A 282,035-nucleotide genomic window follows, 5' to 3' on the forward strand; every position below is an offset into this window, starting at 1 on the left:
AAGCGAAAAGTACCTCGTGAAAAGCCGTATGCAACAGTTAGAGTTCTTGTTCTTGAACACAGTACACGGCTGGAGTGAGGGCCTTTTTCAGCCCGGGAGTTTCATACCTAAAGCCGTCCTACTTAGCAATGGAGGAGGAATTTGAATGAATTAAACAGCAGCAAGCTCTTGTGATGCATTTTATTGGGAAGAAAGACAGGTATATGTTAATAGGGTAACAGAAAACACTTTAACATTTTAATTCAAAGGACACTTATATAAAGATTCTGAAAAAAGAGTAAAACACACTTACCTAGTAGTAGTAGTTGAAATGAAAATTGCATTTGCCTTCCCAACAGAGTGTCAGGCTTTACACTAAACTCTTATGACGTAGGTTTACTGCACACATTTTAAGCATTCTTCTTAAAACATCAAAATCCTCCTAAGGACTGCTCCGTGCAACGTTGTTGATGACAATGTCATTGACTATAAGACATGAACATTTCCTTTTTAGTGTATATCAGCATGAAGGACTCCAAAGGTTTCCGAGACAGCTTCTTAGCCGAGCTTTCACACATTTTAAAGCAGAGAAGCTCCGCTCACATGAAACCTGAGTACAGGAAAGGGTCAACAGGAATTGATATGCCAGCCCACTTACATGAGAGGCATTTGTTAGGAGATTATATTGTCAGAGGACATGCTTTTTTTCCTTTCTCATTTATTTTTTCTGTATTCTTCTCATTTTACTTGCCCCCCTCCAAGTTTTCTTCTCTTTTCCAACCATGTATTCTTATTTTTTTCCTGCTTTTCTATCCTTTTTCTCATTTCCCTTGTATTCGTTTGATTCTTCTAGCCATTTACTTTTTTCTCTTTATTATTGTTTCTTATTTTTTTTCTCTTTCTTTGCCTTTATTTAATTTAATTGTATTCGGTTGTTTCTTTTTTTCATTTTAGAATGCATAAAAAACTACCCAAAGACAGCTGGGAGGGGTTCCAGCACCCCCGTGACCCTTCTGGGGATAAGCGGTGCAGATAATGGATGGATAAAAGCAACAAAAACAATCTAAAGAGGCTTTTGGGAGCAGAAAGAGACGGCTCTTATTAGTGAGTCGAGCTTTCAAAAAAGCGGCTTCTCGAAAAAGAGATGGAATTTCCATCACTACGAGCTTATTTGAGTAAAAAGAGATACTGGTGAAGACAGTTAGTGACTTCATGCTCGTTCCTGTATTTTTTTTGTTAGTGTGGCCTGAGTATGATGATGTTAAGAAAAGTCCTGTTTTAAATACAGTCGAAATTTATACCTAAATCCCCCAAAAGATAAGTTAATTCAAACGCATCTAAAGAATGCGCATACCTTCTTCCAACATAAACGAGCTGAATAAAGCTATTAAATCATGACTTGAAGCCAGGAGAGTACAAAGTTCTGAATTCCATGCAGCAACTTTAATTGAAAAAATAAAACTAAAAATACAAAGAGTTAACTAAGTAAATGTTCAAATCTCCCTCAATAATCGAAATAAAAGTTTCAAATGAAGTGTAATGGCTCACACACGCAGTTGTGAAGGAAATTGAATGACAGCGATTTAAACCAATGACAATCGTTATGGCTGTAACGCCGAGGAATTGTGACCAATCACAGAAAGCATTTCGTACACTCCGTTCGCTTGTGTCATTGCTGGTCTACGAGCAAGTATTAGTTCATAACTTACAAGTGCTCCGTAAATCCCTCATTTTAATCAGTTTTTTCTTGTGTAAGTGTAAGAGTAAATGCTATCCGATTTTTAAACTTCTATTATTAAGTGGAACTGTTGTATAAATGTAAGATGTTTTGTTTAAATGTTATAGAACCTCAGAAAATGACAAATGTTTATCGTGAGTGAAACCTTTGATAATTTAATTGACTAAAATATGACTGTTATAATAAGTTTCTAAGGGGCAGGTATTCTGAAACGTTTGGCTTCAACCCACATCCATTTTTTTCGTGTAATGTATTTTTTGGGGATGTGATGTTTGTTGCAAAAAATAGGAAATGTACAATTCTTGTTGGTGGTGTGCAGTACGGCAGTGCATTGGTTAGCGCATTTGCGGCAGAGTTCTGAGGTCATGAGATCGAACTTTCCTGTGTGGAGTTTGCATGTCCTCCCCGTGCTTGTGTGTCTCTGTATGCCCTGCGACTGGCTGGCAACCAATTCAGGGTGTCCCCTGCCCACTGCCTTAAGATAGCTAGGATGGGTGGTGCAGATAATGGATGGATGTTTATGAGGTTACATTTGATTTGGGGGTTCGATGGTATTGTTTTAGCATTACAGCGACCCTTAGCGGTCAAAATGAAAAGTACGCGAAGGTGAGAGGGTCTAAATATAGGTCCTTGCGTTGTCATATGGTAAGAAAAATCGACAACTTTAATTATTTGAGATGAATCCAAATTTACTCCTGGGGATTGCACAAAAAATAAGTTTATTGTCGCACACACACGGACGTCGTGAAGGAAAATAACTGACAGGAATTTACACCAATAGCAAGCGTCATTGTTATGAGGCTAGTTACATGTGACCAATCAGAGAAGCGGTTTCCTACGCTCTGCGGTTAGCTCCGCTTCGGATTTCAAACGCGCGGATGGATACATCATTCGGCATCGTGCGCGACGGGCCTCGGGTAGCCATTTTGAGATGATATCGCTGTTGAGCAAAGAAGATGCTGAAATCAAGAAAAAGATGCTGAAAACAAGGAACATGGTTACAACACTGATTGTTTCTCCCTCCTTCACTTCTCTTCTCACACCATGGCAGCTGTCAACCGACGGGATATTAGCAAAAGCGGGTATCGAGCTCTGCTCACACAGTTAAAACGTCATTGGTATGAAAGAAGAGAATGTCTGTACACTGTCTCTTGTCGAGACATGAAACACCGTGAGTGTTTTTTTTGTTTTGTTTTTTTGTTTCCCGAACATCTTCCAGCATCTTGTCACAACACCACGTTCTCATTTGAATTAATTCTGGACATTCAAGTGAAGCAGTTTTGATTTCCAAATGGTTTCCAGTCCCTCAGACCCCGTTTTTGACAAAAACATGACAGACTCTGAGCTGGCAGGGGACGAAAGGTCGAGTAACAAATCTTCATGCAATTCTTGAAACGATCATCTGTGCTTTAGTGCTGTTTTTTCTTTCTTTCCACCTCCCCCCATCATACATTTGGTATTTAATACATTTCCTGGTGTCCCCTCCCCCCTTTGCAATCATTGCATGCCTTTTTTAAGAGCATTGTCCTCTCTAGCTTTCCAGATACATTTTTTGACTGCAGGAATGATTCATTAGCGATTGTGTGCACACATCATCATTATTTGTAGTTTTGGGATGAAGCCATTTCTGCGTTATTGCCATTGCAGGGGGCCGGGGGGGGTGTGGGGGGATGACGTAATGGCACGCCCATTTTGATAACAAGACTGCCTTTGGTGGCTTGTAGGTGGTACTGCAGGTGGCAATGATACACAGTAATGCCCATGGAAACAATTTGAGTACAGTGAACCATCGTTTATCGCGGGGAAAACGTTCCAAAAACAACCCGTGATCAGAAAAAATTTGTTAAGTAGAAATCTTTATTTTATTTGCAATTATTATTCAATGACATACCTTTGTCGGTGCAGAACATTTGGTCGACATTCATGTTGTGAAGCAAACTTATAGCTGAGCAATTTATATGATGTCGACCAATATCCGCCAGGCATCTTAGACACAACTTTTCAAACGCATGAACACCACAAAATTTAAACTCACACGTTTTCTGGCATGCAAAATAGTTTGTCGATGTTGTATATTGAGGGAAATGCCATTGAAAAAAGCATATTTCAAATATGGTAAACCTGGGACGCTGTATCCTCGGGGTCCACTGTACTCATTTCTCCATTTTAAACTAGTGGTCACTAACTTTATTTAAGCTAAGAGCTACTTTTCGTTACTAATTAGCATGAAGGGCTGTCATTCTGCCATAAAATAATAATAATAAGTTATGTTATCACTACACTAATACTATATAAATGGACTGCATTTTATATAGCACTTTTCAAATCACTGAAGACCTCCCAAAGCGCTTTACAATGTGCTTCACACCTACCCGTTCACAAACAAACTCACACAGGAGACAAGGGATTTAGTGTCTTGCCCAAAAACACATCGACATTTAACTTGGAGGAACCAGGATTCGAACCTGCAACCTCTGGGTTCCAAGAAGCGCGCTCTACCTGTGCTACTGCTGCCTCAATATTGTTATCATGTTATTACCAGTTTGTAATTATTAGAGGTAGGGTTAGTAAACCATGCTCAGTAAACCACTTGAACATCGGCCTTCTCTAAGGGAACTGGTTAATTAAAATATATGAAGTATAAGATAATTAAAATATACTTTCAGAAGAATTATGGATTTAAAGAGACTGATCATGTCAATTATTTCGAATCAAATTTCCTGTAAAATTACATTGACATTTGCGAGCTAATTAGGTGTACTTAGGGGGCCACTTGGTGCTCGCTGGCACTATGTTAAAGACCCCTGGTTTAAGTTGTCGGATAAAATCTCAAAACAGTTGAAGGCTCAAGTTAAAAACAAATTTTGTCAAATACACTATGATATTTAAAATCCATCTGATTTAATTATAGAAGAAAATTACGTCACGTTGCAGTAATAGATGTGATACTAAGTACCGATGCTGCAGGGACTATTGATAAATAGCATTACCTCCTCAGTCCTTCCCAAAACCTTAGACGTTGTATTTTTAATTATGAGTAATATTTTGTCATTCTGATTTTTAATTTCTAGTTGCTGATCATGAAAAGCCTAAAAAAAGGTGCTTAGCTTTGGTCTCAGTCATTATTAATGAAAAACATTTGTAACATAACTATTAACATAGTCTTAAAAATCAACAAAACACTGTACAATCCTACTATGTTTGGTTTGTGTATGGTACATAAAGATTGTACATAAAATTAACACACAATTGAATGCATAAATAAAAATCCAACCATGAGAATTTTTTTACACACCGATCAATACCGTTTTTACTCCAAAAAATACTCGCCCAACTAACATGGACAATAAAACCATAAAAGAGATATCAAATATAAAACAATTCCATGTTGGTTCTTATCACCAAAGCAATAATAAGGCCCATGAAACCATTACAACACTAATATAATTGTTACTCATCACTGGCATTGTGTCGTTTGCATGTTTCTATTCTTGCATGGGTTTTCTTCTGCCCATTTCCCCCAAAATACTAACTTCATGGAAGTATTGAAACAAGAAATTATTATTTAAATGATAACATAAATTATCTTTAAAATTTCTTGTTTAGAGAGGATGGTGAGTTGGAAGACGGGGAAATCGACGATGAGGGTATCGGGATCGAGGAGGAAAACAAAGAGGTCCAAGAGATCGGTGAAGACAAACTGAAGGAGAAGGAACGAGACAAGCCAAAGGAAAAAGACGACAAGTCTCACAGGCACTCGAGGAAACGCTACAAGAAGACCAGAGAGAAGAGAAAGTCCAAAAGGAGGAGACGGGTGAGACAAAAAGTTTTCTGCCGTAAAATTCGGACTTTAAGCTGCGACTTTTTCCCCGAACTTTGAACCCTGCGGCTTATGCAATGATGAGGCTAACTTATGCATTTTTGTAACGGCCGCCAGGGGGTGCCCAAGCAGTAAAGGTAAGAGTTAGACACGTGGAATATATGTGTCGAGGAAGAAGGAGGTTTAATGCAACTTTGTGCGTTGTGCAAGAATAAAAACTCATCATGGAAAAGGTGTCAATCGAAAGGGGAGAGCAACTACCAAATTTGGAATCATTTTTCGAGTCAGTTTATGTGTAAACAGAAAGAATGTGGTGAAACGAACGGATTACAAGAAGCAAAGTCCAATGAAGCAGAAATGTTTTTATCTGTCGGCATTATAGGGGACGTAATGATGAGTTACGCCGGCTATATAATTTTCAGGTATCTTGTTTCAGACTGAGATGTTTCTCTGATGAGTATATTTTGAAATGGTCATAACATTCTGAATCCCAAAAATTTAAGCTTTCCAATGATATGTATTTCAGTGACTTGTGACATCGAACAGACACGTATTTGTTTTTCAAAAGTCTGGCGAAAAGTTAAGGTGTTAAGGTACCTTATATTATTAAAACTCTTTTGGTGTACCATTTTCCGTTGTGAATATGTCATGTTTCAATGTGGGCACATGCGGCTTATAGTCAAGTGCAGCTTATGTTTGTAAGAAATTTTTTTTTGTCCTTTAAAAATGTACTGGGTGCGCGCTACAGTCCGAATTTTAGTGTTTGACATAATAATTAGGGATGCATGATAACCTTTTTTTCATACCGATAATGGATAAAATCCTGGTATTGAAGACCGATACTTTTAAATAATAACTGCATGTTATTTGGTCAATAACTATGTAATCTATCACAAATCCCTAATAATAATCTGATTTTGCTCACTTATGTTGTTTATTTCCCATTTGTATTCCTCTCTCCTCAGCATCACTCATCTTCAAGCAGCTCCAGTTCTGAGAGTTACGACTCAGATTACGACCGTCCTGAAAGATCCAGAAATAGGTCGAGTCACGGATCTGGACGCGACACCGACTTCCAGAATCCTCAAGTGAGTGTTTACATACTTCCTACTTCAGATACTTCATAATATCGCAGATAATTAACGATTGCCACTTTAATTTCCAGCATGGAAGAGACCAGAAATCGTCACGAGGCAACTCGCACAAGTCACCGCCTCACAAAAGCAGCAACTATGACAAATACAGCGATTACAGCGATGAAAACTACGACTACGAAGAAGAGGAAGAGCATTATGATGAGGAGTCCGACTACTTCCAGTCTAAAGATTCATCAAGGGGCCGCTATCCCAAGGAATACATGGGAAGGAGGGGGAATATGAGGGGAATGAAGCATCAATGTGAGCAAACACAAAATAATCTATTGTCATGTTAATTAGCAATCAAAATAACTTCTTTGTATCTCTGCAGTCGGACAGCGAGGAAGGGGAAGAGGGAGTGGACCAGGAAGAGGACGAGGGATGCTTAACAAGAACAAGAGGATGAGAGGAGGGAAACCCTGGATGGGGCGTGGGGGACGGGGACGAGGGGGCGACCAGGACATGGATGACACAGCTCCTGTAGGCTTCAAAATGTTCTCTTTGCAACACACTGTTACATATTATTAAAACCTTTACTTAATTTGACAGGAAAATTCAGGGTTTCAGAAAAAGCGACTAGTCATGAGCAAAGAATTCATCAGTCAACACACAGTGGAACACAACGGGAGATACATTTGCAAGTACTTTTTGGAGGGCCGATGCATCAAGGTACGCCATCTCCAATAAGATGATTCTGATATATTTCACTTGCTCACTGCAAAGAAATCCAGTATAATATGAAGGGGGAAATGCAGTAAAATACCCATTTTTCAAGTTTTATTGGCGGACATTCTTACTGTAAATATTATTTTCCTCATTTTATGAATTTTGAAAACTAATTTTAGCAACAGAAGATAGATAGGCCTACAATTTGACCATAAGGCGCACCCTTTCCATCCAAGTTTAACATTACTGCCCCAGTGCACCTGGTTGTAAGGCACATCCTCAAAATATTCTTTTGAGATAGTTTTTCCACTTATAAGGCCCACCGGATTAACAGGTGCATGAGATCATAACTGCAGTAAGATCAGTAGGGGAGAGGGTTGCATTAAAAAAAAAACTTCAGAAAACAAAAGCAGCTTATTTCTTAGAACTTACATATTAAGATATTCTAATATGTAGAATATGCGATAAGCGAATAAGAGATAAGCATGAAACATATAATACAAATCACATCAAAGTTATTAACCAGAATTAACAAATTGGTTTACCTCCTGACCCACGGTGACCACAAATGATGATAAAAATGTTAATGTTAACTGTACAGTACTTCAATTACACATCCCTTTACAACAGTCCTTTCAGTGTACCAAAGTGCTTATACCTATACTTTATACTGTCATTTTGGCAACATGATAATTTAAGTAAAAAAATCAACAACATGAAACTGGTACTGGTAATTCATCTTCAAACATTTTCTATGGAGGGTGTGCCCCCAATTTTTTTCATGAAAAGAAGTTTGCCTTGTGTCAAAAAAGGTTAAAAAAAACGGCTTTAGTGGTGATTTTATTCCACACTGTCATGTTAAATCGAGTAATAATGCCAGTGTTCCTTTTTTACTTTAGGGGGAGCAATGCAAATTTGAGCACGAGCTGGTCATCCCGGACAAGAAGAAGGAACTTTGTAAATTTTACCTCCAGGGCTATTGCAGCAAAGGAGATCATTGCATTTACATGCACAATATCCTTCTGTAAAAAACATGCACAACCTTTTAATGTGACTTGCTGTGTCTTTGATGTACCTTAATTCGTGGCTCAACGTGAATATCCCTGCAAGTTTTTTCACACCGGAGCCAAATGCTATCAAGGGGACAACTGCAAATTTTCCCATGATAATTTGAATGATGTGACTAAAGATTTGCTTGAAAAGGTAAGTATTAAAACTGCAATGAAAACACAGCTCAGCATAACTAAATCAACAGGTTTCATTCTCTTTGAAACCTCAGATCATTAATACAGAGGAGGAGACCGCTCGAGAGGATGAGTTGGAGTTGGAGGACTTGAGAAAACAGGGAATTGCCCCACTTCCAAAGCCACCTCCAGGTGTGGGCCTGCTGCCCACGCCGGGTCAGAGCAGCCCGACGGATGATCCATCCCAAGGGGGAAAAATCCCTTCCCTCTTTGAAATCAAGGTTCAACCCACAGTTGACTTGGCACAGAAGATTTTAACGTAAGTCAAATCAGAAGCAGTTGAAGGTGAATTTTTAATGGTCAAAATCACATTGATTTGAATCACATCGGCGGTAAGATCAGACCTAAAAAATCCAGTGAACCAAACTGTGGGTATTAAAGCTCAGCCGAGCCTAACCAATTAATTTGATTTGCAGGAAACACGAAATTTAATATTTTATTTGTGAGGACTCGGGACAGGAGAGGTGATTTATTATAACAAAGCCTTGTCTTTTGTGTTGAAATCTATGTTAAACATCAACACCTTTTATATAACTATGTCTGCAGAGGTTACATTACCAGACAATTATCCATTTTTGAACAATGGACGGACCATTTTAAGGCTGTCCATCATTTGAACGGGTTAAAAATTGGGCCATAAACCACAGCAGAAGTATGTCCTCAAGAATCTAGTGCGGCATTTTAAGAGAAAGGGAGGCTGAGAGACAAAGAAGAACAATGACAGGTTGATAATAGAGACGGGAAGGAAATCTTGGAATTGGCATTGCAAGAGTTAATTACAGTATGTATTTTGTTGAGGCGACTTCTTTTTTTGCAGACTACGGTCTCGTGGCCAAAATTACTCATGGCCTAGAAACACCTCGGCGCACTGTGATCTGTAGCCATAATAAAGCCAAATTTGTAGTTTAGCCAACATATTGAATTTTGAAATATTTTTTCTTTATTTTCAATAAATGTTTTTTTGTTTTGTTTTTTTTAGTTCGATATCGACGCATCCTTTTATTATACTATTTTATAAACCTATATTTCTGCGAGAGAAAAGCCCAGCCCAAATTACAGACATTTTAGGCTTGATCCAAGCCAAATTTCTGGTTGTCTTGGACTTAATATCTGAATCACATTTTGTTTCAATAGGGGAGATTCCAACTACGAGGATGCCAATGAAGACCAGTTTAGTGGGGAAACAGAAGAAACCCAAAGTGTAGCTCTCGTGCCTTCAGGCTCTGATGCCACAGCGAACCCTTCCTTAGGGTCACCGAGTCCTGCGGGTTACCCAACAGGACCACCCATGAGTGCACAGAGCCCCCCTGGACAGCAGATGCCAGTTGGATACCCAACCCAGCATCCAATTCCACCTGGGCCGCCACCGGCGTTTCATGGAAATATAAACCATCAGATGAACATGCAGAAGCCGCCTTTCCCGCCAGAATTGCAGAGCCTTTTCCCATTTGCACCATTGGGTCAGAACCCGCTTGAGATTCTAAGCAGCTTGCTTCAAAACCAGCCAGTGGGCCATCCAGGTTTGTTGTAAAAGCTTGTATAAATTTGGAGTTAAAGTAGAGCCCTGGAATACAGCGTCCCTGCTTTACGACGTTTTCACCTTTCAAAATGGAAAAAAATGTTTTTCCTGCCCCTCTTTATGGCATTTTCCCCACTATAACACATGAACAACAAATTCAAACAAACAAAAACAAATTTGCATGCCGAATTACTTACAAATTTCAAACTTTGCGGTGTTGATGCATATGACGCGTTATGTCTCAGAAGATTCCTGTCTGCTATTGGTTGAACTTCATCTAAAATGCAGATCAGCAGAGCTACTTTCTTTTACCTGTTTTACGGCTATCTCACTTTTTGATCCAAACCTCAGAATAGATTAATGTTATATCCCAGGGTTCATCAGCACTTATTTAACACAACGTTATTGACGCACAGGTAGAGAAGAAGCTAAGGAGCTGTTTATACAATCAGAATGCAGAATACAATGCACGTTGCAAATCAATGAAGTACTGAGACCGTACAAAGTGAATAGTGTTGTAGCCATGCTTCTCTGTACTGGATTTTTGATTATATTTTGTCTTAGTAGACACTGGGATGAACCAAGTCCAGAAACTACAACAGCAAATAGGTCCAGATGTCCAGTTCCAGTCCTTACCTGCAGCGGTGCAGAAAGCCATCCTTCTACATTTGACTCAGCAACAAGAGTCAAAGGTGCATGAGAGTGAGTCACAAAGAGCAGCAAGTCAAGATGAAAAGAATAACAACAGAGGTGAGTGGCCGATCACGTTTTTGCGACTTTTCATCCGAAGCACTTGGTCCATCTCTGTTTATCTGTCCCCAGATGAAACAACAAACTGGTATTCCAGCGACGAAGAGGGTGGAAGTAGTGTCGCATCCATCCTGAAATCTCTGAAAAGGCAGAGCGAGATGCAACAGTCCAAGGTTCTGATACCGAACCCTGCTGCACCCCTGGGCGACCCGCGACTTGTCAAGGAAAGAACTCACCCGACAGACCCTCGCGTGAAAGCAGATCCTCGACAGAGACCTCCTGATGTGAAAAAGGAGTCTGATGCGGTCTCAGATCCGCGTTTGTCTCGGGACCCCAGGAAACAGAGGCCGACAGAGTCTAACGTCTTCCGCCAGCAAAACCTGCCCATTGCCTCCAAAAAGCCAACTGGGGATGAGGACGATGAAGGGGAGAGGGAACTACGCGACAGAGCGGTCCTTATTCCGTTGGAGCCAAGTCCTAGTGTGCTGCTTCGGGACCCTCGTTGCCAGCTAAAGCAGTTCAGCCACATCCGAGTAGACATTTTGCTTCAACGTCCGGCCTTCGCTCAAACGGTAGTCTGGATGCCCGAAGACCTGATTCCATGTCCCATACCCAAACAGGAAAATACCATCAATCTACCTCTTCCACCTCTTATCGCCAACGCCCAGATGAACAAAACAAACGCACCAGACATTCCGCCTACTTCCAGCCCACCACTGACTGACCCCCGATTGGCAGCTGCCCGTTTGAAAGAGCGTCTCGTTCGTTTGCCGTCCTCGTCAGACAGACCTGTAGATCCACGTCAGCAAAAGAACCTAGACCCTAGGATAAGGCGTTCAGGAAGTCTGGACTCTAAGCCGCCAGTTCTCAAGGATGCTATTGCAACTGTACCAGGCTCTGCTCTTTCTGAGCAGTTGCCGCCTTATGCGCCACGGCTAGCTTCATCTGGGGGTGTCCTGGAAAGTCCCACAAAAATCTTAGGGGGCATAAGTCTCTACGACCCCCGGCATCAGACTGAAACAGTTCCGAAGGATCAGGTGGACCCTCCTAAAAAAGTCGGCATTCTGAAATACCCTGGCAAGAAGGACACCCCAGCACAGTCCACTTCCCCAAGTCAAAGCCACGTATCCTTGGAGGACAACAAAACCACGGATGTTTCTTCTGATCAAGATCTAACCCAGCATGATGGTCCTAACACACCCCTCCAGGACTCTGTTACCACCCCCCACGCGGTGCATAATCTGCCCATCCAGACTCTGGCCGGTTTGATCCGACCACAGTACTCTGAAGCCCGGCAGGTCAAACTGTCAGGACCAGGTTCTGCGGGGTCTCAAGACAATTCCGAAGGACAGAAAGAACCGGAAGAAGTTCCCGAGGAGAAATCTGAGGTGGTCAACGAGGGGGACCTCGAAGACGGGACTCTCAAAGAAGTTTTTAAGACATTTGACCCTACTGCTTCTCCTTTCTCCCAGTAAAATCATATAAACTGTATTTATGTGACATATACTTATCATTCGTTGTGCATAACATCAAAAGTGGACAGTATAGGAGCACACTTATCATTTATAGCTAGCCAGCCTAGCATAGATGGATTTGCAGCTAAAGCCCTCGATGGCACTGAACATGTTATCATTTTTTTGTCATAATCAGAAAGATAATGGTTTGCATTCTTGTTCCATCACTTACAAAAATGAACAAAGGTAAATGGTATAGCAGTGCACTAATCATTTACAGCTAGCTAGCCTAGCTTAGATTAATTTGACGTGCATACCCGTCAATGACTTTGAACGTGTTATCATTTTGTTCATCATAATCAAAATAATAAATATCTCCTTTTTAGAAACATCACATTAAAAACCCCAAAAGTAGTACAGTATAGGAGCGGTCTTATCATTTACAGCTAGCTAGCTAGCCTAGCTTGGACTGATTTGACGTCTATAGTCATCAATGGCACTGAATGTGTTATCATTTTGTTTTAATCATATTCAGAAAGAAAAAGATTTGCCTTCTTCAAAATATGCTTTTCCATTTCACTAGAACATTTTTGTAATTGCAGCGAGGTGGACATTTGACCACAGATAGTGTTTTAATTGAAATTGTGTAAAAAGTAAAAAGGTAAATATGTGTTTTGGTTATTATTTCCATTTTCAGAAAATATATTTTACCACCGGCTTGTAAGTAGCACTTAACATAATCTACCATCATGTATTTAAAAAAAAAACTTATCTGTACCTTATTACAGTCAAACCTCAAATTGGAATTACATTTGATACTATTTCTAGTTATCGGCCTTCTATTATAAGAGTTACGAGTTGCACTTGTACAATTGTTTTTTTAAAATGCGTTTTTGATATCAAACCTCACAAGAACTGAGTATTTTAGGTCATATTGAATCTTTTTTGTATTGTTTTAACTGCATTTTAAAGTTCATCGTGTTTTTGCGGGTTGTGAATTTATTTTTTGTACATTTCATCCGTTTTGAAATACAATGTCATGTACATATCTTATGAATTAAATGTTTACTGTCGTATCAATCGAATTGGATCGGATTTCACTGCAGCTTTGTGACGGTTTTGTGTAGCACTACGTTGTTATATGCAATCTGTTGTCTTTTTATGCCTCATGTGCAAAAAGGAAGTTAGAATAATGAGCGAATGACCATTCGCCTAACGAGAACCTTACTGAAGTCTGTAAACACAGCTCAGAAAATCATTGGCTGCCTTCTACCCGGTCTGGAGGATATTGTGTACATTTTTTACGAAAACTACTCAAAATGCAAATGGTGAAAGTAAAACATTGAGAATATAGTCAATAAAAAATATATATTTTCCCCAAGTAAAATGGCTTCCTTTTTTGGGTGGGTAGACAATTCTGAGTACGTACTACTTTTTATTTTATTTTATCCATTTCACATCCTTTTTGTATTATGGTTATGGATCTCAATTGTTAAAAGATACACAAAAATAAAAAATCTTAATTTCGAATATAAAATATTTTTTTTCTCTAATTTTCGGGAGAGCCTTGCACCGTAACCAGAAAATCATCAGCTGCTCACTGCCCAGTCTACAGGACTATGGTGTGGCTGACTTGAGAACAACACAAAATATATAGGATGGAAAATGACTCAAAACTCATACTCCGAAAACTGCAAAAAGAAGTGAAATACAAAGAATACATATAGTGAATTAAGGGGAAAATGCTCTGATTTTTGTGAAAAATAGTGATTATTTAAAGAATATATATATTTCTGGGAAACATAAAAAAAAATCAATTATTTCCTTAATTGCTTTTATATTCATACATTTTATTATTATTATTTTTTTAAAGTAGTGTAGCTTGTCGCTCTAAATTCTTAAAAGGTAAATTCGTAAAGTAAAATTCAAATAATTTATAATACAACAAGTCATAATTTATTTCCCTGTTTGATACGTGAATGAGCCTACTTACTGAGAACCTTTCAGAGTCATCAGCACAGCCTAGAAAATCTTTGGCTGCTCCCTACCCAATATGCAGTGGCTAAATTGTGAAAAACCGATGAATTAAAATATTTATAACAAATATAGTGAATTAAGGGAAAAATTCAGGTTTTTCTCCATTTTATCTGGACTTTTTGTAATGTGCTTGTACTTCTAAAATTATTTTCAAAAATTTCAGATAAATGACAACTATTTTAAATGACAAATTTGTCTTTGTCCTTTTAAAATTAGTGAATGAGCGTAAGTCTACTAAAAAGTCGGCAATGTTGTTTTTAAAATAGCCCAAAGAATATTTTGTTTAAAATAAAAATAAAAATACCATGGAGACAAAATTAAGACCTAGACCAGGGGCCACTTACATTGTGCTTGCGGGCACCAAGTAACCCCTAAGAACCACTAAGTAGCCCGTGGACTGGTTTGGAAAAAAGCTCCCTAGTGATAGGTCAATGTGATTTTCTGGTCAATTTGATTTATAACGCTTACTGTTTCAGTGGTTGACTGATCCTGACACTACAATTACAACCTGACATATTAATAACATCGCATAAGTTATTTTTGGGATAGGATATCAAACTGGCAGCCCTTCATACTAATCAGTAACAAAAACGAGATCTTGAAGAGTCAGGGATTAGGGTTAGAGCAGGGTTCAGAAAACTATGACTTGGGAGCCAGATAGAGCTCTTTTCATGAGTACATATGGCTCAGATATAAAACTATCCTCATGCATTACTCATCCGTTGCGTTCCAATTCTGTTAAGCGCAGAGTGGAGTCCAGTGTGTACATAACCAACGTAGCGCTACTGATATGAATGGTTCGGTCCAGTATATAAAGCGCAAACAAAGTTTACAGTCAAAGTGTACGTCGCAAATGAATCCTTTATACAGAAGCTCATTTATTGACACAATTTATGATAAAAACCCACAAAACAAACTGTAAACAGCCAGAAAAGCTAGCCAAGCAAACAGCAATTTCATTGGATGAGCGGTAGGGGCGGAGCTATGCACACAGCATACTTCTTTGCCCAGCGCTGTCTGCACCAGAGGTAAGAACATCAGTATCCTCGTTTGCAGTATTTTGTGACGTTTTCACAAAATAAACTCTGCTCGCACCATGTTTTGAAACCATTATTTATGAAAAAATGAAGGTCAAAATGAGCCCCAACGGTCTTAAGTAATTGCAGGATGGAGAAAAGTTTAAACTGGTATATTTGTTGATAGGAGACACAGGCTCTTGCATTATTCTTATTACATACATTTTATCAAATCATCTAACGTCACACAATGATATTAAATGTGATGATAACTTTAATTTTGTCTGGAAAGCGGGTTTGGCCGTTTTGCAGCAATATTTTGCTATTTCGGTCGAAAAGGTTCCTAACCCCTAGGTAGGAGAGTAGCGTTAAGGGTTTAGAGTTGGTGATTCTTCAGATCTAGACCTATCTCATGAACTTTAACACTAAACATAGAGCAACACCAACCGAAAAACCCATCTTTAAAGCAAATACTTTGGTACATCTCTCTTATGGGGACCTTTCCATTGAAGCATCAAGCTGGTTCCATCTTGAACCGGAGACGCGAGACTCGGTACAACAGAGTTCGATGTCGTTTTCCTCAAACCAAGTTCCTCCGATCTAGGGTTTAAGGTCTGGAGGGCTCGGTGGATCTCCAGGTTCTTCTTCCACTGGAAACACAAAGCGGTGGCTTCAGCCCCGTCTGAGTTTGGTTCCGGCTGCTTCAGACCCTGAAAGAGAGAAAAGATTTTCACCTTTGAAGGATCTTTAATATCATTCCATAACACGAATTCTCACAGTGATGCTAGCAGTCTCCGCTGCATGAACCCCCTTCAGGACGGTGAGTAGAAGGTTCTGCGTGTTCTTCACCAGGATCTCATCTGAAGACTTGCAACCGGGTGTTACAGAATTGACACTGCGATACAATAAATGAGATCATCACACTCAATTTTTTTAAAACTATTAAGAAGCTATGGGTTAACTCTTATTATTAACCCTTACTCTTACTCAAAGTGCCGTGTAAAACCATTCAGATTACCGTACTCAGGGCCCGCCCAAGGCATAAGCGAGCTGGGCGGCTGCGTAGGGCCCTGCAACCACTAGGGGGCCCCCAAAGAGTGATTCACTTTTTTGGTCCCCATTGTCACTGTGCTCATTCAAAAATACTTCTACAGAAATACAAAATAATACCACACAATAACTAAAAAACTAGATATCAAATATCGTGCTTAAAAACAGGGACCTCATATATTATTCGCATTCATTCTGAAAACAAAGAAATAGTATAGAATCACTACAAAAATACTCCTAAAGCAATACTACATAACAAAGTAGATTGATACGACTAACGAATCATTTATTCAAAAATATCACAGAAAGACAACTACAGTGATATTACAAAAAAATGAAAGAAATATGAAAAAAATAGTACCGTGGAAATACTAGAAAAAAATTACTAAAATACTACTAAAATACGGCTTCGGAAATACATAAATTATACTTCTACTGAAATTCTAAAGAAATAACAATACATAATACTATAATATAAATAAATACTAGAGAAATATTATTACATGAACACTACGACAAGAGGATTACGACAGAAATACTGCAAATTACACCGATAGCGATACTACAAACATTCTCCGATGGAAATATCCCAAAAACACTACAAAAATAAAACTACAGTAACACTGTGCTACAAAAATACTACAGAAATACTGCGTACACAAAACAAACATTCTAATATGGAAATACTACAAAATACAACAGATATAGTACAAAAATACTAAAAAAATAATAATTCTACAGTTATACTACAAAAATACTATGGAAATACTACAGATATACAACAAAATATCTACTTTTGAAATACAACAAAAGTACTACAGAAATACTAAAAAAAAACATTACTATGGAAATACAACCTACAAAATACTTCAGAAATACTCCGAAAATAGTGCAAACATAGAACTACAGTAACACTACAAAAAACTACAGAGCTTCAATAAAAATCGACTTCAGAAATACCAAAAAAACTTTAAAAAACTACAGCAATACTTCAAAACTAATTACCAAATGAAGCGCTTGAATCAGGGACCTAATATACTATTTTGCTCTAATTGTTTCAAAACCAATTTGATGAAACGAGTCTCTATAAAAAGAAGTATAACAAGTCATATGCGGCCCCTTACCCCAAATAGTTGGCCACCCCTGGAGTAGAACATGGAATGAGTTCTAGTATGGATACAAATGATCAAGTAATAGGGGGCCCCAAATATAATTTTGCTTAGGGCCCCATGAAAGCTTGGGCCTGTCCTAACTAATACCTGGACTATAAATACAAAAAAAAAACCTACCAAAAACTTTTAAGTCAAAAAAATGCTGTATCCAAAACTGAAAACGCATCGTTAAAATGAAATGCGGCTTAATACCTTGACCATCTATAAAAGAATCTTTTTTAAGTGGTGATGCAAGATTTCACGATAGTTGATGTTCTATAAAATACTTTTCACTCCTCAACAGTAGTTCTGATCTCATGCCTTGTAGTTTGTTGCGCCTTGTGTGTGAAAAACATTTAAAAAAAGACTATTTTTGAAGGCGAACCTTGTACTCCAGAATATACAAATAAAAAATCCCCCTTTTTTCCTACCCACAGAACAATCCGGCACGCAAATTACTCAGACATACTCAATTGTTAAAAAAAAGAAAACAAAACAATAAACAATGAGTTAAATTAATTGATTGCAGGAAAAAAAGAATGACTCTCCTTCCACCATGTGTTGGTTTAACATCCCGGTAAAACAACCGCTGGACCTGAATAGCTTCTGGGAGATTTTTACTAAACAGAATATTCTGGGCAAGGCGAGGTACAGAACAAAACTTAATGGTTTGCAAAATGTAACAGTCAAAATGGCTGACAGTCCTTTTATACTAGGAAGCGGGGCTATGAAAAAACGAAACTTTAGAGGAGGTGGAAGAATCCATACTTTACACCAGCCTTTAGTCTAGACCAGGTCTGACAAGTTCTACTAAAACCCAAGGCCTGACTAACCATGTGAGGAAAAGGAACTGATGTAGACTCTTTCACATTCACAGGGATGGCCAGACAGATAATGGGATCTCAGACCTATAAGATGTTTAGAAACTAGTAAAAGCACTTTAAAATCAATCGTGTAACACACAGGCAACCAATGCAGCTATTCTAAAACTGTTGTCATGTGATCCTACCCCTGCAGCCCCATTTAGCGCACGTGCTGGTTGCAATATGCTTTTTTGGGGAATCCGGAGAGCAGGGAATTACAGTAATCTAAATGAGAGGGGATTAAAGCATGCAAAAGCCCCTCCATGTTTGCCTTTAAAATAAAAGAGCGACTTAGGCTATATTATTTCAATTAGAAAAAAAACCCAATCACTTTTTGGGGGAGTCCATAGAGCAGGGAATTACAATAATCTGAAAAGAAGAGATAAAGCATGCCTCAGCACTTCACTTTTTGCTTGAAAGAGAAAATTCACGGACTCTGGCTTTATTGTGAAGGTCTGAAACTTAAGTTTCCTTGGTTTGACCTAGACCTCTGACCTGGACAGTATGTTGAGCTGGTTGGTTATGAGGAGGATCTTCTCCAAGATGATTGACAAGTCCCGATAACATTTCGGATCCAGGCAGTGATCTGAAATGACTTGGATGAACTTGGTCACCGACTGACTGTTCGATATCACGGATTTGGCTGCACTCACAAACTCTGCTTTGTTCTAAAGTTGTAGAAAAACAACAGAACTCAAAGACATCAAAGCTAAAATAGTCAAAGGTACACTTGATCTCAACCAGGATGGGTCCTCGGTTCCTCAGATACTGGGTCATGTGGTACAGAGTGTCCGCCATCTTCTTGGTCTCCTGGACTATCTTGTTGTCTTTGGGATCCCAGCTAGCGCTTTCTTGCTTCAGTAAAATCGAAGTGGAAGTTAGTGAAGACGATTTTTTAGGACCAAAGTAAACCTAAAGCAGACAAGAGAAGCTTACATAGAGTCATCAACACAGCCCATAAAGTCATTGGCTACTCTATTCCCAGTCCGGAGGAAATTGTTGCGCTACCACAGCAGAGCTGACAACATTATGGGAATGCTCAATGACAATAAAGATGATTCCATTGTATTTTATTCTATTCTAGGATATGCTAGGAAATGCTATGCTGTTAATAAAAAGGTCCTTAGCTGAATATTTCTTTCAAAAATCAAAAAAATGAAATTACAATAAAAGGTACTACGCCAAACTTTATATCAAACCCCAGGTTCGAAAGCACTAGACATTAGCTAAAATGATCTCACTAGCTAAAATGAAGGGCGGATATCCTTGAAAATGGAGGTCAGAGAACATCCACTATGCTATGTTAAAGAAGGGGCCCACAACATTTTTATTTGAGAAATATATATTTTTTTAAATAAATCAACAATACAATGTACTAATACTAAGACCAACTGTATATTAAACACCAGGTTTGGGGGTACTTGAAACTAGCTAAGATCAACTGACTAGCTAAAATGAATGGCTGCAGACTAGCTCTGAACACATGAAAATCTCACCTACATTTATTCCTTTTTAAAAATAGAACACACAAAGCTCGCCATGTCAACAGTGCTAACTCTCTAGACTAAAATTACACTAATTAGCTTTGCTAACACCACATTAAAACAGCAAACTCAGTATGTCTGCTGACAGCATAGCTGAAATGTTACACAGTAAGTAGGTATGCAAAAAGCATAGCTCAAATGCTAAAGTTGGTATGCGAGCAGCATATGTCAAAGGATTCAGCAGATAAGTATGCTAACAGCAGAGTTAAAATGGTAGGCTAGCAAAATAACTCAAATGCTACATTAGGTAGGTATGCTAACCACAATGCAACACAAACTTCAAAATTAAATGCTGCACTTACCTCATTTGCAGGACTTGTGGATCCAGCGTTCATGAAAGCTGGAACGTTTGATTCCATAGAATTAGCACATGCTAGCTGAGAAACTTTATCCGTTTCATTAAAAGTCATTGATATGTTCTGCAAATCAGTTGTGGAGCCCTGAAAACTTGCTGTGATGCTCTCCTTGACTTCCTGGTGGATCCCATCCTGTTTCCTGATCTCCTCTGCCACGTAGCTAGCTTTAGCTGCCCAGCACTGAATCTTGACCTCCAGGACAAAGGCGTCGTTGCCGGAGTAGCCCTGCGTCATCAGGCTAATGATATCCGACATAAGAAAAACCAGGTGAGCGTTAATCGAACGCAGGTTGGCTCGTTCACGGGAATCTCGAATGTAGTTCAAGCTCTGTTCCACTTTGTCTGTGGCGTCTCTAACGTTTTTGAGCAGTAAGCTAGCGGATTGTTCGAATTTGTGCTGTGCTTCATCTGATTTGTTCTCATTCGCGGCTAAACGAGCGATAGAGAATAAATCATGTAGTGGAGCGTAGTAGTTTTTATTCGCTTTGCTCAAAAGCCACGAGAGCTCATTCATCTTAATGATAAGATTCCTCCGAAGGAGCTCTGGTCTTGCGAGCTGGGCAAGATCGGGCGTAAGACCAAGGTCCTCCGTAGCCTGAAGGTAGCACTCGGTCATTGACTTCACCTCACTCTGGTAGGCCGTCAACTCTTTTGCTGTAAAAACACTTTTACAAACTAGACAAGTAATTCTTGCAGCTTCCTGGATTCTTAACGAATTCTCTGACAAGATGGAAATTTGCTTTTGGGGAGTGTGCTGACTCATCAATCTAGAAGTTCCCAAAATCCTATCTAGAGAAGTGAACAAAACCCGAATTGATAGTCCCCAGAGGATACACAACCCCTCAAGTCGATCTTGCTGATCTTCGAACGAGACATCAGACTGAATTAGTTCCCTTGCGTTGTTCTGTGCTTTGTTCAGTTTGTTGTGCAGATGAGTCAATGTCTCCTGGTTTTCCTTTAGAGGGGTCACGTGCGATGAGGTAAGCAGTCGCACGGTCTCAGCACACCAGATCATCGCTTCATCGAGCTGACGTTTGACATCTGTGGCATTCAAAGAACCACGCCTGAGCTCTTTGTAAACTACATGGAACCATGGTTCGCTCTCCGGTATCAGAACCTCGCAAATGTGACGAACCAGGTCGGAAAATTGCATACAGAGTCTGGAAACGTTATCTGACCCTGGCGACGAGCTCATTGCCATCTCTTGAGCTGTCTGGACTAACGTAGGAGTCAGGGACACAAGGTCAGCACGAAAGTTCTCTAAAGTCTTACAGTTGGCACTGTTAACAATGGTTAAACTTTCCCGTGTTGCTTGGGAGTAGTAGTTTGAGAGTTCAAGGAGACCGGTACACACTCGATTGAGGACTACAACGTCCTTTTCTTTAGTCGCAGTCAAAACGTGTTGTAGGAGGGGTAATAGTTCACATTCAAATGTCTTTTGGACCATTATGGGCTTGTCCAAAACATGCAGTGAGAACTCAATTTTCTCAGATGGCCAGTCTGACTCCTCGTACTCCTCAAGGTCTGTTTCAGTCTCAATCACATCCACAATCGAGGAATCCAAACTTCTCAGCCCTCGGTCCTCATTCAGATCACAGGACTCTTCTTCCGATAGATCTGGTTGACGTGCCCCCTCCCGCAGAGAACTGAGTAAGTGAGGGTGCTGGCGACCATCCAGACCCTCTCTGAGGACTTTGAAATGGAGAAGAGCATCAGAAGCCTGGTCAGAAAAACTGGAGTAATGCTCCACGTTAAGTCTACCGTTGGAAGTCATATCACCAATTGCTTGGGTCATTGTGGTTTGACAAAGCAGAGCTTGTTTCAGCAGGACCAGGAGGCCATTTCTGTAGATGGGTTCCTCACTTTGATCCAAGTGAGTCCTGATTGAGTGTATCACCATCTGCATGTGACATACAAGGTCACTAGCGTGTCTTGTAAAAAGCTTGTAGCTTTGCTGTCTGTAGGCCGCATCACATTCTCTGCAGTCATTCGCTATCTCTTGGATGGCAAGTGTGGTAAACTCCTTGATATCCATCACGTCGCTTACAGCATCTTGGAGCTGGTCCATGCCATCTTTCCACAGAGGAAACAGTTCCTGAAGCTTTCGAAGGGTTTGAAATGAGTTGTCAGCCAGCTCCAGGGACAAAAGAGCCATCTGGGCTCGGAGTCTGGTAAGACCCATTCGAAAGTTCTCCAGGTTCTCTAGACTTCTCGCATCATTGGATACAGCTGAGAAGAAGCTGGTGACTTGGATTGTTCTGTCTAAGTGGTGTATGACCTCTTCCACTTGCGACTGTAAATAGCCTAAATCGTTTTCCAGGGAGGAATCTGTACTCAGAGTTTCTTTCACCAACTGAGAAAGTTCCTCAAATGCTGACACCGCCACAGGAAAAGAGTCCAGTAGCTGATGAATAATAGCAGCCATTATTGCTCCATCAAGATCTCCTAGGAGCTCATTTAACGAAGCGTAGATGTTCTGAAGTTGCCCCTCATGATTATCACGGGACTTTAAGATCAATTTGATGTCAGACCACAAGTGAAGAAGATACCGACTGTGGTTTACTAGGATACGCTGAGCTTCCCCTCGAGAACTGTTGGCCACGGTCATACAGTGAAAGACAAGATCTCGAACCATGATGTCCAAGTCGTGACTTTGCAGTTCAGTCGACCAATCATTCAGAAGTTGAGACAAACTTCTCCTTCTATCAGTGTAAAAACCACAAGCTCCAAGACGTTTTCTTTCACATCCGGTTTTCAGGGTGCCAACAATATCATGCACAGTGGTCCTCACCTTATCCAGTACGTATATCTTGGCTGCTTGGGCCTCCTCACTCGTCGGGTGATTGATTGTGGTACAGGTGGCGGTGTGCATCATGGGTATGCACTTTTTCAGGGTACCCAGGGAGTCTTCAAGTTTTTGAGCCTGTTCGGGGTCCTTCAAGGACACGGCTCTTTTCACTGTCAGGTGGTTGAGGAGAAGCAAACTGTCAGAAAATCCCTGGAAGACTCGGACCAGGGTATGGATGTCCGAGCAGGAGGTAAACTCGGAGAGATGCGCCGACACTTGATTGGCAGCTGTGACAATTTCTCTCACTGTCGATTCATCATGCGCTAAGAGAGCCTGAACCACAATAGACCATGTTTTGGAATTTCTGAAATCAAGCAAACCCATGTGCAGTAAAACTTACTTTAACAACTCCCAGGAAAACTGTTTGTGTGGCAGTGATCAGTTCCTCCCTGTGCTCAGTCAAGCTGGGTTGGATGCTAAGTTTCTGGGCTGCCAGCAGAACATGTTTGCCCGATACTGTAACCGGCTCCTGCAGGGTAACCATTTCGTCCCGCAGAAGATCATCATCCATGTCACTGAGAAGTCTGGGAATCAACAAAAACACACTCATGGTTTCTTGGAGGGGAACCTTTAAGATGGTCACCAACTCAGGTCAAGAAACCATAGGCTGCTCTCTGTTCAGTCTTTAATTGCATGGTTATCCTGTTATCAAATCTTGTTGTGAACATTGTGCACTACCTTTTAAATCAATGACAATTTAGACAATTGGAAATCTTAATCAGTAGCCCAGAATCTGGTTTCTCTTAATACATACCTGGAGGCCACGGTGGCCATGTTGTCGGTAGCTTTGGCCAAGGTCCGAGCTTCTTCCTGCAACTGGCTAAAATGTTCAGATTCTTCTAGACTGTCACACAACAGCACCAGGTGACACAGGTAACAGGCTAATGGGGCGACCACCTGGTCCACCGCTTTTGTCTGGATCAGGTTGTGGTCTAGAAATGAAGACATGACCAGCAAAAAAAAAAAAAAAAAAAAAAAACTAGCTCCTGGTCCTAACACTTGGAATAGTCTCTGAGCCTTTCAGTCTTTGGTTGTGGCTCTGCTGGGGTAGCGCAAACCGGCACCATCTTCCAGACTGTGCAGAGAGGAGCCAAGAATGTATGGACTGTGTTGATGACTTGATGTAAATTTCTCTGCAGTAGAGCGGCTCGGCAATGCCTTCCAGACTGGGTAGAGAGCAGCTGATGATTTTTTGGGCTGCTTTGATGACTCTGTAACGTCCTGCTGAGGTAGCACAAGCCTGCAATCACTCCAGACTGGGCAGAGAACAGCTGAGGATTTCCTGGGTTGTATTGATGACTCTCTGTAAGGTTTTTATATGGTAGTGCGAGCCAGCAACGTCCTCCAGGCTCGGCAGAGAGCATCTGATGACTTTCTGGCCTGTTTTGATGACCCTCTGTAAGGTTTTTCTGTCTGCATCTGTGCTCCAGGCATACCTTACCTTGATGCCGTTTGTTCTCCACTGTGGCTCTGTAGAGTGACACCAGCTACTTCTGTTCTATGTTGAGGTTGTTAATAATTTAAGGGAGTCTAGAGTTTCTATACAACGTATTTCCTATGACCAAGCATTTGAAAAGGAAAATGAAAAACATTTGTTGAAGCTATTCATGCAGCTTACTGAAATGTGTTAAAATATCTGAACACTCCAAAAATTGTCATAAAATAGTTGCAAATTAACTTTTCATATTATTATTTTTTATTTTTTTTAAACAGAAATATTCTGTACAATATGCATTGCTTACGTAAGGAGACATTTGACAAGGTATGGAATGTAAATTAGAAGAAAATGGCGCTGTTTGGTTCCTTTGAATCTCTGTACATGTAGTTTGCATTCTTCCATGTGTTTTAAACACTAGTTTTTTTGGGTTACACTCCACAGTACAGCGACATCTAGATATCGCATTGAGATTGATGGCATCGTGAAGTTATTATTGTGTGTGTTGTTCCTGAAAAGTATAATGGATATTTTTCAGTTAATTTGAAAAAATAAAACATGTTTGGATTAGCCTTTTTATTTTCTATATGTTATCTATTTTCAAATCCAATCGTTCACGTAGTCGTTCGTACAACCAACCAGCAGAGGACGCCAAACACCCTCCATATTTTTTTCTGGTTTCAATTATTTGAAATATTTATATTTTTACTGTAATTTAAAGTTTTTTTTTTCGTAAAAGAAAACCCCCATAAATCTTAATAAGTTCAAGGTGAAAAAGTAGTCAAACCATCCTAACATAATCCATATTGCACATTTTATTTTTCACCTGTACATTTTATTATAGTATTGTTCCAGGTTTTAATTTCTTTAAATATTTTCATTTTATTATAATTTAAAACTTTCTTTTTAAAATAAAACCCCCACAAATTTTGAGTATGATTTTAAAGAGCAAAACATTAATTTAATTAGAAAGAAAGTCAAAAATATAAAAAAAGAAACTCCATATTGAAACAGATGATATTCCACTTGTACATTCTTATTAAATCTTACTTTTTCAGATTTTAACGAGTGGAAATCGTTTTATTCTACGATAATTTATAACTTTTTTTGTAAAAGATAAATCTAATAAATCTTGAGATATTTTTTTCTGTTTTTAAATGTAACAAAAAAAAAAACTAAAAATGAGTGACAAATATACTAAAAGAGATTTCAACGATTGGAAATCGTTTTATTCTACGATAATTTATAACTTTTTTTGTAAAAGATAAATCCAATAAATCTTGAGATACTTTTTTCTGTTTTTAAATGTAACAAAAAAAAACTAAAAATGAGTGACAAATATACTAAAATACAAATTCGCATTGAAACCTCTCTAGGTTTTATTATATATGTTTATATTATTTGACTACAAATTTGAACTTGTTTAGTTTGATTAAAAAACACAAAGTCTAAGTACTGTTATTTGATGTTACTGCGAAAAAATTTCAGTAAATTAAAAGAGTTTTTTATGTGGCGCTTCAAAAAATCTGTTACTATCTACAATACAGAAATACTTAAATTGATTTAGGTCAATACCAATACTGTACCACAAACATTGAATTATGTTCTCGTTTGGTTTGGTGCTCCTTAGACCTTTGTTTCTCCTAGTGATTGGATTTAGGCGGCGTCAGAAGGGAAAGTTAACAGCTAGGCTAACAACTTTTAAGCCACCATTGCTAGACGCTTCTAGTTAACAACCAGATCCATTACTTATAAAACAGACGACATGGAGCTACTACTCATGGAAAACCACCACATTTGTGATGCTTGTATTTTAATCATCACAAAGACCTTGCAAAAGTCGTGGTTAACTGACACTAGCATGTAGCAAGCCGGCCGCTCTCTAAATCGCTTTCTTACACTGAAACGAGTAGCCCTTCAATTTCGTTGTCCTTTTGTAAAATGACAGTAGATACCATTTATTCATCTGCAATTCTGTTTTTGTCTGTACATCTATAGATTATATTTTGTCGTATACTCTCATTCTCGAAGTACGTCATCTGAAGTTAAGTTTGCATGTCACTATGTTTATGTTCTGCCTGAAAAGACTAAAACTGGCACAGAAAATGCACTTTTCTGTTAAAATCGAAAATCGCATCATAATAGCAATTTATGTCTGAAGAATCACCGTTTTTTTTTTCCAAAATCGTGCAGCCCTCCTTATCTGCACAGCTTATCCTCAGTAGGGTCACGGGGGTGCAGGAGCCCATCCCAGCAATCTTCGAGCAGTGGGCAGGGGCAACCCTGAACTGGTTGCCAGCCAGTCTCAGGGCACACAGGGACAGACAATTCGCTCGCTCATTTACACCTAGGGACAATTTGAACCGGCCAATTAACCTGACATGCATGTTTTTGGAATGTGGGAGGAAACCGGAGTGCCCGGAGGAAACCCACGCAAACACGGGGAGAACATGCAAACTCCACACAGGAGGTTTGTTGTCATGACCTCAGAACTGTGCCGCACACGCGCTAACCACTGCACCGCCGTGCTGCCCCCCTCCTTACACAAATTAATTCCTGATGTTAAACGGCCACCAGAAGGCAGCCTATATCCAACTACCTGCGCAAGTACCGATACTGAATAAAACTGAAACTCTTACCAATTTCTGGTATTAGTATTTGCCCAAGGTTTCCAAATATTTTTTGCTCGTTTTTATACCAAAATGAATCCATATTATAATACTTTATGGTGAATTATAGTTAAATATTGCATGTCAGTGCCTTAATGTTACTTAATATTGAAATTACAACGACACGTTTTCTCGACTCTAAAATGATTTATCATTTGATAAATATACAACTTCACGATACAACACACTAGTACGAAAATGCTAAATTGTGACAGTAGTATGTAAAGTACAAGGGTGACAAACGTGTGGCACTCATCCATCCAAAGGGTTTCCATCACAGTTCAAAGTTCAAGGTTCAAAGTTCGAGGGTCGCTTGCAGGTTTGGATGTTACATTCTTCGGGTTGATAGTTTGAATATTTGGTTGGATCAATGAACCACTAGGGTTAATTTTAAGACACACCATTTCCTGTGGTGTGTCTTGGGGAAGTACAGCGTGGTGACGACCATCCCTCTCCAGGCCAACATTCAGCATTTTTCCACCTGGTCTTGAACCGGGAAGCTTTTGTTTGTTGGGCGAATGTGCTAATCACTGCACTCCAGAAACACGGTCGGTTAGTCGGAACAATTAACCACTAGGGTCGGAGGGGCACAATTTCCTGTGGTGTGTCTTGGGCAAGTACATCCAGATGGTGCCCATCCCACTACAGGCCAACATACCATATGTTTCCACCTGGTTTCGAACCAGGGACCTTTTGTGTGTTAGGCGAATGTGCTAACCACAATAAGACAACACAACGTGATATTAAAAATACACGTTTTGTGAGCCTCTTAACACATTGTAGAAGATAAAATCTGGATGAATATTTATCTTTGGCATTGCACGTTTTATGTCCCTAAATCCCATCCAAACAACAAAATAAGTGAGACTTTTTTTCTTTAAAAACATTTGAGTAAAACAAGAAATACACATTTAACTTTGAACTGTTTTTTTTTTTTTTTTTTCTAAGATTACCATTAAAGCAAGACTCGATAATTGAATTTTACGCTTATTGGGGTATTTCTTTTTTAATGGCAACGATTTTCTTATCGCAATTTAGTTTGTAATAAAAAATGGAAATACAAGGTTTGCACTGTTTTATAGGTTTAAAATCAAGGTTGGGTACAACAATAATAGCGTTATTTCGTATGAATTGAGGTATTTATTATCGGAAACAATTATTTTATGCCACTAGAATTTGCAAGTACTTTTATTGTGAAAGGATTGCTCTCAGGGTTCCGTGGGTACTTCTGTTAGTCGTATTCTTTTACAAGTGAGTTAGATGTCAGAAATCTCGGGAATACAAAGTTTGCAATGGAGATTTTTTTTTTAATTTTTAAATTAAGAATTGGTACGATAGTAGCTTTATCTTCTGTTGAATCATTTTTATTAGAAAACATTTTTTTCAAAGTAATCCCTCGTTTTTACGGGGCGGCTTTCCAGAGAAGGATCAGCCATTGTCATAACCCTCAAAGTAGAAACCTTTATTTAATACTAATCAATTGAAGCCATAGAACAAACCCGATTTACAGGCTCAAGCATGTGTTTAAATAATAAGTACTGCACTTTATAAAAGTTTTTTTTTGCATGTAAGCTCTGTACTGTCAAATTATCATTAAAAAATATATGTATAAATATTATATTAATTTTGCACCAAGGGGCACAATTAATTTCAAACAATACGTTTTTACTTTACTTTATCGCCATCATGTGGCTATTACGGAAAACTTCATTAAAACAGATGTCGGTAACTCAAAATGTAGAAAAAGTCAAATTGGAGCCGCGAAAAATAAAATAAAAGCACAAAAAAGCCTTATAAAGAAGGAAATACATACTGTATCTCTATATTCATTGAAAACATTAAGAATTATTGTGTTCTGTTGTCCTACAAAAATCATATATTTTTCCATTATTCCATAATGAGAAAATCAAGAATAACATTTATACGGGAAGATGATTTAATTTCCGATTTGACGACATTCGTCGCGTTTTTAACGATTTTTACACCCTTTCATATTTTCATTGCAATTTCAAGAACAGAGAAAAAAAGGTCAGGATTCAGGCAAGTAGAAAACCGAGACTGAAACTTCAATTTCTGACTCATGTCACTATTTTATTAGACTAGCGGTTTTAGCTTACTTTACTGCCTATTTTTAGGGTATGACTCACACTTGAGGGGGGTCCTAATAGTCCCCCCTCCCCACAAAGACACATCTGGCTCACGTTTCTTATTCCAGACTCCATTCGATACTACAACTCCAGTATATATATAAAATCGTATACTGTAACGTCAAACTCGATACCCGCAGCTGTCGTCAGCTGGCTTGTAAATCACAACATTTTATTTTGGCGGGTCAAACATTTCACTGAGAATTGATAACATAAGATAAAGAAAAAATGCAATAAAAGACTCAGCAGAGGCTTCAGTGTTTGAAACAGCGCATGTGTTTTTCGTGTCCCAGACGGAAGCCCAAGAGTGCTCAAAAAAGAATAAGGAAACAAACTAAAAACAAAAAAAAATCTTGGCATTGGTTTTTGGCGCTTGAATGATGGACTTTGCCATTTCTACTACTCATGCCTGTTTCAAAGAATCAGCCAATCACGTGGCTAGCCCCGCCTCCTGATGTTTAAGACAAAAAAAAATCTTACAAAGAAGCCGTTTTGCTATGAAAAATGTTTCATCTTTCCTGTAAATAAAACCATGGAAATTACAAGATTATTATTAAAAAAGCACGACGACATCAGCCAATCAACTGACTAGCCCCGCCTCCTGTGATTTGTGACCATTTTTTGGGAAATCGGTATTTCGAAATAAAAACAAAACCTTGGTGGAAACAACGTTTTGAAATAAAAACTGTATTTAAAAAAGTAAAACAATAGAAATTAGACGATACTGTCATAAAGGACGGTTTAATCAGCCAATCAACTGACTAGCCCCGCCTCCTGTGATTCGTGACTATTTTTCTGGAAATTGGTATTTCGAAATAAAAAAAACTTTGTGAAAAACAACGTTTTGAAATAAAATCTGTATTTTAAAAAGTAAAACAATAGAAATTAGACAATACTATTATAAAGGACGGTTTAATCAGCCAATCAACTGACTAGCCCCGCCTCCTGTGATTTGTGACAATTTTTCTGGAAATCGGTATTTCGAAATAAAAAAAAAAAAACTTTGTGGAAAAGAATGTTTTGAAATAAAATCTATATTTTGAAAAGTAAAACAATAGAAATTAGACGATACCATTACCATTATAACGAAGGATGGTTTAATCAGCCAATCACGTGACTAGCCCTGCCTTCGGTGACATGACTGACAGCCGGGGACATTTGGACAACATAGAAAGAACATTCAAAATAAAACCATGTAAAATTTCAAGTTGAAAAAATTGTATGATGAAATCAGCCAAACAGGTGACTAGCCCCGCCTCCTGTGACCTTTTTGACAGCAGCGACTATTTTTCTGAAAAACGGCATTTTGGGAAAAAAAAAATTGTGGAAAGGTAGTCTTTTTTCAGTTTTTTTTTCTATTAGCCCATTACTATGAAAAGTATGACATTCATAAACATAAAAATGATGAAATATTTTATCGAAATAACTTTTGACTAGTAGATTTTAAAGAATAGTAAAAATATATTGTATGACAATAATACCATACTTTTAAAATGCCGTTTATTTAGCAATATATTCTTTATTTGGAAAAAGGTGTTATTTGATTTTGGCACTCTCGGGCTTCCGTACCACGACACCATTCGCTATCAATATGAAGAGTCCGATGTTGTACTGTAGTGGGTGGGCAATAACTCTCTCGCTGAGGCGTTCAGGTGTAATCGGACATCAGTGCTTTGAGGAAAAAAAACATACATAAGCCCTACTTCTTTTTTTGCACAATATGGCTTAAAGTGTTCGCAAATAAAGTTGCTATCCAACACAACCCTGAGTTTTTGTTTTTGTGGTCCACCAGAATCCTTCTGGTGCATTCGTCGACCGCCGCCCTCCAAAATGTTTCGTGTCTCCAGAAAATATGGAGAATATTCTTCTTCTTCCACATATGGAAGGCTTGAAAGGGGACTGATGCCACCTAAGGGTGGCTGAGGGGACCCGAAAGCTAAAATGTGGGCGGAGCCTCAGTGGTTCTTTTCCATCCAATCCCAGCTATCGTCGCTGTCCTTCCTGTTTCGCTCGGCCTCGATGATCTCGCGGTATCGTCGCCGGAAGAAGCCCATCTGTGGAAAACACATATCGGTTTAATGTGAGCTGAGGTGTGCCACACGGGTCAATACTCGTCCCGGCATTTTTTAGTCATTAGATTTTGATAAAACACACTAAAAGGATAATTCATGAGCTGAGGAGTGCCACAGGGGTCAATAATCGTCCTGGTATAATTTAGTCATTATTGTTTTTTTTTTTCTCTTCCCCATCAAATATAAGGTTACAATGAATTCAAAATCCACCATTTTGAGAAACAGTTGAGAAAACAAGGTGAAAAAATACATTTAATAAAAGACACTAAAACGACAATTCATATACGTACTGCGGAGTCCCAGAGGGGTCAATATTTATCACGGTATCATTTAGTAAATACATTTAATGAAGACACTAAAATTAGAATTCATGAGCCAAGGAGTGCCACAGGGGTCAATACCTGTCCCGGTATTATTTAGTCGTTATTGATTGATTGACATTTTTTTTTCATTTCATCATCAAATACAAGGTTACAATTATTCATCTTTTTAATTTTATTTCCCTTTTAATAAAAAAGGCAATACATTTTTATTTACCATAACAATTAAAAAAATATTTAACAATAAAATATACTCAAATATTGCTGTCTCTATTAACTATAATTTAAATTTTCTTCCTACTACTAAATTATTTGGTAAATTATTTTCTATTAATTTGTTTTATGACATTAAAAAAATCTCCCCATAAAATATTCAAAACTACTAGTGTGTATTTTTATTTTTGACTGAGTAAAAAAAAATAAATTGGTAATTAGTTGTGCATTCACTATCTTTATTTTATGAAATTCAAATGATCAATAAAAATACCAAAACCTTCAATATTGTTATTTTATTATACTATAATAAGAATTATGTTATTTTCCCAATGAAAAAGGTAGTTCATTTAGTATTAAATGCAAAAAAATCTCCAAAATAGTAAAATAGACTAAACATATTCTAATTTTACTTTTAAACTAGTGTAAAACACATTTTAAGCATTCCTGACTTACATATATATTTATGAAGTAAATTAAAATTATACTAATTTTTTTTTTTCCTAATGATACGTTTCCTAAAATATCCCGTCAGTCATTATTGAATTCAATAAAAAAAAAATCAAAAATCACCAGGTTTTCTTAGGGAGAGGGGGGATTTTGTAAGGTTTATTGTTCTATATTCTTTATCAATTATCCATTATCCGTTATCGGTCAAATCATAATACGCTACAAAGCCAAGGGGCCGAGACACTTGCTCTCAGCCAAGAGGCCGAGTCAAGGTCGGCAAGGAGTTCTATCACCACCTAGTGTCTATCTGTGCACACTAAACGTTCTAACGAACTAAGCAACGTTTGAACCATCTAAACTTTAAGGTCTCTGACTTGGAATCCCCCATGAGTAGCCTGTTGACTGGTTCAGAAAACCGCTCACCAGTGATGGGTCATTGTGATTTTCTTAGAAATCGAAATTCAAGGGCCAAAACGTATAGAAGAAAATCACTAAGTGCCCTTGTTCGAGGCTGATGATTTAGTAGTTGACTGTACCTATTTTAACTGTACATGTAATAATTAAAACATGGTAATAACATGGTAATAACAGTGAAAACATAGTAAAAAAACGTAGTAAAAGCGTAATAGAAGCGTAATAATAGCATAGTAAAAGCATAGTAAAAGCATAGTAATAGCATAGTAATAGCATAGTAATAACATAGTAACAACATAGTAACAACATAGTAAAAACATAGTAAAAACATAGTTACACCATAGTTACACCATAGTAACATCATAGTAGGTGATTTTTTTTTCAGAAATGCACATTAAATTGGTAGCTTTTGAAGCTAATCAGAAACAAAAAAACAGCTCTAGGCTACAAAAAAAGTTGATGACCTGCCATCTAGTGACACCAAAAGTGTAATTGTGAGTATCCTTACCTTCCATAGAAGCACGGCCAGTAGCAAAAAGATGAGTATCCCCACCAGGAGACTGATGGCGATGATCCAGCCCACCACGTACCCTCGGGGCTCCTGACTGTGAAGCGCCTCAAAAATCAGCTGAAACAGGTCAAGGCACATTAGATCATTACGTTGGAATGTATTAGGAATCTTTTTATTTTTTGCAAAGTACACTCGTAACCAGGAACTTTGAAATCTTACAAAAAAATTCTTTATTGTCCCCCCAAAAATAGAAAAATTATGAATATTTTTAGTGTATTTTCATTTTATCATCACTTTGCTACTGGCAAAAAAATGTTTTGACACATTTTGTAAACATTTTACGATCATTTAAAAACAAAAATCCAGAAAAAAATTGTGTTATTTTTATTTTACTATATTTTACTTTTTTTCTTATATTAAAAAAAACAAATCTCAGGCACTTTTTTTAAATTTTAGTGTAACAAAAATTAAATAGTTAAACAATATTAACACTTTTTCAAGTTTTAATCTCAGTTATACATTGTTAATGATTTTCAATACTTATGTGTTATCTTTTTAATAATTTTACTACGCTGTTGCAGTAAAAAAAAAATCACACATTTTAAGCCTCATTTTTCTTTTTTTTGCACAATAAAAAAAAAAGATCAATCCTTGTTATAGATGAAATTCCCCCTTTTATTGAATCTGAATACCGTCTTTAATCATCAAATATATAGTTTTTGTATAATGACCTCGACTGTTATGAAAGGCTCTTCTAATAAAATCTATGATCATTATGTTCTATACCATTACCAATCCTCTGAGACATTTTGTGATTAAGGGCGTCACAAATAAATGTGACTTGATGCAAGTGCTGTTTTTTTGTTCTTTTTTCATGCATTTTTCCTTCCCAACTCCCTCGAAAGCAGCTGGCAGCAGCTCAAAAAGGCCGACGTGACGTGAGAAGGCGAGAGAACATAAAATGCAGCTAATCTCCCCGTTGAATGCTTACCCGCATTAGCACCTTCACCCAACTCGCTACGATCCAACAACTGCCCGCCTGGACCAAAATATTTGCTCTGCCGGGTATCTTGACCTTCACAGTGGTAATTTGAGCTTTAAATTTAGGTTGGTGCGTTTTAGAGGTAAGATCTTGGGTTTGGGCTGAACGTGGCCTGAGATTCGGGCTTAAAATGTCAATCATTAAGTCAGGCCAGTTGGGCTTCTCTCTCTCTCGCCGTTTTTTTTCCCTTCATGGAGGATCTACATAGTGTAACATGCACTTAATTTTACTCAAGTAGTTATTGAGATAAAGAAAATGCTCCCCAGTTTAATTCCATTTCACTAAACACTAAAGAGATTTTCCTCCTCTATGTTGGAGTAAAAGACACATGGCTTCCTCCTTCCACCTCCCTCACGTCAGACATCATTTCTGCTTCTTGCCAATAGCTAAGAAGCTTTACAAACCATCTTTTGCTTTTTTGCCAAATCTTTCACTATTTGCAGGTCGTAATCTGTAGAATTTGATTTTCTTTTCAGTGCCATTTTGTTTCACTTTTGTTGGCTGCATGTCTCAGAGATGCGCATTTCGGCGTCAAACTGTTCATTTAGGCGCTGCAGTGCCCCAAGTAAACTCCAGGCTGCGTAGTTTAGTCAGAATGCAAAGTTCGCCGCTAAAGTATGCACAGCGGTAGTAAAGCTTCGTGTTTACTTTGGGGGCAAATTAAAGCTTTTGGTTTATTTCAGGCTCGTTTATCAAATCAAGTGAATCCGTCAGGTTTTGTTGGGTTCGGGTTTATATACCCGCGACTCAGGTCGGGTCGGGCTGAATTTTTTAGGCCAGATCTTACCTCTAAGTGTGTTTGCATAAAATGAGTGATGAGGAACCTGACTTGCTGGAGGTAATACAACCTGGGACCACAAATCAGGCTTGGGAGTGTATGTGTGTGTAGAGAAGACCCCCAGGGATATGCTGCCCTTGCCTTACGACATTTTCACTTTACGATGTGAAACAATATGTTTTTTTCCCAGCTTTCTTTACGGCGGTGGAAAGTCAGTCGAGCTGAACTTTGTTTTGACCAATTGCTCTCAAGTCTCTCAGGGATGCTCTGTTTCCATTTTCTTCTTCTGAACGGAGAACTCAACACATGGTTACGGACGAAAATACGGAGAGCATTCAATGGAGGGAATGCGAACTTTTGGATTTCATTAATATTTGGGGGGACAACGCTGTTCCGCTTTTGGTGGCACAATAACCTTCAAATTGCTACATATGCTATGGAGTAAGCATCCATGAGCACTTCCGCAAACAAGAGACACTTAAGAGTCACAAAAAGTCACCTTTTGTTGGAGATGTGAACAATCAGATTAAAACATTAGATTTCACCTCAAAATGTTGGAAGTCTTGACTCGGCCAAGGCTCGAACCTGTGACCTCAGAGTCTTTGGGGTGGACAATTCGGAGACTTTTATGTGCCCCTTACAGGCGTGAAAATACCGTAATAAAACATCCTAACAAACACTATATGTATCCATAACCATTTATTCCCACTGTAATTTGATTTTATTGTCCCTGAGACACATCAGTTATTACATTGTATAACCTTGAAACGGGTCACCGGGGACCCTAACCCTAAGTTTTTTGTTGGAGGACTTTTTTGCTTTCGCGTGTTCTTCCTAGGTTATGAGAAAATTAGTTTGCAAATACAGGCTGGAGACAATGAGCAGTTTCTTCAACTGTGTTAATTGCAGAATATTCTGGGCACAAATGAGTCACAGATAATGGTGTTAGACTGTTCACAAGTGAGAAGATGTAAAGGGATTACAACAGGCATATCTTTAAATCCAGGCTAAAACTACTCTTCTTCAGGATTGCTTTAACTGGTCAGTAGTTCGTTTTTATTTTTTAAATTTTTTTTAATGTTTCTCTGTTATCACCGTCAAGCACTTTGGTACATCGACGGAATTGTTGTAATGGGCCTTTGACAAGTCAAACTTACAGCCCGCAGGCTGGACCCAGCCCACTGGATGATTTGTTCTGGCACGTTATACATTTTTGAGTATGTCAAAAAAGAAGCAAGTGGTTTGGTCATTTCTATCAAAAGTTATGATTTATTTTAAATAAATGCAAACCAAATGCTCTCCGGCAGCGTTGAGTTTCTCTCAGCTGTTAAAATAAACCGTTTAACACAACCAGCGCCAAACATGAAAATCCTTTTTTACCCCAAAATACGCTCCAATAATGTCAATTACTGTACGCTAGTTAGAATGGGTTCCTATCCCCATCCCAGAAATGATTAATATCATATTCCAGGGATTTACTGTACTCATATTTCAGAACTTCTTAGGACTTTTAATCTTTGTGGAAAGCAATAGTCACTTTCAGAAGCTTTGGGGCTCCACTCATTTTGAAGGGGTTATAATGTGGTTTTGGAGTTTGAGTTATAGTTGAGGGTTGGGGGGATGCCTTTAGCATGGGGGTCCTGTAGCCCACTGCTAGGTCACTAATGTAATAATGGCCTGGATGCTACATAGACTGTCCCGGGTGCTCTATTTAATCATCATGACATCATGAGTGATTTTTTTTCTCCAAGCTATCCAATCAGTCAGCAACCGACAGTGGAAAAGGGAGGAAAAAGTAGGGAGGGGGTCATGAAGGCATGTCCTGGTACACAGCTGAGGGCCCCAGTCAAAGTGACATGGCATACCAAAAAGGCCCCAGCTGTTCCATTTGGGGATCAACGCATAATGTCCGACAGCAGTCAAGGGGATTTAGGAATGCTAGTTTCCATTGGAGAAGGTGACGACAACACTAGTTTTTGATGTGGAAGAAGACGACAACACTAGTTTTGATGTAGAAGAAGACGACAACGCTAGTTTTGATATGGAAGAAGACGACAACGCTAGTTTTGATGTGGAAGCCGACAACGCTAGCTTTGATGTAGAAGAAAACTACAACGATAGTTTTTGATGTGGAAAAACACGACAACACTAGTTTTGATGTAGAAGAAGACGACAACACTAGCTTTGATGTGGAAGAAGACGACAACACTAGTTTTGATGTAGAAGAAGACGACAACGCTAGTTTTGATGTGGAAGAAGACGACAACGCTAGTTTTGATGTGGAAGCCGACAACGCTAGCTTTGATGTAGAAGAAAACTACAACGATAGTTTTTGATGTGGAAAAACACGACAACACTAGTTTTGATGTAGAAGAAGACGACAACACTAGCTTTGATGTGGAAGAAGACGACAACACTAGTTTTGATGAAGAAGAAGCAGACAATGCTAATTTTTGATGTAGAAGAAGAGGACAATGCTAGTTTTGATGTAGAAGACCAAAACGCTAGTTTTTCAATGTAGAAGAAGACAAAAATGCTAGTTTTTTCTTTATGCAGAAGAAGACAAAAACGCTAGTTTTTTATGTAGAAGACAACAACGCTAGTTTTCATGTAGAAGAAACAGACAAAGCTAATTCTGATCTAGAAGAAGACAAAGTTAGTTTTTGGTGTAAAAGCAGACAATGCTAATTTTTGGTAAACAAAATATAGCTAGATGTAGTTCCATCATAGAAGAAGACGATGCAAATTTTTGGTGTTGGAGTAATAGCTAGTTTGTGACATAGAAGTTGACTATTTGGTAAGTAAGTAAATGCTCATTTTTTTCCACCGAAGACAAGGCTTGTTTTCATTTAAGAAGAACCAATTTTTTGAGTAAAAAATATAGCTTAATTTGAATATAGAAGTTGCTTCTTTTAAACGAAAAGGTAAACATTACTTTTCATCTGAGAAAAATGAAAATCCTAGTTTTTAGTGTAGAAGACAACAATGGACAAGATACAGCTAGTTTTCGTCGAAGGAGTTTCCAGTTCTTGCAAAAGAAGTAAAGGAAGACCTCGAATCAAGTTAAATGGTTCCAGTTTCTGGCCGGTTCGGCCTTTTAAACCCGCAGGTCGGGTCGGGCTGGATTTTTTATGCCCAATCTTACCTCTACTAGACACGAAGGCTAAAATATATATTTTGCACTCACAGAAATGTCTTCGGGCAGACCTTTGGGCACCTCCACCGTCCTTTCGTTTACTTGCACGTGTCCTCGTGTCACAAACTGAATCACAGACGAAGAATCCTGCAAGAATATTTTTTTAAGAATAGCTAGCTTTAGGCTCGGGCGAAAGTAACAAAAACTTTCCAGCATCTTACAGTCTTTAAAATCTCCGTATTGAGAAGAAGTTTGATATCAATATTGAGCGCTTCCTCTTTCAGTTGAGGCCCCAAACTGCAGGAAATGGTCATGCAAGCTCTTCCCGGCCGATCGCAGTCCTGATGGAAAAAAAAAAAAAAGATTGCCAAAAGTGACCACAAGGGGGCAGTAGAGGCAACACGAGGCGACTTACCAAAACTTTGCGACCCGATTTGGTGAAAAAGGCGAAAATTGTGTGAAAAATGCTTTCTCGGTCCTGAGGGATGGTGCAAGGGGTCGGGTTTCGATGTGGGGTGCAGTTTCCACGGTTGTCGGCCACCTGCAACGGGACCAAAGTTTGAAACAGTTGGAGCGGCTGAAAAGAGCTGAAAGCTGGAGTTGGTCAGAGCTGCTTTCAATGGCTTGATAAAATAAAATATCGATAAAATGAAAACAATTTTTCTTAAAATAAGGAAGATCATTCTGCGTATTCGGGGATTTTTTTTAATCATAGATGAATTTTCAGAATATTTTCTTGATTATTAAATTATTATTTTATGTTTAGACTGTATTATTTTTTTGATTTTTTTTCTTATATTGGAGAAACAAGATAAAATATGTATAATATCAGAAATATTTTTAAATTTAGAAAGATAATTTTAAGTTTTACAATTAGGATTTTTCTATTATTAAATTATTATGCAGAATTTCTAGATTTTTTTGTATTTTTGTATTATTGTATCTAATTTTGTTTTTATTAGAGGAACAAAATAAAGTATACATGAACTAAGAACAATTGTACTTAAAATAGGCAAGATTTATTTGCTTATTTGCAGATTAATTCATAATTATTTCATAAAATAGGTTTTAAAATATTACATTGATATTTTCGATTTGATCATTTTTCAGGATTATTATTTTATCAGAGAAACACTAGAAACTGAGAGGAGGAAAAATATTCACTTTTTCTTATCTATTTAGAGAAAAATACAAAATTATATATTAAACAAGAGCAGTTATACTTAAAATAATCACGTTAATAATACAAATCCCACTCAAGCAAAATTAAGATTTTTTTATAGATTATTAAATTATCATTTTCGATTTTCTTTTGGGTCTTTTTGAAATTATTTTTATTTTGTAAAAACATAAAATATTTATAACATAAGAACAAAATAGGCAAGATACATTTGCTCATTCAATGATTTTTTTTAATTAAGGATTCTTTTGGTATTATTACATTAAAATGATAGATTATAAAATATTTTTTAGAATTTCATTTTTTTAATTTAATGAGAGAAACAAGATGAAAGATGTTTAAAATAAAATCTGTAAAAATAATTGTGCGTGGATTAACAGTAACATGTCTCATTTTAAATTCAAATGTTACCCCAAGAAAATGCATTTTTTTCTTTTCTGTATAATAGTTTTAAATAATTCAATTAGGTTCAGTTATTCACTCAAAATAGGGAATAATTCTACTTAAAAAAAGTAAAATGTTGATTTTTTTTCATTTCCTTAAGGCATGTTTGGAAAAAAACAAAACAAATCAATTCATTAAAAATAGAGAAAAAAAAAGCCTGAAATTACGAAACTTTTTACCAGTGGGCTAAAAATCGACTTTTTTGCAGTACACAGTACAAACAAGGCTTTTCCCCCCCTCTTTGCTGCCACCCAGCACGCCAGACCGCACACTTTTCTTGCAATGAATCATTGGCTCTAAACGTGCTGCCTTTTTTCTCCCCGGGAAAACCCTATTTACTTCTCAAATAAGCCGGATTGAAGGATTTGCCCAGAAAACTCAGAACATATGCGGCATGGAGAACGTGCACGTCAAAATCAAAACAAATGTATGTGCAGTATACCCCCAGCATGTCACACCAACAAAACAAGTTTTTTACTCGTTACAAGTTAAGATAATTCTAATCTATTCTGAGGTGGGGAAGTGAAATGATTGTATAGTGGGGGATAGAAACCTATAGTAATTAGCGAATGTGTTCCAAAACCCTTATACCCGAGATGAAAACATTGAACAACAAAAGAGTATAGCGGAAGTATTACTCGTGTGTAATATTTGTGCATATGATTAGATAACATTTTAAAATGTTGAGGAAAAATGACATTTTCATTTGTTACTTGAGGTGGTAAAGTGGTGTTCTGGGTGGATGAAAAGGGGAGTAGCCAGTGGATTAAAGTTAAAATTGATATTAAAAATTCCACTTTCCAGACTGGTCATACTTTTAGTAGATACCTTTGCTTAAATTGCCTCCTTATTTTTAATAATAGTCCTGATTGTTGATTGGTTTATAACCATATTTGTTAGCGAGGGTAACCATTTGTGTTCTTTATTAATATTTCTTGATAGTTTAGCATTGCTGCAAGCCTAGCTAAACAACACAGTGCAAAATATATTGAATTCTATCACTGACTCGCAAAGATAAACTGATTGAAGAGAAAGGCATTTTGGGAGGTAATTTGGCAAATAGCATATCTGATTTTTAGTGATGCCATGACACAAACCAATAGAAAACCAGAATTTTATAGTGGTGTCAAAAGTCATCCACGCCTTTTAGCAAATTTAAAAAATGTGCCTTATTCATATTTCTTGTATGTATTCCTTGATACAAGCTTTATTTCTATGCTTATCATGTTTTTGCTTCTTTTGGCATAACTGCAAGTATTGGGACAAATAACTAATAGATAAAGTACAGAAAATACAGTATCTTATCATAGACAATGTAATAACTGATGTGTCTCACTAAACACAGGAGATTCAGAACTCAACGAAGGGACAGAAAGGCAATGAGGGAAGTAGTTCAGCTAAGAGTATGTAAGCATTTTCATGATGCCATGACACAAACCAATAGAAGACCAGCATTTTATGATGACAATAAAAGTCCCTGTCTTCAACTAGATTCATCAACACCATTTAGCGAATGTAAAAAGTATGCCATCTTCATATTTCTTGATGATTGCACGCTTCATTTCAATGGTTATCACAATTTTGATTCTTTTAGCATCACTGCAAGCCTTGGGACAGAGAACCCATAGATAAAGTACAAATATACAGTATTTAATCACAGAAACTCTTCACAAAGCACATGAGATTCTGAACTGAATAAAGGCACAGAAAGGCATTGAAGGAAGTAGTTTAGCCAAGAGCATGTAAGCATTTTCATGGTGCTATGACACAAACAAACAACCGGATATTATTTCAAGTTATTTCAAGTTAAATTCAAGATAAAACATCTTTTTTCACACCATAGAGAGAAACCACCGAAAGGCTGGGTTGCCGTATCCCAGGGATGGAATACATAGAAAAGAAAATTCAAGTGAGTAGATTGAATTTTCCTTCCTGTCCCAGAATGAGGGTGGTACGACCCAGTAGCCGCTTCCACAGGTGTCCCTTTTCTCACTCGGTGCTGGCCGTCCGATCCCCCCACCCCAAAAGTGCTTCCAGATGGGCTTGTCCCAGGAGGGTGGGATCAAGTCAAGCCCGTCCGCCCCTTCATTGTAAATACAATTAACAGCTTCAGCAATGAAAGGGTTAAGAAAATATCCAAGCCGACGGGGAATATTGCCTTCCTTTATCCGTATGCTAAATGTTGGGAAACCAAATCGGGGGATAAAGATCCGGTGGCAACGTCAACATTTCAGAAAGACCCTGATAATGCTGTACAAAAAAAAGAAAATGTAAAAAAAACAACAACTTTATCCTGTTTCTCAAATAAAATGAGAAAAATCATCCTTGGATTAAAAATTATCTCATCCAGTTTATGGCTGATTATCTGCCCAATTTTCTTGACCAACTTTATAGAAAAAAGTGGTATATTATTTTACTTATTTTAATACACTGTTTTTCTACCTAAAACTCTAGTTCCGTGTTCGTTGTTTTTTTCTACTAAGATTAGTTAAAAAACATTATCACAGAGTTGATTATTTTAAAAATGTTTTTTTCCAAGATGAGTTAAAGCAATTATCATTGAGTGGATTGTTTTCCTTATTTTATGAAAATTTCTTACTTAGATTGTTTTGATTTTTGAGCTAGTACCTTCCAGACTTTCAGCGATCGAAAAGGCACACAATCTCCGGTGTCTTTCTCTCCCTTATTTATTCATCATTATTCATGAATTCTGTGTTAATAGACTGTGTGTTCTTTCTTGACCTGCCTGGTTCATTAAATCCATTTACTAGGGATTAGTAATTCATATCAGAACTCAAAGAACTCGACAACGCAATTTAATTTTTTTATCGTTGTAGGAAATTCTAGCATCCTTCAGATATTTTTTTTTCATGGTGGAGCACGAGCAACAACTAGAGGCAAATTCTTTTGCAATCAGTAAAGAATAATTGGTTTCAATACTAACGATTTTCAAAATTAAAGCTAGAAAAATCCCTACACTCAATGATATATTCATTCATTTCAGGTTTCTTTTCTAACTAATTGACAAAAACTAGCACATGGATTATTTTGTATAGTTCATGACAATATCCTATCTAGATTAGAAAAAGAATCTAACACAAGTTAAAAAAAAATAGTACAGTACAGCTGTTCGGTCAAAAAATCGGAGTTCGAACGCCGGTAATGCGTGAGTGCGTATGCTAGGTTGCGATGCTGAGCGGCGTACGGGTGTAGATCGCTCTTTTCATGACCAACTGTTATCGCGTGCGGACGAGCTTTGTTTTGCTTTCGCTTTTAACATAGGTGTACGAAGTGTTTTAGCCCCTAATTATGCCTCCGAAGAAAGTCAGTGCAAGCAGCAAAGTTGCTACAGGTGAAAAAAGAAAAGTAGTGCGTACAACTATTGCATTTAAGAAAGAAATAATAGCACCACCGTCCACCTGCGCCTTCTGCTGACCACCACAAAGGTAAGAAATCCTATTCATAATTATTTTCTTTATCCTTTTTATTAATTTTACATGTTCATGTTAGCGTAATCTTTCGTACGGAAGATTACGATAACGCGAACGTACGATTAGCCTGGGTTAGCTTTAAGTTTACGTTAAACATTCAGTAAACATTCAGGGTGTTGGAACGGAGCCCAACATTGAGGGTCTTGGGACGGAGCCCCCTTTCCAATGAACCGCTCACCACTTGTTGTGGAGACCCGGGTGCTAAATGACTTGTAAACGACCTGATTTTTTTACTTTTACACGTTCATGTTAGCGTAATCTTTCGTACGGAAGATGACGATAACTCGAACGTACGATTAGCCTGGGTTAGCTTTAAGTTTACGTTAAACATTCAACGTAAACATTCAGGGTGTTGGAACGGATTAAAACGATTTACATTATTTTTAATGAGAAAAATGATTTCGGTGATCGAACAAATCGGATTTCGAACAAGGTTCTGGAACGGATTATGGTCGAGAACCGAGGTTCCACTGTACATGGTATAGTATACTGTTTTGCTTCATTAAAGATCAGTTTTCTACCAAGATTAGATCATATAATGGATTAATTAACTCATTTTTGCACAGTTTTTTACCTTACAAAATCTAGCACATGGATTATTCTGCTTAATTTATGCCAATTTTCCTTTTTATCTTACAGAAACACAACAACTAATGGATCAAGGGAATCAACACAATTCTGCCATTTTCATCTCCATTTACCTGCGTCTCCACTATATGAAACATATCAGCTCCGTTCCCAGCCAACCGATTGGGGATCCTGATGTCCACCGAGGACCCCGGCAACCCACTGGGCCCGTTATTGATCACCTGAAAGACGAAAGATTTGTAAACACCCCGAGGAAAAAAAAACGATGTTTATGTGTTGCCATGGTTACCTGAAAGGTGACGTTGAGAGGCTGGAAGCTGCACCCCTCGCCCGGTAGCTGCACGAAACGCGAAGCCTCCACCGAATTGCCGTACACGAAGGAGCTCGGCGTCACCACGCTGCAGCCAAAATCGTGTTTACGTTTTATTCAGAGGGGGTGAAAAAACACGTGTGTGATTTAAAGAGGTATTAACGTTCTCCTTGGTAAAGGAGATAAGAGCCAGATGTGCCTTGCCGCCTCCCTTAGCGTTACACAAAGCAGACATACTGTGGTTTTACATCCTTTCCCCCCCTACTGATAAAACCATCCCAGATAAGACCCTTCTTGACAACTCTCACTCCTTTATTTCCTGGCCCTCTTTTTTTCGCACAATTGACTGTAAGTGACGTCAATGGCAGCGAATGTGTTCAAGTCTTTGTGTGTTTTTATTTAGTGACTAGATCAAGGGTGTGCAATCCAGCCCACTAAACAAAAATGGTAAAAATATGACAATATAATGTAATATATTATTTTTCTCAAATTCTAAATATTTCAAAACTAGGTACAGACGCTCCCCTATAAGAAAACCTGATGCGGTTGAGAAAACGGTTGGATCGCTTTTTTTGGCCACTTTTTACCACGGAGGAGGAAGGCACCTAACTCTTGAAGCTCATTTCCCAAAAGTAAGTTAAACTTAACTTTATTTATCTTTATAGAGCATATTATTTTATGAAATGTCTACAAAACAATACAGGTTACTTATACAAGGCTTAAACATACTTAAATACACCTTACAAATACAAAATATATCACTGAAGCAACTTACGAACAAATTCAACTTATGAACGATCAACCGGAAACTATCTTGTTCGTAAATAGGGCAGCGTCAGTATACCAAAAGCGGAAGATAATGTTGCTTAATTAGGGATTTTTATTTTGTTTTATTAGATTATGTTTTCGATTACTTTTTAGCGAATCTAGAAACAATATAAGAGCAATTCAGATAATATATTAAGGGAGTTTTTATTATGATTTAAAAAAATATATCTTATATATTTTAGAAATATTTGTTTTATTCTATCCCAAAAACAAGACGAATATTTATAAAAACTGTTATACCTAAAGCCCAAGTGCGTAATATTTGACCACTAGATGGCACTGTTGTCTAATGCAAAACGAAAACCAGTGCCATGACAAGCAACAAGATGGCAGACAAATTCCACTATGTAGACGAAATTCAGATTTCTCGACCTTTGATGATTTCGTTTGTATGAAAATAATAATAATAATAATAATAATAATTTCCTTGTATTGTCATTCTGTGTAACAATGTACACAGAACGAAATGTCGATTGCATCTGACCCGATGCAGCCGCAGCCAAGAGAGGGCGCCGCCGACCACTTTTTAAGTCTTAGGAATGACTCGGCCGGGGCGCGAACCCGAACCTCCCAGTCTCAAAGCGGGCGCCTTACCATCTAGGCTAAAATGAACATAGGTATGATAGTTCATGTATTTTTGCCTAGTATTTTTTTGCTGGATGAAAGTTTTTGTACCACTAGGAGGCACGAAGTATTACACACTGTCCCTTTAAAACACGATGTTGCTTATTTGGGGATTTTTTTTATAACAGATTTTATTTTTAATTAAATTGTTTTATTTGATTTCCTTTAGGATCTGTTTCTTATTCCATCAGAGAAACAAGATACAACATCTTGAACATATTTCTCATTTTATTTTGAAAAAATGACATCAAGCAGACGTCGTTTTACACCCCTTCCCCTTTAGTGATAGAACAACCAATACTCCTTCATTCCCCGGCTCTCTTTTTGTGCAATTGACTGTCAATGACGTCAACGGCAGTAAACGTGTTAGAGTGTTGGTGTGTTTTTATTTTGATTATTTTTGGGGGATGACTCTTACCCTGTAATTGTGGTGTCCGTCTCGTGAATAAGCGGGATGGAAAGATCCAGAATGTTGTCAGAGAGGTTGTGCTCAGGATTGGCGCTGAAAAAAACCCCGAAAAATTAGTTATTAGTTATTTCTTTGAAACTACTAACTTTTCATTGAAACACAATTATATTGTATTTATGTGAGCCGATCTCCTACTGTAGTTTGAACGCCGTGCACCAATGTGCTTTATTTATGAAGAATATATCACTAGATACTGTTTTGGGGGTGCGCCTTATAATCCAGTGTGCCTTATAGTCCAGATAGCAAATAAAAGCCAATTTTAATTGTTATTTTCATTAATACTAAAACACGGTTCAGTTCTCTTTGAAAATCATTCAGTCACTCTTTAATATGTACCTCTTTGCTTGCACCAAGAACCGCAAAGTGTCATTCTCCCCAGAGATGTGGGTTGTGTCAAAAAGGACTGCAAAATGATACTAAAAAACAACAACACAGAAATAGTATGACAATAATTCGTACTCTGTGAACTTCATCCTGATTTACCTTGGTCTGGGCTCTCATGAAAGGAAATCCCACGCTGCATCGGAGGAAGTCGGAGTCCAGGAGTTCGCAGGAAATGCCCTTGTCTTCCTGCAAAAAGAGATAGAATGAGTCTGGGGGGTGAGCCAGACGGGCTGGAGACAGAGGAGGCGAAATGGGAAAAGGAAGTCCTCTCAAAGGCTGATGGGGGTCGGGGGGCCGAGTAATCACTTTTGATAGCAGCCATGTGCACAAAAAAAACAAGGATACCGGTTTGATAAGCTAAAAGCCACAAAATAGCCCCGGCCCCTTGTTAACGTGCTCTTTATTTGCCCTCGCTCGTAACAATCTTTGACCAGGGATAATGGATCATGGCTGCACAGGTGCTGTACATGTTAAGTGAAAAGAACAAAAAAAAAATCCGCGAAGCATGACACAGAATTGCTTTCTCGGCCACTGCTCCCAGGAATAGTTGACTGGGGATACCGGATTGGGGCCAAAACCTTTAAATTCGTTTTAGGAAGGCTACGATGGCACACCTCAGCAGCCTGAAGCTAAAAAAAAGAACTTTACGGGCCCTTGGACTGGGGACGATGGATCATGGTTAAAAGAGTGCAGTTCATTCGTAAATAACGGCAAAAAAAGAGCCGCCAGGCCTGACAATTGTGCGCTCTGCCAATCCCCGCTCGCTAAAATATGCCATTGGACATAATGGATTGCTGCTGCACGAGTGCAGTTCACCTATTGGTGGCCAGAACGGCAAAAAAAAATTGATGATCATGGATCGCCTCAGTCAAGTTCATTTTAGGCTAAAATACAGCATCAGCAAAAAAAAGGCCACTAGGCCTGACAAAAGTGCGCTCTGATAGTCCCTGCTCACCACAATATGCAATCGGGCATAATGATTGCAGCTGCAGGAGTGCGGTTCACTTTTTGTTGGACAGAACAGCAAAAAATGCCGCCAGGTTCGTATAAAATGACCAAAAACTTCCTCTGCCCGCCCCCGTTGAAACAATATGTGAACAGGGATAATGGATCACGGACACATGAGTGCAGTTCACTTTTTAGTGGACCGAATGCCAACAATGAGCTACCAGGAAATGTGATCTACCAGCCCCTGGCTCTTAGCAAAGCAACCGGGGATAATGAATCACAACATTTTTTTTGTACGAATCAGGGGTTACTATGATGGTACATTATGTTATTATTATGATCAAAAAGTGATCGGTTAGTAGACTGATGTTATCCCCTAACCACGCGTGTCGTACGTGTCGTAGGGGCACCATTTCCTGTGGTTCGTCTTGGACAAGTACAGCCTGGTGGCGCCCATCCCTCTCTAGGCCAACATTTGTTTCCACCCGGTCACCTACCGGGGAACTGATCATATCGCAACAAGAATATGTGCTCATGTTTCGTTTAGGTTTATAGAGTTCTCCATTGTTCAATGCATGTATGTACATCATGTTATTACTATGTTCTCACTATATCATGATGAAGAAGTCTTCATAATATTACAGCTAGCATCTATTCTCCTTGTTTGTTTGAGTTTATACAAGTTGAACGCATGTAGAAAGCGGAGACGGCGCACTCACACAAACATATGCGCTAATCTGTCCGAGCGAGTGAATTGGCTGAGTTCCAAGCCTGGTGTTTGGAAGCTTGTCCAAATAAAATGGAGCTCGGACGGCTGCGCTGTGTAAACATTCGGGCCCTGACCCTGCAAGCGCCCATGGTTCTCTTCACCCCGCAAGCATCGTTGCGTCTTCTCTTCACCAAAAGGTTGACTGCAGAGGTTGACACTCCATTGTGGGAGCACAAAAACCGCAGACTTGTGTCTTGGAACATTGTGAAGGCCTTTATATTGACTGCTCGACAGTACACGGGAGGGTTAGGTCGTTTCTGCTGCCTTGGCCATGTCAGGTTTTGTTTTCGTTTTGGTTAGGACATTTTGTGAGTTGTTTGGTGACAAAATGTTTGTTTGTTACTTTGTTCCTGTTTTGTTTTAGCTCCTACTTCTGCTCCCCTGCACTTGGGTCCACCCGCACAACGTAACTGTGGATCTGACTCACCATTTTAGCCCGAGAGGGTGCGAACATGGGGGGAGTGGCTTGAGAGCACACGGCTGTGCCTAATCAGTTTCCAATCTGCACCCCATTATTCCAGCTTCATATATTGACCAGCTCAGTCAGCTGTTTTATTCTCTTGCCTGGTCCTTGCTTTTCATCTCCCTGGATCTCACCAACAACCAAATGCATTCTTTGACCTTGCAAGCTGAGATTTTTTCCGAGCTTTGTATTCATCTATACTGTTTTTTGCTCCCATTACACAGCACATTTGGTTAAATGCTTTTTTTTTAACTGCTGCCATGTATGCATTTGGGTCCGCCTCTCTAATAGCTAACAGGTTGCTAGAGAGCACTTGGATGATCCCACAGAAAATGTTTGAGAAGTTTGCTAGAGAGCAATAGAAAGATCCAGAAGACAATCTTTTAGATGCTTGCTAGAGAACACTTGGAAGATCCAGAAGAGGGTATTTTAAATGTATTTTAAAAAGCACTTGGATGAATCAGAAGAAAATCCTTTTCAAGGTTTTCTAAGGAGCATTTGGACAATCCTAATGAGGATATTTTGGGTGTTTTGTAGAGAGTACTTTGATTATCCCGAAGAAGATTTTTTTTTAGAGTTGTACTAGTGAGAACTTGGGTAATCTGGAATTAAATTATCCATTAAATGATGTTCTAGAAGTTTACTAGAGCGCATTTGCATGATCCAAAGATGATCTTTCAGAAGTTTGCTCGAGAACACTTGGAAGATACAGAAGAGGGTATTTTAGAAGTATTCTAAAAAGCACTTAGAAGAGGATATTGTAGATGTTTTCTAGAAAGCACTTGGTTGATCCAGAAGATCTTTTAGAGGTGTACTAGAGAGCATCTGGATAATCCAGAATAATTCAAAGATCCATAAAATTATGTTGCAGAAGTTGACTAGAGAGCATTTGTATGATCCAAATATGATCTTTTAGACATTTTCTAGAGAGCACTTAAATTATACCAAAATAATGTTTTAGAAGATTGCTAGAGCATTTAGAAGACCTAAAAGAAAATCTTTTGACCACTTGGGTGATCCAGAAGAGGACCTTTTAGAAGTTTTCTAGAAGGCAGGTGGATAATTAAAAAGTGGATCTTTTATAAGTTTGCCAGGAGGAACTTAGATGATCAAGAAGTGGATACTTTTAAAAGTTTTCTAAAAAAGCAGATGAAGGATCCAAAAGAGGCTTCTTATGAAATTTGAAAGAGAGCACTTTAGATGATTGAAAAGAGAATATTTCAAGTGCTTAGATGATCCAGAAGAGGACCTTTTAGAGGTCGTCAATAGAGCACTTGGATGATCCAGAAGAGGATCTATTAAAAGTTCAAACGATCGTTCTCACAGTTTGCTAAAAAGCATTTGAACGATCCTGAAGAAAATTGTTTAGAGGTTTACTATAGAGTCAACTGGATGATCAAAGAAAAGGGATTCCTCTGCTCCTTACTTCAGTTCTGCTGATCCAGCAAGGGGTGGCAGTGAATTCTCACATAATTATGTCTCCGAAGACTGTGTTGAACCAATCACAAGGCTGGAATTTCCTCCATTTCCTGTACAAATCCATTATAGCCCTTCCCGTCAGACTGCACCAGGGTCTGTTTACTGATGATCCAGCTGGCAGTAAGTCTTTCAGACTGGAGACATAAAACTTTCGGCACGAGGCGACACGACTGTTTGCTCCACACTTGACTTTGTGGCTTGCTTACATTGTCGGGCAAAAAAACACTCGCAAAATGTTAAGTGCCAGCAGGAGTGTTTCGTGTCATTACAAACAGGTAATGGAGGAAGTCTATTAGGACAAGACGCAGCTGTTTATTTTTGCAAACCTTAGTTTGTGTATACATTAACATTCTTCAACTATTGTCAATGAATCAGGATGTGTATCTTTGAAAGAAATTTTATTCTTTCCTAGAACATAAAAAAATAAAAGTTCAAGTGAATATTTACTAGCTTTCCCATTTCTGGTCACGCCTGGTGTTCCACAGGGCTCCAATCTCGTCCCACCTGAGTTTTAATCTTCTTCACCTATATTTCCATAATTATAATGTCAATAACCACTATGACACGTGACTCCATCGCTACTGATAATCCAACATTTTATTTTTAAAACCTTATATAATTGATTTTAATTATTAATTATCAGTCTTATTATATATAATTTTAAGAATCATTTTTGGGACAAAATTGGGTAAAAAAAAAAAAAACATTACCTAAAACTGCCAAATCCTCACTTGAAATAATTAAATACGTTTGTCTCATTTGAAATATATTTCTTTTTTAACTCTATATTTTTTGAATGAATATAGATAAAGTAAAATAAATAAAAGTAAGGAATAGTTCATTCAGAAACAGGCAAAGTAACTGAAATCTCAGTTTAAATTAAAAAAAATAACAAAACAAATTAATAAAATAAGTCTCATGTAAAACCAATAAGTATTTTTCAATGTATTTGAAATATATATTTCAGCAAAAAAATACAGTAATGAAATAGGCAAAATAGTGATTGATATCTCACAGTTTAAATAAACAAATAACTAAATAAATTAAAAAGATATCATTTAAAAATGATAGTTATTTTTCAATCTATTCCAAATATACATTTTAGCTAATAAATAAATAAATACTGAAATATAAATATAAATTGAAATCAAGCAGTAAAAACAATTAAATAATTAAAAAAATAATTAAATTAACAATTCTTCTTCAATGTATTCCAAATTTACTTTACGACTAAAAAACAAAAATAAAAAAATATCAAATGTAAAAATACTTCTTATTTTTTAATTAATCCTGAAAGTACATTTTTGCTCACGAAATAAATAATGAAATAAGGAAAATGTTCGTAGAAAAAGGTAAAATTATCTCACAATACAAATAAATACACAATTTGAATACAAAAGTAAATATTATTTTCCAACTAAAATATCTCATATAAATGTTTTTTTACACCTACAATAAAAAAAATAGTCAAGTCAAGTTTATTTGTATAGCCCTTAATTACAAGAAGTTTCAAAGGGGCTGCACAGACCACAGACGATTACGACACCATCCCCTGATCTAAAAGGCAAGGAAAAACTCAAAAACCTCAACATGAGGAAAATGAAGAAAACCTTGAGAAGGGGACTGAACATGAGGTCACACCCCTTCCAGGATGACCAGGCCCAAATGGATGTAGCATTAACAAACAACAAAATTAAAAATAAAATATAGAATTAAAGTATAAGATAAAAAAATAGAAATTGTCAACATAAAATATAAGTCATTTATAGGCTTAAAATATAAGCCTGTTTTAAGACTAGATTACTAGATTATCTAGTAGTCAAATAATACTAGAAAAAAGAACTACCACTGGAGCAATATCTATATTTGTATGTGTATTTTGGATTTAAAGGCATTTGCTTCCATTTGCCGCGTCCACCCTAAATAGTTAACAATAAAACAACATAAGAGCTGTCAAGGCAAATATTTCGAAAAATGACGGTGATAAAATAAGAAGAGCCCAGCTGCTGTAGCCCTGCAGGAGTCCTTGCAGCGTTGCACAAGCAACAGTCTTCCCCGTTTTTCTGACAGTTTTCATTGCAAGAACAACAAAAGGCCTCGCTCTTAAATCTGAACAAAGTTCCTGCTGGGTTTCCTTGAGGAAATTGCCTCAGGGGTGAAGTAAGACGTCACATAAATACAACACACATCATCACTTTGCTCTAGTACCCTAAAAACCTCTCCCGGAGAACTAAATTAGAATTTTATTGTCACGAGGACTTTCCATGAGGTGTCAACATTCATTGAAGAGACACTGTGTGATATTTAACCACTAGATGTCGCTGCATAGTGTAATGAACGTGTACAACGCATGGTCTGTAGGCCAAATGTGGCCGGCCATATCATTTGAAGTGACCCGCGAGAGCTTTAAAAGTCAGAGTCCAAAATAAATGGGTAAAAAGAGTGCTTTGACCAAAAATTTCCCACAATGCCTGTCGCCTATGATATCCGCGAAGTGGATATCGCTTAGCGATGAGTGGAACTGAGTAATAAATTATCCTAAAAATATCCAAATATTTGGTTATACAGCGATACCTCGACATATGAGATGAATTTGTTCCCGGGTTGTGCTCATATGTAGAATTGCTTGTATCTTGAGTACATTTTCTTGATACGAAATAACTGTAAAACAATTAATTTGTTCCTGGCCTCCCAAAAGCATCCAAGATAACCCTAAATAGCTAAAAAAAAAAACACATCTTCCTGATAACCAAAAAACACATACAAATTGTAATTGAACACAAAAATACAGTAATAAGATAAATAAAATGATATAACATGACTTTAAAGCACCGGTCTCTAGTGGTACAGTTCGGAAATTCTCGTAACTTGGATTTTCTCTCGTATGTTATGCAAAATATTTGCTCAAAAGACATCTGGTATCTTGGATTTCTCAGAGCTCGAGTAGTTCCCATGCAGAGAAATCGCTGTAATTAATCTATAGCATATTATATATGTGTAGTGACATTTTTTCAATGTAACTGTAATGTTTGTGACTTGAATAATACATTTAAAGTTACTTTACATGAAGGAGTAGTCACTTTTATTTAACATACCAATTACTGTGTTGCCCATTCTGCAACTGTTTTTCCTTAATAAACAAGTTACTGTGTGTAATTGTAACACAAGGCTAAGAATAGATGTTAGTTCATTAAGAAGTGTTCGACATCGATATTTTTTGTTTATTTGAGCTTTAAGTTGAAAAATATAGCCAAATAATAATACTACTTCCGTGTTTTCTGCGCCACTTTCGGTTCTGCGATCTGGTTGTCATCAGTAGTCTCACACATTGGCTGATAGGTTGCATGTTCAATCTATCTCCATCCATGTTGAAGATTAACGAGGCAATGCTTTGCAGTTCATTTTGATCTCAATGCATTGTAATGTACTTTTGCAGTTTTCACCGTCCGGAGAAGGAAATTATAGATTCAGTTTCACGTCCACTGTGGTCATGTTCTTGATTCAACCCAGTGTCATAACAATGACACTAGAGTTATATATATCTACATTTTTAAGTTTTCTCGGGCCCTTTAAGGACAATGGTGACGGTTGGTTTACGTTAATAGTAAAAATTAGTTTGATGGTGTTGTGAAACAAAAAACGAGTGCTAAAATCCACAAGGAAGACTACAAACTACGGAAACTCAAGGTGAACTAACTGCACCATGTCCTTCTCATTTCTTTGCACACCCTTTCACAACGTTTTTGGTTTGTGGGGATTCCCTTAGAGGCAAGATGGCGGACATCAATTCAAATTTCTTAACATATGATTTTTTTTTACTCAAGAAATGCACGTTTTCTATGATAGTTTGTGTATTTACTTATTATTCAAATCAATCTTTTTTTTTTTTTTAACCACTAAGAGACGCTCAATAATACACATTGAAGCAACGGTACACACGTTGAAGAACCAACCTTCTGCCAGAAGTTGATGTAGAAAATCTCTCGTGAGAAGTTGAGGTAGACATTTGTGTCGTAGGCGTCGTCTCCGGCATTGGAGATGGTCAGGTTCAACGAGATGTTCTTGACTCCTCCAAGGGCCAAATGGGGCCCGCTGTGTATGCTGATTTAAAGAGAGTCAGTAATATTATAAAAGATTAAAAGAAAAATAGTCAAAATTTTGTCTTAAGACCTATTAAAGAAAGTTACAGGACAGGATTTGCGGAAGGCTATTTACCCGGAAGAATTACAGTATTGGGCCAATGGGTATCGGACCAGTAACGACCAAATATGGGGTTATTTGGCCATTGCAAAAAAAAAAAAAAAAAAAAAAAGACCCAATGATATATCTTGTCATTATATTTCAGCAGCCAACACTACTTGTAAGATTCTAGGCATTTATTTTGTTCATTAGAAGTAAAACGAAAACTTGGTTGTGTCTCCTCGCTATCTTTTTATAATCTGCATAAGGCACTGGGGAAATTGGCTTGTTAGAACGATTCCAAGCTTTTATGTTCCCCATGAGAGGATATATATTTTTTTTTTAGAAGAACAGTAGCAGCACAACTTGGTCGTGTCTCCTCTCTACCTTTTCTTATTGCGGGTAAGGCACTGGAGAGCTTGGCTTCTTAGAACGATTTCAAGTTTTTATGTTCCTCACTAGAATATATTTTGATTCTCTATAGAACTATCAGCACAAATTGGTCATATCTCCTCTCTACCTCCTCATAATGCGGGTAAGGCACTGGAGAGCTTGGCTTCTTAGAACGATTCCAAGCTTTTATGTTCCCCATTAGAGGATATTTTTAATATTTTTTTCTAGAAGAACATTAGCAGCACAACTTGGTCGTGTCTCCTCTCTACCTCCTCACAATGGGGGTAAGGCACTGGAGAGCTTGGCTTCTTAGAACGATTCCAAGCTTTTATGTTCCTCATTAGAAAGTTTTTTGATGCTCTATAGAACTATTAGCACAAATTGGTCATATCTCCTCTGTACTTCCTCATAATGCAGGTGGGGCACTGGAGAGCTATGCTTGTTAAAAGCACAATGTTTTATGTTCCCCGTCAGAAGATAAGTTTGATTTTCTATAGAACTAGTAGCACAACTTGGTCATGTCTCTTCTCTACCTCCTCATAATGTAGGTAAACCACTTGAGAGCTAGGCATGTTAAAAAGTTTCCAAGCTTTGATGTTCCCAATAAAAAGATATTTAGATTTTCTATAGAAGTGGTAGCACAACTCGGTCAGGTCTCCTCTCTACCTTTTTATAATGCAGGTGAGGCAGTGGAGAGCTTGGCTTGTTAGAAAGATTCCAAGCTTTTACTGTATGTTCCCCTATTAGAAGATAATTCGATTTTCTGTAGAACTAGCAGCACAACTTGGTCGTGTATCCTCTGTACCTTTTTATAATGCGGGTGAGGTACCGGAGAGCTTGGCCATAAACAGTCACATAGCTCAGGATGTGTATGGGCTATTTTCCCAATTACACTTTATTTATATTGTGTTTAGAAATAATGCACAACTTGGTCTTGTCTTCTCTATACCGCTTTGTAATCTACGCGAGGCACCGGAGTGTTAAGCAATTTTTCAATCAACAGGGTGAGATTTTTAGTGTGTGGAGTAAATACAGTAAATAAATATATACATTTAGATAAAAAATACAAATCAGCTTGCATTGGGATTTCCTTAAATTGCAAACATCCTGTAAATACAAAAAAAGACCAAAATTGAGCCAAAATTTGCCATTTTTAGGACACCATTGCTCGACCTGAACACTTCCAGGACATTCGAATAAATTCTGGTCGTCAATGTTCCATAAAGCTAAACTTTGTGGAGGTGTCTCATTGTCCTGCATGCCAACAGGTGGTTTCCACTTATATAAAGGAGGGAAGTGGAAAGTAGTAAACCATCTGCCTGATCATTCCGGCAGTTCTGGGATATAAATCAATAGGAAAAAGAGCATCTAAAGAGACGTAAGCAGAACAGATATTATTATTAATGGTTCTTTATATTGCAATAGAGTTGAATTATGGTTTAAATACAGTGGATACAATCTTGTAGTTATAGTACACCCCAAGGCATTAATACATTCTAAGGAGGGTATTGCAATGTGAATTTGCCATATAGTGAGGGAGAAAAACCTATCACTCATTCAGTCACTCACTCAGTCACTCACTCGACCTGAGCTGGTCAGGTGGAGTAACTGGCGGATGCAACAAGGAGTGGGCAATGCCAGATTAAAAATAAAACTGATTTTAAACCTTTTGAGGATTGTCATGCCTTTAGAAGATTTCCTTGGTTTAATTGCCTCCTTATACATAATAGTCCTGATTGTTGATTGGTTACAGACACATTTCTTAGCGAGGGTAACGATGCGTGTGTCTTCTTTCTATTTCTTGAAAACTGAAATATGATCTTCCATTAAAGACCTGCAATGTCTTTATAAAACACATGAGATTCTTAACTCAATGAAGAGAAAGAAATCATGAGAGTAGTTCAGCTAATAGAATATTGGTATGTTAATGATGTATTTTCAATGATGCCAACCAAAAGCGACAGAAATCATCATACGCACAAACTTTTTCATGGTTATCATGTTTTTGCTCCTCCTTTTCGCATCATTAGAATATTTGGGTCCCCGTAGCTCATGAATATGGTACAAAAAATACAGATTCTCTCACTGATGCAAAGTCTTTGCTGAGCGCATGAGATTCTGAACTGAGAGAGAAAGGCGTAGTGGGAAGGAGTTCAGCTAATAGCATAGTAGCATTTTTTTTCACGATGCAAACCGATAACAGACTAGTATTTTATATGACTTATACCAATAACTCGTCACATAGGCACAAGCAAAATATTTTGTTGTCGAATTCATCTAGAGGGGAAAATACCGTAAAGAGTGGCAAAAACAAACACAAGAAAAAGTGAAAACATTGTAAGTGGAGGTCGCTGGATCTACTGTAATAGAGTTGACTTTATAATTAAAATAATAATCATCAACTCAAAAGAGAGGGAACTCCCTGCATGTGCATGGAAACGTGGACATCCTCCAAGTGTGCGTCATGGACCCACACCCAACACAATGTCCAAAACCAGACACTCAATAAGAACAACAAGCTAGCAATGTTTTTGGTTTTGTTTACCCCGATAGCAAGAGCTTCCCGTGGAGACGCAAGTCGGCGGCGCAGTCGTCCGACAGGCAGTTCTTCTCGAACCAAGTCTGAGGAGAAAACACAAAAGTTCTCAATTTGGCTTCTATTTCAGACTAGGGGGCAGCATTGTCAACAAATCGTGAGAGTTGTGCTTATTTATTGATGTTTGGCTAAGCAGTTTTTCCATGCTGGGGTGAGTCAAGGGGTGCTCACACTTTTATGTAAACTTCTTAGAAAAGGCAAAATAATCCATATGTCACAACAAATGAAATATTTTGCAGATGCTCCCTTACTTGCGACCATTTGACTTACCAAAAACGGTAGATACGAATATTTTTTTCGGGATGTCGAAAAATATCCGGACATTGCTGTAGGTTGGATTTTGTATCGTGTGCACCTTTTTCCGAATACAGCACATTACTATAGTGCTTCTTTCCGCTTCTACCGGCGTGTGGTGGGGCTGTGAGAGGTCACCCAACGTCCACCCAAAGAAGAAATCAGCTTCCTCTTCCTAGTTTGTGTACAAACATTCTATACTGTATCTCCAGCGTGCTAAGAACTTTAACATTTTTATAGTTTAATATCTCGTGCATCAATTCAATATGGTTGGTGTAAAGTGTAAAGAAGAAGAAGCTATTTCTTTTGAAACGAAAAGTGGAATAAGAAAGCTTGATGCAGTTGAGAAAATGGTTGGATTGCTTTTTTTTGGCCACCTTTTTACCACAGGAGGAGGAAGTCGACTAACTTTTGAAACATATCTTCCAAAAGTAAGTCAAACTTGTCTAATGTTTAGAAGAGACATATTTGCACATAATGAAAACACCCCGTTATCATATGAACTTTCTGAGGTATCAATACGAGTGTAAGGGTGCTCATAACTATATCTTACTAATAAACAAAGTAAGTATTGATCAATTGATTGATAAAGTCAAGCACTACTTCCAAAACTACTTTTAGGAGAGTAATTTTCCGAAGCTATATAATTTTATTTTAATCATAAACAAAAAATGAAGTCACAAATAAAAACAATTGGAATTTGCATGTGTTTTTGTAAGATTATAAATACGGCATGTGGATAATTTTTTTTATTGATTATCGGTGTCAGTCTCTTTAAACCAGATTTTATTGGACATGGGTATTGATGAAATTCATGAATTCATATTAATTATGAATTCAATGAAATATCGATTGACTTAAATAATATGCATTATCAAATTAGAAAAATGTTACTGAGCTTCCCCATTTATTGAAAAAAATTTATAAATGTAATAAATCGTAGCTTTCATCTACCAACTTTGAAGGTCTCCAGTTTATTACTGCGCTGAGAAATGTTGAAGTTCCTGTTTGCATGCTGGATTTTACAATAAGATGGCAGAATTTCCCTACAAATACAAAACATTGAATACGTTTTTTCACAAAATCGATTGACTGGTTGGTAGCTATCACCTGATAGATCACAAGCTACGTAATGAGCACCATTGGGAAAATCCAAATAAAATTAATAGTGAGCATATATATTTTAAAAATAAAATATCCCTTTAATCATCAAAATTTGGAGGACTCCAATTCGTCACTGCATTAGCAACATCAATGTTTGTGCTTGGGTGCTGTATTTGTGGTGTTACAAATACAAAGTACTGAAAATGTTTCCCGAAATCGACGGACCAATAGATCGTGAGCAACCGGTAGAGCGCGATGGACTGGTAGATCACGATCAACTGGTAGATCACAAGCTACCTAATGAGCACCCTAGGGAAAATCCCCCCGAAATAAAAGAAGCGCCTAATTTGAAAGAAAAAGAAGCTATAGTTTTAGTCTCCAGAAACAGGATTTTATCGGATATCGGTAGTAATCGAATTATATTACTTAAAATTAATATAAAAACGAATTGACTTAAAGAAAAAATATTTTTTGATAATACTAAAAGTTCAACAAAGGGCAGTTAGAGATCGGAAGAAAAACATAAAAAATAATTGTGCATTCACAATATATATTAGTTTACCAAAATATAAAAACTTAAAAAAATATACCTTTTATCAACAAAATTTAGATATCTCCAATTTGTCACATTAGCAACATTAACGTTCGTGCTAAGATGCAGTATTCGACCACTAGATGGTGTTACAAATACAAAGCACTGAAAGTGGTTCCAGAGTTTGACGGACCAATAGATCACGATCAACCGGTAGATCACGATTGACGTAATGATCGTCCCTGGGATAGTCCGTTTTTTAAATTTAAATGTGCAGATCAGGAGATTCTGTTTAACACGAAATTCATAAATCTCAGACACATGGACGTAACTGTAAATTCTTCCTTTTTCAAGAGTCTTCGAAGCACGTGCAGCCGGTTATAGGTGGTGACAGTGAAAATAAATCAACCTGTCTCTCGGGTTACCCTCCAGAAAACCCAAGACAGACAATAACAAACTGGTAACCGCCACAGAAGAAGAACATGCGACTTTTGGCTCGCGCCGTGCTTTGGAGTCCGGATTTTCGTACAACAATAAAAAAAAAAATTAACAATGTAAAGGTGTCAAACCTCGTTCCTGACCGCCATCTTGCTTCCTTTCCTCCATCGTAGCACGGGACTAAGGGCACGTAGGTCTTGTTCCCGGTGCCCTTCGATGACGTGCTTGCCCAAACTGTACGCCGCCTCGAACGTGATGGCCGTGAAAACGTCCTTCACGTCTTTCTGTTGCAAAGAAAAACCAGAAAAATATGTTAGCGACAATGCTAGTTTGTTTATAGGATGTAACAAATATTTAGGCTAGGATGCAACTCAATTTATCGGACAGTTACAGCCAGGAATTATGCCATGTTATTGATCAACGTTTAAAAAAAATAATATTAGTCACATTATACACTGCATGGACTACTTGAAAAATTTAGGTCAAAATTTGAATAATTCTTGAAGCAAAATCCAATTTTCCCCCAAATTTGTACTATTCTAAGAATTTAAAAATCAGAAGTAACATTTTTTTTTATATTACTATATACATAAATATTTTTTTCTAGTGACTTAAATTCACTTTAAAATAATATTTATTTTAAAAACAGATTTTCCTAGTTTTAAAAAGTGTAATTTTTTTCTTTTTGCTAAATTATATATACACATATATATATACACATATATATATATATATATATATATATATATATATATATATACATATACATATATATATATATATAAATTTTGAAAAAGTACATGAAATAATTCTCGACCATTAGAAAAGCTTGGTTATTTCCATTAAGATGATTCCTTCTCTGCTAGTAAAATGTAACAGATTACATTTTTTACATTAGTAAAATTAGTATTTTATTTACTCTCAAGATAATACTAAAAACAAGCCAAATAATAAAACGTATAATATTTTTAATTCTAAAACATATATATTTTTTTAAACAATGAGAACAATTATTTTCGATGATAGTATTTATCATTTTTTTTCCTACTTTTAAAATAATACATAAAAGAGGCCAAATATCTAATATATGATATCCCTTAAATTACAAACAAATGTCTTAACATTAAAAATAATACTTAAAAAGAGAAAATTATTAAGAATTATTAAATTATATTTCAATTAAAAAAATAATACTTTACTAATGCAAATGTATCGACCATCAGCCATATTAGACAACTTTGCTCATTTTAATTATTAATTTTGCTGGATAAATTAGAAAATATAGTACTATTTTTTTTTAATTAAAAAAAACACAGTACATGATAAGTTATCATTAAACGATATCAAAGTTATCATTTACAAATTACCCTATTTTCCGCACTATAAGGCGCACCTAAAAGCCTTAATTTTATTCAAAAGCTGACCATGCGCCTTATAATACAGTGCGCCTTATTTATGGCTCAATATTAAGTCGCAAAGTCTTGCAACTAATGCAGCAGCCGCTGACTCAATTTTCCCCCGAACGCAAAGTAGTCCGCGGTGTATGCTGGGATTTATTTACCGGCGTTTCATTGGCTAACCAATGTGTCAATCATCATTTGAATGGATTACTATTGGCTAAAGTTATTCGCAGATAAAGGGGGCGGATCCTTTTTATCATTTACAGGCTTGCAAAGGCTAAAGGCGCAAAACAAAGCCTGCAATTGGCCGAAAAAGATGTGTCAATCATCAGTTGAATCGATCACTATTGGATAAAGTTATTCGCAGATAAAGGGGGCGGATCCTTATTATCATTTACAGGCTGGCATAGGCTAAAGGGGCAAAACAAAGCCTGCAATTGGCCGAAAAAGATGATGGTGAATAGCAAGTTGGGTTGACGGCATAGAGGAAACATGTTTCACCATTCTGTATTTGTAAATATTTTACTCTCCTGGATTTACTACACTCACGGATATAAGAGGACCATGGTTGCACATTATTATTGAACACAACGACTTCGGTGCGCTACTTCGGCTATATATTTTCCCTGTATCTTGTTTCAAACTGAACTCGATGTTTCTGTGATAAGCGGTGCAGATAATGGATGGAATGGAGTGTCTATTTTTAAATTAAACTCAATTCCAAGTGTTTATTGTCATATACACAGTAAAGTTGCGAGCAAAAAAGGAAATAGAAACTAAGGAATGGTTGGCATTTCTTGAATCCCAAGACTTTAACCTTCCGAATGATATTTGGAACGATGCATTTGAGTGACATCGTACGGACACCGCATCCGCACGTGTCTACGACACGTATTTGCTTCTTTGCAAGCTTTGGGAATGTTAAGGGGGTAATAAGTTTGACTGAACTTTCTGACTGTTTTGTCGACGTTCCCATTGTAGCGCCTTATAATCCGGTGCGTCTTATGTATGTCAAATATAGGCCCTATAACCCGGTGCGCCTTGTAGTGCGGAAAATACGGTAAACTGTTCTCATAGGATCCAAAACAGAAAAATAAAACCCTGAAAATATAACATACTTCGATTAGATTTCAGAATAATACAAAAAAAAAATCATCTCTGTTTTGTGTTCTATAAAAAAACGGGGAGAGAGGCTTCATGGCTAATCTGATGCACGCTAGCCAAAATCCACAAAGACAGAAAGAAAGCAAACACCCTCGGTTTCCGGACTTGTGCGCCTTTTCATAAGTTATTCCACTGACGCCACCCGCCCATCCTCTTGACTCGGGTCGGGGGTCGGACACAAGTGTTAGCGGACACGCCCAGATCATCACCCGTGATGACGGTATAGCAGGAGTTGTTGTTTGCTAGGTTACTATGCAAAACAAAACAAAAAAGTTAAGAATAGATCCTTACGAGGTTGGATCTGTTAACCACCATTTCCTGACGTGTGTTTTATGCAAGTACAGCCTGTTGGCGCCCATTTCTCTCAGGCTAACATACGTTTCCACCTGCTCTCGAACCCGGGAGCTTTCGCATGTCAGGCCAATGTGCTAAACACTGCACCATGGCAACACTATAGAAGAGCGGTAAAAAAAATCCAATTGAATCATGTACCGGATACATTAAAATATATACGTTTCACAGGTAAATATAATACATCATTAGATAGTTAAAAAAACGTGTCATTCGTTATTTAAATATTTAATTTTATGTTGTTAAAAATATACACTTAAATTAGTGTGAGTGTAATTAAATCAATTCAATTAAAACAGATTAAATAAAGGTATAAATGAATATATCAATTAATAAACAGGAGCAATAAAACTGAGAAACAGAAATCTTAATTCATGTAATGCAATTAAATTGTGATTTGTAAATAGGGGTAACATTTGTTTGTTTTTGCAGGGGAACTAAACAAATTAATTAAAAGGAATGAAAATCAAATTGAATAATTATTAGAAATTATCATCTAGCGATCGACATTATACACTGCATTTAAATATGTGATTCCTGTCTAAACCAATCAGATTCATTTCCTGTGTTCATATAAACCAATGGTTCCCAAACCTTTGCAGGCTAGCACCCCCTTTGCTCCGGTATACTCCGGTATATGCCTAGCTGGTACGAATGACTTGTGTTTCTTCTAGGCCTCGCGACTATGCGAAAGCAAATTCTGCAACGGGCGTTTTCTTCTGTTCCACGTCCGCTTCGTCAAAACCAAAATAGGTCCAAACAAGAGATGAACCGCAATTCTGCAAACTTTGTTTCCTTCACGTTCGTTGACTATGGGACTATGTTTACGGAGTCCGGCATGACACTCAACGAGCTCACACGGTGGGTGTTGCATAGTGTGGGGCTTGCAAACTTTGAGTCGCGTTTATTGGCTTGTGCTATTATTAAAATTTGCCTCTGATTGGTCGGCGCTTTTAAATTTCGAACAGTAACAATTGTGGTTGGCCAAAACGCCATCACTCACTACAAAACCTTGAAAAAAACGCAGTGTTTTGCGGTTTCACAACCGCACTATGTTCAAACTTCTGACTTTGACTTTTTAGGCGGCATTCCTTTTTGCACTTTCAAATGAACAAAAATACATTTATTTTTATAAATATTATACATCATTTTTATTATCAATTCAAAAACTATCATAGATAATTTAGTTTATGTCTGATCTAGTGAAATGAATTCTTTAGGGATAGATTTACTCCATTGAATGAAATCTTTTATTTTGTGGAATTTAATTTAAAACTTTGAGACAAAAGCAATACATGTATTATTTAGTATTACTATCATGTCGTTTTTTTTTTTACTTATTTTGAAGCATTCAGTTTGACATGATTAAAAAATATCATATAATTTTCTATTTGAACTAATTTTAGGAATTACATTAGCATGTTTACAAAAAAGATGTTTCATTATCATCATTATTAACTTATTTTGCTGAATTCATTTCAGCACACGTGTATTATTTTTGAATGCAGGTATTTTTGTATGGAAAATCAATAGAATATTTATTTATCATGGGCATTTTCTGCTAAAAGTATGCTAAAAAATTATTACAGTACCGCTTCCCTCTTTTCTTGTTTTTTGGGGTGTGTGGGGACCCTATTTGCCGTCTTTTGCCACACTCAAATCATTTCACACAGACTTTGAGGAAAGTTCATAGTAACCCGACCCCCGTCATAGTCTCGGCCCCGGCACCCATTAAAGCAGCCGGAGTCAAATGGGCCCCGTCCGTTGGCCCCTAACTGAACTGAACCCCCGCTGGAGTTCATTACCCGGGTGTGTGGCCCCTAAAGTCCGAACGCTCATCTCGTGAAAGCCACATGCGAACGAAGGCTTTAGTAGCCTATGGGGTGTAATGGGCGAGGGGCTTTAGATGACTGAATCGGCCAATTAAATGACGGAACAGAGCCGGCATTTATTTATGTTAGAAACGCGAGCCGGGTGACTTACAGGAGGCTTGCATTCAACTGCTAAAGTCTGTTCAATAATCCTCTGCAAAATCTTATGTATTTCAGTTATCCCTTGATCTATGTCCCAATTGTCACCCTTCCCCCTACTCCTTACTCTTGCTCCAACATCACACAAAACGAATCCAGAGTGAAGATTGAGAGGTGGAGTGTTAGCTGCATGCTACGTTAACACTTGATTGATCCTTTTCGTTTAAAGGGACAGTGTGTAATAATTCACTACTAGAGCTTGTTGTAGCTTAAAATGGAGCTGAAGCGCGTGCATTTCAAGAAAACACACGAGGGTCGCCTGAAGGAAACCTCTTGGAAAAATTGGGAAGCCTATTAGTGTAGCCTACTGCTGCTAATCCTGGCCTGAATATAGCCCTAGCAGCTGAAAAGAGACAATCGCTGAGTTGGTCAGAGCTGATGTAAGTGGTAATTCTAGGAACTAGCGGGAGAAGCTACCATATAGGCCAGTAAAATATTGCAAGGGCAAAGCAGAACTTGCCAAGGATCAGGACCTTAAATCACAGAACTGCATGAGTGGCAAAAAAGTCAAATCTAACAACCAGGAGCGTCTGAAAAGAGCCTATAGCTGGAGTTGATCATAGCAGGTGTGAGTGGCTAATTCTAGCAGCTAGCAGGAGAAGCTACAATGAGGCAAATAAGAGATTTCAAGAGCAATGCAGAATTTGTCAGCGAAGGGACTGGGAATCACTAAATTCAGCAACATGAGTGACTAGAGAAGAAAACTTTGGAATGAAAAAGTCAAAGAAAACACCAGAAAGGCTGAAGAGAGCCAATAGCTGGAGTTCATCAGAGCTGGCGTAATTGGCTAAGGATAGCAACTAGCAGGAGAAGCGACTGAAAAGGCCAGTCAAAGAAGGTAAAGTGACATTTGTCAAGCACCGGGACCCTGAATCACAGAACTGAGGGTCATTTATGGCTAGAGAAGGAAAGTGTCAGTAAAAAAGGTCAAAGCGGCTGAAGAGCCACTAGCGGGAGTTGGTCAGAGCTGGTCAATGAGGCTGACTCTAGCAGCTGGCAGGACAAACTACTAAAAACGCCAGTAAATTATTCAATTTGTCAAGCGTCGGGACCCTGAATAACGGATCTCAGCTGCAAGGGTGGCTAGAGAAGGAAAATGTGGAAAAAATTGATAAGATGGAGAGGCTGAAAAGTAGTAGGAACTATTTTTAAGATGTTTAAAGTAAACTAAAAAGCTATTTCATATACCAGTTGTCAGATATATTTGTTTTCTAAATACTTCTCTTTTACTATAATAAGAGAAAGTAATATGGTTTATATTTAGTAAGTATTACGAAAAACATAGGAAGAGCAAATCTTTTCATCAAAAATGTTTCGAAACACAAAGAGTGACAAATAGACAAAATAAGATTTAAGGGCCTTTTTATTTCACTGCCCTTTAGGAAATGTCGGAAAAAGTTCTTGGCATTTCTGCTTTCCAGTCTTTAAAGTGTGAGGATGAAGCGGTCCTTGTATTGACTGAGGTCAAGCAGCGTGTCACCGGAAATGTCGGAGCGTCCGGCAACAAAATCCTCCCCGACACGCTTTACTTCCTGCGTTAAAATGTTTGCGAGCGTGTCGCGTATCATTGTGTCGGCGCTTAAGCTAACGGGCCGTGTTGGGCCATCTGGAACGAAGTCAGGATTCGAGTTTTAAAACAAACAAAAAACTGAATTGTTTGAAACATGCTAGAGCAGAGTCTCCTAGCTTTATCAAGTGTCGAGCGCATTTTTTCTACTTATGAGCGCAAAGAGCACCTAGTTTACCTATCTTGTACTACTTTCTATGTGGATACTATGTTATCACCAGGTACAAAAAAAGAAATAGAAAGAAATAAGAAAAAGAAAGAGTGAAAGAAAGAAAAAGTCAGAGAAATGGGAGAAAAAAAACATAGGGAAAGAAACAGGAAAATAAAGAGTGAAAGAGAGAGAGTGATAAAGCGAGAGAGAGAGAAGGAGAGTGTGAGAGCAAAAGAGAAGGAAAGAAAGAAAGAACTAAGGAAAGAAAGAAAGAAACAGGGAGAGAGAAAGAAAGGAAAGAGGGAGAGAAAGAGGAAGAAAGAGAGAGAGCAATAGAGAGAAAGAAAGAAAGACAGGGAGAAAGAGAGAGAGGTTAAGACCGAAAGAACAAGAAAGAGAGAGGTTAAAAAGGTGGTAAGAAATATGACATGAAAAAAATTGGGGTGAGTAATAAAGAAAGGGTAGAAAAAGAAATAAAGGTGGTAAAAAAAGAAATAAAGAGAAAGAGGTTAAGAAAGAGAGAAGGTAAAAAAGAAAGAAAAGGTGGGAAAGAAATAGATAAATAGGGAAATATGTAAAGGGAGAAAGAGAAAGAAACAAAAAAAAATAGAGAGAGAAGTAGGCAGTAGGGTTAATTGCCCCAGTAGAAAACTAAAAAAAAAAAAAAAAGAATTCTAGAAAATCCCAATGACCCAGCACTGTTGAGCTATTTTCACAACAGGTCTGCAGGCACCTCAGCTGTCCTCAGGGGGCACCACGGATCACAGCCACATTGGTGCTGTACATTTTAGGGGGGAAAGAACATAAAAACAAGCCACTGCGCATGACACAGATTCGCTCTCTCGGGACTCGCTATCAGCAATAGCTGGATGGGGATAATGGATCACGGCCAAAACAGTTAACTTTAGGCGGGCCACAACAGTATGCTTCACAGTGAGAGATACATTTGCAGAGACACAGAGATAGATACAGAGATAGAGAGACAGATAGATGGTTCACTTAACTTTGGTCATGGATTAACCGCGAAAATGAAGGGAAATACTGTAGCTACCAAATCCCCTTCCCCTCTTTTGGTTAGGATCGAACTCCACCACAGAGGTGACGTCAGGCTGCTGTGATCTTGAAACGCTTGGTGCCGAAGAGCTCCTTTCCCGGCCAAAGCCTCAAAAGCAAACGCTCGGATTCTGCTCTTGGGAAGTTTTATGAACTCGTGAGGGGAAACACAAACACCGATGCACGTTACTCCTTATTAGGACAATAGACGTTTGCAGGACTCGCCCGTCCATTGGTCGATTGGACGCCGGGGAACCTTATGATGGAAAAACCTTTCGGGTTAAACGATGAATGAATCGAGCTGGCCAACATGGTGAAATTGAGCCCGGGGTTTACTGTACAATGGCACCGGGTCTGGATTTTCCCGAAATGTCCCGCAAGAACCGCAGTCCAGATTGAAGACGTGAGAAGTTTGGAGCCGAATTAAGGGACGGGAAAGTGTTTCTTCATTTATGTAGACCGACTTTTACGCTGTGGAGAAAGTCCTCCACGAATATACTCCATAGATAGCATTTAATCCTTTATCCTGCTCGAGTCCAGATCCATATTGCTGTATTTTCCAAACTATAAGTCACGTTTTTATACCTGTCAAGCTCCAGGGCTCCATGCCCTTACAAACTGACATATTTTCCCTTACAAAATAATCTTACGCCATATTTTTTTTAAACGTGTTTAATTATGTAGTTTAACACGTGTACATGTGTTTCCTTATATTATATATATTGTTAATGAACAAATTTGTTGTGAGATACTGAGTTGCTCGACATGAATGAGGTTTATTATAAAAAAAAGGTAAAAAATTAAGTAGTTTGGACGTTCACTGCAGAAGGAAAAAAATACATGCAAATATAATTAAGTAGAATAATACATTTTCTTCTTCAAATTATGAATTCATTTTTTGCATTAAATTATTGTTGGTTATATACTGATTGATAACCACAAACCTGTCTTTTTTTCATTTTCTCCTTTTATACTTCCTTTTTTTCTTCACTTCTTTATACAACATAATAATTCGTAATATAATGCATCAAGGCAAGTGAGCTGTCTGAGAGCCGGCTCTCTTTAATGAGTTGAGCCGAAAAAGCCGGTTCTCTAAAAAGAGACGGACTTCCTTTCACTACACAACTACCACACGAAATCCGATGTTTTTTAAGACCACATGTATTTCAAATTTACTCAATCAACCTTGCCCGTCGTTTTCAGATCGGAATGACTTACGGCGTTTTAATTCAGGTTCGGCCATTGCGACTTGATGATTGTATCCAAAGAAAATTCAAAACTATGTTGTAATGTAGGCGTACTGGTCTGCTTTCGCTTTGTTCACGTGTGATGGGAATGATGCAGGATGGGAAATCCCCAGGCGGCAGACGCATGCGCACAGTAGCATCAAACCGCTTGCTTCGTTTGCAACGAAAAAAAAACGATACCGAGATAGAGGCTACCGCGGCGAACTCGTTTGACTTGATTGATCTGCCGTTTCGTGATAGTCGGTGTATACCGGATGGTACCCATTATTGACAAATTTGCGTTTTTCCATACAGATTCCCTTGCACGTCGTACACGTCTTAAAACGTACTTTGTACGGCAAAAACGTACAGGTTGACAGGTATTTGTTTTATTTCACAGTAGGACTTTATACTCTGGAGCGATTAATGTGTCAAGTTATTACAGTCCATTATCAATAAATTGTTATCGGATTGTTCTGGTAAACTTCTTGTTATCAATGCCATACTTATCCCAATAACTCATAGTACATTAACATACATTTTCCTTTCAGTCTGCTGTTGCCTTTATTCTATTTTTAATTTAAATTTGTAATCTGTTCTTGATCTTGGATTTTATCCGGGACATACCTTCCCCAAAATACGACTTATACCCCAGTGTGATTTATATGTTTTTTTTCCTTCTTTATGCATTTTGGATGGTGCGACTTGTACTCTAAAATTATTCATAGTCCAGACATACGATAATTTCTGGACTGGAGACTTATACAATCTGAAAAAAAGCCTGCTGATATTTCTTAGCACATGGGTAGAAAATGCAACTTGTTTTAAAGCCACAGTGTTTAAAACTTGACCTCTAGATGGCAGTGTGTTGCCAGGTACGAGTGAGGGCCAGTGCCACAGCGATCTGGGATCAGACAAACATGGTGGGGATTTAGGTAGGGATTTCACTGTGATTGGTAAATGGATTTATGCCTTTATATAGCACTTTTCAAGTCACAATGCACTTTACAATGTGCTTCACACTTACCCATACACATGACAAGACAGTCACCCATGCAAGTCGCCTGCCTACCTGCTTATCAGGGGTCTTAGGGGTTCCTTGTCTTGCCCAAGGACATTTAGTCAAGTCATGTTTATTTGTATAGCCTTTTATCACAAGGATTCTCAAAGGGCTGCACAGACCACAGATTATTGCAAACAACGGACTATTAGGACACCATCCCCTGATCTAAAACCCACATGAGGGCAAGGAAAAACTCAAAAAGCTCAACATGAGGAAAATAACAGGAGCCGGGAATCAAACCTATGGCCGGTTGCAAGACCAGCGTTCGACCTACTGGGCTACTAGATATTTCGACCTTTAATTGACATTAGTTCATGCATTTTAGCCCAGTATTCAAAATCAATGTATTCTTTTATTTACTTAGAGTTTTTTTGTACCACTAGAATGCACTACATATTACACACTGTCCCTTTAAATATATATTTTTTTAAATTTTTGAATATTCGATCTTAAAGGGAAAAAATATCCTTAAAATAAGCAACATCGGTCGATTATTTTAGTCGTTTTAACAAATATTTAGACAAAGATAAAAAAACAAAACCCAATCATCTCCTAAATGAGAGAATCTAAGTTCAGTTATGAAAATAAATATTCAATTTACTCGAAAGACAAGTACATTTTATTTTAATTTCAGCACGCGTGCCTACCGAGGATTAGTTGTGCAGATAATGGATGGACTGATTGTAATTTTATATTTTAAGAATAGAAAAATTACATTTATTACATTTTATTTAATTGAAATAAATATACTTAACTATTTATCAATAAATTAATCGATGCATTAATTACATAGAGTGATATATTTCTATATAATCATATTTTTTCTTTTTTAAGATACATTATTTAAATTTCTTAAATAATAATAATAATAATGAGCTACCCTTTGGAAAAAAAAATCACTATTTTGTATTTCACGAAATATTTTTTTCCAAGTTTAGCAAAAACAAACAAGGAAAACAATATAAAATCAGCTAAATTAGAATATTTGGCTTATTTTTTTATTTATTTGTAATTTAAAAAAATAATCCATCTTTAAATTTATTTATTTTCTTATTTGGTTACCTTATGAATTCTTAATTTTAAGGTATACATAAAAATAAAAAAATAATGTAATAACCAAAAAAATCTTAAAATAAGCAAAATTGTATGTAACAAATGGTGGATATTTTTTTAATTTAGAAATATATTGTCGATAATAAAAATACACTTAAAAAAATACACTTTCAGCCAATAGTCTAAGAAAATATTTGTTTTTTGCAGTGTCCAGTCAGTTTTTGGTTGCCATTCACATGCAATGACATCGCGGTGACCTGCGAGCAACACTTGTGCCCACCCGTCAGAGTCAAGGACAGAGCGACCCGTTGTGCGCACGTTTGATTCCAGCTGTTAACAAACTCGTTCCGCTCATTGTTTCACCGCCTGCATCATATTTTAAAGTTCTTTACATGCAAAACTTTATCGAGTTTATGATCGCCTTGGTTTCCTGCCTCCTTTGTTTGTAGTCTAATCATCACAGATAACAGTTTACAAACCAAAAGATTCCTGAGAACCAGAGGTAAGATCGGGCCCCAAAAAAATTCAGCCCTACCTGACCCGGGTCGCGGGTATGGTAAACCCAAACGAGCCCGAAATAAACCCGAAGCTTTAATTTGCCGCCAAAGTAAACATGAAGCTCTACTCCGGCCGTATGTATTTCAGCGCTGAAGTGAGCATTTCGGCTGAATTACGTAGCTTGGCGTTTACTTGGAGCACTGCAAGTGCAGCGCCTAAACGAACACTGAACACTGAAGTAGGCATCTCGGCGACGTGCAGCGAATGAAAGTGAAACTGAACAAAATGGCACCGAAAAAAAATCTATTTCTGCAGATTACAAACTGCAAATAGTAAAAGATTTGGCCAAAATGCAGAAAGCACAATCTTAAAGCTTGAAAGCTGTTGGCAAGAAGCAGAAATGACGTCTGACGTGAGGGAGGTGGAAGGAGGAAGCCGTGCGTCTTTTACCCCAACACTAAGGAGAAACTTTGTTTGGATTTAGTGATTTTGAGTTAAACTGATACTTTGGTAAGCATTTTCTTTATCGAAACAGTTACTTGAGTAAAAGTAAGTGCATGCTGTATAAATCCTCCAGCGAAAAAAAAAAAAAAAAAAAAAAAAAAAAAAATATATATATATATATATATATATATATATATATATACACATACATACATACATACATATATCGCGAGAGAAGCCCGACCAGCCCGACTTAAGCCCAAAATTCTGGCCAGGTTTGTGTTCGGGCCCAGGATCCTACCTCTACTGAGAACCACAACAAAAAACATCCTAGAAGCAAGAAAAACATACATTTGGACTTTGAAAGCTCCAGAGTGACAGAAAATACACACTCGTGGAAAAAAAAACTCCCAACGCCGGCTCATCAAACACTCAGAGGCTGAGATGTTTGTTCGGCTTCATCTGATAACTCCACAAGCTGACCCGATCCAAACATGTCGTTACGCAATAAACCCTTTGCAAAAAGTAGGTTTCTTAGCTTCTGAAAATGTATTATCAAATCATTTTATAAAAGCAATTTATTTGAGGTGAACAGTGACTGTAGACCCCCCCAAGATCCGATATTTTGAAAGAATGAATTAAACTTTATTTCGAACATGACAAAAAAAAAAAAAAAAAAAAAAAAAAAGAAATCTATCTATCTACATCATCAACAATGGTAACAATCATCCTCATCACTTTGAAAAGAGCCACAGTCTCTTGTCAAATCCGGCAGACACAGTTGTTTCAGATTTCGGTGAAAAATACTGCAGTTTCCACTTGTATTGGAAGCGGCGGCCCTCACAGTCAACTTTCCTTTTTTATTTCTAGTCGCCATGTCGGAAATGGGATGGGATAAAGTTCTCTGAGAAAGTCAAGGGCAAGGAGGCCAAAGCACTATTGCAATCATCTGGTTAAATGGTGACTTTTTTTTGTACAAATGTATTTTACACTGCAGTCAACATTACCGTTACTCATTATATGACAGAGGCCGCGGGGTAGTAAAAATGTGATCACGGGCTGTAACGGGCCCCCGAGCCGTACTTCGGACATGCCTGCCTTAAGATGCTACATTGATGGGAACCAGGAAGTAGTTCTACTTCCTGTTCCTGCTAGCAACCATATACGAATAAAAATAAACTCGGCGTAACAAACACAGGAACGGAAACAACAGTCTTTCTAATGCTTTAGGCTTTTTGAATAGCAAATGACCACAAAAATTGTCAATGCACTAATCACTGTGCAATTTTCTTGTCACTGGCTTTCCTTATTACTCCATGTTGGTCTCCTTTTGAAGAATGCTACCAGAAAAAAAGCCTTAAGAAATTCTGGTTTCAGTGGCCGCAACCATTCACCGATAAAAACAAAAACTCGGCGTGACAAACAGGACCCATTCTATAGTCTTTCTAATACCAAAACAGGAGTTAGGAAATTCTAGTTCCAGTGGTCGCTAGCAGCCATCCATCGATAAAAATCAAGACTCAGCGTGACAAACACAGGACATATCCTATAGTCTCTCTAAAACCAAAGGCTACCGTAGTTTAATTGAACACCGCTAGGTAATTCATTGCCCAATGTTGCCACTGGATTACCCGCTTACTTCATGTTGTTTTCTTGGGTATGCCACCAGAAAAAGGCTAAATGCTACATTTTCCGGAAAAAAGGAAGTCGTTCTAGTTCCAGTGCCCGCTAGCAACCATGCGCCAATAAAAACGAAGTGTGTGCGTGACGTACACATGACCCAAACAATACTCTTTCTCATTGGACTTTAACCAAGTGGGACCAATCAATGGATTGGCTGAAAAGCAGGGACTATCCCGGTTAAACCGTGACATCTGGTCACACTCTTCACAAGCATTGAGAAAGGGGCATTCAACCTTCGACCCCTCCCCAGAAAGGAAAAACCACAGCTGGCTTTCATAAAACAGAAGCCATGGGTGCCGACGGAGCCGGCTTACCATTCAAACTTCACAAAATCATCCGTGCTGTTATTTTGACTACCTTCTATCAACAGTTCCAGTTACTCTCCCCAGTATGAAAGGCGGCCAATGGACTATAAATACACAGATGTGTTCTCTCTCCGTTTTCCCATTCCCCCCTCCCGCATTTATTTTTCTATCAGGCATTTGCTTTGCTTCTATTTTAAGGATCAGAGGGCTTTTATTCTGGAAATGACCTTGGGAGCAGAACAGTAGCAGGACCAAAAGGGTGGGCCGCTTGGAAATTCCGTAAATACTTAAACTCACTTTTACCCGTCATCATCATCGAGTTTACCGACCTTAAGTTATCTCTCGAGCAAGATGGCCGCAGAGTGTACTGTGAAGTCACGTGCAGGAATCCAAACAAAAGCTCCTCCAAAAAAGAGCAGAGTCCAGCTGAGGCCTTTTAAGGAAGTATTTCCTTACAGCGTTTATGTCACGATCAAGCTTGGTTGGAAAAGAAAATCTCACAAAAAAGGTTCTAGAAAAATATTTATCGACAGAAAAGGAATCGGTATCGGGTGGGGTACAGAAAGAGAACAGGGACGTTTACTAGCATCTTCAGAATTCAAATACTTCAAAGCTTCTCTATCAAAGGCTTTGCTGCTAACCCTAACTGAACAAAACATGAAAAGGACGGCAGTATTTGATGGCATACAACTAGTCGTAATTCAACAAAAACAGGAAGGAAGAGGACACAGGGAACATAATTACACACAGATAGATAACAACAGTAGCTGAGAGACGAGCACTGAAAAAGCTGAGGTCAATCATGGACAATCCATCGCATCCACTACACAGCATTATCTCCAGACAGAAGAGCAGTTTCAGCGACAGACTGCTGTCACTGTCTTGTACTACGGACAGACTGAAGAGATCTTTTCTTCCTCATGCCATGAGGCTCTTTAACTCCACCCGGCAGAGCAAAGGCCCACATTAAACCACACCACCTACATTGGATATTACCGAATCTTACTGCAATATGTATTCTGTGTAGCACTATTTAGTTACTCTATATAACACGCTACAGTGGGCATTTGCACGTCACACTGGGTATTTGTATATTGTATTCTTTTGGCTTTATTATTGTACTGTTCTCAGCTCAGGGATGCTGCTGGAAATGTGAATTTCCCTTCGGGGATGAATAAAGTATCTATCTATCTATCTATCTATCTAGATTAACTAGATAATATTGCAACACCAATCACCTCTAACAAAACAACACATGAAAGATAGACAATTTGGTATATGTAGGATAATTAAATTTAACTTAACAAGACACAAAAAAATAGAACGCAAGGGAAATAGCCACACATGGATAGAACCACAAAATGTTCCTCTAACAGAATAAAACATGAAAGTGAGACAATGGAGGACATGTACGAACATAAACTCGTTTTAACTGTAAGAAACACAAAAGAATGAGGATTTAGGGAATGTACTCAATATATGGATAGAATTACAATATGTACTAAACAGCTCTAAAGGAAGAAAATAAGAAAGTCAGACAACACAGCATACATAAGAATACCAAGTAGCATTAACTGAACAGAAGATGAAAGGAAGAGGACAAAGGGAACATACATAAAAACGTAGTGGATAGTACAACTACGTAATGTCCCAACACCAACCAGCCCTAAATAAACAAAACATAAAAGGATACAGTATATGTTGGAACACCAACCAGCACCAACAGAACAAAACTTGAAAGTAAATGAGGCAGAATATACACTCACACATGGGTAGAATAACTAGACAGACAATGATACCATGAAATATTGGAATATCGACAGGCTCTAAATCAGGGCTCGGGAACCTTCTTTGGCCAAAAGAGCCATAATGGGAAGATATTTTGACACCAAATATTTCAAGACAACATTCAACAAAACTGCCAAACCTGCTCTACAGACAAAAGCGAATTCTTCAACACGTTTTATTTCGCTGTTTGACGATTTCATCAAATCTACGAAGTCATAATAATGCCGGAGCCCGTGTCCCATATCCATCTCAATACAACCAATTCAAATTCGACTCCCTCTCAAGGTTACTTAGGAATGTTGAGGCTCATTTTTGTCCAAAATAAGGGTTTCAAAACAAGGTGCAAGCAAAGTTCTTTAGTGAAATTGATAGAGAGCGAGAGAGAGCGAGAGAGGGGGAACGACAGAGAGAAAAAAGAGAAAGGGGGATGAGACAGAAGAAATGAGAGAGAGAGGGGGCTGACAAGAGAGAGAAAGGGGGCAAGAGAGAGAGGGTGGGAACAAGAGAGAGAGAGAGGTGAATGAGGGAATGTCAAAGAGAGAGAAAAAAAAGAGGATGGGACGAGAGATGGATGAAATGAGAGAGAGGAAACGAGAGGGACAAAGAGGGGAATGAGAGAGAGGGCGGAACAAGAGTGAGAGAGAAAGAGACAAATAGAAGAGGGGGAATGACAAAGAAAGAGTGAGAGAAAAAAAGAGGAGGGGACGAGAGAGAGAGAGAGAGAGAGAGAGAGAGAGTGGGAATGAGAGAAAGAGATAAGGGGGTATTGAGTGAGGGCAGGAACAAGACAGACAGAGGGGGGTGAGAGAGGGGGGAACAAGAGAGAGAAATGAAAGAGAGAAGGGGAAAGAGAGAGAGAGACAAAAAGAAAGAGCAAGAGATAGAATGTCATTACATCTGACCCGCACAGTATACATAAATATATAAGTACAAGTATAAAAAGTTGCAGTATTTTGAAAAAGGATACTGCACAATAGTGCAAAAGACTTGTAGAGCGAAACAATAGGAAGATCGTATAATGTACAAAATATATGGATGTGCAGTAGCAAGTCAGTTATCATAGCTGTAAACCAGGCAGCCATGTTCACTATACAGAAACAACTAATCGAATTTCAAAAATACATTCAAAATGCAATTATTTTAAATTAATTAAAAGAAAAAAGATGTGCGAAAGCAGCTGGACAGTCTAAATGCCGAGGGGGGGACAGAGATGTTGCAGAACCCGGTGGTCCGGTTATGATGGCAAGACCACCAAATTCCCATTTAACCCGATGACTGTTAGCAATCCCGAGAGAAAACCAACAGAATTCGACCAAAAGTGTGGACGCCCTTATAAGGACAAAACACAAAAGTTGAATTCACCACTCAGCTAAGCGTAGCAGCAAGAATATCAAAGCCATTTCAAAGAAGGGGCAAAGCCGCTAATTGCCCCGCCCAAAGAATCGCATGCAAGCAAACACTTTGGTGGAGAAACAATCCACAAAAATTGTTGTTTAGGGAAAAAAAGCCAGCTCTAAAGACTTCCTGCAACAAAGCCATTGGCTTTCATCCATAAACAGGAAGTCAAGGCTAGCTTGTGTCGAAAGACCACGTTAAAACAAAAAAACTGCAACTTTAGTGTTTGGAGCAAACCCCGGGCCCCGTGATGTGGAGTGAGGGGGCCCAAGATGCTTCCTGCAGCTCATTTTGGTCACTCGTCTTCTCTTATTGTTGCCGTTGGATACGATATTGACGTGCACGACCCCAAAAGCTCACAGGCTTTATGAGCGTGGCGTGAAGGACCGGGGTTTCCGTTACTCTTGATAGAATTAATAACGAGAGATAACAAAAGATAAAGAGAGGGAGGGATAAAGTAAGAGAAAGAAACAAAGAAAATAAGGGGGAAGGGCAGAAGGAAATGGGAACATCAGGAACAAGAGCAAGAGAGAAAGATAAAAAAATGGGAAACATAGCAAAACAGAGAAGGAAATGGGAAAGTAAGGGAGAAAACAAAGAAAAAAAAAGGAGAGAGGGGGAACGATGAAGTAAGAGAAAAAGACACAAATAAAATAAGGGTGAAAAGAAGAAAACAAAGAAATAAAGGAAAAAAGAGTGAGCAAGAAAGAAGCAGAAAAATGATAGAATAACAGAAAAACCGAGGGAACAAAATAGGAAAATCAGGAAATAACAAGAAAAAAGAGAAAGTAAGGAAAAGGAAAAAGAAAAGATCTAATGAAAGAAAAAGATGGAAAGAAAGGAAAAAAGTAAGGAAAACAGAAAGAAAAAAGGACAGAAAAGAAGAAAATGTCTATCGTTTTCTCTCTCTTATTCTTTCTGTTATTCTCTCTCTATTTCTCTTGTTTTCTCTCTTGTTGTCTCTTATTCTCTCGGTTTCTCACTTGTTCTCCCTCTAACTTCTTTTCCCTTTTGTTGTCCCTCCATTTGTTTTCCCTCATGTTGTCTCTTGCTCTCTGTCTTTCTTGTTCTCACTTGTTCTCCTCTCTCTTGTTTTCTCTCTTATTCTCTCTCTCTCTCTCTCTCTCTCTCTATTTTTCTCTTGTTCTCTCTTTGTTTTCTCACTTGTCCCGCCATTTGTTTTCCCTCATGTTGTCTCTTGCTCTCTGTCTTATTCTATGTGGTTCTCACTTGTTCTCTCTCTCTCTTGTTTTCTCTCTTATTCTCTCTTTTTCTCTCGTTCTCTCTTTGTTTTCTCACTTGTTGTCCCTCTCGCTGTCAATCTCTCTTATTCTTTGTGGTTCTCACTTGTTCTCCCTCTCTTTTTGCTCTCTCTCTCTCACTGTTCGATCTACCAATCCGGACCCCTGCAAGAGGTTTTTTTCTCTACCAGGTCCCAACTGCTTAGTTTAATTTTTGTAGTATTTTGCAGTATTTCTGCAGCAGTATTTTTGTTGTGTATCTGTAGTATTTTCCTAGTATTATTGTTTTTTGTAGTCATATTTCTGTATAATTGTATGACTACTTTTATAGAATTACTGTAGAAGTGTTCCCATCTAAGTATTTTTGGAGTATCCCTGTCGTATTTTTGTAGTATTTCTGTCATATTTTTGTAGTATTTCTGTTGTATTTTTCTCCCATTTACATAGTAGTTTTTTGTATTACTTATGTCAAAAAATGTGTGGTTGTATTTTTGTATCATAGTATTACTGTAGTGGTATTTTGTAGTCTTTCTGTAGTATTTTTTTGTATTACTGTAGTTTTATTTTTGTTATATGTTTCAGTATTTTGGCAGCAGTATAGGTGTAGTATTTTCTTAGCATTAATGTATTACTATTTGTTTAGTATTTCTTTCATATTATTGAGTAGTATTTTTGTATAATAGTATGACTGTAGTGTATTTTTGTAGAATTTCTGTAGTATATTTGTAGTATTCCCATTATAGGTTTTGCAGTATTTCTGTAATAACATTTCTGTAGTTGTATTTTGTATCATAGTATTACTGCAGAATTTTTGTACTACCTTTTGTATTTAGTAGTATTTCTGTAGTAGTATTTTCCTAGTAACACCTTCTTAGTTTTGGAGTATTCTTGTAGCATTTCTTTAGTAGTTTTTTTTTATATTTCTATTGTAGTATTTTGTATTATAATATCACTTTAGTAGTATTTTTGTAGTTTTTCTATAGTATTTTTTTTGGTGTAACAAATATTTTATTTTACAGAGTATTAGTAGTCTGTAGAGCCCTTTGAGACTTCTTGTGTTTACACAAATACTTGACTAAAAGTTAAAGAAAATTGCCAACATGATTCATGTGACTTTAATTTATCACCACATCGGCCAAAACATTCCCTATGAAAATCAAAGCGCAAGATAAACTAAATCCCAAGCTCACACGATCCCACGTTTTGCATTTTTCCTCGCTTTTGTTCAACCGAGCATGGAAGTCGTCCCCAAGGTCGAACCCAGCGCACTACAAAGGTCAAAGTGCAAAGTGCTAGAGGTTGAAGTTGGGCTTTTTCTCTTTGATTTATTTTCTCCTTTTTCTTTTAACGACCAGTCTCAAAAAGACGTTTCAGGACAGGAGCATTTTGACCTGACCTCTGAAGCGTTTTCTTTTCCGTTTGGGGGACGGATTTTAGAAATAGGAGCAAATTGAAGTTGACGTGGAGGGATCCTTTCATTAATCATAAAGGAACAGTACGTCAATGCCCCCTCCCCGATCAGTCGTTGAGGTCCCGGTGGTACACATACCGAAGATGCCGGCATGATGGGGAAGGAACCCAGACTCCTCGCCTGCTGGAGAAAACTCATTTATCAGGACTGTCGCGTGACTGAAATATAATCTACTACTGCTGAGGAATGAATGTACGCTAGCGTTTTTTTTTTTTTTAAAGTATACGAGATCAGGGGTGGGCAAACTACGGCCTCCGGGCCTCATGCAGGCTTTTTCATCCGGCCTGCCACACCAAATATATTATGCCAAAATAATAATTAAGTACTATTAATAAAAACAAGGTTTTTCTTGACTCCTTTTGTGTATCTACAACAAAAATACTGTGTGCCTAAAAACAGGGACCTCGTTTATTATTTTATTTTTACTTCAGAAATATTACAAATGTACTATTACAGTAATACTATAAAACAAAAAAAAACAACTGCAGAAAAATACCCGAGAAATACGACATACATATACGATTATTCCCAGTCTACTACTATATGATTATACACAAATACTAAAGAAATACAGCAAATATACTGCTTTGGAATTACTAGAACATTTTAAAGAAATACTACTAAAATACTACTTGGGAAATAGTTCAAAAATACTTCTACAGAAACACTACAAATATACCATTACTATAGAAAAAAATACTATGACAGAAGTATTACAACAGTAATAATACAAGAATACATTAACAGTAATACTACAACAATTCTACAATGGAAATACTACAAAATAAAAGTACAGCAATACAACAAAAATACTACAGAAATGCAAATAAAATCTACAATGGAAAAAATACAACCAAAAAATTCTACAGACATGCAACAAAATGTCTACTCTGAAAGTACTACATAAATACTACAACTTTACTACTGCAGAGATACAACAAAAATAAAACTACAGTTGTACTAGGTAAAAAACTACAGAACTACAACACAACACCGACTGCATATATTTTACAAAATACAAAAAATATACAACTATATAGTATTACTAATGAACAATACATCAAATGAAGTACTTTAAACCGGGGCCTAAAATATTATTTTGCATCCAAACCAATTTAATGAGAGTAATCTATTTGAAAATTAAATACGACAAGAAAAGTCTGTATGTATATTTATTTATCCATCCATCCATCCATCCATTGTCTTCCGCTTATCCGAGGTCGGGTCGCGGGGGCAGCAGCGTTAAAAGGGAAGCCCAGACGTCCCTATCCCCAGCCACTTCCTCCAGCTCATCCGACGGGACCCCGAGGCGTTCCCAAGCCAGCCGAGAGACATAGTCTCTCCAACGTGTCCTGGGCCGCCCCCGGGGCCTCCTGCCGGTGGGACATGCCCGGAACACCTCCCGAGGGAGGCGTCCAGGAGGCATCCTTATTAGATGCCCGAGCCACCTCAACTGGCTCCTCTCAACGCGGAGGAGCAGTGGCTCTACTCCGAGTCCCTCCCGGATGACTGAGCTTCTCACCCTATCTCTAAGGGAGAACCCAGCCACCCTGCGGAGGAAACTCATTTCGGCCGCTTGTATCCGGGATCGAGTTCTTTCGGTCATGACCCAAAGTTCATGAAAAATGGCATAGGCCCCAGGATCGGCCCCCAGGCTATATTTTTGGGCCCCTGACTCCAAATAGTTGCCCACCACTGTACTAGATAAATTGAGGCCTGTTCCATTTTCCTGGATATATCGCGTATTATAGCTAACGCAGAAGCTAGCAGCATTAGAGAATCACATCTGTTTGGAGGCAAGCTTTGCTTTAGCTGATAGCGACACATTAAAACATATTGTATTAAGCTAGTATTGCTAAAGCTAGCATAGGAGAGACAGTGTATTTGAATTCATACCTAATGTTAACCGATGCAAGTTGTCTATTTATCTATATCTATACACCAAAGCCATATCCCCTCTATGAGAGGTGGCTAGACTCAAAAACACATTCACCAAACATTCATTCCCCTTGGCTCTTCCCAACCTGACACCGAACATTAAGCTCTCAGCGCAAAGAGGGGTGAGTTGCTGTGCCATGCATCCCTTCATCAGCAGAAAGGCCTGACAGCATACACTGGTTTACCCCCTCTGCATCATAAGCATCAATATCAGTCATTCTTATCTATCTTTCGCCATACACACTCCCTAACACGCACTCTTGGATGCATTACATTAACTGACCTCACATCCAAAGCACGTTTTACTCTATCCTTCCAACCATATTTGGGTCTTCCTCTCATTATATTTCTAAACAAAACAAACTATTGATATATTTGTTTCTTTTGGTCAAACAGGAAAGGCAGATGGTTAGGAACGGGCTAATTTGTCAATTATTTTCCATTTTGTATAATAGGTGCTAAGAAATTAGCCGCTAACATTTTTAGCAAAACACGAAAGGAATATAGACAGAAATATTGTTCATTACAGTAAGCCAAGAAAGGAAAATGTTTGGAAATGTGCTAAAAGGGCCCAGTTTCCAAAATTTTAATTTGATCTAAAAATAAAATAAAAATTGTCAGAAGTGTAACAATAGATGTTTACTTTTTTCTCTTTATCAAATTTGCCAATTTTGTTTTTATTTTGGATTAAACACGAAAGCTACAATTACTGGCCTAAAATATGTTGTTAGCTAACTGTATGCTAAGTGTAGCCAATAAGAATGAGGATGTTGTTCCTAAATGATATTGTTAGCTAACTGTATGCTAAGCAGAGCTGATAAGAATAATGTATGCTAAGTGTAATTAATCTGCTAGTTAACTGAACTGTAAGCAGACAAAATCAAAAGGGGATGTTGCTCCAAAAATACATCATTAGCTAATTGTATGCTAAGTGGAATTAACCAACTAGCTAACTGCATGCTAAATTGGGCTAATCAGAAAGTGGAAGTTTTTCCCAAATAATATTTCTAGCTAACTGTAGGCTAAACAGAGCTGATAAAAGAAATAAATGGATTTTGGTCCGAAAAGATTTAGCTAGATAAGTGTTATTAATCTGCTAGCTAACTGAACACTAAGCAGAGCAAATCAAAAAGCTCCTAAAATACGTCGTTAGCTAATTGTACGCTAAGTGGAACGCATCTACTAGCTACTTGTATGCTAAGTTGGGCTAATCAGAATTTGGATGTTGTTCCTAAATTATATTGCTCGCTAACTGTATGCTAAACAGAGCTGATCAAAAAATAAATGGATTTCGGTCCTAAAACATATTGCTAGCTAAGTGTAATTAATCTGCTAGCTAACTGAAGACTAAACAGAGCAAATCAAAAAGTGGATGTTGCTCCTAAATGACGTTGTTAGCTAATTGTGCGCTAAGTGGAACTGATCTGCGAGCTTATTGTATGCTTACAACATATGTTTCTAAAATATATTGCTAGCTAACTGTATGCTAAGCGTAATTAATCTGCTAGCTAACTGAACGCTAAACAGAGCACATCAAAAAACCCTGTTAATGTTAACATCGCGTCAGAATATAGGCCAAAGGAAAGCGCACGTGTTGCGAGTGCTGAAAGCTAGCTAAATGAAACGGACAACTGTTCCGGGCTTTAGCAGCTAATTTTAGCGCCTCCTTAGAGACCAGGCTACAACCATTTTTTTCCTTTAGCGCGATGGACTAAAAACGCACACGACGACGGGCATTTTGCAGAAAAATGTCAACAAAACGTAAAGATGACGTGTTGTGAGCGCATGTGCGAGTTGAGCAAGAGCTCAAGCGCCTAAAAAGGAAGAAGTCGCCAGGGTTGGTTTAGTCGGATGCGCGATGCATCAAACCAGTGCATGCAACAAAAGACACTAAAGAATGATAACTGCGTGTTTAGTTTATATGCTATGCTATAGAGAGACCGTCTAATCTGAGGTAATGTTTACCATGTACCACTTTTAACATGCTCCCTGCGGGCGCCTGCTCGCAACAATCGTCGAACAGAGATAATGGATCGCGTGTGCGTTTCATTTAAGGCGGGCCAAAAAAGCAACTAGTGCTTTGTACAGGTACCAACTCGCAGGGGTATAGGATTGGGGAGAATGGAACTTGGCTTAATCAGGTGCAGTTGGGATTAAAGCTAAAATGCATTATGCTAAAAAAAAGAACTGAGATAACAGTGCACTCTTCTGGTTTCCACTAGCAGCAATAAGGGATAACAGATTGTAGCTGCACAAGTGCTGTTGCCTTAAGACTTAAAGAGCAGGAAAAAGAAAAAATAAGTCGCCACGCACGACACAAATTTGCCCTCATGGCGCTGGCCTCGGAAATAGTTGACTGGGAATAATAGATCGTGCCACAACAGCGCAGTTCTTTTTCGCTAGCCCACAATGATACGAGTGAGCATTTTAGTTTAGACTGGCTAGAAAAGTATGCCTTCTGCCGGTCCCCAGTTGAAGCAGTATGGGATTGAGGGTAATGGATGGCGGCTGATAAAGTGCAGTTCACTTTGGTGTGGAAATAAGATTTTTTTTTAAATAAAGAGCTGCCGGGCTTGACAAAATTGCACTCTGCCGCTCCCTGCTCCCAAGAATATGGAATCAAAGATGATGGGTTACAGGCTCACAAGTGCTGTTCACCTTTTGGTGGATGGGAACAGCAAAAAAGAACCCCGAGACCTGACAAAAATATAGAGCATAATAGAGCACATTTGTGTAAAAAAGCAGCTCTTTTTTGTCTTTTCCACTTGAAATGAACTGCACCAGTGCAACTGAGTTTAATTATCCCTAGTCAACTAGTTATGAGCTGACCATTAGAGCACACTTGTGTGAGCCCAGGTGGCTTTTATTGTTGTTGTGACTACATTTCCACCCTAAATGAACTGATCTTGTGCGGCTGCAGCCCATTGTCCCCGATCCCATATTAATGTACCGGTAAGTGGGGAAAGGCAGAAACACTGTCGTGGACACAATCCAATATCCCCAGACAGCTATTTCTTAGAGCAGGGCTGCTGAAGTCATTGTGGTTTGAATTAAAAAAGTGTCGTTTTGTCTGCGATCCATTATCCCTGGTCAATTATTGCGGAAAACAGGGGCCAGAAGAGCATGGGGCAAGGTGGGGGGATTCTCGCACATCGTGGCAAGTGCTCGAGAGATTATAGTTTAATATCTCACATCCCACATGTTATTTTTATATATTTTAAATCATAGATTGTTGTTTGGCTCCAAAATCCTCGTAAAACAAACCTGGCCCTCAAGATTGAATGCACTAACTTGCGCATCTTGAGCAAAAATCCCTGCTCAAAGGCACTCCAACAGATGCACTCTAGCCTGCCATTCTGAGTTTGTTTTTCATAAGTCTGATCCAGACCAGGATCCAGATGGACCAGCCTATATGGAAGGTGTGTGTGGTGCCTTCAGGAAGTGCAGTTAAATCACAGCGGAACACAATGGAAGGATTGTGATGACAAGGGAACTTTGTTTCGGAGACGAGGACGCTCGAGGCTAATAACACATTCATAAGCCTATGAACGTGTTATGTTTTCACCATTGAGCGCCTGACCGTTAGATTAGCCTCAGTGGATGTTAGCACCGGTTCCACTATCCCCGGCATCCTTTGATTGTCAATTTTCCCATTAAAACGCGTAAACAATTGAACTGGAAAAGATCAAAACAATCTTGTGAGAAAATTGTCCCATTATGATTTGCCTTTCAGTCTCAGGAAGAGAACAAAGCCACTATTGAAAGCTGCAGCGTGTGATTTATAGCGACCCCTAGTGGTTAAAAATACTTTGATCATTTAACTAAAGCATTATTGATTCAAATAACAGGCAAAAACACACGTACCATCTCCTAAACATGTTGGTTTCGTTTTCAAATCTTATCATATGAAACAACTTGAGAAGCTCTATGAAAACCCAGATCAAAGTTGTGCCAAGCTGGCTTGTCCTATCCATCTTTTTCCACTGTTTCCTTATCTAGCAACTCTTATAAGCCACTCAGCTGCATGCGATGGCTTGCTGCTAGCCATTTTTATTTTAATTGTTCGTTCATCTACGTCTTTTATTCGCCTATCACGGCTATTCATGCAAGCGAACTGAAACACAGAACTCCACGGTTCCTTCTCTAGCCAATCATGTTAGCCACTTGGCTGTAGGCTATAGCTTGCTGCTATTCTTATTGTTAGATGCTCCCTCTCCGTACTTCAGTCTCACTAACCTTCCACAGATGCTCATAGAAAGGATTCAGAAATCTGACTTTTTACCCCACTGTTTTCTTCTCTAGCCACTCAGCTACATGCTATGGTTCACTGGTAGTTTTTTGTTAGCTGCTTCTGCTTAATCCCCTAGTGTCACTTGTCTTCCACAACTGCTCATGCAAGCAAACATCACTGAGTGATATGATTCAGGCATCTTTGACTTTTTCCACACGGTTTCCTTTTCTAGCCACTCACGGTAACCACAAAAACATATATATCAATGCAGGCTATGGCTCACCACACAACTATTGATATTATTAGCTAATCCTGCTTCGCCCTTTAGTGTCGCCTTCAACAGCTGCTCATGCTAGCGAACATCGCTGAGTGCCGTGTATCGGGCATTTTTAACTTTTATTTTCAGCTGTTTCCTTCTCTAGCCACTTATGTTAGCCGCTTGGCATGCTGCAGGCCAGAATTGTTACCGTTAGCTACTTTCGTTACATCCTCCACTGTCATTCAACATCCGCAGCTGCTTATGCAGGTAAAAATTGCCGAGTACCGTGATTCAGGTATCTGGAGGTTGTCATCTTTTTCCAGTGTTTCTTTCTCTAGCCACTCAAGTGGCCAAGTTTTGTGGTTTAAGTGTCCTGGCAATCTTTTACTGCCTTTTTAGTGGCTTGTCCTGCTAGCTGCTTAAGTAAGTCACTTAAACCAGCGCCAACCAACTTCAGCTCCATTCTAAGCCTCAAAGATCTCGAGTGGTGAATTATTTCACACTATCCCTTTAAGGGGAGAAAGTAAACAAGCCAGCTAGAAGAGTGTCGGAACTTACTTTGACATAAGCCGTGTAGCGCTGGCACGCGTCCTTGTTGATCTCTAGGCTGAGCTTTTGGCTCTTCTGGCTGATCTGAGAGCCGCCCTGAATAAAGTAGACCCGAGATGGCAAGTTCTTCTGTCTTTTGTCGGCGTCAGCCGTCAGGTTATACAGAAGCTCTAAATCGGATAAAAAAAACGGACAAATTCAATATGATCATTGATGATTTGAAAGAATTCTCATTCATAAGCATAGGTTGATTCTTTGACTCTTACTGACTACTATGGACGTCAAATGATACAAGGGGAATGCGTTTAAACTGCAATACAATATTGTAAAATCTTGTTCTACAGTCAGATTATTTTGTGAAATTATTTTTTTTAATTTTATGACATTTTCAGTGAAAAAAAACCTCACAAACAAATAAAAGAAAAGTGACCAAAACATTTTACAAATGGTCATTGCTTAATTTGAATATGTATGTATTATTTTTTTTCTTAAGTAATTTCAATAAGGAAACATTTTTATTGAATGTATATTTGTCCTAAAGTATTTCTGAAAAATATTATGCATTAAAAAGGCTAAAAAATTATGTTTGAGTTGATATTTTTATAGGTAAAGAAAATTTCTTATTTTAAGAATTATTATAATGAAAAAAAAACATATTTTATGTTATTAATACTATAATATGTAGTAAATAATAATTAATAATATAGTAATTGTTACCAAAAGAAAAATCATACAAAAATGTATATCATGAATATTACAGTTTTTCATATTTTAAAGAAATCATTATGTTGAATTACTATTATTGTTGTTATTTATTTTTTAAACAATTAAAAAATATATATAAAAATTGTGTTTAAGCCTACCATATGCAAAAGATTCAAGTGTATCCAATATAAAATTACCAAAATTATTTGCCATAAAAAATAATTTTGCTATCTTAGGTATTTGTACTATTTTTTTTATTCTTAAAAGATAATTACCGTATTTTCACGACTATAAGGCGCACCTAAAAGCCTTTATTATTTTTTTTTTAACATGTGCTCTATAATACAGTGCTCCTTATATATGGATCAATATTAAGTCACAAGGTCTCGCAATTTTCCCCGTAAGCGAAGTATTCCGCGGTCTAAGCTGGGATATATATACCGGCGTTTCATTTCCTAACCAATGTGTCAATCATCATTTGAATAGGTCACTATTGGCTAAAGTAATTTGGAGGTAGAGGAGGCGGGTCCTTTTTAGCATTTACAGGCTCGCATAGGCTAAAGCGGGGCAAAACCAAGCCTCCAATTGGCCAAAAAGATGTCAATCAAACGTTTGGTTGCTCTACGGCCTGGAGAAAACTTTTTTTTACTAGTCTGCATTTGTAAACAGGAATAAAGGGGCTAAACAGAAAGCTAGCAACAACCAACGTCTATCGATGCAGATGCTTCTCGGCGGATTTTTTCTTTTTTTGTCGACATTATAGCGTTTTTTGAGTACAGAAATATTTGACACGTTGGATTTACTACACTCACAGATGTAAGAGGACCACGGTTGCATATTATTATTGAATGTGATGGCTGCAAAACGACTTTGGTGAGCTATGCCGGCTTTATATTTTCCCAGTATCTTGTTTCAGACTGATCTTGATGTTTCTGTGATGAGTCTATTTTTAATTTCAATTCAATCCAAAGTTCCCTTGCACAAGGAAATTCTTATTTTGCTTTCCACACAGTTACCAGTGAAAAAGAAAATAGAAACTAAAATCCAAAGAGTTTAACCTTCCTAATGATATGTGGAATGACGCATTTGAGTGATTGGTGACGTCGTACAGAGACAGTTTCTGTACGTGTCTAAGACACGTATTTGCTTCTCTGCGAGCCGTCGGAATGTTAAGGGGTTAATAAGTTTGACTCAACAATCTGACTGTTTTGTTGACATTCCCACTGTAGCACCTTATAGTCCGGTGCGCCTTTTGTATGGAAAATATATATCAAAAAATATTTTTGGGGTGCGGGCCTTATAATCCGGTGCACCTTATAGCCTTGAATATACAGTATTGAAAATTTGTAAAATTACCTGAGAATTTAACTCGCAATATTTGATTCAAAAATAAACAACTGCAACTTTTTCTAACTGGACTTTGATGATGTAAGCTACTGTTAGTGGTAAGCAAACAAACAGGAGCAATAAAAACAACCTCAAGCCCCTTTGTGGATGAGTGACCATATTATTTCAAGATCGCAATCTCTATACAGTGGAAATAAATCCCCTAGCAGCATATTAAAGGACTTATTTTGATCCTGACATGATGGAAGCCGATCTCAATTGGATTTCAAGGTGAAAAGATGATGAAAAATACTGTAAAAATCAAAGCAATCTTCCAGCTGCTCCGTTTTTTATTGCTGCCTCCACCCCGGCCTAGGTAATGGAAAGAAACAGCGCGACCGACGTATTCCGATTCGTTGTGAGGAATGAATCAGCGTGTGTTTTTCAAGTAATTGCTTGACAGGGCGTCTCATAGGGAGGGCTCGCAAAAACGCCCAGGTAAGACCTTCCGCCTTCAGTCCGAGCATGAGATCATGGCGGACGTCACCGAAACCCCCGGCGAGCTCATTTTTTTCCGTCGGTTTTGCCAGGAGGACAAACAGAAAGGGCTTTATATTGCAGAAAGGTCATTATGCAAGAGGGCTGCCGGTTCCCGGGGGGCTCGGGGCCGGGTCGGACCCCACCCTAACGCTAGAACAGGATGTCACTTCAGAAATCGACGCCACCGACACTTTTTTCTGCGAGCTGATTGTGCAACGTGATCTTTGTGTGTTTATAAAGCCGAAAAGACAGACTAGGAAAATATTTGAAGTAGCTTACACTTAGGTGAATTCAATATACAGAAGTATATTGAATTCACCTAAATATAAAACAAAAAGAATAACTTATGTAACCAATTTTTTATTTTTTATTTAGTTTTGCTTTTTTTTTTAAATCTGTTTTTTTTTCAATTTTTTTTCCATTTTAATTTCCCCCAACATCATTTCCCCAATGTCATTTTTTCTTTTTTAGAAATAAAATATTTTTTTCTTTCCTTATTTTATATGTATTTTTATTTTTGATATTTTTTCTAGAATTATATATTGTATAAATATATTTTTTTTCTTATATTATTTTCCATTTTTCACTCATTTTCTGGCTTAATATAAACTGTATATATCTTTATTTTTAATAGTTTTTGTAGAAAATCTGTTTTTAAAATATATTATTTTCTTTTCTTAGTTGCTTTTATCATATATTAGAAAAAAAACTGTTTTTTTATGTTTCTTTTTTATTCATATTTTTGATTTTTGTAAATTCTTCTAAATTCTGTTTTTTTCTTTTTGAAATCAATTTCTACCATTTCCCCATTAATTTTTGAAAATATTTTTTTCTTCAAAGATTGTTTTTTGAAACAACTTTTTTTTCATTTTTCTTTAAATATTTATATTTGTTTTTTTAAAAAATTTTGATTATCAAAATATAAATGTCCTTTTTGGTTTTGGAAAAAAAAAGTTTTGATGACATCATCAAAAAAAAACGTTTTTATTGCTTTTCAAACTCTCATCTCATCTCATTAGCTACACCGCTTATCCTCAGTAGGGTCGCGGGGGTGCTGGAGCCCATCCCAGCAATCATCGGGCAGTGGGCAGGGGACACCCTGAACTGGTTGCCGGCCAATCGCAGGGCACACGGGGACAGACAACTCACTCACTCAATCACACCTAGGGACAATTTGGACCGGCCAATTCACCTGACATGCATGTTTTTGGAATGTGGGAGGAAACCGGAGTGCCCGGAGGAAACCCACGCAAGCACGGGGAGAACATACAAACTCCGCACAGGAAGTCTGGAGCTGGATTTGAACCCATGACAGGTTCCCATGACACGAACTGTGCCGCACAAGCGCTAACCACTGCGCCGCCGTGCTGCTGCTTTTCAAACTATTTTTTTTTTTTTTTTTTTGTAAAAGGAAAATGAAGAAACCTTGAGGAGGGACCGCACATGAGGTAATCTCCCTTCCAGGATGACTAGGCTGCAACGGATGTTGCAATAACAAATAATATAATATAAACAAATATGTTTTTTTCTGTTTTTTATGGAAATATTTTCTCTAAAGAAAAAATATTTTTGGGGGGGATATATTTCTGGAATTTCTTTTCTTTTTTTTTTTTTAAATATTCTTTCAATTTTTAATTTCTGTTAATTTTCTGTTCCCCCCCCCAAAGTTTTTCAAAATTAGTTTCTGTTACCAGTTGAGTGTTGTCAACACTAATAGCTAATTCTACCATCTTCTAATGCAGAGTAATAATAGTCCCTAATGTTAACATTAACTCCTAATAGTAGCATCCCACTAAAGCTTGCAGCTGTGTCTTAATGGTAGGCGCTAATGCTAACATCCAAGATGCTAGTCGATACGCTAGCATCTGCGATGCTAACCACTAATGCTAAGAACTCAGTCAGCCCAAACATGCACTAAATCCAAACGCTCTAACATATTGCCCGTAGCTATGTTATGCGAGACAAAGTAAAAGAGCAGTTGTAGAAGATAACAGAAAGAAAACTCTCAATTTAATTCATCGAAACTGATAAACCGGATGTTTTGTGTTCCTCACCTATTTGGCCGGGAAGTTGTCTCCCGTGGAAGCGCATGCAGACGGTGACCTGGAAGCAGTTCAAGGTTTGAGCCTCGTGGCATTGAGGGACGGAAATGTTGATGGAGACTGGTAAGAAGATGGACACGTCCACCGTAATGACGGGACGGGACCTTTGAACGTGTGTTGAAAATCAAATGAGACATTGTGATTTACGGGGGTCCGGTCGGCGACGTTCCCTCACCTCAGGAGAACCACAGTGTCGGCCACAAAAGCTCCAATTGTGACATCTACGAGCAGAACAAATTGCAAGAGACGTCCGTGGATGCCGAAAAGACAAAAGAACCAATGAGAAATCAGTTCTTCTGGTTCTGAGTGAATCAATTCTGAAGAATGCCGTCAACAAAATAACTCCGTCACGAGTTTTCAGTAAATAGGAGAATGAGAAAGCTTGTGACTGAGGAAAAATTATTTAGAAACTCAAAGACTTTCTTTTATAGGGTTTCATGATTTTGGGGAATTTTGTGTTTAAAAAAAAATAAAATTCATATATATAATCTTTTAATGAGTTTTCTTTTCATTTTAAACATTTTATTTTTCTAATGTTGCTTTACTCGTTCACAAACTTGTTTTACAAAAAAAGTTTTTAAAAAATATATTTTTCTGTTTTTTTTTTAATACAGTGTTTATATATTCTTTTCAGTTATGTTTTTGCCCCTTTTTTCGGGTAAATATTTTCAATTGTTTTTCTTCTTGTTCTGTATTTCGAATTATTTTTATTTTTTCAATTTAAAAACCTTTTTTTCCCGTTTTGTTTTTGTATTTTTCAGTTTTGTTTTAATGAGTTCTTGTAAACGATTTTCCTTCCTATTTATATATATATATATATTTTTTTTATTATTATTATTTTTTTCAATTATTTTATTACCTTCAAAAATGAAAACGTCTGTTTTTTTCTTTTATTAGAATTAATTTTGCTTTAATTTTTTTTCTTCATTTTTCAAAAATACTTTTTCAGTTTACTGAATTTATTTTTTCCTGTTTCTAGGATTTCTAGGATTCCCTTTTCCCTTTTTATTTTTTAAAAATTGTTATTTTCTATATTAAAAAAATAATATTTTTGTCTTATTCATCATTTTTTTCTGTTATTAAAAATACATATTTTTTACATTTTATTTTCAGTTTTTAAATTATTATTTTTTTCAGTTTTAATAATGTTTTTCCTTTGTTTTTATAAACTATGTTTTTCCAAATCTCTTTTGCACTTACCGCAGAACGATAAATAAATATCAACCCTCACTCTTTGTTTTCTGAGGTTTTCATGCATTTCTTCCCCCCAAGAATTTCGCAATCCCGTCCGATATAAGCTTACCTGCGTATCCGTTGCCGTCCATGTCAACGTCTCCAGATATTGACTGTCCAAACATCTGGAGGCCAGGATTGATACTACGCCCAGTTATTTTCTGTAACATAAGATAAAAACTTTAAAAATGCAAGTTTTTTCCGCTTTATTTTCGTTTTTCCACAGTGATGGAATCAAAAGTCAGTTTAAAGAAGAGTCATTAAAGAAGACAGTTTGTCAATGATCTACAAACTCAAAAATAAACATCTATGGTGAATATCTATTTTCTATTTATAAAAATCCATTTGAAAATATTGAATAGCAATGACTTACCATCGAATATTTGCTAATGATTCCTGTAGCATCGCCGTGATAAATATAAATAGCGCCTCCGTAGTCGTCCTCTTTCGGAGCTCCTACGGCAACATCTGAGAAATAAATAAACAATAGGAGATTTAAAGTGACAATGTGTAATATGAATTAAAAAAATATTGAATTAAACCGTAAAATTAGGAAAAATGATTACTCTTTTGTAAAAATTGTAAACTCTAAATAAAAAAAATCCAACATTGAGAGTATATCAAGAATATATTTATTGTTGTACAGTTCCTTTAAAAGAATTGGTATATTGTGATAAAGTTCATTATTTTTCAAAGTGTAATGATAAAAATGAAACTTTCATATACTTTCATTGCAACCAACTGAAATATTTCAGGTATTTTATTGTTTTGATGTGAATAAAGCTCATGAAAACCCCAAATTTCCCATCTTCAAAAATGACCATAGCATGAAAGGGTGCTCTAAACCAGCTACACACCTAATCATCGGAGTCTACGGGTTAACTCTACATACCTGCAAATGATTTCTGTTCAAAACTCTCAGCCTGGTTCATCACAGGTAAGATTACTGACCTGACTGCTGTCCAGAAAGCCACCAATGACACCCTCAAGTAAGAGGGTAAGACACAAGAAGAAATCTCTGAGCGAATAGGCTGTTCCCAGAGTGCTGGATTAAGGCAGCTCAGTGGAAAGTCTGTGGGAATCCAGAGGAAAATTGTGGAGAACTGTCGATTCCAGACCTTGGGGGACCTGGGGAAGCAGCAGACTGAGTCTGGAGTAGAAGCATCCAGAGCCAGAGTGCACAGGCAGGAAAAGGGCTACAGGTTTTGAACCAAAAACAGCAGCACAAACGGCTGACCCTGGCGACAGAGAAGCAACACTGGACTGTTGCTCAGTGGAGCAAAGTACTTTTATTGGATGAAAGCAAATTATGCAAGGTGCCAGAGTCTGGAGGAAGACTGGGGGGAAGTAAATGCCAAAATGCCTGAAGTCCAGGGTCAAGTACCCACAGTCAGTGATGGTCTAGGGAACCATGTCAGCTGCTTGTGTGGGTTTAATCAAAGGCAGGGTCAATGCAGCTTGCTATCATATTTTGGAGCACTTCCATCAGCTGAACAGCTTTATGTAGATGAAGACTTTATCTGTCAACACCAACCGGTGCCAAAACCCCTGGTAAATGGTTTACCGACCATGGTGTTACTGTGCTCAATTGGCCTGACCTGAACTCCACAGAGAGTCAGTGGTAGAATGTGAAGGTAAGGTTGAGAGACACCAGACCCAGCACAGTGGATGAGCTTAAAGCCACTATAGAAGCATCCTGGGACTCCATAACACCTCAGCAGTGCCCAGGTTGATTGCCTTCATGCCACGTTGCATTGAAGCAGTCATTTGGGGCGGCAGTAGCTGAGGAGGTAGAGCGATCGTTTTAGGATTAAGGGGCCGGTCACACAGACATTTGCGGCTGAATCACGGCCAGAAATTTCTGCCTTTGAGGCGGACGCCATTGGACGCATTAAGATCGCCATTCAGACGAGATACAGCGGTGCTTAACACGCAGTCGGAATTTCGCGCGCATGTGGCAGCGCGAAATAATTTGGCGCTGCTTAAGTCTTCAGAGCGCGGGCACACAGCCTTTCACGAGTGTACTGAGGCTGAACCACGGCCAGAAATTTCTGACCGTGAAGCAGATGCTGTTGAGCGCTGTTGGACGATTTGAGACCGCCATATAGACGAGATAGAGCAGTGCTTTACTCGCGGTCGGAAATTTTCACGTGGTTGGCCGCGTTCAAAACTTTTGAGCTGCTCAAAAGTTTGAGCACGTGTTAAACCGCGTGCCGCACACGTGGTCAACACGAGGTAATGACGCAGAAATGACGCGGAACGACGTGCTCTGGCCGCGGCCAGGGCGTGCTTACACATGGGTAGGACGGGAAATTTCATCGGGTAATCGTGGGTGGAGCATGGTAATAGCATGTTCTGCGCCTGTATCGCGGTGTTATTACGTGAAATTAGCGTGTTACGCGTGTGACAGTCAAACGCCTTTCTCCGCGTATAAACAGCGCGAATGCCGAGCACACGTCATTTGTGCTCGTGACGTCAAGGGGGTGAACATGGATCCCCGTCAGCGTAGTTTCTCTTCATTTCGAATAAATCTTTCGGTGCATTCGCATCAAAACTTCAATTCTGGGACCTTAGCTTAGCCTTTTGGTTGAGAGTAAAAGTCCCGGCTCCTGAGCTTTGTAGAGTATTATGAACTGATCGATAATGGATATTGAATAAAGAAGATAAAACAATCTCCCCTAAACCTAAAAAGTCAAAAGCGATCGCAGCAGAATGCGCGTTCACGCGAGGGGGTGGGGGGGTGAGCCTGTTGCGTAGGAGTCGGATTTGGGCACAACACCGGCTCGGGAGCTTTTATACCCGTGGTCCACACGAGAAAATGACGCAGAAATGACGCAATGAGGAAGCGGAACAGTCGCCGGCGTCTTTTTTCCGGCCATACCACAGATGAACAGCGGGTTGGCCAAATTTGCGCATTTTCCATCCCGGGCAACCACGGGCAAAAAAAAAACGCAAAATTTTAGCCGTGATTCAGCCGCTAAGGGATCCCAGTTCGAATCCCGGCTTGTCCGTGTTACATGCCGAAGTGTCCTTGGGTAAGACACTGAAACCCCAATACCCCCAATAAGCAGGTTAGCGCCTTACATGGCTGCACAGATCACGGCCGCTATTGGGAAATGTGAAGCACAATGTAAAGCGCTTTGGGAAGTCATTGACTTGAAAAGCGCTGTATAAATGCAGATCATTTCATTGCAGATCATTTCTGCAAAAGGATTCCTGACCCAGTATTGAGTGCAGAACTGAATGTAATTATTTAAAGGTTAATTTATTAAAAAACAAAACAAAAAAAAAACAAACAAAAAAAAAACATTTTTTAATTAGTTGGATGAAATATGCTAATTATTGAGGTAGAGATTTTTGAAAATGATCAATAATAAAACAATAAAAGGCTTCAACTACTACAGTTGTGTGTAATGAATCTAAAATATATGAATGTCTAATGTTTATCAGTGCATTACAGAGAATAATGAACTTTAATCACAATGTGCCAATTTTTCTTTTCAGAAGAACCTGTATATATATATTATATATATAATTATAATATATCAGTATAAAAAGATCACAATGCTCCATGATTAAAAATTAAATTACAATATAAAAAACTGAAAAATTAAAGATATTTTGTTATGTCGTTATAAAATATTAAAGAAATATAAGAAAAATACTTATTAATTATCTGGGCATAAACTAATACAGGGTGTTCCAAGAGTCTTGAATTTAAAGTCCTCATATCTCCTTTAACTCTGAATGGTAGTAAATTTTAAGGTGTGCCATTTCAAAGCTGAGTACATTAAGTTTTTTGTAAGGCTATTGACTTCTTTATTTCTTTTTAGGTCCATTAACGGCATTCACTCAACCAGAATAGGGGTTTTGTGTGCTTAAATTTGCAAAAAAATGAACCATAGGTTGATAAAACTTGACATTACAATCTCTCCGAGTTGACCAGATGTGTTTTTATATCCTGAATTGGTTCTGAGATATTCAATGTCAAAATATGCCTGTTGGGACACCCTGTATTTTTATTATATATAAAAATGACAATCATATCAAAAAACTGTAAAACTATACATTATTACTATGATATGAAATGAAGAGTATTCAATGATCAAACATTGTCAAACATGTGAAGTGAATACTGTGTTTTAAGTCATCACATAGATATGTTATCTGACTGATACTGGTGGAATGTGAGGTTGGGGAGGGTCGTGTAAGCTTGCATTTGCGCATCCAAGGTTGCCGTAAAACCTCCACCACAGGGGGTCCGCCCCTCCCAGGAGCCCGAAACTCGAGCTGGTACACGTCTCACCTCGCAAGGGCAGGCTGAATTTTGCCAGCAACAGGGGAAGAAGGCAAATCCTAAAAAGAAGAACTGGATCAAAATCCTGGCCGGTCCGGACCAAGTCTCAGCTCAACAAGCAGCCAGAGAATCTTGCCAAGTCAGCAGCCAAGCTTGATCAAGCTAGCGACCAAACCGGTGGGAAAAAGCCAGGGACCTAAGAGAAGCCTCAAGCCACCAGCAGTCAACCTCTGCCTCAACACCCTGCATCCTGTGGTCAACTTTCCAACTGGGTCTCAAGCCTACCAGAATTCCTCATCGCTCTACAGCCGAGGACATAAAGACTGTGCTGTCATCTTCATCGAAGCAGAACTTCGCAGAACATCTCATTGTTGCTAGGTATTGCTGTCACGTAAAAGGGGGAATTCTATCAAAATACAATCATGTAATCATAAAGCCAACGTTGTCTACCCAAAAGGAGCCAGTTTAAGTTCTCAACAACTAGTTGTCTCGGTTTTATTTTCTTATTATTCTTTTGTGTTCTACTCAAGCTTCTTCAGAAGACGATTAGTAAACGAAATCCAAGAGGATTTGTGCCTTGATTAAGGTACATTGAACCATCAAAACAGTAAAAAGAATTCACCTAAAGTGTGTGTAGCCACCCTTCAGAATAACGAAACATGTTTTTTATCCATTTTTCTGACATAATGATCTAAAAACGTATGTGGTGCTCCACAGTTTGAAAAGAATAAACTCGGCTCTTTTATTCAATTGGTCAATACATTTTTTGTTATAATAATTTATTTACCACCCATATTGGCTACAGAAACAACATAACTAAATACTTAACTGTCAATAAATTATTGTTGTTTTTTTTTGCAATTGTTTTATAATTATTGAGTATTTTCTCCATTGTACTATCACAAAAGCTGTCTTAAAAGGGACACGCTCCATGCAGCAATCACTTGATGGCCACCTGAGCCGTGCCGGCCTTTTCTGCCCCTGGTAGCAGCCAAGTCAGCGAACCACAACGCGTTCACTTATTTTAACACTGACCTTGGTAGCCGTCGTCGTCGATGTCTCCAATCGAGGAAATGTATTCTCCGAAGTGGGCGTTGTAACTGTTATCCCCCATCAAAATTGCCTGCTCTTCCATCACACCCTAAAAGAAAAAAAAAAGAAAAAAAAATCACATGATATGGAAGCTAACCATGCAAAAGAAAATACAGTGGATCTTTGTTTATTACAGGGGTTATGTTCCAAAAGAACCAGTGTAGTAGAACCTTTATATAGTTTACAATTGTTATACAATAATGGATTTTAGAGAAACATGAAAATTTAAGAGAATTTACTCAAAGGTAATGTAATTTTGGCAAGCTGTTTTACGTTTTATGCAACACCTTCACTTTTTAGTAATTTAAAAAAATATTTTTGTCAATTTATAAGGACTTTGCAAGTAAGTACTATATTTATATACTGTGGGTCCCAAGGCTTGCAGTGATGCTAAAAAGTCATGATAACCATGGAAATACCATCACAATTATCAAGAAACACGAATAAATCAACAGTGTCATCTAAGATATCGGTCTGCTATTGGTTCGCATCATGGCATCATAAACATACGGATATGCTATTGGCTGCACTACCTCCCACAATGTCATTCCCTCTCTTTATTCAGTTCTGTATCCCGAGTACTCTATGAAGTCGGCAATCCAATACTGTATTTTAATTTATACTGAACATAATCTAAGGGTAGAAATAAAAAACATAATAACCATGGAAATTATGTTTGGGATGATCAAGAATTAAAAAGATGGCAATTTATTACAGTATTATTGTCCTGTATTTATTCCATACGGGTCCAAGAATTCAATTGATGCTAAAGAGAGAAACAAAACCATAATAACGATGGAAACAAAAAAGAGTAGGCACAGCGAGACTATAATCAATTGATGATTTGGACTATCATTACAAACATGGAGATTTAAGCAACAAATTCTTTCAAGTGGAAGTATCGAAATCCGTTTTCATTTCAATCTCCCGCCCCCCCCTGCATCAACCTGCCACTCCACTGTACCAGCTCAAGTCATGACACACCAAAGGTCAATAGAATTTCAGTTTTCTTTAATATTTCCAATGTTATGTAATCATATGCATATCACAAACAGTACTTAATATATACACTACTTTGTTATTTTAATGTTTTTATCCGTGATACTGGGAGTTTGGGATGCTTTAGCTAATTAGCACAGGTTTCTATCCCATAGTGTACTGCAATTTAATTCTGCAATACGAACTTTAAAACGTATTAATGTGATTTTGTGGGTCTAGTATACGCACAGGTAGAGAATATACAGAAAGGCTGTTTTGCCAATCAGACTGCAGAACACGATGCAAAAAAAGGTGAACTTACGTTTCCTTTGCTAATGTAGACAAAGACCCTGCCCTCATCGCGTACGTGGCTATGCATGGGGGCCCCCACCAGAAGGTCTGACAGGCCGTCCTTGTTCAGATCAACTGCACACAATGAGGAGCCAAAGTAAGAGCCCATCTGCAACCAAGCCGAGCCACAGAGCATTGGGTCAGAGCACACGCATTTACCCAGGATTTCATCAAAGACACACACAAAGACAAGTCCGAATGATTCTGACGTTTCCCCTCGTCAAGGTGTCTTGACGCGATAGGGATATTTGGAAGGGGAGTTAACCCAAATTCGATTGGTGTGTAATAGGAAAATGATGTTGCCGTGACTTCAAGATAACCCAGAACAGGCACAAAAAATTGGACAGATATTTTTTGGGGGAGTATTTTTCGATTCTATGAAAGAAAAATCATTTGGCAAATACATATTATATATTTTTATTTTTTTTGAAGGAAGGCTAGCAAGTAATTTACCTTATATGTGTCCTATTTATTTTCTTTTTTAATTAAAATAAAGTAAAATAGGATAATTCTTTTAGTTTTTTCAAATGTTTCTGTTTTAAAGAACAGACCCTTTCATTTTTAGTGAATGTTTTTTTTCCATTTAAAAATAACAATTTTTGCAATAAGTTTTTTTTAATTGGGAGGGGTGTCTATTCTTTGAAATTATTATTATTGATTCTTTTTTAAAGAAAAAAATGTTTAAAAAAATGTTTTTTAAATAAATCAGTTTAAAAAAATTAAAAATCTGATTTTAAACATGTTTTTGCATTGTTTTTTAGTTTATAGAAATAAAAATTTGTTTACAGATAATTTCGTTTTTATTCTACTAAAAAGAAAGACTATTAAATAATTTAGCTTATTGTATTGTTCCTATTTTACCACAACTTGTTTCCCCTAATTAAAATTAATCAATTGAACTTGTATGGTTTTATTTCTTCAATATTGATTTTAGTGTTTTGGGAAATAATTTTTACATCTTAATTTTACTTCTGTTTTTCTCCAAAAATACGTTTTTCTAAATATTTTCAGTTGTTTTGGGAATATATTTTTTGTCATTTTCCCTAAAATATTTTTGTATCTTTCAAATCTAAATGTTTTCTTTTAAAAAAAAAAGTATTTGTTTTATGTAGTTGTATTTTGTTTCACCATAATTAAAAAAACTATATATATATATATATATATATATATATATATATATATATATATATATAAATAAACATATATATACAGAGACACAGAGACAGAGAGAGAGAGAGAGAGAGAGAGAGAGAGAGAGAGAGAGAGAGAGAGAGAGAGAGAGAGAGAGAGAGAGAGAGAGAGAAATCTATATTATGCTTGAAAAAGAAAGGAAAGGCTAGCACTTTATTTAGCTTATTTTATTTGTCCTATTTTATGGTTTTGTTTTTCCAAAATGCTAAATATTTGTCACATGCAACTTAAATATATACCGGAAATGCCACTATTTTTTACTTTTTTAAATAAAAATAAAAAAAATAGATATAATGGATTTAAATGATTTAAAAATGTTAAATCTAAAGAACTAAAACATTTCAAATGTGCGCATTAAACCACATACGAATCCTTACCATTTTCCCAGAGGCTTGAAAACTCTTCACCAAGGACACGCCGTCAATTTTGAAGACATAAACCTGAAAGGGGGGGGTTAACCCCCCAAAAAAGGAAAACATGATTTAATTTCCTTGAAGCGGCCGGCAGATAACCACACTAAAAAATGAGGTCACTACCTTTCCGCTGCCGTTGTGCTGTGGGGCCCCTGCAGCGACGTCGATCACATTGGGGGAGGAGAAGTGTCCGGCGGTCACGGCGTAACCTGCATACAGATTTACGATATCACTTTCAATAAATATCATCATACTGTATCGTAATTCTTACCCAGATAGCTGTATCTGTGGGAGTCCACCTCGTCTTTGTTTGGACTGTAGAAAGTGTCGGACGTCAGGTTGTAAACCTTAATGGTGCCGGTCCAGTAGTAAGACCCTGGGGCCCCCATCACCACCAGCTCCTGAAAATGAAACCCCCCCCACCTCTCACGGTCATTTATGTGTTTATCTCAACCGACGATTACTAGAAAAACCGAAGCGTCGCTGGGGTGAAATTTAGGTTAACCGGAGGCCGCAGACTGTTCCCGCGAAAAACGGTAAAGGATTTCTGAGCGTGTGTGAAATTGACACTTTGCTTATTTAGGGATTTGCACTCAAACAATCCGGAGAGGATTAAAGTGACAGTGTGTAAACCAAGAATCACTGGAAGTTACTCTACATCAAGATAACAGTTCATTCTACTGAGAACACATTTTTTAGCTGACCAAACAAAAAGCTTTATTATGTGAACGCCACTGAGTCCCAGGTTAGCTTCATATTAAAGAGACAGCGTGGAAGGATATTTTCTTATGTGAGCAAAGATGGATTTCAAACGAGGACATGAAAGCTGATTTAAATCCAAACCAAAGACAAGGAAAAAAGGCAAGCGGTACAACCGGAGTGGCTGAAAAGAGCCAAAAGCTCAGTTGGTCAGAGCCGGCGTCAGAGGACAACTTCAGCTAGCATGAGACACTCACAAAAAGGCTAGTAAAAAATCTCAAAAGCAAAGCAGAATTTGTGGATACGACTGGTTAGAGAAGGAAACAGTGAAATAAAAGGGCCAGACTCCCATGTCACGGGAGTTAGCGCTGTTTGTTTTGCGTGAGAAACTGACTCTGAAGAATGAAGCAGGAGCAGCTAACAGTCTCAACAGCGGCTAGCAATAGCCTGTAGCCAGGTGGCTAACACGAGTGGCTAGAGGAGAAAACAGTGAGGAAAAATGTTAAAGATGCTGGAATCACGGGAATAGTCAAGGTTCACTTGCATGAGCAGTTGTGGAAGGCGTGTGACACTAAAGGATGAAGCGCAAGCAGCTAACAGTAATGAATGCAAATATCAATGAGCTATAGCCTACGGATAAGTGGCTAATGTGAGTGACTAGAGAGGAAAACTGTGGAAAAACAAGCTAAGGATGCCTGAATCATGAAACTCAGCGACCTTTGCTTGCATGACCAGCTGTGGAATGAGAGTGACAGCAAAGGACGAAAGCAGAAACTGCTAACAATAAAAATAACAACTAGTGTTCAACCACAGCCTGCAACTATGTTGTTAATGCAATTGGCTAAAGTAGGAAACAGTGGAAAAATTGTGGAAGATGCCTGAATCGCATGACTCTGAAGTTCGCTTGCATGACTGGCTTTGGAAAACGAGCCACACTGAAGGACGAAGCACAAGCAGCTAACAATAGGCGTTAGCGGTGAGCCATAGCCTACTGCCAAGTGGCTAACTTGAAAGGATAGAGAAGAAAACAGAGGAAAATAAGTTGAAGATTCTTGAATTATGGAACTTAGCTAGATTAGTTTGCATGACTGGCTGTGATAGGTGGAGGAAGCATGGGCAGCCTACAATCATAATAGCGGCCAGTGGTGAGTAATTGCTTTGCCTTCAAGTGGCTAATATGAGTGGCTAAAAAAGAAAACAGTGGAGAAAAGGGCGAGATGCCTAAGTAACAGGACTCAGTGACGTTTGTTTGCATGAGCATCTGGGGAAGTCAAATGACACCAAAGGACAAAGCAGAATCACAATAGCGGCGTTCATAGCCTACATCCTAGTGACAACATGCGTGGCTCGAAAAGAAAACAGTGGCAAAAAAGTACTCAATGCCTGAGTTGCAGAACTCAGTAATGTTCGCTTAGATGAGCATCTGTGAAAGGCGAGTGACACTGAAGTATGAAGCAAGAGGAGCTAAAAGTAACAATAAAAACTAGCAGTGAGCCATAACCTACAACTGAATGGCTAACATGAGTGGAAAGAGAAGGAAACAGTGGGAAAAAAAAACAATCAAAGATACCCGAATCCAACTTGACTTGCATTTTTGACCCAATGTGGGTTATTTCTTTTCCCCAATTTTCCCCAAAAAGGTTGATCAGTTTGATGATTTGGGGAAAAAAATGTCAGGGGGGCTACACCCCTCCAAAATAAAATGGGCGAAAATAACTGACCTATGACTCAGCAGTCACACAATGGACATTTTCTTTCAGACAAAAAAAGGCGCCAAACATCTGGCGACCGGTGAGCTCTCGGAGATTTAACAGTTGGACGTCTTTTGAAGAAATTCCAAAGATTCTTTTACTGTGAAGGCTCGCTGCTGTTGGGGGGTTGAGTGTCACTCAAACACAATTACTCGAAGCAACCATTAGTGTAGTCGTTGATAGTTTTTAGTATTTTTTTCTTTAATTGTAATTTTCTTAAATTATTTAATTTGCTTTTATTACATATAGTTCTTCCTTGGAAATTCTTTTTAGTATACTTTTATCATTTTTATTTTATTCTTATTTTTTAATTATATAATATTTTTTATAACAGTTTTTTGGAGAATTTTGCTCAATTGAGTATTTATTTTTATAATGTTTTTTTAGTAATACTTTGTCGTATTTTATTTTGAAAATTATTTAATATACATTTTTATTACATATAATTCATCTGTTGAAAAGTTTGCTCATTTGAGTATTAATTTTTCTAGTTAATTTAGAAACACAGTTATCTTATTTTATTTTGAAAATTATTTAATATTAATTTTTATTATATATAATTCTTCTGTTGAAATCTTTTCTAATTTGGGTATTTCTTTTTCCATTTTTTTTAGAAATACTTTGTTATCTTTTATTTCATTAGATTTTTTTAATTACTCAATATTATTTCTTATCACATATAGTTCCTTGAAAAATATTGCTCATTTGAGTATTTATTTTTCTAGTTATTTTAGAAATACTTACATGAACCAAAGTCCAGCTAGTGGCTAGCAGTGGTGAGGAAGAAGAGGGACACACAAATTTTCGAGAAAATGTCTTACTGCTAAACGCTTTCCAAAGATTCCATTTTCTTTATCGACTAAAATGAAAAATAAGCAGCCTTGGCTTGCACAAACTCATCCCCCGAGTGACACCCAGTTTCACACCGCTCGCCTCACCCTAGGCATGATGTCATCAAAACGTGGATCTTTTGAAAGCTTTTTTTTTTCAGGTTTCTTTTTTTTTGCTTTTCATCTAAAACTGAAAATTCGTGATGAGTCAAATCCAAACAAATACTATTCAGTGCAGAAATGTAAACATGATACAAAGTCCAGCTAGTGGCTAACAAAAAATGTGGACACAAAGGGGCATTTAAGATTATTTGTGTTGCTGGTAAAAGCTTGCAAGAGCTCCCGGTTCGACTACAATTTTCCTTATCGACCAAAACAAAAAATAAGGTGTACAAACTCATCCCCCAAATGAAACCCAGCTTCACACCGCTCGCCTCACCTAAGACATGACGTCATCAAAACGTGTATCTTTTGAAAGCTTTTTTTTTAAAATATGTTATTTTTTCCTTTCCATCGAAAACCAACAGTCAGTGCATCCCTAGTAAGAAGTTACAAAAAATAAGCAGAATGAAATAAGAGTGGCCAGAGAAGGAAACCATAGAAAAAGAAGCCAAACATTCAAATTCAGCACACAACATCCAAACAAGCCCTGCGACTGACCTGTGCAAAAACGGCGGCGATGCCGGCTTGGCAGGACCCGTGCTCTTCGCCGTACTTCTGTTTATAATCTGGAGACCAAAAAACAAACCGCAAATGATTTCACTGTGTTGCCCCGAACAACGTTTTCCTTTTGCCGGCGTTCCATATGGACATAGTCAAGGAACTGCTCCAGAATTCCGAAGAATTCCGGGGGAGAGACTGACAACGAGACCACTCGCTTTGAAGGAAGGGGGAGACCTTCTCGGGTTACGAAAAAAAAAAGGAAAATTCAGCTAGGAGCAACGTAAAATACGCGGTAGGTTGAATACGACAATCAGACGTTTGTGGTGGAGAAAATGGATGAGAAGAAAAAATCTAGAATTTTACACTTCTGGGTTCCGAATCTCAAAATGTGTCGGGTGGGTTGAAAAAAATACAATAAAATGTTGGCATCTTACATGAATCACATCATAAAAATGTAAATACAATTAGAAATTGTTTTGGGGTCCACATAGGAAAATCAATTATCATAAAATTGCACCATTCAGTAATGAGAATAGCTGAAAAGTCCTAAAAAACATTAAATAATCCCCATTATGTGTGTTTAGGCCTTCTAAAATTGGTGACTTTTACTCAAAATGTTATTATTTCAACAAATTTACAAACAATATGGCGTCATTTTTTGCTTGTAATTTCCCATTTTACAATATTTTTACGATATCACTTTCAATAAATAATTTTCTAATTTTAAAAGAAAATGTTGAATTTATAGCAAAACAGGAAGAAAATAATACAGTGAATATTAGTTGTTATTGTTTCGATTAATTTACATAAAAATACTGAAGAACAAAATATAATAATTATACTATCATTGTTCTTTTATTTTTTTAACAGAAAAAAAAGTAAAATGAAAAATATTAGTATTGTATTTTATTTTTCTTAACGAGGAAACAAAAGTAAAATAAGAAAAATATTTACTAGCATTTGGATTGATGTTCTAATTTTTTATTGGGAAAATATAGTAAAATAAGAATAATAATCAGCATTTTATTATAATATTTTCTGATGAACACAATAAACATCACTAAAATATAAAATATATATTTAATTAGAAAAAAACGATTAAAAACAAAATATCTCTTACGGCAGAATTCATCAATTCAACTTAAAGTTTTAAAAATAAGATTAACTAGAAAAATGAAAAAAAAAGAACATATTGTCTGTATTATTTGACAAGAAACAATAAAACAGCAGAAAATATGTTATTAACAGCTCGTTTATGGATTTCAAATCGTAAATAAAGACTACTTTACCCTCATAACAGGGGATAAGCGGCTGCGTCCTGCCTTGGAGATTGGGGGGGATAATGGAGCAGTATCCGTGAGGGAGGATGTGCTCAGAGTCGTAGTAGACGTTTTTCCAGCGGTGGGCACAGGCCTAAAAAAATATTAAGAAAATAAAAAAATACGAATACCAGGTTATCATATAAACAAAACAAAAAACACACGATAATTAGTCCCCGGTTGCCATGCTATAATATTCAATCAGCCGACACTCTTTGTTATAAAGATTCAAAGCATTTTTGTTTCTATTCAGAATATATTTTGAGTTTCTATAGGTAGTGGCAAAACTTGGTCGTATCTCCTCTCTAATACTTCTCAATGTGCGTTAGGCACCAAAGAGAGCGATTGTAGGACATATTCTAAGCATTTTTTATAGAATTAATAGCATAATTTGGTCACATCCCCCCTCTCGATTCTTATAATGCAGGTGAGGCACTGGGGAGCTGGGTTCGTTAGAAAGATTCTAAGCATTTACGTTCCTTTTTAGAGAACATTTTGATTTTCTATAAAAGTAGTAGCAAAACTTGGTTGTGTCTCCTCTCTACTTCTTCATGTCATGTGAGGCACTGGAGAGCTTGGCTGGTTTTGGAATAAATCATAATTTTTTTTTGGTAGTAGCACAACCCGGTCGTGTCTCCTCTTTGACTCTTCGTTATGTGCACAAGGCACCAGAGAGCTGAGATTGTTGGATATATTCTAAGCATTTAGAATATATTCCAATTTTTTATTGAATTAGTAGCACATTTTGGTCGTGTCTGCCCTGTAAATCTTCATAATGCATGTGAGGCACTAGGTAGCTTGGCTCGTTAGAAAGATTCTAAGCATTTATGTTCCTTTTTAGAGAATATTTTGATTTTCTATAAAAGTAGTAGCAAAACTAGGTTGTGTCTCCTCTCTACCTCTTCATATGTCATGTGAGGCATTGAGGATCTTGGCTGGTTAGAAAGATTCTAAACATTTATTTGCCTTTCTAGAATATGTAATTTTTTTAAGTAGGAGCACAATTTGGTCGTGTCTCCTCTCTAATTCTTCATACGTGATATGAGGCACTGGAGAGCTTGGCTGGTTTTAGAATAAATCATAATTTTTGTAGTAGCACTTGTGGGTCGTTTCTCCTCTCGGACTCTTCATAATGTGCACAAGGCACCAGAGAGCTGAGATTTTTGGACATATTCTAAGCATTTAGAATATATTCCAATTTTTTTTCCTTTTTAGAGAATATTAAGATTTTCTATAAAAGTAGTAGCAAAACTTGGTTGTGTTTCCTCTCTACTTCTTCATATGTCATATGAGGCACTGGAGAGCTTGGCTGGTTTTAGAATAAATCGTAATTTTTTGAAGTAGTAGCACAACCGGGTCGTGTCTCCTCTCTGACTCTTCATAATGTGCACAAGGCACCAGAGAACTGAGATTGTTGCATATATTTTCTAAGCTTTTACAATATATTCCAATTTTTTATACAATTAGTAGCACATTTTGGTCGTGTCGGCCCTGTAAATCTTCCTAATGCATGTGAGGCACTGGGGAGCTTGGGTCGTTAAAAATATTCTAAGCATCTATGTCCCTTTTTAGAATATATTTTGATTGTCGTGTCTCATTTCTAACTCTTCTTAATGTGCATGAGGCACCAGAGAGCTTCGATTGTTGGACATATTCTAGGCATTTATGCTACTTATCAGAATATACTCTGGTTGTGTCCCCTCTCTACTACTTCATATTCATGTGAGAATTGAGAGCCTGGCTTGTTAAAATGATTCTAAACATTTCTGTCCCCTTTTAGAATATATTTTGAGTTTCTAAGGATAGTAGCGCAACTTGGTCGTGTCTCCTCTCTAATTTGTCTTGATGTGCGCACGGCACCAAAAATCCTGGATTGTTTGACATATTCTAAGCATTTTTGCTTCTCATTAGAATGTATTCCATTTTTTTTTATAGAATTAGTAGCCCAAATTGATCACGTTTCCCCTCTACATCCTCATGATGGTGGCGAGGCACTGGAGAGTTTGGCTTGTTAGAAAGATTCTAAGTGTTTGTATTCGTCATTATAGTAGATTTGGATTTTCTGTAGAACGGTAAGCACTGCTCGGTTCTGTCTCCTCTACTTCTTCATAATGTGTGTGATGCATCAGACAGCTTATTTTTTTCTTCAGAAGTAGTAGCCCAATGTTGGTTGCGTCTCCTCATCAACTCTTCATAATGCATGTGAGGCACTAGAGAGCTTTGCTTGTCAGAAAAATTTGAAGAATTTCTGTTCCTTATTAGAATGAATCCAGATTTTCTATTGAAGTAGTAGTGAAACTTGGTCGTGTCTCTATCTACCTTACCATAATGCATGTGAGGCACTGGAGAGCTTAGCTTGTTAGAAAAGTTGTAAGCATTTATAATCCTTGTTACACACCATTTTTCCTGTAAATTGACAATTTGGTCGTGTCACCTCTGTACCTCTCTGCATCATTTGCTGTTAAGAGGTTTAAAACTTTAATATCAGATAAGTATTTTATTCGCTTATTGAATTATTCATATGTTAATTTTGTTATCCTTTGATATTTTGATTAAGTAGCTTTTTTTTTTAACTTATTTATTTTATCGTTTACATTTTCCACAACAATGCAATGAATAAATAAGCACTCTATTGATATATATTGTATTATTTCAACAGGTAAGAATAGATAAGTATTCATACTTCTTCCTATCCCATTTAAATGTATAAACCATGCTACATGCTGTTTGTAAAATAGATGTAGTTAATGTAGATGTACCTTTTTCGTTCCCGTTTTTATAACATTATAAACCAAAAGCGGCAATCTAATAACCGGAAACAGAAGCATTGTAAATGACGCTGCAAATTACCGTCAGTGAGAGAGTGAGAAAAAAAAAACATCTGTCCGACAGCTGTTTCCCACTGTATGTGTATCCTATACCTTTTCAGGGGATTACTTCATGTGCGGTCCCTTCTCAAGGTTTTTTCATTTTATTCATGTTGAGCTTTTTGAGATTTTCCTTTCCCTCATGTAGGTTTTACATCGGGGATGGTGTACTAATAGTCTGTAGTTTGCAATAATCTGTGTCCATGCATCACTTTGAGACTCCTCGTGATTAAGGCCGTCACAAATGAACATGACTTGACTATTCTCACAAAAATTCGAGTAACCTAAAGCCAGGAATAAGACCATGACACCAAATTAATGGCGAATATTTCATGTCAGCATGGATAAAATACCCAAAAGGCCAACGAGTTTAAAAGAGACCCGGAAATTTGGGTCATTTATCCCCCCGAGGAGGAAGTGTGTTGGAGTCCAAGAGTATTTACAGTAAATCGAAACGAGTCATCATGATTTAGAAACGTGCTTTTATCCTGTCCTGCTTGACTGGCGATTCCTTTGCCACCCAAGAGGAGCTTGGAGTTTCATCAAAGACCACCAGAAAGGGTTCGCACTCACAAAAACTCGCTTAAATACCATGTGATTAATAAACAAAATAAGTGAATACTATAGCTTGTCTAGATTAGGTGGTTTCAGACCCTGGGACCAGTCAAGGTGGCAACTACCACCGTCAGCTAGATTATGAATATTAGCACCTATTTACTACTGCGCTCAAGGAAAAGATGTATCTGGCACGCGTTGTGTAAATATGCATTTTGTAGCGCATGAACATGATACACCTAGGATTGAGGAGAATTATGATGCTGCAGTCAAAAAATCAGGACAAAAGAATTGTTCTGCCCCCAGGAAAGGTTACTTCAAAGTAGTTTGTTTTCCATATTTATTTTGAAGGATACTCTAAGACAGGAAATGACATCACATGGAGAATCATTTTGGTTTTGTCTATTTAAAAGTCCTCATTGACACATGATATTATCACCATCAACAACCATCTGCTTCATTGGTTGTGTCTTTGAACCTATCGTCTTTAAGATATCCTTTTGTAAATAGATATTTCGTTTGTACGTCATAATTTGATGATTGCTTTGTGGATTTTGTCAATCGTTTGTTGGTGTGATGTTAGGCTCACAGTATTTTCATTATACATTTTGGTTATACGCTGTTTTGGATTAAAGTGGAGCTTGGACGCTAATCTTGATTCAGTGGAGTATTCTATTAGTATCTAAGATGCTGCCTAATTTTGTACCACATACACACAAGGAGAGCTTGTAATATTGATTACATCAAAAATATTCTGTGATTTGAATCTATCTATATTATATATATATATATTATATATAATGTTTTTTTCCCTGATTAAACTGGAGATCCCGTTGTTCTGGGTTTTATTGTTTAAAAGTTTGTTGGGAGAGCATATGTGCATCTTGAAGCTCTGTCAATAACAGGAATTGTTACTCCAAGAATCCGTGGACAGGCAGTTTTTGATGTCCTGTGTGAAGCTGGTAAAAAGTGTTTGGATTCCTGGCATAGGTTCAATACTCCACACTAGGGGTGGACAAACCTGGTCCTCAAGGGCTGGATGTTTAGTTTCTCTGCTCTAATATTGGTGATTCAAATCACTAAGATTGTTATTAAGCTCCTGCACAGCTTGATAATGACCTGATCATTTCAATCAGCTGAGTTAGAGAAGAGAAACTACCAAACATTGCAATACTTGCAACCCTCGACGACCAGGTTGTCCACTTCTTTGCTATACTGTGGGCCACATTGGGACAAAGGACATGAGAAGTAATTTTGTTCTGTTGTTGTAAATGATAGCTACCACGGTAACAGACAACATTGCATTGACTCGGGACAGGAGTAGCTCAGGAGTTAGAGCGCTCGTCTTGGGATCAAGGGATCCCAGTTCAAATCCCGGCTTGTCCGTGTTACATGTCGAAGTGTCCTTGGGTAAGACACTGAACCCCCAATACCCCCAATAAGCAGGTTAGCGCCTTACATGGCTGCACAGATCACGGCCGCTATTAGGAAATGTGAAGCACAATGTAAAGCGCTTTGGGAAGTCATTGACTTGAAAAGCGCTATATAATGCAGATCATTTCATTTCATTTCACTTAAGGATTAAAGGGAACTCTGACAACTGGACCATGACTTTGATAAAACCGAAAGGGAACTGAAGCTCGATGTTTTACCCTGTGCCCTGCACACAATAAGAAATTGGCGACAGAGCCGATGTATATTTATTGAAAAAAGTAGCTTATCTTTATCAAAGGAGGGATTGTACTACTGTGGGAGTGGCCAAAGCCATGTTTAATTGTCAAAATGTCCCACTGATGAAGAAATTCGTAAAGATAGCCAAGTTAAAATTTTACTTAATTGAAATAAATTTGAATTTGTAAAATGTCCCCACCAAATCTCATTTTTCTTTTTTTACTGTAATTACGTATACACTACATAATAAAAGCACTAATGCTGCTGTATATAAATAAAAATAAACCAATACCGCCCTGGGCGTGTAACGAGCAACTACAAGAAGTCAACTGTTGTCCTAATGAGGAAAAATAGGCCAAAACGGAGCAAAACCACAAGCTCTTTTTAGACAATGATGTCGGTTGTAATCGGGCAAAGAACCTCTTTGAGGGACTGACCAGAATTTTGCCGTTGGCCCGGTTCTGGCGGGCCAGGCTGACTCCCATCCACTCGTCATCTCGGTCCGCTTGGCACGTCTTGCCGCAAGGTTCTCGGCGCTTGTTTCCTGACAGAACAATTACAATTTTTGGTCACATCTCCCCCCCCAAAAAAATGCCCGAGAAGAAGAGTTTTGCGAACAACACCCCGATGTTTCCAAATCAGGAAAACTGTGTTTGTGTCAAATCGCTAGGTAGCTGCACAAAAAGCTGTTTATGACAGTGTAGAGCTGCAGAAACTAAATTAAAAAAAGACTTTGTAATTCGGGACTATGCAAATGAATAGAACCTGAAAAGATTATGCTAAAAAGAATGTTATTCAAGTCAAGTCCCATTTATTTGTGACGCCCTTAATCACAAAATGTCTCAAAGGACTGCATAGCCCACAAATACACAAACCCCTGATCTGAAACCAGCATGCGGGCAAGGAAAAACTCAATAACCTTAGCATGAGGAAAATAAGCGACTTAGAGAAAGGGCCACATAAGAGGTATATTAATTCCCCCAACTCCAACTTTTAATCATCTTTTTTGGGGAGAAGAAAATGCTGCACTACAATATTTTAGTATTAAAATAAATAGAATTTATAGTGGGCAGCACGGCGGCGCAGTGGTTAGCGCTTGTGCGGCACAGTTCATGTCATGGGAACCTGTCGTGGGTTCAAATCCAGCTCCAGACTTCCTGTGCGGAGTTTGTATGTTCTCCCCGTGCTTGCGTGGGTTTCCTCCGGGCACTCCGGTTTTCTCCCACATTCCAAAAACATGCATTTCAGGTGAATTGGCCGGTCCAAATTGTCCCTAGGTGTGAATGAGCGAATGAGTTGTCTGTCCCTGTGTGCCCTGCGATTGGCTGGCAACCAGTTCAGGGTGTCCCCTGCCCACTGCCCGGAGATGGCTGGGATGGGCTCCAGCCCCCCCGTGACCCTAATGAGGATAAGCGGTACGGCTGATGAGATGAGATGAGAATTTATAGTTTACTCTATTTTTTCTATTCCTCCTCCCACCACATATAAATAAAACAATGTTAATGTTTAAAAAAATGCAAAAAGAATATTTCTGCATGAGATGAAATAAAATATTAATATATTTTTAAAAGGAATCGTTTTTTTTAACTCCTCCCCAATTATATATATACATATATATTAGGGCAGCACAGCGGCGCGGTGGTTAGCAGCACAGTTCTGAGATCATGGGTTCAAATCCAGCTACCAACCTTCCTGTGCGGAGTTTGCATGTTCTCCCCGTGCTTGCGTGGGTTTCTTCCGGGCACTCCGGTTTCCTCCCACATTCAAAAAACGTGCGTTTCATGTTAATTGGCCGGTTGAAATTGTCCCTAGGTGTGGATGAGCGAGCGAGTGAGTTGCCTGTCTCTGTGTGCCCTGCAACCAGTTCAGGGTGTCCCCTGCCCGAAAATGGCTGGGATGGGCTCCAGCACCTCGCAACCCTACTGAAGATAAGCGGTGCAGCTAATGGATGGATGGATATATATATATATATATATATATATATATATATATATATATATATATGTATATACTGTATATATATGTATATAATAAGCAGGTAGGCGCCTTGCATGGCTGACTCCCTATTGGTGTGCGAGTGTGTGTGTAAATGGGTAAGTGTGAAGCACATTGTAAAGCGCTTTGGGAGGTCTTCATTCTGTAGCCCATCCCAGCCATCTCCGGGCCATGGGCAGAGGAAACCCTGAACTGGTTGCCAGCCAATTGCAGGGCACACAGGGACAGACAACTCACTCATTCACACCTAGGGACAATTTGGACCGGCCAATTCACCTGAAATACATGTTTTTGGAATGTGGGAGGAAACCGGAGTGCCCGGAGGAAACCCACGCAAGCACGGGGAGAACATACAAACTCCACACAGTAAGGCAGGTAGCTGGATTTGAACCCACGCAGGAGGTTCCCACGACCTCAGAACTGTGCCGCACACGCGCTAACCACTGCGCCGCCGTGCTGCCCATATATATATATATATATATATATATATATCTATATCCATCCATTATCTGTACCGCTTATCCTCAGTAGGGTCGCGGGGGGTGTTGGAGCCCATCCCAGCTATCTTCGGGCAGTGGACACCCTGAACTGGTTGCCAGCTAGTCACAGGCCACACAGGGACAGACAATTCGCTCGGTCATTCACACCTAGGGACATTTTGGACCAGCCAATGAACCTGACATGCATGTTCTTTGGCATGTGCCCGGAGGAAACCCACGCAAGCAGAGGGAGAACATGCAAACTCCACACAGGAGGTTCGATCTCATGACCTCAGAACCGTGCCGCCCACGTGCTAACCACTGCGCCGATTTTGGCAACTCATTTTGTTGTTTTTTATTTATTTTTTGTTTTATTTTATTTGCATTTTTTATCTTACTTATTTCACTACATTTTGGAGTCGTTTTTTTTCCCTCAAAAAAACAAGATTTCTTCACACTGGGGCGGTGTGACAAAGAGGGTACTTCCTGCATGTGTTTTTTGTGTCACGCTGAGAAAGTCAACACCCTTTTTAAACACAAAACGAGAGAGAGCTCCGATTTTTTTTTTTATCAGCGCAGGGAATAAAAATCTGATTTATCGGGGGAAGCGTTAAGAAAATCGATTCACGGGAGACTCATCTCGTGCAAACTGCAGGTGAAGTAACTGTACTACAGAAAAGTGAGTGAAGGGTTGTATTGTTCTGATAAGACAAAACAGATGTTTCAGAAAAGTGCTTCTCACGTGTCGGCACTTCAGAGGAAACTTTTTGAAGCCGATTTCAGAAGGGATATTCACGTTAAAAACACTTTCATAAAAGTAAACTATAAGTACTATCAAATGAATGAATCTTAGTGAGAAAACTGCTTTGTTTTTTTAAAAAATACGATTGTTTACTTTCTAGAAAATATATTTACAACCTCTTCAAAAATAAGGAAATAATATTTCCCTATTATGTTATTTTAAAAGATTTTATCTTTTATGTATTATACATAAAATTAGCTTTTTTACTCCAATTTAAGAAAATAGAAGAAAAAACATTAAAATGATCTCTACATTGAATAAATATAACATAAGAAAAATTAAGAATATAAATATGATACAAAAAATGAAATGCTTTAAATGCACACATGTAATACCAGATTATTTACAAATATATAAAATATAGTCAAAAATAATAAATTTTTATAAAATATGTTCCCAACATCCATACAACAGAAATATTACATTTTTCCCCATCAAGAAATACTGTTTCTGTTTTAAAAGATTATTTTTATATCTGACTGAAAAAAAGAAAAAATAATATCTTTAAATTCGCAATATCACATAAAATATATTAAATATTTATAATATAATGAAATACATAAAATAAATAAAGTAAAATGAAGTTAAATTATTACTTGTAAATTTAAAAAATAATGAAAAGCAACAAAAATGTCAGCCCCATCAGATAGTTTTGAAAACAAAAACAAGTACAAATAATCATATCATTTTTAACATTTTTTTAGAACACCATCAACTCTGCAAAATGTAAACCAGATTCCCCCCAAAATTGTATTATGTAGATAATTATATATACTTTTTCAAATCCACATTTAATATAAAAGCTGAAAAAAATTGTCACATCACATAAAAAATATTGATGATCACAGTACAGTACACCCCGGGATACAGTATCCCCACCTTATGGCATTATTCATTTAGAGTGTGCCTGTTTATGGCATTTGCCCCACTATATTACATTAACAATAGCATATGTTGTGTGGTCAAAAATTTATTAAATCCAAACTTTGAGATCCTTGCGTATGTGAAGTTAGGTCTCCAAGATACCTGTCTGCTGTTGGACGACGTCATATAAGATGCTGGTCTGCTATTGGTTTGCATCACGGCATCATGGGAATGAATATTCCTAAAGACTTTGCAAGTTTCTGCAATACAATACTTAAGTTCTTATTCATTGATCCAAAGGCTCGCAGCGATGGTTAAAGGTAGAAGCAAAAATATGCTAACAATGGAAACAAAGCTTGGGATTCTCAAGACATACGAAGAAAGCCCACGCATTATTCCCCTCGCTTGGGAATATGTCCAAAACCAATCGATGATTGGGAAAATTGTTAAGGAAATCTTCCAAGAGCTTGCCAATCCTGGATGTTAAAAAAAAAATCAATTTTAAGTCGAATCTGCTGTCTCCTCCCCCTTTTGCATCCACCCGCGACTACACTCGACCCGCTCAAGTCAGGTCACACCAAAGGTGAATAAAATTGCATTAATTCTTCACATTCATATCTATTATTTATTTAATCATTTACACATATATCACACATGAGTCCTTACAATACAATATTTGGTTATTTTAATTTTTTTTACCTGGGCTACGGAATGCATTGACCAATCACCATTGGTTTCTATGCCCCGCTACAAATTCATTTCCCTTCTCAACCCCCACCTCAGAACGTATTCATGTCGCATCCCGGGGTAGTACTGTATAGAAACGTAGTGTGGATGCTGCAAAGTGGAACCAACCTCTTCCCAAATCCATTTCTATGCAACGGCGCTCCGGATTGCTGTGGACTCTGCACTTGAAGACGGCACCGGGCGCGTGCATGGAAGTACTGTAGGACGAGTTGGCCCTGGGTGCCCCCACTATGACCCTGAACGCACCATATGTTGAGGGGAAAAAACAAAAACAAACACACACGTGACTTCATTAAGTTGTTTCAAAAAAAAAGGAGAATTTGGACTCACCAGTGCGTGTTGTCATCATAATGCTCCAACACGGAGTATCCAAAAAAACTAGAATTAGGTCCACGGAACACCAAAGGATGATCCAGGTCGATATTATAAGAGAAAACCACAGAAAAACAAAAACACGCGTGAAAAAATGGTATTCCCGTTTTTTGCTTTCGCCGAGGAGCCATTCCCTTTTAAGTCTCGTGCGTAATTACGCAGGGGGGGAAAACGGGTCTTAATAGGGAAAACAAGGAAAAAGTTTCCAAACTAAAGCGAGTTTTTTCTCTTTTATCGTAGTAGACAAGTTGAAAACATGGCAAAAGGAGGGTAAAGTTTCCAAAATAGGGTTTAAGAGTCCACAGAAAAACGGTGCGTCAGCTTCTCTCCATTCTCGCCATCTGATAAAAGTTCTGGCAACTGAGAGGTAAGCGCCGTTATCCCCAAGTCAAACTCACGTGAAATATCAGAGGCGGGACAGGAAGTGGTGAATGGCTTGACAAAATAAAAGACTCAATTCCCGGTGAAACTGGCAGTTTTACGTCGCGAATAGTTTTGTTTTGTAAGATAACCGAGAAGAATATGTAGCGTTACATTTTCTTCAACTTTAATCTTTTTCTTGGGCGGGGAGTTGAGGGCGCAGTGCTGCCCTCTAGCGGTTACAAAGTGACCTATTTTGAACCTAAAAAGAAATAACTGCAATTTAAGATTAAAATGTTTTATGCAGAATTAATAAGCATTCAATATGACTGAATGGATTCAGTTTTTGGTATTTTTTCTAACACCCTAAAAACGTTTGCTTATTTGTATTAAGGAAATAAAATACAATTGCACAATATTTACCAGCTCGGTGACGTTGTGGTAGAATGGGGTCCTTAAAGTGGTGCCCGCGGGCACCAGGTATCCCACAGAAACACCTAAGTGGTCCACAGACGGATTCTGAAAAGTGATGTGATTGGTATTTGTGATTTTCTAGGAAATTTTATGACCAACTTTCAGTGGTCAATTGAGCCCATTTTAAACCTAGTTCAAGTCAAAACAACTGGTACTCTTGAAGTTATAACATAGTAACAAACTAAATTGTTAGTTTAGAAATGAATCTCAAACTAGTAGCCCTTCACACTAATCAGTGACAAAAAAGATAACTTTCAGCTTCAAAAAGGTTGCTTATCTCTGTGATAGGGTAGTATCTGTCCTGAGATTAGGAGGTAGATAGTTCAATCCCAGCCCAAGGATTTAAAATCTGTTTTAAAAGTCTGTAGTATGTATCAGTTTAACGCTTGACAGCCCAGCCAAAGGTCACCATTAAACATGTCTGTTCTTTCTCTAAAATGATTTAAAAATGATGCAAACACTGTAATATTTATTAATAAATATACGTTTACCTCTGTGCATTGCCTTGCTACCTGAGTGAGTTAGGAGTTGAAAATACACAGGAATGGCTTGTCTTTTGAAAATTCATACGGAAAAGCAAGAATACACATTCACACGTATACAAGAATGCAAAAACATAAAATGCGCAATGATCCCATGATGGTCTCAGATCAGGGAAACTAGGCTTAGGAAAAAAAACACACATGTAAAGGAAAAAGGACATTTACCTTTGGTGTGACGTGACATGAGCTGGTCGTGTAGTGTAGCGGGTGGATGCAAAGGGGGAGGAGACAGTGGATTCAAATAGCAACCGATTTTTAAAAAGTTTACTGCAAAGATTTTTATTTCCTTAGAAGATTTCCATGGCAGTCATCCTGATTGTTGATTGGTGACAGCCATATTCCTTGTACGGGCCTTCTTTGTATTTCTTGATCATTGCAACTTTTTTTCCCATGGTTATGTTTCTGTTTCTCTTTTTAGCATCACTCGGTGTTTGGGGTCCGTAATAAATAAAACACAGAATGTAAAATACAGCATTGTATTGCCAATATGCAAAACCTATGAGATTCTGGCGTAAAGAGAGGCATTGTGGGAGGTTGTTCAGCCAATAACACATTGACATTTTCATTATGCCTTTACATACAGATTGCAGACAGCGATCTATATGTTGTTGATTAATAGAAGAGAGGCATCTTAAAGACGTAACAACAAAAAAACAATGATTTGTTTAAAACACAACCACACATTCTGAATACTGGACTAAAATACATGATTTTATGTACAGTGACCCCTCGCCAAAATGTAGTTCACTTTTCAGTGGTGCAACATGCTTTGTGGTCTGCATTCTGATGGTCTCAACACTCAGTTCATATTCATGATAAAAATGTTTATGACAGTATAGTAATATTTTGTAAAATAAATAAAAATAAACTAATACAGTACTTTTATTTGTTGAACAAAAGTTTGAGCAATTATAGGGTTTCTTCTTTGGCTTCAATGTATAATGGGGTATTTTATTGTATATGAATAATAAAAAATAAAGGGTTCCATTTCACAGTTTTCGCCTATAACAGGTTCTTTTTGGAAGATAATCCCAGCGATAAACCAGGTTTCACTGCCTTATGAAAAAAACAATGAGAAACATGCATTCCTGTCTCACTAAAAGGAAATTAGCCCTGAATAATATCCAAGTGTTGGGCTCTCATTCTTTTCAGTGAATGCTTGCAGTAAAACTTTTACGGGTTTATTTATATCCTGCTGTAAATTTGCTCCCTGCTGTGAGTGCCTACAATGAAGGCAGCTGAGAAAGAGGCTCGGAAATTTCTTTCTGGGGTCCTTCAAGTCGGAAAAAAAAAGTTTGTTATGGATTTTCTCCAGAAGAGACGAGCGAGGCAAAGAAAGTTTTCAGTAAATAAGATTTAATTTGTTATACAGAAAACAAATAGCAAGTTATATTGAACTCTATGGTACAGTCAAATGACAAATGGGACGCAATAGAAGAAATAAGTAGTCAACTAAAATATGTCGATTACAGTTTCGCGGAGGAAGCCAACCGGACGACAGCACGGCACGAGAAAAACTTATAAAAATCGACCGATATGTGATAACAGTACCGTTTATTGCACACAACCTGTATAAACACAAAGAATAAAAAGCTTACCTCGAGTTCTTCTCAAATAAAACGCTGATTTATGGAAGATTTGAATTCCCTTGTAATTGTAGTGTTACTCACACATTCCCGACCATTCACATCACACTAAAATCTCAGTGTGCTGCATTCACACGCAAGCCCAAATACATTAAGTAGAAAGAAGGAAGCAAATCCGTGGCAGTAGTTCTCTTCAGAAGCAGCAGCAGTAGTAGGATTTTCATCTCAAAGCATTATACACTCAACCAATGCTGCAAGGAAACAAATATATATGTATTAGGTATGCATGGAATTTTCAGCACACAAAATAATTGAAAGTGCATTTTTGGTTTGAGTGGATTTGCCTTTATCGCCATTTATATCAACTTTGTGAACTATTGTATGCGACAAGATTAGACATAGCACTTCATGGTGAATATCTAATGAAGACTTAAATGTTTGAGCCAAAAGGAAAAAAATGGAACAAGAACAAAAAACATTTCAGAAAGAACAATGTGATTACGTGAATTCAAAAGTGAAGCGAGACGTTCGAAGCTGGCTTTCATTGAGGGCAGAGTTAGTGCACAACACTGCAGCTTATTTTTCAGTTTTCACATTAGAAGGGGGAAAATGGAGGTCAAAACAGGGGCTACAACAAGACATTTTGTCCTAAGTTTGTGTGTCCCTTTGCTTCGATATTTTTGTTAGCTGCTAGCTCGACTTTGGCTAATGTTTACATGCTAACACTACAGATTTAATTAGCTTCAGTTTAATAAGGGGAGTTCTGGCAAGCTTTTACCAAATAGACCTTACCTTGAGTTTGTGCAGCCCTTTGCTTTCAAGTTTTTGTTGGCCGTGTTTTGGCTAATGTTTACATGCTAACACACTAGAGCCAACTTTTTCCAGGTGATTTGTTTATTTTGTGATTTTATGTCTGTTGTAATATGCTTGAAAAGAAAAAAAAAAGAAAAATATACAAAAATACAATACTTTCTACAGTTTTAAACGGAAACTCCGCCAAGTTTTTACCAACAAGACATTTTCTCAATTCACGTATCCTTCTGCTTCCATATTTTTGTTAGCTGCTAGCTGATCTCCAGCTAATGTTTACTACTACTACTACTACAGATCAAATTAGAGTTCATAACGGGAACTCTGCCAAGTTTTATCACGAAGACATCTTCTCGCTCTCCTATTCTCTTGTCACTATTTACTGCCCTGTCCATTAAAAGCTAAAATAGCCCCAAAACCTCTCAGTGCAGCAGCTACAAGCTTCTTCTGTTCAATCATAACCAGCCAAAGTACTAAAGAAGAATACACTTGTATGATTTGCATTTGAGGTTTTTTAACAATTTTACTTAATCTGCTGCACACTTGTCAAAAAGGAACTTCTTAAGCCCTTAAATGCCTCTTTTGCTTCATGAAGTTTTAAAAAAAGAATTAAAACAAAAGAGCTAGTAATATGCTAGTCAAATACCTAGAATTTTAGATGTGTTTTAAGCAAGTCAAAGCAATACAAACCCACATTATTTTGTCATTTATTTTGGTGTTGTTTAGGTTTTTCGGCCTGGGAAAACACATCAGCTTTCGGTTTCCTCCCCAAATTTTCACTTGGATGCATCCCTAATATGTATTGCATTCTTTAACAAAGTTTAGATGTGTATCTGGCTTTTGTCATTCACATTAGATATCAGAGATGGAAACATTTAGACAGTGGGACAATTGAATGATCATCAATAGTGAAATGCAGGGAAAATGAAAAAATATATAAACTCTCTCCAGTCTATTTTTCTAACTAAGCTCATGTTCTGCTGACACTGTTTTCTTAACTCTCAACCGCCAAAAACAAAACAAGATAAAAAATTTAAAAAAGAGCCCTACCATTGTTTTGGACTCCTCATTGTCCAAAACCTTTTGCGCTTGGTCTGGAGGAAACTTCAGCAAGGATGTTATCACTTTGGCCATCGTCTGTGAGTGACATAAAAAAATTGTTTATATTTGAGCACAGATTTTATCTTTCAACCCTATTTTTTTTATCATGCATAGAAACACATTCAGACAATTTAAAAAGGGAAAAAGAGTGTCATTCTAGAGATGATAAACGAGAGAACAGAAATTCCTCAAGTGCCTAATCAACAGCAGCTCTATCTAGCAGGGTGCATGCATACATGCCGTAAACAGGCGTATAATCAGGAACAGGGCCGCTGTGCGGAGGAACCCCGACTGTTTTGCTAACAATAAACAAGGCCAGCATTTCTTGAAATGTGTGCGTCATGCAACACGTATGTGCTTGCGTTTGGCATGTGTGCAGGACGTCCTGCACATGACCAAAGTGGCCTAGCTTCTATTAAAGTGGACTCTGGTCGCTGCAGAAAAACCCTGCTAAGTCTGAGGACCATGTTAACAGTACAATTCAATTGGGAACATCAATTTGATCATCAAAACGATCACAGATCAAAAAACGTTCAGCTGGTTAATTAATAATAATAGCATAATGTTCTGTACAACCGCCACTGTAAATATCCACATTATCTTCCTTAATATAAATGTTTCTTATGCCCTGCGACCGTCTGGCAACCAGTTGAGGCTGTCCCCTGCCCACTGCCGAAAATAGCTGCAATCGGCTCCATTACCCCCGCGACCCTACTGGGGATAAGCGGTGCAGAAAATGAATGGCTATTGTTTAATGCTTTCATACTCTTGCATGTTTACATTTTTGGATTTGTTTTAATCGCACAGAAAGAAGCTCTCCAAAATGTATATACTTGTATAATGACAATAAACACCATTGATATATTAATATATATATAAGTGTGTATATATAAGAATACAATAAAATAAAATGTAAAAATTAAAAATAAAATTAAATATAAATATATATATATATATATATATATATATATATTTAATTTCATCGATATATCTTAGTATTTTTTTGAGGGATAAATAATTATCAATGACCACAGATAACACTGAGATCTCCAGAGAAAATAAATGAAAACACACAGATAAAAATAAAACTATATTAAAAAGGGACATACATTTAAATGATCACAGATCAGGGAGACTTAGTTTAAGTAAAGTAACATAAAAAGTAATAATTGAAAAAAAAACTATAAATATAAAATATCCCCCCAGGAAAACAACATCAATATAAACAATCAGAGATCGGGGACACTGAGAAGCTTAAATCAAATCTAATAAAAAAAAATATGCAAACAAAACACACAAAAAAGGGAAATAAAAAAAGATATATATTTAGGAAACAAAAAATAGTAACGATCACAGATATGGAACACTGAGCTCCGAAAAGAATATTAAATACAAAAAAAATAAAAAATAAAATTAAGATGGATACATAAACAAAATCTAAATTTTATATATATATATATATATATATATATATACACATACACACACACACATATACATGCAAAAAAATAATCACTGATCAGAAACACTGGGCTACTTTAAAGTAAAAGAAAATAGTATACAAAGAAAATATATATATTTTAGATTTTTTTAAAAGGTATACATTTGAACAATCTAATTGGCAACACTGAGCACCTTGAATTAAATAAATAAAAAATATTTAATATATGAATAACAGCAATTAAAAACGAGACATCAATTTAAATGATCATATATATCAGAAACACATTAAAACAATAAAACATTTTTTTAAGGGACCTCATGTAATTAGAGTTTTGCACATATTTTGCAGCCCACAATCTTCCCTCTCTAAAAGAATGTGATTCTTTGGGGTTGGCAAATTGAAATTGAAAAGTCTTTGAATGCTTCCCTCGGCTATAAAGTGTGGTTAATTTAAAGTATTTTGAAAACGTGAATAAAATATTCCCAACCACACCCTAGCAAGGGAAAATAAAGAAATGATTCAAGTTTTTGTATTAAAAAAAAAAAAACTCATTCGCAGTGTTTATGCATAGCAAAAAAAAAAAAAAACAATCATACTTTAGTTTCTCGTCCCATCATGTACTCAAAGAGCGCCTTCTTCAAGTATTCCATCTCGGTGGCTTCCGAGGGCGGTTCGGGTTTTTCTGTCGAGAAATAGTGAATACAGTATGTGAGTGAGACTAATGAGTTAATGACAAGCCCCAAGCTGGTGCAAATTTGGCCCATCAGAAACACTCCCCCTCCAACTTCCTCTTGGAGCGACCTAACTAATGGGGCCACTTTGCACAGTGGCGCTGTTGCAAATTAAACACAAAATAAAAAAGCAGGCTTAGCGAATCCAAGCGCAGCATGAACACTGCATTTTCTTTTTAGCCTTCAGGTAAATACATTAAACCTTAAAATCAATGAGGGAGCATTGTTAGGGAGGGCTGGGCAAAGATTTAACACTGGCAATAGGATGACTTTGTTTACCCAAGAGCACAGTTTATTCGCCAATGGTTTGTCCTGTGCCTGTCTAGAAGAGACTGCAAAGATAAAGCCCCAGGGTGTATCATATAGTGATCTGTATTGGTGTAAAAATACCTTGAATCAATTGTGTTTAAACGAACAATCAAAAAGTAAAACACGTGTACTGTAGTATCTGTACGGAAGGTGCACAGAAGGAGGCTTCAGAGGACAGTGGAAGCAGCACAGTGCATCATTGCCATCCCTCTTCCCTCCCTGATGTCCATCTCTTAGCAGAGCCCAAAACATCAAATGTTTTTTTGTTTTTTTATCGTTTTACACATTTTTACCTTTTTGTTTTGCTTGCACTGAAAACAGAAGCCCTCGGATTTTGTTACACACTTGTATAAAGACAATAAAAGCCATTCATTCATGTCTCATAAACATGACGCTTTTTTATTCTCTAGCTACTCATGTCACCCACTTGGCTGCAGGCTATGGCTCGCTACTTGTTAGCCGCTCCATGTAAATAAAGCTTGCTTTGTCCTTATGTGGCACTCTTTCAACATCTGATCATGCAAGCAACTGTCGCAAAGTCTTATTTCCTGTTTCCTTCTCCAGCCACTCATGTTACCTACAGGCTATGGCGAGCCACTGTATGTGTAAACTAAGCTGGCTTTGTCCTTCCACAGTTGGCCAGTGAAATTTGTTTAGTTCAGTGATTCTGGTTTCAGGTGCCTGAGAATTTCTAGAATAGTTGCTAAGGTTAGCTGCTTCCACCAGATCTGACCAAATAGAGCAATTCACTCTTTTCAGCTGCTTCGGGTGTATCCGGCTCGCTTAGTATATTTTTTGTCACTAGCAGGGATTAACAGCAGCTTTCCTGTCGTGTTGGTGGCTGAAAATAGTCCTTGCTTGCGCAAGAAAATACGGAAAATCTGAATTTCCATAGTCTGTTGACTACAAATGCACAAGCTTCAGTTCCATTCTAAGCTACAATGACTTATAGAGGTGAATAATTACACTGAGTTACTTCAAAAAAGAAAGCTTGAAAGACATGTCTACAGATAGACACACGGATTTCTAGCGGTGAAGTATTACACACCGTCTCTTTATAGTTTAAAAAGTGGTTAGATTTATTCAGTATTGTGCACAGTGGCTATCAGGCAACCACAAAATGTGACTGCACCAAGTAAAGAAAAGATGAAAAGCTGCATATGCAGACTCAGCAAAATGACCTTAATAACTTGAAAGACTCACTAGCGCAAGATAATTTATGAAGACTGTGAAGAAATAGAAACCGGTGCCAGTGGACGGGCCAAAATCACCGGGATGTGCCTAAGGGACTTTGTAATTTTACCCTTTTGGATTTTAAAACCACGTGATGTCATACGATGCTTGTTTACGCTCCTAAATAATCAAAAGATTAACAGCCAAAAATGACGACTGGTAAATTATGAGTCAGGGAAAGAGCAGTTATGCAGTCCTTTGACATCCCAGCCTGCAAAAGTCATTATTCCCAAAAGTCTTTTTGCATCTTCACCTTTCACCTTCTGACAGCAGCAGAGAGTAAATAACTTCATCCTATGGTTTATAACGCTGCATAAGCCCAGACAAGGCTTGTGATTTACAATCCCGGGGGTTTAAGCCACACATCTTGAATGTGGAACGATAATGTTTAGTGCTAGCCTTCACCAAAAGCCAAGCTCAACCCGAAGCGCTCATCTAAGGCCTCAATCATGCTTGACCACAGTGTGTTCTCTTTAGTATGGCTAAACCAGAACACGCGGCCACATGCCACTTCACTCCCACATAATACTGCTGCACATCCTGTTACCATAACCCCCCGCCCCACTCTGATTTGTGAGGCAAGAAGGTCTGTAGCAGATAAGAATTACGCTCCAGACGGGCTAGGTCAGGGTGGGCAAACGAGGGTTCATGGGCCACATACAGTGGTCTTTTTATCAAGACACATTTTATGTAAGTAGTACAAATAAAAATGTGCTGTTGTTTTGGAGCCACTCTAGTCCCCAGTGTCACTTTGTGGGCCCCTCTCCATTAAAATACACATTTAGGACGTTGTGTACATTAAAATAATGTAAATGTCATTTTTAATATAATTTTTCACTGTGCATTTTTCTGCATTTTCTTTCTTCGTGTACTTATTATATTGAGCAAGATGTTTATCAAATTTCATGCAATATAAAAACGATTCTTGCCCTATTGCATTTTCAATGCATAATATCCCTTTAGTAACGTGTTTTCCGGACCATTAGGCCCACCTGAATACAAGGTGCACCCTCAAAAAAAAATTCTATCCAGGCCATTTTTTTCTTCATCTATAACGCGTACTGGACCATAAGGGGTATGACACCAAAACTATAGTAATGGCAAGGGTTGTCTAACGAAAAAAAAAATATATATATGAGGGAACATATATACTATGATACCATGTTTCAGAACTAAATTACCATGATTTATTCATAAAAGGTTACCATATAAAAAGCATTTCATTGTTAATTATGCATTTCCAATTGTATTGACCGTATTTCTGGTCTATAAAGGCGCACTTTAAATATCTGGCAAATGTTTGTTTTTTTAGGAGTGCCTTATAGTCCGGAAAATATGGTACTTAAGTTGATGTACTACTTTGCTTTAATTATGAGTGTTTCAAAAGCAATTTGAATAAACGGTATTTTTAAAAGACAAAACCAGAAAATGAAGATGCACATGCATTCTCTGCATGTTTATTAATTCACAAAAGCATGTCGTCACTGCTAGTCCCAGTATACCTCTCAATTTCTGTCATTTATTTATTGCAGAAATGGACTGTTTACAGAGAAAAAAGCAAGAATTCAAAAAAGCCCAAAATAGAGATCTCCTTTTTTGAATAGTAGCAATGTATAAAAATGGATAGGACCTACATTAATACTCTTTTTCTCTCGTGTATTGCAGAGGTATCATATTCAAGACTATGTATTTACATATACTAACAAACAGATCAATCATTTTTTGATTTCTCCTGGCTCCTCTGCAAAATGTTTTTAAAGAACAAGCCTGCAACACAAACATTTTGCCCAACCCTCGTATTGAAAAGCTCTAAGATACTGTGCTGTATAAACAAATACAAAATATAGGAGTCACACTCCAGAACTAAGTGATTAAGAGGGTTACCTTTATATGTGCTCCCCAGATGAGTTACAACGGCGTTTCGGTGGAAACATTTCACCTTGTCCTCAAGCGAATGAATCTAAAAACAAGCATCAGAACGATCATTAAAGAAACCATTTGACCCAAACAATTTAATTATCTCCATTATCCTAATTGATACATGGGGCAAGCGCCTTCCTGGGGATGTTTTCTGAGAAATATGATGTATTGGGGAGAAACTGCAGGTGGCGTCATTCTGATTGTTTATAAGACTGATGAAGAATGTAAACAGATGTGCGGTAATTAAAATGATGGAGCAGTAGCGCTGTTTGGAGGCAGTTAAAACATGGAAACACCAGATATGTTGCACTTTGCATTCTTAGAGCGAACATTTACCCTCTCAACGAAGCCCTGCTCTTTCAGTCGAGCTTCGCTCAGCAAAGTGGTCTTCTCTGCAAGCTGCGCCTGCAGAGAGGAGGGCGGAATGATGGAATGAGGGAGGAATCCCGAAGGTTAGAACAGGAAGCAAGGACGTGTGTTTTTGTACAATCTTTATAATTCATTACATGAAAAAAAAAACACTGCAGGGATAAAATGACTTGGACTTGCAAGAACACTTTTATCCCGAATCGGGAGAAAGACACAGGGACAGAGATAAGGAAGATACTGTATATATAAAGAGAGACAGACAGAGTGAAAGAGGGAGAGAGAGTGAAAGAAAGAGATACAGAAAGAGAAAGAGCAAGAGAAAAAGCCAGAGAGTGAAAGTTTGGAAAAAGTGAAAGAGAGACTGAAAGAGAAATAGAGACAGGGATGTAGAGAGGGAGAAAAACGGAAATATATTGAGAGTCAGGGAAGGAAAGAGAAAGGGGAAAATGAGAGACAGATGGGGATAGAGACAAGGGGGAGAGAAAGAGAGGACGGGGAGGGAGAGAAAGACACAGTAGGAGAGAGAGAAGACGGCAAGAAATACAAGGAGGGAGACAGAAAGAAGAAGAGATGGGAGATAGAAAGCGTGAGCATGAAAGAGAATGACTTAAAGAGAAAGAGGGAACGGGACAGGAGGTAAGAGATAGAGGAAGACAAGGAGAGAGCTAGAAAGACAGAGAGACAAAACAAGAGTGAAGACACAAAGAGAGACAGAAATACAGAACAAGAGTGAAGACACAGAGCTAGAAAGACAGAAAAAGAGAGAAGACACAGAGATAGAAAGACAGACAGATAGACAAAGAGGGAGACATAGAGACAGGAAGAAAGAACAACAGATAAATAAAGGATTAATAAAGAAAAATACTTTGAAAAATAAAGGAAGATAAAGTAACAATTATTACGGGAAGAATAAAGCAAAAAATAAATAAATAAATAAAAAGACTGTTTAGTACCTAAACTATACAATATTTTGAGGATCATCAAAACAACAAATTGTGTATTGAAACGAGTCAAAAAGCTTTTGGAAATTTGTTGAATGAAACAAGCCAAAAATTTGGCAAAAATAAAATGAACACAGTGAAACACATACCTGTAAGTCCTCAGCACTCATCTGTGAGAAAATAAAAAACAATAGGTGAGAGCAGACCTAAATATGAACATGTATATAAAAAGAATCCCTTAATTTATTGAAATATATTTTTAATATCACAATCAGTTTAGTTTAGCTCGGATTGATCAGTGAATGGTTTCCCCAAGTTGCATCGCGCAAAACAATGGAAATAATAATAATTTTGACGTATATCGCAGTCAATGGCAGTGAAAGGCCATCTGAATTATAGTTTCCCTTTTTTCAAAATTCTGATTTTATGTTTTTTTTTCTGTTAAGGCAAAACCAAATATGCATAGCAATAACAGTCTAAACCCACAATAAAACAAACAAAAAACAACAACATTTTAAGCAATAAAATAATGATATTAATGATAATAATAGTTGGGCTGAGTTAAATATTTAAAAATACACCTCATACTTTTTCAAGCCAGCCGCCATTCATTATAACAGTTATATATATTATATAATAATCTAAGCAGTACTTTCCGCTCCCTCTTAAAGAGTTGTGACACTTTAATTTCCATGCCAGTTTTTCCATCCTGTGCACTCAACTTCAACTCTTGCAGATGAAACACAAAATCATTCCCCACTGGGCCACTTTGCAGCTGTAAAACCTCAATTGAGTGCCACAATTGCAGAGAGTCCCCACATAACAAAAAAAATCCCGCATTAGAATATTTGCAGATTTTATAAAGGACTCATCTGTTTTTATTTGAACAAGCATGGAGTTGTGATCTAATTCTATAACGCTCATCCTCATGGAAATCTGCGGTTTAGTCAAGTAGCTATTTCCTTTTTCCTACTGAAATCTCTTGTCAGATTATGCAGTTTAATCTATATCATTATTTGTTTTCAGGAAAAAATAAATAAATCACAGTCATCAATTATATCGAATCGCAATTCTTATAAAATTGCAATTTTCGAGAATTGTGGTATAAATCAAATAGGCACCTTAGGATAGTGATACAATTGAATCGTGACCAAAGCATATCGTCCCTCCCCTACATGTTACCCACTTGGCTTCAGGCTGAGGCTTGCCACTACCCACTATTGTTATTGTTAGCGTCTCCCTCTGCATCCTTAAATGTCACTCGTTTTTCCATGGCTGGTCATGAAAGCAAACATCAGAGTCCAATGTTTCAGGATTTTCTTTTTTCTTTTTTAACTTTCCTCTGTTCCTTTCTCTCGCCACTCATGTGAGCCATTTGGCTGTAGGTTATTGCACACAGAAAGCTGCTATAGTTAGCTGCTTGTTAACTGCTATTGTTCCAGCTCGTTTCCCAGAGCTGTCAAGTCCATTAGCCCCTCTCCCTTTACAGCAGGACACTACCTTATAGGCTGTAAGCCATAGTACAATGCACTTTTTGTACTCAACGGCGCTTTGATGTACATATACAAAGCAGAATATGTAAATAGTCTTTTCCTTTTTGAATATATATACATATATTTGATTTCGGGCGCCACAGTGGATGAGTGGTTAGTCTTGGGTCAAATCCAGCTACCAGCCTTCCTCAACAGAGTTTGCATGTTCTTCCCGTGTATGTGTGGGTTTCCTCTGGGCACTCTGGTTTCCTCCCACATTCCAAAAACCTGCATGTCAGGGTAAGTGGCCGGTCCAAATTGTCCCTAGGTGTGAATGAGCGAGTGAGTGGTCTGTCTCTGTGTACCCTGCCCACTGGCCAAAGATGGCTAGGATGGGCTCCAGCACCCACGCGACCCTCCTAAGGATAAGCTGTGCAGATAATGGATGAATTTGTATCCTTGCTTTTAAGTTATTTTATCAACATTGAACACCAAGGTTGCAAAGATGAATTTATTGGCATTTTTTGTTAATGACAATAAATGCAATCTTTAATGTTTTGCATAACCCTTTAGTATCAAAGCAAATGTCGCAGAGTCCCGTGTTTCAGACCTATTTCACTTTTTTCCCAGTTTCCTTGTCCAGACACTCACTTAAGCCATTTGGCTGGAGGCTATGACTATCGTTATAGTTAGTTGTTCCGTTTGATCAAGTTTTTTATCCTTAATTTTTAGACCTTCCAATGCTGCTTTGCAAGTGGATATCGCAGAGTTCTGCGATTCAGGCAACTATTGCTTGTCATCTTTCACATTTTTCCCAATGGTTCCTTTTCTAGCCACTCATGACAATGTGTTCCCTGATCCAGGGTCCAACACTTGACTTGTGATATCTTACTGACCTTTCCAGTAGCTACAAAAGTTAGCAACTTGCATCAGCTCTGACCAACACCAGCTATTTGCCCATGTAAGCTGCTCTGGATGTAGACAGCTCGCTTATTTTTTGTTCTTGCTCATGATGATTAACACCAGCTGCCATATCCTGTTGCTGTCTGTAAATCATCCTTACTAATACAAGAAAATATGGAAAAAGCATTCCCAATTTTTCCAAGTAGTATTTACGGATCTTCGATGGTGTGTCTTTTTTGGATGCTCCATTCTTATCTACAACGACCTCTAGTGGTGAAATCCTACACACTGCCACTTTAAAAAAAAGAACACCCTAAACTCATGTTTTAGGACTAATATTTGAGTGCTTGTGAAATGTTTCTCCGGAAGGCACACTAACCCACTCCACTCCTCCTCCGATGACAAATGGTTTTTGAGGCCCTTTACAGGGGGAAGGCCTCCCTAAGGATTAAGCCATACAATCCATCCATAAAGCTATTACCTCACTGGGGAAATATGTCAGAGAAAATCATTTTTATGTGTCTATGTGGTAAAGATGGATGATTCAGCATTTAGCTCTCCCTATGAACATCGCCAGGGTTAACCATTTCCCTGTAGTGCTTTTGTCTTACCTGGCTGCAGTCCAGTGTGCAATTTTTTTGCATGATAGTGTTTCGGAATAATGACCGGGCCTTGAGTCACCTCGCTTAATAATAATTAGAAGCAGGGACTGACTCTGGCCTTAGCATTGGAATCTCTTGTTTTTCCCAAAAGAACATTCCTTAGCATTTCAAATGAACCCTGCGCTTCCGGTAAGGCGAGACAGATTGGACTCAGGTATGAGATCAAGGTCACATACAGTCAATGTGATGGCTTTTTAGGATACAACGTGGAAATACCTCAGATGTGCCGTGGCTCCGAGCTTGTAACTCCTCCAGTTCCTTCTGGAGCTGCCAAACTCGATTCCCCATCTCCTCCTCGCGACTCTGAAGAAAACAGAGGCTGAGTCATTTCCGATGCATCAATAAAGGCATCATAACTCAAGTATGCTGGTCTCAGGACGGACTTATTTCGCAATACTTGCCCTTCAAAACAGTGTTTCTCAACCTTTTTTGAGCCAAAGCACCTATTTTCAGTAATAAATCTCAAGGCACATTGTCCATTGAAGATTATTTTAAATATTTCTTGCACCAGTTTCATATTTTGTTTAAAAACCTTAATCATAATTATCATTAGTGGCTCCTGAACTATTACAAATTATTAACTTTGAATAATTTTACTCTATCTTTAACCAGTTTTTCACGTTCTACTACATTGTAATCTTTTTTTTTCAACAACAAATATCTAAAATATATAAAAAATTATATGGCTGTGTAACATTTTTTCACTAAGATCTGACTTTTACAAATATTTTTTAAGAAACATAATTCAAAGGAGCAAACTTTATTTGGTTAATTTATTATTTTTCTAATCCTGTTTTTCAAGTTTCACGCTTTCCTCGTTTTTCTAGGAAAATAACAAAAATGATACTTTTATAGAGCGAATATAGTCTGCCAGTGGAACAAAAACGTTTTACTATGTTATAACTTATCTTTTTTAAAGTAAAACAAGAAAAGAATAATTACAATGACAAAACTCCATTTGATTAACTTTATAATTGTTAACCTATTTTTGGAACGTTTCTATAGTTTCATCTTGTTATTGTAGAAAAATAAAAAAAATATATTTTAAAAAAAGTTACTCTGTCAGGAAGGAAAAACCATTTTTACTTTATCAGATTTATATTTTGCAGTGTCATCCTTAACAGCTTCATCAAACAAAATAAGTTATAAAATATACACAGTATATAAAAAGCCAAATATTGTAACCATCTGCCACTTAGTGATATGGGTAAATATAACAATCGGCTGATCACTGGAAGAAAGCAAAGATCCTGAACGATGGAAAGTCTTTTTGCAAAGAGAAAATAGGGCAACTTCCTGCAGAACATTATACAAGGTCTCATGGCACACTGGTTGAATAAAACTGCTCTAAAACATCCCGATCATATATATTTGCTTATATATCAGTTCAAACAAAAATAAAAAGCTAGATAGAATTCCTGTGGGTAACAAATTGGTCATTACATACCTGTATGACCTGCTCATATTTCTGCACCGTTTTGCTCAATTCATCCTCCTTCTGGGCAATCGCCTTCTTCAGCTCGACAGTTTCCTCTCGATGGCTACTGAGGAGTTCAGCCTCCACAACTTGCGCGTTACCTGAATCGAGGAAAAAAACAGATGGATACTAAATAATGCCTCTGTGAGACTATTTAATGGAAGTAACATGTAGACATGAGCTGCTGAATTCAATTAAAAAGAAGGGAGGGATAGGAAATGCTTCCATTGGTGTGCTACCATTGTGTTCTGAGGAAGACCTTAAATCAATCCTACCGATTGTTTCTTTGACTGCTGTTTCGATTTCCTTCTCCTTCTCTCCAATTTGTGTGTTGAACTCCATCATTAACTGCTTGATAGCAGAGTTGTGCTTCATTTGGGAGTCTTCTAATTCTAATCTTTTAGATAAAAAAAAAAAAAAAAAAAGAGCATGATGATGTTTAGGCGTGACGTGCCTAACAATAACGTGAAATGGAATACAGTAGACCCCAAGGATACAACATTAATCGGTTATGAGGTGGAGATTGCGAGGGGAAATTGTTGTATGGAAGGGGATTGAAATCTATTGTACTTAGCGAATGCATTCCAAACCCTGGGTACAACAAAAAACATTAAAATCATATTTACATATTTAACATTAGTAATAAAATAGTACATACCGAGTACTACCTGTATGTACTATAGGTTTGGGTTAAAATTAAAACTGATTCTAAAACTTGCGGATGGAAGAATGGTCATACCCTTAGAAAAATGTAATTTTCTCCTTATTCTTAACAACTGTCTAAATTGTCATTTGGTTACGGCCAACTAGGGGTGAATGTGAATGTGGTTCGTTCGTATTTCTTGATAATTGGGAGCTTTATTTCAATGGTTATCACGTTTTTACCTCCTCATTTAGCATCATTTGGGGATTCATAGCTAAAATAATTCAAGTTTGTTACAGGACATTTTGAACTGGACGAAGTGATATTTTTCAAGGGAATTCAGCCTATAGCATACCGGAGTATTCTTCATGATGCCATGACACAAACAAATAGCAGGCAGGTGTTTTATGCGATGTCGACCAAGAGAGGAAAGAAATCTCAGGAGAAACGCGACTTGCACAGCCATATGGGAGACGACGTTTGAATGTTGTCCGTTTTGGGGCACACAAAAATCATTTGTCATCGTGGAGAGAATATTGTAACGAGGGAGGGGCGAAGAAACATCGTACAATGAAAACATCGAGAAGTATGCACAATAAACCAGGGGTCTACTATCTAAATAGCACAAAAACTTACTTGAACTTCTGTTCACTCTCATCCAGCAACTGCTTTTTCACATATTGAAGTTCCTGATCATGCTCTTTTCTCATTACCCGAATGTCTTTCTGTAACCTGGTAAAATCCTTGTGGATCTTCTCTTTTTCATTCTTCAGGTCATTCAGTTTGCTTCGGAGAGAATCAACTGAATCCTCATCTGGTTTGACTGACTGCTTTTTCAACTCATTTTCCGACCTGCTGTTTGTTTGTTGAAGATTATTTTGCTCGATCTGCTTGACAGATTCTACGGAAGTTCGAGCCAACACAGCTTGATGTTGATCACACTGGACAATTTTGTTTGCAAGTTCTTCTTTCAGAGCAGCAACTTCTTGAAGGAGCTCTTCTTTCTCCTTCACTGCTTCTTTAAGCTTGGATTTAATTTCGAGGGCTTCCGCCTGCTTGAGTTTTGTTTGATGTAATGAAGCTTCCTCAAGTACAGACAGCTTCTCTTCATACGCGCTCCTAAGTTCATCTAAAGACTTCTCCATCGCCAGCCTCTCTTCAGCCCGAGTCTGTTCCAGTTGGCTTGCCTGCTCCTCTTTCATCTTGACAAGATCTTCCTCAAGAGATTTGTGTTTTGCTTCTAAATTGTCAAAAAATTCCTTACCGGAGGTTCCGTTTTTCTTGACCTCTTCCAGGTGAGCCTCAAGATTCTTAATAAGCTCGTCTTTCTCCTCAAGCTGCGATGTAAACTGTTTTTTAATCTGTCCGATTTTTTGTTCCGCTTTCTTCTTCAGCTCTGACACTTTACGATTGCTCTCAGTCATCAACCTCTCCTCAGTTTCCTTAACGCTCTCCTCTTTGTTTTTTGCCATCTCAACTTTCAGCCGTTGAATTTCGTCTTCCTGTGTCTTCAGTTCAGTTTTACACTTCTGGTTGTCCTCCTCAAGACGGTGCAGTTTTTCAGCCGCCTCTTTCTCCAAGTGGCCATTCTGCTGCAGCTTCTCAACCAGTTCCTTCCTCTCTTTCTCCCTGATGCGTTGCTGCTGTTTGAGGTCACCAGCAAGTTGTTCGCAGTCTTTGATCTTTAAGTCCAACTGCTCCTGAAGCTCAGAGAGTCTAATGTTGGAGCGCTCAAGCTCTGCGGTCAACCCGCTCACCCTCTGCTCTTTCTCGCTCAAAATTTGGTCCATCTCAGACTTGCTGATGGACTGATTGTCGAAGCTCACCGTGAGACTTTGCAATGCTTCACTCTTCTCTGAAACAGCGCTTTCTAGCTCTTTCACTCTGCTCTTTAGGGATGCTACATTGTTTTCACTCTCTATCAGACTTGCTTTGAGAGTATCGGCCCGTTCAGAAGTGGATTCCTGCTCCTGATTTAACCTCTGAATGGTTTCTTGCATTTGAGCCAAAGCTTTGTGCCTCTCCTCTTCATGTAGCTGCTTCAGCTCAAGTATGGCTTTTTCCCTAACTTCTAATTGAGTTTTCAAATCACTGATGATGCTCTCCAAGTTACTAACTTGCATCTCTTTTTCTTTTAAACTCAGTGATATGACTCTGTTTGATTCGCTGAGTTCCTCAAGCTTTGGAGAAGTGTTTTTATTCTCATTATTTAAGGCGTTTATTTGGTCCATGAGAACATTTACCTGAGCGGTCACCTGCTCTAATGAAATGCATAGATTGTGGTTCTCCTCATTCTTCTGACGGAGATTTTTCTCTAAAGTGCAAACTCTATCCAATTTGCTAGAAAGAATAGTTTTAAGGTGCGTGACATTCTCTTGGCTATGCTTCAGTCTCTCTTGTAAATCAGAAACTCTAATCTCAACTTTCTGGCAAAGTTCAGAGGTTTCCAGCATTATTTTGCACTGGATGTCCTCACAGTAATGCTGCATTTGGTTGCTAATCAAATCGAACTGCTGTTGGAATTGAGATTCCTGGACCTTTCTCTGTAGAGCATCTTCTTCAGATTTATTCTGCAAGTGTTCACGTTCCTTCCTTCTGGAACAGTTAAGTACTTGAAGCTGCTTCTCCATGTCCACCAAATTGTCTGACAAAGACTTTAATTTACCACGACTTTCTTCCTCCGTTACATTGAGCTTGTCTTGCAGGGTGTCTCGCTCATTTGTAACCTGAGTGAGGTTCCCCTCTACTGACTCCAATTTCTCTCTGAGCAAAGTTTCACTTGAAGACAAACTTTCAAACCTAACTCCTAAATTGTGAAGTTCTTCATTAAGTTTTTGTACAGCCGTTTCTTGGATGGCAAGCTCCTCATTCTGTTTCTTCAATGAAGTAAGTAGTTGGTTGTTCTCTTTTTCGCTTATTTTCAGTTTAAAAAAACATTCTAGCAATTCTTGTAGCATGTGTGAATGTTTTTTCATCAATTCCTCCTCCTGCTGTCCTAATTTTTCCTGCCAATTTCGCTCCAGCTCTGAGATTTCACTTTTATGAATTTCATCTAGTTTCTCCACTTCCCTCAAATGGTTTGCCTGAAGCTCTGACAAGGAATCGCTTATGCCTTGAGAATTGTTTTGGGCCATCTCTAAAATTTGCTGTTGAACTTGCTGCTCTTTTTGTTGAAGCTCTGCATCTTTTTTTGCAAGCGCCGTCTTCAAAGATTCTTCTTTCTGTTGTAACTTTTTTTTGAAGCTATCTTGCATGTCTTTGGCTTTCTGTTTAAACTTTTCCATCTTTGTTTCCTGTGTTTTCAATTTCTCTTGCATGTCCATAATAGTCTCGTTCAGCTTCTTCTCTTGCACAGCTTTTTCATCCTCCAACCGTTTTATAAGGTTAGTTTGTTCATCCATTTTAGTGTTTTTCATCTTCTCCTGCTCTGAGAGTTCAATTTTGCTCTGTTGTAATTGCTGCTCTAATTCCCGAAACAATAACTCTTTTTGTTGACAGTCTTTTTTTGCGACTTCAAGCTGATGTTGCAAATCTGTCAAGGCATCCTTAGCCTGAGCAAGATCAATTGAGAGGTTGTTTGATACTTCTTTAGCTTCTTTCAAGTTTGAATTTTCCAGTTGGAGATTTGATAGGGATTGCTGCAAATCCTCCAGTTGTTTTGCTCTGGCTTCAAGCTCTTCTAGATTGGAATGTGTTTTTTCTTTTAGCACTTTCTCTTTTTTAATAAGCCCTTTCATTTCCTTGTCCTTTTCCCTTAAAGTTATTTTCAACGCATTAAGTTCCTCTTTCAGTCTTTTTTCCATTCCAGCAATTGACTTTTCATGTTCCTGCTTTATAGTTTCCACTTCAGCACTGTGCTTTGACACCTGCTCCTGCAGAGCTAAACAATGTGTATCTTGCACTTCAACTAACTTCATGTCCAAAACTTGTTTACTTTTCAAAAGTTCAGACAGTTCGGTTGAAAGTGCTTCATGCGCAGCAATTTTTTCTTCCAATTTCTTATTCATCTCTTCTGTGTTTACACGAATCTGCAGGTCTTTCTCTTTCAGAAGTGTCTCCAACTCGACCCGCTGTTTTTCCTTGAGTACTTCCAGAGCGGCATCGTGCTGCTGGGTTAAGGCATTTTTGTGCTTTTCCAGCTGGGCCTGGTGCTCTTTCTCTAATGCAGACATTTGCTGTTTGTGGCTCTCCCTTATCTGGTCCAATAGATTGGATTGTTCATGAGAGAGTACTGATCCATCTTGGTTCAGCTTTTCCAGGGTGCTCTCCAATTCCAGGATTCTCTAAAGGCATAGAGGTAAGTCTTTAAATGCAAAACTACCAACGCTGCCAAAAAAATTATCGGCTGCCCTCTACCCAGTCTGACATTGCAGGCTCTAACCCACATTAAGTTTTACGAATATTAAGCTGGGTCAGAAAATAATAATAAATAATAATCGAGATGTCTTGTTAAAAGGAAGATTTTAAAAACTATTATTAATCAAACCTTGATTCTTTCTGCTTTAACATTTGTCCTCCATAAAATACTTATGTTAGCAAAATTTCAAACGGTTATCAAAATAACATTACTCACAGTTTTTGCTGCTTCTAAGTCTTGTTGCACCTCTTTAATTTTATTCTCTCCCTCTGAGATAAGAGCTGTCTTCTGTAACTCTGCATCCTCCAGGGCAAGAGAAGCCTGCTGCTCCTTTTCCTTAGTTAGCTGAACAAATTCCTCTTTGCACTGCTTCTGAAATTTCAATGCAATAATAACAACAGTAGATGTTGACATTTTATGAGGAATTATTCCAACTATGTGTAAGAAAACGAAAACCCACCACAGCTTGGCTAATTCTCACAGTTATCTCCTCTTCTTTGGCAGCCAGGGCTTCACTGTGGGATTTCTGCATGTTGGCCACTCGTTCTTCCGATGATTTCTAATGTTAAAAAAAATACAGTTGATACTCCGGAAGTCAGCAAGTGAATAGCTTAACTAAACAATGGATGGAAGAGTAATCAGGTGGACTTGGGGGATATTGAGCAGCGTGTGGTTAACCAATTCTGACCTTCATGATTGTGACAACTTCCTGTTTGACCCGCGTAAGCTCCTGCTGCAAACTCTTCCTCTCTTCTTCGTTCACTCTTTCCGCTTCATTCATTTGCTCTTCCATTTGGACCTGGAGTTGCTTTCGGGCTTCCTCGGCTTTGTGTGCTGAACTTAATGCCCTTTCGAGCTCTTCAAACGCTACAGGAAATTGAGAAACAACAAACACATGAAAAGTTTATCAGTGAAGCATTTTGGACAATGTGTTAATGAGATAATTTTGCAAACAGAAAATGATGTAACTCACCTGATTTCTCAGCCTTTTCCTTCTGGTCTTGAAGTTCTTCATTCTGGGTATTGGCCATAAGGAGCCGGGACCGGAGCTTTGCAATCTCCTCTTCTTTCATTTCCAGAGTTTCGTGCATCTGGCGCTTAGTCTCCGCAATCACCATACCCTAAGGCCATTTACATCAGTATCGTTACTGGAAACATCCGAGAATTTGAGTATTTGGGATACGGCGACCCTGCCTTGCAACATTTTAACTTTGTAGTGAGGAATAAGTTGTTTTTTTTCTGCCCTTCTTTATGGCAATTTCCCCACAACGACAAATTATTTTGTGTGCTTAAAATTCTAACTTTGCGGTGTTGGTGGGTATGAAGATGCCTGTCTGCCACTTGTTTGAGGTCAAATGAATCCTGGTCTGATATTAGTTTGCGTTACGGCATCATGAAGATGCTGATATGCTTTTGGCAGAACTACCCTCCACAATGCCTTCTCTCTTTTTGTTCAGTGCAGAATCTCGTAAGCTCATTGAAATCTTTGCAAGTCAACAATACAATACTATATTTTATTCACTGCATTTATTTAATATGGGTGTAAGACTTGTATTGATGCTAAAGGGAGAAGCAAAACATGACAACCATGGAACCAAAGCTTGCAAGTATTAAGACTCACGAAGAAGACACAAAAATTGATACACTAGTTAAATTACATGGTCGTAATCAATAAACAATTGTGACCATCATTAAGAATAAAGAAGAGATTAAAGAAATCACTTCAAGGCATAACAATTTAAGCAAGTGGAAATTTTAAAATCAGTTTCCTTTTTTTTGTCTCCTCCCCCCTTGTGCGTCCACCCGCTACTGTGCTGTACCAGCGCAAGTTAAGTCACAACAAAGATGAATACAAATTCTACTGTATACGTACTGAGGTGCTTTACACTTACCTTGTCTTGCTCCAGCTGTTCATTTTGGTTCTTGACATCACGCAACTGATTAATCAGCTTGCTGTTCTCAGATGTGTGCAATTCCTACAAATTGTTAGGAAACGTAAAAATAAGTGTTGTTTTGCTCAGAGTCAATCACTTGTGCCCCCAAGTAGTAAGTTGTTTTGATAGGTTTCCCTCGCTCCACCCCCAAAATCGGGGAGGACCCACAAGCCAAACCACTATGTAAAACCAGATCAACACAAAGTTAACCAAAATTACAGCTTGGTTTAGTGTAAGTGGCTTGTAAAGGAAACCAGAAAACACTACACTCATGTAGGGTGACCCCCAGATTTGAGTCTAGGAGCATCAAAACTTGGCAAAGTGTAAAGTCCTACAATCCAGTTTTAAAAACATTGCGAAAATGCATAGAGATAAATATATACTACCTTCACTCTCTCCAGTTCTTGCAGTCTCTCCTGCAACTGCTCTTGCAGCGTTTCATTCTCACTACCTATGTGAGTACAGTGCTCCTGGTGCATACGTATCCTTTCTTTGCACTTGTTCAACAGGTTCTCTTGTCTCTTTACTCGTTTCTGCAGCGATTCCACAAGTTTAGCTGGATCACTGACACCCTCTTCTGTCATAAAATAAAATGCCCAGTTAAGAGGCATACTGAACACACATTTATACCGTTATGAATATACGCATACCTTCAGGTATTTCAGGCTCTGCGTCCTGGTCTTTGAAAGGACTGATTGATTTAGATTCTGCAGCATCTTCTGAAGCTGGCAGTTGACCATCAGCGTCCACAGCAACGTCAGACACTCCTTTTACTCGTTTTCTCAGCAGACCAACCTGTATCCAAGACATTCTCATGATAACATAATCATTTAAGAAAACAAAAAATGTATAAATGTAGTTCCTCTAGAAGCCAGGAGGGGCACTGTGCCAGTGCTGAACACTTCAAACCTACAACAACATTATGTACAGTGCATCCGGAAAGTATTCACAGCGCTTCCCTTTTTCCACATTTTGTTATGTTACAGCCTCATTCCAAATTGTATTAATTTAATCTCTTAACTCAAAATTCTACACAAAATACTCCATTATGACAATGTGAAAACGTTTTTTTTTTTTTTTTACTTTTTTTGAATTTATTAAAAATAGAAAACTAAGAAATCACATTTACATAAGTATTCACAGCCTTTGCCATGAAGCTCAAAATTGAGCTCAGGTGCATCTTTTTTCCACTGATCATCCTTGAGATCTTTCTACAGCTTAATTGGAGTCCACCTGCAGTAAATTCAGTTGATTGAACATGATTTGGAAAGGCACACACCTGTCTATATAAGGTCCCACAGTTGAGTGTGCATGTCAGAGCAAAAACACCAAGCATGAAGTCAAAAGAACCGTCTGTAGACCTGCGAGACAGGATTGTCTTGAGGCACAAATCTGGGGAAGGATACAGAAAAATTTCTGCTGCTTTGAAGGTCCCAATGAGCACAGTGGCCTCCATTATTCGTAAATGGAAGACATTTGGAACCACCAGGACTCTTCCTAGAGCTGGCCGACCTTCTAAACTGAGCGATCGGGGAAGAAGGGCTTTAGTCAGGGAGGTGACCAAGAACCCGATGGTCGCTCTGTCAGAGCTCCAGCGTTCCTCTGTGGAGAGAGGAGACCCTTCCATAAGGACAACCATCTCTGCAGCAATCCACCAATCAGGCCTGTATGGTAGAGTGGCCAGACGAAAGGCACTCCTTAGTAAAAGGAACATGGAAGCCCGTCTGGAATTTGCCAAAAAGCACCTGAATGACTCTCAGACCATGAGAAACAAAATTCTCTGGTCTGATGAGACAAACATTGAACTTTTTGGTGTGAATGCCAGGCGCCATGTTTGGAGGAAACCAGGCACCGCTCATCACCAGCCCAATACCATCCCTACAGTGAAGCATGGTGGTGGCAGCATCATGCTGTGGGGATGTTTTTCAGCAGCAGGAACTGGCAGACTAGTCAGGATAGAAGGAAAAATGAATGCAGCAATATATAGCGATATCCTGGATGAAAACCTGCTCCAGAGCGCTCTTGCGAAGGTTCATTTTTATTAGCAGGACAACGACCCAAAGCCCACAGCCAAGATCTCAAAAGATTGGCTTCAGAACCACTCCGTGAATGTCCTGGAGTGGCCCAGCCAGAGTCCAGACTTGAATCCGATCGAACATCTCTGGAGAGATCTGAAAATGGCTGTGCACAAACGTCTCCCATCCAACCTGATTGAGCTTGAGACTTATTGCAAAGAAGAATGGGCAAAACTGCCTAAAGACAGGTGTGCTAAACTTGTGGGATCATATTCAAAGACTTGAGGCTGTATTTGCTGCCGAAGGTGGATCAACAAAGTATTAAGCAAAGGCTGTGAATACTTATGTAAATGTGATTTCTTAGTTTTCTATTTTTAATAAATTCAAAAAAAGTAAAAAAAAAAACGTTTTCACATTGTCATAATGGAGTATTTTGTGTAGAATTTTGAGATAAGAGATTAAATTAATACAATTTGGAATGAGGCTGTAACATAACAAAATGTGGAAAAAGTGAAGCGCTGTGAATACTTTCCGGATGCACTGTATATATATTTCTGTGTCTTTTGAGAAGTTTGCACAATAAAGAAGAAACGATACAGCTATGCTATCAGGAGTAGCGACTAAAGAGTCGCTCGCTGTCGTTTCTGGGCGCCCCATTTGCTTCGTGTGTGATACAGTGGGACCTCGCTACTTCGCGCCTCGACGTTCGCGGGTTCAGAGCTTCGCGGGCCTAAAAAAATAATAATAATTAAATAAAATAATAAAAAAATATATAATTTTTTGGGGGGGGGGGGCATTTTTGAAGGGGCGTCGCTACTTTGTGATTCCACGTTCGCAGGTCTAAAAAATAGACTAAAATAATCTCATCTCATCTCATTAACCGTACTGCTTATCCTCATTAGGGCCGCGGGGGGGCTGGAGCCCATCCCAGCCATCTCCGGGCAGTGGGCAGGGGACACCCTGAACTGGTTGCCGGCCAATCAGGGCACACAGGGACAGACAACTCATTCGCTCATTCACACCTAGGGACAATTTGGACCGGCCAATTCACCTGAAATGCATGTCTTTGGAATGTGGGAGGAAACCGGAGTGCCCGGAGGAAACCCACGCAAGCACGGGGAGAACATACAAACTCCGCAAAGGAAGTCTGGAGCTGGATTTGAACCCACGACAGGTTCCCATGACATGAACTGTGCCGCACAAGCGCTAACCACTGCGCCGCCGTGCTGCCCAACTAAAATAATTTTTTTTTTTAAAAAGAAAAAAGAAAATTGTTTTTTTTTTGTAGCATTTTTGAAGGGGCGTTGCTACCTCGCAGATTTTCACTTTTCGCGGGTGGTTTTGGTCCCCATTAAGCGTGATAAGCGAGGTCCCACTGTACAATGATACTGTATCAATGGTGGGCGTGGCTTAGCACTCTCTGACCTATTAATTAAATGGTAACAGGAATACACAAAATGGTTTTGAAGAACTGTGTTTTTTTTATTCTATTTGAGATTTTGCATCGTGATTAACGACTTGCTTCATGCAAAACTAAAAAGACTCAAAGAAAAGAGAAGAAAACAGTAAAATAAAACAAATTAAAAACACAGAAATATGTCACCTTGCACAATGTCTGACCATTTCTTTTTTCTGCACTATGATGACTTTTGCACCAAATGCAATATTGCACAACCCTTACGATACCAACGGTATTACGATAACAACTGTATGTTACATCCCACATGCCGACATTTCTTGTGTAAATACCATGTAAATTATAACTATAGCCTTATCCCCCTTGTTTTATAACCTTATCTTCTCTGTTCCTTTATCTTCTTGGCTCATACCTCACTGTAAATGTGTAAAACTGGAGTGTCATGCCCAATTTTGTTGTCACAATATGTTAAGCCTTTTTGTAACAATGACAATAAAGGTATATTCTATTCTATTATTTTCTATTCTACATAATTAAGAAATAATAACTTTTGCAGGTGTAACGGGTGTAATAATAACTTTTATTTTATTGAAATTCCTGCTAAAATATGTGTATAGTTTTTGGTAAATGTCCTGCAATGCTGAGTCCAACAGTGCCATCTGCTGGTATGGGGTGGGGTTTGGTTTTGGCTTCTAACATGTGACCAGGAGGCGGGGTTTTGTCAGTTTAACCAGAGTACTACAAAGGTAAGACATATCTTTTGGTGCTCCACAAAATAAGTTAATTTTAAACATTATAACCCCAGCTGACAAATCTCTCACCATGCATAGTAATGTGATTGATATTGTCAAGCTGTTTTGATTTATTTTCGTTTTGTTTCTGTTTTACTAAATATTAATTCCCCTTGTAGAGATCAAAGAGATCAAACCCAGCAGAAAAAGCTAATGTTGTGACTCATCCATTTGCAGGTAAATTGTACCCATTTTTATACTCATTATTGTTTTTATTCCTATTTTTTCATATACATTAAAAAAGGATGATGTTGGTTAAAATTCAGAGTAAAGAAAAACATGTTGAATTCATTGTAAACGTTAAAAATCCACTATACGATCTCTTGTTAAAAGTATCTTGTTAAAATGCAAAGATTTATAAATGTATTGTGATATTCTAAAATGTATTTTCTGTAAAGTGAAAAGACAGCTCTTTGATATGCTTTGTTGTCAGTTTAACCAGAGTACTACAAAGAGATCAAAGAGATCAAACCCAGCAGAAAAAGCTAATGTTGTGACTCATCCATTTGCAGAACTGTAATAATAAAAACCTCATCATCCAGTCCAGCGTGAATGTGGATCTTTGGTGGGACACGTACAACGCGGTTACATTGGTGCCGTGACCCGTGACTTTTATCAAACTCGCCGAACCGAGGACTGTCCTACCTGCCACATGAGCTCACAGTATTTGAAATTTTAGTTACATGAGCGATATTGTTTAGCTCATTACAGTGCAGTGTCACAGTGATACGAAGGCTGCTGATTTATTTTGTGATTTTGACTTATTTACATTTTTTTCTGTTAATCTTTGAAACATGTTTAATCAGAGCAATGTGTTAGCTCCACAATTTGACACACCTATTCACTTTGGCAGGGGCAGGGGCATGTTTACCCCCATCCCCTCTGATAATAGTTCTACCCCAGGTGGTGCGACACATAGAGTAGAGGCAAGTTCCAGTGTGAGCACCCATAATGCAGCTGACCAACATGCTAGCCTACCTTCACCTCAGGTCAGACCCACATCTACGCCAAATTCCGCGAGTGAAATTTCTGAGGGTTTAGCTGATCACATGACAAATATTATTCTGGAGATAGGACATAAATTGGCTGATAGCATATTCTCAAATATACAGTCACATAATATAGTAGCTCCTAACGCTGCTGCCACACAAGATGAAGCAAACAGATTGAGTCAGGTGGTAACGCAGAGAAAGGTTAAGGAACCGCCGTCATTTATTGGGGATGGCTCAGACTCAATAACAATACATGAGTGGGAAGATCTAATGAGGACATTTATAAAAAGGAGTGATGTGAAACTTGAAGAGCAAGCAGAGGAAATCCTTATACATTTGAGAGGAAAAGCTAAAGATGTAGTTAGGTTTAGCATTAGAAACAGTAATATAGACGTCTATACCCGCCCTGACATGATTTATAGTCTTCTCAGGAAATACTTTAGCTGTACCAAGTACTCTGCTGTCCCTTTAGCTGACTTTTATTCAACTTTGCCCAAAGACCAGGAAGACCCCTATGACTACTGGCTGAGACTAAACAGAGCAGCTGACCTTGCCTCTGAGTGCTTGAGAGAGCAGGGCAAAACATTTGACAACCCTGAAATAGAGGTTACTCGCATATTTATTAGGAACTGCCCATGCAAGGAACTGGCACTCACTTACAGATCAAAAACCATCGAAAAGTGGTCAGCATGTGAGGTACTAGAGGTGCTGAATGAATACCACGCTGAGAAGAGCTACAAAGCAGATTCCCTACAACAACCTGCGAATAGAGCGGAAATTGCCGTACACAAAGCTGAGGTGAACCATGGTCCAACCCTCGTGCACGAGCCACCTCAGACTTCGAGCCCACAGTATGTCTCTCTAACGGACGTTATTAGTATGTTGGAGAAAGTTCTGATACGTGTTACCTCGAACCAGTTTCAAGAGAGAGGGGGAGCTCCAACCAGGCGACCTGGAGCCAGAATAAATGGTTTCACTGCCAAGCCATGTATCATTTGCAAAGAAGTCGAACACAGTGCTCTCTCTCATTGCCGAGACAAAAACCTTTGCTTTCACTGCCATGCCCCAGGGCATTCTCGACGTGATTGTCCAGTGACGAAAGTTGTCCCGCTGCCTCAGGGAAACTAACTGATCTGCGCTTAGGGGAGAACAGTGCAGATCAACTGAGTATACCTCCCACCACTAATGTGAAGCCTGACATGCAAGACAATAAATCAATTTATGAGTTGTATAGCAACAAGATACCTCCATCGAAGAAGCTGATCTTTCAGGGGTTTCAGAGAATAGCGGAGACTGACGAACTGTTTTACACACCTGTACTTGTGCAAGAAGGCCCCACTTTCAGAGCGCTGTTGGACAGCGGGTCGATGGCTTGTACAGTAAGTGAGGACACAGCTAAGTACCTCCTGCAGCAATTCCCTGATATGATGAGTTACACGGCCGATGATTATGTCATTGTAGGCTGCGGTGGACACCAAGTTTCTCCCAGAGATATGTACGACATTCACGTCACAGTTTACGGGTGCCAAATGATAATACCAGTAATGGTGGTGCCAGGCCAGACAGAACAGATGATCCTTGGCAGCAATGCCATCAAATATATTTTGACTCAATTGAAAAGTACTGATGGCTATTGGAGATTAGTTTCCACTCCTGACAACGGTCTGTCCGATAACCACAGTCAATTCCTGTCAATGCTTTCCAACACAGAGAGATGGAGAGGTGATTGCATTCCAGACAAGGTAGGGACAGTAAAGATCAAGAGTTGCGTGACGCTGAATCCACGGACCGAGTACGTTATTTGGGGCAAGTTACCTGAGTTGGCCGGGGCATCAGCGGGCAGCACAGTGGTCGTTGAGCCAACCCAATCTAAGGCTGCGCCCAGACAAGTCCTTGTCGGACGAGTTGTTACTCCACTCTGGGGAGATGGATGGGTGCCTGTTAAAGTCTTTAATCCCACGGACAGAGTTGTGGTGCTGAGAAGAAACAGGAAAATTGCAGATGTGTCTCCTTGTATCGCAGCGGAAGACCTGCCCAATGCAGAGGAGGTCAAGTGCAACGTGCAGAGTGTACAGAGCAAAGAGGTCCGACCCAGGTCAGAAGAGGACATGATGCGTGCATTGGAAGCTCTGGGACTGCAAGACATTGACCTGAAGTCATGTGAGGTTTCGCTGCAGTGTAAAGACAAGCTCCTTCATATCATCGAACAATTCGAGTCAATCTTTTCTCGCCATAAGATGGACTGTGGAGAGGCCAAAGAGTTTGTACATCGTATCCACCTTGTTGATGATAAGCCGTTCCGTCTACCCTACAGACGTATACCACCAAGTCAGTATGAAAAACTGAGGACGACTCTGAACGAGATGGAAGAGAAAGGAATTATTCAGAAGTCGACTAGCGACTATGCATCTGCGCTTGTTCTCATATGGAAGCGGAATGGAGAACTAAGGGTATGTACTGATTTCAGAAGGCTTAATGCAAGAACCATAAAGGATGCCTACCCACTACCGCATCAAGCTGATGCTTTGGCCGCACTTGGGGGAAATGCCTTTTTCTCCACAATGGATCTGACGTCAGGCTACTACAATGTCCCCTTGCACCCTGACGACAAAAAGTACACGGCATTCTCCTCACCATTCGGCCTTCACGAGTACAACCGGCTCCCTCAGGGACTTTGCAACAGCCCAGCAACATTTATGAGGATGATGATGTCAATATTTGGTGATCAGAATTTCATGAGCCTATTATGTTACCTCGACGATCTGATGGTGTTTGCCCCCACAGAGGAAGTTGCACTCCAACGCCTGCAGATGGTGTTTACTCGCCTTAAGGAACACAACCTCAAGCTCGCACCCAAAAAGTGTTTTTTCCTCAGACGGACTGTGAAATTTCTTGGGCATGTCATCAGTGAGGATGGAATTCGGACTGACCCCGAGAAAGTGAGAGCGATAAATGACGTACAAGTCACTGATCTAATGGAGTCGGATGGCAAGACGCCATGCCCTAGTAAAATCAGATCTTTTCTAGGCATGGTGATGTATTTCCAAAGCTTCATTGAAGCATGTTCTGCGAAGGCAAAACCTATGTTCAGGCTCACATCTGAATCTGGTGACAAGCATAAGCGCAAGAGAGCCCGCAAGAAAGGTCAAGTGAAGCTGACGCCTGCAGATTGGTCCGATGCATGCCAGAACGCCTTTGAAACACTGAAGCACGACCTCGTGACAGGTGTCACTCTGGCGCACCCAGATTTTGATGCGCCGTTTATTCTGGCTGTCGACGCATCCTTTGATGGGATTGGAGCAGTCCTGTCACAGCTGCCACCTGGTGGAAAAGTAGCCAGACCAGTCGCCTTTGCAAGTAAGACGCTCTCTCGCTCCCAGCTCAACTACCCTGCACACAGGCTCGAATTTCTTGCCTTGAAATGGGCGGTATGTGATAAATTCAGCCATTGGTTGAAAGGAAGACACTTTACCACGTGGACCGACAATAACCCACTTACATACATTTTGACCAAACCAAGACTTGATGCGTGTGAACAGCGGTGGGTAGCGAAGCTAGCTGCATACAATTTTGACCTGAAGTACATTCCCGGACCAAAGAACATCGTAGCCGACGCTCTGAGCCGTGAGCCATTTGTACGGTCATGTGTGGGTCATCGCCTTGTTACCGAGCCCTATACTTCGCTCTTGGACCAAGTCAACAGGGTGAACAACAGTACTGTGCAAGAGGTGTTCAGAGTATCCAACAATTGTCACGCTGTTGTAGACGAGAGTGCTGGGACATCAGACGAGTCAGTAAAAAGGGCAATTCCATCAGGCTCCAATGGTTCTGTGACATCAGAAGAGGTTGCTGCTGTCTTCAGTGCTCAGTCCACTGGTGGCGTGGGTCAAGTGATGGGAACAGACGCCAACTTCAATCTTCTGCAGAAGGGAGATCAGTCAACGGCACTCCCACAGAGTCAGCTTGTTGGTTTACAAGAACAGGACAACACAATAAGCAGGACCATGTACTTTGTGCATAGACACAAGAGACCTACCAGGCGTGAGAGAGCTGTCGAATCGCCTAGTGTGATGAAACTACTGAAGCATTGGAGCAGACTCACCATACAGAATGGCATGCTCTACAAAATAAGGAAAGATCCTCACATGGCCCCAATCTTCGACTCAGTTTATGAGGGCGAACAAAGACAACTCTAACTGTAGATTAATATACGATCGCAGTTTTTTGCTGGATATGCGAACATCCAGAAATCCAGCGCAAATTTCGACGATCACTCTGGAGTGTTTACTTAGCCTCGGAGTGCTACGTCAACAGAACGCTGCGGCCGACAAAGCAGCGAGTAAAAGTGGCAAGCGGAAGCGCTGTGACCGGGGAAGGAAACGAGGTTGTCGGGCCGGGCTAACGGCTCGGATGAAGGCTAAACCCTTCAAAACGCCTCTACCATCCATTTTCCTATCCAACGTCCGCTCCCTGGACAACAAACTGGACCATTTACAAGTGGAATTTACATCGAACCGCGAATTGACGAACTGTTGTGCTTTAATTCTGACGGAGACATGGCTAAACTCATCTATCCCGAATGACGCTGTTAGCATTGTGGGGCTAACTGCTTTCCGCGCTGATAGAAGCGGCGAGCTCACCGGCAAAAGCAAGGGGGGCGGTCTATGCATTTATACCAACAACAACTGGTGTAAAAATGCGAAGATAATATCGAAACACTGCTCACGAGACATTGAACTTTTGACGGTGATCTGCAGACCATTCTACCTACCGAGGGAGTTTAGCGCGACCATCATTACTGCCGTGTACGTGCCCCCCAGCGCTAATACGAAGGAGGCAATGGACGTTCTCTACCGAACTGTGAGTGAACTGCAGCATGCTTACTCCGAGTGCATTTTTATCGCGGCGGGGGACTTTAACCAGGCCAATATGAAAACAGTTCTCCCGCATTTCCATCAGCATGTAAACTTTGCTACAAGAGGTAGGAACACATTAGACCTGGCCTACACAAACATCAAAGGTGCATATAAAGCAGCCCCCCGCCCCCATCTTGGCTCATCAGATCACCTTTCTATTATGCTAATTCCAGCATACAAGCCCCTGCTGACCAGAGAAAAACCTACAGTGAAGCAGGTGAGGGTGTGGTCTGAGGGGGCAATGGAGGCACTACAGGACTGCTTTGATTGCACTGATTGGGACATGTTTAAATCGGCTGCCACTTACAACAACAAAATAAATATAGATGAGTACGCCATTTCTGTGTCAGCCTACATCAGTAAATGCGCAGAAGACGTCAGCAATAACAAAACTATATGCACCAGTGCCAATCAGAAGCCCTGGATGACTGCTGAAATACGACAACAACTAAAAGTACGGAACCTTGCCTTTAGATCTGGTGACAAGGAGGCGCTGTTATCAGCGAGGGCTAACCTGAACCGGGCTATCAGACTAGCAAAGCGAACGCACAGTCAAAAAATCCAGGAACGTTTCCTCAGCACAACCAACACCAGGGATATGTGGAAAGGCATTCAGGCCATCACCAGTTACAAGTCAACCACCGCCCCAGTGCAGAACACTAGCATGGACTTTCTGAATGACCTCAACAAATTCTTTGGAAGGTTCGAGGCACAAAACGGCACCCCTGCAGCGAAAGCGGTTCCAAATCAGGACGAAAGAGCACTCCACCTGGACTCATCTGACGTGAGGAAGACCCTGAGAAGGGTCAACACAAGGAAGGCTCCAGGCCCGGACAACATTCCGGGGCGGGTACTTAGGGAGTGCGCCGATCAGCTGGCTTGTGTACTAACAGACATTTTCAACACCTCGCTAGACCAAGCCAAAGTACCATCATGCTTCAAATTTGCCAACATCATCCCAGTGCCAAAGAAACCCCAGATCTTATCACTCAACGATTACCGGCCCGTTGCACTGACTCCTATCATAATGAAGTGCTTTGAGAGACTGGTTAAAGAGCACATCACCTCCAGTCTCCCCTCCTCATTCGACCCCTTTCAGTTTGCCTACAGGACAAACCGCTCCACCAGGGATGCCATCTCCTCTGCGCTTCACCTGAGCCTGACACATCTAGAGGAGAAGAACACCCATGTGCGGATGCTGTTCCTGGACTTCAGTTCAGCATTCAACACCATCATCCCACAACATCTGGTAGACAAGATGAGACTCCTGGGTTTCAACACCCCCCTGCGGAACTGGCTGCTGGACTTCCTCTGTGACAGACCCCAATCAGTGCGGATAGGTCAGAACAGTTCAGATGTCATCTACCTCAGCACGGGCTCCCCCCAAGGCTGCGTCCTAAGCCCCTTGCTGTTCACCTTGATGACACACGACTGCGTCCCTAGGTCCGCCACAAACCACATCGTGAAGTATGCTGACGACACAACAGTGGTGGGCCTCATCAGGGATGACAACGACCTGGCCTACAGAGAGGAGGTGGAGCAGTTGGTGGGCTGGTGCAGGGACAACAGCCTGGTCCTGAATGTCGACAAAACTAAAGAGATCATTGTCGACTTTAGGAAAAACCAGCCCAACCATGCCCCACTTTGCATCAACAACAAGGCTGTGGAGGTTGTCAGCAGTATCAAGTTCCTAGGGGTGCACATTACAAACAAACTCACCTGGTCCGTAAACACTGCATCACTGGTGAAGAGGGCACAGCAGCGCCTGTACTTCCTGCGGAGGATGAGGAGAGCCCACCTGCCCCCACCCTCCCTCATTACATTCTACAGGGGCACCATAGAGAGTATCCTGACCAGCTGTATCTCTGTGTGGTGTGGAGGCTGCAGCGCTACCGACTGGGGTAGTGTGAGGAGGGTAACGAGGACAGCAGAGAAAATAATCGGGACTACACTTCCCTCCATTCAGGACATTGGCCAGAAGCACTGCCTATCCCATGCTAAAAACATTACCGGGGACCCCTCTCACCCCCATCATGGACTGTTCACTCTGCTAGCCTCTGGGAAGAGGTACTGCAGTGTGCGGTGCAGGACCACCAGGCTCCGCAATAGTCTAGTCCCCCTGGCCATTAGACTGTTAAATGGTCAATCTAACATATAGTTAACTTAAATCTAAACGGCTGCTAATCTGACTTTTGCACTACTGGCAGTTTTTTTTATAGCTTGCCACTCCTTGCACATTGCTCTCTGCACTATTGTAATTACAGCGTTATTGTTACAGTGTTAATGTTACTGTGTACCTGACTTGTTAACCTGACTGCCCATATTGCACATCTGGTTAGCTACTCTTCTTGCACTATCGGCACTATGGTAAAATACTACACGTAGCCAAAATACAATACAACATTATTTATATCTGTACATTCAAGGAAACTGTGGGGGTCAGATGCATCGACATTTCGTTCTGTATACACGTGTACTAGAATGACAATAAAGTAGATCTGAATCTGAATCTGAATCTGAAGAAAATCTTCCAGTTTGTGGTGCCTGATTCATTGAAACAGAAAGTCCTTCAAGGTTTACATGACTCAGCAGGTCACCAAGGCCAGAACCGTACTTTGTCTCTGGTGAGGCAACGATTCTTCTGGAATGGCATGGAACGTGATGTTGTGAATTATGTCAAATCCTGTCAGCGCTGTGTAGTAGGGAAAACACCGGAACCACACAACCGTGCACCACTCAAGAACATAGTCACCTCTGAGCCTATGGAGTTGGTCTGTATAGACTTTTGGACTGCTGAGCAAGAGAACAAGTCTGTAGATGTCCTGGTCGTAACTGATCATTTCTCCAAGATGGCGCACGCCTTCCCTTGCAGAAATCAAACCGCCAAACAAGTTGCTCGCCGTCTGTGGCAGGATTTCTTCCTTGTCTATGGTTTCCCACGGCGTATCCACTCTGATCAGGGAGCTAATTTTGAGAGCAAACTGATCAAAGAGCTTCTAGAGATGGCAGGGGTGCAGAAATCCCATACCACTCCGTACCACCCCATGGGAAATGGCATCGCAGAACGATTCAACCGAACATTGGGAGATATGATCAGAACCCTTCCCCCTCAGCCCAAAGCAAAGTGGCCACAAATGCTGCAGCAGCTCACATTCTGCTATAACTGCACAGAGCATGAGACAACAGGGTTTGCACCGTTTTACCTAGTGTTTGGTAGGATCCCTCGTCTCCCTGTCGATGTCATGTTTCAACATGCTAATACCAATGATGCTGTTGTCAGCTACTCTGACTTTGTACGCCATCTGAAGAAAGATCTACATGAAGCTGCTCAAATTGTACAGAGGAATACTCTCAGAGAACAGACTCGTCATGCCAAGCTGTACAACCGTAGGGCCAAAGGATCACCTCTCGTCGTGGGAGACCGGGTGTTGATCGCCAACAGAGGTGTCCCGGGGAAACGCAAAGTTGCAGATAAGTGGGAGTCAACCCCGTATGAAGTCATATCAGTCAAGCCTGATCTCAATGTCTACAGAGTCAAGGATTGTCTGACGGGCAAAGAGAAGGTAGTTCACAGGAATTTGCTGCTCTCTGTTAGCTTCTTGCCCTGTGAGGATGATCTGGCCAGCGAATCTGAACACTCAGAGTCTGACGCTGCTATGCATGGAAGTGATGTATGCCCTGATTTACCTGACGCGGTTGAAGACAGTGATGTCCGTACAGTAAACTGGGTGATACAGGCAGGTGAAGAGCAAGTTCATCCAGAGGTAGAGGATAACTCACTAGACAGCAGATCTGATGCCCAGTCCGACTCTCGCAGTGTTGATACATCCAGCCGAGGAAGTCAGCACATCCCCGAACAAGATGTTGACCATACTTCAAGTGACAATACGGAAAGCCCATCACAGTGCTCTGAAAACATGATCCCTTTGGGTATGGGTCTCCCAGACGAGACCCCATTGAACACTGACCATCTGGACGCAGACTCCCCTGATACTGACTGTTTAGACTTGACTGCCCCAGACCTTCAAGCTCAGGTTATTTGTGCTCAACCTAACCGTTATGGTCTTAGGGTCCGCCAGTCCATCAGGCCTCCTAGTCGTCTTATTTGTCAGATGAATGACCATGTGGTAGGTGACAATCATCTGTCCGCAATATCTGCAAGTTCCTAGTTTAAGTTCAGTAGAGATGCACTTTCAGTTTGAGTAACAAAGCTTGAGTAAGAAACAAGAATTGTGCCTATGTGAGCACTTACAACTACAGGAACAATGTTTGATATTTCAGAGATGTAACAGGCATCTTTGAGTCTGTGCTTAGTTAGGAGTTTGATCGCCTCCTTTCTTTTCACACTCCTTTTTGGGAGAGTTTTAGAACTGACATGCACTTCAGTTTGTTCCTTGTAATACTGTACCAGTTTTCGTGTCCTCTTTTTCATCAGTATTTGCCTTTTTGGCATGTGATTTTTTTTCTGTTTAGTGTAGCACACCCATATTTAGCAGAATTTCAGGGGGGTGTATGTAACGGGTGTAATAATAACTTTTATTTTATTGAAATTCCTGCTAAAATATGTGTATAGTTTTTGGTAAATGTCCTGCAATGCTGAGTCCAACAGTGCCATCTGCTGGTATGGGGTGGGGTTTGGTTTTGGCTTCTAACATGTGACCAGGAGGCGGGGTTTTGTCAGTTTAACCAGAGTACTACAAAGGTAAGACATATCTTTTGGTGCTCCACAAAATAAGTTAATTTTAAACATTATAACCCCAGCTGACAAATCTCTCACCATGCATAGTAATGTGATTGATATTGTCAAGCTGTTTTGATTTATTTTCGTTTTGTTTCTGTTTTACTAAATATTAATTCCCCTTGTAGAGATCAAAGAGATCAAACCCAGCAGAAAAAGCTAATGTTGTGACTCATCCATTTGCAGGTAAATTGTACCCATTTTTATACTCATTATTGTTTTTATTCCTATTTTTTCATATACATTAAAAAAGGATGATGTTGGTTAAAATTCAGAGTAAAGAAAAACATGTTGAATTCATTGTAAACGTTAAAAATCCACTATACGATCTCTTGTTAAAAGTATCTTGTTAAAATGCAAAGATTTATAAATGTATTGTGATATTCTAAAATGTATTTTCTGTAAAGTGAAAAGACAGCTCTTTGATATGCTTTGTTGTCAGTTTAACCAGAGTACTACAAAGAGATCAAAGAGATCAAACCCAGCAGAAAAAGCTAATGTTGTGACTCATCCATTTGCAGAACTGTAATAATAAAAACCTCATCATCCAGTCCAGCGTGAATGTGGATCTTTGGTGGGACACGTACAACGCGGTTACACAGGTAAAAGTTCCTGTTGTTTCTGTTGGCAGATACTTTTGCTCATAGTAAATAATATTTTGCAAATAAAATATGCATTTGATTCACAAGTACCACATTTCAAACAGACAAATGAAGGGCTGGGAAAGATGCTGATTGAATATAAAGCAGTTACCTGTGTTTGTAGGACACTAATCATCTGGTCTTTCTCTTCCAGTGCAGCATCAAACTCATCCTGAAGGTGTTTCTTTGCCTGTTGGTCCATTTGTAACTCCTGAAATGATTCGACAAGTTATTTTAAGTCGAATTAAATTTTAAAATGTTTTTTAACTGACACATTTCCATTATGCCTTACCTCTCGTAATTCTCCTATTCTGCGGAGAGCCTTGTCTTGACACTGGCTGAGAATGGCCTTTGACAAGGGATAAAGTACCACTAAATACATAATGAAAAAGAATGACAACAGATTTTACAAGAACTCACCTGTGTTTTTTCTTTATCTCGTTGCACTGTGCGATACGCAGTAACCAGCTGTGGGGCAAACGATCATATTTAGAAAACTAAACCCATCAACTGGTTTTCAAAATCGGTGACTGACCTCAGAGTACTTTCCGCGATACTTCCCCAAGCTCGTTTCCACCCTGACCAAACGATGCAGTAGCTGATCTTTGGAGAGCGAATCTGCATTTCCTGCCGCTTCCTCAGCCTCACTTTCAATGTCTGAAGGTGGGTCATACGTAGGGCCACCGGAAGCTTCATTTTCACCTAAATGTGTCAAGGACTCGCGCGAGGAACTCCGATTCAGACTTTCCTTTGAGGGAGATCGGAAGAGGTTTTCAGCTCGGCTGGCGCCGCTTCGAATAATGGACTCCATTGAAGGTACTTTGAGTTGTAGTTTTTGGGCGAAGGACTGTGTTTCCTCTCTCTGTTAGAATGATAGAAAGATATAAATAACTGTATTCAACAGAAATATATTTATAAAGATGGGTGTTCACGCACATGAGGAGACACACTTCCATCTCCATTGATACTTCCGCTGGGAGACCTGCTTGGCCCTTTAAGGTTACTCTGGAGAGAATGGATTGGAATGAGTGTGGCAATTAGTATGTCAGGAGTATCCTAGGCTTATTAGTTATCCAGACCCCGTATGACTCCCCGATAACTCCGAAAGGAGCTATACGGTAGACCCCTCGGATACGGTGACTCCAGCTTATGTCATTTCCGCTTAAGGGTGTGGAATAAGTTTCAGCCCCCCTTAACGTAATTTTCCCCACTATACGACATCAACAGAAAATGTTTTTGCATGTCCTAAAACATGTAAAATTCAAACTTAATGCGGCTTAAGTGTCTGCTATTGGTCAATGTTATATAATGTGCTGATCTGCTATTGGTTTGCGTAACGGCATCTTGAAGACGCAGAACTGCTCTTGGCTAAACTACCTCCCATAATGCCCTTCTCTCGTTGTAGGTTGAGAATCTTATGTAATTTGTAAAGAGTGTGAGTCGGTGCTATAGTCTTGTATTTTTTGTACTGTATGTATTTTACGTGTCTGGAGACTTGCAGTGATGCTGAAGGGAGAAGCACAAACAGTCACCATGGAAACGAAGTTATCAATTATTAAGAAATATGTAGGATGCAAGCAAATGGCTATCCTCGCTAAATTGTATGGCCGGCACCAATCGGATCAGGCCTATCTTTTAAAAATAATGAGGTGAGAAAGCAAGGAATTTGTCTAAGAGCGCAACAATACTCACAAATCTGCCATCTCCTCCTCTCTATGCACCCAGTAACCCCAATGATCCAGTTCAAATCATATCAAACCAATGTTAAATAAAATGTCATTTTTCCTTTATGCAAGTACAGTATTCATGTTTTTTAAATTATATACACAAATATAACATATAAGTAGTACGGTACTTATGTTAATGTTTTGATCCGGGATACAGAGGATTCGGATTGCATTAGCAATTTCAATGTGCGATCCCCAACTCAGAACGGATTAATGTCGTATCCCGGGGGTCTACTGTAGTAGCATTGCCGGGAGCAATGCAGGGGCATTGGGCACCTTCATGCAACTCGGTGGAGGGAAAACTGAGGAGTTAAAGACATCAAACGAAGGCATCTCGAGAAAAAAAAAAAGGGGTTAAAACACAACTGACCAGCCGTTAGGCAAGAACATAGATTATTACGTTCAAGTCACAGAGTCAGCCCTAAGATAGCACAAGAGTCTTAATTGGACCAAGTTGAGCATTTAGCAGTTTAGCTGGTTTAGTAAACTTGTTAGAAGCATATTTAGCAAAGCAAATTATTCTCTCCTCACTTGACTGCTCCAAATCTTCCTGGCCTCAGGATATGAAACACGGGAAGTGATAGATTTTGTTGTTGGCGGATAATGTTTGCATCACTGGTTTTCTTATTTTTTAAAATAAAATGAGCCAGTTTTAGTAATTCAAAAAAGTAACTCAGACTTCATTTATTGTGTTCTAATGGACTCAAAACATGGCAAGGGGAAAAACAAGCAAATAACCAATATGCAAACACTGCTGTAGTTTGAGCGGCTCTTTAAACAACATTATAACAAAATGGAAACTGAATATTTATATAATATAAATTGAGGGACTCGTCTTTTTAAGCTTTGTAAACCCATTTTCCCTGTATAATTGCATATGATTGTGGCAATATCGCATTTCATTATTTGTTATTAAGAGCAAAAGAGTTTAAAGCAAATTATCATTGGAGGAAGATTGGAATTTCAAATACCACAAATGGATGAACTAATGCTGTGCATTTTTTTTCTGAAAAACGTATTTTTGAGGCGTATCAACTTAAGTTTTCTCAACATTATCAAGTCTCCAATATTTACAGTAAATCAGTGTACAAAGCAAGCATACATAATCCAGGCCTGCCACCTTGTGGTAAAATTTGATAGTACAACGTATAACTATACTAAGCCTGTTACCAAGGAATAAATAACTGCTTAGAAATACAAGTAAATATATAATTAGAACAGTTTCAATGCGTAGGTGTTTTTCGGTTACTGATTTCCCATAGTTCCACAAACAATTTCTAATGAAACAATTAACATAAAATAAACATTTGCATGTGGGACGTTCCAAAAATACAAAAAACAAAAAAAAGAACGACAACAATAGTATTATTGAAAACCATGGAAATGTTTTTTCTCTTGGATCCAAAAATAAATTCTAATAAAACTATGGCAAACTTAAGATATACATTTGCGTAAAAAATGGGTTTACTTCCCTTAAAACAACCACAACAAAGGAAAGAAAACTGAAAAAAGGTTTATCATTTTCACCAGATCTACGTTGTGTCTATTGTATGCAATAAACTGAATTCAGACATATACAGCCCATGAGCTGCAAGTTGCCCATCCAATAAAAATTAATACATACATGTACTGTAAACTCTGACAGGGTTCCCCCAGCTTAATGCAAGTAAAATTCAAGACCTTAAGACTTGTTTTAAGGCCCTTTGAAATAAATTTAAGTCGATGTAAAAAAAAAAAAAAAACAGAAAACAAAAGTGAGTTAGGGGCAATTTTAAACAAATGTGTATATGTTTATGTGTATTTAAATCACATTTTGCTCCAGTTGAAAAATTTCCATCTGAAAAACATACCTCTATACAAAGTTTTAGACATGGAACAAAAAGAAATAAAAAGGATGTTTACAGTACATCATGGATCTTCAGTCAGAACTGGCAGATAAGTACTAATTCCAAAGAACTTTTCCGCTACATTCATAAAGCATTTTTATCATGCTGCAATAAAAATGACTTTAATAAATATCTTTAGTTTAAACAAACATAAATCTTATTTGTTCACATTTTCAAGACTTTAAAAAAGTGGATTTACGACATTTTAATGCCAATTAAGGCCTTGTTTTTACAATAATGAATTCAGTGCCTTTTAGGACTTTTCAAGGATCCGTGGGAACACCGTTTCAAATACAGACTTTAGGGAGAATGGGGAGGTATTTCAGGCAACCTAAGAGGATGCTATGCTTTGGGTAGGGTCTAAAGAAGGCAAGCAACTGAAGGAAAAAGACAGAGGGCATATTTCACGATAGGTGGTAGGTAACAAAAAGACGAATGCAGACAGGCTTCTATGGCACAAGATCAACCATTGGATGCAGGCTAAGCCCCGACAGGAGATGCCTTCCTGTTGCTAAATCCTAAAGGAAACCATCGACAGAAGAGCCTCTGGAAGGGCTGAAGCTTTATACCGGTTTCCCAAACTTGGGCAGAGTCGGGAGGAAGGACCAGAGCAGGAGGAGGAGGAGGAGCAGCAATGCGAAGGAAGAAGAGGCAGGACGTGAGGATAAACTCACCACACTGGCTACCTGGGCCGTTTTGGGTCGTTTTGAATGGTCCAGAGCAAAGATAGTATACTCAGAGAGAAAAGCGGGCTCTGCTATCATCCCGGCCAGCGCCTGACCCCCGCCAGGGCAGGAAAAGGTTGGTTGGAGGGGGGGGCACGGCAGGAACACACAGAGCAATGAGAAAAAAACAACACTAAGAGTGGAACAGTGTTTTGGGGAGTGTGAGAGAAAGCCAGAGAGAGAAAGGGTGGTGGGGGACATCAAAACCTCTACAGTTGAATTCCCAGTTAAATTCCGGTGAAGTCGTTGGAATCTTAATTTTCGCAATACAAGTGTGATCATTTCCGTGCAAGTTGCAATTAAATGATTAAAAAATGCATTTACAGTTGACCACCCAGGTTACACTGTCCCAAGCTTACAATATTTCCGTTACGATGTTGAATACAATGGTTTTTTGGCCTCTCCTTACAGCATTTTGCCCAACCATAGGACGTCAGAAAGAATTTCTTTTGCGTACCTTAAAATTAAAAGTTTGCACCATTCTCGCGAATGGCGGTGCGAATCTCATGTCTCATATGTCTAGAAAATGCCCGTCTGCTATTGGTCAACGTCTTATAAGATGCTGGTCTACAATTGCTTTGGTCACGGCTTTCTGAGGATGCCGATTATGCTATTGTCTGAACTACCTCCCAAAATGCTCCTATTTGCTCTCTTTGTTCAGTTCATAATCTTGTGCATCAAACGTTATTTTGTTTTGCCGTGTGTCCCAAGACTTGCAGACACTTTAAAGGGAGAAGCAAGAAGATGATACCCATGGAAACAAAACTTGCAATTATCAATAAATTCAAAGAAGGCACAAGTGTTGTTATCCTCGCTAAGGAATATGGCCGTAACTAATCAACGATCGGGTTAGTTATCAAGAATGAGGAGTCAATTAAAGTATTTTAAGGGAATAGCAAGTCTCACTTTTACAATCAGTTTGAATTTTAATCAAGCGTCTTCTCCCCCATATGCATCCAGCCACTAATTCCCCTACAGTACACCATCTTTAAAAAAGTTGGCATTGTTTTGGGTGAAAATATGTACGAACCGGAACGCGTCCAAAATTTAATAAAAGGCGGAATTCAACCTTAGAGGCTCCACTGTAAAAGCAAGAATGAAAGAGCAAGAAGAACGTGGAAACATGAAATAGTAAACGTTAATGTCACCATAACAGTTTAACATCTCAGTGTGTGGTCTTCATTATGAAAGAAAATGCTTTGAATTGCTGAGAGGTAAATATCTAAACATCTTAAAAAAAAGTCCAGAAAATACTTATCTTTGTTGCACTTGAGTTAAAATTCTAATACAATTCAAGGGGCATAAACAATATTTCCTTAAGTTTTACAGATAAAAACACACACACACAGAGATGTCAAAGGGTTGGAGATTTGTGAAATGAAACAAATACTGCAACTATGGAGCAATGAAGGAGCTAAATTACCTACATTCCCCTCCATCTACAAAAGACAGGAGGACCACTACTAGATGGGATACCATCATTGAAATCTAATATTTGTAGGTCAAAATTTTGTGTAGATACTACAACAAAAATATAAGATATTTCTACACAACTAAGCTCTTTTTGCAGGATGCAGGAACATCCATAATTATCTACCTCAGGCTTGTCCTTATCCTCAAATTGACACTGCTAGGGAGAAAAGAAAATACATCAACTTCAGAAGAGAAGGAAACCACATCAGATTGTATAAATTATTTATGAAAATATATACACTAAAAGGTGGTCTGTTCTCACCATGAAACCATGATTTGCAAAGCTGTCATGTCGAAAACCTTCTGGGTGGTTTGAGTACGATAAAGTAAAATCAACACTCAGTCGCTGACATTAGCATATTTGTTAAACTTTGTTCTCATTTGTTAAGTCAAACATTACGGGACATTATTCGGCTTACACTTCTATATGACAATAATTCTGCTCTTTAGAGATTGTTAGATCAATGAGGCTTGTCATTAGGGTTAACATTTTGGAAGGAGCAGTATACACATAATAATGGCAGACATTAATTGAGCAAACTGTGACACGTGAAGATACTTCATAAGTAGTATCACTTATATGCTATGTTAAATGTTGAAGCACTGCAGGGTGGCTGGGTTACATTTTTAGCTGAACAGTGGTTATTAGGGGGATCACAGCATAACACAAATTCTCAAGAACGATTGCACTTAATCTTGCAAAAAAATGGGATAAAACGCTATTGTCATAATACTCACCTCTCTGTCACTGGGAGAAGGAACACCATCCTGGTAAAATAAGGGAGTTTGGCTGCTGCGGCGGTCTGCAGACCCGATCTGCTTTTAAAATCACACACCAAAAATAATAATTTGTTCTGCTTTTCTACGTTTGAATGATGTAAACCACTGCAAGCACTCAGTGAAGTTGATTGCAGGTTTGCAATTTAAAGTTAAGCAGGATTGGAAACTCCTCCATCATCTACAGATGCTTCCGAGAGTCCGCATAATGGAATACAAGCAAAAATGGAAGAAACAACGACAAACCGATCCGCATATTTAACAAGTTTAGACTGGATATGTGTAATTAACAACCTTCACCAGTATTTGATGAAAAATATACAGTTGTCCTCGGATCATGGCGTCTTAGGTTCTATTTCATGCACAGACATTAACAACTATATAATAAAGAAAACTATCCATTATCTGCATCCTCAGTAGGGTCGCGGGGGTGCTGGAGCCCATCCCAGCTATCCTCGGGCAGTGAGCAGGGCACAGAGATACTGACCATTCACTTGCTCATTCACGCAGGTTCAATTTGGACAGGCCAATTAACCTGACATGTATGTTTTTGGACTGTCGGAGGAAACTGGAGTACCACGCAGGCACGGGGAGAACATGCACACTGGGAGGCTGCGGTAACTGGACTTGAACCCTGAATCTCCACACCGTGGCGCTGCACACTAACCACCCATCCGCCGTGCCACTCTATATTCTAATGACAATGACCCATGGAAGCACCAGGAGGATATGCAAACTCAGTGGGGTGAAGACATTGGATCTTGAAACGTGTGTCTGCATGTTAACCACCAAGATTTTGTCCCACCAATACCCACGAGCTTACTAATTCAATGTAAAAACAAATAATACTGGACAACAAAACAAAACAAAAAAACAGTACTTCCTTACTACCCTAGTAGTAGTAGAAGCATTTTATATTGATCGTCAGCAAACACCCTTGTTGATTCTGTTAATACTAAGAGCGGTCATATTTACTTATGAGCCAAAGTGCGTTAAAATAATAAATGCTGAGAAGTAAAGTATGCTGCTCAATGGCTTGTAATTGCTGAAGAATGCAAGGAAAGAATAAAAGTACAACAAAAGTTGAACTAACTTGTGTTCAAATGAAATGATGTGGAAAAAAATACTAAAACCAATGTGAGAGTTTTTGTCATTTCAGTATTCTTATGCAAGGACCAAAAGTACAAATGTGTTAAAATAAAGTGCAAGGTAATTACAATAAAAAGAGTAGGAAAATATATTTTGTAACAGCGAGAGACCATTGTGTGTGTGGATTTGGAATGACCTATTCATGTAAAATATACATTTTGTTTTGCAGCGCTTGAAACTGTAACAGCACTGGCCCTTGATCATAAATTTCTGATGTGAAATCAGTTATGTGATAGCTGATACGATTGACAATGCCTTCAAACTATTTTGGGAGGATGTGCTGCATGGAATATATGAATCAAATATAAATCTAAGCCGAAAGAAACATTTACTGTAAATCTTATAGTTAAATTGTACATTCACAAGGGCAAATTTAAGGGGAAGAAAAAAATGTATTTCATTGTCTTTAAATGTGAAGTTTAACAGTATATTTTGTTTATAAAGCTTAAACTCAACTAGAAGACCACTAAAACTAAGAATATCCGTTAACATTTTGGTATTTTTATGTAAATCTGGGTAATAAAGAACGTTTAAACGGTACTTTTGTTTGTTAAACAAAGGCTTGACTGTGTAAAAAGGGTGGTTCTTTGCTTTCAGTGTATATAAGAGTATTTCATTGTGTAATAATTGTAAAAAAATGTTTCTATTTCACGGACTCCTCTTATCACGACAGCTGAGTGGTTAGCGCGCCTGCGGCACAGTTCTGAGGTCTTGGTTCAAATCAAGCTACTAGCATTCCTGTGCGGGGTTTGCATGTTCTCCCCGTGCATGCGAGTTTCCTCCGGGCACTCTGGTTTCCTCCCACATTCGCAAAACAAGCATGTCATGTTAATTGGCCGGTCCAAATTGTCCCAAGGTGTGAATGTGCGACTGGGTTGTATGTCTCTGTGTGCCCTGCGACTAGCTGGCACCCAGTTCAGGGTGTCCCCCTACCCATTGCCCAAAGATAGCTGGGATAGGCTCCAGAACAGGGCGAAACGGGTGATGAGTGGTTGGCGCATCCGCGGCACAGTTCTGAGGTCTTGGGATCAAATCCAGCAACCAGCCTGGAGTTTGCATGTTCTCCCTGTACTAGCATGGGTGTTCTGCTTCCAAATTCCAAAAACATGCATTTCACATTACTAGGCTGGTCCAAATTGTCCCTAGGTGTGAATGAGCAAGAGAGTTGTCCGTCCATGTGTGCCCTGCGATTGGTTGGCAACCAGTTCAGGGTGTCCCCTGCCCAAAGATAGCTGGGGATGGGATCAAGCACGCCCGCAACCCTACTGAGGATAATAATGATAATGGATGATTTCACTTATGTCGGGTTCTTATAGGAACGCAACACTCGCGATAAACGAGAGATTACTGCACCGGGGGTTCGGAAGGGATTGGCTAATTACAATGGGTTTCTATTCCCCTCTACACTGCAATCTCACTTTGCGATCCCACCTATGAACGGAATGGTGTCGCATCCCGGGGTTTTACTGTATGTGGACAGTTATTGATCGGAAACGTTTCTATTATTCCCGCAGTAAAAACAAAGGGGGTTGTTGAACATTTTTAATATTACAACTAAAAAAGAGCGATCTGACAAGTACAGCCAGACCCACATACGGTGTTTAGCCCCGCCCCTTTATGAAAGTCACCGCCTGTCAAAAAATTCAACAGTTAAACACTGTTCGAACAGTACTAGTTATCACGTTGCTAACGGTCAAGTATACAGCTATTACAATACGACTCAAGGAAACATTTAGATGTTAACAAGCTTAGCAGTTTAAAGTAATAATCCCCTTGTCACGAGCGCTTTTGAAGGCCACATAAGTAAACAGATGTTAGCTTAGCCACTTAGCATACACAACTAACCTGGGCCTGTTGTGAAGTCTGCGCGTTCCTCTGCGGCGACTGCTCCTCGTTTATCTTCTGTTTGAGTTTTTTGAACATTTTTCCCCGTCAAGGAAACTAAAAATAAATAAGGAGCAGACGACGACAAAGTGTCGGAAAAAGTGTTTTGATTTCACATCCAGTGCGCTTCCTTTTGACTTCCTTGTTGGCGCAGGTGACCGGGACTCGTGCGCATGCGCGGCCAACGTGGACGGAAGAGTATACGAAAGATATTTAAAGAGACAACTGAAAAAATAAAGGGAACGCCCGGAGTGGGGATTTAAAATGATGTTTTGGGCGTTTTTAGTCACCTGAGTCGTAATATTCTTGCATTGTTCATAAACAAAGCAAAAAATAAAAACAAAAAAGGGCAGAACGCAAACTATTTTTATTTGGAAATAAGCGTAAAAAGTGTCTTCTTTGCAAAAGAATGCAAAGTTTTTCATAACAAGATTATAAATGTCTGTGACTGGAGAATAAATTGACACGTCTGACAAAATATTCAGCGCACAAAAGCGAGGATTTTTCCCCTGTTGGAAAATACATTAGGATTGATAGTATTCTTTTCAGCAGCATGCACAGACAGACATTAGGTGTTGCTAAAGCTCCTGCGCATTTGACCATTTTGTTCCATTTTTATTTGTATAGAAGAAATGGACGCCTCTGACAAATTATTCACCACATGAAAGCAAGTTTTTTTTTCGAATATGAAAACGCTTTGAGCTAGATAATATTTTTATCAGTGGCGTGCACAGATAGACACTAGGTGTTGCTAGTGCTCCTGCACTTTTCCCCATTTTTTTCATGTTCATCCCAGTGTGAAAACGCTTGAAGCTTGACTATATTCTTAACAACCGCATGCACAGATGGACACTAGGTGTCTCTAGAGCTACTGCCTTTTTGCCTATTTTTACCTTTTTATTTTGTAAACAAGAAATTATGCCCGACGATATACTTTTCAGCATGCACATTTTGTATACAAGAAATTTCCTCATGTGACAAAAATGTTACGTACGGAAGCAAGATTTTCTCCCAAGTGTTAAAACACTTTAAGCTTGATAATAATCTTATCAGTGGCATGCACATATATACACTAGATGTTGTTAGATCTTATTCCTTTTTAACCATTTTTTTCATTTTCATTTTCTAAAACCATTACACATTTTACTGTGGTCTATAATAATATTTTTCAAGCAGTGTGCCGTGCACACTAGTTCTTTTTAGGTAACAATTATCTGCTCATGATGTAGTACAGTATATTTAATCATGTGTTTTGTTTGATAAGGCTGTTGTACTGCAAAAATAATGATTAGATAGATAAAAGTAAAATATTGCGCACCCTTTTGCAAATATAAATTGTTATTTCTCATTTTACTGGAAACAAACTGAAACAAATTAGAGCCCACCAGTTTGTTATTTTGTCAAATATGCACTGTTTACATCAATGTCACTATCGACCAATGATGCTGCTTAGCTTTGATTTCCACACCCTTTAGGGCAGGTCTGCTTTTTGTGACCTAGGAAATTTTAAAAAAGAAAGGGCTCAGGGAAGGGCTTTTAGAACAGGTTGCAATTTCTTATCTGAGGTTTGGGTGTCCTCCTGTTCTCCCTGCAGTTTGAAAATCAATTGATGTCTTCTCTTCTTATTTTGAGGGTCTACAAAAACACCACCTCCTGAGCTATGGTCCTGAGCTACAGTGACCATAGGATAATTTCAGCTTTTAAAAAACAACAACATGAAACAGGTTCCAGGAAGGAATTTCTCAACATTTTCCACGGACGGTGTACGACAAGATTATATTTAAATGAAAAAAAATAATAATAAGTGTGCCTTGGCTCCAAAAGGGTTGAAAAACACTGGAGTAGTGAGAGGAAAAAAACAATTTCAGGCATATTCAATTTGGCTTCTCTACATTAAAGTTCGATGTATGTGGTTTTGGAACAGTGACTTTGAACAATGGGTGGGTAATGACAGAACCAAGGAGCTCCACTGCTCCATGCTGAAGTTAATGTGCCATGTATATGAAATGCATCTGCTCCATTTCTGATTTATGGATTTGTTTTCATTTTTGCAGTACAGTAGACACCCAGGATGCAACCTTTATCCAGTATGAGGTAGGGATTTCAAGGTGAAATTGCTGTATAGCGGGAATAAGAACCTGGGGTAGTTAGCTAATGTTAACATTATAATAACAAAAATAGAATGTGTAATAAACATGGATAAACATTACAAATAAATATAAATGTAAAGGAGAAAGAAAATTGTAAAAATGTCTTTGGTGTGACATGACTTGAGCTGGTGCAGTGGAGTAGCGGGTTGATGCTAAAGGGGAGGAGACGACAGAATAATGTTAAGACTGATTTTAAAACGTCCACTTGCGAGGATTATCATGCCGTCAGATTTCCTTGCTTTTATCTCCTCTTTTATTTTAGTAATAATCAGGTTGTCCACAGGTTATGGCCATGAAAATAAACAAAGGTAGGCTAGCAATAATCACAATCATCATTTCCATGGTTATCATCATCTTTTTGCTTCTTCCTTTAGCACAGTACTTCTCAAATATTTCCTGTCCTGTCAAAGTTTTTGTAGTTTTTGTGGAGAATGCCGAGGCGTTGTATCGCAGGTGGGTGCAGCAATGGTACAACAAATTGCAAACAGCCAAAATGGGGCAAATTGTCAAAAATAACACACAGAGAGCCATCAAGGCTAAACCAGCCGGAACATGGAAGGCTAGCAGGGACAAATCGACGGGAAAAACGAGAAGCTGGCTGACAGAAAACATCCAGTAAGCAGCCTGGATGACCGCGAGCCAATGAGGAAAAAAAACTAGAACAGCGATAAACATGAACCCAGCAATGAACCAAAAGCAGAACAGAATCTTATATGACGTCAAACAATATTCGACAGGTGTTCTAGAGATGTAACTGATAATAGGCCCTAACACTGCAACGTTTAAATTGTATATGTTTTTTGGCACACAAAATTAACATAAATAATATAAATAAGTAAAACATATTACAGTATTGCACACCATATAGTAGAAATGTCATAAGGCGGCAAGCCCGTATCCCTGGGCTGTACTGTATTATGTTGCTCATTAATACCTGATTCACATTTTGATACCCCTTTTTCTGATCAGGGTCACAGTGCTGTAGACTAGAACTGCGCACACAAATGATAATTCTCCCATAATGTTATTTAATGCATTTTGTGTGTTTTGGAATGAATTTCAAGCATCTGTTGCCTTTTGGAAAAGATTTAAGTCATTAAGAGCGGACACACTGACCAACCTTTTAGTAGCTCATTTGGCGTCATCATGTGCCTTCTGTTCCTGTTGATGCAAGCCAATACTGATGGTTTCGCTTGTACTTTTCTTTTATTGCATGGGGAAAAAAACAGATTGACATAGATTCCTTAATTCGGTTTCTCTCTTTTTTATTTTTGACGCCTTTAATCTCAAGGAGTCTCAAAGAGCTGCACAGACCATTATTGCAAATTAAAGTCTCTTATGACACCATCCCGTGATCTAAAACCTACATGAGGGCAAGGGAAAACTTAAAACCTCAGCGTTAAGAAAATTAGAGAACTTGACAAGGGGCCACACGTGAGGTAATCCCCTTCCAGGATGACCAAGCATCATCAAAAAACACACAGACATAAACATGAAATAAAGGTCATTCAGAAGCTATATAATTGAAGTGTGTTTTAGGCCTAGATTTAAACAGTTATGATGAGGTTGCCGATCGAATCTCAGTGCATTCCACAGCACAGAGGCCGTTCCTTGTTTGTTTACTTCCACTGTTAAAAAACATTATAAAATGATTATTGAAACCATCCATTATCTGCACCGCTTATCCTCAGTAGGGTCGAAGGTGTGCTGCAGCCCATCCCAGTTATCTCCGTGCAGTGGGCATGGTACACCCGTAGGTGGTTTCCAACAGGTTGCAGGGCACACAACTCACTTGCTCATTCACACCTAGGGACAATTTGGACCGGCCAATTAACCTGACAGGCATGTTTTGGAATGTGGGAGGAAACCGGAGTGCCTGGAGGAAACCCACGCAAGCACGGGGAGAACATGCAAACTCCACACAGGAAGGTTTGATCTCATGACCCCAGAACTGTGTCGTACATGCGCTAACCACTGCGCTGCTGTGCTGCCCGATTTATAAAATTATTATAAGATAATTTAATTTGGAAATATATTATTGAATTATTTTTGGTCATTATTAAATTATTTTTATGATGCATTTTGTAGTATTAAATTTACGATATTTCCCATTTTCCATTCTAAATTCAAAACAACTATTTGTCATTTGCAAGGCATTTGAAAAAAAACATATCAAAAAAGAAATTATTTATGACCTTTATTTTAAGTTATTATCATGATTGAAGTTGAGTAATTTCCAATTCATTTATTATGGATAGGAAATGTGAAGAGTGCCCGCTGGTATTGTGCTGGAATAGATAAATGATTTGGCATTGGCAAGAAGTTTATTATGATAAAGAATAACAGAATATTCATAAGAGGAATAACCTCCTAATGACCTCTAGAGAGGCCGTTTTAAGTGGTAAACGTGCAAGGTTATGTGAAAAAGAAAGGAAAGTGTGTGTATCAGGTAATATACACTGAAGATTAACCATATAGGAAAGTTGTCAAGGATGGGAGGATATTTGAAAACCAAATATTAGCTACGTTAGCTGGATTAAGCCAAACTGTTAGGTTCAAGTCTCCAACATTTATAATAAAACGCTCTGAAATAAAAGACAAAGAGAATCGGTTCTTTAGAATTGGTTATTTTATTAATCATCATTATGAGAGCCGCGGAGACCAAGCTGTTAGAATCTCCTCCTCGCTCGCTCGCTCTGAAGACGTCTCCGAACCCTCCCTTCTAATATTCAGGTTCTTGGAGAAAAACAACTTGAGTTATGGCATGCACAGGTCAGGGTGCACCCACTGGAATGTGAAAGAGACAGAAACAAAAACTCATGGCCTTGAGAAACAGCTTAGGCTGAAAACTATACAAAAAGGGCTGAGAACACTTATAACATATTTGTGTCAACTGTAGGATAAATATACATATATAATCCCAACACAAACCATTAAACTGATACAACCACTTAAAGTCATTGAATAAGATTTTGTAATTTTGTATGTGTCATTTGAATTACATAAGTTTTGCATACGTGTCAATTACAAGGGAGTAAAACTGGCAGGTAATAGCTGTTAAAAAAGGTATGGTTGTAATTGTGTTTTGTATTACTTGTGAAAATAATTATATTGTTGCCTATCAAATAGACAATAATAGCTCCTCCTGTAAAAGCGAGATTCCATCGTGCATGCAACCATATTTAATTTGTTGGTTTTTTTTGATATGGCAGATGTTAGCTCCTTTCCAACGCTGTCAAGCCATGTTTTTGAGAGAAGCAGCTTGCGCATTTTGCACTGGTCACGATAGAAAATCGAAGGCTGGGTACATTATATATATATATATATATATATATATATATATATATATATATATATATATATATATATATATATATATATATATATATATATATATATATATATATATATATATATATCATCTCATTAGCCGTACCGCTTATCCTCATTAGGGTCGCGGGGGGCTGGAGCCCATCCCAGCCATCTCCAGGCAGTGGGCAGGGGAAACCCTGAACTGGTTGCCAGCCAATCGCAGGGCACACAGGGACAGACAACTCATTCGCTCATTCACACCTAGGGACAATTTGGACCGGCCAATTCACCTGAAATGCATGTTTTTTGGAATGTGGGAGGAAACCGGAGTGCCCGGAGAAAACCCACGCAAGCACGGGGAGAACATACAAACTCCACACAGGAAGTCTGGAGCTGGATTTGAACCCACGACAGGTTCCCATGACATGAACTGTGCCGCACAAGCGCTAACCACTGCGCTGCCGTGCTGCCCATATATACATATACATTTACATATACATATATACATACATACATACATACATACATACATACATATATATATATATATATATATATATATATATATATATATATATATATATATATATACAATGCATCCGGAAAGTATTCACAGCGCTTCACTTTTTCCATACTTTGTTATGTTACAGCCTCATTCCAAATTGTATTAATTTAATCTCTTATCTCAAAATTCTACACAAAATACTCTTTATGACAATGTGAAAATTTTTTTTTTTACTTTTTTTGAATTTATTAAAAATAGAAAACTAAGAAATCACAAGTATTCACAGCCTTTGCTTAATACTTTGTTGATCCACCTTTGGCAGCAAATAGAGCCTCAAGTCTTTTTGAATATGATCCCACAAGTTTAGCACACCTATCTTTAGGCAGTTTTGCCCATTCTTCTTTGCAATAAGTCTCAAGCTCAATCAGGTTGGATGGGAGACGTTTGTGCACAGCCATTTTCAGATCTCTCCAGAGATGTTCGATCGGATTCAAGTCTGGACTCTGGCTGGGCCACTCCAGGACATTCACGGAGTGGTTCCTAAGCCAATCTTTTGAGATCTTGGTTGTGTGCTTTGGGTCGTTGTCCTGCTGAAAAATGAACCTTCGCCCCAGCCTGAGGTCAAGAGCGCTCTGGAGCAGGTTTTCATCCAGGATATCTCTATATATTGCTAGGTTCATTTTTCTTTCTAGCCTGACTAGTCTGCCAGTTCCTGCTGCTGAAAAACATCCCCACAGCATGATGCTGCCACCACCATGCTTCACTGTAGGGATGGTATTGGCCTGGTGATGAGCGGTGCCTGGTTTCCTCCAAACATGGCGTCTGGCATTCACACCAAAGAGTTCAATCTTTGTCTCATCAGACCAGAGAATTTTGTTTCTCATGGTCTGAGAGTCATTCAAGTGCTTTTTGGCAAATTCCAGACGGGCTTCCATATTCCTTTTACTAAGGAGTGGCTTTCGTCTGGCCACTCTACCATACAGGCCTGATTGGCGGATTGCTGCAGAGATGGTTGTCCTTCTGGAAGGCTCTCCTCTCTCTACAGAGGAACGCTGGAGCTCTGACAGAGTGACCATCGGGTTCTTGGTCACCTCCATGACTAAGGCCCTTCTTCCCCGATCGCTCAGTTTAGAAGGCCGGCCAGCTCTAGGAAGAGTCCTGGTGGTTCCAAATGTCTTCCATTTACGAATAATGGAGGCCACTGTGCTCATTGGGACCTTCAAAGCAGCAGAATTTTTTCTGTATCCCTCCCCAGATTTTTGCCTCAAGACAATCCTGTCTCGCAGGTCTACAGACAGTTCTTTTGACTTCATGCTTGGTGTTTGTGCTCTGACATGCACACTCAACTGTGGGACCTTATATAGACAGGTGTGTGCCTTTCCAAATCATGTCCAATCAACTGAATTTACTGCAGGTGGACTCCAATTAAGCTGTAGAAAGATCTCAAGGATGATCAGTGGAAAAAAAGATGCACCTCAGCTCAATTTTGAGCTTCATGGCAAAGGCTGTGAATACTTATGTAAATGTGATTTCTTAGTTTTCTATTTTTAATAAATTCAAAAAAAGTAAAAAAAAAAATTTCACATTGTCATAATGGAGTATTTTGTGTAGAATTTTGAGATAAGAGATTACATTAATACAATTTGGAATCAGGCTGTAACATAACAAAATGTGGAAAAAGTGAAACGCTGTGAATACTTTCCGGATGCACTGTATATATCATGTATCATCCGCAGAACTGGGAGAATGCGCTGTTATGATAATCAGCGCTTTCCGACGCAAGATGAGCCTCTGTGACGCAGGAACACTCGGGGTCCAGACATCGAGGCGATGAGGTGGAGCCCACGTGGGGATTCTCTGGCCCCGCCCATGGGAGGAACCGACACGCCAGCTTGGGAGAAAGGCGTGGGCAGAGGAAGAAAGAGAGAAAATCGAGGGAGAACGAGAGAAGAGACTCGACGAAGACTCGAGAGACTCTAATTCGATGGAGTTCACTTAGTTAATTTGTTTAAGAAATTAAATCTGCCCCCGTGTGGAAATGCCGGTCTTTTGTCCATATTTTCCCAAAAAGAAACGGGAATGCATTGTTAGGCGAATGTAAGTTGTGTTTGGTTAATGGAGTCAGATAACTAATTCGAGCAATTTGGTAAACGATACATTTTAATATATTTAATTCCTAACAGCAGCCATTTTAAGATGAAAACGTTTTATGAGTTAGGTAAAAAAATGGTAAATTTTGACCTCCCAAAGCGCTTTACAAAATGCTTCACACTTACCCATTTACACACACTCACACACCGATAGAAAGGCAACTACCTGCCTATCGGGGGCATTGGGGGTTCACTGTCTTGCCCAAGGACACTTTGAGATAAAACACGGAGAAACAGGGAATCAAACCTAACCTCTTGATCCCGAGACGAGCGCTTTACCTCCACAGCTACTGCCGCCCCTACCCTATGAGTAGCATTTACTCCATTTCCTTGAATACTTACTTTCAAATATTTTTCACTCTGACATTTATGGATCTTCCGTTCCATAACGACCTCTACCGTTGGAGCTTCGGGGTCCCACTCTGCCGCATTGTCACGCTCGGCAGCCCACCGGGAAGCCTTAATGTTCCTTTCACACCTTCCCACAACAACTCAAATGAATGTTGGTGGGGAAAACTCCCCTCCGGAGAGAGAACTGCACTCGCCATGAGCTCATCACTTGCTGATCTTTAAGACTCATGAAAACTAATCAAGATCTTATGACGGCGGCTTGATAAACGGCAGCAAAGGAAAAGGTGAATTTCCCACAACGGGGATTCTCACAATATTCACTTCCTTCCCACCCCGAAGGAAATAATTACCTTTTAAGAATCTACCTTTGTGTCATCAATCAGAAGAATAATGTGCTTTATAATTCCACTGGGAAGCAAGAAAGGATGAGTGGATTTTTCCGTCGGCAGTGCTGACTCGGCTGCTGCAATTTGCCGTCTTGCTGCATTGCAATGGTCCCTCCAATAAATGACGAGAGAGAGAGAGAAATTCTATAAGAAACTATGAGAATGCAGTTTTTCTCTTAATTGTTTGGATGGAGTGCATGTGTTCTGAGGAAACAAATGAAGATGTTTTATGAGGCTAGAGATGGATGTCCAATAATATGTCGCTTTTTCTGGCAGCTGGAGGGCCATCCTACTCGTTGGACGAAGCCAGTGGCATTTCCAGATGGCGTGAGCGCCACCGTGCATAAAAACTGCATGTTCGTCCCAGCCTCTACATAATCATAAGCATGGCGTGGATACAAGTAGCAAACACAAATCTTAGGTATTATTTTGAATCATGAATTGATATGAAACAATTCAACATGATCCAAACAAACACACACACACACACACACACACACAGCGTGACCTGAAGCCCACTCAGTGAAAATCTTCATTGCACTCGATAAATGTAACTTGTATTTAATCGTATAAAATCCTTCAATATATATATATATATATATATATATATATATATATATATATATATATATATATATATATATATATATACATGGCATCAAATTGTAAAATAATATATATATAAGGACAACATATTTATTAATTGCAATGAAAACACTCAATAGTGATTGAATATTTGATAAATAAGTGGGATTGAAATACTCAATACATAGATAAGAATGCAATTTTTAATAGATATGTTTTGAATCACTAGAGAGAGGGAAAGAACAGGGGAGAGAGAGAAGGAAAGAGAGAGAAAGAGAAAAAGAAAAACAAAGAGAAAGAGAAAGAGAAAGAGAAAGAGAAAAAGAAAGAAAAAGAGAAACAGAGAGAAAGAGAGGGAGAAAGAGAAAGAGAAAGAGAAAGAGAAAGAGAAAGAGAACGAGAAAGAGAACGAGAACGAGACTGAGGGGGGGTATAAAGAGAGATCTATTGATGGAAGGGAGAGAAATTGAGAGAGATCGAGGGGAGAGATCAGGAGAGAGAGAGAGATGGAGAGAGGGTGGTTGAGAGAGAGAGAGATTGAGAGAAAGATAGAGAGATTGAGAGAGAGAGATCAAAACAGATGGATAGAGATGAATCAATAAAAGTGTGTGAGAGAGAGGGAGAGAGAGAGAGAGAGAGAGAGAGAGAGAGAGAGAGAGAGAGAGAGAGAGAGAGAGGGAGAGAGAGATCTATAAATGGAGGGGAGGGAGGTTGAGGGAGAGATCGCGCTCGTGAGAGAGACATCAAGAGAGAGCAATCGAGAGAGATCAAGAGAGAGATCAAGTGAGAGTTAAAGTGAGGGATCGAGAAATACATTGAGAAGGAGATAGAGATATAAATTGATACATAAATGGATAGAGGTCGATCAATAAAGTGAGAGATCAATTGATCGAGTAAGAGATGGATCAGTAGATCAAAAGAGAGATAGGTCAATCAATTATAAAAATAAATATACTGTATATGTATAAACATATATATATATATATATATATATATATATATATATATATATAGAGAGAGAGAGAGAGAGAGAGAGAGAGAGAGAGAGAGAGAGAGAGAGAGAGAGAGAGAGAGAGAGAGAGAGAGAGAGAGAGAGGCTGGGATGGGCTCCAGCCTCCCCGCGACCCTAATGAGGATAAGCGGTACGGCTAATGAGATGAGATGAGCTATATATATATATATACTGTATATATATATATATATATATATATATATATATATATATATATATATATATATATATATATATATATATATATATATATATAGAGAGAGAGAGAGAGAGAGAGAGAGAGAGAGAGAGAGATAAATACAACATACGGAAATACAAATACTTCTGTCACTTATCAATTTTTCCTGTACTTTTATCTTGTGCGGGTGCTTTTTTTTATAGAGCGTCAAATCGAGCAGAATTTATCGCGCCAAGACCAGGAAAACATCCATTCGTTTGAAAATGATCAGCGACGAGCGCGTACAGTCGTGATACTTGATGATCCGTAGTACACAAAACTGTCCTGGGCGAGTTGTTGCCTTAAATACGTTACGCTGAAAAATGGCCTCGTAAAATGTTTACAACGTGGACTTTATATATGAGGACAGTGCTACGGGAGGGAGGAACGAAGGAAAATGATTACCTCTGGATTCTAGTTATCTCCCGAGTCGAGAGCACCGATTAGCTGGAGAAAGCTTGTCCAAAAAGGGGACGTTTCGGAATCTACGAGGCACCTTTTAGTCTTTTTGTCAGGTCCAGCATGGCCAGAAAACTGGGCCCCGTAAATGTAGACAGAAAAATAATTTTATATAAGGATTCATCTACAGAAAAATAATCGGTGTCGGAGAGTGTAAAGAAAGAGCAAAACAACAGTGATTGCTAAGATCCTCAGAATCAAAAGACACACAACCAACTCTGACACAGGCTCAACAATACATTCCTGCTATGTAATGTTGAGACACTAACTGGATCTAATTGAACGAAACATGAAAGGGTGAAACTCAGGCACACTAACTAGCTGTAACTGAACAAAAACGTAGCATATGTTGGGACACTAAATCTAACTGAACAAAAGCATGGAAGGAAGACAACTCAGGATATTTTGGGACACTAAATGTAACTTAACAAAACATGAAAGGAAATAACCCAGGATATGTTGGGACACTAAATCTTACTGAACAAAACATGAAAGGAAGACAACCCAGGATATGTTGGGACACTAAATATAACTAAACAAAATATGAAAGGAAGACAACTCAGGATATGTTGGAACACTAAATCTAACTGAACAAAAACATGAAAGGAAGATAATTCAGGATATTTCGGGACACAAAACCTAACTGAACAAAACATGAAAGGAAGACAACTCAGGATATGTTGGGACACTAAATATAACTGAACAAAACATGAAAGGAAGACAACCCAGGATATGTTGGGACACTAAATATAACTAAACAAAATATGAAAGGAAGACAACTCAGGATATGTTGGAACACTAAATCTAACTGAACAAAAACATGAAAGGAAGATAATTCAGGATATTTCGGGACACAAAACCTAACTGAACAAAACATGAAAGGAAGACAACTCAGGATATGTTGGGACACTAAATATAACTGAACAAAACATGAAAGGAAGACAACTCGGGATATGTTGGGACACTAAATATAACTATACAAACACATTTAAAAGACAAGTTGCGTCCTTTCCTTCATATAAAGGCTCTATCGACTCACACATGAATGAGTTTAATGCTACCCTGGCTAGTGTCCTGGAATCAGTAGCGCCCATACGGCTTAAATCACGACCTAAAAGATGCACGCCTTGGTTTAATGATGAAACTAAATCCCTTAAACAAGAATGCAGGAAATCTGAAAGAAAATGCCGCGCTACCAAGCTTGAGGATTTCCACCAAACCTGGTGTGACAGTCTGTTAAAGTATAAAGCGGCCCTTGCCTATGCAAAATCAGCCTACCTTTCGAAGGTGATTGCGTCACAAAAGAACAATCCCAAAGTCCTTTTCGACACTGTAGCATCGCTTACAAGGCAACAGACTATCCCAGATAGTTCCACCCATTCAGCCCATGACTTAATGGTCTTCTTTACTAAGAAGATTCAATGCATACAGGAAGAAATTGCTAAAGACAGTATTAATACAACACATACTAAAGCGCTGAAATCTATAGATGCACGACATGGTGGCTGTCCAGGGAATTTGTCCCGTTTTAGTGAACCGTCATTCGATCATTTTAAACAGATGGTGAATACGGCCAAACCGACGACTTGCCAGTTCGACCCGCTTCCAGGTTCACTTATTAAAGGTCTTTTTGGCGTCCTTGCACCTTCAGTTCTAAATATTATAAACATATCACTCTCCTCAGATGTAGTTCCAGCGGCTTTTAAGTCCGCCGTTATTAAACCCATACTGAAACAACCCAACCTTGATCCAGAAAGCTTATGTAATTATAGACCTGTGTCAAACCTACCGTTTCTTTCTACTTGAAAAAGGAGTGGCACAGCAGCTGAATGATGATGAATGATTTCATATCCGAGAACAATCTTTTTGAATCAATGCAATCAGGATTCAGGGCTAACCACTCTACTGAGACAGCTATGATTAAGGTAACCAATGATCTCCTATGGGCAATGGACTCTGGCGGTTCATCACTTTTGCTGCTGCTGGATCTTAGTGCTGCTTTTGACACAGTGGACCATAATATCTTACTAGAACGGTTGGAAAAATGGATTGGTCTCTAAGGAACCGTCCTCTTATGGTTCAGATCCTACCTCTCAGATAGGACGCATTGTGTTAAATATGGCGAAATGACATCTGAGCCCTTTAGTGTTACCTGTGGTGTTCCGCAGGGTTCAGTGCTTGGCCCCCTTCATTTCAGCATTTACATACTTCCATTAGGTGATATTATTCGCAAGCATAATATCAGTTTCCATTGTTACGCGGATGACACTCAACTATATCTCCCGATGGAGGAATCTGCCACACTAAACTGTGCAAATTTGGAGGCTTGCCTTACTGAGATAAAAGAGTGGATGTCACTCAATTTCTTGCGTCTTAACTCTGAAAAGACCGAAATGTTAGTTATTGGTCCATCTAAATGCCGCGACTTATTCTCTAAAACTGCTGTGAACATTGACAAATGTCACATCACACAGAGTGACTCAGTTAAAAATGTAGGTGTCATATTTGACCTCGATCTGTCCTTTCAAACACACGTGAAGAAAATTACTAGAACCGCTTTCTTCCATCTTCGTAACATTGCTAAAATTCGTCCTATGCTGTCTCAGTCGGATGCGGAGATTATAATTCACGCGTTTGTCACCTCCCGTCTCGATTACTGTAATGCACGTCTCTCCGGTCTTCCGATGACCAGACTCAAGAGTCTTCAGCTGGTACAAAATGCCGCAGCGAGGCTTTTAACTAGGACAAAAAAGTCCGATCATATCACCCCAATTTTGGCTAACCTGCATTGGCTCCCTGTTAGCCTAAGATGTGTTTTTAAGGTTCTCTTATTATTATACAAAATCATACATGGACTTTCCCCCTCATATCTTTCAGATCTGATTTCCCCCTATGTCCCGGCCCGAAGCCTTCGTTCTGAGAGCGCCGGTCTTCCGGTGATCCCAAGAGCCAAGAAGTGTTCCGCAGGTTCGAGAGCTTTCTCCATCCGGGCACCGGTGCTGTGGAATGCTCTTCCTCCTGAGATCCGATCTGCAACCTCAGTGGAAATGTTTAAATCTAAGCTTAAAACTCACTTCTACTCTATAGCATATGAATAACCTAAACTGCTTATGTGTAACAACCTGTGAAGCCCTTTGAGACTCTTTGTGATTAAGGGCTATACAAATAAAAATGACTTGACTTGGCAACTTTGGATGTGTTTGATCATTGACTAACTATACTGTAATTGTACAAATACTAAGAAAGGAAGACATCTCAAGATATGTTGGAACATCAACTCACACTAGCAGTACAAAACATGACGGGGAACTCAGCAAATGTTGGAACACTACTGACTACCTATGCACCTACGCACCCACCTACGCACCCACCTAGCTACCTAGCTAGCTACCTAGATAGCTCGCTAGCTACCTAGCTACCTATCTACCTCCCTACCTACCTACCTACCTACCTCCCTAAAAATGGAAGTAAGGCACCATTTGATATGTTGGAAGACTATCGAACTGAACTAAAAAAAATGAACCTTCTTCCGTTATTTTTCTTTTGTTTCATTCTTTATACCTTTTTTTTCTCTATCTTCTCCTGATCTCGTTAGTTCTATCTCTTTCACTCTCTTTCTTTCTCTTTCATTCTCCCTCTGTCTTTCTCTATTTTTCTCTTTCTTCTTTTCTCGACCTATCTCCTCCTGTCTCTTTCTTCACTTCTTCATCTACTTTTTTAATTGTATCTCTCTTTATTTCTGTCTTTTTCTTTCTCTATTTCTCTCTCTCTTTTTTCCTTTATCTAGTTTTTTTTCTCTCTATTTATTTCCTTTTTCCTTTTTTTCTTGTTTTTCTTTCTCTTTCTACCCTTCTTTATCTCTAACTTTATTTCTCTCTTTTTTCTTCTGTTATTTTTTTCTTTCCCTCTTTTGCGCTTTCTTTCATTTTTCTTTTAATTTCACTTTATCTAATTTTTCTCTCTTTACCTTGTTTTTCCTCTCTTTTCCCTTTTCCTTCTTTCTCTTATCATCTTTTTTAATAACTGTCTGTTCTCTCTGCCTTTCCTCCTCGCTTTCCTTTCTCTTGTTCTTTTAATATTTCTTCTGTTCATTTTTCTTTCTTTCTCTTTTTGGTTTTTCTCTTTCCCTCTTTATTTCTTTCTTTTCCTGTCTCTTTTTCTCTTTCTCTTTCTTCTATCCCTCTCCTTCCCTCCCCTGACTTCCTCTATTTTCAGACACAAAATGGGGGCAAGCTGTCAAAAGGTGACCGTTTTTAAAACGATTACCGGGTCCTCCAGAGTCATTCATGTGATATTTTTACAAATTGGGTCAACCAAGTACAGTGGAGGAAATGAGGATTTTTATTTGTATTTTCATCAGAAATATTACTATTGTTAACTTAAGAATTTAGCTGCTAGCTGCTAAAGTTAGCCATTAGAATTTAACAAAACTGCTAATATTAAGGTATTATTATTACCAATACTGTCATAATTAATGAAATCATACATCAGTTTTAAATAGATATCCCTTTTTAGGACTGGAATGCTGGTTGGATAAACGTTTTACTGAAAAAAAAAAAAGACTTTTCCTATAAACCAGAACGGATTAACTGTCAAGACCAGAACAGAAGGAGGACCCAGATGCGTAACGTTACTCACAAGTGTATTGAAATATAGAGGAAAGGCAGCGCCAGCGATCCGGTGCTTGCTGGACGCGGGAAGCAAGTAGCTCACGGGATCGGAGCGTGCTTCGAATGCGGAAGTGGATCTTCCGAAGCGGGAGATCGTAGCGTAGTAGGACGGAAAAGCAGGTCGTTAGCCGGGACGGGAGTACAAAACGTGGTCGGGGTCAAAAAAACGGGTCGTTCGCCGGGTCGGGAGATCAAAACATGGTCGGGGTCAAAAAACGGGTCGTAGCCGGAGACAAATGGGGCAATCAGGAACGGACGAGTGGAAAACGGGTGACAAAAGGGGACCTACAGGGGTCAGAGTCAAAAATGCTTGCCTTGTGAAAACAGAGGTTTGCTGACGGACTGACAACAGGCGAGTGAAAAGACTGAGCCTAAATAGGACGGGGAACCAATCAGGTAACCAGCAGTAGCTGGCGCCAAACGAGCGGACAAAGGTGAGTGTAATGAGTATTCATGACATTAACGAGTTTACCATGATTTCTTATGAGGAAAAAAAATTCTTATGTCGACCAAATAAGACCTCAACTGCCGCAGATGTAATTTGGATGATTTTATCATCTATTTTACCCCCCATTTTGTTTTATTTGGTCTCAGAGTACCTGATCAAATTAAAGAACCGTGAGTGGTTTCGAGAATGATGGTGTTATCTTGTGTTTGTCTTTGTTTCGTTAAACTTGATATAAGTCTCCTAAGGAGTACCGTTTAGTACTGAACACCAGTTCAGAGATTTTGAGTATAGATGCATCACCAATCTATTTTAATAATCTCCAAGATAAATAAAAAACAATTCTCTACAGTTTTTTCTTGACAGTATACTGTGCAAAAGTCACCTCATTGTTCCGTGAATGGATCCTCTGTCTGCTTTTTCCCTCCCTTGGGTAAAAAGCTTTAACAATCATCCCGTGAAGACACATTGTCTGTGCACCGACGGTATGACATAGTGTTCGAGTCCCTTGCAACTCGCTTGGGGTATGTCTCTATCAATTTTGCGCATCGAGAAACTGATATTTTTGCTCATTCCTCCTTTCAAAACATCTCAATTTTAGTGAGGTTGGATGGAAAGCGTTTGTGAACAGCAATTTTTAGTTTTTTTCCAGAGATTCTCAATTGGATTGAGGTCTAGACTTTGACTTGGGCATTCTAACACCTTGATATGTTTTTTGGTGAAGCATTCCATTGCAGCTTTGCTTTATGTTTTGGATCATTGTCTTGTTGGAAGACAAATCTCCGTCCCAGTCTCAAGTTTTTTGCGGACTCCATCCAGTTTTCTTCCAGAATGGTCCTGTATTTGGCTCCATCCATCTTCCCATTAATTTTCACTATCTTCCCTCTCCCTGCGAAAGAAAAGCAGGCCCAAACCATGATGATGCCACCACCATGTTTGACTGTGGGGATGGTGTGTTGAGGGTGATGAGCTGTGCTGCTTTTACGCCAAACATAACGTCTTGCATTGTTGCCAAAAGGTTTGATTTTGGTCTCATCTGACCAGGGCACCTTCTTCCACATGTTTGGTGTGTCTCCCAGATCGCTTGTGGCACTTTTTGTGAATATCTTTGAGAAATGGCTTCCTTCTTGCCACTCTTCCATAAAGGCCAGATTGGTGCAGTATATGACTGATTGTTGTCCCTTGGAGAGATTCTCCCACCTCAGCGTTAGACCTCTGCAGTTCATCCAGAGTGATCATAGGCCTCTTGGCTGCATCTCTGATCAGTTTTCTCCTTGTATGAGCTGAAAGTTTAGGGGGACGGCCTGATCTTGGTAGATTTGCAGTGGTCTGATACCCCTTCCATTTCAATATTGTTGCTTGCACAGTGCTCCTTGGGATGTTTAAAGCTTGGTAAATATTTTTGTATCCAAATCCAGCTTTAAACTTCTCCACAACAGTATCTCGGTCCTGCCTGGTGTGTTCCTCCTTTTTCATGATGCTCTCTGTGCTTTAAACAGGCCTCTGAGACTATCACAGTGCAGGTGCATTTATACAGAAATTAGATTACACACAGGTGGATTTCATTTATCATCGTTAGTCATTTAGATCAACATTGAATCATTCAGAGAGCCTCAATGAACTTCTGGACAGTTTGCTGCACTGAAAGTAAACGGGCTGAATCATTTTGCACACCCACTTTTTTGTTTTTTATTTGTTAAAAAAGTTTAAAATATACAATAAAGTGTGTTCCACTTTATGATTGTGTCCCACTTATTGTTGATGCTGCACAAGAAATTACAGTTTTATATCTTGATGTTTGATGTCTGTAATGTGGCAAAAGGTCAAAAAGTTCAAGGGGGACAAATAGTTTCGCAAGCCACTATATATATATATATATATATATATATATATATATATATATATATATATATATATATATATATATATATATATATATATATATATATACTGTATAAATTCTTGCTGTGGCTAAATGTTATTGCACATATTTTCATTCCACTTTTGTTACAATGCACTATTCTGCATTGCATTATAATTATCATAAATTAGGTCTGTTGTAATGTTTTTTTGGCCTATTCTCAACTATATCTCTATTATTACATGTTTTACCCTTGAGTGCCATGTCTAATCACATACATTGTTTCACCATGTTGATCCCAATGACGATAAAGGCAATTCTAATTTTACTTCGAAATATAATTTGTTTGGAACCCCTGTGATAAACAAAGGCTCACTGTCTAGGTTTTTTTTTAATTATCATTACTTTTATTTATTTGTTCATTTGTTATTCTATTATAATTGTTATAGCACCTGAGGTTTGAGAGGCATTTTTATCAATTCTCCTGAATAATTTGGTGGAAAAGAAGGAACATTTGAAATAACGAGTCAGGAAAAACTCCATGAGAAAAAAGCTTGTGTAGAAACAAAGAAGTAGGAAAGTAGAGGGAACTTATTGGAATCTGTCAGCATGATAAATGCATGGGACCAAGTTAGGTTTCCTTTACTGTACAAGCGAAAGTCTCAGTGGGATAAGTCAGTCGAAGCTTATCGAAAGTCTTCTAAGAACGAGTCTATAGCTTCCAATTGATTTTTCTTTTCCCGTGGGCAGAGTTGGAAAAAAAGGAATAAGAGCAAAACACATCTCACAAGATACAATTGAAATAATTACATTCAAGATACCCCGAGCGCTAAATTTTTGCGGAATTGAATAGAGAGCAAGAGTGATGAATTCAGGATTTTTTTTTGGGGGGGGGACAAAGCTCCTTTGATGCATCTAGTAAAGCCACCTGTGTATTCTATAGCGACCCCTAGTGGTGTACAAAAAATATTTTATTGAAATGAAACACTACTGATTCAAATAATAGGCAAAAACATGTACCTTCTCATCACTTTTATTTTGAAGACTCATTGGTTTTAAAATGTGTTATTTTATGATACAAGTTAAAGAAGCTGACATTTTTGGCCGCCATCTTACAATGGCATTTTTGCAAAGCTGGGCTGTCAAGGTTCTGGTTTTATCACAAAACTTAGCTTCTAGTGCTGAGCCCTGAATGCGATGGTCACTGATTCCAGTGATTACTAGACACTCATGTTAGCCGCTTGATTGGAGGCGGCTAACACCAAAACACATATATACATAGAAGTAAGCATCACTGCTTCATTCTCAAACCACTCTTGTTAGCGACTTGATATGAGGCTAAGGGTTGCCATTAGCTGCTCTTGTCACAGACCGGAACGGACACAGGACTCAATTGCATGCGTTTTCTCAGATTTTATTGAAAGAGAGTGAGAGTAAGGCTTGCTTGATTGATCCGAGGACTGGCGGAGAGCGGGAGCGAGCAAGGCGGGAGTGACACTTCCGTGTCGGAAGAAGACAGGCGGGAATGGCAAGTCGTTTGACCAGGGCTGGAGATCAGAGGCAATGTCAAGTTCGTAATAGAGTTCGTAGGCAGGCGGCAGGCAGAACAGGCGTAGTCAGGTTCAGAAACGGGTCAAAAAACGGGAGTCGGGCAGGAAACAGGTTTAAACAGGGACAGAGTCGGACGGGAACGCTCACTGAGTGAAACACAACAGCTCGCAACGATCTGCCAAAGTTTGAACTGAATCAGGGGTTTAAGAAGGGTGTGGCCACCAATCAGCTTGTCCGGGCTGTTGGTGCCAATCAAGCCGCCACAGGTGTTCCAAATAGGGCAATTATGACAGCTCTTGTGTTTCTTGGCTCCTGCTCCAACCTTCAGTGTTTCGCCTTCTGCAGCCTGTCATGCAAGCGCATACAGGCATATTCACCCTTTTTCACAGTTTCCTTCTCTAGAAACTCATGTAAGCAACATGATATGAGGTTAAGGGCTACCAATAGCTGCTCTTATTACTTTTGGCTCTTGCTCTAACCTTACATGTCATTTGTCTTCTGCAGCCTGTCATGCAAGCGGATTCTCGCATAGTCACCTTTTTTTTCTTTGTTTCGTTCTCTAGACACTCATGTTAGCCATCTAGTTGCAGGTTATAGCTAGCCGCTAGCTTCTATTGTCAGCTGATCCTGGTTTGTATGCTAGGGTCACTCGCTCTGCACAGCCAGTCTTGCAAGCGAATAACGATTCCGCTGTATTCTTTTTGACTTATTCATTCTCTAGCCACTCACATTAGCTACTTGGCTGCAGGCTATGGCTTGCCGCTATCTGATATTGTTATTGTTAGCTGCTCTGTGCAAATAAAGCTTGTAATATAATTCATTGTCAGTCGCCTTCCACAGCTGTCATGCAAACGGACAACACTGCGTTCCTCGATTCAGGCATCTGGTGCTTTTCCCACAATTTCATCCTCCAGCCACTTATGTTTGCTTGCTCAGTTTTTAGTGCCGCTTGCTATTAACACCACTTTTCATGTCCTGTAGCTGCCAAAAATACACCCCTTACTCAGACAAAAAATAGGGAAATAGAGTGGGGCTCACCGCTAAAACCTAATGTTAGCTGTTCCGTGGAAATAAAGCTTTATTTGTCCTTTAATTTCACTCGATTGCCACAACGACTGCTGTTCGGTTCCATAATTGAGGTTCATGGTGATTGCTCTTGCAATTGTTTACTGACTTTTTAGTAAATTCTCCTGCTAGCTGGTAAAGTTAGCCATTACACCAGCTCTGACCAACTCCCGGTCTTCACTCTTTTCAGCTGGTCAGGGGGAATCTAGCTCAATGGGTCTTTTGTTCTTAATCGCAGGGATTAACACCACCTTTCATGTCGTGTTGCTAACTGAGAATCATCCTTGCTCACACCAAAACACATATATACATAGAAGTAAGCTTCAGAATTTTGCAAATCCTTCAAATGCACTGGCTTCAGCTCCATTTTAGGCTATACAAATCTCTAGTGTTGAATTATTACACACTGTGACTTTAACTGTGCGGGCATAGCCAAAAATATTCCGTCCACAAACATTGTCTGATCCAATAAAGGATGCTAATACAGATGCTCAGTATGAAATTGTCAGGCAAATAAAGCCCCCATGGAGAGGTGCACTGTTGTGTCTGCGTAAAAGTGCCACTTAAAGCTACTTGACTGAAACATTTGCTGCTTCAGGAAAATCACAGCGACTGCCGGTGCGGCCCGGGAGTCGCAAAGTCCGCACATCAGCTTTTTTATCCGGAAATGAAAAGAATCTCCAGGTACATCTTGACCTCTTTTCCGAGTGTCACTTTAAATACGCAGAGTAGCTCATTAAAGAGAGTTGGAAAAAAATAGTGCTTATCTACTGTCAAAAACTTTAGCCATATTTGAGTTTTAAAGCGATGCTAGAATCCGTGTCCATAAAAGGGTGGTTAAGCATGCTGGTATGCTGGTTGGCGATAAAAAAGGGTTCATTGACTAAGCTCAAGTGGTTTGGAAGATGATTTATGGTGCTGATGTTCTTCAGGATTTTATACCTTATGCTCTTCTCCTTTTTGGTTCATCACTGAAACAATGCAGTCCATCCATTGGAGGTGTTAAGTTTCAAGTGACAGTGTGTATTTATTCACCACTGAAGGTTGTCAGCGCTTAGCATGAAGCTGAAGTGTGTGCATTCAGAGAAAACACAACAGAAGCCTGTAGAATACTCCTTGGCAAAGTTCGGAAGCCTATTTCCTGCGACAGGACACGAACGATGGTGCTAATCCCCGTGAGAGACAGCTTAAGTCCGAGCTATACACCCGCAACACTTGAAAATAGTAAATAGCTTGGTCAGAGCTAGTACTAATGGCTAACGTTAGCGGCTAGTGGGCAAAGCTATTAAAAATACTGCAAGAGCGAAAAATAATTTGTGACTTTCAGTACCTTGAATAAAGATTCAGCTCGGAGCAGTTAACAATAACACACCATTTAGCAGCTAGCCATGGCTTGCAGCCAGGTGGGTAACATGAGTTGCAAGAGAAGGAAACAGGGTAAAAAGTGGGAAATGACTAAATCTGAGGACTTTGCAGCATTTGCCTGGAGGACCAGCTGTGGAAGGCAAATGACACTGAAATGGCAAAATTTTGCATCCAGCCGGGGAAGCTGTAACAAAGATTGCAAGAGAGAACACAAATGTGTCATACATCAGCACCCTGAATCACAGACTAAGCAAGAGTAGCTAACGATAACAATAACAGCTAGCAGCAAGCAGAAACCTGGATAACATTAGTGGTTAGAGAGGGAAACAGTGGAAACTAAGTGCAAAGTGCTAGAGAAGGAGACAAGGGGAAAACGTAAGAGATGCCTGAATCTTAGAACTCTGCGACATTGGCTTGCATGACGAACTGTGGTAGGCAAGTGACACAGAAAGATAAGGCAAGAGCAACTAACAATAACGATAGCTGCTAGTGGCAAGCGATAACCACTTGGCTGCAGGCTTGAGTGGCTAGAGAAGGAAACAGTGGAAAATAAGTGCAAGACGCCTGGTTTACGAAATTCAGCGACGTTCCCTTTCATGACCAGCTGTGAAGGCGAGCGACACGTTGCAGCTATCAACGTTAATAGCGACTCACAGAAAGATATGGCCTGCAGCCAGTGGCTAACTTTAGTGGCTAGAGAAGGAGACAAGGGGGAAAAGTAGGAGATGCCTGAACCTTAGAACTCTACAAAATTCGCTTGCATGACCACCTCTGGAAGGCGAGTGACACAGAAGGATAAGGCAAGAGCAGCTTACAATAACAATAGCTGCGAGTGACAAGCAATAGCCACTTGGCTGCAGGCTAAAGTGGCTAGAGAAGGAATCAGTGGAAAATAAGTGCAAGGTGCCTGACTTAGGGAATTCAGTGACGTTCCCTTGTATGAACAGCTGTAAAAGGCGAGTGACAGCTATCAATATTAATAGCGACTCACAGAAAGACATAGCCTCCAGCAAAGTGGCTCACCTCAGTGGCTAAAGAAGGAGACAAAGGGGAAAAAGTATGCCTGAATCTTAGAACTCTGCGACATTCACTTGCATGACCAGCTCTGGAAGGCGAGTGACATTGAATAATAAAGCAAGACCAGCTAACAACCATAGCGGCTAGAGAGGCTGCAAGCAAGTAACTAGAGGAGGAAAACAATTGAAAAAGACGAAACTCAGCCACCTTTACATGCACGACTCAGTGGTAGAAGCTAAGTGGCCGTTGAGTGCTAAAAGCACCACTGGGAGAAGCTACCTTTGCAGAAAAAATACAATACACACAGGAGCTTTAAACTGCAAAATTATTGATCCACAGGCAGAGAAGAAGCAAAGAGACTATTTAGCCAATCAGAATGCAGCACACAATGTAAATCAGCGAAGCATCGAGACAGTGAAAAGCGGGGGTTTACAGGAATTCAATATTTGACTCCACAACAAATCGACCAATCACTTTGTGAAGGGTTCTCAGGGTGTCTCAGAAGACCCTGCTAGCTTAATTGACACTGTCAAGCCACATCTGAATCAATTCACTCTTATTGAATTCGACGTGATCCGACAAGCGTTCTTCCTCGATTGTAGAACTTGACGGGAGTCTTCAGATCCGATTTTTTCCGCGTTCGACCAAAACAAACGACAAAGGATCGCTCCTGTAAATGATAGCGAAGCCGCTAACGCTCGGCCCGGCGAAAGGAAATCCCTCACATGTGTGAGCGCACGTGTTTTTTCTCATCATTATTCAGCGCGGGAGCTGAGCTAGCTTCAACGTTTTGAAGGATAGGGTCCCCTCCGTGGGACACACGCGTCCTTTTTATGTCCCGTAATCGGACGTTTACGATGGATCGACTACCAGTGCCGTGATAAGACTTTTATTATATACATTTGTTGAAATCAGTGTCGCACTTGTTCTATTTTGATCATCGAATACTTGCAAGGAAGAATGCTTACAATGCCAGGATTTTCCCATTTTGATCATTTTTGAACGCTTGCAATAAAGAATGCTTGTAACACCAGGGTTGATCTATTTTGATCATTATTTATTGTGACATTCCTTTGTCACATTTTCTCATCTTAAGTCTTCTTTACATGTTTATCTTGTTTATCCTGGAGGGTCAAATCTAATCTTGATGCAAATAATTTCCACCATATTGTTAACAATGACGATAAAGACTATTCTATTATGTCAAAGGCTTGCAATTAAAAATGCTCATAGTACCAGGATTGTTCCATTTTGATAATTCAACAACGCAATAAAGGATGCTTGTGTTGCAAGGGTTCTGTTTTGATGATTGAAAGCTTACTCAGAAGAATACTTATAAGTCCAGGGTTGTTCTATTTTGTTCATTGAATGCTTTTACTCTAGAATGCTTGTAGTGCCAGGGGTGTTTTAACTTTATTATCATTGACTGCTTGCGATGAAGAATGTGTTTAATGCTAGTGGGTTTTGATTTCATCACTATTAAACACTTGCAATTAAGAATGCTTATAATTTCAGGGTTGTTCTAGTTTGACCATTGAACGCTTGCAATGAAGAATGTTCATAGTGCCAAAGCTGTTCTTTTTTGATCATCATTAAAGGCTTGGGGTAAAGAATAGGGTTGTTTACAATGAAGAATGTTTGAAGCGCAAGGGATGTTTTATTTTGATCATTATTGAATGCTTGCAATAAAGAATGCTTGAAAAGGCCAGAGTTGTTCTTCTGTATTTTGATCATCGATTGCCTGCATTGAAGAATGCTTCTAAGGCTAGGGTTTTTCTATTTTGATCATTATTGAACACTTGCGATTAAGAATTGTTATAATGCCAGGGTGTTTCTGTTTTGATCACAATTGACTGCTTGCAATGAAGAATGCTTGTAAAATCCAGGGTTGTTCTATTATGATCATTGAATGCTTGCATTAAAGAATGCTTCTGTTGCTAGTTTTGTTCTATTTGTCACGGAGCGGAGCGGGAAACAGGGAAAAAAGGACCCATTCGCCTAGACGTACTCACAATTTATTGGGGGTAGGATGAGGAGGGTGCGCACACTCGATCTGCGGATCGATGGTCGCGGAGTGGATTAGAAATCCAAACAAAAGAAAAGTTGTCAAAAACAAACAAACGGATCAGACCAAAAACAAAACAGGATCGAATACGGGCAGATTCACAGAACTAGGCATTTATCAGGTTTTAACAGAAGTCTCACGGAGTTTAACCAGGTTTAACAAACGTTCCAGCAACACACAGTACAAAGGAGCGCGCTTAAGTACTCCAAGAGCAATCAGTCCAATGCGTCTCAGCCGGTGTCAAGGGGCGGGGCCAGCTGGGCGCTATGACAACCGTGCAGGACATGACACTATTTTGATCATTATTGAACACTTGCGATTAAGAATGCTTATAGGACCAGGGTTGTTGTATTTTGATCATTATCAAACACTTGTATTGAAAAACGCTTGTAATGCCAGAGTTGTTCTACTTTGATAATTAAACACTTGCGATAAAGATTGCTTATTATGCCAAGGGGTTCTTTTTTCATCACCACTGAACAATTCCAATAAAGAATGCTCATAGTGTCAGGGGCTATTTACAGTCACTGTTTGCATTATTCTGATTGGTCCCCAACTATGATTCTGAAGGTTTCTGTTCCTTGATGACCACACCCTTTAGGGTTGAACTACTTTATAGAACCCTGGGGGTACATGCTGCATATTTGTACGTTCCCCTCCTGTTCACCTTGCAAGCTCAAAATGAATTCCCGGTGTCTTCTCTCCTTATTTCAAGTGTCAGTTAAGCTATAAACTCGACATCGTTCAAACACTTGTGGACCCGCACGACCTGAAAGTTTGTACCACTCGGGAAATATCCAAACACGCGTCAGGACTGGGAGCAGAGAGCGATCACTCACTTAGCGAAAGCAGTTTGGTTTGATAGACACTTTGCTGCGTGCGGGAAAATTTGGATGGGGCCGCGGAATGAACACTAATATTTTCGACCTTCACAGTCGAGGCACAACATCGCTCCGCTCTCTCCGAGCTTTGATATTCAGGTTTGTAAACAAGAACGTAATAAACGCGCAAGGAAAAACAAGTCGTTGATTTATTCGCGTTTTATTGTTTGCAAGGATCACTATGCCCTCCATAACAAGTATTGATTGTATACTAAAAATATTTGGTTCCCGCATGAAATAATAAACATGAGAAATTTGAAACACAGACTATTTTAATGATTACTTAATTGGATGGTGAAGGAAATTGTAAATATAATTTAGATTCAAAGTTTGATTCTATTCTAGTCACTCTAAATGTCACGTTTGGGCAATAAAGGGATTTGTTTTTTGTATCGATCTAATCCAAGTACATACAGGGAAGTATTCATTGATACTAATCCGATACTGTTACGTTTTCCTTGGAAATCTCATAATCGTTAAATAACTGAACCCCTCCCCTTTGAGTTATTTAATAATTACGATCAAAAGTAGCCTAAAATATGCTTTTTTCTAATTAAATAACTACAGTGCAAACATTAACAGTATAAATGTCACAGACCAGAAACAGACACAGGACCCAATAGCACTCGTTTACTCAGTTTTATTAATAAAGAGGGAGAGTAAAGCTTGCTTGCACGATCCGATGGTTGACGGACCAGGTTAGCACGTGGCTGGAGACGCGGAAGTGGTACTTCTGCAAGGATGGTCGTAGGTTTGCAGGAATACTAGTCGTTAGCCGGGACAGGAGAGCAAGGGTGGTATCGAGTTCGGAAACAAGGTCGGCAACAGGTGTCAGGCAGGTAGCAGGGCAAAACAGGTTGGATGTCGGGAAGGCAGAGTCAGGTCCGGAAAAAGGCAGAGAAAAACAGGGCAGGAAAAGTGTCTGAAAGTGAGAGATTGCCGAGCTGGGAGCATCGGTTCGCAACGATCTGACAGGATTCTCTTGAAAGCCGGGGGTTTAAAAAGAGTCTATTAGCCAATCAGCTCTCAGGAATGTTGGCGCCAATTGGGCAGTCACAGGTGCCTTGAATCGGTAATCATGACAATAAAAATATATACAAATGGTTCTATTACAACTGTTTTATAACAAACGTGAAAAAAACTCAAACTAAAAAAGCAACAATGTAATAAAAATACAAATATGACAGAGTCAACATGACAAATATGATACATTTTATTGCACAATATTGTAGAGCAAATAAGCCCTGCACAAAAATGACTTCCACATTTGTTTCAAATAACTCACTCCTGAATGGATGAAACGACTGCGTCCTCTTTTGGACAGTTCCCAGACGTACCAATTCACCATGTACCATAATAAAATATAAAGTTTGGAATGTAATTAAAACATCCAAGGCAATGTATTGATAAAATAATGTTCTCACCGTACGTAATTATTTCGATTGGAGAGACATTTTCAAGTACAGAACATTGCGCAAATTTCTCACTTCTTCAGCTTTCTAACGAGTTTAGCAATTTCAAACACCGTCACCCGATACTGCGAGTATATCCGTTTATCAGATATCTAAAACCATGCCCACAGAGGCATGATCTGGTCAAGCGTCATTGGTCCGTAGAAAAAGAACTGGCTGAGCGTTAGCCTGCCTCTTTTTCACCTCCCTGACTGACTCATCGTACGCCAGCCGCATTGCACAGCCTTTTAGCGGTGCACTATGGCCTTGAGTTCAGCACGTGGGCCTTACGTTGCAAATATCTGGAGTACGAGATCAATTCTCTCCGCAACAACAAGTAAGAGGACGGCTTCAAATGTAACACCATGTTTGCTGGTTCTTGGGTATGAGCGTTATTTTTTTCTGTACAAGGGACTTTCCGTAAAACAACTAGAATTATAGCAGAAACTTTCTTTTTGTGCTAGTAACTTTCAGCGGACGAAAACTCCCATAATCTCTGGCGCCTTCCCCTCCCCTTTTTTTCCATCTCTGTGTTAATAAATTGTGTGATCTATTTAAATCGGCTTGGTTCATTGAATCAATTTTCTTGGGATTAGTAATTAATATCAGAACTCAAAGAACTCAAACTAGTAACGTCATTTAATTTTAAACAGTGTAGGAAATTCTAGCATCCTTCAGCGAAAAAAAGACTTATGGTGGAGCACAAGCAACACCTAGAGGCAAATTCGTTTTCTGTTATTTCAGTAAAGAATAATTAGTTAAAATCCTACCGATTTTCAAAATTAAAGCTAGAAAAATCCCTACAATAATTTGAAAATGAAGTCAAATTGCAAATAGTGCAAAAAACACTATATAAAAACATTTAACAGTATCAAAATAAAAATATCTTAACAAGAACAACAATTTCAGAACAAAAAAATCAGGAATATATCGAAAATAGAAATACTGTATAACAGGGGTCTCCAACGTGGTGCCTCTAGGCACCAGGGTGCCACCTAAGGACAGTTGAGGTGTGTGCGGACCTGTTCTAAAACTATCTCACCAGTGCTGGGTCATTTTATTTTGAGTCAAACGATTTTTTAAATTTTTGACTAAGTCCATTTAACTCTAATCCATCTATCTATCTATCTATCTATCTATCTATCTATCTATCTATCTATCTATCTATCTATCTATCTATCTATCTATCTATCTATCTATCTATCTATCTATCTATCTATCTATCTATCTATCTATCTATCTATCTATCTATCTATCTATCTATCTATCTATCTATCTATCTATCTATCTATCTATCTATCTATCTATCTATCTATCTATCTATCTATCTATCTATCTATCTACCTACCTACCTACCTATCTACTTAACTACCCTGGTCATATCCCTCGAGAGGGGTGACCGACAGCAAGACAAACACATACAAAAAAAAAAAAAAAAACAGTGCTGGGTCATTTTATTTTTAGTCACATAATTTTTTTAGTTGTTTACTAAGTCTATTTAACTCTTATCTATCTATCTATCTATCTATCTATCTATCTATCTATCTATCTATCTATCTATCTATCTATCTATCTATCTATCTATCTATCTATCTATCTATCTATCTATCTATCTATCTATCTATCTATCTATCTATCTATCTATCTATCTATCTATCTATCTATCTATCTATCTATCTATCTATCTATCTATCTATCTATCTATCTATCTATCTATCTACCCTGGTCATATTCCTCGAGAGGGGTGAAAACGGATCTACTCGCAGTAACAGGTGACGATGTTTGAAATTGCTAAACTTGTTAAAAAGCAGAAGAAGTGAGAAATTTGCGCAATATTCTGTACTTGAGAATGTCCCTACAATCGACATAATTACTTACAGTGAGAACATTACTTCCAATAATTAACCTGGTAATAACATAATAATAAAATTATACGTTGACATTTTGGAAATGCATATTAAACAGGATGCCCTTTGTCTAAATCATTAACAAAAAAATCTCAGCTGAAAAAAGGTCAGTATAACAATGTCAACAGGACAACTAAAATACCGTATTTTCCTACAAGGCGCAGGCAAAAACCCCAAATGTGCCAAAGATTCAAAAGTGTACTTTATGATGTCCCCTTAATCGGATGTGCGCTGTGATAAGATGATATTTATTGTATACATTTGTTGATATCAGTGCTACACTTCGAAACAGTGCGCAATCAAACACTTGCAATGAAGAATGCTCACAATGACAGGATTGTCCCATTTTGATCGTTATTGAACGCTTACAATGAGGAATGCTTATAACACCAGGGTTGTTCTATTTTGATCATTACTTACTCTGACATTCTTTGGACACATTTTTCTCTTTAAGGTCTTCTTTACTTGTTTGTCTTGGTTATCCTGGAGTGCCAAATCTAATTTTTGATGCAAATGATGTCCACGTTATTAACAATGATGATATTATTATATTATAACATAAGTTGTTATTTTAGAAATGCATATCAAACAGGGTTTACTTTGTCTTAATCACTAACAAACATTAACTCTGAGCTTGAAAAAGGTCGGAGACCCATTCTGTATAAAAATGTCAAAAAGACAATTAAAATACCGTAATTTCCTATAAAGCGCACCCAAAAACCTCATATTTATTTACCTCATTCCCAGCACACTGGATTAAAAAGCACAAAGATTCGAAAGTGTGCTTTAAAATCCAGTGTGCCAGGAATTAAATAAATAAATTAGCGAGCTAGTTGTCTCGACCAGCACACAGGGTAGACCCAATCGCGTAACGTTTTCTCACAATTTTATTGAAAGAAAGAGGAAAGGCAGCGCCCGCGATCCGATGCTCACTGGACGCGGGAATCAAGTCGCTCTCGTACTCGGATTGTGATCCGAACACGGAACTGGATCTTCCGTAGCGGGCGATGGCGGTTTCAGGAACGGAAAAACTGGTCGGTAGCCGGGACTGGGAGAGCAAGTCGTAGTCTGGGTCGGAAACGGGTCGTAAGCCAGAACGGGAGAGCAGACGTAGTCATCGACAAAAAGGGTCGTAAGCCGGGATGGGAGAGCAGACGAGGTCAGGATCAAAACAGGTCGTTGCCGGAGACATACGGGAGCAAAAAAACGGAACAGGTGGGAGTCGTAAAAGGCTTGCCTAGTATACACTGAGGTTCGCAGACGGACTGACAACAGCCGACAGAGAGGACTGGGTTCAAATACTGACAGGGAGCCAATCAGAACCCGCGGCGATTTCCGCCAAACGAGCAGGCACAGCCGAGTCACATCAGTAATCATGACACTAGTGGGTAAAAAACGAGAATGGAACTTCCAGAACAAGTAAAACACAGCAAAAAAAATCTAAATCTTCCTATTTCTTTGTTTATAAAAATAATAGAAACCTAATCTCTCGCCTGCTCATAAATTAAGAGGCTGTACATTTCGGTCAGTATCTAAATGTTGCCCAGTTGATTATCTCGTTCCTTTCTTTGTCACAGTGACAGTTTCTTGGAAGAGGTAAAGCCACTGTTTTCCCTCCCAAACAATAATCAATTATTTTTAACACTATCTTCATGGATCAGCAGCTAGGGGTCCCTATTGATTTTGTACACATTGTTCTTAGAGTGGACTTTAATGGAGAGTCCTGTGAATGCTCATCAAGCTGGAAAACTACAGGGGAGGTTTTCAACATATTCCTTTTCGCGTGACTGCGAATGCATTGACGGGTGACGCTACGCTGCTCGTCTTACTTGGTGAAACCGAGCTCGGCCCAGATCGGACAAAGGGGAGATTAGCACACACTGGACTGGTCGCAGACTGACAATCGCTCATGCTTGGAATTCCAACAATCGCTGACGACGTTGACATCAAGGTCATAATCCAATTGGTAACAGATTATTGGATTTTTGGAGCCATATTTGGATCTTTTCATGAGCACATGTGGCGCGGAGATCAAAGAGAACATGTGAAATCTTTAGGATTTTACTTTATGCGAAGCCAAGTAAATAAGACTTTGGTTCAGTATACTGTATATCGGACGCAATTGTAACTACAGTTTACAGTCAAGGTGTCCCCACAACAGACTTTGTTGTGGCTGAAAAACGTTAAATAATCCTTTATGTGGAAGCTCATTTAACAATCTGTGTTCATTGTTGAGATACTTAAAAGCCACAAAACAAACTTTAACCCAAAAAACATTTTACACAGAAGCTCTCGCAAAGCACCGAGAGCAAAGGTAAGCAAAAGGAATGGGCGGAGCTATATGACCGCCCCCTTTTAAATCTACTGTGTTTTTTATTACTTGCTTGTTTTATTCTTGTTTGATTCTTGTTTTATTGTTGTTTGCGTCATAGTTACTCATTGCACTCACCTGTGCCCACACGTTTGGCACCAGCTGTTGCTGGTTACCTGATTGGTTCCCCCTCCTATTTAAGCTCAGTGCTCTCATTTTCCCTTTGCATACCTGTCAACCTCCACAGCTCCATGCCCGTACAAACTGTCGTATTTTCCCGTACAAAATACAAAATAATCATACACCATATTTTTTTTCCGGAAAGATGCATGATGGGAAATCGCCAGGCGGCAGACGCATGCACACAGGAGCATCAAACCGCTCGCTTCATTTGCTCGAAAAAAACGATACCGAGATAGAGGCTTCTGCGGCGAACTCCTTTGACTTGATTTGCCGTTTCGTTATAGTCGGTGTATACCGGATGGTACCCATCATTGACAAATTTGCGTTTTTCCGTACAGATTTCCTTGTACGTCGTACTCGTCTTAAAATATAATATATAAAAAAAACGTACTTTGTACGGTAAAACCGTACAGGTTGACAGGTATGCCTTTGTCAGTCTGTCAGCAAAGATCCGTTTACACAAGGCAAGCACTTTGACTCTGACTCCCGTCTGCCCCGTTTTTTCACCCATATCCCACTCGTCTGTTACTGATTCCCCGTTTGTCTCTGCCTACGACCCGTTTTTGACCACCGGCCACGTTCTGATCTCCCGTCCCGGCTAACGACCCGTTTTTGACCACCAACCACGTTCTGATCTCCCGTCCCGGCTAACGACACGTTTTTCCCATTTTACCACGCTACAATCTCTTACTCCGGAAGATCCACTTCCGCATTCCGAACACGGTCCGATCACGTGAGCGGCTTGGTTCCATCGTCCAGCGAGCACCGGATCGCTGGTGTTTGTTTTTCCTATGTATCTCAATAAACTTGTGAGTAAACGTTATGCATCTGGGTCCTCCTCCTGTTCTGGTCTTGACAGCTGGTTACTATATGTACAGCGACCTTGGGTGTGCTGCAAGCCGCTTCAAAGTACAATGTATAATTATTATTATTGTTATTATTTCCTTTGCCCAGCGCCGTCTGCACTGAAGGTAAATACCTCGGTATCCTCGTTTGCAGTGTTTTGTGACATTTTTAAAAAATAACTTTGCTTGCACCTTATTTTGAAGCCATTGTTTAGGACAAAAATGAGCCTCAACTTTCTTAAGTATTTCCTGGAAGGCGGGAAATTGCAAATGATATGTTTATCATGATATCACACGGGCTCTGGCATTATTTTATTTTATACAGTTTATCAAATCAATCTAACGTGACACAGTGAAACAAAATGCGCTGAAGAATCATCTTTTGTCTGGAGAGTAGGTTTGTTGAATTTGTCTTGAAATGTATGGTGTGGCTCTCAAAATAAAATAAAAATATATTTGATTTTATGGCTCTTTGGGTCAAAATGGGTCCCGACCCCAGGTTTACCTGATCAGAGACAAAAGAAAAATTCTATAAACATGGCGTTCGGGAGTATTCCGACAACGTCAATTAAACGTCCTTTGCATAATTAAAGTATGATTTCATTCATGTGACTCACGAATAAACAAAGAACTGTGCTTGTTTTCTGTATGGCTCTCTGTTTACAAATTGAATTCGTATGTGTTTTCCAGAAGCATAGACTACATTTATGGAGTGCTGATCGCGAAAGTAACAGCTCTGTGAGCTGGCTCTTTGGAGTGAACTAGAGAGCCAGCTCCCCACTAATAAGAAGCCGGTTCCCTTCAAGAACTTTTATTTCCGCTCTCACTATTTTTCGATTAAAAGTGCACGTGATTTGTCAATATGCGTTGTGACGTCTTTGTGTCTAGAGAAGAGAGTACAATATGGAGGACCAAAAAAAAGTAAAAATAAATGACTCTTTATGTCATGATTTCTGATGCGGGGCACCTGAGTCTGCTCCGTTGGCGCCAACGGCCACGGACGCTGATTGGCTGCTGACCTTTTTTCAAACCCCCGCCTTCCTGTCAACGATTGTCAGGTCGTCTGCGAACCTCAGCTCCACGCTAGGCAAGCACTTTTGACTCCTGACTCAATCCTGTCCTGTTTGCCGTTTGATTCCCGGCACCGACCTCTTTTCCGGACTCCTTTACGTTTCTGCTCCTCCGTCCCGGCCATCGACCTGTTTTTTCCCCGCTCTCGACACTGCCTTCGCTCGCCACGGAAGTGCCACTTCCGCGTTCCAAGCGATTTGCTACCCGTGACCTCGCTCGCCACGGAAGTGCCACTTCCGCGTTCCAAGCGATTTGCTACCCGTGACCGACGATCACCCTTTCCTCCTTTTAAATAAAGCTGAGTAATACGAACGCAAGTGGGTCCCGTCTCCGTTTCTGATCTCTGACACTTTAATTTACATTTTTTTGCGTGTTTTTCCATGGTTCTGTATAGATTTAATCTATATTGAATTGTAAATATAGTTAAAAGTTATTTTAATTTATAGTTTATTTATAGCACTGAAGAGTCTATCATTTACATATATTTTTAGGGTTTGTTTGTTTTATTTACCCACAAAGACTTAGTCTTGCTTTAAAATAATAGGTTGACCATATTATTCATTGTTACAGGTTGTTGGGTGGAATAAAAAGGGGATTTTCTTTCTTTTTGTGCATTGAAAGAACCACAGGTTCAAGAGCTTTCTCCATTGGGACCCCAGTTTTCTGGAATGCTCTGCTCCCTGAGATTTGATCTGAGACCTCAGTGGAAGTGTTTAAATCTAGACTTAAAACACACTTATATTATATAGCTTTTGAATGACCTATATTTCCTGTTGACAATGTCTGTGTATTATTTGTCATTGCAAAATCCGTTGCAGCCCGGTCATTCTGGAAGGGGGATTATCTCATGTGAGGTCTCAAGGTATCTTCATTTTCCTCATGTTGGGGTTTTTGAGTTTTTCCTTGCTCTCATGTAGGTTTTAGATCAGGGGATGGTGTGATAATAGTCTGTAGTCTGTAATAGTCTGTGCAGCCCTTTGAGACTCCTTGTAATTAGGGGCTATACAAATAAACATGACTTGAATTGACTTTGATTTGCAATCCTTTGCCTGCAAAGTGCAATACAAATATGTTTTAAGTGATTGATTGTAAATAGTGTGCCTATTTATCCCTGACATTCTTTTTTTAATCACATATTTTTCCTTTTTAAAATCTCTTTTAAAGGTTCGTCTGATCTCGGTGAAAACAACCTTCACAACGTTGTCATCAATGGCAACAAAGACCATTCCAATAACTTGTACACACACCATGTTTTGACTTGATTTTCGTTGCCCAATTGCACTTCCTGCAAAACTTTTTCTGTGCTAAAACCGTTTATTGTGCAATTTCCTCACTCTCCCGTCTGTGCGCTCATATAGCTGTGGAGTAAAAGTGAGATTGTACAGTGGAGAGAGAGTAACGTGCCAGTGTGCAGACTGGTGATTTTTGCGCAGGAGAAAAATACCTTTTTTTCTGAGAATGAAAGCGGGGACCCCCTTTAGATTCGTTTAGGATTAAGAATGACACAATGCACCAGCGTTTCCTCTCCCTGACCGTGCACGCAAAGTGCGGGATCTCCTCCCCAAGTGGACTCGGAGTCCACCATGGGACGGGGCGCACGCCGCGGCACTTGACCGAGCGGCGTCCCGGGAAAGCGCATTGACGCGGCGGCTTTTGGGTCGCTGTCCGACGCGCTCTTGGTGCTGAAATCCGGATGATGCCCGGCCAGCGTCTGCAAGGTTGCCGCTCTCTGCACCTCAACGAGGACAACGGCCGCTTCGCGCTGCTCGCCCTCCTCATCGTCTTGTATCTGCTGTGCGGCGCCGCGGTCTTCTCGGCTATCGAGAGGCCGTCGGAGGTGCGAGCGCACGGCCGCTGGAACGGGACGCTCCGCAACTTCAGCGACGCCTTCAACGTCAGTCTGGGGGACATCAAGACTTTCCTGAGGGAGTACGAGGCGGCCATCGCCGCAGGGATCCGGGCTGACCCTCTCAGACCGCGATGGGATTTTACGGGGGCTTTTTACTTTGTTGGAACTGTGGTCTCGACTATAGGTGGGTGTTTTTTTCTCCAATCGATAACCAATGCAGCAACAAACACCTCAATGACATGTTTTTTAGGCATTACAATTCTTTTCAAGTACAGTATTGCTCAAAAGTAATCAGGCACACATGATATGACTTGTTAGTACTGTATCTGCCTCGTGGCATCTATCTGCAAATTATGTAAGCCTATATAAACAATGCATTACATTCCTATATAACCAAGATTATTAATCCATCCATCCATTATCTGCACCACTTATCCTCAGTAGGGCTGCGTGGGTGCTGGAGCCCATCCCAGCTATCTTTGGGCAGTGGGCAGGGGACACCCTGAACTGGTTGCCAGCCAATCACAGGGCACATAGAGACGGACAACTCACTCGGCCATTCACACCTAGGGACAATTTGGACCAGCCAATTAACCTGAGATGCATATTTTTGGAGTGTGAGAGGAAACCGGAGTGCACAAGCACAGGGAGAACATGCAAACTCCACACAGGAGGTTCGATCTCATGACCTCAGAACTCTGCCGCACACACGCTAACCACTGCCCCGCCGTGCTGCCCCCAAGATTATTCAATATATATATATATATATATATATATATATATATATATATATATATATATATATATATATATATATATATATATATATATATATATATATATATATATATATATATATATATATATATATATATATATATATATTTGTGTGTGTGTGTATGTATGTATAGTGAAGCAAAATTAATCTAAATTAATCCAAAACAAAAATAAAATAGGATCCAAAACTTCATTAGCAGAAGTAGTCCACTGTGTGTGCAACACTTTTAACAATACCGATACTACAAGTATGTATGAAACATCAAATAAGGTGCTTGAAGCAAAACTGACGTTGAAACTAAAGAGAAAGGGGACCTAAAACATCATTAAAATAGTCCGTCTCTCCATCTCTCTCTTTCAAAAGCTTTCTCCCTTCTTCACTTTGTACCTTTCCATCCTCTGTTCCTGTGTTTATGCTGCCCTCCCTATAAATCTTTCTCTCCCTCCCTCTCTCTCCATCCTTCCTACCTCTTTCTCTACCCCTCCCTCTTCATCCTCTTCTCTTTCCATTCCTGTGTCTCTTCAAAACACACACTCTCTCTCTATTATCATTTTTTTTCTCTCCCTTTCCTTCTCTCCTGACTCTTATTTTTTTCTGCCTGTCCATATGTCCCTCTTTCTCTTTCCCTCTCTCCCTGTCTCTCTCTTTCTCTCTTTTTCACTCTCGTCCACTGTCTTCATCCCACTTTCTTTTTTCTGTCTATCTTTGTATCCTTCTCTTCTCCCATCTCATTCTCTCCGTCCAATCTTTACATTTGCTCTCTTGTCTGTCTTCATCCCATTCTTTCGCTCTGTCCTTTTTTTTTATGTCTGTCCCTCAATTGTTTCTATCTTTGCAATTCCTATATTTCTTCTCTCAAACAATCTTTCCCTCTCTCCATATCTCTCTTTCCCTATCTATCTCTCGAAATGTTTCTTTCCATCCCCATTTCTATCTCCCTCTCTTAACACCTCCTTGCAGTCCATCTTTATCCCCCTCTCTTTGTTTGTTTATCTCTCCCTACCTATCTTTCCAAATCTTTCTCACAACCCCATAGATTTCTCCCTCACTTTACATCCCCTTTGCTACCCGTATTTCTCCCTCTATCAGTTTCTCTCTCTCTGATCATCTATCACTCTCTCCATCTCTTTCAATCCTTAATTATTTCCCTCCCCAACTTTCTGTCTTTCTCCCTGTCTTTATCTCTTTCCCTCCTCATCTCGCTCTCCCCTACTCCCACTCTTCCTCGCCAATCTCTATCTTTCTTACTCTGCCTCTCTCACTGTCTCTCTCCCTCTCTCCCCTCACTCACTCTCCTTGCTCTCCTCCCTTCTCCCCCCTCCCATCATCTCTCTCTCATCACCTGTCCCAAGTGAACATGTGTCATGTAAACAAAATACTATAGATTGCTCGATTAACTACACTTTGGAAATTAACAGCAATAAGAATTTCCCATAGGCTCTTTTCACTGGCTTCCTTGTAGCACATAACAGATGCAAGTGTTGCCTTAGCCCCTACCCCACCCCACCCCCAATCATGTGTTACATTTTGGCTGTGAGGGGGCTTTGGCAAAGAACTGACATCTGACTTTGTCTGCCATTTGGAACGATGCTCTCATTTCCAGCTATAGGACAGCACCCATGGGTGCCGCCGCATTTCCATTCCAACCAACCAGAATGTCATTGAGTGCCCCCTCCCAAATGGCTCCCCGGTAACATTTACTCATTGCGATAGGTCAGAAAAGAGCAAGTGTCCCTCGCAGGGTGTCCCGGGGGCACAGGCTGAGGTGACGGCCTGCATGTGTGATGGAAGTTACTGTCCCACCTGGGGATTCAAGTTGAATAATAGAGAGGGGAGGTCAGCTTATGTAAGTGGGAGAAGGCGGGGGTTATTTGATATCTGACCTTGCAAAATGAACATAAGGATTCCCTTGTGACGAGTACACAAGGTAAGCTATCGGAGTTGTTTACTATTACAGTAGACCCCTGGGATGTGGGCAAACCGCCTTACGACATTTTCAATTTATGGTGTGAAACAAGATGTTTTTTGACCCTTTTTATGGGATTTTTCCCCGCATCCACATTCGATTATTTTGCGTGCTCAAAACATGGAAGATGCGTGCGCATAACGAGTCTTGTTTTAAGATTCCAGTCTGTTATTGCTCTACACCAGGGGTGCCAAACTCATTTTAACTCGGGTGCCGCACAATAAAATAAACGTTCTCTTGTGGGCTGGACTAGTAGATTAAAGAGAAAGAAAAAAAAGGGAAAGAAATAAGTGGCAGAGGAGAGAAAAAGGGAGAGGGTGGAACAAAGAAAGAGAGAAAAGGTGTGAGAGAGGAGACAAAAAAGAGAGAGAGAGCACGAGAATGTGAGAAACAAAATAGATAAAAAGAGAAATAGTGAGAGGGGGAAAGGAAGTGATAGAAAGAAAGAAATCCAAAGAGAAATAGAAAGAGAGAAGGAGAGAGAGACGCGGAGAAAGACTGAAGGGGAAAGCTAGTGAGAGAAAGAGAGAAAAGAGAGAGAAAGAAAAAAGGAAGAGGGAGCAAAATAAGGTAAAAAGACACCAAAAGAAAAAGAAACACAGAGGAACAACTCTAGAGAAAAAGAGAGAGACAGAGAGTGAGAGAAAAAAGCAGGAAAAGAGAGATAGGTAGGTAGAGAGAGAGAGAGAGAGAGAGAGAGAGAGAGAGAGAGAGAGAGAGAGAGAGAGAGAGAGAGAGAGAGAGAGAGAGAGAGAGAGAGAGAGAGAGAGAAATACAAGTACAGCGTCTTTGCCTGAGACACCTGGCTTTGGCAACATCAAGAGGACATATTTCAGCCTGCAGCTTGTTTTTCTCTCGCGCTTCTCTGATTGTTGTCTCGCGGGCCAGATTCAATCCCATAGCGGACCTGACCCAGCCCGCGGGACGCCTGTTTCACACCCCCTTTCTACAGTATATAACATGCATTGTGTTCTACATTCTGACGAGCTAAACAAGTCAATGAGAAAGTAGGTTTTGTTCGAGTAAGAAATACATGTCTACTCAATTTTATTATTTGATAACATACATGTATATCACTCATAAGTATTATGTTTTTTGTATCCAGGGTACCGGAAGGCATTATCTAATTATCATAGGTTTCTCTCCTTTGCTATACGATTTCACTTTGCGATGTCCACCTCAGAACAGATCCATGTCATAATCCGGGCCTCTACTGTATCTGATCTTCTGTTTTTCTTGCATAAAACACACAAAAGAAAAGCTTGGGGGTGCTGGTCTTGTTTGCTCCCTTAAAATCTTTTGAGTTTCGTGTGTCACACACGCTGACAAACACAAAACATAAACTGACTCAGCCATCTCTGTCTGGCAAAGAGCAGCGGAACAAAAAAATGGGGTGATTTGGAGGTCCTTTCCAAAGTGTTACATGCGCTTGCGTGCTTTTCTGTTTGGATTTCCATACCGCTTTGATCTGCATCGCTCCCTCGCTATTTGTTGATGAAAAGGATACGGGGCCTCCCCGACGGCGTCGGCTTCTCCCTCGTTGCTTACCAGGACTTTAAGTTCCCGTCTTGTTGTCGTGTTGATTTGTGAGGATGAAACTGGTTATTTTACCTCAACTCAAGATGAATTTGTGTTGGCCAAGTTGTGGGAGAATTATGCAGAGTGTAATCACTCAGAAGGAATGTCACTAAAGCTGTCATAACAAGGGGCAAACACATTTTGTGGGTGCTATTTGTTAGCATCATGAACATTACAGAGCTATGTTTGTATTTGTCGGTGGGTTGATCACAGTTATTACTTGATGATGGATGGATGTTTGCTGGGAAGTCAGCTCGATATCAAGATGGATAGTTAGCCAGATGGATGGATGGATGGTTAGATGGTTAGACAGATGAACTAGCTTAGTAGTAAGCCAGGTTGATGGATGGATGGATGAATGAGTTGTATGGATGGATAGTTTGCTATGAAGCTAGATCAATAGGAAGATAAATAGTTAGCCAGCTGGATGGATGGATGGATGGATGGATGGATGAGTTGTATAGACAAATGGATAGGTTGCTCGTAAGCTAGTTTGATAGCAAGATAGTTAGCCAGGTAGCTAAATGGAAGGATGGATGAATGAATGGATGGGCAGATAATAAACCGGATAGCTAGCTATATAACAACATAGCAATTTGTTTAGCGGACCAGAGGGATGGATGGATGGATGGATGGGTGGATGGATGGACAAACGGATGGCAGGTGGATGGACAGCTTAATAGCTTGCTCTATAGCAAGACAGATACTTATCAGTAAGCAAGATAGAAGGATTGCAAGTAAGCTTGGTCGATAGCAAGAAAGATAGTTAGCCAAAGGGATGGATGGATGGATGGATGGATGATGAATGAATGGATGGATTGATGAGTTGTATAGACAAATGGATATTTTGCTCGTAAGCTAGTTCGATAGCAAGATAGTTAGCCAGGTAGCTAAATGGAAGGATGGATGAATGATTGGATGGGCAGATAAAAAAACGGATAGCTAGCTATATAACAACATAGCAATTTGTTTAGCGCACTAGAGGGATGGATGGATGGATGGATGGATGGATGGATGGATGGATGGATGGATGGATGGATGGGTGGATGAATGGATGGATGGACGGACAGACAAACAGATGGCAGGTGGACGGACAGCTTGATAGCTTGCTCTATAGCAAGATAGTTAGCCAGTAAGCAAAATGGAAGGATTGCAAGTGAGCTAGGTCGATAACTAGAAAGATAGTTAGCCAAAGGGATGGATGGATGGATGGATAGATGATTAATGGATGGATGGATGATGAATGAATGGATGGATTGATGACTGGATGCATGGATGGATGGATGAATGGATGAATGAGTTGCATAGACAAATGGATAGTTTGTTAGTAAGCTAGTTCAATAGCAAGATAGTTATCCAGATAGCTAAATGGCAGGATGGATGAATGATTGGATGGGCAGATAATACTCCAGATAGATAGCTATATAATAATATCGCAATCCGTTTAGCTGACTAGATGGATGGATGGATGGATAATTGGATGGATATATGAATGGATAGATGGATGGATGGACAGACAGAGGGATGATTGGACAGACAGACAGCTGACCAGATAGCTACCAAAATAACATTATTGCAAGCTAAAGCGCTTTGGGAGGTCTTCATTGACTTGAATAGCGTTATATAAATGCAGACTATTGTTCATTGTTAATTATTTAGCTAGCCTGCTAGCAAAAACGATTGACAGCATTCTTGTAAACGAAGCTAGCGATATGGATCGATAAATGGATTAAATCATAAATTCTATTTTAGGGTTTTACATATTATGTATTAGTTCTGTTTCACTAAACGAGAATATTTGAATCTAATACTTTCAGAGACCTGTTTCAAAATTATAACATGAATTGCTTCACTAATATAAAATGCTTAACAATATCTAGTGACTAAAAATTGATTTATTGGCGATCAAAAGAAAACAAAAACAAACAACGTTCAAAAGTTGACGTAAAACTGACAGATTTCAGAATTATTGAAGTCATTAAAAATAACTGAGCAAAAAAAAAGCTTTAAATAATTATATTGTCCGTAGACTAAGAATATACAAGGAAAATAAAAATGAGATTTGACAATTTAGTGTTTGTAAATAAGTAAATGATAAAGAAATCATAAGATCAATTTTGTACATACAGTGAAGAGAATAAGTATATGAACACGGAGAGGTCTAAAATTTTCATCATAGGTGCATGTCCACTATTAGAGATAAACTAAAAAGAAAAATCCAGAAATCACAATGCATGATTTTTTTTAACGGTTTCTTTGTGTGATACAGCTGCAAATAAGTATTTGAACACCTGAATAAATGAATGTTAATATTTGGTACAGTAGCCTTTGTTTGCTATTAGAGAAATCAAACGTTTCTTGTAGTCTTTCACCAAGTTTGCACACACTGCAGGAGGTATCTTGGCCCACTTCTCCACACAGATCTTCTCTAGATCAGTCAGGTTTCTGGGATGTCGCTGAGTTTGAGCTCCCTCCAAAGATTTTCGATTGGGTTCAGGTCTGGAGACTGGCTGGGCCATGGTAGAACCTTGATATGCTTCTTACGGAGCCACTCCTAATGGGCAGACTAACAGGTCTTTCAGGGTCAGAATTCTAGATGATAAACAGGTGTTCAAATACTTATTTGCAGCTGTATCACACAAACAAATTGTTAAAGAATCATGCATTGTGATTTCTGTATTTTTTCTTTTTAGTTTATCTCTTTCACAGTGGACATGCACCTACGATGAAAATTTCAGACCCCTCCATGATTTTTTCACTGTAGTTTCCAGATAATGTTATAGACAATTGAATTCCTGATAGCGTGAAATTAGTCTAATGCTCAAGGCATCCAGAGGATTTTGCTTAAAGGCAATGTTTTCTGCTGACTCAATTATTTATCATCCTGGCAGTGTGCAGTTGTTACCTAGAGGACAAGTTATGAGTGCTTTGTCAGGTCCTTGGAGCATACATTTACTATTTACCATCACAATCTCATCAAAAGACTCAACGTCCTTAAACAGTAACTCATGATCCCGTGCCATTTTGTTCTTGAAAAATAATGACTCAAGTAAGATTCGTCTTTGACACAAATGACAAAACGCATTTGTGTTGCTTCGCTTTGCTTATGCTCATTGCTCATTAACGTGGGCACTTGAGTGAGTGTTGCTATTAATACTTGTGCTATTTATAACCTTTGTGGCTGATTGATAACTGATGGCTGCCAATTACCAACCCTCTCCCAATCTCTTTAAGGGGCTCAAGATCTAATTTTGCCTCATTTTCAAGCTTTTAAGGCATCCTGTAGATGGTATTTGTTGTTCGGAAGTAGTCCAAGTAGAAACCAAGGTGAACAGTTTATCTGAGTTACAATCGACCCTGGGCATACGTTGTTATTGTTCTAAAATGGGGATCGCAAGTGGAAATTGTCATATGGTGGGGGATAAAAACCTATGGCAATTAGATAAAGCACTATAAACCCCCAAGTAAGTAATACTTGTAATGTCTGTTTATATTCACTTAATTTATCTTTGGTGCGATGTGACCTGAGCTGGTAGATTGGAGTTAGTGGGTGGATGCAGAAGGTGAAGTAAACAGACGATGATTAATAAAACACGGGTGAAAACTTCCACTTGCAAGGATTGTCATGCCCTAAGAAGATTTCCTTGCTGTAGTTGCCTCCTTATTTTTAATCATGATCCGAATCGTTGTTTGTTTCCAGCCATGCAAATTAGCGTGGGTAGTGATTCGAGTGCCTTTTTTGTATTTCTTGATAATTGAAGGCTTAGTTTCCATGGTTATCATTCTTTTGCCTCTCCGCATTATTGTAAGGCATGGGACTTATATAGCTAATAAATACAGTGGACCAAATACAGTACTGAGTAGAACTAACTCGTTAAATCTTTGTGAATGTCACGAGATTCTGAACTGAATAAGGAGCAAGGAATTGCGGAAGGGAGTTCAGCCAATAGCAGACCACCATCTTTTATGGCCTTGACCAATAGCAGACAGGCATCTTGGAGACGTACGAGGCGAAATAAATATTCTAAATCGTAACGTGAAGATATGGTAAACAAGTGACTGTCTGTTGTGAATGTCATATTGTGGGGAGAATGCAGTAACGAGGGGGTGAAAATATATTTAGCTACACATCGTAATTTACAAATATTGTAAGCCAGTGACGGTGAGTCGTTGATGTCTTTTGAAGTGAAAAATGCCAAAACAAAGGGCCGAAAATGATCTTATTGCGCATCGTAACATGAAAACATCGTAAGCTAGTGACAGCGTGTTTCTGATGTCTTACGGTGGGGAAAATGCTGTAACGAGGGTCCCGAAAAGCATCGTCTTCCACATTGTAACTTGAAGATATTGTAAGCTGTGATGCTGTGTTGTTGATGTTTTATGGTGGGGAAATACTGTAACAAAGGGCTGAAAAATGTCATATTCCACAGTATAAAGTGAAAAAATTGTAGTGACGGTGCGTTTTTGACGTTGTATGATAGGGAAATGCTGTAACGTGGGGTCGAAAAACATCATATTCCACATCTTAACGTTAAAATATTGTGACGGTGCGTTATTGAAGTTGTATGATGGGGGAAATACCGTAACGAGGGGACGAAAAAACGTTGTATTCCACACTATAAGGTGAAAATATAGTAGTGATGGTGCGTTATTGATGTTGCATGATGGGGAAATGATAGATAGATAGATAGATAGATAGATAGATAGATAGATAGATAGATAGATAGATAGATAGATAGATAGATAGATAGATAGATAGATAGATAGATAGATAGATAGATAGATAGATAGATAGATAGATAGATAGATAGATAGATAGATACTTTGTTCATCCCCGTAGGAAAATTCACACTTCCAGCAGTCTCCTTTGTTGTTTATTAACAGATTAACAGGATGGCCTCGGGGTGCTGTGTTGTAGTTTAGCAACAGCGGAGTGGATGACGTCACACGCTAGTCCAAAAGTTCGACGTCCCTGCAGCAAATGGAAATCTTTGTGCCCAGTGTTACAACACCTCGTGTTCACGTAGATAGCAAGTTCACCTCCTCTCCGCTTCCTGCAGGCTTTCGTGTCTCTGTCTAACAGCGCTGAAGGCGGGTTGCTCCGGATAGCTCCGGTAGCTCCGGGTACCTCCGGGTAGCTACACGTTAGTGTGATGCTAGACGTGAGCCATGTTTCCGTAAAACACAGCAAACTGCATTCCCTGTGCGCTTTGATGTTTTTCACCAGCACAGCCAGTTCATCGGTCTTATTTGGTATAGAGTTTACATGTGCCATGATTACGGACCGTACCGAAGACTTATAACGCCGCTAGTCGCTTAGCTAGCTCCGGCTCTGCATCCTCGATATGGCCCCCTCATCATGCCGGCACGAGAATTCTTCAGGGAGTTGATTCCTCGAATAAACGCATTTTGTGCGTTAAAACCCATAACGATAGGACACAAAGTGTAGTTGTCAAACTGAACGAAAAACACCAAAGATAGAAGCAGACACTTAAAACAATAAATCACAAAAAGTGCGAAATAAGGCGGTGTTGCTGGAAAGGCTGCCGCTCGCGGCGGCACCGTTTTGATATTTGCTGTAACGCGGGGTCGAAAAACGTCATATTCCACATCCTAACGTTGAAATATTTTAGTGACGGTGCATCATCAACGTTGTATGATGGGTCAAATACCGTAACGAGCGGATGAAAAAACATTGTATTCCACACTATAAGGTGAAAATATAGTAATGATATTGCGTTATTGACGTTGTATGATGGGGAATATGCCGTAACGAGGGGCCCAAAATACAACGGATTCCACATCGTAACTTGAAAACATCGATAGGTAGGGACGCGGGAACGCGTAGTCTACTCCATTTCCCAATGCTAAGCTAACCCACGCGCTAGCCATCAGAACAGCATTTCGGATCCATTTCTCTCCACCGCAACAAATTATGAACACAATCATCCATGATAAAAGCAAAACCTCTGACCAAACCTTAAAACTCCAAATGGTTCCATTCTCAGGATTTGATCCCATTAGAAAAGGCAGGTGTAGCTAATGGAGTTTCGGAGGCAGGAACACGTAAAACAAGCCCTTGTTTGGGAGAGCGAAAGCGGCACCATAATGACGGAAGCTCTCTACCGTGCAGGTGCACGGCACGTCAGTCAGCCGAATCCAGGTGGGTGCCATCATAAAGTAATTAAGGTGGGCTCACCGAGGTAATGGCTTTTCATGTAATGTTCGCTTTATGTTCCAGCAGCATGTTGCGTTTTTCCTTTTTCGTAACAACGTGGAAGTGATGATTGCTGTGGAGCGTTTTACCAACTTTGGAGGACAAAAATCGGAGATTTGTCGAGAAACGTATGCTTCCATTCGGTAGGCTCGGTAGCATAAACGATCTTGACATTTAAAGCAATGGTTTTAGAGATGGGGTCCCGGGGGCCCATCAGTTTGAGGCCCCGGCTTTTATATGAAAGTTTAATGTAGGGGAAGTCTGCACGAACAAGGGATTTAAGTAGTACTCTTGAGATCTATTTTCATAGAAATAGAATTTGTCATTGAAATATGTACAGGGTGTAAAAAATGATATCCTTTGAGACACAGGTCTCAAAGTCAATTGAGTTGGGGGCCGCTGAAGCTGGGTGAGGTTGGGCCAAATGGGGTTTTCCACAAAAATAGCGCTGATAGAAAAAAAAATCAGCTGTTCTCAAAGGGTCAGTGTTTCACATTTGTCCACTAGATGTTGCTGCCGTGTGAAGTGCAATCAAAGATGAGTCCAAGGAAGACTAGAAACTACAGAGACAGAAAATGAGCAAAAAGTAGCCTTTTTCTTCCATTTTTTACCTAGCCTTTCTCAAAGAAATACAAAAAGAAGGGAAAAAGCTTTTTTTTTGAAAAGAATGGAAAATAGGAAAAAGGAAATAAGAAAAAGAGGCAAAGAAGGAAAAAGGCAAAAAGCAGAAAATGGAGAAAGAAAATAAATGAATTAAAGAGAAGAAAAGACAAAAATTAAAAAATGCAATTATCTATTCTTCTCAGTGTCTTTCTTTTTTTGACTTTTTTTCCTTTTTTAAATGTATTTTTTCTTTTCTTACTTCTCTTCTTATCAAAAGGATTAAGGTCCATTTTGGTCACTTGGAGTCTGTAGTTTATCTTCTTCCGCTGGTCTGTTAACGTTCGTTTTTGGTGCCATGACAGAATACAGCGACACCTAGTGGGAAAATAATACACAATAACCATTGCATATTTATATTAAGGCGGGGGCCTCAACTATCATCCAGGGGGCAGCGAGTTTGAGACCCCTGCTTTAAGATGCCAATATCAAAGAAAGTACACGATTAAGGGAAATGGATACAATAGGTATTTACGTTGAAGATCATGCAATTTATTTTTCTAAATCTGAATGAGAAATTCAAATGGGAATGATTTCACAAAATGGAAAGATACCCTGTGGTCTGATGAGACAAAGATTAATTTATTTGGCTCAGATAGTGTGAAGCATGTTTGGCGGCAACCAGTTAAGGAGTACAAACATGTCTGTCAAGCATGGTGTTGGGAATGTCATGGTTTTTGGCTGCATGAGTGCAACTGGAGTTGGATTTCATTAAGGGAAACACAAACTCAAGGATGTACAGTGCAAAACTGGAGCAGGGCGATGAATTCAGCTTGACAATCATGCAAAGGGTAAAGGGATTGGACTGGCCAAGGATGTCTCAAGATCTAAATCCAAGAGAACATCTTTGGGGCATCCTCAAGCGGAAGGTGGAGGAGCACAAGATCTCAAATATCCCCCAGCTTAGTCATATTGTCATCTTGTCATGGAGGAGTGAAGGAGCATTCCAGTGGCAATTTGTATGGCTCTGGTGATATCAATGCCAGGAGAAATAAAGTGCTTCTGCAAGAGCATAATGGCCACATAAAATATTGAAGTTCAGGAACTTTTACTTAAGGGTGTACTCACTTTTGTTACCATGGGTTTAGCTCACATATAGATTACGGTGTCAAAGTGATGTTTCCTGTGTGATGTTCTATTACACATTACAATTGAATTTCAGTATATTTGGTCTTCAGCCTTGAATCTTGTTATTTATTTATTTTGTTATACAAATGATCTGCTCATGAGTTAGTACAGGACATGTGTTTAATATAATCATGAATGATTCTTATTTAAGGGAAATCACATTTCTGAAACACCTTGTGTAATTCACAGTGAAATTAAAAATGTCATCCTGAAGTGCAAGATAATAAGCAACTAAATACACAGTAATTGTTGATGGGTATACACAATTATTTTTATTATTAATATGTATATTTTAACATATATTTTACGTATATTTTTTTAACGGTGGAATATTTTTATCAAATATTTTCTTGTCGAAAATATGGTTTGGCTCAACCTCGTTTAGACCCTAGACCCAAATATTTAGTCTAAGACCCTTGATTTAAAGGGACAGTGTGTATTATATGACCAGTAGGTGTCACTATAATGTCACTGTATTGTGTAGTCAGTGCAACCTAAAACAAGTGCATGAAAGCACATAAGAGAATTACACAAGGTGTTTCAGAAGAGACTCAAAGTCACCTATCTGCTCCATTTATCTTCTTATATTCTTGCATGGCCTTTTATAAGGTTTTTGGTTTTTGGGGTACCTGTAGAAACAAGATGGCCAACCATGATATGTTATTTCAAATAAATACAAATTTCTTGACCTTTAAGTACACACCGCAAACTACAGCTCGTACTATGAATAAAGAAAGGTTTTTGGGTGTCATCTTTGTCTCCATTGTCCCTTTGTGTGTTTGTAAGAAAAAATACTACTACATAAATACTACAAAGACACTACAGAATTACGACAAAGCTAAACATCAAATTTAGTGCTTAAAACAAGGACCTAATACATTTTTTTGTCTTCATCCTGTTAAGAAAACATACTATAAAAAAACAACAAAAGATACTAAAAATAGATACTACAAAAATATGACTACTATAATACCAAGACACAAAATACTACAGAAATATTTCAACAAAAATACTACAAAATACAACTTGAATATATTTAAAAAATACTAGAGAGATACTACAAAGATACTAGTACGAAAATACTTCATAATTACTTATAACGAAATACTACCAAAGAACTACTGTAATTTTATATTACAAAAATACTCCCACATAAATATCACGACAGAAATACTACAAAATACTTCGGTGGAAGTATAACGACAGAAATACTAAAACAATACGACACTAATACTACTAAAACACTACGCCTATACTACAAAAATTCGACTATGGAAATTGCAGAAAAATACTATTGCTGAAATCCTATAAATATACAACAGTAATACAACAAAAATCCAGAAATGCTACAAAAATTAAACTGGAGAAATTCTACAAAAATACTGAAAAACAATAACAACAATATGCTACCAAAGTAAATATCGAAAGCAGTGCTAGGAATCAAATAGACTAAACCATTTCAAGGTCGTGAAATATTTCCAACGCGGCGTTGTTCATTATTATATTTGTGTTACTTAAAAAAAAAATCCATAGTCTGACATGATATTTAAGCTGCAAAAAGGAGGAGCAAAAACATGATAACCATGGAAACTGTCAAGAACTGGAACAGGATCAGGACCCAAACGCGTGAGGTTTCTGACACAAGCCTTTTATTTTACGGGAAACGGGGTCATGCAGGTTAAGCAGCAGTCTGGCATGCAATTACAGGAAGCCAGAGGCCGACGAGAATTGCCCAAGCAGATATCAGACGGATGGGGTCGATACCGGACAGGACGGGACAGGCAGGAATGATATCAAAACAGGATATCGAAATAAAACAGGACAAACTAGACGGGAACGAAACTGGAAACCGAAATTAAACAGGACAAAATAAACGGGAACAATACCAGACAGGAAATACCAGCATGAAACAGGACCGAGTCAAAACCTACCTCTTGCGGGGCAGAGGTTCGTTGATGGACTGACAAAGGGAGATTGAGAGCACTGAGCTTAAACAGTAGGGAAGCCAATCTGTCAACGAACCGCAGCTGGGCGGGGCAATTGGGCGCCATGGCAACCGTGACAGAAACAAAGCTTGCACAGGAAATAAGATTGCACACCAGTTTTTATTACTGCTAAGAAATGTGACCATAAATGTTATTCAATCACGTGCACATACATGACATGTAAGTAGTACCTATTATATACAACCCAGTTATTTTTGTATTTATATCTAGGGTAATTTGGGTGTACTGTATTTGTAAAAAAAGGGTTTTACTTGATTGATTTCGCCTGACCTATTTTTTTTTTATTATCCTAAGGTAACGCCCACAATAATCGAGGGTTTACTGCATAGGAAATGAGACTCCGTCATAGTTTGACAGCACGATAAAACCACTTAGCATCGATATTACTGTTTATTCATGATGCTAATAAAAACGAACCGTCCGAAGTATAGCTCTTTATATGAACATCGTAAATGAACGATTATGTTAAAGATCGAAACGCTTTGTCGTAAAAATTAAGGGATGGCGTAAAATGGTCACTCAACTCCGATTTCTATCGTATCATAATAGCTCATTTATGAGCGACGATGACATGCTAGCATAACCGGAGGCCCCAGAGAATAAAAAATGTCTGTCTGTTAAATGATCCGTCCATCTTGCTAGCTGACTAACTATGTATCTTGCTTTTAAACGATTTACTAGCAAAGCATCCGTCCGTCTTGTCTGTCCGTCCATCCGGACATCTGGCTAGATTGCTTTTTAGTTTGCTGTCCATCAATGATGCTAGCCAGCTAGCTAAATGGGTCAATAGGAAACCGCAACTTCAGTTTTCTGCTTGTCGCCATTTACACATTTTTGTATCATCAGCCCATTCTCAAAGTTTCAGTTCGCACCTTGGTCTCGTGGTTTTTTTTGACATCAGTCTCAACTTTGTTCTATCGCTTAAAGTTCCTGACATTAGTTGACTGACGATTACACGCTAGCATGACCCGAGCGCCCCAGGTTTTTCTTGGACAGTTTCAAATGTTCTACGCTTCTTTTCTCCTTATTGGCTAAAGCCTCCCCAGAACATTCTTATTAAGAAAAGTTTTTAAAAATCCATTCCAAGGTCAAGATATTGTTGCCAGGATTAAATGTAATAATAAACTGCACGGGCAATTTTCTGAGGCAAAATCTTTTCAAAACAAAGAAATACAGTCCATAAATGAATTGTTGTCAATGACAAAGGCAAAAAGGGAAGGATGTTTACGTTTTACTTTGAAGATGATGACTCAATCTTAAAAGTACTTTCAAATACGCACACAAAACACATAAAACGGTTTTCCTCATGTATCAAACAGGGGTGTCCAACAGGCGGCCCGCGGGCCATATCAGGGATTGAATCCGGCCCGCAGGACAACGCTCAGAGAAGTGCAAGAAAAAAATGAGCTGCAGGTTGAAATATGTCTACTTGATGTTGCCAAAGCCAGGTGCCTCTCACAAAGATGCTCTACTTGTATTTCTTTCTCTCTCTCTCTCTCTCTTTCACTCTCTCTGTCTCTCTTTTTCTCTTTCTTTGTTCCTCTTTGTCTCTTTCTCTCCCTGTGTCTTTTTACTTTCTTTTGCTCTCCCTTCCTTTTTTTCCTTTTCTCTCACTTTTCTCTTTCTCTTGCTTTCCCCTTCTCTCTTTCTTCCGTTCTCTTTTCTCTCCTTCTCTTTTCTCTCTTTTTATTTCTCTTTTGTTTCTCACATCCTGTCTTTTCTCTCTCCCTTTCTCATTTTTCTTTTTCTTTGTCCCACCCCCTCTACTTTTCTCTCCCTCCCTCTCTTTCTTTTATTTCTTTCTCTCTCTTTTTCTTTCTCTCTAATCTACTGTTCCAGCCACCGAGAGAATGCTCGTTCTGTCGTGTGGCCCCCGAGTTAAAATGAGTTTGACACCCCTGAACTAAAATGTGCTTTCAGACAAGAGCAAGGCACGCGGCCAAATAGGCGTTAAAAGAAAAAAGAGTAATATATAGACAAATAAATAACACAATCATTTTAACCTCAATAATTCATGTTTACGGAGCAGTATTGGAATTCTTCCATGACCACTCTGTCGCACAGTACAGTATATTTTATTTTTTAATGCGTTTCTCAATAGGGCAAACCTTTATTTTTTTCATTGTTATATGATGTTTATTCATATATGAATTCTTCAATTTTTCCTTTTTTTAATCCTTTTAAATGTATTTTCTTTTCCTTTTTTTGCAGTCTTTATCTATGTATTCATTATGTTTTTATTTTCAATATTTATGTTTTAGTTTGTATGTCTTCAAATGTTTATGTATCGATTGTGGCAGGACCAGAACCGAAACAGGACCCACTCGCGTAATGTTTCCCACGGGTTTTATTAGAAGAAAGGGGAAGGGTTGCGCCCATGATCCGAGGATTGCTGGAAGCAGGTCGCTTTGAATGCGGAAGTGGGACTTCCGTGGCGAGCGATGGCGGTGTCGGAAACGGAAAAAAAGTCGAAAACCAGGACAGGAGAGTAGACGTGGTCGAGATCAAAAACAGATCGTTATTCGGGACGGGAGAACAGATGTGGTCGAGATCAAAACAGGTCGTTATTCGGGACGGGAGAGCAGACGTGGTCGAGATCCAAACAGATTGTAGCGGGAGACAAACAGGAGCAAAAAACGGGGCAGGGCTTGCCGTGTAAGATTCGCAGACGGGCCGACAAAAGGGGACTGATAGGACAGAGTTTAAATACTGACAGGGAGACAATCTGTCAACAAGCTGCAGCTGGCGCCACACGAGCGGGGCCAATTGGGCGCCATGGCAACCCTGACAGATTGATTCAATTTTGGTATTTGTATTGCTTTATTTACAGTATTTATTTTATCTTTATCCATGCATTTATCTATTTCCTTATTCAGGTCTTATTTTTTATGCTTTTATGTATTCATTTAATAGTATTGATTTATACATCCATTTTTTTTCAAGCTTGGGTGATTTTAATTTATTCATTTATGTAAATCATTTTCTGAATTTTGTTTTTATGTGTGCATTTATTTCTTTATTTTTATCGATTTTTTTATATTGATGTATTTGTTTACATTCATTTTCTTCATTTTTATTGATTTATCCAAATTGGCATATTTATCCATTGATTTATTCATTTGTGTATTTGTTTTTTTTTCATTTATTTCATTTTATTTATTTATATTGACATATTTAAGTCAAGAACCGGAACAGGTTCAGGACCCAAACGCGTGACTTTTCTCACACAAGCCTTTTATTCTACGGGAAATGGGGAGTCATGCATGTTAGGCAGTAGTCTGGCGTGAAATGATAGGAAGCCAGAGGCCGACGAGATCGATACCAATTGCCCGAGTAGATATTGGACAGGTGGGGTCGATACCAGACAGGACAGGACCGACAGGACTGATAATGAAACGGGATATTGAAATTAAACAGGACAAACTAGACGGGAACGAAAACTGGAGAGAATAATAAACAGGACAAAAATAGACGGGAACAAAATTGTAAACCGATATTAAACAGGAAAAAAATAAACGGGAACAATACCGGACAGGAAATACCAACAAGAAGCAGGACCGAGTCAAAACCCACGTCTTGCGGGGCAGAGGTTCGTTGACAGACTGACAAAGGAAGAGTGAGAGCACTGAGTTTAAATAGACGGAAAGCCAATCTGTCAACGAGCCACAGCCGGCGCCACAGGGGCGGGGCCAATTAGGCGCCATGGCAACCGTGACAATTTATTTTTATATTTGTATTCATTCATCCATTTTTCATTTGTTTTTTTCATTAACAGAATGAATTCATAGTTATTTGTTTTTATGTATTTATTCATTTTGTTCATTTTTATTTATAATGTGTTTATTTATTTACATTTATATATATTTCAAATGCCTATTTTTTTATATATTTATTTATATGTATTTACTTATCTTATTTTGTTTGTATTTGTATTTATATATTAATTTTGGGGTTATTTTGATTCATTTATTTACAATATTTTTTTATATATGTATGTACGCACTTTTTGTTTATTTTATATATGTATTCATATATTTACTTGTTTACATTATTTTTAACATAATGTATTGTTTATGTATTTATTCAGTTATATTGAAGGTTTTTTTATCTTTTGAACTATTTATTTAATTACAGTATTTATGTATTTTGATCGATTTATGGTATTGCTTTTCAATGTATTTTTATTGACTTATTTTCTTGAATGAATTGTTTTGATTTTTCTAGATTGAAATTTTGTATTTATTTATTTGCTCACATCACGCAGGAGCTCTGTAGAAGCGTCATGCTGCTTCGTGAATCAGGGCACAAAATGTCAGCGTTAAAAATGGACAACAAAAGACTTTCGGTGGCGACAACAACACCGGGGGCCACTTTAGAGCGCCTCGTCGTCCTCAGCTCAGCATCAAATGGATGGTTGGGTTGGATCGCTTAACCACTGGGGGCGTATCCGCACCATTTCTGGTGGTGTGTCTTGGGCAAGTACAGCCTGTCAGGCGAAAGTGCTAACCACTGCACTACGGAAACATGAACCAATAATACAATTGACAATAATTCTGAATTTGGAATCGCAAGGTGATTTTGGAACATGAAAAGAGGAATTCATAAAATATTCCTACTTCCTGATTCAATAAACCAATTCGGGCAATGGTGGGCAAACTACGGCCCAGGGGCCACAAACGGCCCATCAGTCTTTTTAATCTGGACTGCCAATAGAAAATGTTAAAATGACAATAGCATATATATATATACCAGTATATATATATATATATATATATATATATATATATATATATATATATATATATATCTTCTATCTTCTTTCTTCTTTATCGCTCTCCCTCTTCTCTTTTCCCCTCTCCTTTTCTCATTCTTCTGTCATCCACTCTCTCCTTATTCTTTTCTCTTTTTTCTCTCTTTTCTGTTTCTCTCACTCTTCTTTTCTCCTTCTCTTGTTTCTCTCTTATTTTCTCTCTTATTTTCTCTCTCTCTTCCTTTTCTCTCTCACTTCCTCACTCTCTCTATAACTCTTTTTGTTTTTCTCTTTTTTTCTCTCTTCTTTTGTCTTTCTCTTCTTTGTCTCTTACACTCTCTTTTCTTTTCTCTTTCTCTCTCCCTGTCCTTTTTACTCTCTCTCCCTTCTCTCTCTCTTTCTTTCTCTCTTCTTTTCTCTCTCCTCTTTTATCTTTCTCTGTGATTTATTTTTTTTCTCTCTCCCCTTTCTCCTGATTCTTTTATTTCTATCCCTCTCTCCTCTTCATCTTTTCTCTTATTTATGTCTTTCTCTCTTCACTCCCTCTTTCTTTCTCTATTCTCCTTTCTTTCCCTCTGCTCTATTTTACTCTCTTTACTTCTCCCTCTTCTCTCTGATTTATGTATCTCTCTCTTCGCTCTCTCTCTCTTTATATATATATATATATATATATATATATATATATATATATATATATATATATATATATATATATATATATATCTTCTCTCCACCTCTTCTCTATCTGTCTCTCTTTCTATTCCCTCCCCTCTTCTCTCTCGCTCCCCCTTTTTCTCTCTCTTATTTTTCTCCCATTTTCTCTCTTTCTTCTCTCTCTCTCTTCCTAGCTTTCTCTTTTCTTTATCTCTATTTTCTTTTTCTTCTGTTTCTCTTTAATCTACTAGCCTGGCACCCATTATATTTTTTTAGCCTAGCATGTGGCCCCCAACTCAAAGAAGTTTGACACCCCTGCCCCAGAGTATTTGAACTTATCGAATAATGTAATATACAACACATATTCTACGATCATGTCTTTCAGGGTACCAGTTTATTTTGGTCATAGGTGGCAGCCATTTTGCCAGACAAAAATCCTTCCCATGTATCTCGCGCAGACCTCTGCAGCACCCCTGCAGAACGGAATTCATAAATCATCCCCCCGCCCACGTTCTCTAACTCTGTAACTCCAGAACATTTCGGAGGACGCAGCAGATTTTTCGTCAACTTCTTCCAGGAAACCATTAGCCTTTCACTCATTCTGCCTTCTGCTTCAGCAGAGCCAGGAGACCATTTTCTCTGCGTGCGTTTCAAACCCTTATGCTCATTCGTTCGAATTCGGACAACCGATTGAGATGTTTTTTTTCCGGTAAAATCCATGGGGTGTATGATATAGCGACCCCTTGTGGTGTAAAAATACGTCACTCAATTCAATAAAAAACTTCGATTCAAATGATTGGTAAAGACACATGTATTATCTCATAACCAGGGTTCACTAAATCCTTCCAGTCAGGCATTACTCATTTGTTTCCACTGTTTTATTCTCTAGCCACCCATGCTAGCCACTTGGCTGGTCACTATTGTTATTGTTAGCTGCTCTGTGTAAATCAGATCATGCCTCTATGGGCGTGGTCTTAGATATCTGATACTCTCAGCATCGGGTGACGGTGTTTGAAATGAAGTGAGAAAATTGCGTCATGTTCTGTACCTGGTACATGTTGAATTGGTATGCTCGGGAACTGTCCAAAAGGGGATGCCGTCGTTCCATCCATTTCAAAGCGAGCCACCCGAAACTATCAAGAGACCAGAACAGACCAGGAAACCCCAGAGCATTCGTTACAGTTCTTTATTAAGGAAGCGTACAGGGCTTGCGGGAGACGTGATGTCTGTCAGACGTCAGCAGCGGAGCCGGGAAGATAGCTTCGGATCAAGTAGCCAATCGGAGTGCGGAAGTCAAGCAGGTCAAGTTTACCGGGGCTGGAGAGAAGTTCGTAGCGTGGGACAGAAGCAGGTCGGGTCGGAGGCAGGCAGAAACAGCTAAACAGAGTTCTAGGCGAAACAGGTAATCAGGAGAGTCACACAGAGTTACAATTGTATCCTCTGACGAAGAGGTCTGGGCGCAGCGCGCTAAAGAAGGAAGCATCAGCCAATCAGAAGGCGTCCACATGATTGCTCCAGGTGACCAGAGTTAGCAATCATGACAGAAACAAAGAAGGTGGAAGTCATTTTTGTGCTGGGCTTATTTGCTTTTTCACATATACCTAACTCTAGCTGGAATCCTAGACTTAACCTTGTTTCAAACTGTAATTGTAGCTCTAAACGTATTTTTCAAAACCAACAAAGTCTAAAACCCTAATAGGGAGCTCAAACCCTAGTTCCTCACCCTAAACTCTTGTGGTCACCCAATTTTGGATTCAAAGAATACATTTAAAACTCTTATTTAAAGCCCAAACAGTAGCTCCTAACCCTAGCCCAATACTTAACCTAAGAAATGTGGCAACAATTTCAAGCATTTACAAGCACTTGACCTAAAGATGTTCAAACCCAACGCTGGTGAGCTGTTTTCAGAACAGGTCTGTGAGCACCTCAGGGGGCACAAAGTTGGAGACCCCTGCTTTGAACTTTCATAGTGGGACATCTTCTTCAGCTCCTTTTTAAGCTACCTCTTGTCACGGAACAGAACAAGGACTCGGATCCAATAGCGTCAGTTAAAGGATTTATTGTGACAAGATTCGGTGGAGCAGGCTTGGGACGTCGAGCCTTGGCAGTGGAAAGCCTCTTGGGACGATATGGCAACTCCGTGGTGAAAACGCGTGGCGAAACGTGGCAGGTAAGTCGGTGGCCGGGACGGAAGAGTAGATCGAAAACTTTTAACAGACAAGGGTCAGGCAACGAGAATCAGACTTGGAATATACATGGGCTTGTGGTACCTTGAATGTTGGAGGTTCACTCAGGAAATGAGGAAGACACTCGAACGTCCATCTCTGGACGCTGACAGCTTATGTAGTAGACTTCCACCAATCAAGAGATCGCGTTCCAGCACACCAGCTGATTACCTCAGGTGACTCCGGTTAGGTAATCACGACACCTCTAGTGGTCAATTATTTCACACTGTCACTTTAAGATTAAGCTTGGAAGTGGCACTATATAATCAACTGCAGGGCATTACAAAATTCTCTCTTTTGTTCTCAAAAACACGTTTCTCCAAATAAAAACCGAATGAATCCAACTACCTCTTTTGGTCCCCCTGAGTAGATGTCAATGGTCATAACCCAGATGCTGTTGCCTAGCAGCACAATCTGGCGCTCATCCATTTGCCTTAAAACGAAAAAGACGGCTCCGCTGTGTAAACGCTTCTAAGAGCCACCAGCCGACGACAACAACAGCGAGGATTCGCTTTAACGACTTTCGAATGATCCCAAACAAGCCAAACGAGTGCAGACGAGCGCTAAAAGACGAGGGCTCTCAAGTATATGGAGAAATCCTCGCGATCGACATACGATTCGATGCAAACCGGAGCTGGGTTACACTTATGGCGATTTCATTCACGTCCAAAATGGAGCTCTACTATTTACTATATACAAATTGTTCTTGTAGACTTACAGTATATATAGATGGATAGAACTCTGACATCCACTATATAATTCTGGACACACCTGTGGGATTTTATTTATAAAGGTGGCTATAAAATGAAAATATCAAGCAATACTAAGTATACATTTTTTTGTTATCGAGTAAGTCCAGATTGCATGTATCACTTCTGTAGTACAAGTCCCAGAGTGCTTTGCTGCATACAAATATGAAGGATGAGGTAAATCCCCATGCACATTACTAATAGTGTTACGATATATGTATATATATATATATATATATATATATATATATATATTTATGCTCATAATAGAATATAGCTAACCAGCGCTGCGTCATTGTAATTATCTGGTAAAATGATTTTTTAAGTGGTCGACTGAGTCAGTTTAACCCGACTACCTACTTCTCTCTTGTCTTGTCTTTTTTTCTTGGTTACTCCTTTTCTCTCTCCTTTCCTTTCTGTCTTTTTCCTCTCTCTTTCTCTTTCTGTCTTACTTTTTGTCTTTTTCTCTCTTCCTCTTGTTTTCTCTCTTCCTCCCTCTCTCTCTTCCTTTTTCTCATTCTTTGTCCCTTTAATCTTTTATCACTTTCTCTCTCTTGATCTCTATTCCTCTCTCTCTCTCTCTCTCTCTCTCTCTCTCTCTCTCTCTCTCTCTCTCTCTCTTGTCTCCCTTCTCTCTCTTTTCCCCTCACTCTTTCTTTTTCTCTACTTTCTTCCTCTCTCTTCCTCAGTTTTTTTTCTCATTCTTTGTCCTTTTAGTTCTTTATCCCTTTCTCTCTCCCTCTCTCTTTCTCTCTCTCTCTCTCTCTTGTCCACCCTTCTCTCTCGTTTTCTCTCAGTCTTTCTTTTCCTCTACTTTCTTACTCTTTCTTTTTTCTTCCTTCCTTCTTTCTTTCTTTTTCTAGCTCTTCTTTTTTTCTCGCTTTTTCTTTCTCCCTCTATTTCTTTCTCCATTTCTCAATCTTGTTCTCCCTTATTTCTTTCTTTCTCTCTCTCTTTCACTCTCTCTTTCTCTCACATTTTATTTTTCTCTTCTTTCTTATTCTCTCTTTCTTTCCCTTTCTTTCTTTCTGCCATATTTCCACTTGCAATAACTAACCTGGTAATAACATAGTAACAACATAGTAAGTAGTACAAGATAAGTTATTTCAGAAATGCTCATGAAACTAGGTGCAATTTGCACTCAGAAGCAGCAAAAATGAGCTTGACGCTTGAGAAAGGTTGGAGACCCCTGTTCTTGAGGGTCCACCGATGCTTTCTTGCTATCCAATTTCCTGGAGGGCCCAACAGGATTGCCGGCCCAAATAACTTCCCATATGTCTCACCTCTTAGACCTTATCTGCTCTCTTCTGTGTAACGAGATGTTACGTCTTTTCTGTGTGGTTTTCTGCTCGTTTCTTGCTGTCTCAACCTGATGACTCACTGGAAGTTCTTCTTCTGCACTTTGCCAAGACTTTTAAGGGGCTGGCTTTGCCAAATTGCCTCTGTGATTTTCTTTTACAGTAGACCCCCGGGATATGACATTCATCCGTGATATTGCCGTGTAGCTGGGGATAAAAACCGGTCGTACTTAACTAAAGTCGCCAGTACCCCAGATAAAAACATGAAATGAACAAAATAATATACAGAAATGACTACATATGTGTAATAACCATGCATGTATTTAAGTAAAGTCAAGTTTATTTGTATAGCCTTTAATCACAAGGAGTCTCAAAGGGCTGCACAGACCACAGATGATTGCAAACCACAGACTATTAGTACAGCATCCCCTGATCTAAAACCTACATGAGGGCAAGGAAAAACTCAAAAACCTCAACATGAGCAGTTTTCTCGTTTGCCCGCGTCCCTGCGTCCTAAACGCATCATCTTTGCTGGGGATGCATCGTCTCAAATCAACGTGCGTCCCCGGGACGCAATGTTTTTGACACAAAATTGTCATTATTACCTGATTATTTTTTTTAACAAAGATTTACCGCACTCCAAACTTTTCGTCAGGCAGATCCGGTAGATGTTGTTTTGGTCTCGTGGTTCGAGTTTTCATCCGCACGCCGTTCTCGAGTTGTGTAGTGAAAAGTCCGTCTCTTTTTAGAGAATCGGCTTTTTCGGCTCAACTCATTAAAGAGAGCCGTCTCTCAAACGGCTCACTTGCTTTGATGCATTATATTACGAATTCTGATGTTGTATAAAGAAGTGAAGAAAAAAAGGAAGTATAAAAGGAGAAAATGAAAAAAAAGACAGGTTTGTGGTTATCCCTTTAATCGGTATGTTACCAACAATAATTTGATGCAGAAAATGAATTCATAATTTGATGATTAAAATGAATGAATGAATATATAGATTTTTATTATATATTTGTCACCGATTTACAATTTCAACCTCGATAACACTAAATTTTGGGGACCCATAGATCTCTGTTGTGACCCATAGATTTTTGAGCATGCGAGTCCCCGAGACCCATCAATTTTCACAGGTAAAATGAACACGCGGAAAATGAAGAAAACCTTGAAAAGAGACCGCACTTGAGGTAATCCCCCTATCAAGGATGACCAGGCTGCAATGGATGTTCCAATAACAAATAATACACAGATATTGTCAACATAAAATATAGGTTATTTATATGGTGTAGAATAGAAGTGTGTTTTAAGTGTGTTTTCCACTGAGGTTGCAGATCGAATCTCTGGGGGCAGAACATTCCACAACACCAGGGACCGAATGGGGAACACTCTCGAACCTACGGTTTTCTTCTTGGCTCTTGGGACTACTACTAGACCAGCATTTTCAGAGCGAACATTGGGGGAAATTAAATCTGTTTAGATAACATTATAAATAAATTTCATATATATATACCGTAAATTCTGGACTAATTTTTCTAACGGCCGCTAGCGGCCCTCGAGTGTTGCTACCATTAACTGCCCTGTCAAAGCTATATTATTATTATTAAAGCTTTGAAAACTCTCTCGGTGTACCGTCTTTCTTTGTAAATATGTGTAACCCATGTATAATATGTATTTGCAACTGTATATTTTTGTAATGTATTTATTTGTATTTATTTTAGACACTTATTCTGATATGTTTTGCACGGGTGAACGAAAAATGAGGGGCGGAACAAACGCGGGGTGCCGAGTTTAAGTGAGGACCGCTAAAGGTGAGGGACGGACAAGGAAAGAAGAGGGGGTAAAAAGTTGGTTAAAGAAAAAGGCGTTGCGTGAGTAAATGTGTTCATCTGCTATATTTTTCCCACCCATACTTTTGGAAATATACCCTTTTTTCCTTGGATTACTTTCAACAGGACCTGGACTTTGCAGGTCTGCATCAAACCTTAAGTACCGCTATCATTTTCTGTTCATTTTGCCGGCTGTGATTTTTGGACTGTGGACTTTAATGAAGGACATTTAGTTTCAATCGCGGGACTTGAAGTCGGGTTTGGGTTAATTTTGTGTTTGTGTTACATGTTTATATGTGGGCGCATGCGGCTTATATACAGGTGCGGCTTGTGTACGTAGAAAATCGTTTTTTCTCTTAAAATGTGGTGGGTGCGGCTTATAATCAGGTGCGCTCTATAGTCCGGAATTTAGGGTATATGTGTGTGTGTATATATATATATATATATATATATATATATATATATCTCATCTCATCTCATCTCATTAGCCGTACCGCTTATCCTCAGTAGGGTCGCGGGGGGCTGGAGCCCATCCCAGCAATCATTGGGCAGTGGGCAGGGGACATCCTGAACTGGTTGCCAGCCAATCGCAGGGCACACAGGGACAGACAACTCATTCGCTCATTCACACCTAGGGACAATTTGGACCGGCCAATTCACCTGAAAATGCATGTCTTTGGAATGTGGGAGGAAACCGGAGTGCCCGGAGGAAACCCACGCAAGCACGGGGAGAACATACAAACTCCGCACAGAAAGTCTGGAGCTGGATTTGAACCCACGACAGGTTCCCATGACATGAACTGTGCCGCACAAGCGCTAACCACTGCGCCGCCGTGCTGCCCTATATATATATATATATATATATATATATATGTAAATGAAAAATCATGTTTTATTTACACTACAAATATGAACCTTCTGTAACACTAGAAGAATACTGCACATACTACAAAAAATACATAAATACTACAAAAATCCTACTACAGTAATAATACAAATATAGTACCAAAATATCAAATCAAGTGCTTAAAAAGGGGGAAACTTCAACAGGAATACGACAAAAATCACATTACAGAAATACTACAAGAATACAACTACTGTACAGCAATATTACAAAAATACTAAAGTTTGGTAATGCAACATCCATTTTGGCCCGGTCATCCTCAAAGGGGGATAACCTCATGTGCGGTCCCTTCTCAAGGATTCTTCATTTTCCTCATGTTGAGGTTTTTGAGTTTTTCCTTGCCCTTGTGTAGGTTTTAGATCAGGGGATGCTGTCATAATGGACTTTAGTCCGTGCAGCCCTTTGAGACTCCTTTTGATGAAGGGCATCACAAATAAACATGACTTGACTTGACTTTTGGTATGACATGACCTGAGCTGGTCAGTGGAGTAGAGGGTGGATGCAAAAGGGGGGTACAGGACAGTGATGACGGATAAAAAAATCCAACTGATATTAAAACTTCTACTTGCGAGGATTGGCATGCCCTTGGAAGTTTTCCTTGCTTAAATCGCCTCCTAATTTTTAATAATACTCTTGGATTGTTGGTTGGTGATTCTTAGTATGTAAAACCCGATTATCAACTGGTCACAAGCAAATTAATGGTGTATTCATCTAATATTGCAAGGTTTGACTCCATGGTTACCATGGGACCAATTGCTATTAAACACAGTGCCAAAAAATTGCTGTATTGCATCGCACTGACTTGCAAAGAAAAAAACTTTCGATTCCACTTCAGAACATGAAAACATCGGAAGGTGGGGATGCCGCCAGCCAAGGGGTCTACTCTAACTCCTTCACTACTATTGGCGGAAACAGACACCAAAAATTCACTTTTAATGGACTGGAAGGAAAACAGTCAATGAATTCTGTGTCATCGAAAGTGGGCTGATCATTTCTAAAATCAGGGTTCGTACACTTTTTTTCAAGGCCGAATTCAAGCACTTTCAAGGCCATATTTTCCAGTACCTTCAATGGAAGAAATCCAGCGCCGATCAAAATATTTTGTTGTTGTTGTTGACGACTAGAATGAAGTCGCTATCTTGCTGCTAGCACATACTTTGTACTATTTGAGCTGTTTCTGTAAATAAGGGACCTTCTGTGTCAATGAGCTGCTGTAAACTGACATGAATTCCGCCATTCTGTCTTCATGTCACAATTGTTTACAAACACAAATGTGGTTTTACAGGTATTGGGATATAATTGAGTTCAATCCGGAAGAGAAAAAAGAAAGGAAGGACTGTATGTATAAAAAGTAGAAAAATGAGGAAAATTTGGAATGCTGATATTTTGCTTTTTGTTATTATTATTTTATTGTATTTATGTTTTCTCGCATGTTTTCAGAGGAGCTGTGCCTCAATTGTTTAAAATAAAATAATAACAAATAACTATTTACAATTATATCATTTATTTATAGCACTGAAGAGTTAATATTTTTAATTTCTATGCATTTCAGGGATTTTGTGATGTTCTACCACTTTAAATCTGTTCAGTGTGTAAAAGGCTAAAATTGTAATATTTTTTTGTAGATTTTTTAATATTTTATCGTACAATTCATGCTTTTTCAGGGATCCCTTCAAATCATATAAAAGTACCAATTACTAAAAGATTTGGTGCATGTTTTATAATTAATAATAATATATAATGAAAAAAACAAAAAAATCTGAGAAGCAACTTGGGGGCTCTTCTCAGTGACCCGAACCAAAAGAGCCCGTTTTCTAAATAGAGGTGTCCTTTTGGCTGCGACCAGTAGGGGACGGTGTCACTTCACATGACAATGCCATTATGAATGAGAGAAGGCATGTCTGCGCCATTTTCAAACAATCTTCATTTATTGCATGTTCTATAGAGTCAGAGCGCCGGGAAACGTGGCCATGGCAACATTTCCAAGGATTTCAAGCACCCGTACGAACCCTGTAAAATAAACCCATCTTTTCAGACAAAAAACTGGTCTAAAAAAGCCCGCCACTGTCTTCTGTTTAAATGACTATTATATTTTCATTCCATGACTTCAAGTGTCAAGGTGTTGAACGATATTGTTGCCATACTTCAGAATAAAATTAAAATGTTTGAGCTGTGCATTAAAATTTATTCGAGAAACCAGATTCCGATCGAATTGTAAAAATTGATCAGCCTTTTTTGTCATGAACCAGAACAGGATCAAGACCCAAACGCGTGACGTTACTCACACAAGCCTTTTATTTTACTGGAAATGGAGAGCCATGCACGTTAGGCAGCAGTCTGCCGTGAAATGATAGGAAGCCAGAGACCAACGAGATCGATACCAATTGCCCGAGTTGATATCGGACAGATGGGGTCGATACCGGACAGGACGGGACAGATAGGATAGATAATGAAACAGGATATCGAAAATAAACAGGACAAACTAGACGGGAACGAAAACTAGAGAAAATAATAAACAGGACAAAAACAGACGGAAACAAAACTGGAAACCGAAATTAAACAGGACCAAATTAACGGGAACAATACCGGACAGGAAATACCAACAAGAACAGGACTTTTGTGGGGGAGAAGTTCGTTGACGGACTGACAAAGGAAAACTGAGAGCAGAGAGCTTAAATAGACAGAAAGCCAATCTGTCAATGAGTCGCAGCTGGTGCCACATGGGTGGGGCCAATTGGGCGCCATGGCAACCATGACAATTTTCCCTACTCACAATGCTAACTCATAAAGAACTAAAACAATACGAGAGCTTCTTCAACGAGTGCTAACGAACTCTATGATGGGATTTTCTCACGGGGATGACTTCTTAATTACAAAAATGAAAATGCTTTCCCCGTGAATCCATTTACAGGAAACTCGGAGTTTAATTAATTGGAATTGTTGTGTGGGAAGAAGACTTTAAACCCCCTGCTGGTACCGATGAGCTACGCCGTGTTAAATTGCCTCGATGCGCTTTAATACGATCGTGAAATTAAATTAAATACACAGATGAGTGGTTTTGTTTGCTAATAAAATCATATTTTGAATAGAAACATCCGCGTAATTGATTCAGAATCCCCCGGGATACGGGAACACCACCTTACACCGTTTTCACTTTACAATGGGAATTTTTTCTACCCCTCTTTACGGCATTCCCCCACTATAGAACATCAACAAATTATTTTAACATGCCCAAGAAGAAGAAAATTTGTGGTGTTTGTGCATACGACTGATTACGTCTCCATAACCCTTGTCTGCTATTGGTCGAGGTTTTATGAAATGCCGGTCTGCTATTGGTTCATGTCACTGCACCATTTTTACGCTAGGTAAAGATTGATCGAGTTGGTGCGATACAATTTGTAGTTACTGTAATTATGAAAAATGGGTCCTGAGACTTGCAGTTATGCTAAAGAGAGAAGCAAACACATGATAACCATGGAAACAAAGCTTGAAATAATGAAGTCATACGTAAATGGCACACGCATTGCTACCCTCTCTGAGGACTGTAACCAATTGATGATTGAGACTTATATATTAAGAATATAGAGGCAGTTAAATGATGATAACCATGGAATTATCAACAAATACAAAGAAGGAAGAAAATCACTACTCTTGTTAAGTTGCATGGCAGTAAAAAAATCAAAAATAAGCAATATGATTAAAAATAAATTTACCATCCACAGCAAGGAAATCTTCTGAATGCATTTTAATTCTTGCATGCGGATTTTTTTTTAAAACAGTTATAATTTAAATCCACCATTTTCTCCCATATGCATCCACCCATTAACTCAACTGTACCAGCCCAAGTCACTTCACACTCAAGGTAATAAAATGTTATTTTTCCTTTTAATATATATAATTGTTGATTAGCTAATGTGTTCCAAAACCCTGGTATCCCACATAAAAATGTCAAAACTGTACATTCGTATTAAAACAGGGCTTTCAAAGCATTTTGAAGCCGAGAGCTACTTTGTCAGTTTGATATGAATCTCTAAAATAGCAACTTAGCTAGATGGCTTGCTAAATAGTTAAAAACGTAGCTTGATAGTTTGTTTGAAAATCTAACAGGTAAAAAACTAAAAGGAAGTTTGATAGCTAGCTAGAATGGAGGCCAACATTGAGCTTAATAACGAGCACGAAAGGTAAAATGTTAGCTCAATAGCATACGTAAATTGTAAAAAGCTAGCTAGATGGCTTGCTAAATACCTAAAAAGGTAGAAGGTAAGCTAGCTACAAAGCTAAAAAGGTAGCTTGATAGTTTGCTAGAAAGGTTAACAGATAAAACACTAAAAGGGAGCTCGAGAGCTAGCCAAAAGAATAAAACAGACATATAAACAGCCAAAAAGGAAGCTAAAAACAAAACTAGATATCTAGCTAGTATGGAGGCCAACATTGAGCTTGATAACTAGCACAAAAGGTAAAATGCTAGCTAGATAGTATACATAAATTGTAAAAAAAAAAACTAGCTAGATAGCTTGCTAAATACCTAAAAAGGTAGACGGTCAGCTAGCTACAAAGCTAAAAAGGTAGCTTGATAGTTTGCCCGTAAAGTTAACAGATAAAAGCTCGATAGCTAGCTAAAAGAGTAAAACAGATATATAAACATCCAGATAGGAAGCTAAAAACAAAGCTAGAGAGCGAGCTAGAATGGAGGCCAACATTAAGCTTAATAACTGGCACAAAAGGTAAAATGTAAGCTAAATAGCATACACAAATTGTAAAAAACTAACTAGCTTGCTAAACAACTAAAAACGTACGAAGAAAGATAGCTACAAAGCTAAAAGAGTACCGTATTTTCCGCACTATAAGGCGCACCCAGTTATAGGGCGCACCCAGAAAAAATAGTTTTTGGTCCTATTTTTGACATACATAAGGCGCACCGGATTGTAAGGCACTACAATGGGAACGCCGACAAAACAGTCAGATAGTTCAGTCAAACTTATTACCCCCTTTACATTCCGAAAGCTTGCAAAGACGCAAATACGTGTCGAGAATACGTGCGGATGCGGTGTCCGTACGATGTCACTCAAATGCATCGTTCCATCATTCGGAAGGTTAAAGTCTTGGGATTCAAGAAATGGCAACCATTCCTTAGTTTCTATTTTCTTTTTCGCTCGCCACTTTACTGTGCATATGACAATAAACACTTGGAATTGAGTTTAATTTAAGAATAGACACTCCATTCCATCCATTATCTGCACCGCTTATCACAGAAACATCGAGTTCAGTCTGAAACAAGATACAGGGACAATATATAGCCGGAGTAGCTCACCGAAGTCGTTGTGTTCATAATAATGTGCAGCCAATGTCCTCTTATATCCGTGAGTTTAGTAAATCCAGTAGAATAAAATATTTACAAATACAGTATAGTAAAAAATGCTTTCTGAATGCCGTCAACCACGTGCTATACACATTCATCTTTTTCGGCCAATTGCAGGCTTTGTCTTGCCGTTTAAGCCAATGCCAGCCTGTAAATGATAAAAACGATCCGCCCCTTGACCTTCAAATAACTTTAGCCAATAGTGATCGATTCACATGATGATTGACACATTGGTTAGCCAATGAAACGCCGGGATATAAATCCCAGCATACACCGCGGACTACTTCGCGTTCGGGGGAAAATCTAGTCGGCGGCTGCTTTATTAGTTGCAAGACTTTGCAACTTAATATTGATCCATATATAAGGCGCACTGTATTATAAGGCGCATGGTCAGCTTTTGAAAAAAATTAAGACTTTTAGGTGAGCCTTATAGTGCGGAAAATACGGTATCCAAATAGCTAGCTAGAAAAACCCATCATGTTATTTTATGTTGTTACTACGTTATTACCAGGTTAATTATTAAAAATATGGTTAAAAGACTCAACCAATTAAAAAAACAATTTTACTGGAAAATGACCCAGCACTGGTGAGCCATTTTCAGAAAGGGTCTGCAGGCACCAGGTTTTTTATTAATACATTAGTGACAAAATAATATATAGTAAGTACTTATAAGTAAAACATGTGTACTGTATTGTCATACTAGCTCATCTCTGAAGAGCAGGATGAAGCTTTCCAACAGAAAACATTGGCTACCAGATGATGAATGTGCTGTATCTGAGACAAATAAGGAGGATTCTCCTGCTACTGGCAACCAGTACTATCATATATCATGTATGTTTCATTTTAGGGAACAAACCCCTACCCCAAAAAAGAGCCTGGATGGGTGCTGCCGGGCTGTATTTGCTCAAGACACTGTGAACCATGGAAAATATGATTAAAATAGGTTTCTATCCCCCTGCCATACCATAATTTTACCGTTTTTATGTCGTCTATGTCAAAATTTGACTTGCCAAGAGGAAATTTGGAATACTTCTTTTGTATTTGAACGAGTTTAAAATTTAGAAGAATATCAGACAGCACTGTTTTCAGCCAATCAGAAGGCGAGGCAGACGACAGCCCTGCCCCTTTTGTATCACACATAATGCATTGCATGCTAGCGGCTACACCAACTCAACGTGCATAGGATTGATGGGAACGGAAAAACAAGTTTTTTTTTCTACAGTAAGTGTTTTATTTTTATGACAGTGGTGTCAGGTCGGTTAGTTTTCCTTGAGAGAAGTTTGTAAGTTACTGCAGCTGCTCTACATCTACTTTCTTTCACCGCACTCTTGTTAGCATACCCTGTTAGCATATGACAAAAACAAAGGCGAAGGTGTCGTTTGATAATTAATGTAAAACTTGTAAATGATTATGACCTCTATATACTATTATCCATCCATCCATCCATTTTCGGCACCGCTTATCCTCAGTAGGGTCGCAGGGGTGCTGGAGCCCATCCTAACTATCTTTGGGTTGTAAGGTTTTAACAATTCTTAAACTGAAATCTGACTCCGAAGACACTTCACGTGTCTTGTCCAAACCCTTACAGTTGGAGCATGCCCAAAAGTCAGAGAAGTTATTGAGCCAAGTATAGTCCACAAATTAATTTATTTAGCCGAATCAAAGAGTTGAACACATCGGATCTCTCTTCCTTGCCAATTACAATCGTGTGTAGAAAAAGAGCGTCGGGGGCTCCCGGGTTGCCCACTTCTATAACACATGGCGATGAAATGTTCACGCCCCATGACCAAGCCTCTGGCTGATTGGTCCGCGCCGTCGTCGATGCAAATTTCCCAATAGTCCTTTGAAGTTTGGGAGAAGGGTGATAGGTCATCACCCTCCAGACACACAAATTCTAACCCTCCAGGCGAGGTGATAAGTCATTGTTATCTGCACAGAATGGAAGGAAAGGCACATTTCAACGCAAAAAGCGGGTCACAACACCCTTGCACTCAAGGCTGAGGTCAAACTTAGGACAAGTATTTTTGAATATAAGTGGAATAAAACAGCGTATAAAATAGTATATAACTTCAGGGACGTGGGCAGGGGACACCCTGAACCGGTTGCCAGCCAGTTGCAGGGCATACATTCTATTATCGCTCACAAATCTGAATCTATTTCTATATGTAGTTGGAACCGGGCTTCTGACTTCCTCATAGATCTCCAAAATTTTTGATCCACCCTTACAAGGTTATTAGCATCTTTGGACACCTTGATGCCATGAATATAACTCCGTATATAATATTGAGACCCTTTTCTACTGTCTTTTGGATAAGTTTGCCTAATAAGGTGTCACGATTACTGATATGACCCACCTGGGTCTGCCCCGTTGGTGCCAACAGCCAAGGACCCTGATTGGCTGTTGGACTTTTTTAAAACTCCTGCCTTCCTGAAGACACTCGTCAGATCGTCTGCGAACCTAAGCTACCCGCTAGGCGAGCTTTTGTGACTCTCAGACTCTATCCTGCCCTGTGTTCTGTCTGATTCCCGTTGCCGACCTCTTTTCTGGACCCGTTTATGTTCTTGCCCAGGCCATCAACCTGTTCTTTTTGCTTAAACAACTACCTTTGCTCGACACGAAAGTGCCACTTCCGCGTCCCAGCTACCTGTGACCCGTGACCGACGATCTTCGGATCGTGGATGCAAGTCCCTTCCTCATTCTAAATCAGGGGTGTCAAACTCATTTAACTCGGGAACAAACATTCTGTCGGGGGCCGGACTAGTAGATTAAAGAGAAAGAAAAAGAGATAAAGAAATAAGAGAAAGAGGGATGGAAAAGGAGAAAGGGCAGGACAAAGAAAGAAAAAGAGAGAGAGGGAGAGAGTGTGAGAAACAAAAGATAAAAAGTCGTGAGAGGGGGGGAAAAGAATGGGAGAGGAAGAAAGAAATCCAAAGCGAAATAGAAAGACTGAAGAGAGAAAAGAGAAAAGAAAGCACGAAGGCTATGAAGAGAGAAAGAGAAAAGAGAGAAAAGAAAAAAACGAAGTTAGAGCAAATGAGGTTAAAAGACACAGAGGGAGAAAGAGACAAAGAACAAGAAAGGAAGAGAAAAAGAGAGACACATAGAGTGAAATAGACAGAGACAGTGGGAGAAAAGGGGTGAAAAAGAAAAAGAGAGAGAGAGAAATAAATACAGTGTCTTTGTGAGGAGCACCTGTCTTTGGCAACATCAAGTTGACATATTTCAACCTGCAGCTTGTTTTTCTCTTGCGCTTCTCTGAGTTTTGTCTCGCGGGCCTGATCTGGCAAGCGGGCCGTCTGTTTGACACCTGTGTCCTAAATGAAGCCGAGTAAAACGAACGCAATTGGGTCCTGTCTCCGTTCCTGGTCCGTGACATAAGGAAGAAATGATATTCAGCCGCTCTATTTGCTCCCCCTGTGATACATGGATACAGTATCAATGGTGGGCGTGGCTTAGCGCTCTCCGTCGGATCTATTCATTTACCGGTGACCGAGCATCGTTATATCATTTAACTTTGCAACACTAAATCACTCTCCGAAACGTTTCAAACTTACTCTGCGGTATCTATTTTCTTACATTTTTCATCGTAGCTATTTCTCACCAGATCCGACGTAGGATCCCCGCCGTGCCGTGCCGTGTCGGCGATTTACGACGGAGGAGGGAGTCCGTCTTTGAAAAGCACCATCCATTATCACTCGCGTGTTTGCTCGGCAGGGATATTAGCAGAAAGCTTTATGGCGCTCGGCTCGTTTTCGAACGCCAGGGCCACCGTGGCGAAGGAGCCAAGGACGAGGCCGCGGGATCTACGACACGCCAGCTATTAATCTGACGTACCGATGGCTCTGCCGTGGCACGGAAGGACGAATGCGTCCTCGTCCTGAAGCTTTATACACGGACGAAATACGACAGTTTGTTCGGAACGCAAGTCTTAACCCAGAGAATTCGCAACTAATGAAAATCGATGTATTTATTTGCACCGCTGCACTGCAGCGGGCAGATTTATGGCCTAATTAACACAGAGAAAACTAAGTGGGTTTTTTCTTCTTTGTTCGGTCATGCGACTTGCATTTACTTTGGCACATTCCGTGCATCATCATTAATACAATTAAAGAGAAAAAAGAGAGAAAGAAAAATAGAGATAGACAGAGGGAGGAAGACGAAAAAAAGAGAGAGAGAATAAATAGAAGAAAGGAAAAGGGAATAAAAAAGAGAAAGGAGAAAGAGAGAGGAAAAAGAGTAGGAAAAGGGAAAAAGAGAAAAAGAGAGAGATGAAGAAAAAGAGAGAAAAAGAGACACAGATAGAGAGGGAAAGAAAAAAAAGAGAAAAGGGAAAATAGTGAGAGAGTGAGCGAGACAAGAAATAAAGTAAAGGAGAAAAGAAAAAGGGACTAAAGAAACAGGGAAAAGACAGTAATAAAATAGAGAAAAAGAAAGAGGAAAATCAATGAGAGAAAGAAAGAGAGAGAGAGAGAGAGAGAGAGAGAGAAAGCGATAAAGAAAGAGAGAAGAATAATATGGAAAAGATGAGAAAGAAAGAGAGAAACAAAATGGAGAGAGTGGAGAGAGAGCGATAGAAGAAATAAAGAAAAGGAGAAAAAGAAAAGGTAATAGAAAGAGAGAGAGAGAGTGGGGGAAAGACAGTAGGAAAAGAGAAAGAGGAAAAAGAAAAATATGGAGAGAACGACAGAGAGAATGAGAAAAAGAAAAATAGTGAGAGAGAGAGCGAGAGAGAGAGAGAGAAAAGAAATAAAGAAAAGGTGAAAAGAAAAAGCGACTATAGAGAGAGAAAGAGAGAAGGAAAAGACAGTAGGAAAAGAAAGGGGGATAAGAATGAGAGAAAGAAAAAGAAATAGTGAGAGAAAGTGATAAAGAAAGAGAGAAAGAAAATACGTAGAAAAAGAGAAAGAAAAATCGAAAGAGTGGGGAGAGAGAGTGGCAGAAAAATAAAGAAAAGGAGATAAAGAAAAGGGAATAAAGAGAAAGAAACAGTGAGGGAAAAGGCAGTAGGAAAAGAGAGAAAGAGGAAAAAGAAAAATAGGGAGAGAACGACGGAGAAAAAGAGAAAAAGAAAAATAGTGAGTGAGAGAATAAATAAAGAAAAGGAAATAGGAATAAAGAGAAAGAAGAGAGAGAAAGAGAGAAGGAAAAGACAGTAGGAAAATAGAGAAAGAAAAATAGGGAGAAAGAGAAAAAGAAAAATAGTGAGACAGAGAGAGAGATAGACAGAGAGATTGAGAGAGAGAGAGAGCGAGGGAGAGAGAGACAGAGGGAGAGAGAGAAAGAGGGAGAAGAGAGTGGGAAAAGAGTAGGAAAAGAGATAAAGAGAGAAAAAGAGTGAAAGAGAGGACATTCATGAACATGCGTTAGGGATATAACAGTTATTTCAATATACAGTATGCATTATTATTTGCGAAAGGCAAATGTGGACCAGTAAAAAGCTATTTACGGGTCCACATTTGGTCCATTTATATATATTCTTTTTAAATCATTGATGCAATGCAAAATCTAATGGTAGCCGAAGCTGAATCCTAATTGATAACACATTTCCCCTTTCTAATCGGTCGTCCATTGTTCCGTTTCTGTTGCATTCTGCAGGATGCCATCTCATGGAAAAATGCTGCCGCAGAACCCTCTGTTTCTTAATGCACCAGAAGGAGAAGCAAAGTGTAGAAAGTGACTGATTTTTACCTAAAAATATTGTGTTTTCTTCTTGCCAAAAGTGAGTAGAAACAAAATATAGTTTTTTATATTATATACTAGACAATTTTAACGGCCAAGAGTCAAGGACGCTCGAAAACAGTTTTGCAGCAGCACCATGGGTAAAATAAAACCGTGAGGAATATCAATTATTCTGGGCCTGTTCCCAGTTTGCTTAATAAAGAAATTTACAATTTTGGCTGCATCAAAAAATACAGGCACAAAAAAAAATCAAGTACTCACCACTAGAATCCCTGATTAATTATCAGACTCACCTCTGATGTGGCCCTTTGTAATATTCGCACTGCTGACACCTGCTGGCAGAAATTGCTAACCGAGGGTAATGGATCAAGGCCGCAAGGGTACGGTTCATTTCAGGCTGCCAAGTGTGAGACTCAAATTTGCACTCAGAGCAATAGTCATCTAGGGATAATGGGTCGCAGCCAAAACAATGCATTCAATTTAGACAAAAATGGCATGATTTAGCAGCCCAAACCCAAAAAAATGTGCTCTGCCGACCCCTGCTCTCAGTTTTAGTGGAACAAGAATAATGGATTACGGCCATCACTGTGCATTTTATTCTCAGCAGACCAGAAGAGCACGGCTTGTCCCCACTCGCAGCAAAATGTGATTGAGGATAATGGGTCACGCCCCCACGAGTGCAGTTAATTTCAGGCAGAAATACCAGCAAAAAAGGGCAGCAAATAGCGCGTGTGCAACACAGTTCTGAGGTCGTGAGATCAAACCTCCTGTACGGAGTTTGCATGTTCTCCCCGTGCTTGCGTGGATTTTCTCCGGGCACTCCGGTTTCCTCCCACATTCCAAAAACATGCATGTCAGGTGAATTGGCCGGTCCAAATTGTCCTTAGGTGTGAATTAACGAGCGAATTGTCTGTCCCTGTGGGCCCTGCAATTGGCTGGCAACCAGTTCAGAGTGTCCCCTGCCCACTGCCCGAAGATAGCTGGGATGGGCTCCAACACCCCCGCGACCCTACTGAGGATAAGAGGTGCAGATAATGGATGGATGGATAACAGCAAATAAAGAGGGTGACCAAAAGTGCCCTTTGCTGGGCAGCAATATTCATTCTGGGATAATGATTTGGGGCCACTTGAGTGCAGTTCATTTCAGGTGGAAATATCACCCAAAAAAGAGCTTCCAGGCCCAACAAGAGTGTGTCTGCCGGTTTCCGCTTGCAGCAATATAAGCCTTCAGGAGTTCACTTTTTGATGGGCAGAATGGCTGAAAAGTGCCTACAGGCCAAATGTAACGCTGTACCGGTCCCCTCTTACAAAAATATGCAATCAGGGATAAAAGAGTGCAGTTCATTTATATCCATCCGTCCATTATCTTCCACTTTTCCGGGTCACGGGGAAAGTGGCCTCAGCAGCCTAGACCTTCCTATCCCCAGCCACCTCATCCAGCTCATCCGGCGGGATTCCGAGGCATTCCCAGGCCAGCCTGGAGACGTAGTCTCTCCTGCGTATCCTGCCTGAGCCACCTCAAGCAGTGGCTGTACACAGAGTTCATTTTAGGTGGAAACAAAGGCAAAAAAGGGCAGCCAGGCCTGACAGAAAGGCCTCGCTGCAATATGGGATTAGGGGATAATGGATTGCAGCCGCACGGGTGAAGTTCACTTTTTGCTGAGCAGAACATCAAAAAGCTGCCTGGCATGACAAAAAACCCTTCCAACCCCCGTTTGAAGCATTATCCGATCGGGGATAATGGATCACAGCCACACAAGTGCAGTTCACTTTTGGTGGACAGAACGGCAAAAAAGAGCTGCCAGACCCGACAAAAGTATGCTCTGCCACTAAAATTGAGGGAATACTCCAGATGGTATTTATACCATCATGACTTATGAGCTTCTTATATCATTGATAATGCATAAACCTGACATATCCGTTCCAACCCTAATATTAGTTTTGAACTTGAGGTCAGAATGACTTTTGTGTCCTTGGCAGAATAAATTGCCTCCATTATCACCTAATTTTTGCTGGATTATATTGTTTTGACTTAATGGATAATTGTACCCTGGCGTTTGAAATCTGTGCAAAGGAACTGCAATGAAATGCAGTGTCCCTCTAATGGCTACTGACCAAATTGCTATACTGTAGTCGAGAAACGATATTTTTCCGCAGCCGTTTCCAACACGAGGTGCCCGATTATATTAGCGTCTTCTCCTTTCCGATACGTCAAACGATTAAGTATTTATACAAATGTTCCGATGCCCGAATCTCTGGTGCGTAATTACATTTGCAAGAATCATTAGCCATTGACATCATCCTCGTGTGGAGATAGGCCCAGTTAATGGTGATGAATAAATATGCTTGTGAGGGCTTCGGTGGTATCGGCGCACATATGTTTATTTTATCGCGTGCCGCTGGGTTAAACGATGAAAGATCGTTTGAGAAGTAAATCGTACTTGCTCTCATTTATATAATATCGTACTCTCACACATGCACAACTATACTGCAGACACATGCATACCCATGCAAAAAACTACCATACTCATACTATTACACTCTCATACACACACAACTATACGCTCTCACTCACACTATTATGCTTTCACACACATACTACAGTACTCTCACACACACTATTATTCTCTCGTGCAGACACAGAAATACCCATGCACAAACACTATTATACTCATACCCTTACACTCTCATACACATTACAATACTCTTTATTATTACGCATTACTATACTCTGAGGACTACTACTCTACTCTCATTCACACACTAGTATACTCTCTCACACACACTTCTATGCTTTCACACACACATGCAATATCACAACACTGTGCTGTCATGGTTGCCATGGCGCCCAATTGGTCGCGCCCGTGTGTGTGACGGTTGCCATGGTGCCCAATTGGCCCCGCCCGTGTGGCACCAGCTGCGGCTCGTTGAGAAATTGTCTTTCTGTCTATATTAAGCTCAGCGCTCTCTTACTTCCTTTGTCAGCCCGTCAAACGAACTTCTGCCCCGCAAGACGTGGGTTCTGACTCTGTCCAGTTTTCCTGTTGGTATTTCCAGTCCGGTATTGTTCTCGTTTATTTTTGTCCTGTTTAATTTCGGGTTCCAGTTTTGTTTCCGTCTGTTGTTGTCCTGTTTGTTATTTTTTCCAGTTTTGGTTCCTGTCTAGTTTCTCCTGTTTATTTTCGTTATCCTGATTCCTTATCTATCTTGTCTGTCCCATCCTGTCCGGTATCGACCCCATCTGTCCGGCATCAACTCGGGCAATTGGAATCGATCTTGTCGGTCTCTGGCTTCCTGTCTTTCCACGCCAGACCGGCTGCCTAACGTGCATGACTCCCCATTTCCCGTAAAATAAAGGCTTGTGTGAGAACGCCACGCGATTGGGTCCTGATCCTATTCTGGTTCTTGACATGTACTCATATAGAGACACAGGCCTATCCATACAAAAGCACGACTATACTCATACTATTACTCTCTCATTACACTACTATACTCTTTCGAACATACTACTATACTCTCATACAAACACCAGTAGACCATTCTATCTACCGAGAGAGCTAACTGTGGTCATTGAGATAGCTGTCTACATCCCACCGGATGCTAACGTTAGCACAGCGCTAAACCCCCTGCTCGCCGCTATCAACAAACAACAGCTTGCACACCCCGACGGAGCTTTCATTATCGCTGGCAACTTTAATCAGGATTGCTTAAGGACTGTACTTCCAAAATTCTTTCAACACGTGAACTGTGCAACAAGGGGGGAAAAAATTATACAGCAACATCAAAAATGCATATAAAGCTTCCCCCCTCCTCCACCTAGTCAATTCTGATCACCTATGTCTGTCCCTCACCCCCTTCATACACCCCCATCTGGAGAAAAACAGGACCCAAAAGTGGGTCGTGGACCAGTATTTAATGGGTCGTGGGCCTTAGCCTTGGCAAATAATGATAATAAAAAGAAAAACTGAGGGTCGATTATGCCCCTTTACCGTAGATGGCGATCAAGCTTAGCTCAACGTCTTCTTCCTTTTCAGTCAATCGGCGGGAGGGAGAGGGACCGCATCTCAATTTATTGAGATTTTGTTGGTTTTATTTCCTTTTTCTGCCCAAGAAAATGTGTGATGAGAAGGAAAAGTGGAAATATGAACATAGTGTATGAGTGTCTGCCATTGAAGCACTGCTGGAAGGTAAAACTCCTTGAACAATGTTATATTTTTAGCTTTTTATCAGTATATTAATGTTGTCATGATTACTGATGCGAGGCAGATGTGCCCGTTCCAACTGCTTCGGACTCTGTTTGGCTCCCTGTCCCAATTTAAACCCACTTCTTTCTGTCCCCTGTGGTCAGTCCGTCTGCGAACCTCAGTTTAGACAAGCTTTTCGACCCTGACTCACTCCTGTTTTGGCTCCCGTCTGTTTCCCGGCTTCGACCCGATTTCTAATCTCGACCACGTTTTTTGCTCTCCGGTCCCGGAAACTGACCTGTTATTTCCGCCACCGACGCTACCATCCCTCGCCACGGAAGTGCCACTCCCACGTTCCGAGCGACCTGCTCCCCGCGACCAGAGATCACCGGATCGTGTGTGCAATCCTTTCCCTTCTTCCCAATAAAACTGAGAGAAACATACGCAAGTGGGTCCTGTCTCTGTTCTGGTCCTGACAAACGTTTATTAACTAAATGATTAATTAACAATCAGTTCTTAAGTACACAATTTATTATTATTTTAAATGTATTTTAGTGTGTTGCTATTTTAAAGCAGTTTTGGGGGGTAGCTTATTTGGCGTATATGGGAGTATACACGGTACTTGAAGTCGTTTTGGTTTTGCTGGCCATTTTTTTGTTGAAAAAAAGGAAAACGATACCTGCTTTAAACTGTACTATACTTTTTTTGGATATATAAGAGAATTTATTTCTTGTTTGGGTCGCAGCTTGTCATTACGGTGGGACGGTAGGTCCTCAAGTCAGACTGGTTGTGAAACACATGTATATAAATACCTCTGAGAGAGTATACTACTATGTGTTTAACAGTATAGTTGTCATGATTGCTGATTCGGGGCACCTGAGAATGCCCCGTTGACAGCAACAGCCCTGAGCGCTGATTGGCTCATTGACTCTTTTTAAACCCCCGGCTTCCAAGAAGCCGTCGGACCGTCCTGCGAACCTACGCTTTTGCTAGGCAAGCACCGAACCCTCCGACAATCTCCTGCTCTGTTTTCTCCTGCCTGTGACCTGTTGCCGACCTGTTCTTGGACCCGTTTCTGCCCTGCTCTTCCGTCCCGGCCATTGACGTGTTTTGCCCTGTTTCCTACCTGATACTTGTTGCAGACCTTTTTTCTGGACTCGTTACAGTCCTTGCTCCGCTGTCTATCGACCAGCTTTCCTGCCTCCCACAACTATCCTCGCTCGACACGGAAGTGGCACTTCCGTGTTACTGCCATTAGCTACCCGTGTACGAGGATCATCAGATCATGGAAGCAAGCACTGCTCTTTTTCAATAAAACTGAGTTAAACGAACGCTATTGGGTCCTGTCTCTGTTCTGGCTTGTGACAATAGTAGTACCAATTGGAGGGTATAGCAGTGTTTGTGCACGTGTATGCCTGTTTCTGTTTGAGTGTATAGTTGTGTATGTGTGATAATATGCTATTATATGTGAGAGCAAATATGATTTACTCAAACGGCCTCTCATATCAAACGATAGCTAGCGCAAAGTGTGTTATCACCAAAGCCGACGTGAGTCCCTGCTGTTGACTCTGGCATCTCATCGGGAATCTTCGCAGATAAAGTCATCCAGGTGGAGCTGCAGAAGGCTTGTTTTTCGCCATCATCTTTTGTTTTTTCTGCGTCGCTAATCGGCTTTGACAGTCTGCCGGAGAGTAATAGCTCTGTAACGCTACGCTCGATCGATGCCTGGTGCCTTTGCCTCTCTTAGGTCGTTTGCTTGGTAATGCGAGACGGGTGCGCAAGACGGTCTCTGCTCACTTAGGAGATTTGAAGTTTGCCATAGACCTGGGATGCTAATTAATTAAATAGGAAACTTATTTTTTATTATTATTTTACGGACATGTCATGTAATCAATGCCAGGATGTGGCACACTGTTTCCCCCTCCTACAGTGCGCCAACTTTGGAGGGAGTGGTTGGAGAGCGCCCACCTGTGCCCAATCCGTCCTCACTTCATTGTTTCCAGCTGTTTATATTGCCTGTATACAGAAGCTAGCCCAGAGATGGGCAAAAAAGACAGAGGAAAAAAAGGATTGATAATTTCCATCTACCGATACTTTCCTAAATCCTATACCTGGCAATACATGAGGGAAACTTTATATCTTCTCATGTTATTTTGGGGTAATTTAAAACAAAAATCTTTGTATAATTTGAACATTCCATTCAGGCAAAATGAAAAAGAAATGGAGCTAAATATTTTCAGTATTATGTATACATTGTACATGTTATATATATATGTACATATAGATTTCAGTCTATAAATAATTTCAAACCAAATGGTTTTGAAGTAAGAATACTTGCAAAATAATAAATAATGTCCTTTTTGAGGCACTGAATTTGACTAAAACTAAAAACTAAAATGCAATACGCTAAGTGCAATATGTTTTTTTAATATTTCTATAAAATAAATGATATACTGTCTGCGCCCTGCGATTGGCTGGCAACCAGTTCAGGGTGTCCCCTGCCCACTGCCCGATGATTGCTGGGATGGGCTCCAGCACCCCCGCGACCCTACTGAGGATAAGCGGTGTAGCTGATGAGATGAGATGAGATATACTGCTGCATTTATAAAGCGCTTTACAATGTGCTTCACACTTACCCATTTGCATGCATACAGTCTCACACCCATTAAAACAACCTTTTAAAAAAATGAGAAAAAATAGAAAAAAAGGTAAACACAAAGCATAAAAAAAGTATGATAAAAACCGCAAGTAAAGAAAAATGTAGCAAGCTGTTTGATTGGACACAGTGGGCAAGAGTTGTAGCAGATCAACACGTTTTCATTCATAGTACTTTTATTTTTTTGCAGATGTTTAGACATATAATTGATATACTGTTTTACTTTTTTTGTGGGCTGGATGAAAAAGCCTAAGGGGCCAAATGTGGCACGTGGGCCGTAGTTGGCCCACCGCTGGGCTAGACGGTCATTGCTATGATCTCTTCAGTTTTTTTTCTTTTTTTCTTGTTTCTGGTTTAAGTAGCTTTTTTTGAGACCACTAGTTTGCTTTTATTGGTTTGTTACTTTGTACCTGGGTTTTGTTATCAAACATGCCTATTTGAGCACAACTACTTCCCACGTATTCGGCAAATCGTAATAATCTATGCACAAGCATGATTCAAAACAGATCGGTCGAAAAAGAGGCAGGGGCCTTTTACTTGAGCTTTGTTTAATCCAGAACACCAAAGACAACAAACACTCAAGCTTAATTAACGCATGCAGGAGGAGCGGGAACACTCTCTCTCTGTTATGCTGCTCTCTCAGCATTTTATTGAGAACCTTTGAAGGACATTAACAGGATTAAAACACGTCCTATGATCCTTCCCTTAATAACTATAGTAACCTTAGTAACTACTTCGCACAACTATTGCCTTTAAGAACTACAAAACCTTCTCCCATGAGTCCTCTGTAGCATCTAAATGGTCATATCCAAACCTTTCGTGCCATACAAGATTTCAAACCATGACGTCTTGGAAACGTTGGTCCCAACTCTTTTCAGGTCATTGACCAACTCCTGTCGTGTAGTTCCGAAATAACGGTACTTTTACCCGGATAAAATATTTGGCTACTCTGCTCACCTCTGCACATATTTTGACACTTTAAGGAATCCTCAAAAAAACAAAGCCCTCTTTAAACAGTAAATATACGATAAGTACTAAATGAGTATATATATGATAAGTCCATAAAATCGCTGACAACACACTTAACCTATGCATTGTGGGGGACGTTTGTTTTCCGTTAAATCTTTCAAACAATTCGTGTCGATGAGTAAAACGACTGAGCATGTCAACAGGACTCCGGAGAGAGCTTGCCGGTGAGCGAGATAAGGTCGAAAAATCCATTTTGGGGACAATAAAGGAAGTGCTGTCTTGATATTGATGACATGTCGCCAAGGTTGGTTATAAATAGGCTCAATATGAAAAGGGTTTTACCAAAGGAACACTCAATGAAGGATGGAAAAATCACTTGACCAAGCCCAGAAGTGATAACAATCAAGGAAATGTGTGTTTTTGATAAATGTACTGAGTGCTGCTCTATGACTACAGTTACTTATGTGGGTAGGCATAAGTATGAGGGAGTATATTCCAGGAAGGGCCTGCAGATCAGGAAATATGAGAGTTTTCTCAAGGACTGACTGGAAATGGTAAAACCCATCCAATTTGCCAATCCAGACCCTAAAGTGTCTGATAACCATCTACAGTATTTTAATCGAAACCCAGATTTTGTATTGTCAGGATGAGGCACATCCGTTTCCCTAAAGGGGCTAACCTGGGAGGAGTGGCTGCACTGTGCACTCCTGCATCTATTTGCCACACACCTGGACTGAATGATTGCAGTTCCACTGTATATAATAATCGTTGCTCTGCTTGAGTTGCTCTTACTGCCCTGGACTTTGCCAGTCATGATTGACTCTGGACTGTATATGTTTCTTGGTTTTTTCTTACTGCAAGCCGTGCCGTTTCTAGACTGTGTTTTTGTTAGGTCTATTACCTTACACCTCTGAATAAAACCCACTGTCATGATTACTGATGCGGGGCACCTGAGTCTGCTCTGTTGGCGCCAACAGCCCCTGATGCTGATTGGCCGCTTCCTCTCTTTTAAACCCCGCCTTCCTGACAACACTCGTCGGATCGTTTGTGAACCTATGCTATACGCTAGGCAAGCTTTTGTGACTCCTGACTCTGTCCTGCCCTGTTCTCCGTCTGGTTCCCGTTGCCGAACTTTTTCTGAACCCGTTTACGTTTTTGCTCCTCCGCCCCGGCCAGCGACTTGTTTATTCCTCGCTCTCGACTTTGCCTGCGCTCGACACGGAAGTGCCACTTCTGCGTTCCCAGCGATCTGCTACCCGTGACTGACGATCCCCGGATCATGGGTGCAAGACCTTTCCCCTTTCTGATAAAACTGAGTAAAACGAACGCAATTGAGTCCTGTCTCCGTTCCTGGTTTGTGACACACACTAATAGATACAAGTGACGTTAACATTTGCTCACGAGGAGATGTTTCACAAAGCCTCATTCACATCCAACTGAAATTGCAACAGCTCCCCTATTTTATTCCAAACAATTGGATTACGGGGTTGGTGGGTGATAGGTTGGTCGTTTTGGTTGTAACATTTCTCAGAATTCACTGTGTGAATATAACTTGTTTTTATATTCCTAAATATGAAAACAATCTTTCTCACACACACACACACACACACACACACACACACACACACACACACACACACACACACATGAAGTAACGGTTCAATAATCAGTTGCATCTCTTGTACGTTTATCAGTTTTGTACTCTTTTATTTTGAAGTTGCATTTCTGGTGTATTTATCTGTTTCCTGTGTGACTAAAGTTAACTAGACACACGGGGCGAGTAGTGTGGCCGGGAGCCCAGCCGGGGCGAGTGGTGGTTGGGCCATCACCAATGCTAATAAATTTTATTTACCTTAATGCTTGTTTTTATTTGTTTAATTCTGCCAACATAGAGTTTATATAAGTTTTAACTTTATCAGTGGGGGAGGAGAGTTTAACATAGCAAGAGGACACCATCATAAAACAAGAAACATCAAAGAGACTGCAGAAAAATAAACATCACAATGCAGCAGCTTCTCAGGGGAATGGTTGAGTGGTTCACAAGGTGATAAAACATTTCATTCAACATTAGGAACCCTATTTAAGGAACACAATTCTAATTCCAATTCTAATTCTAACAATGTAGTAAATGACTAATAAATGTATTTACAAATATAACATCAATTTTCCTTTGTCATTTGTATCTACTCTGGTTGGTGAGCGCCCTCAGTTGTCTCCGTTCCCTCGCGTATAAACCCCAAAGGAGGACAGACATTTCTCTTGGGTGTTCGTTTAACATTTGGTTTGTCTGACAAGTAAAACAAGCACTGGATTTGAGTAGTTCCATTGATTTTTTTATTATAATAAATCAGCTCAAATGAATAAAACTGAACATTTTGGGCTTGTGAGTACAGAACAATGCTGTTATACGCTTTCAAATAGCTCACTCACAATCATTTATATACCAAAATAAGACTTAAGGTAAATTGGACAATGTAGAGACTGTATAACAACTAAATGAATGGATAAAATGTGACTTCTGCGTAACTGTTTGATAATTTGTTTATGTGATTGCTTAAAGAAGTAATTTTGGGGACGGGTCTCCGATAAGCCTCTGGCATCAACTCGTCATCCCTTTTTTTCTTTTCAGGTGATTTGTTTACTCTAATGTGATGTCTGTTGCAACATGACTCAATATAAAAAATAAACGAGAAATGCAAATACAAAACTTGATTAAAATATTGATGACATGAATAAAAGAATGAACAGGATATAACTGGAAATCTCATACGATAACGATTCCATGACAGATTTGGCACGGTTGCCATGGCGCCCAATTGGCCCTGCCCCTGTGGCGCCAGCTGCGGCTCATTAATAGATTGGCTTTCCGTCTTTTTAAGCTCAGTGCGCTCTCTCTTACTTTGTCAGTCCATCAACGAACCTCTGCCCCGCAAGAAATGGGTTCTGACTCGGTCCTGTTTTCCTGTTGGTATTTCAAGTCAAGTCAAGTCAAGTCATTTTTTTGTATAGCCCTTTATCACAAAGAGTCTCAAAGGGCTGCACAGACTATTATTACACCATCCCCTGGTCTAAAACCTTCATGAGGGCAAGAAAAACTAAAAAAAACCTCAACATGAGGAAAATGAAGAAACCTTGAGAAGGGACCGTACATGTGGTAATCCCCCTTCCAGGATGACCAGGCTGCAATGGATGTTGCAATAACAAATAATACACATATATGTCAAAAAAATATAGGTTATTCATATGCTAAAAAAGGAGGGAAAAAAAGAATAAAGTAAAAGTCAATACATTTAAAAAAAATAATAAATAAAAACAAAAAGCAATGGAAAAAAATAGATAAAAAGGCAGGATTTTGTTTTTAAGGAGGGATGCCTTAGCTGCAAAATGTCCAACAATGATGCCAGCTCCCTCCAGGTTTAGTTGAAACTCATGTCATTAAAATAAATGCTAATTTATTAACCCACAAGTAATTTAAAATTGCAAATTTATATCATAGATTATGTATTAGTGCTAAAGTTTTAAACCAAGAATATTTTCTTTTAATTAATATTTTTTACCATTAGGAGGCACCTAATGATACGCACTGTCCCTTTAAACTTGATTCTTGATTAAGGCAAGCCTGTGTCTGGATCCCTCAATTTCCAGTCCGGTATTGTTCCCGTTTATTTTTGTCCTGTTTAATATCGATTTCCAATTTTCTTTCCACCTATTTTTGTCCTGTTTATCATTCTCTCCAGTTTTCGTTCCCGTCTTGTTTGTCCTGTTTATTTTCGATATCCTGTTTTATTCTAAATCCTGTCTGTTCGTCCTGTCCGGTATCGACCCCATCTGTCCGATATCAACTCGGGCAACTGGAATCGATCTCGTCGGTCTCTGGATTCCCGTCTTTCCACGCCAGACCGCTGCCTATCGTGCATGACTCCCCATTTCCCGTAAAATAAAAGGCTTGTGTGAGAACGTCACGCATTTGGGTCCTGATCCTGTTCTGGTTCCTGACAACATGTCAAAATGACAACAGAATACCACAGAATTCAATGGGAACATTTTTCTCCATAGCCCAAAGTTTGCGTGGTAAATCCTCAGGCCTGGCAATGATATTGAATGTCCTTGAGCCAGACATTGTATCCTAATTTGCTCTCAATGGGACGTGATGATGACTTGCTTGGTGACAACCAACCGCTGATAGATGAATACGTGCCAGAGAATGGTCCAATGTGAAACCCCCTCAAGCACTTTGGGCTCCATATTTTTTAGAAACCATTATATAAATCTGTTTACCATATACTTCAATCCGAGGAGCGTTTCTATACTCAAACATTTCCCAGGTTGCGAGCTTCACCTGCGATACTTGAGAATGCCGAGCACGCGTTCCGGCCTCAGCGTGAACACTTAATGTAATTGACTAGGAAATCAAAAGATCACGGGGAGTCATGCTTTAAAAGTGGGGCAAAATAAGCTTAGCCAAGGCGTTTTGCAGACATTATTGTCTCTCTGATTTGACCCTTTGTCCTTGAGTGTTCCCGAGAATAAAAACGCAAAGTCAGCATTCACATCGTTACGCCGTATTGAGTCGTTTATCAGATTCAGAACAAGAGCTGAAAGAAGAGCAGGTTAAACTTGACAAGACTAAAAAGAGATGTGAAAGTGGATCGAGATGTTGTTATAAATGGCTTTTTTTTTTCTTCAGCGTGTTTGATTCCTGGTAGAGAGGAGGTAAGTTTTCAAAATGAAATAAAAAAAGGATAAGCAGTCCCTTCGAAGGTTTTATTTTGAATAGAATAGAATAGAATATACCTTTATTGTCAGTTTTACAAAATGGGTTAACACATTGTGACAACAAAATTGGGCATGACACTCCAGTTTCACACATTAGAGTGAGGTAAAGAAACCAAGAAGATAAGGAACAGAGAAGATAAGATTAAAAAACAAGGAGGATAAGGTTATAGTTATAATTTACACAATATTTACACAAAGAAATGATGGCATGTAGGATGTTACATACAGTTTGGTATCGTAATACAGTTTGGTATCGAAAGGGTTTGTGCAATTATACATTTGGTGCAAAAATAGTCAACATAGTGCAAAAAAAATAGTCAACATTGTGCAAGGTGAGCAGTAAACATAGTGCAGTCAACATGTGCAAGAAACATAGACATGAGTACCATTTTATGTTCGTATGAGGTAGTGTGTTTGCAAGAGTTTTCAGTTTTTTGTGCGGTGTGTGTTTAGGGTGGTAATGGCTCTGGGGAAGATACTGTCTCTGAGTCTGTTTGGTTTTGTTTCATGTGACCTGTAGCGCTTGCCGGTAGGCAGCAGGTCAAAGAGGTGGTGGATGGGGTGAGAAAAGTCCTTGATGATGTTTTCTGCTCTGCTGAGGTAGCGAGAGCAGGCAATGTCCTCCAGACTGGGCAGAGAGCAACTGAGGATTTTCTGGGCTGTTTTGATGACCCTCTGGAGCGTTTTCCTATCTGCTGCTGTGCACCCAGCATACCACACCGTAATGCAGTATGTTAGAATGCGCTCCACTGTGGCTTTGTAAAAGGACACCGCCAGCTGCTGTTTTAGATGATTTTTCCTGAGCACTCTCGGGAAATGTAGTCGCTGCCGGGCCTTCCCTACCACTGCTCTGGTGTTTGCAGACCAGGAGAGGTTGTCGGAGATGTGCACACCCAAAAATTTGAAAGAGTGGACTCTCTCTTCACAGTCTCCTTTTATGATGAATGGTGCTGGATTCCTGCAGAAGATTCTGGACATAAATGAGTTATGGGCAGCAGGTAAAGAAATTTGCAATAGTGCTGGAGGTCCACGGGCTAAGATCAAAAGAGAAACTTAAAAATAGAGTGGAAATTTCTTTATTATGTGTGTTCGCAAGATGTTGATTTTTCAAAAGCATATATTTACACTATATATGGATGTATACAAGTGTTGTATGATTGAACTATTAAGATTGTATTGTTTATATTTAGCCAATGGCTGTAGCAATTTAAGTCAAGTCAAGTCCTGTTCATTTGTATGGGCCTTAATCACAAAGAGTCTCAAAGGGCTGCACAGGTTACTGCAAACCAAAGACTATTATGACACCATCCCCTGATCTAAAACCTACATGAGGGCAAGGAAAAACTCAAAAACCTCAACATGAGGAAAATGAAGAAACCTTGAAAAGGGACCGCACATGAGGTAATCCCACTTACAGGATGACAAGGCTGCAAAGGATGTTGCAATAACAAATGATACACAGATACTGTCAACATAAAATAGAGGTTATTCATATGCTATGGAATAGAAGTGTGTTTTAAGCTTAGATTTAAACATTTCCACAGCTAACCTTTGTTTTTTGTTTTTATCCATAAAGAGAGTCCATACGCTGATTGTAAGTCTATTAGAAACGGGTCCCAGAGTTGAATAGAGCACAGTCCTACTGACGATAGCATTCGGAAAATATTGCTCAAGCTGCTCAACTTTTGCCTGAGGAAATCCTTTGTATTTGATTAATGGGATCGATAGATGGACTTTATTTCTACTTCTGCACTGGCACTCAGAAATTTGCCTGTTTACACACCTCATTTACGATTATGACGCCTTGAAGTATGAAAAACCCTTTCCCCAATTGTTTATAAACAAATGGAATAATGGAGGTGTTGTAAATGAATGAATAATACAATCGTGACAAAATTTAGGCAGAAAAATATTTCAATATTACAATAATTTAAACTTGGTGTTCCCAATTGGACTATTAAAACGACAAAAATCCAGGTTGGAATATAATGTTCTCAAGACCTGGAACACAAATTCCACCCGCTAGAGGGCGCCAACCTGGAGGGAGAGGCTGGAGTGAGCCCACCTGCGCCTAATAGGTCGCTATACCTTGCTGGGTTTTTTTGTGTCTTATCAAGCTTGGTTCTTACATTTTATTGTTTTTAAGACTACTTGTTTGTTACTTTGTACCTAATTTTTGTTATTAAATATATAATTTTTTGCGCTGGCTTCATTTGTCTTTAACAGTCCCCAGAGCACTTTACCAAAATCTCGCAAACATCTTCTCTTTGGACATTGGTGTCATCAGCCTCTGTCTTTTAGAGTCAATAAAATGAGAGTACCATGTTGTGAGGATCTTAAAATGATTGTCTAGTCATAAATCTCCAGAAGCATTTGTGGTAAAATACAAGACAGTGTGTTAACTCCCCGAGTCCTCGTAATGTGTTTTCTCAAAAACACAGCTGCTCTTAAGCCTCCTCAAAATACAGTACACACCCGGGATACAACATGAATATATTCCGAGGTGGGGATCACAAAGAGAAATTGCCGTACAGCAGGGGGATAAAAACCTTTAGTAATCAGCTATTGTTTTCCGAACCCCCAGTACCCTAAATTAAAAAAAATACAAATAAAAGAGTATATAGTAAGTACTACATAGCTGTAATATATGTGCATAGGAAAAAGTTTGAGTTACGTTTGGTGTGACCTGATTTCAGTTGGTACACTGTAGTTAGTGGGTGGATGCAAAGGAGGGAGAAGCTGACAATTTAAAATGAAAACTGATTTAAAGACTTCCACTCGGTAAATAGTCTGCATTTAAAAAGAGCTTTCCAAGTCACTGAAGACATCCCAACGTGCTTTACAATGAGCTTCTACAGTAATACTACAAAAGTACTACAGATATGATACAAAAATGATGCCATAGTAAAAGTAAGATAAATACTCCTGTCTATATTCTACAAAATAAAGTACAGTTGTATTCTAAAAATGCTAAGAAATACCACAAAAACACAACAATAGTAATACTATAAAAATAAACAACACTACAAATATACTACATTGTATAACATAACTATAATACTATTGCAGAAATTCTGCAAAAATACTCTCTAGAATAAAACTAGTAATACGACAAAAATACAGAAATACTACAGAAATGTGACTTCAGAAATACAGAATAGAAGTAGGGATTATGGTTACGCACTGTTGTTTCAAGCGTTGCTCACCGACTTTGCGTGAACGCTCAGACCCGTGGAAAATTAGAAGGAACATTGCTCCTAATGCGTAATCCTTCTGTGTCCCCTTCAGGTTTTGGAATGACAACCCCCGTGACAGTGGCAGGTAAAGTCTTCTTGATCTTCTACGGGCTCCTGGGCTGCGCCGCCACCATCTTGTTCTTCAATCTCTTCCTGGAGCGCATCATCACACTCTTGGCCGTGGTCATGAAGGCGGTGAGGGAGAGGCGCATCAGGAACAGTGGCCTGCTCCCGCCTGGGATTCAACGGGACTTCTCGGCATTCTGCCTCCCGGGATGGAAACCCTCGGTCTACCACGTGATGCTGATTCTGGGCCTATCGGCCATCACCATCTCTTGCTGCGCTTCGGCAATGTACACCCCCGTAGAAGGCTGGACCTACATAGATTCCCTGTACTTCTGCTTCGTGACCTTCAGCACCATCGGATTCGGGGATTTTGTCAGCAGTCAAACGGCGGATTACGAATACCAGGGCCTGTACCGGGTGGCGAACTTCCTATTCTTGTTAACGGGAGTCTGCTGCATCTACTCGCTCTTCAACGTCATCTCCATTGTGATCAAGCAGGTGCTCAACTGGATGCTGGAGAAGATGAGTTGCTTGTTTTGTCAGCGTTGCAATAAAGCTAACACCTTCCTGGGTCGACGGAACGCCATCCGGCCGGGTTCTAAGGGTCGCCAGCCCACGTACGCCGACGGAGCCTGCGATAGCGATACCGAAGGCCGGCGAATGTCCGGGGAGATGATATCTATGAAAGACTTGGCGGCCTCCAACAAGGTGTCGCTAGCCATCATGCAAAAGCAGCTTTCCGAGTCGGCCAACGGCTATCCCCGGACGGTTTGCGGTAGTTCTCGTCATAACGGTTTTTCAGGGGGAGTGGGTGCCCTGGGAATCATGAACAACAGACTGGCGGAGACCAGTAATTCCAGGTAGAGGATTAGAAAGACACTGCCATGGCTGATGTGGCTGAAGAAACTGACTACGTTTACATGCAGGCAATGAACTGATTGGAAACGGAATACTGCAATATCAAGTGACTTCGCACCGCAGTGTAACACTGGTTAAAATATATTCTGCAATCCATTATCCCGTTTAGCTATGGCCTGGTGTCTCTACTTTGCTGTCATTTCCACCTAAAATGAACTGGATGATTCTGCCGAGATATATTATCTTCATTCCCATATTGCTGCAAGCAGGGACCCGAAGAACGCCCTCTTGTTAGGAGGGATGAGGAGGGATGAAGTTCCGGCCGACTAAAATAAAATGCACGGACCGATCTGTTATCCCCAGTCGACTATTACTGAGAGCAGGGGCCGGCAGAGAAGTATTTTTTCGGTTCAGTGTGCTGAAGCGTGCAATAGTAGTCCGCCTAGATTAAATTGTAGTATTTTGGCACGATCAGTTATCCCCAATCAATTACTACTGAGAGCAAACTTGGGTAATGAGTGGCAGCTCTTTTTCTGGTCATGCGGCTGCGATCCACTATCTCCAGTCTACTATAGCTGCGAGCAGAGAGGCAGCGGCGTCTGTCTTCTGTCCTGAAGAGCATCCATGCGGCCACGTTCCATTATCTCCACTTGATTATAGCTGCGAACAGGGGGGCAGCAGGGAAGATGTTTAAAATGGGAGGGCTAGTTTGCAGATTTGTATGTATCACGGGAGGGTACTGGTCCCTATAATCAGCGATAAACGAGGGATTGCCACCTAAAATGTGCAAAAGTCAAGCTAAAAAGATAATCTTATGTCTACCCCGAAATCATACATTCCGATTCAATGTGCATGTCTAACAGTAGTGACATTATCAAATTGTCTCTTAAAGGCGTATTATGTTTAAGAGCTTTTTTTCCCTTTCAAAACAAAGGTCAGAGTTAAGAAAATGACTCTTTTAAATAGGGAATAGCAAAGCAGGATGGCGAGACTCTCCAGCAAACGAATGACCACGTAAACATGGCGTTTGTGAAGATTCGGATTAGAAGTGCGTCATGAAGAAGAAAGACGTCCTCTCTGCATTTTATTTTCCAAATTTTTAAAACAGATGATTTCATTCATGTCCCTCAATAAATTCAATCAAATACTGTGCTTGTTTCTTCCGTCCTCCAGAAGCTGCATCCCGTGCTTTCAAGATGCGCACGCAAGTGGATAGTCAAAAGCATAGACTTACACTCTAAATGAATGGATAGTCTTGTGACAGGACCAGAACAGAGACAGGACCCACTTGCGTGCGTTTCCCTTAATTTTATTGGGAAGAAGGGAAAAGATAGTACACACAATCGGTAGATCGCTGGTTGCGGGGAGCAGGTTGCTCAGACGCGGAAGTGGTATTTCTGCGGTGGCGAGCGATGGAGAAAAAACTATCAGTAGCCGGGACAGGGGAGCAAAATCGTAGTCGAGATCCGAACAGGGGTCGGAGCCGGGAAATAGACGGGATTCGGAACAGGAAAGAGTCAGGGTCATAAAGCTTGCCTAGCATAAGCTTTGGTTCGCAGACGGACTGACAACCGGTGACAGGAAGACAGGGGTATAAAAAGTGACAGGTAGCCAATCAGCGTCCCTGTGCCCTGCATCAGTAATCATGACAGTCTCGTGTAAGACACTATATATCAGGGGTGGCGAACAAGTTTGACACAAAGAGACGAAATCTTTAACTGTGAGAGTCAAAGAGCCACATCACGTACTGACCTGCCATGACAGACAGACACACACAAACACACACAATTAAAAACATATTATTATTTAACACCCTCCTCTCCTTACAATACAAGTATTGTTCTTGTGTTGATTTCAAGGAAAGTGTCCACCCTCAATGCACACAAAAAAACTAAACATGAAACAAGGCAAAGAGCCACAGTATATGGAAAATATGATGAGGCAAAGAGCTGCATTCTTATTGGCCAAGAGCCGCATGCGGCTCTAGAGCCACGTGTTTTCCCCCCCTGCTATATATAGATGGATACTCCTTTGGAATTTCCACTATAGAAACCAAATTGAAACCCGTGAGGCCATTTTTAGCAAATGAATAACCGATTGGGTGCATTCATCTCTGCACTACAAGTCCCGCAGTACCTTGCAGCATTTCTCCGATGCATATACTTATGAGAGTAATCAGAAAATGAAAAGCCTAACCCGACCAATCTAATCGGAACACTCGCCGTCACCATAATCGGATTTCTGTGCGCAGTTTACTAATGGGAATACTGCTAATATTCCGTTTCCAATCGAATAATCGCCTGCTTGTCAACGTACCCCGAGACAGCGGACACGGCTGAAGAAATTGTTGTCAACACGCTAACTCGAATGTACGGGACTTAAAGATTTCATGAGGCTTAAAGTTCCACTGTGATGACAGGAATCCTTGACTTTTATTAGTTTATGGCATGGAGAACCACCAAGCAGCAGGGTCTATTACTTATGGGAGAACACTCCAAATGGATTCTGCACGTTTATGAGACTGAGGGAAGCGTACATGTTTGTTTGTATATAAATATATGAATGTTTATAATTAGAGGTAAGATTCATATCTAAAGAGGAAAATTGACCCTGAAATATTTTACCAGTTTTATAAATTGCTCCCCTTCAATAATCTAATTTGTGGAACGTAAACTGTAAAAAAGAATTAGAAACTCACGATAAAATAATCCTAGTTCCAAGTAAATAAATATTTTTTTTCTGCCGGCAGATAATTTCCTGAATTTTATAAGGTTATTTATATGTAACTTTTCTTATTTTAAAATCTATTTTGAGAAATATTTCAAACTAAACGAGTATATGAGTAGCAGCATTTAGGTATAGATTTTTTTTAAATAAAATATTTATTAAAAAATATATATATTGTTTTTATTTTAAATCTGTTTAAAAAAAATTAAACGTAGAGAAAAATGCTATCTCACTAGAAAATAACTTTTAAATACAATCAAATGAAGAAAGTTAGATTACATATCAAAAAAATTATCTGCAAACAGATTTTTTTTGCACAGTGAGTTATGCAACAAAACCATCCTCTTAGTGAGCGGCCATCTTGTCTCTTGTAACAACCAATCATGGGAGAGCATGCGAAAATCACATGACTGTCTTGAGAAGGATTAAAGCAGGGGAATTTTTAAGTTATTAGAGTATAAAAATTATTTTTAGAGAAAATTTAAGGCTTGACATCTTTCTATATAGCACATATCGATCTATGCATTATAAAGTAAACCCCCGGGATAAGGCATCCCCGCCTTACGACGTTTTCTCTTTACGGTGTGAATGGTAAACGGTCGGCATTTGGTGTGGAATAATATATTTTGCCCCCTCTTTACGGCATTTTCCCCACTATGCAACATCAACTACAAATTATGTTGTGTACTCCCAAAAACACATCCAATTCACTTTGCGGTGTTTGTATATATGTAGACGTATGTCTTTAAGATGCCTGTCTGCTATTGGTCGACGTCATATAAAATGCTCGTTTGCTATTGGCTTGTGTCACGCCACCATGATGGTATCATTTCCACAATAAGATGAGTGAGGGGAAACACTTTTTTTTAAATATGGTTTCCGTAGGAAGATAAATGCAACACAAACAATTTATAGCGTTTTACAATGCTGTAAAAAAAGTTCCCAATAAATATTTAACATTACAAACTTTTATGTATGAATCCCCTTTTTCTTTCCATTGGGCAGTTCTAAACATGTTTTTTTCTTGTTTGTTGTGTTTTTTTAGACTATTATGGCTCTTTCCACATTTTGGGTTGCCAATCTATGACTTTGTAATGCTGCGATACAATATTGTCAGGGAGGACCAGAACAGAGCAGGAGACCCCAGAGCGTTCGTTACAAGTCTTTTATTTGGGGAAGCGTACAGGGTTAGCGGGAGACGCGATGACCGTCGAACGTCAGCAGCAGCAACGCCGTGAAGACCACTTCGGAAGACGTAGCCAATCGTAGCGTGGGACGGAGGCAGGTCGAGTTTACCAGGACTGGAGAGAAGATCGTAGCGTGGGACGGAAGCAAGTCGAGTTTACCGGGGCTGAAGAGAAGATCGTAGCGTGGGACGGAAGTAGGTCGGATCGGAGGCAGGCAGGCAGAATCAGGTAAACAAGAAGGCACATGTAATCGGGAGAGTCATACGGGGTACAGAAGTATCCTCCGACCACCAGGTCTCGGCGTAGCATGCTTAAAAAGGGAACATAAACCAATCAGGAAGCACATTCCCGCGCGGCAGATGATTACCCCAGGTGGCTCCACTTGGGTAATCATGACAAATATTGTATTTTCATTTATCCGCTATGGCTTGCAGTGCTCTTGAAAGGGAGAAGCAAAAAAACTGATAACCATGGAAACAAAACTTAAGATAATGAAGAAATACGACGAACCCTTGCTAATTTGCAGTTTTTCGCACGTTACTTTCAAAAAGTTATAAATTATAGTTACTCACTACTTCTTCCCAAAAGTAACTGAGTTGATAACTGAATGACTCTATACTAAAAGTAACTAGTTACCAGGGAAAGTATTTCCATTACATTAAAAAAACTGTTTTATGTCAAATAATTTGAATTTTTTTTGAGCAGTATTCGAATAAGTTGAATAGAGAAGAACAGACAGGTAGTTATGTTATAGAACCTTATCCTGTAATATTTATTGCACTTGACTGGCAAAAGATTTATCATACACTTAAAGTACAACAAAAATGAACAAAAGAATAAAATAAGAATCAGCAGTAAACGATATAAAGTGAGTTTAATAAATTAAATCTAACTCTCACAACTTGAGACAGCTGGTCAAGTAGACATTGGCAACTGAACTTAAAATAGCTTAAAACAATATAGAATAGAATAGAATAGAATAGAATATGCCTTTATTGTCATTGTTACAACATAATAATAATAATAATAATAATAATAATAATTTCCTTGTATTGTCATTCTGTGTAACAATGTACACAGAACGAAATGTCGATTGCACCTGACCCGTTGTAGCGAGCCGATGCAGCCGCAGCCAACAGAGGGCGCCGCCGACCACTTTGGGATATATTATAACAATGAAATTGGACGACTCCAGTTCCACATTTTACAGTGAGGATAATGAAACAAAGAGATAAAGGAACAAAGAAGTGAGTGAGTGAGTTTTACTCTGTAGCATAAATCTCAGTCTCAGACAACTGGTCAAGTAGACGTATGCTACTGTACTTCAAATATTTTTTCACAACCAAAGAAAATAGTTAAACAATAAAATACACAACAAAGTGTGTTTACCACTGCAGCGTATATCGAACAACCTGAGACAAATGAGACACTCTGTACTTCTTCCATCATGTATCCAGCCATCCAGATTATCCTACCCCTTCTCAAACCAGTGATTGAATCTGAGGAGCAGAAGCTACTCAAACCTCACGTCACATAGCTTGTTCCAGAACACAAAAGACACTCGAACCAAGGGTTATCATCAAACCAGTTATCCGTAGCGCAGCTTAGCTTAGCATCACGGTCAAAAAACCTTTTGCCTTTTTGGGTCAGACACCTGCCTGACAATACGTGCCTTGCTACCACCAAATGTGCGCCACCCTATGGACAAAACAAGAATAACAATGATTGCCACACATACATTTTGACTCCTACGGACACGATTCTCGAACGTACAGGGAAGACAAATAAACAGAGTACAGTAAACTCGCTACAGTTGATAGTTTCTTTAGTGTATTCGCTGCTTTTGATCATCAGTAACAGTTGACGGTGTTGTAACGGCAGAAAAATAATACGTTACGTTACCCGAATATTGTAAAGTATACGCGTTTTTTTCCCAATACTGCTAATTTGTATGGCTTAACCAATCGACGATCGGGACAATTAGGAGAAAAAGGAGGCAATTTATATGGCTCAGAAACACAAAAGGTCTAAGAGAGCTGAAGGAAATCTATTATCTATTATAATGTTCTTTAATCATATTAGTATATAGTACACACAAGTAGTACTTACTATATATTTGCTATTTTAATGTTCTTAACTTGAGTTTCTTTCCCGCGCTATACATCAATTCCACCACTTCAGAACACATTCACGTCATTTTCCGGGGATCTATCGTACGTCTCAATCTCATGCATTATTTTTCTGGAGACGACTCGATGCGTTCAATGACATGAGAGTGGCAGGAAAGCATTTTTAAGCATGATTTGTTAAGGCTGTACCAAAAAGACATCTTGTTTTCCTCTCTAGCTTAAGAAAACAGCAGCAGTTTGAAAAAAAGGAAGTCCATTTCTCCAGAGTCACCAGCCTGCTTATCAGCTCCAAACACGCTTTCGCGGACGATAACTGGAAAGGTGAGCGAGGTACCTTCCCGTGTTCCTTCTAGAACGTGCACGGATAGGAAAACAAAGAATTGCAATGTGTGAGTCCAGGAAATGTGGAAAAAAAACGGAATGAAGGAGTTTATATGTTATTTCTTTGTGTGGAGGAGACGATGAGAAAAGGTAAGCGGGTTTACGCCGCAAGTGCAGATTGAAAGAAGCTGGGCCGGTCTTAAGTGGGGAAACCAAACCCTGAAGGATTCTCGCACTGGTATTGATTTCTCCTTTTCCGGGTATTTTCTGCTTTCATCGAGCGAAGTATCGTTGTTGATACATGACTTTCTCTCCGTCTCGGTTTCTTTCCGTGTCTTGAGGTTTATGTCCAAGGGCAAAGGTTTGGTCTTGGCAGTAGTGGGAACTTTTTTCTAAACGATTACATGATAACGGTAGGGACAAAACAATGACTGTTCGATATTGGTGGAGTCATGTGCCCAGCCGTATATGCCAGAACCCTTGTTTGTGTCTCTAGATCTGTCTCAAGGTCTATGTGTCTAGGTCTCTTTCTTTAGGACTCTCTGTCTCTGACTCTCTGTATCCCCACCTCTCTCTGTCTCTTGATCTCTCTGCCTCTTTATATCTCTCAATGTATATCTTTCTGTCTATCCGGTTCTCAGTGTCTGTCCAGGTCAGTCTGTCTCTCAGTGGTTCAGTCAGTCTCCATCTGTCTTTCAGTCTTAATGTCCTGTGTCCACCACTCCTTCTCTGTTTCTCTCCTACTCCCTAGGCCTCTTTCTCTATTGTTGTCTCTCTTAGCTCCTTTGGGTCTGTCTTTGTTTTTCTCTGTCCCTCTGCCTTGCGTTCACTGTTTATGTCCTTAGGTCTCTCAGTCTTGCTCTCTCGCTCTCTTTTTCTGTCCCTTTGCTCTCTGTCTCTCTGCCTTGCTTTCACTGTTTCTGTCATTAGGTCGCTCTCTCTCGCTCTCTGTTTCTGTCCCTTTGCTTTCTGCCTCTCTGTCTTACTTTTTCCGTCTCTCTGTCTTTAGGTCTCTCAGTCTCTCTCTGTCCCTCGCTGACACTCTCTGCCTCTCAATCTCTGTGTGTCCCTCTCTGTGTCTCAGTTCCTCTCTCTATTTCTCTCATTGTCTGGCTCAATCTCTGTCTCCATGTGTCTCTCTCTGTGTCTCAGTTACTCTCTTACTCTCTGTCTCTCGTGTATGGCTCTCAATCTCTGTCTCTCTCAATCTCTGTCTCTCTGTGTGTCTCTCTCTTTTTCTCAATCTGTCCCTCTCTCTGTATATTTCCCTCTCTTTCTCTCGCTCTATCACTCCCTATCTTTCTCTCTCTCTCTCTTCCTCTACTTGAAAACCAATATGACCCAAAAGAGTTTGGTTTTACTGACGATTTCAGCTTTCAGCGTAAACACGCTGGTGAGGATTAATGGCTAAGGATGTTTGAAGAGTATATTGTGCCACCTTGTCAGACTTGACGATCAATATCCTTATTGCAGGCGAGTGTCTTTTCCAAGGCATCGGTGATTTAAAAGCCAGACAATTTTTGGGATGTTTGTAGAGGAGGTCTTTGAGGGGGCAAAAATTTGAGTCAGGTCCAGATTCATCTCGATTGCAATTCACAAGCCAAAAATGAAATTTTCAGTTAATGGAATAGAATCGGCACACTAACTTCGTATTTACACTAATTGGGCCTTGTTCAATCCAAAACAACAAAAACAACAGATACACAAACACGATTTTCGCATGCAGGGTGGGCGGCATTGCTCACTGCTATGAGAAATGATTACGGATCACAAACACTGACCCTCATCAGTTCTTGCCAATTTCACAACAATTATTCTCAACAACCCTTGTATGCTGCAGCATTTAGTTTCTAGTATGCTCTGATGATATATATTCACCTGGGCATGCCAAGCTTGTATTTGAGTTGACGCACCACTGACAGCATTGACCTTGCGCAGGAAAAAATACCTTGCCCTGAAGGCCCATAAATGTGAATATTGACATATGTTCCCCTTCTTACCCTTCAACAAGTCTGCATTATATTCTATAAGGGAATCTTGTTTCTCCCTAGTGTTGCTTAAGGGCTAAGGTTCAGGGATTACAAGATACCCATCGCACTTTTTGATGCACATGGTCATTAACCTTCAGTATGAGGGTAAAAATGGCCAGAGGGGATAAAGGAAGTCAACATGAGTCTCCCCAATGTCATTTCATTGGATAAAACACATCCCAGATGAGTTCAGCATGCATGCATTTAAATAATCTATGCATTAAAAAGAAACAGTTGACTGACCTGTGTGTTGTTATACACATCAATTTGCCAAATTAATTTTCAATGATTTAAAAGTCCTGTTGTCCTCTATCTGTAAGAGGAGACAGACTAATTAGTCTTTTAAAATATTGCTCATAAACCGAATGTGCGAGAAGCTGTTAAAATGTGACTTTTTTGTTTTATTCACTGTCAAGATTTTGGTTGGGCAGGAGGGCTATAAAATAAGATCGGCTGTTTAATAACAAAACCCTAGTACAAACAAGCAAACAAACAAACAAACAAACAAACTGACAAACAATTGGTCTCAAAGCAACTAACACAGAGTTCAAACAAGAAACAAACCAAACGTGATGTCACCAAGACAAAGACAAAGAACAAGAGAACAAGAAAAAGAGCAAAATTATAAACCAAACCTGAAGAAACGTGACCAAGACAGACAAATAGACAAAGACAAAAATTAAGGACACAGGACCAAGGACAAGGGCAAAGGACCAACGACAAAGGACCACGGGCAAAGGACCAAGGATAAAGGGCCAGGGACCGGGGACCAGGGACCCAAAGACAAGGACAAAATAACTCAGACCAAGACCAGAAGACCAAGACCAAAAGACCAAAAGACCAAGACCAAAAGACCAAGACCAAAACCACTGCTGTTGTGTTCAGTCAATATAAAAAGCAAGTCCAGGTGAGGAGACAAGTTAAATGCAGGTGTTTGCTCTCCAGTCACTCACTCTATGTTGGCGCCCTCTAGGGGGGAACTGTTTTTCAAAATTCGGACTAATAGCCTTTTACTCATTCACGAAAAAACTTTGTGGATATTATTTCCAGGAATTTGTCTCATCGACTATAAGTAAGTATGTTTTGAGTTGGATATTGTGATTCTGTGTAATTATGCTTGTTTTATTTCTTGGAGTTGGTTTTTGTGCGTGTTTTTTAAATGTCCCACTGATTTCCAGCCATGCAGTAAGCTTGCTTTGCAAACAGCATTACTTTGTCATAAAGAAACAAGGTCTTTGAGTCATATTTTTGGGAAATGCAACATCTGACGTAGTCCGTGCTCTTCTTCTGGTTATTATTCGTTTGATGATTTCTTAATTTATTTAACAGAAACCCCTCAAGCAGAACTCCAAAACAGACTGACATAACTAACTTTGATGTGCAATAGCCATCTCAGCATTAGCCTTTGACCCGGAACTCGGTTTTCCGAAGGCGCCAAAGCCGAGAGAATGCATTTGCGTTTCGAGGCAATGAAATCATGTGGAGAAAACGAGCGCGATCCATCAATTGGTTGACGTCTTTGCCTCAGTCTATTGACTTGAAATCGACAAGTTGCGTCCCGTGTAATGGGGCGTAACATGCAGTTTATGAATGCCAGAGAATTATGTTTGCAAGTCTCACATAAAGATGAATTTTTGGAGTTTTTTCTGTATGCACTTAAGTGTAAGAGTAATACGATTGGCGTCTATAAAACCAAGGATTACCAAACTTTTCAAAGCCGAGAGCTTCTTTTCTTTTTACTGGTTAGGTCAAGTCAAGTGCTTTAAACCTAGATTCAAACAGTTCCACTGAGGTTGCGGATCCGATCTCAAAGGGCAGAGCATTCCACAACACCAGGCCCGAATGGAGAACACTCTCAAATCTCTGGATTTCTTCTTGGCTCTTGGGATCACTAGTAGACCAGCATTTTCAGAGCGAACATGGGGAAAATTAAATCTGGGAGATATGAGGGTGCAAGTCCATGCATGATTTTGTATAATACCAACATAACCTTAAAGTCACACCTTAAGCTCACAGGGAGCCAATGCAGGTTAGCCAAAATCGAGGTAATGATTAGTGTTAAGAGCTACCAGTTTGCCAAGCATTTTGAAAGTTACTTTTCATGGTATTACTATAATGTTACTAGATAATCATTATGTTATTAACAGGTTGTAACTCCTAGAAGTAGGGTTAAAATAGGCTCAGTCAATCACATAAACATCTTAACTTAAACATTGCTCATCAGTTTAAAGACACTGATCTTTGTCACTGATTTCTGATTCATGGTAAAAATCAAATTTCCTAGAAAATCACAATGAACCATACTGGTGAGCTATTTTCAGTCCTTCTGTTGTTCTTAGGGGCCCCTGCCCTACTCTTTGTGGAAGAACAGAATAGTATTCCTTTCCTCGGGAACTAGCATTGCAAGAGGAAGGGGAAAGATAAAGGGGAAGGGGGAGTATTGGGATTGAGTTTTAATGATTACGCAGCTTTTTCTTACCCGTGTAATAAACAATGAGGATTAAAAAAAAGACACTTAGATTGAATTCTTGACAAGTGAATTAACTGTATTGGAAGAAAAACGTAACTCTAAAAACTAACAATGACTCATCCATTTACATTATCCAAACATTTTAAAATGAATTCCTGCTTAAAGACACAGAACAATGCACTTAGCTAAAGCTTTTTATTTATTTTTTGTCGAACAGTATTTGCTTTTCTGGCGACTGTTTGGCATCATTTATCTCTGCAATGCTGTTATGCAAGGCACGTTTGCTGACTAATTACTCCAAGATGACTCACCGCGTCGTAAAATTGATTTATTATCTTCCTGGTGTGCTTTTTCATCAAAATGAAGGAGATGTTGCTCATTAGGCTTGTTCCATGGAAATATATGCAATACAGTGATGTATTCTCTACAATATGTATGTTGGTTTATTTAGTCACATTGGTAACCTATAAATCCACCACAAGTAATTAGTAATCATAAATAAGATGTTCAAGGATCTCATGACAGCAATTATCTTAAAAATATAACGTTAAATGATGAATATACTTCAGAGATCATTCTCTCTGAATAAAATGAATTATCAGAATGTAAGAGACTGAAGTAAAACGGTGCCACCTCCTGGTCAGGAGGACTAACTCAATGTCAAATGTGGTTGCCTGAAGGACACTGCAAACATTTAAAGAAAGTTTGTAAGTGTTACATTTATTAAGGAATAAGATTTACATTTTGCTTGTATTGTAAGAGAACTAATCCTTAAAATAAAGATTTAGGTATATGTTTATAATGTTTACTCTAATAGAAATTGTTTTCAAATAACAAATTGTGGGCAGCACGGCGGCGCAGTGGTTAGCGCTTGTGCGGCACAGTTCATGTCATGGGAACCTGTCGTGGGTTCAAATCCAGCTCCAGACTTTCTGTGCGGAGTTTGTATGTTCTCCCCGTGCTTGCGTGGGTTTCCTCCGGGCACTCCGGTTTCCTCCCACATTCCAAAAACATGCATTTCAGGTGAATTGGCCGGTCCAAATTGTCCCTAGGTGTGAATGAGCGAATGAGTTGTCTGTCCCTGTGTGCCCTGCGATTGGCTGGCAACCAGTTCAGGGTGTCCCCTGCCCACTGCCCGATGATTGCTGGGATGGGCTCCAGCCCCCCGCGACCCTACTGAGGATAAGCGGTACGGCTAATGAGATAACAAATTGTATATTAAAAAAAATACAAGAAAAACAATTACTAAAATTATCTTCCATCAAAGGAAAATTATGTTCAATTATTTACAAAAACAAAAAACACTTTAAAAAGCTATAGTTTAAATATCATTTTTCTTATTCTACTTTATTTTATATATCTAGTAACTAAAAAATATAGATATGATGAAATCATAATATCAATTGTTTTCTTATATTACAAGAAGAATGCGTTACATTAACTAAAAATGCTAAAACTTTGGCCAATAATGATCCTTAAAATAAAACTTTAACTTTCTTTTTCGAAATGTTACACGTACATGGCCATTCATAACCTTGCCCCTCCCTACCTCTCCCACCTCCTTCACATCGCCACGCCATCCCGCACCCTAAGATCATCTTCCTCCATCTCACTATACCCTATGCCCACCTCAGCTCCATGGGGAGCAGAGCTTTCAGCTGCTTTGCCCCCCAACTCTGGAACTCACTGCCGCCTGACCTCCGAAATTCTGCAAACCTGTCCACCTTCAAATCCGGACTCAAAACTCGCCTCTTCCCTATACTTGACCGAAGGGCCTCACACACCGCCCCTTTTATTTATGATGTGTTGTATTGGCTATTTATTACTTGCTTGTTTTACTCTTCGATATTGTTGTGTACTACTTATATGTACAGCGAAATACAATGTATCATTATTATCTCATCTCATCACCTGCACCGCTTATCCTCAGTAGGGTCGCGGGGGTGCTGGAGCCCATCCCAGCAGTCATCGGGCAGTGGGCAGGGGATACCCTGAACTGGTTGCCAGCCAATTGCAGGGCACACGGGGACAGACAACTCACTCACTCAGTCACACCTAGGGACAATTTGGACCGGCCAATTCACCTGAAATGCATGTTTTTGGAATGTGGGAGGAAACCGGAGTGCCCGGAGGAAACCCACGCAAGCACGGGGAGAACATACAAACTCCGCACAGTAAGGCCGGGAGCTGGATTTAAACCCACACAGGATGTTCCCACGACCTCAGAACTGTGTCGCACACGCGCTAACCACTGCCCCGCCGTGCTGCCCATCATTATTATTATTATTATTATAATAATAGTATTACAAATTATTTTTTTTGTAAAATAAAACACTCAATGATAGTTTACGGAATACATGTTTTCTTCCGTTTTTTTGACAACAAAAAAATAGCTAAATTCATCAAAAATTTAAGAAAGAAAATATTTGAAAAAGCTTAACTTTAAATGGGATTTTTTTTTTAATTGTTCTCACTTGAACCTATTCTGCAATTTAAAAAAAGACAAAAAACTACTAAAATGAGCTGAATTGACATTTTCTGGATTTTATATTCATTGTAGTATGCATATATTTTTTAATTATTTCTTTAGTTAAATAAAAATATGCTTATAGTACTAGTAATTCGCAAAATTATCCTTTACTGCAGATGGGTAGGTATTTATATTTTTCTCTCGCTCTTGGTTTTTGTTGCACCAAAAGAAAGTACAGGAAAAATAATTATAAAAAACTTGCTGGTTAATTAGTGTAAGTGCATATTTGAGCTCATAAATACTCAAATTAAAGGTGCTTTCCTTTCTGGTCGTAATCAAGCAAATTATGTTTGTGTTCATTTGCACATGTTTTACTAGTACAGTGGTCCTCAACCATAATGCGTTCCTGGTTGTTGGTTGAGTAACGATTTGGTGTCACGGATGCCATGGCGCCCAATTGGCCCCGCCCACGGACACCAGCTGAAGCTCGTTAAAAGATTGCTCCCTGTGACTACTTAAACGCTGTCCTGTGAGTCGCCTTTTGTCGGAGCGTCTGCAAAACTCTGTTTTGACACGTCAAGCCCTGAGAATCTCCTTTTTTCCTATGTTTTTGCTCTTGTTTTGCCAAGCCCGGTGAATCTCCGTTTTTTCCTGTGTTTTGCTCCTGTTTTGCTCTCGCCACGATCTGTTTGATTTTGACCACTTCCGCGTTCCAAGCAATCTACTTCCCACGACCAACGATCTCCGGATCGAGTGTGCGCTCCTTTCTCTTCTCCCCAATAAACTTTGAGTAACCTTACGCGAGTGGGTTCTGCTTCCTGTTTTCTGTGCTGGTACCTGACATTTGGTTGATTACCGATTTTTGTTTCCCCATAGGAAACAATGGTAAGTGTTTTAATCCGTTCCACTCATAAAAATAAAATATTTAAAATATTAAGAAAACGTGTATCCAAACAACATTAAAGACCATTAATGTGTACATAATATATAATAAACATGAAAAAAGAAGAAATATAAACTATTTTGTATCGGTCACATACCTTTGAACAGTGGTGTGATGGCATACAGGAATAGGCGTGGGAGGGTTACTGCTTAGCCTTTCTATTCTCTTTTAATAAAAAACCTGTACATTGTCAGATGCTTCTTCCTCTTTTGCACTATTATTCTAAAGTGCGACATTTTTATTAAAAATGTTTCTTCCCTTTATCGCTCTTGTTCTTGGGACCCATGTTGAAAAGCAACGCAAAAGTACAAACTCGGAAAAAAATTCCTTGGAAAATGACGTACCCCTTGACTCATTGACGGTCTGGAAAGAAGTGGCGCTAAAGCTAGGCTAATCCGCGCCACCGATTGCATCTCGGCTCCACTTGCAAAATCTCATTCGATTCAATTATTTTCGGCTATTTTGACTAAAGCACCGAATTCCGTGTCGAGCATCGAAACATTTTTTGCGCACATTTTGGGGTCGAACAACGATTTGGTTGAGCATTGATGTGCGTGAGGACCAGGAAACCATTGTATAACCGAAATATATTTCAAAATGAGAAATGCATGAACCATTTGCAACATTACACATTTTTTCATTTAATATTTAGTATTATGTATCATTTTCCTCATTTTACTGGGTATGATAGTTAATATATATTTTTTTAAATAATAGCGCAATTATTATGTATTTTTTTCTTATTTTTATGTTTTTATTGTATGGGGATGTAGTGAAAAAGTAGAAAGTCAAATTTCCTTCTCGGTAAATCCAGTAAAGTATGTTGAAGGAGAAGCATTATCTGGTGGACTTGTGAGTAATAATCGAACTTTGTTCCGAAAGAAGAGCTCTTCAGTCGCATTCATTAGGAAAATCAGCCTAATCTCAGCAAATAATGTGTCCGGGCATACATTATGAAAATACTCGGTGGGGTGATAAAGTTCTTAAATGAAATGTGCCACAATGTCATTCAAAACCACATTTTCAAGGAATTAATGTTCTCTCATGTTTTCCACACATATCATTTTCCAGAACATGATTAATATGATTTTTGCTGCCAACCCCCCCCCCCCCCCAAAGAAATGTTTCTTGATTAAAAAGATGAGATAAGAATAAAAATGTCTACTTTGTTTTTCATTCAGCAAATTAGTTATCCTAATAATATAATATAATCCTAATCCCAAAGCAGACAGAGGCTATTTTGCGGGTTAAAAAATATTTTCTTTAAAAACGTAAACTGCACTTGTGAGACCGCAATTCATTATCCCAGATTGCATAATGCTGGGGGTGAGTGGGGATCACGCAGAACATCAGGCCTGACAATATTTTTTTGCCTTTTTTTCCCGTCTAAAATGAATTATACATATAATTGTTCTCATTGACAACAATCTTCACTACATAGTTATAGAGTCAAGTCATGTTTATTTGTATAGCCCTTAATCACAAGGAGTCTCAAAGGGCTGTACAGAAAGACCACAGATTATTGCAAACTACAGACTATTATGACACCATCCCTTGATCTAAAACCCACATAAGGGCAAGGAAAAACTCAAAAACCTCAGCATGAGGAAATGAAAAAAAACCTTGAGAAGGGGCCGCACATGAGGTAAACCCCCTTCTAGGATGACCAGGCCAAAATGGACGTTACAAGGGCATCAACAAACGATACATGTCAAGTGAAGTCAAGTCAAGTCACACAAAAATCATCAACATGAAATATAGGTTATTGATAATCTATAGAATAGAGGTTTGTTTTAGGCCTAGATTTAAACAGTTCCACTGAGGTTGCAGATTGAATCTTAGATGGCAGAGCATTCCCCAACAGCGTGGCCCAAACAGAGAACACTCTTGAACCTTCAGATTTCTTCTTGGTTCTTGGGAGCACTAGTAGACAATTTTGGTGACAAGTATTTTTGTTTATTCGTCAACTTTACAATAGTTCAACCATTTTTAGTGTGTTGTATATTGTTTTAAAGGTACCGTAGATATCGTCTCAGTAGAACTTTTTCTGTAAATCTATTTTAAAACGTATCCATTTAAAATCATATCTGACTATAAAGACAATTCTAAGTCTCATTGATTCATTCTGTTTTTTTTTTCATTTACATGCAATTTGATCAAAGCAAAAATCAACCTGTGCTGCAGAACAAATTGCCTCCAAGTTGATCAATTCCACTACAGCTTCCATGATACTGTACCTCATTAACTATGCAAACTCAAGTGAAAACATGAAGCCGAGCAGAAAGAGAACATTTACATGTAAACGGACTCAGCAGCCTGAGACTGATGAGCCAATTACCTTATGACATCTGCTCTTTCAATTACCACGGGGAATAGAAAGCGGACGAAAAGGGGTTAATAGATAAGGGAAACTCGGCAATTTGGCTAATGAACTATATTATGATCTTTCCTTGTGACCGGCATGCAGAGGTGTTTATTACTGTATAAATTCTTCAGGCGGCCGGCTTCAAACGCAATAAAAGCTCGAAGCGCTTTGCATCAGATACACACGAATGAATACTGATCAGCCTGGAGAGGAAAAAGCTTTCAGCTCCACTGCATAGGATGCAGAAATGAGAGAAGTTTCAATCAGCTTGTTGTTATCTCTGATGAAAAATCGGGTAAATGTGCATTAAACGTATCCTTCCCCCGATAGAAAATCTTCACTACTTTGGTGCAGAATCATACATTTTAAATGTTATCTGAAACTCTATTTGCCCCAGAATCATCTCATTATGGGTCAGTGCACCTTATCGGTCCTAAAAACTGTCTGGTTCCAGTGGGAAGCGGATCTTGAGTATGTAGACAGAAAAAAAACGATTTTAGAAAAGGATCTATTTGCAGAAAAGGAATCCGTGTTTGAGAAGAACAAGTTCATCTTCAGAATTCAAAGACATCAAAGCTACTCTAAATCAGGCGCAATTACATACGGTATACATACACTGGAGATCAAAATTAGAAGACAACTTGTAAAGATGGAATAATTTTGAAAGAATAGCATTTTCAATGTTCCACAGTTAAATGGAATTGTGTCCATATCATGCAGAGGCATATAAGCGAGCTAAGCGGTTGCTTAGGGCCCCGTAACCACTAGGAGACCCCAAAAGTGGTTCACTTTTTGGTCCCTGTTGTTACTCTGTGTGTCCACCCCAAAATACTTCTACAGAAATACAACAAAAATACTTTACAATAACTACAAAACTAAATAACAAACATGTGGTCCTTAAAAACAGGGACCTCATACATTATTTTGCTTTCATTCTGAAAATAAAAAAATAGTACTACAGTAATACTCGATTACAAAATACTACTGCAGAATTATTTACTCCAAAAATACTCCAAAAAGACAAATTTAGTAATATAACAAAAATACTTAAGAAATACGACAAAATTACGACTATGTAAATACGACAAAAAATCTAAAAAAAAAAAAAATACTACTGCAATACTGCTTTGGAAATAAACCAATTATACTTGAACCCAAACTGCTTATGTGAAGCCCTTTGAGACTCTTTGTGATTAAGGGCTATACAAATAAAAATGACTTGACTTGACTTGAACTGAAATACTAAAAAAAATATAAATACATAATACTATAATATATAAAAAACTACTACAGAAATATTACTACAAAAATACTACGACAAGAGTCGGTGCAGCGTCTGCCGTCATTCGGACCCTGTACCGGTCTGTCGTGGTGAAGAGGGAGCTGAGCCGAAAGGCAAAGCTCTCGATCTACCAGTCGATCTACGTTCCTACCCTCACCTATGGTCATGAACTTTGGGTCATGACCGAAAGAACTCGATCCCGGATACAAGTGGCTGAAATGAGTTTCCTCCGCAGGGTGGCTGGGTTCTCCCTTAGAGATAGGGTGAAAAGCTCAGTCATCCGGGAGGAACTCGGTGTAGAGCCACTGCTCCTCCGCGTTGAGAGGAGCCAGTTGAGATGGCTCGGGCATCTAATAAGGATGCCTCCTGGACGCCTCCCTCGGGAGGTGTTCCGGGCATGTCCCACCGGCAGGAGGCCCCGGGGGCGGCCCAGGACACGTTGGAGAGACTATGTCTCTCGGCTGGCTTGGGAACGCCTCGGTGTCCCGTCGGATGAGCTGGAGGAGGTGGCTGGGGATAGGGACGTCTGGGCTTCCCTTTTAACGCTGCTGCCCCCGCGACCCGACCTCGGATAAGCGGAAGACAATGGATGGATGGATGGATGGATACTACGACAAGAAGTTTACAAGAGATATACTGCAAATTACACCTATAGCGATACTACAAAAATGCACCAATGGAAGTATCACAAAAGTACTAGAAAAAAAACTACAGTAACACTGTACTACTAGAATACTACAGAAATACTAGATATACAACAAACATTCTCATATGGAAAGACTACAAAATACAACAGAGATAGTAGAAAAATACCAACTGTGTGCTCATTAGCTTGAAAAAGTAGGAGACCTCGTCTAACTGAACAAAACACGAAAGGAAATAAATGTGCCTTTCTTGTTTCACTACCCGCATTCATTTCAATCAGTTTTTGCATTTTTTCCTGCAAGATCTCTGTATAGTTAATCGATAATTACTGTGCTCGTTTTGACACTCGATTAAACTAACTAAGCCCGAGTCCCATAATTTCGTCTTAAAAGATGAAAAAGGATTCGTTGCAACAACGTCCTCCATCAATTTATGTCTCGAATCGAGCTTAATGGGAACATTTCAGTTAAATTAAAAATTTGTAGCCAGAGGGTTACACAGTTGAAGCTCGGGTTACAAATGATTTGATTTATAAACAAATCGGATGAAAACTCTTATAAAGATATCGCTCTCCATGTGCAGCTTATATTTAAAGTGAGGAATGATGTAGGATACAAAAAAGGACATTTAGTTGTTTGTATTGTCACTCTTTGTGTATTTATTCCTCATACTTTGAATTAAACTAGAAATGGGCTCGTTAGAAAAGAAAAACAGATAGGATAGAAGGCATTGCGAAGAACTCAAAGTGCATTTCTCATATACTGAACAAGCTTTTTTACTCAAACAGACAAGAAAAATAAAATTTATCTCATGGCCAGTTGTAGGCACTCCAGGACCCTACCCATAAAAGCTGGCAGTAGCTAGCGAGCAAGCAGGTAAGCGGGCTAGCAGGCTTTTGGGCTAGCGAGCTAGCGAACACGCGGACTAGCGGGCTAGTGAACAAGCGGGCTAGCTAACAAGCGGGCTAGCTAACAAGCGAGCTTGCTAACATGCAAGCTTGCTGACAAGCGAGCTAACTGGCTAACAAGCGAGCTTGCTAACAAGCGAGCTAGCTAACGAGCTAACCCAGCTAGAAAACTAAAGCCCTGCTCTTAAAACCTCCTCTTCTTTTTGCATCTTAATTCACCAATCTTTTATTTTGTGAACTAACAGTACTGTAAAATAACCATAAAAACACATTAAAGTGTCCTTATCTCAAAAAGTTGTTTGGAAAGAGAGACAAACAGAAAGACACAGAAAAAGACAGAGCGAGAGGAACAGAGAAGGAAAGACAGAGAAAAACATTGAGAGGGACGGAGAGAGACACGCAAATAGAGACAGAGAGTGACACTAGATGGCGAAAAAGACAAGAAAAAAGAGAGGGACATAGAGAGACAGAGATAGACAAGGAGAGACATGGATAGAGATAGATGATAGAGGGAGAAAAAGATAGAGAGGAAGAAAGACACATACGCAGTGAAAGAGAGAGACCAAGAGATCAAGAGAGAGAAAGAGAGGACGAGAGAGGACGAGAGAGGACGAGAGAGACCGAGAGAGACCGAGACAGACCGAGAGAGACCGAGAGAGACCGAGAGAGACCGAGAAAGACCAGGAGGGACCAGGAAAGAGCGGGCTAGCGAGTTAGCAGGCTAGCGAGCAAACCGGCTAGCGAGATGGCGGGCTAGTGAGCTAGCGATCAAGAGGGCTAGCGAACAAGCCGGCTAGCGAGCTAGCTAACAAGCGAGCTAGCCAACGAGCTAACCCAGCTAGAAAACTAAAGCTCAGCTCTTAAAACCTCCTCATCTTTTTGCATCTTAATTCTGCAATCTTTCATTGTGTGAACTAACAGTACTGTAAAATAACCATTAAAACACAGTAAAGTGTCCTCATCTCAAAAAGTGGTTTGGGGGGACGTGTCGGCCAGTTTTGTGCCAAAACCCATAGCGTAGGTCCCTTTAATGGAGTGTTTTTTGAGGATGTATAGTAAAAAGTAAAAATAATAATAGATTGAGGATTCAATTCAAGACAGTCAAGTTCCACCGTTACTCAAATTAACAAGGGAGAGGAAAAAGACGAGTTAATTAGAGTGGAATTTTCAGCTTCCTCACTGCACTCCCTAACCTGGTGACAAAATGAGTTTCCATGAGGGTGATGCTCTCTCCTCCTCATTAGAAGAGTCTCGTGAGTTTGCTGTCGAGACAGGTGAGAAATGCCCTGCAGGTACTTTCCCATGCAACATTTCCAAGTTGGTTCCTCCTTGGCAAACTTTTGGCATAACTTATATATGTGCTGTGCGACGAGTAATGGTTGGAGGAACAACATAAAATATTTCTTATTCTTGACGTGAGATTTTCAGTCATACTTTTTTCCAAACAGTCAAATAAAACTGTGTTTATTTTTCGGGATGTACTGCTTATTTTTAAAACCAATGAGTAACTAAACCATATGGCCAATTTGCTGCCTTTACAAAATTATTGGGAATGGCATATGAATATGAATCATACTTCAGAGATGACAATCTGTTGAGAGAGGAGAGAAAGAGAAACAGAGAAAGAGAGAGAAAGATACAGAAAGAGAAATTAAGAGAGTATGAGAGAGAGGGGGAGATAAGGAAAGAGGTACACATAGACAGAAAGATAGAAAAGGAGAGGAAGAGAGAGTGAGAGACACAAAGACCTAGAGAGGTGCAGAGAAACACACAGAGAGAAGCAAAGAGAGACATAGTGAGAGATCAGAGAGAGAAAGCAAGACAGGGAGAGAGAGAAAAAAAAGGGAGAGTGTCAGACAAGACGAAAGGAAGACTGAGATCACTTGCGCTCGTTTCTTGGTTTTATTGAAAGGAAGGAAATGACAAGGTGGGATTCTTCGATCCGTTGGTTGGCGGATTGACGGAATTTGACAGGCGGGTGAAGGCTTGGCGGGAATGGTCGCGGACAGGCGTAATCGTAGTGTTCGGAAAATAGTTCAGGAGTCAGACGGGCAGGGCAGATTTACAGAAACGGGTCGGCAACGGAGATCAATCAGAAGAGAACAGGGAGCAGGCAAAGAGTCAGAGGTACGGGCTTACTGAGCTGAAGGCAACAGGTAGCGTGAGTACAATCCAACAAAGTGTAACTGGAAGCTGGGGATTTAAATATACAGGGTGCGCCAATCAGCTGTCCTGGCTGTTGGCGCCAAATCCTGAACACAGGTGTTCCCGATCCGGGTGATTGTGACAGAGAGAGAAAGAGAGAGAGCCCGAGAGAGACCAAAAGAGACCGAGAGAGACCGAGAGAGACCAAGAGGGACCAAAAAATAGAGACAAAGAGAAAGACACAGAAAAAGACGGAGCGAGAGAAACAGAGAGTGAGATAGAGAGAAAGACAGAGAGAGGGACACAAAGACAGAGAGTGACACAGAGACAGCTGAAAAGACAAAGAGAAAAAGAGAGGGACACAGATAGAAAAACAGAGAGAAATGACAGAGGGAGAAAGATATAGAGAGAAAAGAGAGACACATATACAGCGAAAGGAAGAGTGCGAGAGACATACAGAGAGAAGCAAAGAGACAGAGTGAGAGATCGAGAGAAAGAGGGAGAGAGAGAGAGAGAGAGAAAGAGACCGAGAGAAAGGCAAACAGAGAGTCTGAAAGAAGCAGAGAGAGAGACAGAGATAGAGACTGAGAAAGAGAAAGAGAGAGGCAGAGACTAAAAGAGAGACAGAGAAAGTGAGAGAGGCAGATAAAAAGGGAGACATAATGAGAGAGCGACAGAGAGATGCTGAGAGAGAGGGAGGGAGAGAACAAGATAGAGAGAGACCGAGAGAGACTGAGAGAGAGAGAGACAAAGAGAAAGACACAGAAAAAGACAGAGCGAGAGAAACAGAGAGGGAGACGAAGAGAAAGACAGAGAGAGACACGCAAAGAGACAGAGAGTGACACAGAGACAGCTAAGAAGACAAAGAAAAAGAGAGGGACAGAGAGAGACAGGGATAGACAAGGAGAGACAGACGGAGATAGATGCTAAAAGGAGAAAGAGATAGAGAGAAAGAGAGACACATATACAAAGAGAGAGAGAGAGAGAGAGAGAGAGAGAGAGAGAGAGAGAGAGAGACCGAGAGAGAGACCGAGAGAGAGAGAGAGAGAGAGAGAGAGAGAGAGAGAGAGAGAGACCGAGAGACCGAGAGACCGAGAGATAGATAGAGAGGCCGAGAGAAATTGATAGAGACTGAGAGGGACCAAGGGACATCAAGAGAGACTAAGAAAGTCCAAGAGAGAGACACGCAAAGAGACAGAGAGTAACAAAGACAGCTAAAAAGACATAGAGATAAAGAGGGACTGAGAGAGACAGAGATAGACAAGGAGAGACAGAGATAGACAAGGACAGACAGAGATAGATGATAGAGGGAGAAAGATAGAGAGACATATACAGCAAAAGATATAGTGTGAGAGACAAACAGACAGAGAAAGAAAGAAGAGAGAAAAAACACAGAGTAGGGAAAGAGAGAGAGAGAGAGCTATATTACATATTAAATATATATTAAGTATACATATACACTGTTCTCGTTTGCCCTCGTCCCTGCGTCCTAGACGCATTATTTTTGCTGGGGACGCATCGTGTCAAATCAACGTGCGTCCCTGGGACGCAACTTTTTTGACACGAAATTGTCATTATCATTTTTTAACAAAGATTTACCGCACTCCAAACTATTCGTCAGGCAGATCCGCCATTGTTGTTTTGGTCTCGCGGTTCGAGTTTTTGTCTGCCCGCTGATCTCGAGTTCGAGTCGTGTAGTGAAAGTCCGTTTCTTTTTAGAGGACCGGCTTTTTCGGCTCAACTCATTAAAGAGCCGACTCTCAAACGGCTCACTTGCTTTGATGCATTATATTACGAATGATTATGTTGTATAAAGAAGTTGAGAAAAAAAGGAAGTATAAAAGGAGAACATGAAAAAAGTTTTTGGTGATCCCTTTAATCAGTATATTACCAACAATAATTTAACGCAGAAAATGAATTCATAATTTGAAAAATTAAATGTATTATTCTCCTTAATTATATTTGCATGTATTGTTCCCTGCTACAGTGAACGTCTAAGCGACTTCATTTTTGAACTTATTTTTATGATAAACCTCATTCATGTCGAGCAACTCAGTGTCTCACAACAAAATGTTCATTAACAACATATATGATATAAGGAAACACATGTACAATATAACATGTTAAAACTACATAAATAAACAAGTTTGAAAAAAAAAAGATTTTTTTTTGTATTTTGTAAGGGAAAATACGACAGTTTGTAAGGGCATGGAGCACACTAAATGTTGGGACCCATAGATTTTTGAGCATCCGAGTCCCCGGGACCCATCACTTTTCAGAGGCAAAAGGAACACTGCATATATACTGTATAAATAGAGAGAGAGACAGAGACAGAATCAGAGAGAGGCACATAGACACATAATGAAAGAGATAGGAAAGACAGCAAGGCCCAAGATTTTCCTCCCTTTAATGCGCTCTCATCTCAGGTTAGGTGATAGACCTGACACATTCATTATTCCTTTTTGCATACAAATACAAACTTAATCAGCTGAGGGGTTTTTTTGTTGCATGTGCTTACTTTATTTTAATCAGCTAACACGGCGGTTTATCTCAGGAAATAACGTATATAGGGGCTCCCGTAATAAATATTTAATGCAGATCGAGTATATCGCTCCCTACTGTTGTTTTTTTGTCGAAAGCTGCAAACAAGAAGGCAAGGAGGAATGGAACATAAATTAGCGATTAATAACAGCTTGAACTCATGCATAAATTTGCTGAGACGACAGTATATGAATGCGGCAAGACTGCAGGATTAGTGAGGAAATGAAGGTAGCCATATTAGAAGGATGTCAGCGCTCTGGGACTCACCAAATCCCACACCGCATTCGATTAAAATTCGATTCTTTGACAAGATTTTGTACATATCCTGTTAGATGCCCACCAATTGCCCTCCCCTGTATTCACTCCTTCAGCCCCAGCTGCCACTCATTTCCTAATTATCCCTCTCCCTATTTAAGCGCTTCCTTTCCAGTCATTCTATGTCAGTCAGTCAGCAAACATCAGCACATGCAAGGCAAGGAGTCTTGACTCTGGCTCCCGTTTTGATTCCCACCTGTACCTGCATCCTGTGACCTGCCTGCCCACCTCGTCTTCCTGCCTGAATCCTGCTATTGATCCCCTGCCCCTGGCTTCCCGATCGTCTCCGGTTCCCTGTCTTGCTTCCGATCCCCGACCACGCTTCGTTCTCCTATCCTGGCGACACGACCTGTTCTAATCCACGACCACGCTTCGTTCTCCTGTCCCGGCTATCTGACTTGCTCCGATATACCGTCACGCTCTGCTCTCCGGCCCTGGCTGTCCGCCTCGCCACCGGCCACCGGCTTCCTGTTCCATCTGACCAGAAAGAACCAGATCGCCGTATACTCCCATCTCCCGGATCCCCCCGATTCGTTAATAAAGTGTTGTGTGAACGTTACGCATTTGGGTCCACTGTTTGTTCTGGTCGTGACTGATTTGATTATTCCTCAATCTTATCACTCAACAAAACACATTGTAAAAAGTCACAAGAACACTCTAACCATAGAAGTGACCACTTTAATCTGTGTAGGGAAGTAAAACACTGACTAGCGCAAAAGGGTGGGAAAAGTAAGGCATGCAGGCCGCATACGGCCCTTTGAGATTTGAATCTGTCCCACCAAAGGAAGATGGTAAAAACATAGTCATATAAACATGATTGTAAAAAAACACCATAATACGACTAAGATAATGATAATCTGTTGTTGTTTTGGTCCCAGTATTGTCCCCAGTGTCCCTACTCTCCATTAGAATATATTTTCATATAGCATCAATGTGTACTCCATCAACATTTGATTAATATAAATGCCATAGCAATTTTTTTTGTATTTTTTTCATCATATACTACATTTATTTATCACGATAGTAATCAAAAGCATTGCAAAAAATATTTCTTTAAAGATATTAATGGTACTAATGGCACAATCACAAATCCACATAAAGGATAGGATAGTCGGGCCGCGGGCTATATTCAACCTGTTACGGTTTGTAATCCGGCCAAACAAAAATGATAAAAATGTATAGATAATATAATAAATATAAAACCTATTATATCACTTTACTTACAATCTGAAGAGGGGCAGGGCTGCGCAAACTATGGCCCGCAGGCTGCACATCCATCAGACTAACAAGTGGTCTCATAACAACTTACAAAGACTCCAAACAAACAAACAAAAAACAAGAAAGCAACCTGGTGTGGAAATAGCAATGAACCCTTTGGCGTAGGAGCCTGTCAACATAAGGATCCAGATCAACAAGTGGACTAAGCACAGGTGGGCGCTCTCCAGCCACTCCCCACAGGTTGGTGCCCTGTAAAGAGGAAATGGAATACCAGATGAGGCCTATATGATCTTTTTTACTTCATTTATAGCTGAGGTATTGGATCAAATACAGAAAACACCCCCCATTACAAAATGCACCTAATGCACCCCCCAAAAAATTATTGATTGTTTATATACCCGGCCTGTTTCTAATGTTACCCGAAACTCAACGGTTTGCTTGGATGAGCTGGTGGGAAACATTCCTATGTTGCTCTTTCCTATACATTATATAGGAAGAGAGTTATCTGTGTCCTTCAGTTGGCATAAAATTAATTAGCATTCCAGTCGATTAGTGCTAACAAATAACATGAAAGAATTAAAATAATAAGAATGTATTCAAAGGGAAACACTCTATCACCCACACACACCATAGGGAAATAAAACTGAAATTAAAAAAAAATGTTTTAACACTTTTCGCTAAAAAGAACATATTTCATACTGTAGATCACATGACACCGATTCTTTTGAAACGGATAACTTTAACTTGTACGCAAATTGTGATGTTTTACCAGGTTGGAATTACTTCGAGTAAGGTTACAATAGGCTCCGTCAACCACTAAGACATTGTAGCAGTTAGAAATATTTCCTAGAAAATCACAATCATCCATCAACAGTGAGCTATTTTCAGGACCAGTCCGTGATAATCTGACTACCAGGTGTCTGTGAACAGAGCCTGGTCGAGGCAAAAGCGAGCTAAGCGGCTGCTTAGGGCCCTGCAGCCACTAGGAGGGCCCCAAGAGTAGTTCACTTTTTTTTTTGGTGCCAACAAATACTTCAACAGAAATCCAAAAAAATACAACAAAAATACAACAAAACTAAATATCATATATAGTGCTTAAAGCACAGACCTCATGTATCATTTTCCTTAACTTCTGAAAATAAAAAAAATAGTATAGAATTACTACAAAAATACTGCTGGAGTAGA

The 282,035-nt window shown here is 39.3% G+C and overlaps 5 protein-coding genes and 1 long non-coding RNA gene across 10 annotated transcripts; 2 read left to right on the forward strand and 4 right to left on the reverse strand.

Annotated features, from left to right (window-relative positions):
* The first annotated feature begins 2,614 nt into the window (after positions 1 to 2,614).
* zc3h6 (zinc finger CCCH-type containing 6) lies at positions 2,615 to 13,391 on the forward strand. 4 transcript variants are annotated; one of them, XM_088351685.1, is made up of 12 exons: positions 2,615 to 2,799; positions 5,324 to 5,531; positions 6,503 to 6,625; positions 6,703 to 6,934; positions 7,005 to 7,153; positions 7,223 to 7,342; positions 8,239 to 8,353; positions 8,433 to 8,542; positions 8,619 to 8,842; positions 9,718 to 10,103; positions 10,667 to 10,852; positions 10,925 to 13,391. In XM_088351685.1, the coding sequence occupies exons 1-12, from the start codon at positions 2,762 to 2,764 to the stop codon at positions 12,325 to 12,327; spliced, it is 3,294 nt and encodes a 1,097-aa protein (XP_088207811.1). In that variant the 5' UTR covers positions 2,615 to 2,761; the 3' UTR covers positions 12,328 to 13,391. The 4 variants fall into 4 exon arrangements, with proteins under 4 accessions (XP_088207811.1, XP_088207808.1, XP_088207809.1 ...); XM_088351682.1 differs by having other exon boundaries at positions 2,627 to 3,079; XM_088351683.1 differs by having other exon boundaries at positions 2,627 to 3,079; positions 10,670 to 10,852.
* A 2,429-nt stretch (positions 13,392 to 15,820) lies between these two features.
* On the reverse strand, positions 15,821 to 24,118 carry LOC148354119 (uncharacterized). The gene is made up of 7 exons (XM_088352006.1): positions 23,925 to 24,118; positions 23,511 to 23,694; positions 20,279 to 23,443; positions 19,165 to 19,335; positions 18,919 to 19,091; positions 16,137 to 16,254; positions 15,821 to 16,069 (listed from the first exon to the last, which is right to left on the reverse strand). The coding sequence occupies exons 1-7, from the start codon at positions 24,116 to 24,118 to the stop codon at positions 15,821 to 15,823; spliced, it is 4,254 nt and encodes a 1,417-aa protein (XP_088208132.1).
* Positions 24,119 to 29,552: 5,434 nt separating this feature from the next.
* itga9 (integrin, alpha 9) lies at positions 29,553 to 116,892 on the reverse strand. Its single transcript, XM_088351446.1, has 28 exons — positions 116,531 to 116,892; positions 116,309 to 116,436; positions 111,751 to 111,857; positions 106,191 to 106,314; positions 104,899 to 104,966; positions 101,230 to 101,359; positions 101,082 to 101,167; positions 100,923 to 100,985; positions 99,326 to 99,463; positions 97,969 to 98,074; positions 93,010 to 93,104; positions 92,707 to 92,797; positions 91,579 to 91,624; positions 91,356 to 91,507; positions 86,740 to 86,900; positions 60,002 to 60,154; positions 57,452 to 57,528; positions 54,288 to 54,435; positions 46,775 to 46,861; positions 46,628 to 46,707; positions 46,241 to 46,324; positions 44,350 to 44,458; positions 44,174 to 44,281; positions 38,773 to 38,898; positions 38,579 to 38,698; positions 38,409 to 38,504; positions 33,399 to 33,518; positions 29,553 to 31,475 (listed from the first exon to the last, which is right to left on the reverse strand). Exons 1-28 carry the CDS (start codon positions 116,701 to 116,703, stop codon positions 31,377 to 31,379), a joined length of 3,075 nt encoding a protein of 1,024 aa, XP_088207572.1. The 5' UTR covers positions 116,704 to 116,892; the 3' UTR covers positions 29,553 to 31,376.
* A 2,391-nt stretch (positions 116,893 to 119,283) lies between these two features.
* Positions 119,284 to 165,120, reverse strand: golga4 (golgin A4). 2 transcript variants are annotated; one of them, XM_088351037.1, is made up of 25 exons: positions 164,933 to 165,120; positions 161,900 to 161,977; positions 159,638 to 159,739; positions 156,287 to 156,355; positions 155,886 to 156,212; positions 155,771 to 155,818; positions 155,643 to 155,699; positions 155,463 to 155,561; positions 140,491 to 140,635; positions 140,227 to 140,417; positions 139,799 to 139,882; positions 138,880 to 139,027; positions 138,595 to 138,773; positions 138,367 to 138,465; positions 138,123 to 138,278; positions 134,186 to 137,832; positions 133,182 to 133,303; positions 132,877 to 133,007; positions 131,646 to 131,732; positions 128,542 to 128,562; positions 127,419 to 127,487; positions 127,047 to 127,122; positions 123,486 to 123,571; positions 121,395 to 121,481; positions 119,284 to 119,785 (listed from the first exon to the last, which is right to left on the reverse strand). In XM_088351037.1, the coding sequence occupies exons 1-25, from the start codon at positions 165,008 to 165,010 to the stop codon at positions 119,768 to 119,770; spliced, it is 6,204 nt and encodes a 2,067-aa protein (XP_088207163.1). In that variant the 5' UTR covers positions 165,011 to 165,120; the 3' UTR covers positions 119,284 to 119,767. The 2 variants fall into 2 exon arrangements, with proteins under 2 accessions (XP_088207163.1, XP_088207162.1); XM_088351036.1 differs by having other exon boundaries at positions 161,900 to 161,980.
* A 35,089-nt stretch (positions 165,121 to 200,209) lies between these two features.
* On the forward strand, positions 200,210 to 258,776 carry kcnk12 (potassium channel, subfamily K, member 12). The gene is made up of 2 exons (XM_088351889.1): positions 200,210 to 200,819; positions 254,284 to 258,776. Exons 1-2 carry the CDS (start codon positions 200,480 to 200,482, stop codon positions 255,159 to 255,161), a joined length of 1,218 nt encoding a protein of 405 aa, XP_088208015.1. The 5' UTR covers positions 200,210 to 200,479; the 3' UTR covers positions 255,162 to 258,776.
* On the reverse strand, positions 234,359 to 236,573 carry LOC148354123 (uncharacterized). The gene is made up of 2 exons (XR_015852558.1): positions 236,308 to 236,573; positions 234,359 to 234,659 (listed from the first exon to the last, which is right to left on the reverse strand). It is a non-coding gene; the product is annotated as an uncharacterized LOC148354123 (long non-coding RNA).
* Positions 258,777 to 282,035: the final 23,259 nt, after the last annotated feature.

The sequence above is a fragment of the Urocampus carinirostris genome, chromosome 13 (genome assembly GCF_059441175.1).
Source record: "Urocampus carinirostris isolate Australia breed hairy pipefish chromosome 13, RoL_Ucar_1.0, whole genome shotgun sequence".
Taxonomy (NCBI): Eukaryota; Metazoa; Chordata; class Actinopteri; order Syngnathiformes; family Syngnathidae; genus Urocampus; species Urocampus carinirostris.

Bases quoted from the DNA above. Each gene is read 5' to 3' on its own strand.
- zc3h6 (XM_088351682.1), top strand. From the start codon at position 3,009: ATGGTTTCCAGTCCCTCAGACCCCGTTTTTGACAAAAACATGACAGAC. The intron at 6,935-7,004 runs GTGAGCAAACAC...GTATCTCTGCAG, and splicing joins GAGGGGAATGAAGCATCAAT to TCGGACAGCGAGGAAGGGGA. The intron at 10,104-10,666 runs GTTTGTTGTAAA...ATTTTGTCTTAG, and splicing joins CCAGCCAGTGGGCCATCCAG to TAGACACTGGGATGAACCAA.
- LOC148354119 (XM_088352006.1), bottom strand. From the start codon at position 24,118: ATGTCTTCATTTCTAGACCACAACCTGATCCAGACAAAAGCGGTGGAC. The intron at 19,336-20,278 runs GCAAATGAGGTA...TGTCTGCTTTAG, and splicing joins ACGCTGGATCCACAAGTCCT to GTTTACTTTGGTCCTAAAAA. The intron at 16,255-18,918 runs GTCAGAGGTCTA...ATTGTATCGCAG, and splicing joins CAGCTCAACATACTGTCCAG to TGTCAATTCTGTAACACCCG.
- itga9 (XM_088351446.1), bottom strand. From the start codon at position 116,703: ATGGCTCCTCGGCGAAAGCAAAAAACGGGAATACCATTTTTTCACGCG. The intron at 98,075-99,325 runs GTAAGTTCACCT...TTTTTCTTTTAG, and splicing joins TCTACATTAGCAAAGGAAAC to GGTGTGATGGAAGAGCAGGC. The intron at 46,325-46,627 runs GTACATATTAAA...GGTTTTTTTCAG, and splicing joins TTCTTGGTGCAAGCAAAGAG to CGCCAATCCTGAGCACAACC.
- golga4 (XM_088351036.1), bottom strand. From the start codon at position 165,010: ATGTTCAAAAAACTCAAACAGAAGATAAACGAGGAGCAGTCGCCGCAG. The intron at 161,981-164,932 runs GTTAGTTGTGTA...TGATTTTAAAAG, and splicing joins AGACTTCACAACAGGCCCAG to CAGATCGGGTCTGCAGACCG. The intron at 140,636-155,462 runs GTAACTGCTTTA...TCTTGGATACAG, and splicing joins TTAGTGTCCTACAAACACAG to GTTGGTCTGCTGAGAAAACG.
- kcnk12 (XM_088351889.1), top strand. From the start codon at position 200,480: ATGATGCCCGGCCAGCGTCTGCAAGGTTGCCGCTCTCTGCACCTCAAC. The intron at 200,820-254,283 runs GTGGGTGTTTTT...TGTCCCCTTCAG, and splicing joins AACTGTGGTCTCGACTATAG to GTTTTGGAATGACAACCCCC.